Raw genomic sequence first — 288,358 nt, forward strand, 5'->3', positions numbered from 1 at the left:
ACTTCCGTCTTAACTTTTAATCCTAGTGCATCAAGTTTATTTCTGATAACCTCATTGAATCCATTATTGCCAATTACTAAAATTTCAGTTTTCTCTTTATTTAGTTTGAGAAAATTACTATTCATCCATTCAGAAATACCAGTAAGACATTGTGTTAGTGAATCGAGAGAGTCGGAGTCATCAGGTGCTACTGATAAGTACAGCTGTGTGCTGTTTGAAAAATTCTGATGAGAACACGCCATTCTCGGCAATTCTATTCACCGAATTTCTCCAAAATAACTTCAAATCGAGTTTTGAAGGCCCCTAAATTTCCATCCATCCATCGATTATCCAACCCGCTATATCCTAACTACAGGGTCACGGAGGTCTGCAGGAGCCAATCCCAGCCAACACAGGGCGCAAGGCAGGAAACCAACCCCGGGCAGGGCGCCAGCCCACCGCAGATCTCAACTCCACTACTTGGTAATTTATTTCATGTATTGCTGGTTCTTTGTGTGAAGAAAAACCTTCTTAATGCTCTAGCAAAGTCTGCCCATAACAAGCTGCCAGCTGTGTCTCTGCATTCTCAATGAACTCATTTTAAAATAACAGTTTGAATCCACGATACCAGTTCCTTCAGTAGTTTTAAACATGTCAATCTCTGTTTGCTTAAACTGGAATGGTTCAACTCCTTTAATCTTTCTTCATTGCCTACAGTCTGCAGTCCTGGAACCCGCCTAGTTACTCCTCTCAGGACTTTCTCCTTTTTGTGCAGCCCTAGTGACCCAAACTACACATAATACCCAAGGCGAAACCTTACCAGTGTGTTATAAAGCTTAAGAATAACCTCTTATGATTTGTAATCTACAGTGTGTGATAAAATTTGACAACCTTTCTTGATTGCTTCGGTACAATCTCTGCATGTAGAGAGTGATGAGTTCACTGTGATCCCCATGCTCTTCTCATTGCGTATTCTTTTGTAAGATTTTTATTTCCTACGTGTAATACGGTTACTTACATTGAACTTCATCTGCCTCAAATCTGCTCTATCCTGTATGCTAGTCAGGTCTCATTGTAATGATTCTGGCATGTTTGCTTTTCCGCCTAGTTTGGTATCGTCTGCATACTTAACCAGCTTCTTATTTATGTTACTATCTACAGTAGATAATTTACATATATTAAAAATAGCAGAGGCCCCAGCACTGACCCCTGCTGGATGCCACTCTTAACATCACCCAATTCTAAAAGGTTCCTTACACCATCACCCTTTCCTTCCTGTGTCTGAGCCAATTTTGCTCCCATGCACACTCAACACCCTGAACTCCCACTTCTTTTAGTCTCATGTGGGACCTTATCAAATGTTTCCTAATAATCAACACACTTAATTTCATGCGCATCTCTCTTCTTGAATGCTATTGTTGCTTCTTCATAGAATTCCAGCATATTCCATTATGTTGACTGCTCACTAACACTCTTGTTCTTGCCATGTGATGCTCGATTTTCTTCCCCTAATAATTCCATCCAGTAATTTACGTTATGCTTACTGGCATGCGGCTACTTGGATTTGCTCTTTTTATATAATAGCATAATGGCTGCTATTTTCCAGTCCTTAGGAATCTCCCCAGTGAGCAGTAGCTTTCAAAAACTGTGTGTGAAGTGTTTAATGTATAATAACTCATTGTATATGGAGCTCCCTCGGCGTAGCTAAATAAATCACCTATTTTGTTTCTTGTATTTTTTTTAGTATAACTTTTCACTAAAGTGTTCTTTCATAACTTCCTACCATTTGTTATTTGCATTTTCCCACCATCAAGGTGATGTTCTTCTATTCCAGTAACAGATTCAGAAGCAGAGTTCTTTCTTATCTTATCTGTACTTAATGTAACTGGGGTTTAATTTCAAAATCTTTCTAATATCAATTAATGTTTCAAAAAGCAGATATTCTCTGCTTTGTAATTTTTACTGAGGTACACCAACGACTTTGAACATACGAAGAAAACTTTTACATAAGGCAATGGTGAGTCACTACTACCGCTGACTAGTCAGTCTGAGTAAATGCAAATATAATTGCTAGACGTTATGCTTCAGCAAAGTTCCTCCCCGGCTGGTGTTTAAATTCATTTTTTTGTGTTCTTTTATTCATTTTTGATCGTTTTGTTTATGTTTATATTGTTACTTATGTTAATGATTTGCTTTATTACTGTATGTGTTCTGTATTATCTTTGTGAATTCTTTAATTTCAAAGTGTCTTGGTCTGTTATGTTCCTTGTACTTTGAGAGATGTTCCCCAACAGTCAATGGACATCTGTTCAAATGCTGAGCAAATAAGTCCCTTGCGGTTCATTGAATGCACTTAGTGGTGTCAGTGAGTTCTTGTATTTATTATTGTGCTTTCATGGATTCCTGACCATTATTTTGGTCTTTTTGGTATTGCTATTATTGCAGGCAACTTCTTCTGCAGTTCATTTCTTTGTTTTATGTCCTTTTTGTTTATTTTGATTCTTTCTTTACATTGATATTGCTTGTGTTTATTTGTATTCCTTACTTTTCATTTTGTCTATTGTGGAGGACTACCGGCTTTCCATGCCGGTCCTCACCCCCAGGCCGCTAGGAGGAGCTCTCCCGACAGCAGGATCATGCCCCGAGGTCCAGCAGGGCATCATGGACTTTGTAGTATTTTTACACAGCCCTGCTGGATACCTTGGGGGCCACCAGGAGTCGCTGTGGGGGGACTTATGGGCTCTGTCGTGCCTTATGACCCGGGAGTACGTCACGGTCACGTGACAGGAAGGAACGACGTGCTCCCGGGGTGAAGAAAATGACTGTTTGCCCTGACCCGGAAGGAATAAGGAACTGTGGTCTGTTGGGACAGGAACACCTCCGGGTCAGGGGCTATAAAAGGGCGGTGCCTCGCTCCAGACAATGAGCTGAGCTGGGTGGTAGGAGGGCAACGCGTCTGGGAGTGGAGGATTGTGATTATTGTTGTAGTATTATTGGAGTATTTGGGAATGGAGAGTGCTTTGTGCACAATTATTATTATAATAAATAATTATTGGACTTTTACCTGGTGTCTGACGTGGTGTCTGAGGGTACAAGGGTGCGAGAAAGCACTTAATCTGTCACACTATATACCAATGCATTGGGAATGTCCCATGTGTTTTGTGAGTGGTCTCCAAAGGGACAGTGCCACCTGCTATAATCACAGCCAAGAACTATCCTCCACTCTATAAATCCAAAGGGTTTCCCATAGTTAGTGGTGGTTCATTTTTACTGTGCTATGGAGCGAAGTGTTTACTTGTGTTTGCTGTGCTTTATACATTTGTGAATACTGGAATTTTGAACATGTGCTCTTTTTTTTGACTCTGCCTTGAGATTCTGCAAGGCGATTGTGTTTGCTGTGGATTGCCTGGTCTTCTCTGGAAATTCCCTTATGCTCTATGGAGCTTCTTGTGCTACAGAGAATTTTTCTTAAAAATAAATGTTTTATTTTATAAAGATTCTTCAAGACCCTTTTTGTTCTAATTGGGGATTCGATGGTAACTCACCCTTTCGGCAATTATGAAAGTATTTATGGGATTTTTGTGCTTTTGGGATTAGACCCTTCTTGTTTTGAGTTTTTGTGACTTTATGCTAAGGTGCTCTCAGGTTCATGACACTAGAGGGGCACCTTTCAATCATAATAACTGCCTCTTTATTTTTTTTGAAGCAGTAGGATTTTATATATGTTTTAAATAAATAGTTTTCTCATTAAAAATCTTTTATAGATGGCACTAGCAGTCTGACTGAGAAGGCATGGCCCCCGAGACTCACTCTCAATGACATGTTTGTTACAATGGACTGGATTTCATTGTGCTAATCACTGATATTCCTCTGTTTTATTGTTTGTTTAATGGAATTTGCATGTTTATACATTTAAATGGTTTGTGGTTCGTAATATGAGTAACATTACAGCTGTTTCTATGAGCTAACTCTCTAGCCCTATACTCAGTCAATAGCACTCTACCATATGAAACTGAATTAAATAGTAGACCACAAAAAAAAAAAAAAAAATCCAGAGAATGGGTGGGATTCAAATGCATGTTGGGTATATGAGGCAGCAGTGCCACCTGCCACATTCCGAACTAGATACACCAAAACTAATAATAATAATAATAATCAAAAACTGTTAAGTTTTGAACAACTTTCAAATCTAGCCAATTCTTAAAAGATGGCTTGAAAACTTGTCTACATTTCATGCCTATTAAGAAAAACATCTCTACTGTTTATTTATTGCTCTAGAGAGGTGATGATGGAAAGACATTGATTAGGAGATATAGATATAATCAAGATACAAACACAGAGTCAAGAAGAAACATAGATATAGATGCAGAAATAGATATAGACATGCAACAGTTTTGAGAATAACAAAAATATTAATTTTCACAAAGTTTGCTGCTTCAGTGTTTTTAGATCTTTTTGTCAGATGTTTCTATTGTATACTGAAGGATAATTACAAACATTTTTTAAGTTTCAAAGGCTTTTATTGACTATTACATAATGTTTATGCACAGAGTCAATATTTGCAGTGTTGTCTCTTCTTTCTTTTTCAAGATCACTGTAATTTGTCCCAGCAGGCTGTCAGTCAACATCTGGGCCAAATCCTGACTGATGGCAGCCTTTCTTGCATAATCAATGCTTGGAGTCTGTCCGAATTCATGTTTGCCATGAACAAAGAATGGAACCAAATCATCCTCTGAGTGCAACTTCTCCCAACCATCCAAGTTTGGTGACCAACAATGCCTTTTCCAGCATGATGGAGCACTGAGCCATAAGGCAAACGTGAGAATTAAGTGTTAACATCGGAATTTTGGGTCTGTGGCCAGAAAACTCCTCTGACCTTAATTCCATTGAGGACTTGTGGTCGATTCTCAAGAGGCGGGTGAACAAACAAAAAACCATAAATTCTGACAAACTCCAAGCATTGATTATGCATGAATGGGCTGCCATCAGTCAGGATTTGGCCCAAACGTTGACTGACAGCCTGCCAGGGCGAATTGTAGTGGTCTTGAAAAAGAAAGAAGGGCCAACACTGCAAATATTGACTCTTTGCATAAACTTCATGTAATTGTCAATAAAAGCCTTTGGAACTTAGTAATTGCTTGTAATTCTACTTCAATATACCATAGAAACATCTGACAAAAAGATCTAAAACACTGAAACAGCAAACTTTGTGAAAACCAATACTTGTGTCATTCTCAAAACTTTTGTCCATGACTGTAGATATAGTCAGGAAACAAAGCAATTGTCAAAACCAGGACATCAAACACAAATCACTAAACCAAAATCAAAGTCAGAAAAAACAAGGAGCAATATTTGTAAACTGGAGATTTTTTTAAAAGCATAAGCACAGAAAAGTGTGAGTCCATATTAAATAGCATTGTGCTAGTGATGTCACCTGATGTACCCTCCAGGGGGCGTGGCCTTGCAACTGGGAAGTGCATCCTAGCAACCATTATACAAAAAGGCAGCACCCATAGAAAAAAACAAAATTTTGTCTTGGGAATTCTAAAACATAATGCCAAATAAAATATTAACCTTAAACATGGCATTTATAAAAATGAATGTACCATTACATTCCTTGTACTTTAGAAACAAAATAGAAAATAAAACAGATAACAATGTATTCAGTCCAGAAAAATTAAAGAAACTAAGGCTAACATAATATGTATACTAACATGACTATGAATGGAAAAATTGCAGATCATGGCTCACTAATAGCAAAGCTGGCCAAAGCTATAATGTGGGGCCATTATGCATTATTGTATGTGTATTGATGTTATTGTCATTTTCATTTTTTTGAGTATTTGTGTTTTTAGCCTTACATATTTTCTGTTATGTTTATTATTGTGTACTGTTCCATGTTCTTAATGAGTGGTGCCCCAAGAGGTAGGACCAACTTATCGTCACCACTCCTGAGCCCTCCCTCATGCTACTTAAACTGGCTGAGAAGGCTCAGGAGTGGGAATAATTCATTTAAGGCATTTCTGCAAGTATTCCTGTGTTTTTGATCTTGATTTTCTAGTTTATTTGTCACTTTGTATTTAGTCAGTCAGTCAGTGATTATCCAACCCGCTATATCCTAACACAGAGTCACGGGGGTCTTCTGGCATCAATCCCAGCCAACACAGGGCATAAGACAGGAACAAATCCCAGGCAAGGCGCCAGGACACCTCAGGGCACTTTGTATTTAGGATTTTGAAATCTGTGATTTTAACTTTGTTTGCTGTGGATTGCCACTTTAAAGCAGTGTCTCTTTTTGCTATTTTGAGATTTTCTGTCTCATCTTTTGTTCATTTTGTTAATAAATCTTTGCTTTATAAATAATTATTTATTACTCTTTTTGTGTACAAGCCAGGGTTTGGCAGTTATCTAACTATTTTTGGGGCTATTGCTCCATTTTAGGACTTCTTTTCTCAGTGGCCTAATTTTAGTCATGCTCCAGCTGAAGCCAGGAGGTAGCTTTTGGAGCCTGGCTGAAGTCAGGTGAGCTTTTGAAGGACAGACTAGGTAGAATTCTGGCTTGCTTGCTAGCTTGTTTTTAGAGGCCACATCCATTTCAACTTAGAGGCAACGCCTGGGATGGCAAAAATAGAAGAAACCACTGTAATATAGAATGACTGCTATAGGCTCAGGTAATCCCCACCAGAAGTGATAACAAACTGTGGATGATCCAAATATTCCAGTGTCAGGCTGGCTCCTGATGTCTTGGCGCTCAGCAGATCTAGGAGACCAAAGCTGAATCCCAGCCCAGTCACTATCTGTGAAAAGGTGGGGTCTTTATGTTTGTCAGGGTATGTATTGACTGTTCCGCGGTGAGTGAATGTGATTGGGTGTATAAGCACGTCTTGTGATGGACCATCCACCCCTGACTTATGCTGCCAGGATAGACTCCAGATCCCTGTGACCTTAATAATGGATTAAGTGGGTTTAGAAATTAAATAAATAAACTAAACATCTTACGCTTTTTAATACAAAGTGGCCCATAAGGAATTCCTTGTAAATCTCCCATAGTTCCACCCTACTCTGCCATTCCACCTAAAATATCTAACCCAGAGAAACAAGAGAGAAGCTGCACTGGGATATTTCTCAGGAGCCATCTGTGGATGATTATCTGGCTAGGGGTCACTGATAAAAGTAATGACCTGGAAGCCTGGAGTAGAGACCTTAAATGCCATCATCATTTAGAAAAAGAAACCCATATCTCTGAGCCGGGAATAGTCTGCTGTCTTTCTTCAGTTATTTGTCTGAATCCAGGCTTCATGGCTACACAAATCCCCTGCCGCCCATCCTGCCAGGAAAAATAAAGCCATCTTGACAAATGAATAGGGCTACAATGTGGACCCCCTGTTGCTTTTATTTACAGAACACATTTATAAATACACTGCAACAGAAGCTATTTATAGAGATTTGCACAAGATAAGTTGAACATCATACGACAAAACAAACATTTTTTAATAAATATTCAGGAAATTGGACCACTAAAGTCAGAGAGCTGTCAACAGGTAAATCAGAAAAGCAGGCACATGTTCCTGTTGTTGCATTAATGTTAGGCAGCATCTGACCATGTCAATGTTCACTAATTGCACGTTAGTCTGGATTCACTTGCATGGCAGTCACAATTTAGAATTCAGGCTTCCTTGCATTCAGGCTGGCAGTGTGCGGCTGGCATGGTTAACTTGTCCTCATATAGGAAAGTGAACTGAATGAATGAAGGGGAGGTGTTTAGAAACTGACTATTTTTGCAAACTAAGAAACATTTTAAACATTTCGTAAAAAGTGACTTTGGTTCCCCCTTCAATGGCACCATTGCACAATTTCAGACTCCGGGCACCTGGAGCTGTAACCAAACAACCAGAGGATGGGAGAATTGAAACACTGACAAATGATGACAGTTGAAAAAAATAGAATTCTGATTTATTCCACATGTTCTGATAACTATGTACAATAATAAATTTCAATGCAAGAACATTAACAAAAATGAGAAGAATAAGTACAGTGACGCAAAAGCACAAAAATATAAACTAAAAGCCTTTTCTTCCTCCTTCTTCCATAGACAGTTTACAAAGGAGGGACAGAAAAATAATCAAAAAATGAAAAAGATGATAATGAAAAAATAAACACCCACAACCACAGATTACTTCCACCCACAAATCTGTACAAGTACTGTCCTCACTGATACTGTAGATACAAACTTAAACACTCTTCGCTCTGCTCCAGTAACTCAGCAGTAAAGAACTTCTCTCTAGCCTGAAGTCCACTCAAAAAACAACCCCTGGTGGTCTGGACTTCAGTTTTAAACAATTGTGACAGATAGGGGGCTTTGTTGTCCCCTTAAACCCCCAGACTAGATGCCAGACACCAGATAAAAGTCCAATACTTATTTTTATTTGGACAATAATGTGCACAAAGCACCCTCCACTCCACAATACTCATAAACAATTATCAATAAACAATAACAATAATCAAATCCTCCAACTCACAGACGCGTTGTTCCCTTCCTCCCAACTCAGCTCGTCCATCTGGGATTTCCCAGAGTCCTTTATAGTCCATGACCCGGAAGTGCTTCTGAGCCCTCAGTCCATGTGATTATCCAGCACTTCCAGGTCAGGTAAAAACTCCTCTTCTTCAACCCGGAAGCACGTCATTTCCTCTGTCCATATGACTGGGACGTACTTCCGGGCTGTAATAACAATACAAGTCTCGGGGCCTCCCTGCAGCCTTCCCTGGCAGCCCCAACGTTATCCAGCAGTGCTGTACAGGAAAACTCCAATGTCCATGATGCCCTGTTGGAATTCGGGGCACATCCATGCTGTAGGAAGGGCTCTATCTGGCAGCCTGGGGGTATTGGCCGGGATGAATGGCCAGCCATATATCACACAATGTAGGAGGAGAATGGGCATCCCGGCCAGATTAGAGGACGTACCATTAACTGGACAGGAGGCCTAAGAGGAACAATGGACAGATACTGTAGGCTGGCAGGGCGGAAAGATAACTTTGTGCCCAGTCGGTATAAAATAGTGGATGCATCAGTGAGAATGGTTCCAACCCCAATGTGCTAGCTAACAGTGGTGTGGAAGTGCAGCCTTGTGTGGGTCCCTTGGGATCTGTAGAGGGTGCTGTCGGGGGATGACCACCCTCCTTTGTGTACGGCATGGTAGTGCTTCCTTGAGGAGACAGAATGGCACTGGAAGCAATGGCACTGGTTCGGAATAAAAAGAAGAAAGAAAAACTCAATGGAGGTAGGGAAGGAGTAAGAATTGTGGATATGGCATACTTGTGATTTATTGTTGGGAGAGGATTGGGGAAAAGTGCCTGGAATGAGAATAAAAATACATTATTTTATTCCATTAACTTGTTCTGTATTACTGTTTCTGTGGTTTGGGGCTCTCTGGTGCCCCAGTGTGATCACAACAGCTAACCCTTTTGCCTAGCCAGTCCTCACTCATGTCTTCCAGGATCTCCCAATAACAAACAAAGTCAAACCAGAAACACACTACGTCCTAACTCTGATCAGGTGCAGTTTCGCTATATCAAACCTCCCCTTTCTTTGTGCTTGCGATCACAACCACACCAGACAGGCTGTTCGTTCAACATTGCAGATAAGTTACACAGTGAACTTCCACCCACTTTCAGTCCGTCTTTTTCTACAGAATGTCTGACTAGTATCTCAGAATGGATGAATAGTAATTTTCTCAAGTTAAATAAAGAGAAAACTGAAATTTTAGTGATCAGCAATAATGGATACAATGAGGCTATTAGAAATAAATTGGATACATTAGGATTAAAAGTCAAGACGGAGGTAAAAAGCTTAGGGGTGATTGTTGACTGTAATCTGAATTTTAAATCACATATTAATCAGATCATTAGGACAGCATTTTTTCACTTAAGAAACATAAGTAAAGTTAGACCTCTTTTATCACTGAAAGATGCTGAGAAATTAGTTCACGCGTTTGTTTTCAGTCGACTAGATTACTGTAACGCACTCCTCTCAGGACTACCCAAAAAAGACATCAATCACTTGCAACGAGTGCAGAATGGAGCTGCTAGAATCCTAACTAGGAAAAGAAAATCTGAACACATTTCTCCAGTTTTGATGTCACTACACTGGTTATCTGTGTCATTCAGGATTGACTTTAAAATTCTGCTTATGGTTTATAAAGCCTTAAATAATCTCGCTCCATCTTATATATCAGAATGTCTGACACCTTATATTCCAAATCGTAACCTTAGATCTTCAAATGAGTGTCTCCTTAGAATTCCAAAAGCTAAACTTAAAAGAAGTGGTGAGGCGGCATTCTGCTGTTATGCACTTAAAATCTGGAATAGCCTGCCAATAGGAATTCACCAGGCTGATACAGTAGAGCACTTTAAAACACTGCTGAAAACACATTACTTTAACATGGCCTTTCTATAACTTCATTTTAATCATAATTTAACTTAATCCTGATACTCTATATGTTCAATCTCCTCAAAATAACTATTCATGGTGGCTCTAAAATCGGTACTGACCCCTACTCTCTTTTCTGTTTCTTTTTCCGGTTTCTTTGTGGTGGTGGCCTGTGCCACCTCCACCTACTCAAAGCTTCATGATGCTCCAACAATGATGGACGGATTAAAAGGCAGAAGTCTACGTGACCATCATCATCATCAAGCCCTTCCGTGAGAATCCTAAATCCAAAGAGGACTGTTTCATTTATATTAGGTAGAATGCCCAGAGGGGACTGGGCGGTCTCATGGTCTGGAATCCCTACAGATTTTATTTTTTTTCCAGCCGTCTGGAGTTTTTTTGTTTTTTCTGTCCCCCCTGGCCATTGAACCTTACTCTTATTCGATGTTAATGTTGATTTATTTTGTTTTATAATTGTGTCTTTCATTTTTCTATTCTTTAATATGTAAAGCACTTTGAGCTACTGTTTGTATGAAAATGTGCTATAGAAATAAATGTTGTTGTTGTTGTTGTTCTTCTCTTAGTCTACATACATATTCCCTTCCGGCATCCTTCTAAACTCAATGTTCTGCTCTCATCTTCCCGCAGCGGCTTGGGCATGTGTTATGGCATTGGACAGCAAAAATTCAAAAATCATGCTTGGACAAGCAAATCAGTGTCAAGTCGGTTGAAGGCCAGAGAAGCCCCCTGACTTGTAGGCTTCCAAATCAGTGGAATGACTCATGATGAGACACCGAGTTTTCCCCTCTCTAGAAAGCTAAAACAACAGGTAAATAACTTTAAGGAACTTTTAACTCTCCGACTATTCATACATTTGTAATAAGCCATAAAAAGTTCTATCATAAATTTACTTTTATATTTAACCATGTTTAGGCTTATCACAGTGACCAGAAGTTGTTGTCTTATAAGCGCTTTGTTTAGTACCCTATGTAGTGAGAAGTCAAACAAAATGACACCTTTTATTGGCTAACTATTTTTAGTTAGCCAATAAAAGGTGTCAAAGGTGTCATTTTGAGTTAGTTATCCAATAAAAGGTGTCATTTTGCATGACTTCTCACTACATTCACAATGGCTAACATTAGGGTGACCAAGCATCCTCTTTTGCCCGGACATGTCCACTTTTTACGTCCTGTCCAGGGCATCCTGGCGGGTTTTATAAATTTACGAAAATGTCCGGTTTTTCATAGGACCATTACGCGTGTACGTAAATTGACTGGCATTTTGCACACAATACTAGGGTACTACTTTTTTGCGCAACGTAATTACCGGGAGGCTGCCTTGTGGGCAGGTCTGCGCCGCGGGCAAACACACAGACACAGACAGGGAGCAGTGCAGACAGGGATCAGAGCAGAGAGTGGAGCAGTATAGCAGGGAAAATGCCGAAGCGTAAGTGCAGCTTCACCGATGAACTACAAAGAAAATTTCCCACATACCGTCCCGGTCGGGACAAGTGGGAGGCGGAGTGCACCGTGTGCAAAGCCGGTACATATGTCTCGGTATCCAATAAAGGTGCTGGGGATCTGAAAGCCCACATGGACACCGAGAAACATAAAAAAGCTGTGCGAGGTGAGAGTTCATCTGCAAAGTTGACAGAGTTTTTTGTCAGACCAGGAAAAACAGAGGATGATGTAAATGCAGCAGAAGGTGCAATGGCTTTTCATACAGTGAAACATCACAACAGTTACAGGTCCATGGATTGCACCAGTACTTTGCTTAAAAAGGCATTTCCTGACTCTGACATTGCAAAAAAGTTTAGTAGTGCTCGCACCAAGACCGAAGCCATCGTCAATGGTGCTATAGCCCCCCACTCTGTTGAAATCACTCATGAAGCACTCAAAGAAATCCAGTACTGTGGTGTTTCCACAGACGGGAGTAACTACGGAGCAGTGAAAATATTCCCAGTCATAATCCAGTATTTGGACTGGAAGAAGGGTGGCGTGCAAACAAAATTGATTGAAGTTAAAGACACACCCAATGAGACAGCAGTAACCATTGCAAAATATCTCACAGAAACCCTGGCAAAAAACAATCTGTCGAAAAAATGCATTGCATTTACTGGAGACAATTGCAACAGAAATTTTGGAGGAATCCGATGTGATGAAGCTGGAAAGAATGTGTTTGCAAATTTGAAGAGTTTGCTGCAAAACAAGACTCTGATCGGTGTGGGTTGCCCAGCACACATATTGAATAATTGTGCACACCATGTGGCAGGCACAATAGAAATTGACATTGAGAATATCATATTCAAAATCTACCAGTACTTTCACATTTACACTGTGCGCACTGAGAGCCTGAAGGAGTATTGTGATTTTGTTGAGATTGATTACAGAAGGATGCTCTCTCACAGCAAGACAAGGTGGCTGTCATTGTTCCCAAGCATTGAGAGGATGTTACAGATGTTTCCAGCTTTAAAGGCATATTTTCTGTCTCAGCAAAAGCCACCCATAGCACTCAAGAGTTTTTTTGAAAATGATTTTGCTGAAATCTACCTTTCGCACATGCACACACTCATGTCTGTGTTCCACACCCACATTCAAGAAATGGAACAGGAGAACATGTCCATTATGGAAGTGAAGAAGATATTAAACAATATACATACCATTCTTCTTCAACACAAGAGCAACAACTTCATGTCCCTTAAAGTTAAGGGACTACTGGCACAGAAGCGCAAAGATGGACTTGACAAAGGCTGTGACCAGTTCTGTGCAGATGTGCAAGGCATGTACAGTGCATGTCTGGAGTATCTGGAGAATTGGATGACTCCTATGGAAGAGTTCTCAACATTCATGTGGATGGATCTGAGTGAGCCACCAAACTGGAATGATGTGGAGGCATGCATCAATTACCTTGGAGAGAAGGGGGTGGCAGTTGATGATGTTAAGTGTTTTGACCAGGTCACCAACCATGATGAGGAGTTCAGAGGCCTGCATGTACACCAGAAGTGGTCCAAATATTTTGAAAAGGCAAAAATCATTGCATGTTACTCAGACCTACTGACAATTGCACAGTTTGTCTTTGCACTTCCCTCTCACAATGCAAATGTTGAGAGGGTTTTTTCACTAATGCAAAGCCAGTGGACCAAGGAGAGGAACCAGCTCTCCGTAGAGTCACTAAAGGGGATTCTACTAGTTCAATACAACTTCAAAGACATGTCTGGCAAAGACTTTCATGCTTATTTGTTAAGCTATCGAAAACTGCTAGGAAAGATCAGCTCTACAGCAAAATATGGATGGGCTGACAAGGAGGATAAAGAAGAGAAGCAGGATGAAGAAGAAAACTAAAGATGAAAAGTCTATATTCTTTTTGTTTAAGTTTTTTTGTATTTGTGAGACTCTTCTGTTATTTATTTTATTATATTTAAGAGATATATTGTTGAAGCTGGAACAGAATAGTTCATATTTAGAACAATATTTAATTATTTATTTGAAGAGTCTAAGAGAGCTATTATTTTGTTATAAGTTTTTACAGATTTCATTTTATTTTATTACAGAGGTTAATTCTGCACCATTGAAGTATAATAAATAATGTTCATCAACCACCAAGAAGCTTGTCTGAATTCGTCTGGAGGCCGTGCCGATCGTCCTCTTTTTTGGAAATCTAAATATGGTCACCCTAGCTAACATGGTACAACACCCTAGTAACTCTAGTACCCTATTATAGTACTGTTAATACAAAGTAATGTAGAAAAGTGGATAACGTTTAAACAAACAAGCAAGGGGCCCACAGAAAAGCGATCATAATCCACAAGGTTTTCCACATTTTGGTTGAACCAAATCACAGATCTGATAAAAAGTAAAGGGACCACAGCTAAAGGTTATCTGACATTTTGTTTATAATATGTAAAGTCCACTTCCTGTTTCACTATGAAGAGTCCACACAGTCTTCCTGTAATGGATTCCTTCCCACTGCAATGTACTTGGCAAAGAAGTTGCCTGACACATTGGAAGAGCAGGGACCGATAAAAGGATAGGAAGACAGGTCTACTACTTACCATTAAGCTACGACCACCATTAAGGCCAATCAACACACCAAGTGGTTGTATCAGCACTCACGCTATAATAGGAATTACTCAAAAACTGAGCAGGTGCCTATCTTCAGACTCCACACAGGCCACAACCACTTACACCACCACCTCTACACCAAGTTCTGGCTTGGTCAGTTAGACCAGTGCCTATAAAAAGCAGACAGCCCAACAACAGACTGTCCGCTGCGTGAAGCCATGAGTCCCCAGATCTGGATGGAGGAGACACCAGTGACACAGACGTTGTTTGGCAGACTGGAGGATCTAAAATGTACAGCGACATTCATTTAAGAGGCTGGCGTGTCCGTTTGAGTGAATGACAAGAAGAAGACGACCAGCAGTTTCTGTCCTATAATTGCTTTGTCCTGCACCCTATAGCAGTAACTTCAATTTAAAGTAATATAGAAAAGTGGATAAAATTCAAACAATCAAGTGGTCCAAAGAAAAGAGGCCATCATCCACAAAGTTTTTTCAAAGATTCTGGTTGCAACCAAATCACAAATCTGAAAAAAGTAAAAGATCCACAGCTGAGGGTGCACTGCTGTTGTGTATTTAATATGCAAAGTTGAAATTCTATGTGTCAGAAGTTGGCCAGGCATAATTTTGACACCAAGATGGCCAGAGAAAAGTCATTATATAGTACCAAATGGAAAAAGAAATCATGGTGTATGTGGGACATCAAACAAGATAAGGGAAAGATCATTACGTAGCCCAAGAAAAAAGTTTGCACACAACAGGTCACAAAAGATCATTTTCTGTGGTAATAATTCAACAGGGCAATTGAAAGCCAGCATAAGGCAGTCCCACAAAATAGTTCTTTTGATCACAAACAATTACACATCAGTGTTTTCCAAAAGCTCAGATTTCCGCATCCAAGTTTCGGTGTTTTCAAATGTATATAGATTTTGGGGGGGATATTTTTTTTAAAAGATTTAGTTTTTGGTTGCAGAAAATGCTTTTTTAGTTTGGATGAAAGACAAAAAACAATAAAAAAAAAAGATGTGCTATTAAATACATCTCTATTAGTGTGGCCTAAGCTAAACTAGCTCTGGGTTAAAGCAATTATTGATGGTCATCAGCTACTAACTGCTTCGGAGAAAATCCATTGTGTATGGGCAAGGGTCACAGAGCCAACGTAAAGGTCACTGCTTATGGGCAAAATCCGTGAAGAGGAAGAGTCTGAGCCTAAAGGCTAACAGTGGTGTGTGTCCAGAATGTAGAAACAAAAGTCCACATAAAGGTCTGGTAGAAAGCCACTGGAAAGAACGCATTGTGGTGGATTGCCGGCGTTTTACTCCGGCCCTCACCACCAGGCCGCCAGGAGGAGCTCTCCCGACAGCATGTTCATGCCCCGAGTTCCAGCAGGGCATCATGGACTATGTAGTGTTTATACACAGCCCTGCTGGATACCTTGGGGTCCACCAGGTGTCGCTGTAGGGGGGCTCGTAGGCCCGCATGTGCCCTATAACCCGGGATTACGTCATAGTCATGTTACAGGAAGAAACGACGTGCTCCCGGGGTGAAGAAAAGGACTGTTTACCCTGACTGGGAAGGAATAAGGAACTGTGGACTGATGGGGCAGGAACACCTCCGGGTCAGGGGCTATAAAAGAACTATGGGCCAGTCCAGACACTGAGCTGAGCTGGGAGGTAGGAGGGCGAAGTGTCTGGACAAGGAGGAGAGAAAATTGTAGTGTTGTGATTGATTTATTTGTGGTTTATGAGTAGTGTAGAGTGCTTGGTGCACATTGTGATTATAATAAAGAATAGTTTATTATACTCTCACCTGGTGTTCAGAGTGGTACCTGAGGGTGTTGGAGGTGGACCACGCCTCTATCTGCTACAGCATATACTTCTAATTGTGAAAGATCTGTTATACTGTTTTAAAATAGTTATGGCCAGCCCAAACCTTGCTCATTGAAGGAGTAAACCCCAACCTCTTTGTGTAAGGGCTACATTGTGAATAGGCACTATACACAGTAAGCATCTTTCTTTATTGCTATGTGTCATTTTTAATGTTGTTCTTTCTCATTTAATTTTTTTAATATTTAGTTTAGATAAACATCAGCAGGAGAAGTACCACTTCATACAATTAACTTTTTTCTCTAGGGATTTTAAATACAGTAGGTGTGATAATTCATGTTCCAGAGTGTTTTAATGGGTTAATTTATTAATAATCTTAGTGGTTTATACTTTTCCTGTGGCTTAACCACCTTCTGTGAAGTAGTCGCACATGAGCATGCGTGATTGCTTGTGGTTTAGTTAATTGCGGAAGGAGTGGCACAGTGAAAACCAGCATCTGTTGGGGTTGCCACAGGTTAGAAAATGGGCAGGATAAGTGATAGAAAGAAGTGAGAGGAAGAAAAAATAAAAAGAAAGGTCAATCAGAGAAAGAGGAGCCAAGGAGAAGAGCAGTTGTTTGTGTGAGGATTCGGTCTGAGGGTGTAAAACCTTGCATGATAAGCAGGCAGTAATCATCCCAGCTGACTACTTGCCCAAGGAGCAGGAGTGATAGCTTCTGGCAAGTTCAGTAAAACAGCATTATTTGATCATGCTTAATAAAAGTAGGAGCAGAGGAGAATAACGGATAGTCACCAGATATAAGGAGGAACTTGAGATGGGGCCAACCAAGGGGGTTGCGGCAGCCGAGGTATGGAAACCAAAGGAATGGAAGTTGTGAAAGTCTTTGTTAGGTCAAGTTGGATCAAAACGGTGCCCTGACTGCACAGAGGTTTCAGAGGTCTTTACAGAATGGATCTGAGGTTTTCGCAGAGAGGATTTGCCCTGGCTGTGGCAAAGGAAACCATATAAAAAAGGATTTTTAATTGGATATTTGGATTTTAAAAGTGCTTAATTTTGCACTTCTGGGGATTCAAAGGGAATTTTGACTTTAATGGTTTTTAGGAAAATGTATTCATTTGTAGCAATCGCAGGGGCGCTAAGATTCACACCATCCAAAGACAGTGATGTGTTTATTTTATTCTCGGGACCCGAGGAATACACTCACACACAGAGACACTGTTAGTGGCAGAATAAATTGGTAATTAAGAATGAAATATATTAATCAAATCATGACAAAAGAACACACAATATAATCAAAGGCAAGTACACAAAGGCCATCCACAGATCCCCAACAGTGATAATAAATTACATCACTAATAGCAAGCAATAAACACCAACAACAATGTTCGAAATAGTCCAGTATGGCAGGGGCAGTCGATGTGTGATTGAAACACCCTGTGAACAGCTTTCTCAAAGCAATATAAAGTTTTGTCCTACCAGGTTCCTGATGCAGTGTGGAGTTTGCAGATATTGTAAGTAGTGCTGCTACATATTGCATGTTTTAATTTATTTAGGCACTGTGGCACTTTGTTGTAAATTAACACAGAACACATTTGAACATAAAGTCTTGTGTGTCTCCTCACTTGCCCTAGTTCAGCTTGGCTGTGAACTACTAGAAGCTCCAACATAAGTTGGTGCCTATGGCTGAAAGCACAGGATCATCATAATAGGACAGGTAAAAATTCATACAGGGATCTAAAAAAGACTTATATAGGTAATTTATATAATTAAAAAGATCATTGGGAGCACAGAAAACAGATAATACTGGGAATCAGCAAAATATTCACTTAAGGAGAGCCAGCATTCACCAACTGGTGGTCTCTCATATCACTTAACGCAAGCTGATTAGCTGATAAAATAACAAGTCACAGCTTTAAAGTCACCATGATGGAACAATGAGGAGGATTATCACATACACAGTTACTATTAGAATGGCAGTTCATTTTACTTTACTCACAAGTGCATTGGCCTGATTTTATTTAGTGATGCACTTTCAGTTGGCATGGTAATCGTTTTGTACAGAGATGTGGATGAAATTCATGAAGAAGCACTTGGAAATCTGTCTGACTATGAAGTAGAAAATGAACACTGCATTTTAGTCCAGCTACTTACATGAAGTACTTCTCTGGATAATGAGAGCACGTTACCTCTCCAATGAGATTACTAAAAGCAGACTTCAACCTTAGTAACAATGTAATTGTACTGGGTACACATGACAGCTGATGACCAAAACGATTCGTGCAAAACTAAATTTTTAGCAAAACAAGGTGTTTGCTTTCAATTAAAGATTCCCAAAATAAATTGCATTCCATTTCCAGCTAAATCAATGCCACTAACACAAGAAGATAGGCATTTAGTCCTGTCTGGATGCATTTTTATCCTTTGATTCCACATGTGTCTGCCTGTCAGTATTTAATTGATGATTTTTATTGGAAAAAAAATCACCGGACTCATTTAGTGTCATGTGGAGACATTTGTTGAGCCACCAGATGTGTTCTGTTCTAATTTTTCCAATTAAGATGACAATCTTGGCAATTGCAATTCTAAAGATGCACCAGAGGCAGAAAAGAAACTTGAAGCTCCACAATTCTTGGAGTATGCATTTCCTCAACATTTTTTTTGCAGGAATTAAGAAACTGAAATGACCAGTTGCTAGGTAATGGGTTTTCACTTCCTGTTTAGTGAGATTTTTCTAATGTGCCCCAGGGGATGTTTTTGTGTGTGGAAAATCTGCAGTATGTCATTGAAGTGGCTGTGTTACACAGAAAAGGTGGAGGATGAGAAGGAGAGGAAGACAAACAGATTGAGAGAGAGAGAGAAAGAAATAGAGAAAGTGGTCATCTGACATCACCAAGAAGTGCTCTGCTTGCAGTGTTCACACACAATCTCTGCACAGCCAAAACTAGGAGATCTGCTACTAGCTCACACTGTAAGGAAAATTGTTTGGAGCCAGATGTTGCAGATTCATGGTTAACCAACAAGCAGTTCACCACAGTGCTAATCTGCAAACTAAAAAGCTTTGTAGTGTGAGTCCACAAAAAAACCCTTTAGCCCTTAGCTAAAATTCCAAAGATGGAGCTGAGCAGGCAGCTAGCCTAATGGAATACAGGTGGCTGAGGTGAGTGGACATAAACAAGCCAGATGCTAGACTGGAATGAACTCCGAGTGTACCTGTGCTGAGTCATTGGCAACGACACACCCACTGGTGCAAGAGGCCTGACAAGGACATTTAGAAATGGATACGAATGAGGTTTGCAAAGGCATACAGTCTCTCCTTCTCGCTCTCTCTGTATCTCTGCTGCTTCATTCTCTTATGTTTCAACCAGGAAATCCTCCTCTGGCTGGGATTCATATTTATGTTTATTGTCTGTTTGTTGCAATTTTAGTTCTTTTGTCGATATTAATATTGTTATTTTCTTAGTTTCCTTGTATAAATCTTGATTTATTATGTGCCTTGTATTTTGTTGGTGGTTGCCCTTCACTACCAGGAACTGCCATCCACCCTATAAAGGCAATGGTTTCCCAGAGTTCCTGGCAGTTCATTTGAATGCGCTAAGGGGTAGATGAGTTTACTTGTGTCTTTTGCTTGTGCCTTGTGATTTGTGGAATTTTCAGCTATTTTGCTCTGGTTTTTGATCTTGCCATTGGATTGTTAATTGGGACATTGTTTTCTTGGATTGCCTTATTGCATCGTTTCTCAGCCGTAAAGTATTTGCGACCCGAGTTTTCATAAAAGTTTTAATCGCGCCGCCCCCCCCAAAATTTTTTTGAAATGTAGATGCATATTTTATTATACCTACTTAACTTTTAGTGACATTTATGTAACACTTTATTTATTGTTCTAGTATCAGAATGTAGTTTAAGTTAATTTGTTTTGGTTTCAAAAGATTTTTTTTTTCATATTTTTGATTCATGTTTTCTTTTTTTCACATCTTCGCGACACCCTTTTTGTTACTTCGTGGCCCTCTTGGGGGTCCCACCCCACAGGTTGAGAACCACTGCCTTATTGTTTTAGGCAACTCCTTTTGCCTTCTGAGTTCCATGGTGTTTCATTCTTTTTCAAGAGCATTTTTTAAGAAAATAGATGTTTGTTTTTTTTTTAATATCCTGTGTTTGCCCTCATATAAATCCTGTTTGATGGCATTAGCCCCTCTAATAGGTATTATAGAGATTTGCTGGGCAGCGCTTTGAACTCTCAAGTTCGTAACACATTATTACAGAAGGCAACTCCATCTTAGGGCCCTGCCAGACCATGTTGGAGTAGAGCCCAATCAACATACTAAGACAGAAAGCCACCTGGTAGTCTAAGCAAGATGAACTGATTATTTACCCAGGTTTATTCATTTTATTTTGCCAACACTCACATTTGTACATTTGCACATTTGTGTATTTTGGTGGAAATTATCTATAACACATGAATATCCTGCCTGTTCTGGTACTCTGTCTAATTGGCTGGGGTTACAAATGTAAATGCTAGGGGGCGTATTTAATTAAAATAGCTATTAACCCTAAAAGTAACCAGGCTGGCAAGTATGGGGTTTTGAGTGCTGCTTGTTGAGGAAAAAGTTAATTCAAATGATTTTACCATAAGACTGCAACATAAAGTATCTGTGAAAAAAGTGCAGGGGTCAGAATACTTTTCTGAAGGCACTGTATACACTATGCACTGCATACGATACACATAACATGCCAATATTCATGTATAATAAGTTCTGGTGCATGTTTCAATTTTCCTCTTGTCTTGATAGTGCCATTTCTGTTTTAAATGCCAGTTGGGCATAGCCTCGTCCCATGTGGAAAGTAAATACAAAAGTGATTTATATTCCATTTTTTGTGATTTTCAATTTCTCATTGTGAATTTTCTTGATTTTGACTCCTTCTGTCTCTCGAGGTACTATTATCGGATTTGTGTTCTTGGTTTCGTTCACTTTTAAGTTTTGCTCATTTACATCTATGTGGCTTTACTAATCTTTGAAATCAATTTTTTATAAAGGATCTTTGTTCTGTTTTTTGTGGGTTCAAGGTCTGACAGTGTTCCTCTGGTGTTCCTCCAGCCACTTTTAATCTTAGTTTTGGATGTTTTTTTAAAGTTGAAAGCATGTGCCCTATTGTGGGCCTATGAAGGCCAAAGCCAACCTGTTGAATTTTGGATTAGATTGCTCGTGGTGAAGCTTACCTTGGAGCGCCAAACTTAGGTGAAGGTCTTGGTCTTGCTTGTGGTGTTTTGAGGCCTGCAATCATTCTTATGCTTCATTGTAACAGGAAGCCATAACACATATTTTGTAAATTGAGTGCCAGAATGTTTTTTTATCTTACAACTATTTCAAAAGTAAAATTTAGTTAACCATTCTGGTGGTCAGATTTTAAAAATGTTGGCAGCAGACTATAAATAAATTACTTTAAAATGTTGACGGGTTACCTGGAAGTGATAAACTTGTCAAGTGGAGCTCTAGTCATCTGCTTCTCATTTCCAGTCTTAAAGACAACTAAGAAAAAAAACATTGCTTTGTTCTGCCCCCTTTTTTTGTATGAAACAAAATGCCTAAAGAAGACATGATCATATTACTTTTTAAACAGTAACATTACAAACAATATTTTTATAGAAATAAGCACAGTGATGCATTGTTAATGAAATGGTAAACTAATTAGCCCATTTTAAGTGAGCATTTTTTAAACAAAATTTAAATTACTATAAACCAAAGCAAGAGATATTATAACAGGGGCATCAGCACAAGGTCTAGGAGGTGTTATAAAGAGAGCAGGTGTCCAAGTGGGGGTTATGACCAAATTAAGTAGGCTGGAATCGATGGATGCAGGAACTTAGCCAGGAATTAATTTTGTAGGAATAATAAGAAAGTACATGAATTACAATTCTGTATATGATCAATCAGTTGAAACAATCATAAAATATATTTATCCCTCTAGTTGATATTCACCCCCCTAGTTATGCTTATGGACAAATGTCCAAATCGTTTAACTGAATTTAAATCAACAACAGAAACAGTAGAACTCAAAAGGGAAAACTTACAATATGTACACTTTGAAACAAAATGCAAAAAGTTGCACCCAGGCCTTCTGGTGTAGTTTGCATGAAAATTGATATCACAATATCAATGTGGAAAGTATGTATATATTGGTTTGCATGCGTTTTACTCTTCTAAACACCACTAGATGGTTGGATGATGGTAACCATGGGATGTCTGTATTTCTACTGCAGCAAATGAGGAATTTGGGCACCATGGTGGTTACACAGCTTCCTTACAGTAAGTTTGCATCCCTGGTCCTCCCTGCATAGGTTTCCTCTGGGAGCTCTGGCTTCCTCCCACAGTCCAAAGACATGCAGGTTAGGTGAATTAGTGGCTCTAAACTGGCCCTGGTGTGAGGCTGGGGTGTATGGCATTCAGGAATGCCTTACCAATGCATGCAATTGTCTTACCAACAATATGAAAAGAGATTCATTACTGATGTCGGCCAAGTGATTTTGAAAATAAGTGATAATTTTGGCAAAAAGGTTTTCAAACATTTCTGGAAGGATCTAAGAAGCAAAAAGATATAACACCCTGGTTGCACCATTCATATCACCATCAATCCACTTTACTGATCTGATTTTGTTTGTTTTTTTTTTAACTGGTCATCTGAGCAATTCCATTTACCAATGAAATCTGGGGTTGTTGGCAGTAAAAAATCTGAATAGATCAGATGGCAAATGTACAATTAAAATAATTCGTACATAATTACAGTATATATAATAAATGATATATTAAACTTGCTGATAATCCATATTGTATCACATTATCCTGTTTGAAAAACGCATGACAGCATACTTCTTCTTTTGGCTGTTCCCTTTAGGGGTTGCCCCAGCGGATCATCTTCTTCCATAACTTCCTGTCCTCTGCTTATTGCTCTGTCACCCCATCACCTACATGTCCTCTCTCACCACATCCATAAACCTTCATTTAGGCCTTCCTCTTCTCCTCTTGTCTGGCAGCTCTATCCTTAGCATTCTTCTCCCAGTATACTCCACATCTCTCCTCACCACATGTCCAAACCAATGCAATCTCACCTCTCTGACTTTGTCTCCCAACCGTCCAACTTGAGCTGACCCTCTAATGTCCTCATTTCTAATCCTATTCATCCTCGGCACGCCCAGTGCAAATCTTAGCATCTTTAACTCGGCCACCTCCAGCTTTGTCTCCTGTTTTCTGGTCAGTGCCACCGTCTCCAGCCTGTATAACATAGCTGGTCTCACTACCATCCTGTAGACCTTCAACATACTTAAAATGTATATAATTAAAAAAAAGAAAATATGTTAGAAAATCATAAGTGAACAAGAATTGTGCAGCTCATTAGTGGGTAATGATACATTCCACAGATCAAATTAAGCAGAATCATGAGTCACATTCGCAGGTAATGACACAATTAACAACTAAAATAAATTAAAATGATACAACTCATCCTCAGGTAATGATTCAGTTTTCAAGTTGAATGAACGAGAATCCTGCGCCTCATTTTCAGGTAATGGTGCAACTCACAAATCAAATGAACGAGAATCATGCGGGTAATCGTTCAATTCACGATTCAAAAGAAGAGAATCAGGTGACTTTGTTTAATGATTCAATTTGTGAGTCAAATAAACGAGGATTTTATACACCTTGTCCTCAGGTAATGATTCAACTCAAAACTCAAATGAGCAAGAATCGTGTTACTCATTAACAAGTAATCATTCAGTTCTAATTTTCTGATATAGTCAATAACCCATAAAAAGGAGTTGTCAAACATGCACATCAGAGGATCACCTTCAGGGCTCATCTGAGGTATGTAATTCCCTTCCGGGATGATAGGGAGTGCTGGCGCAAATTTTGTCATCTCCTTTTCTGTCCACAGTGCTCAGAAGAGGCCCATCAATGGCAACTGACCTCACCCCTTCTTGTCAGCTGCCCATAAATTACATGCCGGCCAGAAGGACATGTCATTCCTGCTGAATGAGCAGCCTGCAAGATGGAGCTCTATAGCTTGAGAAAAAGAAAGAGAGAAGCCTTATTGTTGTAAGTGAAGGAGAGGCTGCCTTTGTTAAGTTGTTCGTGTTAACAGCGCCATTGAGTGCCCCTTTTGTTTTGCCTTAAAGAACATTTGAAGTAAGTAGGGATGACAGGGTTGGTACCCCAACATTTATTCTGCGGAATCGTCATTCCTCACACAATTACAGAGTTCAAACAAAATAATTTTGGCTTATTTGTTGAGTGCACAATGGGACATAAATGCATTAGTTTAAAATTATACTTATATATTCTCTTAAAAACTATTTTTTAATTGTACAAAACAATACATTCTGATATAAATGTGTTGCTTTGTATGGTGTTCATGTGATGAATGATAGAATCATCAGTGATAGAGACCTCGCTTCCCGGTAATAATTCAATTCGAACTACTCACAAGTGAAGGAAATGAGAGTAATGATTCAGACTATCAGTGCTTGTATATGTCCTTTACACTTTGTAGCAGGGCAAAGGATGATGTAAGGTGAGGCTAAAAATAGCTGTGGTGCCAACGTGGCAAAACTCTGTTTAATTTGTTCCCACACAAGATAGTAAGTCTTTTAACAAACTATGTGCTCAGTGGCACTGTAAAGATCTATCATTTTGTAAGCTAGCCTGTGTGACCTTCCTCATGGCTTGTCAGGTCCAAACTGAGAGACCACTTTCTGGGTGCGTTTCTCCTTTATACTGGCCAGACCGGAAGGGGTGGGTCTTCTTTGGCTTTGTTTTCCTAGAAGAGCTGTTTCTTGAGGCTGTCAGGGAAAAGGGTGATAAGAATGTTAGTGAAAGCACCCCCTCTAATCCTGGGGTGGTACCACATACCTTAGGTGAGCTCCGAAGGCAATCCTCAGGCATGCACGCATGACGTCTACCTGTGAAATGAAAACGCTGACAACATCACGCATGTGCTACAGTAGTGCTGAGCTCCATTGAATCAATTCACTGAAAAAGGTCATTCAAAAAGTACAAATAATTTGTGAACTGTCCATCACTAATCTTGGTTAAATGAGTCTGGATTTGTGGCAAGCTTTTGGTCTGGTATTAGACCATCTTTTGAGGTGTGTCCCATTTTTTGCTATGGCTAGAGAGCACTTGGCTTGCACATGGAGAAGCACAATATTCAAGAATGGGACAGAACATCTTTAGAACATTGGGTGTCCTCAAGCAGAGCTACATCTCCTATGTTCTTTAATCATGCAATCATATGTAAAGGAGTAACTGTTGCCTTTTATGAAATGTCTGCCTAGAAAATGCTCAGCCACACAAGGATATCATTTCCAGTGAATGCGTGCATGATTTCAGCAATCTTCCCAGGTCAGAACTTTCATGGGACATTCACAGACACAAGCTATAGCCCGCTCCACACTCTTCATAGATCATTGCTTGCCTGAAAGAGTAATATTGTAATACTTAGTTGGATGTGTCATAAAATGGCATTTACCACCTGCAGAACTTCCTGCTTTTTTACATAGCTTCTTTAAACAATGTTAACAACCCACATGTGCAGATCTCTCCTGGTTCAATACTGTCTACATGTGCTGTTTTTATTTTTGCTTGTTTTTGACCTGCTCTAAATATAAAAGTGTAATACAAAATGGACAAATGTTTCTAGATGTCGGTCATTTTTTTGTCGCAGAACATCTAGTGTTTTCTTTATTAGGTCCACCTGCTCATTAACAAACAGACTATATGCTATAAAGTGTTTAGTCGCTATTTGGCCAATCATTGGGATGGAGGAGACACATGATCTGTGTGAGCTGGTAACAATAGAAAGCATTTTTTTAAATGCTTGGTTTCCTGACAATTTTTGGTGGTAATGACAGACAGGATCAAGATGAGCACAAGATAATGTTAGGTTGGCTGTAGGACTTTGAAGAAACATAAAAATAACTTTTATTGAATTTAGTGTGTTTAATCACTTAATGATGCTAACAAACTGCATAGGTTCAGTAGAGCTTAAAATGTTTTGCTGCTGATTTTCATTTTTACTCAGCATCTGATGGTTCTCCTTTCAGTGTTCGACCACAGTCGGCTAGCTTTGATGGATTCCACTTGCTCTGTTATCACTTTTCCATCATTGCAATGTACTGATGAAACCATTCCGCATGTTCATCATGACCTGCGCCAAAGTTAGCTGTGAAAAAAGTCCAAATGTGAGTACAGAAAATGAATCTTTAGCTAGATGTTGGACTTCATGGTTCTGAACGCTTGAAGCATGTTGTCAACCAGCTGGATGTAATTTGGGGCTTTGTAGTCGCCAAGAAAATTCTGAACAACATCCTTGAATGCCTTCTACAAGATTTCTGCTGGCTCCACGTCACTAATGACAAATCTGATTTGTGGACCAACAAAAATGCCTCCCATAATCTTGGCATCGGTTATTTAGGGAAACATTCTGTCTCAATTATCAAAATCTTTCACCTTCTTTGTTCAATGCTTTTGCAGACTTTTTCATCAGTCCAAGTTTGTTATACAAAGAGGAGGTAAAAAATATCTTTGTTAGATCAACAAGTGGTTTATGTTCCACACTTTTCAGCCCTTATGAAGCGGCCAGTTCTTTTTAATGTAATGAAACTCTTTACAGTAACACAGCTGTCCCATTCGCAGTACTTGGTGTATCTGAGCTGCATTTGTAGTAGCAGTGCCTCGATATTTAGATCACCACAGACGTTCCACTTGTTGTTGTTGTACTGCCTCTGTACACATACAAAATGAACGGAAATCACAAAAATAGGAGATTGCAATAAAACAGTACGAGACGGGAAAATTTAAAGGTGATTTTTGTGATCAGCAGGCCAAAACCCATAATATACATCCAAAAATGCCAAGCATGGGGGTTTCAGCATTTCAAAAATGGACGCTTCACAGTCTGAGTTTGCATTGAATGTTGTGATAAGCAGCAAACATTCACTGACTGGCAGCCATGTGAGAGAGGTCAGAGGACAATGGCTAAACTCGATCAAGCTAACAAGCCACAAATACTCAAATAACAGTTCTTAACAACACTGGTGGGCAGAAGAACATCTGAAAGCACAACACATCAGAACTCAAAGAAGATGCACTACAGCTGCATAAGACCAAATCAGACACCATTCCTGTCAGCAAACATACAGAGGGCATGTGTTTTGCCATAATCAAATGACTGAACAATTGATGATTGACCGGTTTAATGAATTTTGATTTCTACAGGGACATGCTGAAGGCTGGGTAAAAATTTGGCAGAAATGGCATGAATTCATGAATACATCTTTATGTATGGTACCTTTATGTATGGTGGATTGCCCAGAGGGGACTGGGCGGTCTCGTGGTCTGGAATCCCTACAGATTTTATTTTTTTTCTACAGCTTTTGGAGTTTTTTTTTTTCTGTCCACCTTGGCCATCGGACCTTACTTATTCTATGTTAATTAATGTTGACTTATGTTTATTTTTTATTGTGTCTTCTATTTTTCTATTCATTTTGTAAAGAACTTTGAGCTACATTTTTTTGTATGAAAATGTGCTATATAAATAAATGTTGATTGATTGATTGATTGATCTTATCTTGTGTAAAGGTGAATGGTGGTAGACTAGTAGTTTGAAGAATGTTTTCCTGACACGATTAAGGCTTCTTAATTCCAAGTGAGGAAGGTCTTAATACCATAGTTCCACAATGCATTATCAGGTGGTCAGTATGATGTTAAATGCTTTGATTTTACTCTGATCGACCCTATGGTTTTAGTGATTGTATAGTGATCCCTCCTCGATTGTGGGGGTTGCATTCCAGAACCCCCCGCGAAAGGTGAAAATCAGCGAAGTAAAAACCATACGTTTATATTGTTGTTTTTATATTGTCACGCTTGGGTCACAAATTTGCACAGAAACACAGGAGGTTGTAGAGACAGGGACTTAAAAACACTGCAAACAAACATTTGTCTCTTTTTCAAAAGTTTAAACTGTGCTCCATGACAAGACAGAGATGACAGTTCCGTCTCACAATTTAAAAGAGTGCAAACATATCTTCCTCTTCAAAGGAGTGCGTGCCAGGAGCAGAGAAAGTCAGACAGAGAGAGAGAGACAGAGAAAGAGAAAAGCAAACAATCAAAAATCAATACATGCTGTTCGGACTTTTAAGTATGCAAGGCACCGCAATAAAGCAGCCGCAAGCAAAGGAGCAATGTGAACGTAGTCTTTCAGCATTTTTTAGAGGAGCATCCATATCCTCTAGGCCAGTGTGCGAACAGCCCCTCCGTCAGGAGCAGAGAAAGTCATAGAGAGAGAGAGAGAGACAGAGAGAGAAAAGCAAACAATCAAAAATCAATACGTGCTGTTTGGGCTTTTAAGTATGCGAAGCACCACGCGGGAAGCATATCATATATCATTGAGGAGTTTTATTTAATACGTAATACATGCTCTGCTTGGCTAGCTTCTCAGTCATCTTGTAATAGCATCCCTTGTATGAAATCAACTGGGCATACCAACTGAGGAAGCATGTACCATAAATTAAAAGACCCACTGTGCGCAGAAATCCACGAACCAGCGAAAAATCCGTGATATATATTTGGATATGCTCACATATAAAATCCGCGATGGAGTGAAGCCGCGAAAGTCGAAGCGCGATATAGCGAGGGATCACGGTATATTATATGTGATAAATGACCTTATAACTTAAGACAGTGCTTCTTGATGTTTGTGATGGGTCGTTACACAATTGTGTCATAGTGTTTCTGTTTTGATAGCCCATATTTGGCTCTCCTACTGTTGCAAATGCTGTCCAGCACTGACACATGAATTATGGTGTGTGTGTGTGACAAGCAGTGGACATGTGATTTCATTAATAACGCTGCAGAAGTTAAAGAGGACTGGAAATGCCAGTCCACCAGCTGGAATATTTTTTTTTTGTAAGACAAAAAACAGTTTTCATACATCTTGATTAATTTCAGGAGTCCTGCAGCCCACATTAGCCTGTGCAGAAGTCTTGACTTGCTGGCAGAGCTGTGTGCCAAATGCACTTTCAGCATCCACAGACAACTATTGTGTGTTTACTGTTACACTATAAATCTCTAACACAGGAGCTAAGAAGTTTTACATTAAGGTTAGCGTGTTACTCTTAACACTGATTTAAACTGGTTTGATCAATCTTAATCTACTAGTTGTGTGAAAGGCATATTTGTTGGATCACTGAGAAAAATACCAGAAAGTATCAGCGGCAGTGTAGATCAGTAAGATTAAACATTTTAGACTAGACTTTTTGCCAAATTATTTATCAACATTCATCCTGTCACCTGTATAAAATACAAATAACAAACACAAATTTGCTAGTAATAATTTTGCTGCATGACTCAACTTTTTACGCAGTTTGCTAAACTGTTACATTGAAACAGGAATGTTGAACAATGTGTGAACTTATTTAGAAAAATGTAATGTAAACAGTGGAGCTTGTTTAAAAAAATATTTTTAAAAATGCTATTTAAGACAAAATAAGTAAACAGCACTGATTAATCATTGTTACCACTTTTTTCCTTTTCCAGCACCATTGGTCATGAGATGAAGTTAAGCGCCCATTCACTCTGTCCTGGCAAAGATTGAGCTGCCCCTGTAATGAAGAATTTATTTTTCTCAGATTTACTTAAGCTTAACTCTCGCATTTACACTGGCAGTGATATGCTGTACCATAGGAATCTCTTCCCTGTTTTGAAATGATAATTATTGTTTTATTAACAATATATTTTTCTTCCACTTTTTTCTTTTAGTAATATTCATGTAAGAAATGTTCTGGAATGGAAGAAGATCATTCACTTTTTTAATTAAATGGCCATTGTTGTTTGTCTGTTAAAGCAGATGACCAGGGATCCTGCCTGGATGGTCCTGGAGCCCTGGAGGACAGCACTTCCACCACACCAGGAAGTGGTGCTAAACCAGGAACTGTGTACGCCCGGAGTGCTTCCTGGTGCAAGGGCAGCACTTCCGCCACACTAGGAAGTGCTGTCAGAAGACCATCACAGAGCACCTGGAGCACATCTGGGGTGGGATAAAAGGGGCCGCCTCACTCCATTTGAGGAGCCGGAGTCGAGAGGGAGAAGATGGAGCTTACGAGAGAGGAGTGGATGCGGCTGAAGAGAAGCACAAACGACTGAGTTTGCGGACTATGCACGGTATTGTGTGTAGTTGTGTAAATAAACAGTGCGTGTTTTGGACATAGTGAGCCTCAGTGTCTGTCTGTGTCCGGGCTGGTCTTTCACACATATTTATGGTTCTGCTGTCATTATTGCAACAATCTTATATCCCAGTATAGCATTGATTTTCAGATTAAACAGTTTATGAACTTCTGATCTATTGAATTAAAACAATTACGTGTTTATGGCATTGCTATATTACACATAAACCCATGGTCTGCAACTTATATGTAGTTGAAATTGTGGCCCTTGGCTTTAAAAAGGTTGGGAACCTGCTTACCATGTGCACTCCTACATGCCACCTTTTTTCAAATACATAATGTGCCATTTCTCAAAGCATACATCACCTCAAGCTGGCCCTGTGAACATGGCCGTGACCTTGGTTCATTCCACTGGTTGTCACAGCACCCAGATCTCAATCCAGTGAAGCATATTTAGGATGAGGTAGAATGGGAAAACATCAGCACAAATGTGTGGCCAACACTACTGCAAAAACTTAGCATAGACCAAAGAATTCCTAAGACAGTTTTCAAGGCCCTTATTGAATCCATACCTCAAAAAATGAATGCTATTCTGGGGTTCTTACTTTGTACTGGGATAAATGCATAGGTGGACCTAATAAAGCGGCCACTGAGGATTTATATTTATACATGAATGTATTTATTAACTTATGCACAAATACAATAGAGTAAATCAGCTTGGCCATTTAAAATCAAATCTTTGGGAAGGACAGGGGAAGAGCAGCTTGTTCAATCATCAGTAAATGATGCCAGCCTTGCAGCATGTGCCCATGAGGCTCCAGGCTCCTTCATTTGTTCACAAAGCAGTTCTGTACTTCAAGTGTTCCAAGTGTGAGCAGCTGCCATTTGACATACAGATAAATGCCCAGAGTCCTTGACATTAGGCAACAAGGAGGCACATACAGTAGCTGTGATGGCCTTCAACACATAACATCTCTAAAGTTTGATGGCACATCCTACAGTTTCAAAGATGAGTCAGCATTCAGGGTCTGTCTAGCTTTGATCCAAAGCTACGTACTCACAGCAGACATCTCCAAGTCTTTTACACTTTGGACAATTGTTCCTCTCTGCTAGGCTGGCAGGCTTATAAGAGAACTCGCCTGACATGATGCACACCTTCAGGGTTTCCTGGCTTGATCTTAGTGTGCCACCTGCTAGTAGGGAAAGCACTGATTCAATGGCAACACGCACGCCATTCACATGAGCAAAGCAGGGTTTAAAAACAAGAAAGCACCCCCGTTAATTGGGTGACCAATTGGCACGAAGCAACCATCAGTGCAATATCCTCTCAGACGGTAGTCATCACTTTCAAGGAACCCGTCCTGAAACGGAGGATCTTCTTCTTCAGAGCATGAGAAGCTTTGATCTTGACAAAGACTTTGGGCTGGGCAGTAGAAGATGAGGAAGGTGAAGAGGATGAGGATGGTGGTCCAGCAAGCTGTGGGGGCAACTGCTGAGGCCACACCAGCCCCCCGCTCTCATCTGAGTCACTGGAAACAGAGCTAGATCCCGGAGTGTCAGCCTCGCTCAGGCTAGACTCGCTGTCCCCAGCACACGGCTGCCCATATCCACTCAGCTCGTCCTCCGGAAGGCACACGGGAGCCCGAGGAGGGGAGAGGGGCTCTCCAAATTCAGCCTGTGGTTCAGAGTAGCCTTGAAATGTGGATCGCATTGGGGGAGGTGGAGGGGGTAAGAAGGTGTAACGGGGCTTCCTCACCCTCCTGGGCGGCTCTGCAATAAGTGGTTCACTCTCATCCTGGCTGATCTCTAAGGTTGAGCGCCACCGCCGATACCCACTTCCAGCTCCGCCACCTCCACTGTTTTGCCGTTTAGGCCTTTGTTGGGAACCGCGGCCAAAGCCAGAAAGCTCCTCTCGTTCAACGGTGTTATACTTCCTCTCCAGGATGACCCTTTGTCCCAGGAGACTATTCTCAGACTGGGATCGACACGCTTTCTTTCCAGATTTCTTGGAGCTAGACTTGGACCCTCCTTCATCTGTAAAGCGGCATTTTTTTGACCCTGTTTTGCCTCTGCTTGACTGTTGGTGATGGAAGGGGTACCGCTCAGGCGACTGGGGTGGTTCGCCACGACATTTTCCCGCAAAAGATGCCGATTTGTTGGTGTGACGAAGATGGTGACCATGAGTGTGCCCACTAGATCGGCTTGTCTGTTGAGCTTGGCATGGTTGCTGGGCAGGGATATACTGAGCATTCACCATGTGTTCCTCTAAAGGAGGCGACCTGACTCTTCGATATTCTTGCCTTTCCTCATAAGGCACATAATGCTGGAAGGTTGACAGAAGGTCTTCAGGGCAGTCTGGATCACTGCTCACACTGTCGGTCATACTGGGTCCTAGATTGGAGCCAATGCACACAGACTCCTGGTACTCCAAGGATGCCGGCCTGGTTGTTTTAGGAGGCCTGGCATATAAGATATTCAGGGCTTCTTCAGGACTCAGAGGCAGCCTTGGGTAGCTATCTGAGAGGTTGCCGCTCCCCTGACTTCGCCCATATGACTGGTCAAAGCTTCTGCATGCCCAGAGGGGTCGAGGCTTGCCTTCAAAGCTTGAGGAAGGTGTAGAATTGCCAATCATGGGGTAACGCCCTTCAGTAGATTCCACAGGCCTCCTGCATAAGCTGTTCTGCCGGGCTAGGCCCTTGTTTGGATCTGAATTGAGACTGGTCCGAGGTTTGGTAGGCCGGTGTGGCATTCCCCTCCTTTGTATAAGTCCCAAAATGTAACTCTCAACACGATGGGCTTGTTGAATGTCCTCAGGAGTAGCCATCTCCGTGGAGTCCAGGCAGGATTGGTCCTGGAAACTGTGGGGTTCTTGAATAGATGACTGATAAGGGTATTGGTCCTCCCAAATATAAGGCTCACCTCCGCCACTTTCAGGATTACCCTCTGGAGAGGAGTTGTAGGGGGCAGAAAAGGAGCGAGGTACAGAGGAATGAGTGTTGCCTTCAGACAGCATGTCTAAGCATTCCTGGTCCACCAAAAAGAGGTCCCCTAAAAAAAAAATATAAGAAGTGAGTCACTTGCAATATTTAAAAAATCCAGCAGAGGATGTCCCTGCTATCTTGTCACTATATGTCTCCAAATGTCTCACTTCACCGTCATCCCTGGAAAGTTAATTCTATTGTGTTTTAAATGTGTACTTTGTATCTGTCATCTGACACTCCAAATGAGTTGAATAGGCTTCACTAGACCCACCAAAGCAAAATAGGTCTTCTGTTTTAATCAAAGTGGATGTCCTTTTCCCTTTTTTTTATTTGAACTGTATTAAATTTGCTTTGAAAAAAGCGCATTCTGAATGTATACAGTGTGATGTACGCTGTGAAACGTACCAATTCATTGACTACTTGAACCTTTTTCACTTGTTTTTGTGAAGCTAACCATAACTCCAGAAATATAAATGCTTTCATAGACTTGTTGGAGATCAAAAAGAGTGTATCTCCAAAATGAAATTTAGACCTTCATCGCTCAACCACCATGCTTACTTACAGAAAACAAAAAATACAATAACATGTCTAAGCTTTTCACATCTGATTGACCTACTCTGCAACTTACAGATGTTCTGAAGAATATTTACAAAGTCCTTTATTTAGCAAAAATAATTAATAAGCACAAGATATATTTTAAAGGGTTACCAGAAGCATGAGTGCTGCAAGGATGGCATTGGGGACAAAAATCACAACAGAGAAACAAAGCCACATTAACAATGATAAGCACCAGGGAGGTCCAGGGGTAACAAACCCTGTCAGTGTAAACCTCCAATGGAACCAGAATAAGAAACAGACCTTGACGTCTTGAAAAAGAACTAACCAAAGACATACAACGCATTAAAGTACACCTAGTGAGCCTCAGGAGAGCAGACGCTGGATTACAAGTGACCAGCATGGTTTAGGGCTGCTTGACTGCCTTAGTATTACAAGATGGAGGCCACAGAGGGCTTGATGAAGGCTAGAAAATATCCAGGTGAGTAGGTGACAGCTTGGAGTTTATTCTAGAGCAGGTAAAAACCAAACTGCTTCTTTATGACTAAGATCTGGGGGGAATATAAGGATTCCACAGCAAACATCCATGCCAATTAGTGGAAACATGAAGTTCTTGATGGAGGAGGTAGAAATTAAATTTCCTCTTTAAGATGGAGATCTGAGACAAATTCTGAAAGGTCAGAGTGAACCTATGGGTCAATAAGTGGCAGCATGGAGCTCCTGCTAGAAAAGGTAGGAACCAAATTGTTCCCTTAAGATTGAGATTTGAGGAGCAATGTTACAAGACTAGGTGAGACTTTCACAGCAGCAAATGGAAGAATGGGGTTCCAACTAGGGAAGCAAGGCCTCACATTGCACTCATAAGATCGGGATCTGAGGGAAATGGTAGGAGGGTAGATGTAATGTGTGAAGCAACAGGTGACAGCTTGGAGTTCCTGTTAGGGAAGATAGGAATGACATTGATTCTTTAAGATTGAAATCTGCAATGGATATTAGTAGGCATGAAGACCTCCAAACTAAGTTATAGCAAGGAGTTCCTGCCAAGAAATGTGAGGCTAGGCCAGTGAAGATTAACAGAAAGCTAGCATTTTTCCTTCATGCCACTAGGTGGCTAGAAAATCCCTGATTGAGATGGAGGTGGATGGGGTTGATAAATTGAGAAATCTACATTTTAGGGAGTTACATTTGCTATTACAGGTGCTATTAGAGGAAGCTCTGCTCTCTTGTTCCTATGGACGAACAAGATGTACACAGACACCAGAAGTAATTTTTTAACTTGACCCAAAGACACACTGAGAATAAAAACCTACTGTGTCCTCTCCAGTTAGAAACTGATCAATCTAAAACATCAGATATTTGATAAATGAGATAAGATCATTCTATCAAGAAATTTCCATTGTCAGTCTTTCCAATGATCCATTTTCTGAAATTGCTGTCCAGAATACGTGACCAATCTGTCACTTTTAGCAATATTGATTTAGGGAAGTGTCAGAAAGACCGTGTTTGAGGTTGCCTATAAAGCCACGTTATCTATTTTGGTCTGCATAGTCAGGTAGCAGCCATCACAAATCCTCAAGCCCAACTAAATTCTGTACATCAACCCTTCTAGTCTGCCTACAAGACTATATGAAAAACCCCAGTGGTCATTCTGCTGTAGGATAACGTCATGGATGATTCTCCTTGAAGATTTTATGTTAGGGGATCACTAAATTGGATTTCCCTTTTGGAACCTTGACTATCCTTTATTATCTTACTCTGGGCTTTTCACACTGTTTATTGGAATTTAGGGTTAGGGAGGACATGAACCAATTACAGCAGCATTGGGCCCAAGTTCATTACACTCAGACACATTTCCATACTCATTCATAATATTAACAGTCTCCATGATCATCCTCACAAAAATGTGTTGGGAAGGTGGGAGAAAATCAAAATACCCAGGAAAAAAAAACACACCCAAACGTGGGGCAAACATATCGACTCAACACAGATGGTTATTGTTGTGAATAAGTTCATTCTTAATTTTTAGGTATTTTTGTTTTTTTAGGGTTGAACATTTGCTTTGTGGAATCCTAGATTGTGAATCCCTTATTGTTTTCTGATTGAAAGCTTACTTTTGTTTTTGTGAATTATTTTGCATTGTTTATGGTCATTCATCATTAGGACAGGTGTATGTTATCAGGGGGTGTGTCCTAAGAGGTCATGAACTGGCGGTAACACTGTAATGAGTTAAAAGGTCATCATTTCAGGCAATTCCTTATCCGAGTTTGTGGATTCCAAAAGCCTTTTTCCAATCTGTCTTTTGTTTTAAACAAACCTTTTCCTAAACTACTTACAGTATTTGGTCCCCAATTGTTTTGGTGATGGTACGGAAGTCTTCAAGGATTTTATTCTCTTTTTTCTGGCCTTGACTACATCTTTTCTTTTGATCTCCTTTAAAAAATTATTCTTGTTAGTGCTCCATGAACTCACTTTTTTAATTGGTAGGTCAAGAGACCTAGAACTAGAAGTGTTTAAAATTATGAAAAGAAATAGTACAGTGGAGCACAGCTGTTAAATTCTGCAACAAGGACACTGGGCATCTTTGGCACCAATATTATAGAGGTTTTCTTTATGCAAAGAACTATAGACGCGTGGAACAAATTACCTGGTAACACGGTGGAGAGCAGTACTTTAGAAACCTTCAGATCTTGACTCGATTTTATTCTTAGGTGAATAAAATAGAGGAGCTTGTGAGGCTGAATGGTCTGTTCCTGTCACAACTATTCTAGTGATCTAATGCTCCAATATCCTGGATGTGCTAACCTCAGCTCCACTATGGCACCCTATTCCAACTCTCAGGTCTGATAATTTAGAATGAAATGAATCATCGATAGATAGATAGATAGATAGATAGATAGATAGATAGATAGATAGATAGATAGATAGATAGATAGATACTTTATTAATCCCAAGGGGAAATTCACATACTCCAGCAGCAGCATACTGATAAAAACAATATTAAATTAAAGAGTGATAACAATGAAGGTATAACAGACAGACAATAATTTTGTACAATATTAACGTTTAACCTCCCCAAGGGATAGAATTGAACAGTCGCATAGTGTGGGGTAGGAATGATCAGTCTGTCCGTGGAGCAGGACGGTGACAGCAGTCTGTCACTGAAGCTGCTCCTCTGTCTGGAGATGATCCTGTTCAGTGGATGCAGTGGATTTTCCATTATTGACAGGAGCCTGCTCAGTGCCCGTCGCTCTGCCACAGATGTCAAACTGCCTACAATAAAGTCTGCCTTCCTCATCAGTATGTCCAGGTGTGAGGCGTCCCTCCCCAGTATATCACCGCATAGAAGAGGGCACTCGCCACAACCATCTGATAGAACATCTGCAGCATCTTATTGCAGATGTTGAAGGAGGTCAGCCTTCTAAGGAAGTATATTCGGCTCTGTCCTTTCTTACACAGAGCATCAGTATTGGCAGATAACATTGTCTTATACAAAAAGTATAACTTCACTTCACATTAACTTTCCAGGAGCCAATTTGGTTGCAGAGACATAGGACTCAATAATTACCAGCAAATCATGAAACACACCTACATACTCCACACATTCAACAGAAGATCATTTCAGTCATGTCTTCCTTAACATTTAACTTCTTACCTACAGATTTTGGACGTTCATTGGCATAATTTATCCTGGCCTCTGTGAGAGAACCAATCCGTGAATAGCTGGGAAAGAACTCCCCAAAAACAGAGTCTGACAGACCCACAGGTGATGGCCCTTCACTGAGTTCATAAAAGCCTGCTGGCACAAAAATAAAGCAGCATTACTTTTGACATATACAACCTATGAGATTATTAATTCTGCTAACTTTGAAAATGTCAGGCACATTTATTTTTAAAACCTTTCCCCGTCTCCAATATGTCATTCTACGTCATGCCACTACACAAAGGACATTTGGGGTAGGGGGAAGTTAGAACCTGTTTACCTGAGCTTGGTCTGCTGTCTGCAAGTTCTGAAGGAGGATCTGGGAAAGGTGGGTCAGCATCGACTCGTAATTCTCCAACCTGCTGCTCCAAGGACGACATTAAACCCCATGGGGTGCTTTTTAGGCTGTTCTGAAATGACAATAAATAAAGAAGAAGTTGTTAAGAAAGGTAACACTGGACAATGAAGATTGTCTATTCTGAAGACTGTTTTGTGATTTTGGCTTGCCAATCACAAACTGTTTTATTGTAATTGCCTCATTTTCTCTCATAATGTAAATATGCATATGCAACAACTACAAGTGGAACATTTGTAGAGGGGACTGGGCGGTCTCTTGGTCTGGAACCCCTACAGATTTTATTTTTTTTCTCCAGCCTTTGGAGTTTTTTTTGTTTTTCTGTCCACCCTGGCCATCGGACCTTACTTATTCTATGTTAATTAATGTTGACTTATGTTTATTTTTTATTGTGTCTTCTATTTTTCAATTCTTCATTTTGTAAAGCACTTTGAACTGCATTTTTTTGTATGAAAATGTGCTATATAAATAAATGTTGATTGATTGTTGATTGATTTGTGGTGATATAGCAGTAGTGGCACTGCTACTAGGAAATGCAGCACAGATACACCAAATCCGGCCAATAGTCTTGAAGTTTATCTGTTCCCTGCAGAGACTCAAGGCACCCTGTGGCAGACACAACAAAGCAGCCCCAAAAAATAACCAAGCCTCCTCCTTGTTTCACAGTAGCTATGGTGTCTTTTCATTGAAAGCTTCATTTTTTCATCTGTCAACATACAGCTGATGTGAGTTGCCGAAAACCTCCAGTTTTGTCTCATCTGACCAAAGGACATTCTCCCAGAAGCACTGTGTCTTGTCAATATGACATGTAGACATGTGTGATACTCATTAAAGAATACGCTGAGTTTGAAAAATCACTCAAATCCAATTATTTGTGATCTTTTCTAGGGGTACCCACAAATGTGTGGAGGCCATTTTAGAATATCTTTGTTGAATAAGCAATACTTGATCTCTTTTTACACTTGCTTTGCTTTATTCGATGACATATCAAAGGCATGCAGGCACACAGGTGACAATTGCTTTTCACTTAGTCACCTTTCAGGGGGCATGCAGCACTTTCTCAATGAGCTATAAGGGGACCAACTAATTTGTCCACGTCTGTTAAGCTTTTAAGTATCAAGAGGTAAAGTACATGCTGCAAGCAATTTAGGTCAGTCATGAAAAAGAAACTGATGCAGCTAATGCTTGCTGATGTTCATAATGAATGGAAATGTTTTTGGTTGGTATAATCTGGGTAAAATGCCATATATACAGTGTCAGGGATGCCAGGGGCCATGACCCGGCCGGGACGACAGGAAGGACCAGATGTGGGTCTGCACCCACCCTGGATCACGTGGGGGTTGCCTTCCGGGTTGCTTTGGGGGCCACAGGTACAGGGCATGGAAGCCCTAATCTGTAGGGGCCGGTGGTCACCGCCAGGAGGCGCCCCAGTGCCTTGGGGACCTGTTACGCCAGCACTTCCGCCACAATAGGAAGTGCTGGGGGGAAGATTTATGACGGCGCCCGAAGAGCAGCCGGGAGGACAGCCGGCACTTCCGCCACGCTGGGGCGTGGCCAGAAGAAGATTGCCGGGAACACCTGGGGCTCATCCGGGTCCTCTATAAAAGGGGCCGTCTCCATTCATTCGAGGCTAGAGTCGGGTGGAAGGAGGACGAAGCAGAAGAGAGTGGAGGCGGCCCAAAGACAAGGCATTGTGGCCAGGACTGTGATTGGTTTGGGGTTTGTGCAGGTGACTAGGTCTGAGTGACCATTGAACTGGGTCTTTGTGACCATTATATTAATTGTAAATACTGTAAATAAACGTGTGGTGGTTTGAGAACAACATGTCCGCCTGTCTGTTTCCGGGCCAAGTTCACAACAGGTATTAAAAAGGGCACCGGGATCGGATGTAAGATAGGAAGTATCTCAAGAAATGACCTGATAGGGTAATGTTTAAGGTTTGAAGCTGGCAAAACTGGAAAGTTTCTCCAATATGGCAACATAGCCAAATCTTTACCATCTAGGGTCCAACTTCAAAGAATTAAGTGGAAAACACTAAAGAAGAGAGCGGATTATATTTGTAAATTTGCAAAGTTTTAATGAAATTAGTAAATTATATATGACCACAAAACCAAAGATTATGAAAATATACAAGAAGCCTGGATGAAATAGAGGGTTTCATGAGTCAAGATGGGCTGCTGAACTGCAAGGATATGTCAAATGTCAGATTGCAGAAATCAAAAATTGTGAATATCCCCCGCTATGTGATATTGCCATTACAGACCCCTATGTGTCCAGGCTGGGTCTCAGCTATGCCCCTGACCCCATCTCTTGCCTACAGTTTGCCTTTGGCCCCTCCAATATCTATCCGTTACATTAGATGTACTAATCAGATAGGACAAAAAAAAGAGGGAAACCTTATTCTCATTTTTGAATGTTTGTTATTTTGACCACTTTTGGCTACATTTATATATAAATTTACAATATACTACAAGCTACAAGCATAAGAGCAAACAAATCAATTGATTAGGATAGTGCAAGCTCAGATCCATAGAAAATAATTGGGGGTCTGCTTCATTCCTGTGCAGAACAGCTCTCTCCAATATCATACTCCTTATCTGAGTCATCATTTGATGTACAGCAAGGACCCAGTTGATGGAAACAAGCAAATGTTATTCCATTAGAAAAAACTACACACCCCAAAGCATTAAGCGATTTCATCCCGGTGGTATTAAGCTTGCATGTCATGAAATGCTTTAAGAAGTTAATTAAGAGAGAACTACTTAACAAAACCTAGGCCTCTTTGGACCCTTACCTAAATGCGTACAGAGCAATGAGGCAGGTGGAGGACACCACAGCAATACTTCTGAATTTACTGAATGAGCACTTGGGAGGGTCAAAAAATATGCAAGATTGCTGTGTGGTGTTATGGGTCCACAGCTCGTTGAGCAAAGGCCATTCATTTTAAATAATCACCGCACCCGAGGCGGCTTCGTGAGGGGCGATGTTATAGCGAGCAGCGGGGCAGTCGTCGATGTGGGCGTTTCTCACCGTGTGCACAGGTGAGGAACTGCCCACAATCGTGATTGCTCCCGTGGCTAATGCTACAGCTGTGATGGCCCCTCACGGTTTAAAAAGAAGCGCGAGTCGGTTGTGGGGGGGGGGAAAGGAGATGAGGACGGAGGTTACAGGGAGCGAGGAAGCAGGTGGTGCGTGAGTGTGGTGAGCGCGCGATCGAGCGCTCGTGGGCAGCTGCGAGAAAGCTGGGTGTTAGGCCGACACCCAGGCGTTTGAGTTGAGGTTGCTCCCGCTGAGTGACCAGGTAGCGGAAGTGCCTAGAGGAAAGCGACGAGCCGCAGAAGGCCGTGGAAATGCAGAGGAAGTCGGGAGGCTTGGTGGTGGAGTCCCCAGTGTGTGCGTCCTGGTCATTGGTGGACATCAAGTCTCGGGGACTGGGATGAGTGCCAGACCGAAGCCAGGGGTCGGGAGGTCTCCAGTCTCGCGTGTGTTGTAGGAGGGCAGCTGCAGAGAGCGTCTTGCCTGCTGCTTGGCCCAAACGGGATAAGCAGGTGAGACGCTAACAGAAAATAAGCACGGAGCTTGTTTGTTGTTTTTAAGACTGCTTCCATGAGAAGATTTTAACCTCTGGTTTTTAAGGATTGTTTTTTTCTATTGATTTTTAACCTCCACGTTTTCATTTTATGGAATTATTTGATGAAGAACTTTTGGAGCACTGCACTTTACATGAACACTGTTTATTTTGTTTTGATGGACAGTTTTAAATAAAAGCACTGTTTTGCACTTTTAACCATCCCCTTGCTAAGATGCTCAATTATTGCCTTCACTGACTAGCTCTCTCGGTTTCATTATCGACGGTGTTGGGTTCAAGGGTTCCCAAACATCAAAGGGAGTGTGGAGCCAGAACCCACATCGTCACATGCTGTTTATAATTTACCCCTCACGCATTTAATATAACCCAGCCGCACATTTTATTTGACAAGCTGATTTTGTAAGTGGAGTGGTGGCTCTGAGGCTAGGGATCTGTACTTACAATCGGAAGGTTGCCGGTTCGAATCCCGTAAATGGCAAAAGGGACTCTGCTCTGTTGGGCTCTTGAGCGAGGCCCTTAACCTGCAATTGCTGAGCGCTTTGAGTAGTGAGAAAAGTGCTATATAAATGCAATGAATTATTATTATTGATCAATTCAGGTTAGTGCCTAATTTGGTGGGGTGGATTCTGGACTTTTTGCAAACAGAACACAAAGAGTGAGTGAGTGTTAATGACTGTTTTTTTTGCTAGCCTAAGAATAACTATCAGTACCCTCTAAGGTTGCTGTTTATCACCTTTTTATCTTTTATTTGACTGCAACAGTGCACACAAGGACAGATATATCCTGAAATTTGCAGACAACTCTGTCATTGTGAGTCTTTTACAAGATAAGGAAGAAAGCCATGGACCTGTTGTCAATGAGTTTATACAATGGTGTGTGATCTTTCTCTTTAATGACTAAATATTTCTAAGACAAGAGATATGCTTGTAGATCTCAGGTGCTCCCCTCCTTCCACTACCTCAAACTTCATCAAAGGACAGACAGTGGAGATGGCAGAGCTTTACAAATATCTGAGAGCAATCACTGATAACAGGCTAAACTTTGATCTGAACACAAAACAAATTTGTAGGAAGGGGCGGACACAGCTTTGAATTCTGAGGAAACTAAACTGCTGTTTTATATGTTCTTTATTGAATCTGTTGTCACATTTGCTTTTATATGTTGGTTTGGCAACCTCAGCATTAAGAAAATAAACCATCTTAGCAACATTGTAAAAATCAGCAGTAAAATTATTGGTTTGCAGCAGACCTCTGTCACTGAACGGTGTCACAAACCCATTAGAAAGAAGGCCAACTCAATTCTGCCAGCAAGCAGGCATCCTAAATTTCAGCTTTTGCCATCAGGCTGCAGATTTAAGTATTCAAAGGTAAATAGGAACAGATTTATGAACCCTTTTAATCCTAGAGCTTTAAGCTTTTTGAACTCTTTTACTTGTACAGATGCTCCTAAATACTAAATTCTGAATTATTACTTTGTGTACTGTTAAAAGTAATTCCTTGTACTAATCTTGAGTGTGTGTATATGCGATAACACTAGTTCTCAGTTATAGTATCTTTATTTATCTTATTGGATCTGTGTAACAATACCTCATGGTTTTGTACTTTCCTGTTTCAAAAATATTTCCCACTGGGATAGTAAAGCCTGCCTATTCTAATATAACCTAACCTAAAGAAGCTTGAAAAACACTCCTGGCTCCAATGAGAGCAATTGGGAAATGATTCATGGGAATGCAAATAATCCCACAGACTCTACCAATAAAGATGAGGTTGTGGATTTGGGAAATCCAAAGAATCAGACTGTCTCATGCTGTGATAATCAGAATGTGATAGATAGGAACCTGAAAGGTCAATTTCATGAAAAGAGGCATGACTCTCAACAGTGTTAGCATCCTAGTACCTCTGCTTTTTATGAATCAAATGCCGTGCCTGGGAAACTCAAAATATAAATATAGCTCTGCTGATGACAGCCAAGAGATAGATAGATAGATAGATAGATAGATAGATAAAAGGCACTATATGATAGATAGATAGATAGATAGATAGATAGATAGATAGATAGATAGATAGATAGATAGATAGATAGATAGATAGATCTCAGTGGTAGTGTGTTAGAGAGTGGATGTGCAGCATCACTTACAATGCAATTCAGTTTTGTTGACTTTGATTACATTTTACCTGAAGAAGGGGCCTGAGTTGCCTCAAAAGCTTGCATATTGTACTCTTTTGAGTTAGCCTAAAAAGGTGTCATTGTGCTGGACTTCTCACTACATCCATAATGGCTAACAAGGTACAACACCCACATACTACATTCAGTTTTGTTTTAATTCTTTCCTTTGCCACAACCTCTGGGCAGTCCAGAATGTGTCCCATAAATGACATAACATTAACTACGCAGATAATGATCGGGACGTGACTACCAGCATTCCAAAAACATTCCCCTGACTCCAATGATAACGATCAAGAGACACTTCTTCATAATCTAAAGGATCCAACATTACTGATAAAGACCAACATGTAACTGTCTGCAATATGAACCCTTGATTCTACTAGTAACAATCAAGATACACCTCTTAGGACTGCAACATATACCACAAATTGTACCCTTTATCCTTCAAAACCCATAAACATCCTACTAATTGATATGAAAATGTGACTCTGGAAACCAGCCAATGTGCCGCGTCAACTCTACCAGTGATGATAATAACCAAGCTGTTGGGAATGCAAGGACTCTCAGTGATTATTCATTTTACTTTGACTTACATTTTACATTGGGGGTCAAGAGAACTGAAACTAAAACTAGTTGTTTAAAAAAATGATGAATGGAACTAGTACAGTGGACCGTAGGTGTTACTTTGAATTAAGTTCTTTGAAAAGAACACAGAGACATTGTTGCAAACATATTAAAGGCAGATTTGGAACCAATATTAGAAAGTTTTTCTTGACTCAATGGGCCACATGCACATGGAATAAATGACCAAGTAGTGTGGTGCAGGTTAGGACTTTATGGGCCTTCAGATCTCAACATGATGCTATTTTAGATAACCTAAGTAAATAAAATGGATGTGCTTTCTGGGCTGAAAGGCCTGTTCCTGTCACAACTGTATGAAATTAAACAGGAATCCAACCAATCCAGGTTCACATCAAGTCTAACAATGACAATAATTTATTTTATAATTTATAATTTATTAATCCCCTTGGGATTAATAAAGTATCTATCTATCTATCTATCTATCTATCTATCTATCTATCTATCTATCTATCTATCTATCTATCTATCTATCACAACTTAGCTGTCAAGACTGAAGTGTGACACCCTTGAAACTGAAGCATTGCATAAACTTTACTAACAACAAATGGAGCAGAACTCTCAAGAAGGCTACTGATGACAATAGACTGACTCTTGAGAAGCTTTAAATAAATCAAGTAAGTAACTCAGATCAAGTCAAAGCAAGACAAGTGGTTCCTACACAGCCAGTTATTGTCATACCATCCAAACACAGTATTACAGAATAAAGTGGCAAGAACTAACATTGACCCAGGACCACAGTACAACATACACATAAACACAGGGCCAGTGCAAAATGTGTAAAGAACTATACTATACTAAAAACATATAAAAATATATAAATAAACTAGTTGTGTAAGTCAGCACAGGGTCCTAGAAACTATTGAAATCGTCAGAAAAAGAAATTGAAATGCAGAGATGTCAGGTAATTGGAAGGAACTACTCTAGGCATCTCTCTCCTAGGAGGTTTCATTGTGCTGATGTGCTCGCCTCGCGTGTGCATTAGCGGCTAAGCGACTGTCTTTCTTCAGAAGTTTCTTTTTGTCGACGTGCTCGCCTCGCTTTTGTATTAGCGACAGGAGAAAAAGTAAAAGGGATACCGTTTTGCCGATGTGCTCGTCTCGCTTGCATAAGTAATTCTCTCTTTTCTTGTCGGTTTTACTTTGGCAAAAGAGTCGCTTTCTTCTTCCGACTCATTAACTTGGGGCCACCTTGCCCGCTATCTGAGCTTAATACTGTAGTAGCCTCGCACTTCCGGGCCAGACAGACAGACACACACTCTTCCATGCTTAGATGTTTAGTTTTCTGTTTCTTCAGAGGTGCAGCCCTTACCCCAACTCCACCTCTCACTTCCGGGCCGGACAGACACACACTTGCATGCGTGGATGTTTATATATAAGATAATAGGTATATGACTAGATAGTGACAGTCACTCCACTAATAATGGTAGTTAAATAGTTTTTGGAAATCTAATGCATCAATGACAGTTGGATTGTGACCCATAGTATCCCTCTGACACCACTCTACTTTGACAGAGAATGGGCTTGAAAGAAAATGGATGGACCACGTAAACAACGCATTATTGAAGGACCCTAGAGTTAGCAGTAAATGCCTTAAATCTGAATAGGTTAAAGTTTGTAAGATGTGAGCTCACGATGGGAAAGAGTTAATAATCTACAGTCCAACACCAAAAAAAAATCAACCCTTGATCAACTGTATTACTCTCTTTTAAAAGCTGAAGAAACAGAATATCAGAGATTAGACACGGGCAATAAAAGACAAGACTATGAAAAGTTCCTCTGTAGGCCATCCTGCAGGCACCTCTACATGGTCAGATGCACAGCTGGAATTCAGAGAGCCACTTCCATGAATGTTAAGCTTTTGCTCTTCCTCTTTTTATGTATTTTCTATTTATGTTCACAAAGCAAATTATAGGGATTTGCTTGTAGCGGGTGGAGGCTTGAGTCCTCGAGGCTATTGTGTTGTGTTGTATAGCTAACTGTAAATTGATGAGATTTATTTAGGAGGTGGGGACTGTCAGCTGATTTGGAAGCTTCTTTGTTGTCAGGTTTTACAAAAGACAAGTCGTACATGTGTGGGATTTGTTCAGCTAGCTTATGATTGTTAAATGAGTTTGCGGGATCTTCTTCCAGCCATATAAAAAATGATTTCCCTGATGCTACAGTGATGGATTGCACAGTAAAAAGTGACTAAGTAAGCCTATGCAGGCGTGGGTGGGGGAGTGTCAAGATAGTAAATATACAATTTGATTGCACTTGTGTGTTCAAGGCATAATTACAAAATGCTGCCTGGATAAATCAAAGACTCCTTTACAGAGTGGGAAGCTCTGCCATAAAGGAAACAGCCACCCCCGGTCTGATGACAAAGCCTTACACCTATTCTGCTGGAAGACAACATTGACCCTCTCGTTCAAAAAGGCACCTATAAATAGGCAATTTGAAGATCAACCTTCATGCCTGCCAGAATGCCAAAGTCTATTTGATCTCAGAATTTTGCAACTTAACTCTGATCCCGTCAAGTCTCAGAAGCTTGTAGCATTCACAGCCTCAGAAATTGATCCCATCACATGTCAAAGGTTTGTATAAAACCGTGCTGGGGTTTGGAATTTGTGAGACCTGCGGCGTTATCAGACTAAAGCCTTGATGCTGTCAGCCTCCACATGACTGGATTTTCTTAACCTCCCCCCCAAGTCTGCTCTTGTCAGATAGCTGCAATCTGTAAATTTATTACCTTGGCAACTTATCTGGTCTAACTTCAGCATGCCAACTACCATAGACCAGCAACAAAGGCAGGCAGTATTAGCAACTCTAAGCATGCAATGGTCCATTGAGCTTTCCTGTTCCAAACATATTTCCCTCTGGGATAATAAAGTCTACCTATATAAGTCTATATATATATATATATATATATATATATATATATATATATATATATATATATATACAGGAGGCTGGTGGACAGACCAAGAGACGCCTGGAAGAACTGGGAGGTGGCATATACGTCCTCCGGGCTACGAGGGGGCAAACGCCCTGGATCTGGAGAGGATCACGGGAGAGAAGCAAGGAGGCTCAAGCCCACTGGGGCCCGTGGCCACCGCCAGGGTGCGCCTCGAGTCTTAGAGAGCCTAGGAAATGTTTACTTCCGCCACACCCGGGAAGATGGAGAAAGATCCTTCCAGGGACACCCAGAGTACCGGGTGCAAGAGCAGCACTTTCGCCACACCAGGAGGTGCTGCCAGAAGGACATCATCAGGCACCTGGAGCACATCCGGGTGGAAATAAAAGTGGCCGCCTCCCTACAATCAGGGAGCTAGAGTTGGGAGTGGGAGCAGGACGAAGCTCCCATGGAGAGAGGAAAGGCGGCCCATGGACAGTGAGAGAAAGGACCAGATTGGGGTGATTAGTGCTGGGAGCAGGACTGTGTTTATTTGTGAATAAAAGTGTGTGCTTTATAAAGATGTGGCCTCAGTCTGGTGGTGTCCGGACGTGTCTCACTATATATATATATATATATATATATATATATATATACTGTGTATACTGTATATACAGTATATATATACTTTGTATATATACAATATATATATATACGAAGTGAAGGACTGTGAAGCAGTTTACATACTTGTAGTTAGTACTCCACACACTGAGAAAAATGAATCACGTATCTTAAAATAGTTTTCTGTTCCTAAGCTTTCAACACCTACCAAGTGTCATCATCAGAGGAAAATGATTAGACATACAGGAATCAAAGGCAATATATAGTAAATGGGGGGTGCAAGAGAGGGGTGGGTTTGAGAAGATGTTGGTCAAAAAGACTTGTTTATTATTTACATGCTCTCCTTTTTAAGCCTGCATATGCTGCATTCTTGTCCAAGTGTCGTTTTTATTTGAAAGCCAGGATTCACCCAACTCTCTGACACTTTTAGTATTAGTCCTGAATTTCACTTGCACCGTGTCCCAGTTAAACGTGTGTCCAGTTGAACTTGTATGTGTGTATACAAGAGGTCATGGGTCCTTTCTTCTGTAAGTGTTGTGATGTTCTTGTATTGTAGTTGAGCGTGTTTTAGTTTGTTTGAGCACATACAGAGCTGGGCATGCACTGCATGACATACTGTATACTGCTTTTTGTGTCTCTGATACCGATTTCTCTGGTTTTGGCATTAAAAGAACAGTCTGTAGAGTGTTTGTAGGTTTATGCGCTAATTTGATGCCTGATCTGGAGAGAATGTGTGCCCTTTTTCTGATGCCCCGTGATAAGGAAGGGTGTGCCAAGCAGGACGTTAGGTCACATTGCTGTTGCTGAGGCCTGTGGCGCCTCCTAAGTAAACATCATTTGATAAAAGTCTTGAGGTAGCCATTTGATGTGAACAGATTGAGAAGATAATGTCTTTCATTCTTTTTAGAATTCTTTTTATTACAGTTGGTGTGAATCCTTCTGAACACAGTCTTAACACAACTCTGATTATGTGATGAGGAGTGATTGCTATAAAAATGTAATATTTTGTCCGCATAACATGCGATAAACACTCATAATTAAAAAGGCTGTCCATTCAATACGTCAACCTGTTTTTCTATTACTAGAAAAAGCAGCAGTATAAGACCTTAGACTGGATTCCAGTCAGTCAAAGGTAACATTCATCAACACCCATAGTGGATCAGTTTAGATACACCCAACTACCAACCTAGCATACACAAAATTTAGTGTGGGAGAAAACTGGAATAAGCAAATTTTACACAGGATGGAGACAATTCCAGTTTATAAGTAATGCTTGGCTTGTTCACAAGAAGCCTGCTATGAATGGTGAGTCAATTGCAAAATAAACCCAAGTCTTTGAACCAGTGAAGCCACAGTCCTTTGTGACATCATTCTGACCTGCAGTTAATTCATAAAAAGTATTCAGACCCTTAATTCAGTACTTTGTAGAAGCTACTTTCCCATCATTGCCCTTCTTCAGTAAGTCCCTAGGGCTTTGCACACCTGGACTTGGGCAGTTTATGCCATCTTTCCAGGCAGATATTCCATTAGATTAAATGGGAAACATCTCCACATTCTTCAGGTTTCTCCATGCATGTTCTATGGAGTTTACATCTGGGCTTTTGGTTGGGTCCCGCAAGGACGCTCAGAGACTCGCCCTGATGCCACTCCACCATTATCTTGGCTGTATTCTTCATGTCATTGTTATGTTTAGAGGTGAATCGTCAACCCCATCTGAGGTTGTATGTAGGTTTTCTTCAAGGACCACTCTGTATTTGGCTGCATTCACAATTCTCTCGATTGTGACTGGTCTCCTTGTACCTGCCAAAATTCTTTGGTCTGATGAGACAAAAACCGAAGTCTTTAAGCAGAACTCTAAGCACTATGTTTGATGAAGACCAGGCACTGCTTATCACCTACCTTATACAATCCTAACGGAGAAGCATGGTGGTGGCAGCATAATGCTATGGAGATGTTTCTCAGCAGAAAGGACAGGGAGACCGGTTAGAAGCAAATAAGCCAAATAAAGAGAGGTCCTTGAAGAAAACCTGCTGGAGAAGGGCATACAAACGCATACTGCCCTCCTAAAGAATAAAGGTGCCAGAGTGGTTCTTCAGATAAAATCCATAGGAGAGCCATTTTTGGATACCAAAAGACCCATCAAAATGAACCTCCCAGAAAGACTCTTTATTTATTTATACACATAACAGGCTCCATATAGTAAATAACCATGACTGATGGTAATACAGTGCATCTGGAAAGTATTCACAGCGCATCACTTTTTCCACATTTTGTTATGTTACAGCCTTATTCCAAAATGGCTTAAGTTCATTTTTTTCCTCAGAATTCTACACACAACACCCCATACTGACAACGTGAAAAAAGTTTACTTGAGGTTTTTGCAAATTTATTAAAAATAAAAAAATTGAGAAATCACATGTACATAAGTATTCACAGCCTTTGCCATGAAGCTCAAAATTGAGCTCAGGTGCATCCTGTTTCCACTGATCATCCTTGAGATGTTTCTGCAGCTTAATTGGAGTCCACCTGTGGTAAATTCAGTTGATTGGACATGATTTGGAAAGGCACACACCTGTTTATATAAGGTCCCACAGTTGACAGCTCATGTCAGAGCACAAACCAAGCATGAAGTCAAAGGAATTGTCTGTAGACCTCTGAGACAAATCTGGGGAAGGTTACAGAAAAATTTCTGCTGCTTTGAAGGTTCCATTGAGCACAGTGGCCTCCATCATCCGTAAGTTGAAGAAGTTCGAAGCCACCAGGACTCTTCCTAGAGCTGGCCGGCCATCTAAACTGAGCATTCGGGGGAAGACCCCGATGGTCACTCTGTCAGAGCTCCAGAGGTTCTCTGTGGAGAGAGGAGAACATTCCAGAAAGGCAACCATCTCTGCAGCAATCCAGCAATCAGGCCTGTATGGTAGAGTGTCCAGACGGAAGCTACTCCTTAGTAAAAGGCACATGGCAACCCGTCTGGAGTTTGCAAAAAGGCACCTGAAGGACTCTCAGGCCATGAGAAACAAAATTCTCTGGTCTGATGAGACAAAGATTGAACTCTTTGGTGTGAATGCCAGGCGTCACATTTGGAGGAAACCAGGCACCGCTCACCACCAGGCCAATACCATCCCTACAGTGAAGCATGGTGGTGGCAGCATCATGCTGTGGGGATGTTTTTGAGCGGCAGGAACTGGGAGACTAGTCAGGATAAATGGGAAAGATGACTGCAGCAATGTACAGAGACATCCTGGATGAAAACCTGCTCCAGAGCGCTCTTGACCTCAGACTGGGGCGACGGTTTATCTTTCAGCAGGACAACAACCCTAAGCACACAGCCAAGATATCAAAGGAGTGGCTTCAGGACAACTCTGTGAATGTCCTTGAGTGGCCCAGCCAGAGCCCAGACTTGAATCCGATTGAACATCTCTGGAGAGATCTTAAAATGGCTGTGCACCGACGCTTCTCATCCAACCTGATGGAGCTTGAGAGGTGCTGCAAAGAGGAATGAGCGAAACTGGCCAAGGATAGGTGTGCCAAGCTTGTGGCATCATATTCAAAAAGACTTGAGGCTGTAATTGCTGCCAAAGGTGCATCGACAAAGTATTGAGCAAAGGCCGTGAATACTTATGTACATGTGATTTCTCAGTTTTTTTTATTTTTAATAAATTTGCAAAAACCTCAAGTAAACTTTTTTCATGTTGTCATTATGGGGTGTTGTGTGTAGAATTCTGAGGAAAAAAATGAATTTAATCCATTTTGGAATAAGGCTGTAACGTAACAAAATGTGGAAAAAGTGATGCGCTGTGAATACTCACCAGATGCACTGTAGATTTGTGAAATACCAGTGGGTTATGATTTTAAAAGGACTCTTGCTGCATATGTATATTAACACAGGCTAAGTTTAGGGTTTCTTAATCTTGCTCAGGGCTGCAACATGAGGCTGTGCAGACAACTGAACTGGTAACTTTATAGTTTATAGAACTTGAATTCTAACTTTTTTGCGAGGCAACATAGCTGCTATAAATTTCCCTTGGTGTTACTCCATACACAAGATACATGGAATGGAATGAAATAACACAACATGCAATCCATGACACCATCACAACATTATATATACAAATTTAGAAAATAAAATAGCATAGTAGAATTGCACTCCTACTCAGTGATACTGTATATAAGGCAAGTCCTATATTAAATAAACATAATTTATATTGAATGGAGGAGAATAGAAGTAGGGAAGAGACAGATAAGTCACAGACTGATGCTTTTAATGTATCACAGTTCTTGCCTGCAGTGACCACTAATGTTTCCTCAATGGTGATAACTGAAAAAGATGGTTGCACAGGTGAGTGTAGTCTTTGCTTATAAATCCAGCTCATTCCCTGACCCGTCAGGTATACATAAACTGAGTGGAGTCAGCTTCAGTCCTAAAATATTTTCTGCTGTCCAAATAACAAGCTGCAGTTTATGTTTGGAGTACGCAGATGCATTGCCATACCAGACTGTTATGGACAAACTGAGGATGCGTTCAATGATGGCTCTATAAAACTGGACAAGCACTTATTGAAACAGGTTAAACTCTTCAGTTTAATGGAGAAGTATCTTAAAAAACTATACTAAAAAAGTTTTAAATTTACAGTATGACCCACCCCCAAATTCTAAAGGAGCTTGTCAGAAGCAGCGGAGGCGTTTCACCTTGTTTTTCTTACTAGTTTCATAATTCCTCAAAATGTATTTCAGTAATCAGATTTCCCTATGCTGACTCACTGCATGCATGACATCTCACATCAAGAAAATGATATACAGAGAATGAAGAAAGGCTTTCTGATGCCAATGTGACCTTATTTTTAAAAATCTGAGTAGACGTAACAAAAGAAACTGAATGGCAAATGAGTTCAAAATAAGCACAAAAGTGGGCTGCACAGCGGTTAACTACTATTCTAAAATAATAGATAACAATAATAATAATCATTGTGTACTGTTTAGGACAGTGGCTAATTTAACAAAAATGGAATTCAGATCTACAGTGCAAAATACCAACAGATATGGACTTCTTTAACGAGAAAATTAAAAATATAAGACCCCAGATCTCAGCATCACAGTGCAAACCACATACTGACTTGGCAGACCCTGTCACACCCTTCATTCAACACTTTAGTAATTTTAATCCTGTAACAGAACAGGAAGTCTTAACTTTAATTTCTAAAATGAAACCTACTACTTGTTCGCTAGATCCAGTGTCAATAAAACTATTAAGAAGCGTAATGGATGTTCTTACAGCGCCTATTCTTAGCATTATCAATAGTTTATTATTGCATGGCACAGTACCTGGTGCACTAAAAGTGTCAGCTATCAAACCGTTACTTAAATAAGTGAGACCTGGACCAACATATACCTTATGATTATAAACTCGTATCAAACTTACCCTTTCTCTCTAAAATACTTGAAGAAGTAGTCGCCAATCGCCATCAGTCACACCTTACACATCGCAATTTATTTGGGAAATTCAAGTCTGGTTTACGCACTGGTCATAGTGCATAAATGAAATGAACGCGGGTTGTAAATGACATTCTGATATCCTCTGATGAAGGAAACTCCACTGATTATGTTGTTAGAATTAAGCCCAGCGTTTGACACCATTGACCATTCTATTTTAGTAGACAGGCTGGAAAATTACACTGGGCTCACAAGCCCTGTCCTTGCCTGGTTTAGTTCTTATTTATCAAATCAATTCCAATATGTACAGAAATGTGCTGACGGTATTCCATCATTATACACAGAAATGAGATATGGTGTCATGTAAGGCTCAGTACTGGGATCTTTACTGTTTTCACTTTACATGCCTCCACTTGGATTTACCATTATAAAACAAAATATTCATTTTCACTTGTACACAGATGACACCCAGTCACAGCTTTCCTTTAGACCAAATGAAGTTTCTCCGATGTTGTCTTTAATTAGCTGTTTTAGTGAAAGGAGTGGATGAATGAGAACTACTTGTCTTTAAACTCAGTAAAACAGAGATGTTAATTATTGGAGGGAATGATGCTAATCGCAATAATATTTTGTTTTCACTTAACTCAGTTGGGATCATCATTAGTTTTATTGAATCATCCTTCAATCTAGGTGTTACGTTTGACTCTATAATGTAATTTATAGTGCACATTACTAAACTGTCTAAATCATGTTTCTTCTGTCTTAAAAATGTTGGGAAATTAAGGCATTTCATAAATATTCAAGATACTGAGAAATTAATTCATGCATTTATTTCTAGTAGAATGGACTACTGCAATGCGGTGTTCACTGGATGTTCAAACTGTTCTGTATGCAGCCTCCAATTAATCCAAAATGCTGCTGCAAGAATTATTACAAGAACAAGAAAATATGAACACATAACTGTTCCTACACTGGCTTCCGGTTAAGGTTAGAGCAGATTTCAAACTCCTATTTTTAACATATAAAGCCTTAAATGGCCAATGTCCAGCTTACATATCTGAACATATCATTATTTACAAACAAGAGCGCACATTAAGATCTCAAGATGCCGGTCTGCTTATGATTCCAAGGATTAATAAAATAACAGTGGGAGGTCGAGCTTTTAGTTACAGGGCCCCTAAACTGTGGAATAGTCTGCCTGCTACTATAAGAGATGCCCCTTCGGTCTTAGCTTTCAAATCCCAGCTGAAGACTCACTACTTCAGTTTAGCACACCCTGACTAGAGCTGTTGAGTGACTGTACAGACTGCATCTCTGTTGTTGGTCATTAGGACTAGAACATAAGTAACATGATAGGTATAATTTCTTAATAACCCTCACCTGTTCTGTTTCTCTTCTCTGTACTCAAATGTAAGACTTGGTGCCACTGCCCACCTGCCAAGTTGTTTGCCTGCCTAAGGAAAATTCATCTCAGATAGAGGAGCACTAGAATCATCAGGTAGAAAGGTCCTTTCATCAGATTGGCCGGCCCAGCACTGACTCAGCTATGGAATGGCCAATAGGGAGGAGGCGGCTTGATGTCTTCAGCACTCTGAACAAATCGGAATCCTGTTATGTGATATAATCTACTTTTACATTTTGCTCTGTATGTGTTCAGCACTACTATTGTACCGTTGTATTCTATTAAAGGATATCTTGTGTTCTGTTTTGTGTGTTGTATTTACCCCATTTTCTGACACCCACTGCACACCCAACATACCTGGAAAGGGATCTCACTCTGAATTGCCTTTCCCAAGACTTTTTCTATTTTTATCCCAGCAAGGTTTCTTTTTGGGAGTTTTTTCTTGTTTTCTTAGGCAGCCAATGCCTGGGGGCTGTCAAAAAACAGGGTCTGTTAAAAACCATTTGTGGCACTCCTTGTGTGATTTTCGGTTATACAAAAATAAATTGTATTGTACTGTCTAATATTGTACCTTACTGCTTAAATATTCTTAGCCTTAAATTTACTGTCTATTGTCTTGTTTTTTTTGCTCAGTGGCTAGTTATCTTAGTTTCTACTTTGTTTTTGATGTATTTGAACAATTTTGTATCCTCATATGTGATAGTTCTTATTTAGTGGGTGGTATCATCTATTCTTGCATTTTGCCGAGTAGTTTGTACTGGTGTGTTGTATTTCTGAGGTGCCCATCTTGCTCTGTGAAGAGTATTACTTGTGTTCTGTTTTGTGTGTTGTATTTACCCCATATTGACACCCATTGCACAGACAACCTAAGTGAAAGGGGGCCTCTCTTTGAATTGCCTTTTCCCAATATTTCTTCCATTTTCTCCCTACAGGGATTTTTTTTTCTTGCCTTCGTAGGGAATCAGGGCTTGTTAAAGCCCATTGAGCAATTCCTTGTGTGATTTTGGGCTATACAAGAAACAAATTGTCATTGTTTTTGTTGTTATATACACAACTCCAAAGAATAAAACAAATCCAACCTTTAGGAACATTAAGGTGAATAAGGTACGTTATTACCTGTGTGGTTTAAACAGCTCCTTGTGTATTTACTGGGGATGTACAGTTATTTCACAATGCCGTCTAAAACCACTTTGACATGGCCTGCACATATGATTCCTCAATATTTTTAGAAAGTGCTATACAGCCAAACAAACTGTATTTTATTTTATGCTGATGAATTATATGTGACCAGCCCTATGCTTGCATAAATTGTGTCTGCTTCAAGCCCTGGCATGACACATTTATTCTTCTCAATGTATTTATGCTTTTTAGTATAGATATTATGACCTGAAAGGGGGCAATGCAGAACCCCGAACCCCAGGCACAACCCTGCAGACATAAGTAATGGTTTTAAATAAAAGGTTTCATTGAATATAATTACCTTTACAAAGGCTTCTTAACATAGTTTTCACAAGCACTGTACAAAAATCTACTTTTCTCTTCTTTTCTTTCCCTCTACTCCTCCCAGATCAGATTAATCCTCTTCCACTATGAGGTTGAGCAGCTTATTTTATCTTAGACCTGGGAGTAATTATTTGGAAGCACTTTCGAATTAAACAGAAACCCCACAAAGTAGGGATCAAGGATGCCTGCAGCACCTCTTGGCAGCACCCAAGGCTGCCCCATGGGACGACAGTTCCCAGCATGCCCTATGAGTTTCCGTATAGGGATTCTGCCATCTAGTATGTCGTGGGAGCATGTATCCCTGACAGGTTGTCTCCCCCTGTCTTTCCATCACACCAGCCTCCCTGCTGGGTATTATTTCTTGGTTCAACCCTGCTGAGGCGCCAGTATATCCACTTCTGCACTGCCATCTCCTGCCTGTTGTCCTGTCCAAGGCAGTATGATCCTCACCTTCCTTCTTGTGCCTCTTAAGGACTGGCCTTCCAACAAGTAAGGAACCTTGCCCCATCCCAGTCGGGACTCCCACCCATGTGCATCATCCATCACAATATACTGAGGAATATCTTAACTTCCTCCACAGGAAATAGAACATCTATCTCCACATTTTTGGATTTCCAGCTTGTTATTCTCAGAACCAAATATACAAATTTTTTTTACAAATTTAAATTCTCGCTGAAGTTCTTCATTAAATAAGCACAGATGCAAAGTCATAGTGATAGATTAAGCACATGGCTAAAGCAAACCATCTCAGAACTAAGAATTTATAGGCTTCACTTTGTAAGGACAGACTATCTGGATGGTCTGATATTGCCTGTTTTAAATAGAATTGATATGATTGGTGATTTTTAATGCATTGAAGGGTGTACACTCCAAACTACTACTACTACTACAACTTGCATACTGCTTGGACGATGAACAGACAAATGTTGGACAAAAGATAATTTAGGGCACCAAAGTTGGGAAAGAAGTATGGTAATAGCTTGAGTGTTGCCCTGTCCTGCATTGGTCCTAAGATAAGTTACCAGCTGTGTATGTGCGCGTGTGTGTGTGTGTGTGTGTGCAGAGCCAGGTTAAGACCTTTAGAGGGCCTAAGCCCTTAAAATATTTTAGTGCCCCTATATCTAATTCAAAATATAAACAATAATAAACGTAAAATAAAATTGTACAGTAAATAAAAAACATACAGTAAGATGGAAAATAATATGTATTTTTGTATACTTTCACATTATTTATATTTAAAGAGTTTTCTCTTACCTTTTCTAATTGCAAAGTCAATGATCAGATCCTCAAAACTAATCTTACATAAAACATCTGCTTCTGTACTTAGTAGGGATAAGGCATCCAGCCTGACTTGCTGCACAGTATTTTTAATATACTTCAACGGAGAAAATGAAAGCTCAGCTGAGCAATTTGTGACCATTAATGTTAAAAATATATGAAAGCCAAAGTCTACATATATATAGTATATATACGTACAGTATATATATCCAGCATATACCTATTGTGAACGATAGGGGGCGCTCTCGCTCCCTTGAACCCCTGTCCACGACTCCAGACACCAGGTAAAAGTCCTCAAGTTGACTTTATTTTGTCACCACAGTGCACAAAGCACACTCTCCACCACAATACTCATATAAATCACCAATAAATCACTAATAATACAATCCTCCAGCTCCTAGACGCTTTGCCACCCTTCCACCCAGCTCAGCTCATTGTCTGGGAGTTCCCATAGTCCTTTTATACACCCTGACCCGGAGGTGTTTCTGCCCAACAGTCCACAAGTCCTTATTCCTTCCGGGTCAGGGTAAATAGTCCTTTTCTTCAACCCGGAAGTCCGTCGCTCTTCCTATGACGAACCTCTGGGTCACAGGGCACGAAGAAGCCCTCGGTCCTCCCTGCAGCTCCATCCTGTGGCCCCCACGGCATCCAGCAGGGCTTTGCATAAAAACTCCATTGTCCATGATGCCCTGCTGGTCTTCTGGGGACCTCCATGCTGCAAGGAGGGCTCCACCTGGCAGCTTGGGGGTATTGGCTGGGATAAATGGCCGGCCATCCTTCACACTATATATTGGCAGCACAGTGGCACAGTGGTAGCGCTGCTGCCTCACGGTTAGAAGACCTGAGTTCACTTCCCATGTCCTCCCTGTGTGGAGTTTGCATGTTCTCCCCGTGTCTGCGTGGGTTTCCTCCCACAGTCCAAGATATGCAGGTTAGGTGCATTGGCGATCCTAAATTGTCCCGTGTGTGTGTGTGTGCATGTGCCCTGCCTGGGGTTTGTTCCTGCCTTGTGCCCTGTGCTGGCTGGGATTGGCTCCAGCAGACCCCATTGACCCTGTGTTAGAATATAGCGGGTTGGATAATGGATGGATGAATGGATATACAGTATCTATATATGTGTAATTTTTTTCATTTAATGTGGGAGCTCCGTCTTGTGAAACTTGGTTCAATTGCACCAAATCCGGAAGTGCAAATGTTCCATGGTGCCTCCTTTCCCTTGATACCTTAAGCATGAGCTTATTTTGCTTAATGATTAATCCAGCCCTGTATGTGTGTGGATGTGTGTGTAGCGGGGAGGGTTCTGGTGCCCCTCATTCTCAACTTACATTTTTTTAATTGTACTTTTACACTTCTGGTTCGGGCTGTGACCAGTCATGGCTTTGGCCTTACAAGCCAGTGAAAAGGTACAAACAAGTCCAGCACTATTTTCTCCCATTAAAGTAGCCACAGTAATCTTAAAATAAAGAAAGCAGATCAATATTGGGAATTCATCAAGCACCAGACAGTATGCTGATCAGAGCAGCCCTGGGAGACATCTTGATTTACACCCACTGCTGAGGTGGATGGTGCTAAACTTTAAAAAGCCATTGATACATTAAAGCATTTTTTGTGCATTTCAAGGATTCTATTACTATGGTTCATTTATTTTGTTTTGCTAATGCCTTGTTTTTTTATTCACACAACATCTTTTGAAGACATCATGTGAACACAATCATCACACTGATGACGATTTTTTATATGTGACAGCCACAGTATGCATTGTCCCTTGGTGAGTATACGTCAAACCAAACAACTCTCTTTATTAGCAGTAGTTTCTGTTTCAAGTAGGCCCTAGTGCCAGGTTTGTGCTTCTGGTTGTAGCTTTGTTTTTCCACAATGTCTGGTTCTTGTCATGCCTACTTGTTGCTCTTTCCAGTTTTTGATCTTATGCTTTTGACCCCTTGCCTTGTTTTCACTGTATCCCACTCTATTTGACCACATCCTGATTCTGCGTATCTTTCTCACAATAATCCTCAGACATGTCTTGTATTCCAACAGTCCCCAAGCCAGTCTTATGTGTACGGTTTCCAGGTGTTGACAATGTCAGAGGATGTCACAAATGAGTGGAGTTTGTAATTTAGACTGGTGGGACAGAGCAGATAAACCATAAAAAAAGTAACTGAAATATTTTAAAGTCACTATGTACTGTTACACATGTACATTGCATCTCAATTCAAACATCATAATGTGAGGATACATCTAACTTACATTAACACATTTAAAAAATGAAAAATACAAAAATGTAACCAATAATGATATTTAAATGACAGAAAACTTATTTTTATTGACTTGTCTACTTATTGAAATTGTATAAAAGAGAAGAAGCACTTTTGTATTTTTTTTAAATATGTTTGGAAATGTGCACATGTGCGGTTGACAACTTGCATGGGCTGGCATCCCTGGTGGTATTGGCTCCATTTAGCACCTTCTAAAATATTAAAGCAAAGCTTAAAGAAGGAGCATTTGTTTTACAAAGCCATGTCACCCTTTACCTGGTGAGTAGGATTTTATCTTAAGTAAAAGTAACCAGGGGTTGGAGTCGGTAGATAAATCTTTCAAGTTTGACTCCTTAGTTTCCGGTACTTCTGACTCTGACTCCGACTCCTCTGTATTTAATATGCTAATGTATTTTCTATATTGTTTGAAGGAAGGCAACATACACGTCATTTAACCACAGAACTACTGGCTAGGAAGTTGACTCTCTACCGTATTGGCCAAATAAAAGACAAGAACCCCTGAACACACATCAGGCCATAGCACACACCTACACCTACACCATTACACTTGTTTACACTCAAATGAACTTGTTAAACACATTATATCTGAAATAAAATGAAAACACTCACAGATTACAATATGTGAATGTCAGGTTGTATAATAACTCAGCTGATTTCTCTTACACAACTATGCATTGGGCTTTATTCTTACATCAGAGAAGTACTAAATTATGACTATCCATCTATCCATCCATTATCCAACCTGCTATATCCTAACTACAGGGTCACAGGGGTCTGGCTGGGACCAATCCCAGTCAACACAGGGCACAAGGCAGGAAACAAACCCTGGGCAGGGCACCAACCCACCGCAGTAATTATGACGATTGTTTGTGAAACAGGACATTTGAACTTGCTGTATTTTCTTTTCATTACAATTTAAATTTATTAGGAGTCGGAGTAGGTACATTTTTGCCGACTCCGACTCCAGATACCCAAAATTGCCTCCGACTTCAACTCCTCAACTTTGACTCCACAGCCCTGAAAGTAGCATTTCATTATTTTTTTCGGGTTAAACTTATGTTGTTTTCCATGATTTGCATCAATATTTGTAAATGTAATTTTGCCCCTGCAGGCTCCAATCCGTTACATGATGGCAACTGGCTCAGAAAAAAAAGAAGAATGTGCAGTGGAAATGAAAGAGCCAGCAATCAATATTACGATTTACTTCTTGTCAGACATTAATAAAACCTAATGCACATTGGTCATGTTCACAGATCCAAAGTATTTCTTTCTTTCAATGCTCTGCTGCTTCTGTAATAAGCTTAAGCTCTGCTTTCAGCTACGGAGAGATTTTTAATATTGATGTGTAACATGTAACTATATACAGTAAATATACTGATCAGCCACAACATTAAACCACCTGCTTAATATTGTGTAGGGCCCTCTGGTGCCACCAAAACAGCTCTGAGCTGTCGAGGTGAGGACTCTGCAAGACCTCTGAAGGTGTTTTGTGGTATCTGCCGCCAAAATGTTATCAGCAGATCCTTTAAGTCCTTTAAGTTGCTGGGCCCCTATAGACCAGACTTATTTTTCCAGCACATCTCAGTGATGTTCAATCATATTAAGATATGGAGAGTTTGGCGGTCAAGTCAATACCTTGAACTCTTTGTGATGTTCCTCAAACTTTTCCTGAACAATCTGCAGTGTGGCTGCTGTACGTGGCCACTGCCATCAGGGAATACCATTGTCATGGAGGCATGGTAGGTGGTAGGTGTCAAAGTAACATTCACATGAATGACAGGACCCGTGGTTTCCCAGCAAAACACTGCCCAGAGCATTGCACTGCCTTTTTCCCACAGCACAACCTGCTGCCATCTCTTCCTGGGGTAAATGACACACACACACACACACACACACACCCAGCTATCAACATCACCTAATAGAAGATGTGATTCATCAGACGGTGCCACCTTGTTCGACTGCTCTGTTGTCAACTTCTGATGCTCATGTGCCCATTGATGGCACTTTTAGTTTCCACGTCTAACTGTATTAGTTTAAATGTCACTTTTACCACTCGCAATAGGGCGGACGCGCTGACGCATCGTGTCGACTGGGCAACACAGTGAATGCGGCGTCTATCTATATATGTCTATGATTTGTTCGCTTTCCGACGTATTGTAAATAAGGTAATTTCATCTCACTGTGGTGCGTATTCCGTACGTAATACCATGTAACACATTATAATTCTCCTGCTTTTCGTGAATATACCCATCCTGCCGAAAAAAAGATGTAAAATTCCACGGTCCACTTCAGATGCTAGAGAAAAGGCTACTTCAAGGGCGTCTCAAATGCCACAGCAGACACAATCCAAACTGGAGGAACATACAATAAAATGTGAATCAGAAAACTGTTTGTTCTATTTCTATGTTCTGTTTCTTTCATTTGGGAAATTCACCTGTTATAGATTCCCGGGGAACGCCGGGTACTCCTGCTAGTGCAATATAAAATACACACAAATTTAAAGTAGGTTGGAGGGATGGAGTTGACGCTCTTAGACCGTCGATCACACTTACTGCATATATATATACTTTGAAAACAGGGTGGGGAGCTGGCAGCCCTTGGTGGTGAAACACATGCAATATTGCAGAGAAATGGGATGCCCCCTTGGAAATCAGGCCATATTGCACCATCACACAAAGCAGAAACAGGGAAGGGCTGGGACACGGTACTGATCCACTTCAATCCCGGGTACAACACAAACTGGTAGCGGTGGCATGCTATGGTCAGTTTAAACACTTGCACAGTTCAGTAAACTGGCCCCCCATGGGCAGAAAATAGAGGAGGTGGACATTGTACATAGTTCTGTTCATAGTTCATAGTATTGTTTTGTTTCAGCTCTTCTTTTCTGTACAGTGCTTATAACATTCAATTCATTGTATGCGCCATGTCAATATGTAGTCTGCATGTGTAAATTTAATAATATGTGCATAATAATAATATACAGTCATATGAAAAAGTCAGGGAACCCCTCGTAATTCTTTGGATTTTTGTTTGACATTGGCTGAGCTTTCAAAGTAGCAACTTCCTTTTAATATACGACATGCCTTATGGAAACAGTAGGATTTCAGCAGTGACGTTAAGTTTATTGGATTAACAGAAAATATGCATCATAACAAAATTAGACAGGTGCATAAATTTGGGCACCCCAACAGAGATATGACATCAATACTTAGTTGATCCAACTTTTGCCAATATAACAGCCTCTAGACGCCTCCTATAGCCTTTGACGAGTGTCTGGATTCTGGATGGAGGTATTTTTGACCCCATTCTTCCATACAAAATCTCTCCAGTTCAGTTAAATTTGATGGCTGCCATGCATGGACATCCTGCTTCAAATCCTCCCATAGATTTTCGATGATATTCAAGTCAGGGGACTGTGACGGCAATTCCAGAACATTGTACTTCTCCCTCTGCATGAATGCCTTTGTAGATTTCGAATTGTGTTTTGGGTCATTGTCTTGTTGGAATATTCAACCCCTGCGTAACTTCAACTTTGTGACTGATGTTTAAACATTATCCTTGATTCTTGATATGGGGTTGAATTCATCCGACCCTCGACTTTAACAAGGGCCCCAGTCCCTGAACTAGCCACACAGGCCCACAGCATGATGGAACCTCCACCAGATTTGACAGTAGGTAGCAGGAGTTTTTCTTGGAATGCGTAGCGCTTTTTGTTCTTACCAAATAACTCCATTTTTGTCTCATCAATCAATCAATCAATCAATCAATCAATCAACATTTATTTATATAGCACATATTCATACAAAAAATTGTAGCTCAAAGTGCTTTACAAAATGAATAGAGAAATAGAAGACACAATAAAAGATAAACATAAGTCAACATTAATTAACATAGAATAAGAGTAAGGTCCGATGGCCAGGGTGGACAGAAAAAAAAAAAACTCCAAAGGCTGGAGAAAAAAATAAAATCTGTAGGGGTTCCAGACCAAGAGACCGCCCAGTCCCCTCTGGGCAATCTACCTAACATAAGTCAAACAGTCCTCTTTGTATTTAGGGTTTTCATCAGTCCAAAGCACTTTGTTCCAGACTGAATCTGGCTTGTATACTGTAAATGAGCATTTGCATATGACAAGAGACTCTGTATTGTAGCAGGAGTGCAGAAAGGGCTTCTTTCTCATCACCCTGCCATACAGATGTTCTTTGTGCAAATTGCACTGAAATGTAGAACAATGTACAGATACACCATCTGCAGCGAGATGTTCTTGCAGGTCTTTGGAGGTGATCTGTGGGTTGTCTGTACCCATTCTCACAATCCTGCTCATATGCCGCTCCTGTATTTTTCTTGGCCTGCCAGACCTGCTGGTTTAACAGCAACTGTGCCTGTGGCCTTCCATTTCCTGATTACATTCCTTACAGTTGAAATTGATAGTTTAAACCTCTGAGATAGCCTTTTGTAGCCTTCCCCTAAACCATGAGAATGAACACGCTTTGTTTTCAGATCTCTTGAGAGTTGCTTTGAGGATCCCATACTGTCTGTCACTCTTCAGAGGAGAGTCAAAGGGAAGCACAACTTGAAATTGACCACCTTAAATACCTTTTCTCATGATTGGATACCCCTATCTATGAAGTTCAAGGCTTAACAAGCTCATCCAACCAATTTGGTGCTGCAAGTAATCAGGATTGAGCAGTGACAGGCATTCAAATCAGCAAAATGACTAGGGGACCCACATTTGTTCACAGACAGTTTTTCACATTTGATTTAATTTCATACAACTAGATACTGCTTCACTAAAAATCTGGAAAACACCCCAATACTCAGATGTTCCTAGGAAATGAAAGACATACCACTGTTATTTTTTCTGTTGAAAGGAGAGTAAATTATTACGCAGGCTGAGAGGGGTTCCCAAACTTTTTCATATGAGTGTAATATGTAATAATAAGCATCAATATGTAATAATAGATTAAATTAAACCATGATTCAGTGTGTGTTGCTTTTAATCTAAACCCTTCAAAACATTGTAGGAGAAAAAGACTACAGATAATAATAACAATAATAATAATAATAATAGTAATAATAATAATAATAAATTATATAGCGCCTTTCCCATTCTCAGAGATTAAAGCATTTAGAATCTGATTGAAGCTACCCTTTTTTACAGGATATCTAACTGGGTGGAATTATTTTTCTACATAAAATTCCTATTATTCCTACTAATTTCCTATTTGAATTCAAAACAATATAGTTTCATGTCAAACTGTTACCTATTTATAATAAATAAAAGCCCATGTCAGCCACTAGAAAAAGCAAGAATTGATCTACAGCAGGAATGTTTTACTCGTTGGCAATTGTACATAGCATGTTCAAGAGTCAGAAGTCCCAGTGAATTAATAATATTAGCCCCTGGCCAAAAAAAAACCATGTATATATCGCATAAAGAAAAGTACTCAGTTAGTTACACTTGAGATACATCCAATTAATTTATGGCACTATATAAGTGAGGCCCCATTGTCTTATGAAATTTCTCAGATGAAGTAGAAGTGAGTAACACAGCTAGTAAACCATTAAACATGGAGCTCATGATCTCTTCCTGTAACTCACAGAGTCATGGCAGGACCCTCTGTTTGAAACGTTTCCGCTCCCTCAAAACAAACTTTTCTTTCATATTTTCTTAATATTTTGGAGTTTAACAGACACTGTTAAAGGTAACAAAGGCAATGAATGGATTTTGTTTCAGATTCAGCAAGGGCATACAGGTCAGTCTTATGGCCTTCTGAAAATTTATATTTCCAAATAATATTTTCTTTACACTAAATCAGACAGACATTGACTCATCATAATAGTAATCATTGGCACTGTCTTCAGTATAATAATAATATTTTATATTTTTGTCATTATATTTTATTTATTTTTATCATTTTTGTTATCCATTGATGTGTAGCCCAAATGGGGAGAGTTGGCATCAGGAAAGGCATCTGGCGATATAAATTATCCTGAAAACTATAAAACGGCTTCTTCACAAAGAAGTGGGAAACGATGAAGAGTAAGAAGAAGAAGAAGTATGACTAAAGAAAAAATAATGTGCACCCTTTAATCCCATGAGCACTCAAAGAGACGAATTAACATTATTGAAGTGAAGGAAACTGAGATATCCGGAATAAGAAAATACATCTTTACATTCATCTATACATACAATCCATCTATACATACATCTTCAGATATGACCCAGACTCAGATGTCATTAATTGAAGTCTACCATTGGGTTTCATAGCAGAATATTCAAGAATAGTAATGATAAGAATAAAAATTATAATTTTACCACAAAGGGGGCAAACCAGCCTTACTTGGTTCAAGTCCAACGGCCAAGATAGGTAGAGAGGGTTAGTATCAGGATTGACTGAGAAACTTCAGCCAAATCTTTTAAACCAGGGAAAAGATGAAGAGACAGAAGTAATAATAATAATAATAATAATAATAATAATAATAATAATAATAATAATAATAATAATAATAATTTCTAAAGGATGTGATCCCCTCACACAATCAGGATAACTTAAGACTAACCCAGATTGGGTCCCCTATGATGGATGGAGTGGCACTATTCTGGGTCAACTGTTACCTTATAGTTGCTGGACACATGTACTTGGAAATCATGTTCATTGCTCTAATGATGTAAGGATAATGGAGAGTGGGGAAGCAAAGTTATTGACTTGTTCTGCCTTTTAACCTATGGAACTGAAGCCGGCTATCCAGAAGACCTGTGACATTTTTCCTCTGAAGTCTCACTTCTTCTGCATCACAACATATTGAAGAAAATAAGAGACTGTAAATTGATGTTCATGAAGTCAGAGCTCCAACTTCATAAGCATATCCTAGTTAAGATATTCTGACCTTGGACCATAATGGTCCCAACCCTTTCATTTTTTAGTTATTAGCAGATTTTTATTTATTTTTTGGACATTAAATGAGGTACCATGGGGAATCCCCAAACTTTTATCTTGCCTTTTTTGTATCATAACAGCAGATAAGCTCTGCCTCCCAATTTGTGACCACCCAATTTGAGTAAGTGAATAGAGAAATGAATGGAATTATAGTTTTTGCCATAATTATGATAATACAAATCCCATCCAGAGATTGTCATTTTTTACTGCAGTCCAGTGATTTGCTGCTTAACTGACTCGCGGTTTTAAATTAGCCCTAGATAAGTGACTGTACTTGTGATGAAATGGCTTCCTCTGCAGGTTTGCTACCTGCGATACACAAGGATAGATTCTGCTACCATGTAATGGTAAAAGCTAAATAAGGAAATTAGTGGGTAGTTTTAATAACTACAAAAATAAAATAAAATGGTAATTATATTTTGCACGACAGTGTACCAGTGTGTAGTAAAGGGCAGTGAGGCTGAGTGGAAGCTTGCTGGTGGTTCATATGATACCATTGTAGTTGCAGTAGCAGTCAAAATACCTGCTTGCTTGTCTCTTTAGCTTAACTGGATAAGTTTCCGGTTACATATTGTGAGGCTCCGGGTTCATGGCCAGCTTCTCTGTGTGAGGATGTGAAATGGAGATGGACAGGGGCAAAGCATTTCCTCACTGGTGACACAGCTGCCCCGCACCACACTGTATCTGCGACAGGACCCCCTTAGGCACTGGGGTACACAGTTCAGTGAGTTTCTACTACAGCTGCCCAAGTGCTTGCTGGACAAAAGGCAATTTCTGCTATAAGAGAAAACATTGACCATCATGCCCATTCCAAAAATCACATGCCTCATTCATTCAATAGCCAGGGCCCTATTCTAACAACAAGTTGGTCCAAGTGTCACATTGTGTATGTCACAATATTCTGCTTGTATCCTCTCCAGTTTGTGCACCATTGTAGGAGAGGAGTGGGTGATGTAACACTGCTCCTACTTGACACCACAAACCTGTGGATATCAGAGTCCACACCAAGTTTCTTGTTATCAACACCATGCAACATTCCCAAATCACCAAGAAATTGGTCAATCAGTCAAATCTGGATCACAGACTTGTTTTATGAAGATTACACTGCAGTTTATATCAAGTGACAGTCCCTCATTTGCCCAACTTCTTTGTATTTTCTACATAATCAAGAGTAAGATGCCAGTGCCGTCAACATTGCATTATTTGACCTGAAAGTCACCACAACATAGCAAATGGTAGTTGATTTAAGGAAGAATTCTCCCCAGATAGGACATAGTGCTCACTCATGCTGAGGACATGCATTTTTGTCCACAAGTTTCAGTAAAGATTAGGAGATGACAAGATAAAAGCATTCAAAATTATGAAGGGAATTAGTAGGGTGGATGTAAGCTGGTACTTTAAAATGAATTCATCAACAAGAACATAGAGACACAGATGGAAAGTACATGAATGTGCAAATGTTGCACAAAGTATTCATTCACATAAAGAATCACAGATACATGGAATTAGTTATCAGGTAGTTTGGTAGAGAGTCGGATATTATATTAAATAACATACCAAGTACTGTGGTAGAGAGTAGGACATTACATGAAGCTTCTAAAAACATGCAAGAAGTAGTGGGAATCATGCGTCATGGTTCTGCACTGCAGGCACTTATCTCAATGTCAAGTAGATTGGTAGAGAGTAGGACATTACATGGAAAAAGATACCAATTAGTGTGGTAGAGAGTAGAACATTATATTAAATAAGATGCCAACTAGTGTGGTAGAGAGTAGGACATTATATTAAATATGATACCAAGTAGTGTGATAGAGAATAGGGCATTACATAGACTAAGCTCATTAGTCAAGATAGGTTTCTGCACTGCAGGTACTTATCTCAATGTAAACTAGATTGGTAGAGAGTAGGACATTACATTGAATAAGATACCAAGTACTGTGGTAGAGAGTAGGACATTACATGAAGCTTCTAAAAACATGCAAGAAGTAGTGGGAATCATGCGTCATGGTTCTGTACTGCAGGCACTTATCTCAATGTCAAGTAGATTGGTAGAGAGTAGGACATTACATGGAAAAAGATACCAATTAGTGTGGTAGAGAGTAGGACATTATATTAAATATGATACCAAGTAGTGTGGTAGAGAATAGGGCATTACATAGACTAAGCTCATTAGTCAAGATAGGTTTCTGCACTGCAGGTACTTATCTCAATGTAAACTAGATTGGTAGAGAGTAGGACATTATATTGAATAAGATACCAACTAGTGTGGTAGAGAGTAGGACATTACATTGAATAAGATACCAAGTACTGTGGTAGAGAGTAGGACATTACATGAAGCTACTAAAAACATGCAAGAAGTAGTGGGAATCATGCGTCATGGTTCTGCACTACAGGCACTTATCTCAATGTCAAGCAGATTGGTAGAGAGTAGGATATTACATGGAAAAAGATACCAAGTAGTGTGGTAGAGAGTAGGACTAGTCAGGATTAATAACGAAGCAGTCACCTCCCAAGGTGACAGGAAGTGAGATTGGACTTTAGAAGGTAATTTGGATACAAGGCGCTAGGCTAGAGTAGGACATTACATGGAAAAAGATACCAATTAGTTTGGTAGAGAGTGGGGCCTTACATGGACTAAGTCTATTAATCAAGATAGGTTTTTGCACTGCAGGTACTTAATCTCAATGTAAAGCAGATTGGTAGAGAGTAGGATATTATATTAAATAAGATACCAAGTAGTGTGGTAGAGAGTAGGACTAGTCAGGATTAATAGCGAAGCATTCACCTTCCAAGGTGACAGGAAGTGAGATTGGATTTTAGAAGGCAATTTGGACACAAGGCGCTAGGCTAGTTAGTGAACAAGAACGTGTTTGGCTGGGGTCAGAAGTACAGAGTGAAGCAACATGGCTGAACATTGCCTTTTTTTTTATACTTTTCATTTCTTCCTTTTGTTAATTGTACAATTCATCTTTGATTATTGAATTATTTATAATATAATATTTATATTATTATAATTATGAAATTATTATTTAATGTACTTTGGAATTTCCAGTTAATGCTCAGGTTCACATCTATTATAATGGGTACATGTTTTGTTCTATCCATAGAGGTGTTCTGTCTTATAATACACAGCATTACATTCATTATACTCTTATTTTGTTAAAAAAACTACATAATGTCTTCATATTATCCAAATGATGCATCATTAAAACATATGCATATATAACAATAAGAAGAAGAAGAATTAATTAATTACCTAACTAATTACATTTTTAGCATTCTTGCCACTCAAAGCAATTTGGATAGACAAAGAGGAGCCACTTCAACCAACACCAATATGTAGCACCCACCTCAACGATACGACGACAGCCATCACTGCACCAGTATGCTCACCACACATTAGTTGTTTAGGTGGTGAAGGAGTGAGAGAAACAGACAATTTGAGATAGAGGATGATTATGTTGTCAGAATGGACAAGGCCATGTTGGGCAGTTTAGCCACGACATCAGGATGTACCCTATTCTTTTTTGAAAGATGCCCAGGGACTTTTAATGAACACAGAGATTCAGGATTCAGTTTTATGTGTCATCTGAAGGACAGTGCCATATTTACAGCACAGTGTCCCATCACTTCACTGGGGCATTGAGGTCCACATACAGACCACAAGGTAAGCACCCCCTGCTGGCCTCGCCAACACCTCTTAAAGCAGCAACCCAAGTTTTTTTCCTCTGTTTGGTAGAATGCCTAGTAGGGGCTGGGTGGTCTCGTGGCCTCAGAACCCCTGCAGATTTTGTTTTTTTTTTTCTCCAGCCCTCTAGAGTTTTTTTTTTGTTCTTTCTGTCCTCCCTAGCCATCGAACCTTACTTTATTCTTTGTTAATTAGTGTTGCCTAATTTTATTTTTATATTTTTTCTTTTTTCTTCATTATGTAAAGCACTTTGAGCTACATAATTTATATGAAAATGTGCTATAGAAATAAATGTAGTTGTTGTTGTTGTCGTAGATGGTCTCCTATCCACGTACTGGCTGGGCCTGTACATACTTAGCTTCACTAGTTCTGAAGTGCAGGTATTATTGACACTCTTCCAAATTGTTCTGGGTGCTCAGATGTCCTCCTAAATGATTTTAGGTCAATTGGAAAATATGAATGATCATATTCAACATTAATTCCTGACTTGCATGAAATTCAATCTTGTGTTGGCAAAATTAGGTTTGGAAAATAGATGGTGTGGTCCCCGGCCGGGACGCCCAGGAGGACCTGAGGAGGGCTTGTGCCTCCTCCAGACCGCGAGAGGGCGTCCGTCCTGGTTATGTTGGGGGCCTCGGGTACAGGGCTTGGAAGCCCAGCCCTGTAGGGACCCGTGGCCACCGCCAGGCGGCGCCCCAATGTTGGAGTATCCCGTGTGGGATCCCGTGGGGGTGGAGCCCGGCTGGGACGCCCAGGAGGACCAGAGGAGGGCTTGTGCCTCCTCCAGACCACAAGGGGGCGATCACCCTGGTTGTATTGGGGCCACGGGTAGGGGGCTTGGAAGCCCAACCCTGTAGGTGCCCTGGTGCCTGAGGAACCCTGGAGCCCAGCACTTCCACCACACCAGGAAGTGCTGGGGGGAAGACGACAGGGGACACCCGGACGGCTTCCAGGTGCGCAGCCAGCACTTCCGCCACACTGGGGTGTGGTCAGGACTGATTGCCGGGAAGCAGTTGGAGCCCATCCAGGTTCCCATTTAAGGGGCCGACTCCCTCCAGTCAGCAGTGGGTGTCGGGTGGAAGAGGACAGAGCTCAGGAGAGGACGGGAGGCGGTCGAAAGAGAGGCACAGTGACTGGAAGAGTGTGGCCTGGACATTGGGGGAATCGGTGCTGGAGGCACTGGGGCTGTGAGTGCATGTAATTTGTGTAAATAGTAGTGTAAATAAACAGTGTGTGGGGAACTTAAGATGTCCGTCTGCCTGTGTCCGGGTCCCAGTCCACAATGGACAGTGTGAAAGTACTAACCACTGTGCCACCATACTGCCCATTGTCTCTATGTAATGTTTTTCATGATGAATGCTCTCCCAGACTTCAGCACAAGACCATTTACTCATACAATAAAACTACTGTTGGATTAGGTGACCTGTTCAAGATCATACGAGGAAACACGGATGCTGTTTGCCCTGATGACCTTATGGGTTACAGACTAAATCCTTAGACACTTCGACACACAGACTGTTCAACATATTTTTTCACTGAAGTCAGCCTTACTGCTAAAGGAATGCGAGTTGAAGGCAACTAATATTCTCTGAAGCAAACAATTTGTCATTTCAATTTTTTTAGATGAAAAGCATGTCAGAAATGCCAGCAGCTGTGAAGGCTTTGTTGGATGTTGCCATTACTCCAGAGTCTCACTTTTGGCCCAAGAGAATCGAGAAGCCTAAATATAAGAGGCAGCCGCTGAGATTTCAAACAGTTTATATGACGGAGATAAATAAACAGTAAAATTTCAATTTAAGGAAGCGTGTATTTATGCTCCACATATAACAAAATTCTGTCAAAGCATGCAGTGTCTGGGACTTACTTTAAACAAGTAGCAGCTTAACATTCTGCCAACTCACGGTTTGAACAGAAATTTAGAAATTTTACAAAAGAAGTACTAATTTTAATAGAAAGTGATCTATAAGAATAACTGTGTGGATCTGTTTTAGTCGTATTAGTTGCATACAGACACATTTATTTACTTAATCATCCTGGATGTGGTCTCTCAAACTCAGCAAATCAATTCATTTATTCAGAGATAGCTTTTAAGTATCAAGTCGTAAGGTGCATGCTCCAAGCATTTTAGGTCAGTCATGAAAAAGAAGCTGATACAACCCATGCTTATTTAGGAGAACCATGGGAATGTTTTCGGATGGTATAATTTGATTAATATGGTAGGCATGCAGGTTTTAACGAGGGTGCCAGGATCAGACTTGAAATGGGAACTCTCTCAGAAATGGCCTGGTAGAGCAATATTTATGGTTTGAAAGGGGCAAAATGAGAATGTTTCTCACATATGACAAGAGAGACAAATTCGTACCATCTAGGGTTCAACTTGAAATAGTGAAGTGGGAAACGTCAAAGAAGGGAGCAGATTATGTTTGTAAATTTGCAAGGTCCTAACATCTGAAGAGATGAGTCTAAAGCTACTAAATGAGGTATGACAGTAATGGGAGTTGGGATTCAGGAGTCAAGCTTTTTGTTGTTGTTCTTTATTTCGCCTTGTAAAATTTCTTGTTTTGGATACCCCTTGGGGTCAAATCACAGGGTCAGCCACTGTACAGCGCCCCTGCAACAACTGCAGGTTAAGGTCCATGCTCAAGGGCCCAGCAGAGTAGGATCCCCTTTAGCAGATACCAGCACAGATCCTTAGCCTCTGAGATACCCCGACTCCACCCTCCACTGCAAGTACTTATCTCAAGTGGTCAAATATTTTGAAGTAATACAATGCCATCACAGACCCATATGTGTCTGGGTTTGGTCCCAGCTCCACCCCTTTTGCCTATAATTTGCCCTTAGCCCCTCCTATCAGTTTCTGTTGCCTAGCAATACTAATTGAATAGGAACAGTAAAGCCAAAAAAAAAAAAAGAAAATCAAACATCGGAAACCTTATTCTCATAGAATAGAATTCTATAGAATATTTGGTATTCTGACAACTTAATTCGTATATAAATTTGTCAATATATAGGGTTAGAAAGAAAGACAACAAGCAGATGGAAGAGCACACAAATTAATAGCCCCAGATAGTGAAAGGCAGTTTAAAGCTTACTCATGGCTCTGAAGATAGCAATCGGGAGACGATATTCAAAAACAACATTATCAACTTTAGATTGTGGATCTGGGGAGTACAAAGGCTGATGAAAGGCCATAATCACCAAAATATTTTCATGAAGCCAAATGTTTGTAAAAGTTTGTTATCTAGTGCTGTGTTTCCCATCCTTTGTGGTATCACACCCTAGTTTTGAGCACAACAGTGTGTTTGCAGCCTGCCTTGGTGCTTTGTTCTCCTCTGTGAATTTAGTGAGATTGTCTAAGTGGGGTTGCCCCCTTTGGTCAAAGTATGAGGTGGTCATGCAGGATCAGCAGAGCATTAGATGAATCACGCGCGATCAGCTCTGCTTTTCCTCCTTGGCGAATTAAGCAGAGTGGCAGTTGGGGAGGTCATCCAGGATCAACCGTGATGCTGCCACTGTGAATTAAGCATGATTATCGGACTGGTAGATAGATGGATTTATGTCCGGGTTTCAGCCATAATCCACCTGCCGCTGTGAATCGAGCACGATCAATGGATCAGTGAATGGGGTTTCACCCAAGGTTGGCCACAATCCACCTGAGATGTCACAGCTGTGAATCAAGCATCATCAGAGCAGTAACAGGGATGAAGGGTTTTGTCTTGGGTCGGACACTTTCACTTGAAATGCCGCTACAGCCCTCAGGTTGGGAAACACTGGTCTAGTGTATGGTGAATGTCTCACCCCATGACCCTGCGCCTGCTCATCTGAAATGGCTATAATTAGTCTAAAAATTATTTTAACAGAAATAATGGAGGAGACCCCTGAAGAGACAGAATTTAAATATGTGTGCTAAAATGAGACCTATAAAGACATCTTGCAGGCTTTATTTAAACCCACCTGCTGAGTCCATTTTCAGTATGAAGCCATAATTAGCCTATGAGTAAGAGTTTGACTGGAACAAAAATGGCAGATCTCCAGGAATGGCGTCTGACACCCCCGCGTTATGTGCATATATGTTGTCTTTACACACATGTGCAAATGACATTAGTCTGTGAGCAAATGCGGGGATTCGAGAAGTCCAGAAAAAATGGTGCGCCCAAATGCTCTCTTGCCTCCTGCCAATTCTACGCATTGTTATAGCACTTTATGATGATATTTAATGCAGTAAAAAAACAAGTAGTTTATCCAGAGTGATTTCAGGGCTTTCTATCCTTTGGTTCAGCACTCCCCCACTGGTGCTGACACCACTATAACTCAATCTAAGGCACCTCCATTGATATGCTGTTCTTGGCACCATGCCCATCCAGCCTTTCTCTAAGACTGGGGCATATTTCAGCAGTGATGGGAATAAGCCAGAAAAAAACCGTGGACAAGACACTCAGACATATATCCACACTCACTCACAATTTATTGGCACCAATCAATATAACTGTGGGTGAGTATTGGAGGGTTCAGAATGAATGCCAGCAAGGGATCCACCCAGGATGGAACAGCTGTGTGATGGCACCTTACATCATCTGCTTTTAATAAATGCATAACATATCATTTCAAAGCAGCTTATTCCAACGCCAGTTTGAACCACACCAAACCAAGACAAGAGATGGGCAATGTGATGTCTTGGAATAGAAACTCTAATTAGACAATCAAAAAAAAAGCAGCAACTTCCATTGGAAAGGGGGCACAAGAAAAAAAGAAGAAGCAGCAGCAGTGGAATTAGTTCAACTGATCTTATCAGATTACAAGAAGGAACTAAATTGGGGTGCTCGAGTTCTGCCTTTGAGGGCCTCAGTGACTGTTGGAGAAAATGTCAAAGTTGAAAGCCAACTATTGCTCATTATCGTTCATTATCATTAACTCGTTTGTTCAGATTCCCATAATTGCTGCTCGTTTTCTTAACCAACTGACAGTTACCAATGAGATGCAAGTGACAATAGTGACAAAAATTTGAAGAAAAGAAAACAGAAGAACGGAGAACTGTTATGCACTCCCAACCACAAAACAGTTTGGCTTAGTGCTTCTGAACGCAGGGGTTTCAACCTAAAAGTAGGTTAATGTTTTAGGGGGCTACAGGTTTCAGACTTCAGTTATGCACTCAGTCCCTGCATACTGAGGAGTTGAAATGACTGACATAAGTCCAGTTATGAGGAGAGGACAACCTCTTATACACCACAGGCTTCATTGAGAAAGACAATTAGGATGGAGAAGTTCATCAAGTGCCTCATAGGATTAACTACTCCAAACTCTTCCAGTTCAGTATCAACCACACAAGAGTCATCTTATGTACACTGAACCAACCAGGAATATTAAAAGAACATAGAAATAGAGATTTTCTGAGGTTACTTCTACTATGAAGTGTGGTGCACAATGGTCATTGTGTGTTATCTGTGTGGTGCTACCAAACGAAAGCATAAAGCCTTCAACCATTAAGACAACAACAAAACATGTCTATGGTGAGGTCTGTTTCGGAGGCTTAAACGAAGTCCTGGTCTGGCTTATTTGTTATTTTAAGGCTTTTTTTGCCATTTTGTGTTTCATTGTGAATGGAAATCAATACAGTCAAGAGTCAGAAAACAAATACTTTTAAATGCACAAACAAAAAAATTAGGTAGTAGGTTCTGTCCATAAAATCAGATGATGAATACTCTGTGCTGCAAGCTTATGCACTGTAGAGATGATGGTGTCACACGGTGTGACCTCCGGGATAAGTCACCCAGCAACCCACGAATGCGTCCCTAACTACGGGTGGACAAGATAGCAGCATTTATAACATAAGCAAGATGGCACCATGGGTTAAAAGTGAAGAAACAAAAAAGGAACTGCCCAAGATCCAAAGCAGACCACCTCATCTGTTAGACATAGTGTGTGTGTGTGTGTGTGTGTTGGGGGTGTTATAGCTTGAGCATGTATGACTGCCATAGGTCCTGGCGCACTTCTCTTCACTGATGATGGAACTGCTAACAGCAGTGGTACAATTATTTCTAAGGTATATAAAAACTTCAACTTCAGTGGACAGCACTTTATTCTAACACAACATGACGATCCACACATTCTGATGAGGTAACACAGGAGTTTTACAAGGCTAACTGAGCAGGCCTTCCATGTGCTGAAGAGAAAACTTAAGGGGACAAGCAGGAGCTGAAGACGGCTCAGCACCTGGGGCCTCATGTATAAACTGTGCGTACGCACAGAAATGTTGTGTAAGAACGTTTCCACATTCAAATCGCAATGTATAAAAACCTACACTTGCCGTAAAGCCACACACATTTCCACGGTACCTCATACCTTGTCATACTCCATACATCTTCTCCGCTCGGTTTTGCAGACTGGCGGCACCCAGCGTCAAAGCACTGCTACTTTTCCTGTGTGGTTACTCCTTATTTTCCTGACGCGGCTTTATAAATACACTGAAACTAACCGCATATTGTTTATTAGTGTGATGCATCTGATTGTAATTAACTTGTAACAATATACAGTAATGGTTCAGGGAATAGCCATAGTATTCCAAATACCATAACTGCTTTAGCGTTGTTACTTTCACTGCACCTTCTTCTTCTTTCAGCTGCTCCCGTTAGGAGTTGCCACAGCGGATCATCTTTTTCCATATTTCTCTCACTGTACCACACGGAGTATTTATATCACTGTATCTGAGTGTGAATCACAGCAGCAGCTGATCGGAAAGAGAATTATCGGTATACAGCTTTAAGGACATGCTGTCTCAGCCACTGCAAAACGTTTTAAAGCCTTTCCTGTACGGACCTCGCGGTTCAGAAACAGTTTCATCCCAAGAACTATAAATGCACTCAATCAATTGCTCCTTGTAGAACTGTTTGAACTTATAAGTACAATCACCTCACTGTAAACTTGCACTACACTTCTAATATTGCACAACCTAAGCCACTTTATAAAGTGCATATTGGCATATGATGGGGAATCCTGTGGGGGGTGCTCCGGGAGTATGGGGTACCGGACCCCCTGATAAGAGCTGTTCGGTCTCTGTACAACCGGTGTCAGAGTTTGGTCCGCATTGCCGGCAGTAAGTCGAACCCGTTTCCAGTGAGAGTTGGACTCCGCCAGGGCTGCCCTTTGTTACTGATTCTGTTTATAACTTTTATGGACAGAATTTCTAGGCGCAGCCAGGGTGTTGAAGGGGTCCGGTTTGGTGGACTCAGGATTGGGTCACTGCTTTTTGCAGATGATGTTGTCCTGTTTGCTTCATCAGGCCATGATCTTCAGCTCTCTCTGGAGCGGTTCGCAGCTGGGTGTGAAGCGGCTGGGATGAGAATCAGCACCTGCAAATCCGAGACCATGGTCCTCAGCCGGAAAAGGGTGGAGTGCCCTCTCAGGGTTGGGGGTGAGATCCTGCCCCAAGTGGAGGAGTTTAAGTATCTTGGGGTCTTGTTCACGAGTGAGGGAAGAATGGATCGTGAGATTGACAGGCGGATCGGTGTGGCGTCCGCAGTGATGCGGGCCCTGCATCGGGCTGTCGTGGTGAAAAAAGAGCTGAGCCGTAAGGCAAAGCTCTCAATTTACCAGTCGATCTACGTTCCTACCCTCACCTATGGTCATGAGCTATGGGTAGTGACCGAAAGAACGAGATCGCGAATACAAGCGGCTGAAATGAGTTTCCTCCGCAGGGTGTCTGAGCTTTCCCTTAAAGATAGGGTGAGAAGCTCAGTCATCCGGGAGGGGCTCACAGTAGAGCCGCTGCTCCTCCGCATCGAGAGGAGTCAGATGTGGTGGCTTGGGCATCTGATCAGGATGCCTCCTGGACGCCTCCCTGGTGAGGTGTTCCGGGCATGTTCAACCAGGAGGAGGCCCCGGGGAAGACCCAGGACACGCTGGAGGGACTATGTCTCCCAGGTTGGCCTGGGAACACCTTGGGATTTTCCCGGAAGAGCTGGAAGAAGTGGCTGGGGAGAGGGAAGTCTGGGCCTCTTTGCTTAAGCTGCTGCCCCCGCGACCCGACCTCGGATAAGCGGAAGAGGATGGATGGATGGATGGATATTTGCATATGATGACGATATCATTTTTTAAATGAAATGCAACAAAATATGTTTATTAAATTATACAGATAAAAGTTTAACTTCATTTAAATAATCTATATTCTTCACTGGGACTGGCGTGAAGGATAGAATAATTAAACATGTACTATGAAGATATTTCAATGTTCCTTAAACATTTTGAAGAATCGGCGCTCTAAGCTTACAGATGGCTTAACGTCTATTACAGAGCTGATTGTGTGGCAATCGGTTACTTGGAGAAAGAAAAGCAAGGACTGCAGGGGCGGCCACGCCAATATATATTGAATATAAAACAGAAAGAGAAAATAGCGACACAGCTAAAAATGCAGCAGCAAATTTCGACAAAAGTTAAACTCTTGTGTCATGAGCACGAGGTGGCTATGCAGTGTCCGCAACGGATGTAGCCATCCACCATGCATAAGATATCATAGACATTGGCGGGCGAAGGGGCCACCGATTCTTTCTCTGCCCAGGGCCACCACAAGCCTAGAGCTGCCCATGAGTACTGCTGCAATAAATAATTTCATCGAAGGTCGCGCACACTCACTGCGCCGTGAAACCCATGTTTAATAAGGTGTTTTAACTCCTGTCATCATGAAAATGATATCACGTATACATCTCAGTATTTTAGTTATTCAGAGAGCTGTAATATCACGAATGTAATGGATTCTGTGTCCTGTCGGAGGAAGAGAGCCAGTTTAAGAAGCACGTAGTTATTCACACACATAGAGCACATAGAAGATCAAATACAAAACAAAGCATTTAACGTGCTACTTTAATTACGATGCAATTTGAGAAACTGGTTAATTAAACGATTTTAAGATGAAGTTTATGATATTCTACTTTAATGACAAAATAAACTACATGATTAAAGAGGAAATTTCGAGCCTGAAGTTGACATTTCGTGCTTTTTCCCCACCGTGTGGCTTTTTTTTCTCTGTACCCTAATAAGCTTTCATATAAAACTCAGATGGTGGACTATGACTCACCTTTTCACGGCGACTTTGATATCTGACAAGTTCTTTTTTATTTCTGCCACTGTGCGAATTTGTGAACTTGAGCTTTCAAGTTTCTCCAACACGCTATGTCACTCGATCAACTTCCTTTTGTTGATTATACCACGGTTTATATGAACAAATAGTACATTTTTCCTTTGCCTCCACTTAGTATTCGCTGAAATTCTTATATTTTACCCCGTGCTTTTCCCATTGTCTTTTCACAGAAGGCTGAGCTTAAGGGCGATTTATATTGATTTACATATTCAAAGAGGCGTAATTCTCGGAGGAGTTGGGGCGTTACATAAAGCGCGTGCACGAGCGTTACTTTTCAAGCTGACCGGGATTTATGCAGCAGAAGAACGCGGAAGTTGGAGTACGCACAGATTCCTGCATCTGGATTTTTCTGTGCATAAGCACATTTTGGCTTTTGTGCTTACGTCATGTTATAGTGCGAATTCTACGCATGGCGTTATGCATGAGGCCCTTGGTGATTTGTGTGAATAGCAGACCAAAAAATAGAGTAATCAGAAACCAGCAAATTATTTACAGAATAATCAATGAATATAAAAGAAAAAATCTATAATTCCACTCTATGATTTTTTTTAATAAAGCAACAACAATTCTTCTAGAAAAGCCATTTTTATAGAAAAAAGTAAAGCATGGTAACTATCTCAGTAAGCAGATTTGTTTATATATTACAAATATTACGGTAGTAATTGTTCTATAATGAATCACAGACTTCAAGCAGTCATTGCATGCAAGGGATATGCCACAAAGTACTAAAAATGATGGCTTTAAAAGACCTGCCACTGATATGTGAAATCAAGGAAACATGTGGACAAAGTGTTGTCATTTCTACTGAAATGTAAGAACCTAACAAAAATCAGTTAGAGACAACTTCAAATTATTAAAAAAAGACAAAACTCACATGCATTTACAAGTAATTGTGAAGCCTGCTTCCTAGTAAACAGGGTCTTTGTCGGGTTCCAGTTTTGATCTCCCTCTGTGTTCAGTCTATTCCTGTGTTTATTTTTTAAGGAAGGACAAAAGTAACTTAACATTGCTGACTTTGTCTGAAACAATACCTCAGTGTCCTCATGCAGTGCCCTTACAAAGTATTCAGACCCCTTCAGTTTCTTCACAATTTGTAATGTTGTAGCCTTATGCTAAAGTCATTTACATTTATTTTCCCTTCATCAAGTAACTCTCAATGCCCCAGAAAGACCAAAAAAAGGGATCTTAGGAATTTTTGCAAATTTATTACAAATAAAAAATGAAAATGACCCTTTGCTATGACATTTGAAATAAGTCTCAGGTGCATCCCATTCTGTTGATCATCACTGAGATGTTTCTACATCTTGCTTGGAGATGACCTGTGGTCAATTCAGTTTACTGGCCCTGCTTAGGAAAGGCACACATCTGTTTATAGAAGGCCCCACAGTTGAGCAAAAACCAAACCATGACAGTAAAGGTACTAAATGCAGAGCTTAAAGGCAGGATTGTGTGGAGGCACCGATCTGGGAAAGGCTACAAAAAATTCTGTAGGATTGAAGGTTCCATAATTCTTAAATGGAAGTAGAACCGGCTGCACAGCCAAACTGAGCAATTGCTGGAGAAGGGCTGAGCTCCAGAAAACCTGTGTGGGGATGGAAGAAACTCCTAGGTGGACAACCATCACAGCTACACTCCACTAATCTGTGCTTTAAGACAGAGTGTTGTAACAAGGCACTATATGAGCGCCGACCCAACACAGACTGACACCAGAGGCACACGTAAAATAAATAAACTTTTTATTTTTCTTCACCTGGGGGCCACGTCTTCCCCGTGTCCCTCAGGCACAACACAGTCCCACAAACACACAAAAGCACAAGCACAAATCTCCTCCTTTAAATCCTCCATTCCTCCCTGGCAGCTTTGTCTTCCTCCTCCTGACTCTGGCTCCTCGAGTGGTGGCTGCTGGCTCCTTTTATAAGGTACTTGGAAGTGCTCCTGGTGCTTGATTGCCCATTTCCGGCTGCACTTCCGGGTGTGCCGAAAACAATGCACATCAAGGCTCAGCAGCTCCTTCTGCAGCACCCCCTGGTGGTACCTGTGGATATCAACAGGGCTGCACCAAACTCCAACTCCCTTGGAGCCCTGGGGGAGGTATTGGGTAGCCCATGTTTACTCACCCAGAACATATACTGAAGGGGCATCCCAGCCGGGCATGGGCCTCGGCTGTCTGCCACAGTGTCCAAAAGACACATGTAAGCCTACTTGGAGTTTGAAAACAGGCACTTAAAGGACTCTTAGACTATAAGAAACAAGATTCTCTGGTCTGATGAAACCAAGTCTGAACAGTTTTGTCTCAGTTTCAGGATTGCATCTAGAGGAAACCAGCCATTGCTCATCACCTTCAAAATATCATTCCAACAGTAAAGAAGTATGGAGGTAGCTGCATCATTTTGTAGGGTTGTTTTTCAGTGGCAGAGACAGGGAGAGCAGATACAGTTGACGAAAAGCTGGATGAAGCAAAGTAAAGAGATATCCTTAATGAAAACCTGCTTCAGAGTACTCTGGACCTCAGACTGGGTCCTTTCCAACAGAACAATGACAAAGACAACACAGGAGTGGTTTATGGACAAGTCTGGGAATGCCCTTTAGTGGCCCAGCTAGAGCCTGGGCTTGAATCCAAAGAAACATCTCTGGAGAGTCCTCAAAATACACCGACAGTCTCCATCTAGCCTGACAGAGCTTGAGAGGATCTGTGGAGAAGAATGGCAGAAAATCCCCAAATTCATGTAAGTGAAGCTTGTCACACCAAATCTAAGAAGACTCCAGGCTGTAATCATTGTCAAAGGGGCTTCCACTAAGTACTAAGTAAAGAGTCTCAATATATATTTATTTTTAAAAAAATTGTAAAAATGTCTACAATTTTGTTTTCCACTTTGTCATTCTGGGGAATTGAGTGTTGTTTCATGAGGGAAAAAAAATTCATTTAAATGATTTTAGAATTAGGCTGCAACATAACAAAATCTGTAAGAAGTGAAGGCACTGTAAACAGCTGTGTGGGGTTTAGATGTTCTCCCTGTGTCTGTGTGTGGTTTTTCGTTGGCAATTCCACCTGTCCCCACTATGACCAGCAAGGACACCACTGAGTCTTTAAACCATGTGACCCAACTACACGGTACTATCCTGCGTTCATACAGATGTTTTTTATTTTACAATACCTTCACAGACTTCCAAATCCTTTTCCACGATAGTACAATATATTCTCTCGCCACTACACTTCCCATGTACTCTCATCAACTCTCCTCCCGACTTTGACTACTAATGTAGGAAACTCGGCCTCTTTTACGTCAGACCTGGGAGTGCTTCGTATGCCACAGAATTGCATGCTGGAAACATTTGGGGATTTTCCAGACACAAAAAGTGGGTATAATATTCCACTGCAGCTTCCCCTGGTGGCACCACCAATGGGATGCTGCCATCATGTGCAAGACATAATAAGACATAATTCTTCCTAGCAGGTATCCCATCCTGACAAGAAATTGGCACCCTTCCTTGATGGGACACCAGGCCATCCTTGTCCTTCAATTTCGGCCTTTTGCCCTGGCAAGGAAGCTGTCTCCATCCTGGTCGGGCCACCAGTCCATCCAATACAGCACTCACACCACATGATACAGATTAGGTAATCTGGCAGCTCTAAATTGGTACATGATGAAGCAATAAAAGGATGTGATCCAAGTGAAGCATATGATATTATTTATATGGACTCACAGAAAGCATTTCATAAGGTGCCACATGAGAGGTTGGGCATCAAACTTAACGAAGTGGAAGTTCAGGGTGTTGTGTGTAGATGGGTGCAAAATTTGCTCCGACACAGGCAGTAGAGGGTGATGGTGCGAGGAACTTTCTCAGAATTGGCTGATGTTAAGAGTGGTGTTCACAGGGATTAGTGCTGGTGCTGCTGCTATTTTAATATACAGTGGAACCTCGGTTTGCGAGCATAATTCGTTCCGGAAATGTCCAAAGCACTCGTATATCAAAGTGAATTTCCTCATAAGAAATAATGGAAACTCAGATGATTCGTTCCACAACCCAAAACTATTTATATAAAAATGATTAATACAAAATATAAAGTAAAAATAGATAAAACAAATTAACCTGCACTTTACTATTGAAAAGAATCATGGCTGGTGTGAATGAGTTTCTAAGGTCTTGTGGGATTCCACCCAACGGGACAACACGCAGAAAGCGTCCCAAAGCAATCGCAGTCTCCCAGCGCTGTAGCAGAGACACGCACACACACACACACACACACACACACACACACACACACACGAGGAGACACACACACGCGTGCGAGCAAGACACACACATGCACACACGAGGAGACACATGTGCACACACGCGTGCGAGGGACACACACACACATACACACACCCGCGCACGCGAGAAGAACCATCAGCTCAGTTGTGATCACATGATGCTCAGCAGACAAAGAGTACCCATACTACTCATATTGCAAGACCTCACTCGTCAAAATGTATTAAAAATTTTAGCTCGTCTTGCAAAACACTCGTAAACCAAGTTACTCGCAAACCGAGGTTCCACTGTATATAAATGATTTGGATAGGAATATAAGTTACAAGCTGGTTAATTTTGCAGATGATACCAAGCTACGTGGATTGGCAGATAATTTAGAATCCATTGTATCATTACAGAAGGACTTGGACAGCAGACAGACTTGCGCAAATTTGTGGCAGATGAGATTTAATGTCAGCAAATGTAAAGTTTTAAACATAGGAGGTAAAAATGTTAGGTTTGAATACACAATGGGCACTCGGAGAATCGAGAGTACACCTTATGAGAAGGATTTAGGAGTCATAGTGGACTCTAAGCTATCGACTTCCCGACTGTTCAGAAGCCATTAAGCAGGCTAACACGATGTTAGGTTATATAGTGCCTTGATGTGTGGAGTAGAAGTAACAGGAGGTTCTGCTGAAGCTTTATAACACACCGGTGAGGCCTCATCTGGAGTACTGGGTGAAGTTCTGGACTTCACATGTCAAAAAAGACATAGTAACACTAGAAAAGGTCCAGAGAAGAGCGACTAGGCTGATTCCAGGGCTACAGGGGATGAGGTATGAGGAAAGATTAAAAGAGCTGAGCCTTTACAGTTTAAGCAAAAGAAGATTAACAGGAGACCTGACTGAAGTGTTTAAAATCATGAAGGGAATTAGTCCAGTGGATCGAGACTGTGACTTTAAAATGAATTAATCAAGAACACGGGGACACAGTTGGAAACTTGTTAAGGGTAAATTTCGACAGAAACAGGAAGTTTTTCTTCACACACTGAATCACAGACAAGTGGAATGAGTGACCAAGTAGTGTGGTAGACAGTAGGACTTTAGGGACTTTCAAAATTCAATTTGATGTTATTTTGGAAGAATTAAGTGGATAGGTTTGGCAAGCTTTGCTGGGTTGAATGGCTTGTTCTTGTCGAGATTGTTCTAATGTTCTAACAAAAGAGAATGTGGGTTTAAACTTGATTGGTCCTTTGGCATGTCTATAACTGGATCCTGCAAAGATCTACCCTTTGCAAACCAAAAAGTGGATTACAGTAAGTCCAATAATGAATGGAATCATAAATGAATAAACATATGGTACTGTGAATAATAACCTAAACTTTCTATACTGTACTGTCAATATGGCTGGGCAATGTTTGCTAAACAACATTTAAACATATTTGTCAACAGTAAGGCCTTGTTCACACGGGCGTTAAAATCGAGCGTATTTTTTGCGTTTGTAGCGTCCGGTGAGCGCGGATCAAGCGCCGAGTGTTTTCTACGTAGGAGTCAATGAGAGTGTTCACACGGGCTTTGGTGGCGCGCGTTTGTCCGGCAGCGCGTTTATACGGCATCAAAAAAACGTTGCATGCAGCTTTTTCTTGGCGTTCAAAACCCAGCGAACGCAAGGAAACCGCTTCTAGTTCGTTTTCTGCGCGTTTATTTTACGCTTCGGAGGACCGGATATATATAAGTTTACATGTTGTATATGAAAAAATATTCATATTTTTATGTTTTCTTATACAACATATATATTTTCATATTGCATATTTTATTTTATTGTCTCATGTAATTTGTAAACCATGAACCTATTAATTTATGTTCTAATATAATATTTGATAACGATTATGTAGGGGGGGCAATCTATGGCGGGGGTCATTTCAGTGCATAACATCGGTGTAAGCGCACACTCGACTACTGTTTCCTTACCTCAAAGTGACAAGTAGTCTCTCTTCGGGGCTAACACCAAGTCGCATATTGGTTGATCGGCGTGCAATGTGGCATTACACCAGCTGCAGCAGACAATCAAAAGTGGAAATCGACATCCGACAGTAATTAAAAAACTTGCGCAGAAATTTTTGCATTTCTTCATAAAGCACAAAAAAACTTCCTTTAACCCAGGGTTTCTCAAATAGTGGGGCGCGCCCCCGTGGCTCCGTCAAGGGGGTCGCGTTTGACCTCGGGAACATGCTTTTTTATTTTTCTTTTAAATTTTTTTTGAATTTAGAATGCACTTTAAATCTTTTCTGTTACATTTAATAAAGCTATTCTTTGTTGTAAATTGGTCCATATTTCTTTCTTTTTTTATTCTCTTATACGTTAATAAGGATACAGTGTTAAGCAGAGGTGTACTTATAACAATTTTATAGACAAATGATACTATTTATAGTCGCGCAGGGGGCGTGAGATGTTTTCTTCTTCCAAGGAGGGGCATGACAGAAAATAATTGAGAAGCACTGCTTTAACCCGACGTTGTGCAGTCAGAGGATGAACCCAGTAGCGGCGATTTTTTCTCTCCCTACGCCGTATTACAGTATTTTTAAAACAAGAAGATTAATATCTAACATAGCAAAATGGTCCATATTGAAAGGAGGCACCTCAAATAAAACGACAAGGGCTTTCATATCCAGTTCCCGACACTGCCTCCACAGGTTAACACACAAACTACAATTTGGGCTGCAGGCTGGCGTTAGACAGAGACAAACGAACGCCGGTGCAGAAGTCAATCGATCGCCACCACAAAATGCAACATAAACGTCTAGGACGTTCAGAGCAAGTTCGTTTATCCAAAAACTTAACGCCCGTGTGAACAAGGCCTAAGTCTCCTTTACAGGTACATGCCAGTATTCCTCTCACGGTGTCCTGTCAGACTGTAGAAAGAGAACAAATCGCACACACTGCATAAGTAGAACACTGTGCCATGCCATGAAAGCACTGATGTGATATATCACAAGCAACAGACAAAGCACAACTGGTAATAAAACTCTTCTATAAACATGTAGCCGTGAAAGCAGACACAAATGTGCTTTTGAGGGATCACAATGATGAACTACAGTGCTTTAAGGATCTGTGTTCAAATCAAGTCCTGTCAACCCTGCACTTATGAGGTTTTTCTCGCATTTTTTGTCTCACACTCTTGTTAAGCTAAATGTCGATTCCATACTGACCTGGTATAAGTGAGTGTGCCCTGTAATGGACTAACATTGGCAGAGACCTTCCATCCGTAACCATCAGGATCATCTCCACCTGTCCATGGGCTGATGTTTGAATAAGCAGATTCAGTGAATGGATGCATCAATAAAGTATGCACAGGAGCTTTAAAAGGATAGTTTTTATTTGCTACACATTCACTGGCATCCACAAAATGCTTTCATTGCCATCTGTTTCCTGAAGCTTTTTAAATGTGACAACAGACGTCTTCCTGAGGTTTACACAAAACATTATGTTCATCCATTAATTTCAATGAAAAGATAAGATAAATATTGCCATTGTCTTGCATTGGAGACATTTCTAATGAATTACAGTATATTATTAATCCTTTGGGTCCAGGCAGTTTTAATGCTATACACAATGCGTCCTCTCTCTGAATATATGAATATAATCAGCCTTCTGTCTTTATTCATGTAAATTTGATGTTCATACATTAATTTTTATAACCAACTGTCTCCATTTCAGGGTTCTTGCTAGCGGTAACCTATATCACCAGTACTGAGGACCACCCATGACATGTCTTCCACAGTGCACAATCACTCATACCTGAAATGACCCACTAATCCAGCTGGCACATCTTTGGAAGTGCCGAGAAAAATCCATAACAAAATATAGGGAGCTCATGCAAACTGTACACAGACATTGATTTGGCTAGGAATCAAACTCAGAAAGGTATTAGGCAGCAGCTCTAACCACTGCACCACCATGTAAACTGTCATCCATTTTAATTCTTAAAATGTGAAAGGGTTCATATAATAAATAACACCAGGCTAGCACAACCCCACCACCACAAAACCTTTCATGACAGAAATTCAAAGACGTGAGTTGGAAAGACAGCATTCAGTGTTCAGATCCATTAGAAGAGAAATCGGAGATCAGGTCCCCAGATGTTCACTACAAGGCCATTTGAGAGTCCTTTGGTCTTGGAACCTCTGAAACAGACCAGAAAAAGTAGATGCAATTTCAAATCACAACCTTCTTCATCTCCACTAGGATAATCTGGCATCTTATAGTTAAAAAAAGGAAAACAGATGTGACAGTCTGCTTTCTATCACTAGGACAACACCTAATGCTATTAGTTGAGCGCTCCCTTTTCTTAAACTGTCGACCGCCACCTGTATGGAAAGTTCAGGGAGAGTAAAACTAACACTCTACTCTTCCGCCTACACTAAGGCTCTCCATGGGGAATACAAGCAGAATACTGTTATATGTTACTCGCTGCTTTGCACCAGGGCCTCTGAGCTTCCAGAAGACAGTAAGAAGGACAGGTCTTTCAGAAAGCTGGAAGCCATAGGACCTCAGATCCAGTTGTGGCTGCCATTTCTACTCTGTTCCACTGTATGGTTTTTTGGATGTCTTTCATTAAACTCTGCAATTGATTAGCAAGCTGACATGTTTTGCTGTTCCTAAGTATACAGCTTACTGTTTTATGTATTCATACATTTTACATTGATCTTAGAATGCCTAACAAGTGGACAGCTCCTTGAATCTTGATGTGGTTCAAGCATTAGCATACCACTGTCCAAAATATGGGTGGTGTGATGGGGTCATAAAATTCCCAGGATCAGTCAATATTGTCTCTCTAGTATAAAAGGAAATCCTGAGACAAAACTTTGGCCATGAGATTTGTTCAAGTCACGCCCCCCTCTCAACCATATTTAACCACGCACACGGCCCACTCACTTCTCATTCGTGTGAATGCTTTTGACAGACACAGTTCCTGCTGTCTTAGCTCTTATACATTTTTATGTTTTCCTCACTTTAAGTTCCCAATAAAAGAGGACTTATTATGAACAAATCTTACTGAAAAATGTCATCACGAAGGCTTATCATCAGAAGAAATGAGTACACAGGCAATCCTAGCACCGAGAAATGATGAAGTCAAATGAAATCACGCGAAAATCGTTGATCAGTTACACGGCAAATTGGTTAAATGCGTATCAATAGACTATGCTGGAACAGTTGGTGGTGATCAAGTGGAAGATGAAAAGATCAATTACGATAACCCAAACAATATCTACAACCGTTAACACTGTCCGGTTTTCCACTGGCTGAATTACTGTTGAAAGAAGGATGTATCCATGAAAGGTAATGTAGTACATCTTCAAGGGATACCATTAGACAACAAAGGAGATCTTGATATGCAAGTCATATTAAAACATTAACAGTTTCCCATTAGAATAGCTTTTACAAAGACTATTAACAAATCTCAGCGATAAACATTCGAAAAGGTTTATTTATTAAAGAGAAAGAAACAAAATTTATTCACGGGCAGTTATACTTTGCGTTGTCACGATGTAACTCCAAACGCAGAATCAAAATTCAATACGATATTGATGAAAATTTAATAAAAAAATTGTTTTTACTGAAGTTTTACAGTAAAAGTGTAAGGTGTAAGTTTAAAAAGAATTTGCGTGTTAATTTCAAATCCAAACAGAATGAAATCGTATAACGCAACAAATAATTCTAACACAACATGAAACATAATTTACTTTCAAATTATTACATTTAATTATTTTTTAATATGGTTAATTACTAGCTGTAATGTAAAATAGTTAGTTCTGTTATGCAACCATCCATCCATTTTCCAACCCGTTGAATCTGAACACAGGGTCACGGGGGTCTGCTGGAGCCAATCCCAGCCAACACAGGGCACAAGGCAGGAACCAATCCCGGGCAGGGCGCCAACCCACCGCAGGACTAGTTCTATTATGCATATGTAACAATTCCCATGAAAATAACAATCTGTTTAAATCGTATATCCGCATCCTCATATGCGAGTGGCTGAACCGTAAAGTGGCTAGCATGTAGCCCCGGCCCGGGGGTTGGTGAGCAAAGCGAGCAGGGGGCAAAGCCCTCTAATCTACAAAGAGGTGCAAACAGTGCAGGGTTCAATCGATTAAATAAATAATTGAAGTCAAAAAGTAATCCATAAAAACATGTGATAAGGCGGAGATTAAAAGCCATTAAGTAACAATAAAAACATCTATAAAATGAGGTTAAAATAACTGGCAGAATCCTTCCACTAAAAACCACAAGCCTCTGTGCTTTCCTCTAAATGCTGTGTTTCTACCACTCACCTGAACAGGTCATCTCAGCAGGCAGAGCTGCCCATCAACAAGCACAGTTAACCTTTAAAACGGACTTGAGTTCTTGCCAGCACCCTGACCGTTCAGCAGTGAGCCCTGCTATGAGCCTTGCTCCTCTGCCCTGCTGCTGTGTGGTTGCTTCTACTTCAGCAGCATCCTCTGCCCCCTCAAGTGCCAGCTACCTGCTCCTCTAGGGGTGATAATTCCTGATTGCTTGCCGTCTCTCCAAAAAAAAAAAAACAACTTTGGCTTGCTCCTGCCTTTCAATTTCATTTTTTCTTTGCTTTACCCTCCAATCTTCTCTCTCAATCTTTGTGTCTCATTCTCTTTCTTTCTCTTTAAGTCTTTTTCTTTTTCCTGTTTCCTGCCCAGGCTCCTTTATACTCTGTTTGGGCAGAGGTGCTGCAATCATGGAACCCACAGCACTAATTTTGAAACTGAGAGTTGTGAACGCGGGCTCGCTGATCTCCTCATCAACACTCCGGAGTCGCTCATGCATGCTTTCATGTGTGCCTGCACCCACATGGAGCCCGAGTGTGCCATATTTATGTATTTCAAAGCTGCACATCACCACGGACCGCACCATACGCTTTACCACACAGAGTATGATGTAGTTATTGAATATACCTCTAAAGTCTGCTGAATCAGCCCCCTGAGCGGCCTCACGCTGAGTTGAGCAAGTACATTTTTCTACTGTTTATTCTACAATCGTGTAGTTGACTTGGGCTATATTTTTCTCCAATCCACCATAGCAAATATTCAAAAGACTATGATGATTGAGTTTTTGGATTCTGCTGGACCTGTTCCCCATGAACAGACTGTTAATCAGAGGCATTACGTTGAAATGCTGATGCATCTACAGGAAACAAGTTCAGAGAACTGGATTTTGCACCATGACCGGACAACTGCACACTCTGTGGTGTCAGTCAAGGAGTTTCTGACAAAAAAAAATGTGATTGTTGCTTCACATCCCCACATATTCATCAGATCTCATGCCCTGTGACTCCTTTTTGATCTCAAAGTGAAAACTGAAACTGAAGGAAAGAAGATTTGCTACCATGGAAGGTGGTAACACAAGGTGAGCACTGCAAATGCTTCCAGGAACTGGAGAAATGCTGGGAAAAGTGTATTGCCTCTCAAGAGAAGTATTTTGGAGGTGACTAAAAGTGTGTTTTTAGCAATGCCAGGAATGCTCGAATTCCCCCTCATATAGAATTCTATCGCAAGAATATTGCTAATAAAAGAAAACCATCACAGTCTGCACCATGCTACCCGATACATAGTGAAGCATATCATCTTATCACAGTAGAGAAAAGCCAAGCAAAATGACACCTTTTATTGCTTGGCTTTTCTCTACATTCATAATGGTTAACACGGTACAACACCCTAGTACTACATCTTATCACAGTAAAATGAAATGAAATAGTTAGGTATTGTGGTAGAAGTAATCATTTTCTCTCTATCATGCAATATGGACATACACCTTTCATTTCTTTTTGTAAACACTTTTTCTACAGTTCTCAGATTGAAACGGATGACTTTCTAAATGTGGTGATATACAAAGAAACGTGTTGACACAGCTCAGAGTAACATATAATATTTTACCCAGTAAACCATCTGCCTTCAAGTTAACTGCTATTAACAAATATAATACGACAAGACAGTTTTGGCCTACTACATTTAGACATTAAATATAGCAGATCTTTTCTAAGTGTGCTCAACAAAACTTATAGTGTCAATGGCCAGTCCTGGTTAAAACACACAAGAGGTGTCACCCAGGCGTTTAACAAGCCATCACATTGCACAATGCAGTCTTCACTTGCCGTACTTAGGTGTACGACATTAGAGATGAAATGTTTTAAAGAAATGTCACAGTATCACAGTTCATAAGAACACGGGGACACAGTTAGAAACATTTTGAAGTTATATTTCACACAAATGTAGTTTTTCTTCGCACAAAGAACCATAAACACATGGAATAAATTACCAAGTAGTGAGGTAGGACTTCAGGGACCTTTAAATCTCAACTTGATGTTATTTTAGACAGTGCTGAATTTAGGCATTAAGTAAAACAGATGGAAGGCAAATGTTTAAAAAGTATGATGTTATGGGCAGGTAGTAAAAGAAAAATTGTGAGAAAAACTTCACCAGGAAACAAAGAAATAATACCGGACCAAAGTATAGTCGTCGTCACGAAAATTCAAAAATGGGAAAGAACAAAACGAAATTCAATTAAACGGCAAAAATAAATAAATAAAGGTCAAAGCATAAAAAAAGAGCTCAAAAACAAAGGAATTTTCTTTTTTATAGCTAACTACAAATTTTCAATCCATCATAGGATATTTGAAGACACTGGGTACTGCCATTTTATCAATGAACTCTGGCAACACCCATGCAGCGCATCACTTCTGGTCAAGTTGTAATTGTTGTCATGTGTGTTTGGTGTTATTGTCTGGTTGTACCTTTTTATTATTACAGTAAAATAATCTAAATAGGCATTAGAAACCTATGGATTTCCTGGAAAGGATCACCTGACTTGGAGGACCAATAAAAGCAAAAAGGGGAGGGGCTGAAATGAAAATAGGCGAAGGTGCAGAAGCAGAGAAGAGCAGGTGAGAGGCAAGGAACAGCACCAGAGAGAAAGTTATGAATATCATGGGGAAAACTACACTGCCCACAGAAGATGTCATGTGAACCCAGATTCATTTTTATGGAAGATAAAAAGACTTGGCCACATAGAGGGAACTTTTACCTTTTTATGGAGAATATGGGAGAGGGACTGACATGCCTGTGTGTGGAGGTTGTGTGAAATTGAGTGCAGTATGACATTAAAAAAAGAACAGTAGTTCAAATGATGAATGTGCAAAGAACCTTTATTCTCACTTCGAGTTAATCCATTATAATAATTGTTATTGTTGTATCTGTGTTTTTTAGTGGACTGTTTTGTGTTGTGGGAGTGCACTGCAGTGTGGGATTTTTCTAAACAGTTGATTTATTTGTTTGGTGTATTGTACAGTTTTATTTCAGTCATACATTTTACCCCTGTTGGTGTGCTATGTACTTATTTTGTGGCTAGTAGGGAATTACTGTTAGTCACTCATGCTCCAATGTTTTTGCTTTTTGCTGCCACTCTAAGGGATCATTAGTTAATATTATAATAGTGCCAGCCCAGGGTGGGAAAAGGATGTTGAGGAGCGGTATTTAGGGATGACAACAGATCCTGATTGCGCCACCACCATCTACTCAAAGCACCGTGATGTTCCAACAATGATGGATGGATTAAAAGCCAGAAATTTGTATGACCATCAACATCAAGTGACTCCGTGAGAACCCTAACTACAAAGAGGACTGCTTCATTTATGTTAGGTAGAATGCCCAGAAGGGATTGGGCGGTCCCGTGGCCTTTTTTCTCCAGCCGTCTGTTTTTTCTGTCCACCCTGGCCATCGGACCTTACTCCTTTTCTATGTTAACTAATGTTGTCTTATTTTAATTTCTTATTTTGTCTTTAATTTTCTTTTCTTCATTATGTAAAGCACTTTGAGCTACTTTTTGTATGAAAATGTGCTATAGAAATAAATGTTGTTGTTGTTGTTGTTGATAGCCAAAATAATATAGCAGCCCCAGTAACTTTACATGGTAGCCAAATAATATGTTAAATATTCTGAATACATTTAAAAATAAAAATAAATGCAACATTCAGAATACAACAGAAAGAAATCATCACAAAACCCCAAATTATGACATATGATTACCACTTTTTGGTTTTGGTTTGGGATTTAATTTGTTAAACACCACCAATGTCATTCAAGTGTTCAGCAAGCATCACAGTGGCACTTTCCGCTTTGATTTTAATGTCCACTTTGCATTTAAATGTTAAATTACAACAGATAGCACTCAATTATTTTAAAATTTAACAGTGGCACTTGCTGTATTTGGCCTGCTGAATTTAGTCTTTATTTAAAATACAACAAATTTCATATGATCTGATCTTAGGAACACCAGAAAATGGAATAAAGGATAAGGAGAAAACTTTGCACTAAAAATAATCAGGGAAGCATAATTCAGCTTTCTCTGCAGTTAAAGAATTCAAAATGAAACAAATAAAGAAAATCACATTCTGGCTGACACAAAAGCATTCAACCTAAGCAGAAGTAACAGAAGGAGAAGGCAGACTCAAGGTCAAATACACAAACAAAAAGCAAAAAGACTCGAGCATGAAAGTCTGAACACAGAATCGGAATTGTGATCTAAATAAAAGTTGCAAGAAGTAACTTGGTGTTGTTTTTACCACTTCCTAACTTAGAACATAAAATGTTTTTCAAATTTGAATTCCATGTGCAGATAATTTGTATTGCTCTCTGTCATTCTTAAATAGAGCTCACATCATAATGTGATGTCACAGTGTCACTCCATCAGGCAACTGGTAACAGATTTCATTTTGGTAAATAACTTGGCTGTGGCCTTCAGAAAAAGTAATTTGATAAAAGAAAGGAGACCATTCAGTCCACAAAGCTGGTTTGTTTAGTTAATAGCTAAGCTGTCCCAATATCTCGTCCAGATTCTCTTTAAAGGTTGTCGAGGTTTCTGCTTCAATGACATCTCTCAGTAGTTTGTTCCAGACTCCCATAACTCTTTGAGTAAAGAAGTGCTTCCTGGCTTCAGTCTTAAATGCACTTCCCATTAATTTCCACTGATATCCTCAAGTATGTGATTCACCCTAATTTTGAAGGAATGCTACTTTAGCAACACCTATGAGGATTTTGAAGAACTGGATTACATCTTCTCTGCATGAAACCAAACAGGTTTAATTCTCTGAGTCTTTTGGAGTTGGATGAGTCCTTAAGTCCCGGGAAGCACTTGGTTGCTCTTCCCTTCACAGTTCCAAGTGCTGATATTACCACAGTACAGTGATATCCATGACAAAAAAGTATCTTCCAATAGTACTGCGATGGAGATATTGGCATGTAGAGTTAAACTATTATCCAGTGTCTATGCCCAATAAAAGTACACAAAACGCATAAAAATAAAAAAAAATAAAAATCCATTCATGGAGGCTATAACAGCAAGCAAGTGTTCAACAAGTGTCACACTTCTACTATCCATTTTGCTATGCACCATTTATACGAGTATATTGTGGACTATGGCCAGCAACTTATCCCAGCCAATACCCCCAAGCCACCAGATGGAACCCTCGCTGTGACGTGGAGATGCCCCAAATTCCCATAGGGCATCATGGACTTTGGAGTTTTAATGCACAGCCCTGCTGGATAATGTCAGGGCCACCAGGGGACGCTGCAGGTAGGCCCACAGACGTATATTTTCCATACCGCCCGGAAGTACGTCCCAGTCACGGGGACAGAAGAAATTATGTACTTCTGGGTTGAAGAAAAGGAGTTTTACCTGACATGGAAGTGTTAATATAGTCACATGGACTTTGGAAAGAAACACTTCTGGGACAAGAAGTATAAAAGGACTGTGGGAGATCTCAGCAGTGAGCCGAGTTGGGAAGAAGGGTGACTGAGCTGCTGGGAAATGTGGAGGATAATTGTGATTTGTGTATTGTGTTTATTATTGAATTATTATTGTATTACTGAGTATAGTGGAGGTGGAGGTGCTTTGTGCACTTTTCAAAATATTAAAGTGAATTATTTGGACTTTTACTTGGTGTCTGGTGTCTGGTCTGAGGGTTCAAGGGGACGACAGTGCCCCCTATCTGTCAAAAAATTAAATACAACAAATGAAATTCAGGTCTTTAAATAAAAATGTCACAGTGGTCAGTTGTGGCCTGCTGCTTTTAGACATAGCATACAATATGTAAGTGCCACCAACTACTTTTGCTCTGATGCAAGTACATATTAAATATATCAGATGGCACATCAAGTGTTCAATAAGTATTACAGTGTCGCTGTCACTTAAATACCTTATAGTGGGTGGCACAGTGGCGCAGTGGTAGCACTGCTGCCTCGCAGTTAGGAGATCCGGGTTTGCTTCCCGGGTCCTCCCTGCGCGGAGTTTGCATGTTCTCCCCGTGTCTGCGTGGGTTTCCTCCGGGCGCTCCAGTTTCCTCCCATGGTCCAAAGACATGCAGGTTAGGTGGATTGGTGATTCTAAATTGGCCCGGGTGTGTTTGTGTGTGTCCTGCGGTGGGTTGGCACCCTGCCTGAGATTGTTTCCTGCCCTGTGTTGGCTGGGATTGGCTCCAGGTGACCCTGTGTTCGGATTCAGCAGGTTGGAAAATGGATGGATGGATACCTTATAGATTACATATGTTCAAAAATTGTCACCATGGAACTAATGAAACTGGCCATTTTTGCCCTGCTATATCTAGAGAGTAAACAGAATTGACAGAATATGTTTTCAACAATGGCTAGTCTTGGCCTGCTGCATTAGGACATTGCAGGGAACAGCATGAACAAAAGCAGTCAAAAAGGATCCAAGTTGCACTGGCTCAGTTTAGCCTGCTGCATTTAAGCAACATATGGCATGCAAGTATTCAAAAAGTTTCACGGTGCCACCTTTTGGCATGATGCGTTCAGATGTCAAATAGAGTAGATGGCAGCCAAGCATTTAAGCATGGCATCAAAGAGTCAGTGGTTGTTCTGGCCAGCCAGCTGCATGTATACTTTATACAAAACACAAGGCACATAACTGTTCATTGTGCGGTGATAACAATTGTAGTACAAAAAATACAGAAGCACTGGAGAATACAGTAGTGCAACAATTGTATCGAAAAGCTGTCAAAAACATAAATGTGCATAATCCATCCATCCATTGTCTAACCCACTGAATCCGAACATAGGGTCACGGGGGTCTGCTGGAGCCAATCCCAGCCAACACAGGGCACAAGGCAGGAACCAATCCCGGGCAGGGTGCCAACCCACCGCAGGACACACACAAACACACCCACACACCAAGCACACACTATGGCCAATTTAGAATCGCCAATCCACCTAACCTGCATGTCTTTGGATTGTGGGAGGAAACCGGAGCGCCCGGAGGAAACCCACGCAGACACGGGGAGTAAATGTGCATAATGCAACATACAATACAATACAATTTATTTTTGTATGGCCCAAAATCACACAAGAAGTGCCGCAATGGGCTTTAACAGGCCCTGCCTCTTGACAGCCCATCAGCCTTGACTCTCTAAAAAGACAAGAAAAAACTCCCAAAAAATCCTTGTAAGGAAATAAAAAATGGAAGAAACCTCAGGAAAGTTCAAAAAGAGACCCCCTTTCCAGGTAGGTTGGGCATGCAGTGGGTGTCAAAAAGAAGGGGGTCGATACAATACAATACACAGAACATAATAACACAAGTAATCCTCAATACAATATAAAAATAAAAATATTACAAGTACAGAGCAGAATTTGACAGATGATATCACATAATATGATTTGGATTTGTGAAACCTACCTTGAGCTAATCTACGCTTGCAAGAACAATGCACACCTGCTTAGCCTTATAAATTTTTAACTTGATTATCACCTAGCATTAGACATGTATGTGTGTATGGAACAGTCCACTCTGCTCACGCTGAACCACAGCCATTAGATGGCACATGCATGAACCTCACTTCTCACTGTGAAAGACCTGTGTGCAGCAAATGCCTCCGCCAAACCTCGTCATGCTAACACAGATGAACAGACTTGACGTTGAAAGGAAGCAAACACCGTAGCTCAACAGTGTGTAACACCTCAGCAACAGAGGGCAAGGTTTGAAGTTTTCACTAAAAACGTTGTCTATCTGGTATACGGTGTCTGATTCTGTATTTTCTCGAGACAAAAGATTAATAGGACTCGTATGCCAGCAATACGGCTAAGATATGGTATCGCCAGTGTCTTCTTATGAAAGCCAGTGGGGCAGCAAGCACAAGGTGGGTCCATATCCTCTGCCCTGGGTAATTCTTAAGAGTTTGCTGACGTCATTCCAAGTTCATGAATCTAATAAAACTGCTAGGGAGTCTTCGGGTTGTTTTTTGTCCCGATGACCACACACAGCTAGTGATTATACATCTTTCCAACACAGCAATAACACTATAGTTGTCTTGTTTCTGTCCATATTTTAATTGACCATATCTGCTTGGTATGTGTGATGCAAACCATCAGTAAGGTTTACTCTTTCCACTGCTCCAATTGAACATTAGTCATGTGTGTATAAACTAAAATAAAGGAAAATAGTTATGAATATACCATGCTGTATTTGTAAGAAATAACTGACTTATAAGGCCAGAAATTTCACATTTTGGTGGCTTCCACAGAAAAACAAAAAAAAACTTCAATCATTAGAAACTGAAGGCTGGCCTAAACCGCTTATGGATATGTCTTAAAACAAGCTGATTTACTGTATAGGTCAACTGCACATCACTCTATTGTCTATAATGACGCATTATTTTCATTTAACTCAATGAAGTGGACACAAATGGTCCGTGTATTTTTTGGTATTTGAAATTTCATTTTAGAAGCAAAAACGAAAAAACGAAAATGAAAGGAATTTTCAGATTTTGATTTTTGATTAAAGAATAAAATGAGGGAAAATAAGGTATTTTTTAATTCTGTGGTAACAAATAGCAGTCATAAATTTAAAATTACACGTACTTTTCTGGATTTATTTGTGATTTAAATAATGAAAGTGTAATAGCTCAAAAACAACAAAACAGACGCATTTTCGTTGTCTGAAACCGGAGGTGGTACTTCTGCGCGATTTCTGACGACACGTGCGAACAATCCTCCTCACAACACATCGATTAACGGCCTTGAAGTTACACTGCATGGCATCAGCAGAGGATGGACCATTACGTTGTTTCTCGGAACAGTTAAAAGAGTGACAGTCCAGGACGAGGACATGACTGCAGAAAAACTGAGTCGCATCTTTCCGGTAAAAAATACAAGCTTTGCAAACTTTATTGACGTTGCAGTTCTTTTATTAGCGTTATTGTTGTTACTTACTATGAAACAGCTAACATTTGGTGATTTCATTTACTAACAACTATGTCTGGCAATTTTTAGAGTGCTAACATTTTGAATGGCTGCTCATTGACAAATATAACACATGTTAAGAAAACTTTCTGTAAATCACGTTGCTTTCCTATCGTGTTACACTTGTGCGCATTGTTAATACACGAAACGTTTAGCGATAGCACTATAAAAATGGCCAGACTTAGTGTTAGTTAATGAAATCACCAAATGTTAGCTGTTTCACAGTAAATAACAACAATAACGTTCATAAAAGAACTGCTACATCAATTAAGCAACGTTTGCAAAGCTTGCATTTTTTTACCGGAAAGATGCGACTCAGTTTTTCTGCAGTCATGTCTTCGTCCCGGAGTGTCACTCTTTTACTGTTCCGAAAAACAACGCGATGGTCCATCCTCTGCTGATGCCATGCAGTGTAACTTCAAGGCCGTTGGTCGATGTGTTGTGAGGAGGCTTGTTCGCACGTCTCGCCAAAAATCGCGAGAAGAAGAAATGCCTCCGGTTTCAGACAACGAAAATGCGTCTGTGTTGTTGTTTTTGAGCTATTACACTTTCATTATTTGAATCACAAATAAATCCAGAAAATAATGTGTAATTTTAAATTTATGACTGCTATTTGTTACCACAGAATTAAAAAATACCTTATTTTCCCTCATTTTATTCTTTAATCAAAAATCAAAATCTGAAAATTCCTTTCATTTTCGTTTTTGCTTCTAAAATGAAATTTCAAATACCAAAAAGTACATGGACCACAAATAAATGCCGGAGCACTTTGTTTTTGCTGCTTTCTTGGTTCTTCTCCCCATGCATTGCAAACTACACACAATTTCTTAATTGCAGTTGTGGGAAATCCCCTACACCAGGCATGTCAAACTCACAACAATTGGTGGGCCGCTTCGACTCCCACACATACGTCAGCGGGCCGCACTGTAACAAATACTATTATACTATTATACAAAGTTACTGTAGCTTTCTTTCCAATACTGAAAACTTTGCAAAATGTAGCACAAAGTTTAAAGAAAAGCAATTTATTTCCTTACACTCTCTGTACAACAGCGTACAATTAGAGTCTTAGCCTCTTAGCTAGGTCCTTATATTATTATATTATATTCATTGCTTATATAGGAGTCTTACAGTCTGAGATCTATTTCTTTTGTTCCGACACTTAGCATCTCTTGCTAGTAACCAGTTTGTCAATATCAGGCTTGAAATCTTGTGCAGCTACAACTCTTATGAGGGATGAAAGGTGCTCGACAGTAAGTCTTCAGCGATGTGGGGTTTTGGTAGCTTTCATTAACAAGAACAATTGCTCACAAAAGTAAGTGCTTCCAAACATAGACAGTACTCTCAATGCCAACTTATGGATCTGCACATACGAGGGTTGCAGGTAAGCATACAAGCCTGGCACACCAACTTTGTTATATTTTGCCTTCAGAATAGAATCTGACTGCAGTTAAATCAATTCCATTTGGATATTCTCAGGCGCATTCTCAACGTTGTAAGAGTATGGTGACGTAAACAGCCCTGTTCTTGTGAATTGAAATCACGAAAACACTCACTGAATTCACTGCTCAGTAATTCAAATTGGAAAATAAATCCTCCAAAAATCAAATTTTACTTTACTAAGTTTACTTCAAAGTTTATATTGTAAAATAAGCCGATATGCAAAAAGCCACCTGACCTACACTAATTTTACAAACTCAATATCACAAAAATTTGTTAATAAACAACTCACCAACTTCTCACGTTCACTTAAGATCCTCAGCTGTAGTCTGTACTAACTGTTCGTTACAATACTAGCACAAAATTACATAAAACCAGAGCAGAAAAACGTAAAAATATTACTACTCGTGATGGTCAGTTCTGCCCAGTGGCCAGTCTCAGCAGCCCAGCCAGTAGTGTAGCCTGCAGGGGTGGCGGCCCTGGACAAAGAAAGAATCGGTGGCCCCTTTGCCCTCCAATGTCAATTTGGTATCTTACGCACGGTGGATGGCCACGTCCATTGCGGACACTGCATAGCCGCCTCGTGCTCATGACACGCTTCTATATGCGCGTGTCAGTAACTTGAAAACTAAGTGGCGACCCATGATATTCTAATTACGGCAGAACGTTATAATACTACGTATAGCTTACTGCTCTGACTCTAGCGAAATTAGTAAATACAGAGTACTAATTAACAAGAAACAATGTTTTTCGGCCACATTGCCGTCAGCTATGTCGTTATTTTCTCTTTCTGTTTTATATTCAATATATATTGGCGTGGTGGCCCTGTGCAGGTGCACAGTTTGCACATGCCTAAAGTCGCCCCCGCTGCTGCAGCCTAGCACTTCAGTTGTGACTGTTGTTCAGTTGTAACTAGGATCTGTCATGTGGGCCGCACAGATTTCTGTTATGGGCCGCGTGTTTGACATGCCTGCCCTACACTGAAAAAAGTATAACATTGATGTTGTTCATTCAACGTAAATTTTCTCTTTCAAGCAACTTAAGATTAGTCATTTAGTGTTGTACCTTGAAATATTTGGTTTCAGATCTCAATCAAAGTAAAAAAAAATGTTTGCATCAAAGTAAGTTATGGTGGAGGGAATACACATAAAAATCCTTTTTCAGTTAACCTAACATTTTAGGTTGTTCGTGGGGCCGTGTGGGAGCAGTCGTTTGTATATTCTTCCGGTCGAACTTTCCAACTGCCAAAAAAGAAGAACACTTTCCCGAGTGGAGTGGACGTGGCGATACTGCTCTGGTCATTTTCAGCAGGAGACTTTCATAACAGATGATTTCTGGTAAGTAACCCTGTTTCTCAACTGTTAATTTTAAGTATAAGAACTCATAATAAAACATACTTTCAAGAAAGCTGTAGAAACGTTTAATAATTTTTTGTTGTATATTTAAGAGTTACACTGCAAAATGCTTGTGTATTTGCACTATATTTTTAAATAAATGTAAAAAGTACAGCATCGGAATGTTTTATGTTCATAATATTTCTAATAGCATAAAAACGGGTTATGACCAATACACCATTTTAAATTGTAACAACTTAAAAAATAGATTTACTTCAGTTTAAAACAAGTGAATTGCGCCCTATCACACTAAATGATTTGCCTCAACTTAATAATTGTGGGTTCAATAAGATACAAAGAATTATATTGGTTCAGATTGAATCACTACCTTAATTATTTCAAGTTCAGTTTCAGTGTAGAAGGGAAACTCTGTTTAAGTGACTTCTGCTAAAAGCGTAAAGATGAAGTGACAAACCTCATGGGACAGAAAGTGGCCTAATAGTATAGGAAGCTGGAAGCCTGGTCCCTAACTTGTGACATTAGACATTTAGAGGATTTAGACTAGGGGCTTTCAGCTCTGGTTCTGGCAGTCCACAACTAGAAGCCAGGCTTAGCAGATATTAAAACTTGGTATTTAATTTTATGGCTTGTTCCAAGACAAATTTTTTTCACATTGTAGAACAAATTTGTACCTTTTGGTCCTTTCCTTCTCTTTTATTAATTTCAGCAGACAGTATTGCCACAGATACTTCATGATGCATGTACACAGGTTTAAATGGAAGCACGTTAGCTGGAGGGCTGCTGGTTCCTTTGTTATTTGTACCTCATTATTAACTGATGGTTGGTGAAGAACTGCTAATAAACCATTTTTTTAAACTACTAATCTATTGTTAGGAGCTGGAGGAATTCCTAGCTATGGTGGCACACTGGCAAAATCTGTGTGGATTCTGCATATCTCTGAAGGTTTCTTACAGGGTGCGCCAGCTTTCCATGACATCCATAATATGCACATTTTCTTCTTCTTTTGGCTGTTCCCATTTGAGGTTGCCACCGTGGATCACATTTTTCCTTATCTTCTTGTCCTCTGCATCTTGTTCTGTCACACCCATCACCTGCATGTCCCCTATTACCACATCCATAAACCTTCTCCTAGGTCTTCCTCTTTTCCTCCTGCCTGGCATCTCCATCCTTAATATCTTTCTCCCAATCCCCAATATGCATATGTTGGGTTCATTTTCAACTAGTGTGAATACACGTGACTGTGTGTCTGTGACTGTGCTTGGTGAAGAATGGCATCACACTTGGGGATAGTTCAATGCATTGAGCACATTGCTAATGGGATAGGCAGCAGATCCTTGTGATATTGAACTGCACAAGCAGGTTATAGAATGGATGGATAGATGGAGATGCCCAGATGGCGTGCTCCTACTGCACAATAAAATGTATGAGCGTAAGTGTAATGGAAAAAAATGAACTTGTGAAGTGTTTGAACCTGTGCCTACCTGGTTAATTAAGTTTACCTAACATCATTTGTAATAGTTCATCTAAGGAAGACACAAGATCTTCTCAGAGATTAATTAGGTATATCAAAATAAAAAAAATCGTATAACATTTTAACTTTATATTTTGTTGTTTACTGTACATATAGAATGTCTTATTCTATGAACCAGATATTTACCTCACACTTTTAAATAATTAACTATTTTGGGACCTTTAGATAGTACCTAATAGCATAGGTGTGTGCCATTTAGCTGTGTGCTGACTGCCTCACTGAAATGCTTTCTAGCTATTATATGGTGAGAAGTTAAGCAAAATGACACCTTTTATTGGCTAACTAGAAAGGTTACAATATGCAAGCTTTCGAGGCAACTCAGGTCGATTCTTCAGGCGAGATGTAATCTTTTTACATGTTTTACATCTTGCCTGAAGAAGGGACCTGAGTTGTCTTGAAAGCTTGCATATTGTAACCTTTCTAGTTAGCCAATATAAGGTGTCATTTCGCTGGACTTGTCACTACATTCACACAGTACAACACCCTAGTACTCCAGCTATTATATGTAAATGAACCTAACTGACTTAACAGGCTATTCTATTAGATTCCTTCAGTCAACTCTGCTGCTTACATGGTGAGGCTCCACCACTTGCTATGAGTAAAGGATATACATTTTGAATTTTGCTTGAAATGCTGACTCAAGACTATTCTTTATTCACAGGTTTTCTCTAATGATAAGTCAATAATTATCCACACTTTTACGATATCCAGAAATTCATAGAAGGCTTTCTGGTCAATGTGGAGAAAGTATTTTATCATGAAGAAGAGTTTATGAATGTATAGAGAAGTCGAACATGTGTTAGGCATGAAGGAGGGGCGGGATGCCCATCCACATCCACTACCAGCGACAACACTAAACAAATCCATACCCTGATTCTGACAAACGAACAAGGATATCAGCCCCAGTTCACCTTCAGCCCATACAAAGTGTTCACTGCTCACGTCACTTCCTTGGTGCAAAAAGAGAGCAGAATAGCCATATTTACCCTTAAAAAGCAACAACAGAAACTTACTGATCGATGTAGAAACTTTACCACTGTGACCCGCAGACACACCGTGTTTCCATGGTACAGATAACATGCTAGGGCTCTTGTCTGGCCAGAACACCTTGTTAAAAAAGGACCAGGGGAGGGAGCATGCACAGGGAACTATCTCCCTCAGATTGCTAGATGGTGCCCCACTGTGGTATAGCGGGTCCACAGCCCTCTCAGCAAGGGCCAGCAGTTTTAATTAAATAATCACCGTGCTAGCGGCGGTTTAATGAGGGGGCGTGGTGGCCGTAACAAGTCACAGGGCAATCTGCGGTGTGGGCGTTTCTCAACTAGTGCACAGGTGAGGGACTGCCCACATCCGTGATTGTTCCTGTGGCTAATGTGCTGCAGCTGCTATGGCCCCCTCTCTGTAAAAGAAGCGCGAGTCGATTAGGAAAGGAGATCAGAAAAAAAAACGAAAAGAGAAGGAAGCGCAGGAAGCAGTGAGGAGAGAAAGCAAGTCAGTGCAAGAGAGAGAGAGAGACACGGAGCGTGTGGGCGAGCGAGCGAACGAGCGCTGGCAGGCAGCTGAGTAGACAGCCTGGGTGTTTGGCCAACACCTGGGATAAGTAGTGGTTGCTGTCGCTCCCGCAGAATTTGTTGCAGGAAGTATGGGAGTGACCGGGAGATGGGTGACTCCGCATGGGGCCGCGGATGGCAGCGGGAGTCAGGATTTGGGATGTGGTGTCCCCAACGTGAGAGTCTTGGCCGTTAGGGGATTCCCAAGTCACTGTCAGGGGGAGCCGACTGGAGCCAAGGATCAGAAAGGCGACTGAAAGTAGCAGGAGGATTAGGCAGAAGGTCAGCTGCATTAAGAGAGCGTGTCGCCTGTTGCAGGGCCCGTATGGGAGAAGCAGGTGAGATGCTAACGCTAGCGTAAAAGTAGCACCAGGCTTGTCATTTGTTTTTAAAGACTGCTTCCTAAAGAACGTTTTAACCTTGTTTTAAAGGATTGGTTTTTTTTGTATATTTTTAACCTCCACATTTCTTTTTTGGATTATTTATTTAGTGACTTAGTTGAAAGCACTGCACTGATTCTGAACACTTTGTTTTTGTTTGACTATTTTAAATAAAAGCACTTTTGCACTTTTTGAACCATCCCCTTGCTATGTTGTTGCCTCCACTGTCTAGCTCATTGGTGACATTACCGACGGTGTTGGGTTGAAGGGCTCCCGAACAGCCGACGGGAACATGGAGTCGAACCCGCATCGTCACACCCACCTGGATTGCGGCAGCCCCCTCATGGATTCCTACAAGGCATGCAGGGAGTTAGAGTTTGATGGCTCAACCCTTTTGGTTTCTAGGGCGTCCTGCACTGCAAGGATTGTGGAGCACTACTTTTTCTGGCTTTCACTTCACCTGGAAGTGCTTTTGGACCATGCTAATGGCCCACTGGAAGTATTCCTGGGTGCAGGATAAAAGAAGCCCGCTGCCATTGCTCCGGGAGCCAGAGTTGGGAGGGAGCAGATGAAGCTTGCTGGAGAAGGAGTGGAGGGTGAACCAGAGAGAAGGAGAGACAGAGACGGAAAGGAAGACAGAGGAACAGAAGAGAAAGTGCTGCATTGTTGTATTGTGCTTGCTGTACTGTGATGGCGAGTGGGAAACAATGGGGAAGAGTTTCCCACTGAAAAATAAAAGCCTGTGTGTGTGTGAAAGAACTTGTGTCTGCATTTGTCTGTGTTGGGGTTGTTAAAGGGTGTACCCCTTTCAGGCAAAATCTCATATAAAATACTGATTAAGACAGGAGGTCGAATGAGATTCACACAAATGTCTGCACTCAAATCTACCACACTATTCAGGAATTCATTTATACAGAAAAGGTAAAAAGCACCCAGTAAAATCAGCTTCTGAAATGTCACATCATTCTTCCTGTAAAATGGTGCAAATATTTATCTAATTTGTAGAGAGACACAAAGAGTTCATAATGAGACTCAAAGGGACTGAATTAAAAGACTGTGTCCTTGAAAAAGAACACAAAGAACTCTACCAGACAATTCAAATCTGGCTACAGCAGTCATTTAGATTCACGTGTTCTCTACCTAATGTGTTTGAGAGTCTCATCGAGGTCATTCTGACTCAAGAAAAAAAAAGGAGTCAAAAAATATTTATAAAGAATATAAAATATGATTTATTTCAACAAAGTTCAGGGGTAAAGGATGAATACAGGGAACAGACAAAATAAACTCAAGCAACCACCCAGGTCTATTCTGCACACTTTATTTTGTTGTAGATTTCATTTAAATGGATAACTTTGCCATATTTGCCCATGAGTTATCACTCAATAACTTATAATGACAAAGTAAAAACATGTTTCCAGAAAGGTTTACAAGTTATTCAAAATAAAAACTGAAATCTGTTTATCCTGTAGATATTTAGACCCTTTGTAAGTGCATCTTGTTTCCTTTAATTCTCCTTGAGATGTGTCTGTGGCAAACTGAACTGATTGGACATCGTTCAGTAAGGCACACACCTGTGTATATAAGGTCCCACAATGCACACTGCATGTCAGGACAAAAACCAAGACATGAAGTCCAAACCATTTTCTTTAGACCTCTGCAATCAAATTGTGGCGAGGCATAGATCTGGGCCAGATGATAACAGGAGCACAGTACCTTGAATAATTGTGAAATGGAAGAAGTTTGGAACCACCAGGACTATTTCTAGAGTTGGCCATCTAGGCAAACAGAGAAACTAGGAAAGAAAGGCCAGGGAAATGACAGAGAAAGCAATGGAGATAGGAGAACCATTCAGAAGACTGACCATCTCAGTAGCTATCCGTGATAGAGAGGCAAGATGGAAGTCACCCTTTAGTAAAAGGCACATGACAGCCATCTTTGACTCTGAGAGCATGAGGAAAAAGATTCTCTGGTCTGATGATGACAAAAATGTAACTCTCTGGGCAGAACTCCAAGGACAACATCTGGAGAAGACAAGGCATTTCTCATTACCTGCCTAATACCATTGGAGAAGCATGAGTGGAGGCATTATGCTATCAGGGTGCTTCTCAACAACATGGAGAACTGAGGGAAGGATGAATGCAGGCAAATACAGAGAGGTCCTTGAACAAAACCTGCGTCAATGTGCATGCAACTTCAGACTGGGGTGAAGCAATGCAATGGCCAAAAAATACAGCAGAGATAACTTTGAAGTGGCTTTAGAACAATTCTTTAAGTGTCATTGAGTGTCTCAGTCAAAGCCCAGGCTTAAACTGTGACAGAATACTTTTGAGGTAACGATAGTTAAGCATTATGGTTTGCAGTACACACTGAAATATACTGTATAAGCATTTGTGTTATTAGAATTGTCATGAAGAGACTGCTGAAATGGTAAAGTGAATAAAAGACAAGAATGTACTAGGAGAATGATTGATATAATAGACAAAATATACTAAGAGATGATTAAGAGATCAGCAGATGTCCTGTAAGCCAGTGTTTCCCAAACTCGGTCCTGGGGACCCCCTGTGGCTGCAGGTTTTTGTGCCATCCAGATTCCTAATCAGTACAACACCTGATAACTGTGATCTCATTTAATTAGCTGGTATTTTTTCTTTTATTCAACATTCAGAAAAGCACAGCAGCATGATTTTTACATTTATATGACATTTAGAAATATGTCTGCTTTTTCTATAGATTTAAATGCTTAACTTTCTTTTGTTGATTTCTTATATTTTGCCCTTTCTCTGTGCAGTTTTACCCCTTAGACGTATCTTATTAACGACAATTAAAAACGAGCAGAGACAGACAACACACTAAATAATCAAAGGCTGCAAATACTTTAGCATCAGACCCACTGATTAGTAAATAATGGATTAATTAAACAATTAGAACACCCAGAAGAGTAAAATGAAAACCAAGATGAAAGTATTGTTAAAAAGAAAAAAATACATTATTCCTATATAACTGCTTGGTATATTTTAATACGTTTTTTTTTTTTTTAACCAAACTTAGTTTTCTAATTTCTAAATTGTTCCCAAAAAACACAACTTGGGAAATAACACATCACTTAATTACTCCAGAAGTCCAATTAGAAACAAAAACCTGCTGCGACAGGGAAACACTGCTGTAAACAACAAGACTGGACAGTTGTTATGTATACAGAGATTTCAAGGGTAAGAGCTGAACCTAAGACATATGAGAAGAACAAGGCTGTAGAAGAATAGACTTTATTTGGATAAGTTATTTGAGTGTAAGCAATGAACTGATCAGAGTAAATCTATGCATAAATCAGCACTGTTATGTAAATTCAGGTCAGGTCAGGTTGGGGAGCATGCACCAGTACAGCATGTTGCCGCACCCACCACATGATGAACTAGCTCAGGATCCTGGTTGACAAACCCCAAGGCAGACATGCAGTCCAGTCCCACCCTCCAAAAATGACCATCTATCTGTCACAACCAGGTGTTACATGGGCATCCCCTTGGCTTGGTCCAGCCGCCAGGATCCTCGGACCACCCTCGGGGAATTGCATCACATGGCCGTAGTGCCGTAATTGACGCTTCCTCACAATGCAGGTAATGTGCCTCATTCGGGACTCGCTCATTCAATACAAAGTCAAACTAGCGACACACAAGTATTCTCAGAAGAGACACAGTACCAAAGAAGTCCAGTCTTCATCTCAGGTCACTGGAGAGCGTCCATGTCTCGCAACCATATAGAAAGGAAGAACCAGGACTCTAAAGACCTTCGTCCTTTTACATAGATATCGGGAGTGCCACAAACCCCTTTCCAGCGACCCCATGCTCTCCTAATGCCATAGGAAGAGCCACCAGAGACGTGAATGTCACTGTCGAGGTAAGTAAACCTCTTGACAAGGTTGACACTCTTTCCGGAGACAGAGAGACTGCTGATAGCTGTGCCCAAGAGGTCATTAAAGGCCTGGATCTTGGAATGACAATTCAGTTGTTTAATGGACCTCTGCCCTAATTTTTTCACCATTCTCTAACAGACTGCTGTATTTAATGCTCCCTTTTCATAAACAGATATTAAAGACGCATGGACAAAGCTTCCTACTGACTGTTTATAGTCTTAAAGAAGGTTTAGTGTAGACAAATTTTTCTTTCTTTAATATATCTCCAAATTTAATTTCTTCCACAATACCTCATAGAACATCTGTGGAGAGACCTGAAGATGAACGTTTACAGATGCTTCCCATCTAATCAAATGAAGTCAGACAGGATCTGTCAAGAATGGGATAAGCTGCCCAAATCTAGGTGTGTAAAGTTTGTGGAGTGTTACTGAAGAGGATTTCAAGCTATAATTAACGCCAAAGGGGATTTCTATAAAGTACTGAATTAACGGTCTGAATACTTACATGACTGTGAGATTTCAGTTTTTGATTTTTAATAAATTTTCAGATTTTTTCAGAAACATGTTTTTACTTTGTCATTATGGGTAATTGAGTGTATACCAATTGGCAAAAATAGCAAATGAATCCATTTAAAGTTAAATCTATAACACAATAAAGCTTCCACCCTACCTAGACACATGTCCAGCCGGGTGAGACTCATCCCATTGCCCACTTTATTCTCTCTCACTTGCTGTTCTCCATCTCCATGTATTTGACCAGAAAGTCTTCCTCCCAACCTCCACACTCCAAAGTCAATACATACTAACTGGGTAGCTATTTAAACTTGATCCATGGGTCAAATGACATAGACACCCCATGGTCACTCTCTATGGTATGACCTTATAATATGTCATACTGTTCCTTTAGGAATGCCTGGGTGGTCTTAACTCTTCTGGAGATGCCAGCATGGATTGTACTGTAGGGGTGTGCTAGTAAGACTTGTCACTGCGCGTCTCTGTCACTCACGTTGTATAGGGGTGGGGGGGACTGATCGCACGCTACGGGATGTGGATAAATCAGCTGCTGGCTTGCAGCTGCTGCTACCAAGCTGCGTGTTCTACATGTCGCACTGCAAGACGATCATTTAAAAGCCTGAACAGCAGCTGTCCTCTTGTCTCACTTCTTTGTCTCCCGGGACATTAAAGTGTCTCCAAGAAATTGTTTGTAAGTAGGGTGTGATGTGCAAGTAGTCTCATTGGATTTCAAAGTGTCTCCCTGAGATGATCATGTCTCGACCCAAAATGTTTTTTATATAATAGATCTATACTAATAAAAGGCAAAGCCCTCACTGACTCACTCACTCACTCACTCATCACTAATTCTCCAACTTCCCGTGTAGGTAGAAGGCTGAAATTTGGCAGGCTTATTCCTTACAGCTTACTTACAAAAGTTAAGCAGGTTTCATTTCGAAATTCTACAAGTAACGGTCATAACGGTCGATAATAGTCGACAACGTCCGTCATGTTGAACTTTCTTATTTATGGCCCCATCTTCACGAAATTTGGTAGGTGGCTTCCCTGCGCTAACCTAAACCAATGTACCTACTTATTTCGATGGTATGACGCCACTGTCGTCACCATATTGAACTTTCCATCGTCACTAATTTTCCAACTTCCTGTGTAGGTAGAAGGCTGACCCCATCTTCACGAAATTGGGTAGGTGGCTTCTCTGCGCTAACCAAAACAGATGTACGTACTTATTTCGGTGGTATGACGCTACTGTCAGGTGCCATATTGAATTTTCCAAATGTCTCTAATTCTCCAAATTCCCGTGTAGGTAGAAGGCTGAAATTTGGTACTTATTTCGGTGGTATGATGCCACTGTCGGCCGCCATATTGAACTTTTCAACAGTCTTTGTTACTTATGGGCCCATCTTCAAGAAATTTGGTACGGGGGTTCCCAACGCTAACTGAATCCTACTTACGTACATATATACGTCCGTAGCCTGCAGCTCAGTCACCGTGTGAGGCGGCATTGGGTCCCCCATCCCAACGCCTCCCACGTTGTTGGCTGCCTGCCTATATAAGGCCGTCCGTCGCTCCAGTCTCTACATTCCTTACCTTGCTTCACCATGGTATTCACGTCTCCCTGCTGATAACTACAGCCTTTTTATTTAATCCACGGCTTCTCCACTGTTTTATTGTTCATTTATTACGATTATAGTTATTGTGTAGGTATTTTAGACTTACTTTACATTGTTCAGGTACCCATTTCCTTTATCATTGCAACCGTACCCCCATTAACATGTCTATCGAAGTGATCACCATCAATCAAAGAACTGTCACTTACCGAGTGGTTTCCATGACCGGAGATGGCACCTATCTTTTCCATTCTCTTTGTTACATATTGCACAGCCATATCAGGCTCACTCTTGATATCTGGAGAAACATTGTGTCTTATGTATTGAATGACTGGGACAGGTTCAAGGTGTGGACTGATGACGGTACAGGAGATAATTATACTACACAGGAGCACTAGAAGAGTGAAATGCTTAAGCCCTTCACCTATGGTTCTGCATGTGAGTTGATGGCTGCCGCTGAATTGTTCGGTTGTCGCTTTCAAGTGTACCGAAATGGCCAAATATTTCACACCTTTGGACAACCGCCAATGCCTCTTAAACATCTTAGATTCACAGGTGACGATTTCAATAGTGGACACTTTGATGTTTATGAATGTTTAAACTCTCAAAAGCTGGATGTGAAGTTATCGATGAAACTGGTTGTATGCTTACAACGCTTGACAGATGCCGAATGTCTCTTCAACACAAGTCCTGCAAATACTGTCATATTACTATTACCACTCCTAAATGAAACAAACCATGAAACTCAAACCGATTATGACAGCAGCAATGCAAGCTGTGAGATTTGAAACAAGATTACATTTCACATGGCCAACTGTACGTTGCATGCTCAAGAGTAAGCTCAGCGCACAGCTTGGTCATATTACAACCGGAGGGCCGAACTCACAATGTGGTATACAAAGAGATCCTTAACAAATAATTATTGGTATATTTTCCCTCAGTTTAAAAAGGTTTAATTTTCTTCTTAATAAAACTTTTAAGGCAGTACTTCTTCGCTGCGAAGCGCGGGTATTTTGCTAGTAGATGTATATACAAGGTGTGATCAAAAAATATGGTGATTGCTGCTGCCGTGCGTCATTCAACGGAAATGCAGGGATCTTCAATTTGGGAAGCGGCACGTGGTGCAGTCAGTCGGTTGTGAGCTCCAGTTGAGAGAAGGTATGTTTTAAAGTGTGATGTAAATCACAGATCCCGAACAACACTTTAACGTGAAATTTTCACAATGCTACGTGTCACACATCGCTTCTTGTATGGCAGTTTCTCCCAAATAAATACATTAAGGTGTGTCCTCATCCACCTTAGTCACCTGATCTGGCTCTGTGCAACTTCTGGTTCTTCCCCAAAGTCAAAATGTTGACCATGAAAGGAAATTGTTTCAAATCGATTAGGACATCGAGGCAGTCACAAAGGCGCACCTAAAGACACTATATATATACAGATGATATACAACAAGGTTTCAGGTACTGTTGCCTTCGATTTGTTTCATTTTAACAACTGGTTTAAATCAGTGTTTAGTTTTCAGGCAAATGCAGTGCAATGTTCTCTTTAAAGTGGGAGATGCAAGAAAAATCAGTCCACTACCAACAGTAGCCTATAGACTATGCAGAAGGAAATGGTACCTTTTGCCAGTTGAAATTTATTGCAATGTTTTCTTCAAATGAACAGTGAAAATGTATATTTAAACAAAAGGTTCATTGCAAGCAGTACCTTATAAATATTGCATTAAAAACAAATAGAAGCCAACAAGTTGAGAGGTTGATAAAGCATCAGAAAGCATCAACTGAGCAAAAGCTAACAGGGTTATTGCGTTTTGTGTCTGCCAAATGCTTGTTTTCAGAATTTATGTTTTTTGAAATAATGCAGACAAACACCCTCTTTTAAGTTTTCTGCCGCTCCTTTATTGCTTGGCTTGAAAATTCAAAATTTCTAAACTGCAGAAATTGCCAAGGTCAATGTCACTTATTATTAATCTTCCCCAAGTTCACTAAAGCCAATGTCAGTCCCATTATGCAACTTCTAGTCATGGAATATGTCAGATTTGCTGGCCACGGTCACTGATCTCATTGTCAGATGACTGAAAGTCACTGTCCATGTCTACTTTACCAACTGAGTGCTGACGTCCTAGCAGAGCCATACTTTCCCCTCTCTGTGATGAAACCAGTGCTGTACCAAAGGCTTAGCAGGTCAACAGGTACGGTGAGTTAAGCCGCAGTCTCTGCCTTCTTTTCTTTTTTTCCATTCCATTTTAGTATGTAAAACATGAGACTGGCCTCTCTTCTGTTTGTAAGGTTCACTTATTCCTCCTTACTAATGTCTATGCATTGCACTACAAGATGAGCATTTATTGGTTGGCACCCAGAGCCATCCCCTAAAACTAAATACAAAATTCAAACCTGTTTGATATTATTGGTGCAAGTTTGTTGGTCTCAGTCGTTGGGTATGTCACATTAGGTAACCAACATCATGGAAGTGCTCCACCAGCTACCTCTGACTAGCAAGGATTACATAAAGGACATCTACGCCTGAAAGACAGTTGTGTCAAAAATGCTGTATCTGCAATTAAGCAGAAACTCAATCAATCAATCAACATTTATTTATATATCACATATTCATACAAAAAATGTAGCTCAAAGTGCTTTACAAAATGAATAGAAAAATAGAAGACACAATAAAAAATAAACATAAGTCAACATTAATTAACATAGAATAAGAGTAAGGTCCGATGGCCAGGGTGGACAGAAAAAACAAAAAAACTCCAAAGGCTGGAGAAAAAAATAAAATCTGTAGGGGTTCCAGACCACGAGACCACCCAGTCCCCTGTTGAAACTGTCCAATCAACACTCTGAAAAATGTGACCAAAAATATTGATATTAGAACATTAGAAGAATTGTGATGAGAACCAAACCATTCATTCCAACAAGCTTATCTATTCTATTCACCTAGATTGGTTAAATAACCTCAAGTTGAGATTTGAAGGTCCCTAAAGTCCTGCTCTCCGCCACACTATTTGATCCTTAATTCCACGTGTAACACATTTCTAACGGAGTCCCCCATGCTCTTGATGCAGAATTTATTTTAAAATAACAGGTGGGATTCAGTATACTAATTCTCTTCGTAATTTTAAACAGTTCAGCCACTTCACCTCTCCATGTTTGTGTGCTTAAATTCAAAAGGCTCAACTCCTTCTCAGCATTTGCATAACTCCTGAAGTTACAATTAATGCTAAGCTAATTTTGAAAAAACTTTTAATGTGTTTTTGTCTTGTACAGTTTGTTTGAAATACATTTTTGAAATCTCTTTCATTTTGAATAACCCTATATATGAGGATTATTAGCATAGTCCACGTATGGTTGTTTCCGAGTGGTCACTGGGTGGGGTTCAAGGCACATTCACATACACACATTCACAAAATGATAAAGAGTAAATTGTGTAGAAATGTGCATGAGCCAAGTTTAATTTTTTTTTTGCTGCATGCATTTTCCTGTTTTTTGCCATATTAATACTTTTATGCATGAATCCAGTCCACAACAGACAGGTAAAATGTAAGGACAGACAATTCATCTGTACACCTCTAATAAGTTTTATGAAAAACAGTTTATGGAAACCTGGCAGGGATTGGATTTGTAATAAAAAGCCTTTATATCCACCAAGGGGTTAAAAGAAAATGAACAGAAAATGCTTTGATAGCAAATCAATGTGCACTCGGCATGACCCTCTTCCATGATGATTAGGGATTAAGGCTCAGCGTAAAAAACCTCAGCATTGTGTTTTTCATTTTTTCCATGACAGGTTAGGTTAACAAGGCAGAGCTGGTGCAGGCCACTTCCATGTGAACGTTCTTTCACTTGGCAGCCACAAATTGACTCATATCCTAATTCCTTAGTCACCACATGAATCTACTAGCCTGTCTAGGATGGGATGGCTGTCCCTCAGGTGCAAGTACACTGTATCACTGCGCTCTGCTGAAACAATACAGAAAAGGCAGCCTTTTATACTCACTGTATGAAAAGTCTGTGCCTGTCAAAGAATGACAACATGGAGTGCCAAAGGCCTTAACTACTTTAATTAGAGCCTTCTTGTTAGTGGTACAGCCCTTACACCTCACCTAGAACCATTTTATGAGGTGCGATCCAAAAGTTTCCGGAATGCATTTATTTAAAAGCATACACACCAAATAACAATTAATGGTGAACAGTTCCTTCAAAATAGTCACCCACTGAGTTGATACACAAATCCCAGTGAGATTTCAACCTTTCGAAGCACCTCTGGAAGTCGTTTTTTGTCAGTGTATTCAAGTCGGTTGTTACCACTTGGATCTCCTTCACCGTCCCAAATCTGCGTCCCTTGAGCCTCATCTTCATCTCAGGAAATAAAAAAAAAATCAGACGGTGCTAAATCAGGGGAGTACGGAGGGTGGGGAATTGCAGTAAACCTTGTAGAAGCCAAAAATTCACGCACAATCAGAGATGTGTAAGCTGGTGCATTGTCGTGATGCAAAAAAAATGACTTGTCAGCCCACATCTGAGGACGTGTTCGCGAATTCGATTTCGCAAACGCCTTAGAACATCCCTGTCGAATGCTCCATTCACCGTCTGTCCTTGTGGCACAAATTTCTCGTGGAAATTTCACATCAAAGAAGCAAATGAGCATTGACTTGGTGTTGCTGTGAACTTGTCGAGCTTTTTTGGGTCTTTCAAATCACTCATTTTCACGAACAACCCTTCACAGACACAACCGAAGTTTAAACGAGAACTGCGACTTGAAATACAAATGCGCTGACATTATAACGCATGATAACAGCTCTCAAGGACAACTTGAACTGCTATCTAGCAGTGATTGATATAACCAAACCCTTCTGGCTGCAGAAAAAATGCATTCTGGGAACTTTTGGATCGCACCTCGTCTAGTGCAGGGGTTGCCAACTCCAGTCCTGGAAGACCACCATGGCTGCAGGTTTTCATTCTAACCCTTTTCTTAATGAGTGACCTGTTTTTGCTGCTAATTAACTTCTTTTGAACTAATTTTAATTTATTTGCTCTTGAAGACACAGACCCCTTAATTGCTTCTTTTTCCTTAATTAGCAGCCAAACAATAATGAGATACAAAATGAGTCAAAACAACTGGTGTCCAAAGTACAAATTCTGAAAATGAAGAAAGATGAAGGTCTCAGGAATGCTGATCTGCTCAGATCCACTAAACATTATAACAGCGCCCTTAGAAATGAGAAAATCAACAATTTCAGAAATGTCTGCTAATGCACCATGAGAGCAGCAACAAGCCACGAAATTAGAGAATGGGCTTAATTAACGACAAGAACTGGCATCTCATTAAACAGCTGGTTGGAGTGAAATTGGTTGGAGTTTGACGCCCTGATTTAGTTGGTCTTCTGTTGGCTCCCTCACTTCACAATTTATTTCTGTTTGAGTGCCATTTAAGGAAAGAAATTAAGCAAATCAGCGGAACAATGAAGAAATTCAGGGGAGCAAATCTTAAAAAATCAATGCAATTAAAACAAATTCACAAAAAGTTAATTAGCAGCACAAACAGGGTACATATTAAAAAAAGGGTTACAATGAAAACCTGCAGCCACGGTGGTCCTCCAGGACTGGACTTGCTGACCCCTGTTATAGTGAACCTGAAATGATATAGCAGGGCCACATCAGAGCTCCAAGCTGGGGCTTACCTAGCAGCCTTGTGGGTTCAAGTCCAACACCTCAGCCACTAAGCCCCATTGCTTGCCCCTGTTTCATATTAAGTGAGCAGCAACTGAGATTCTTCATTGGATCGATAAAATGAACTGCTTGCTCTAAATAAGCAAGGGGCAATAAGGAGCCGTAAATTACACCGCAGACTTTGCTACCTGTTTTGAACAGTCTCCTATGGCCATGCAGGGACAGCAGGTTCCACTTGGAGGAGCTCTGACAGTTAGGATTCTATTTTTGCTGATGTTTCTAATGTTTTATTTTCACCAATTGGGTTGCTCTAACACTCATTCTGGGGATTTTTCGGGTCGGAGAGTTTGTATCTGACATTTCTTTTTTGATTGCCAATTCCATAGTGAGTTTTTGATTTCCATTTTGATTCATTATGACACTCACAATTTAATGAATCTGTCATTAGGACAAGCGCCCAGTGTTGTTAGGCTGTGTGTCTTTAGAGGTTATAAACTTTGGTTGGCTGAAGGGTCAGTTGTCTGTCTAACTACGGATCTTCTTGTTTTTGGTTCTTGGCTTACGAATTAGGACTTCGTTGTTGTGGGTTGCCTTTTTAGGTAAATCCTTGTGCTTCACTTTTCTTTATTTAATTCCTGAATTTATAAAGTTTCTTCGTTTGGACTTGTCTCTCAAGCTAGAGTTGTCATGCTTTCCTTTCCCTAGAGACATATATTTATTGTATTTTGGGACATTTCATATTCTCTTGAACGTTTAAAGCTAGCTCCCAGGTTTTGGGGCTGTGCAGGCCGAAGCTTGCCTGTGAACTTTGAGGTCAGGCTACCTGAGATGAGGCCTGGTTTTGTGGGTCTTTTTTAGAGCCTTATCACCCTTTTCGTTATCTTACATGCATCGATGACAGAGTGCCACAGGGTAACTTAGGAATCGGGGTAGTTTTGGGTTTTCTATTTATAAAACAATAAAAGTGTGAATTGGGTACTGGTATATGGCGGCTCTGAAGTTGGCCTTATGTACATAGGTAAGAAGTACACTTACTGAAGGAGGGGACTGAACCATGGAGTGGAGGTGCAATGTGTTGTGTTGCTGCATGGGGCGGTGTAGATGGCTGGTGGTAATAAAGAGAAAGGGACCCAAATGAGTTGTGTGTGAACATGGGAATAAACATAAGCATAAGCCCAGTAAGCTGCCTTCTCCTTTTCCTCAATTATCCTGACCTCCCAGCCGATAAAGAGTTCTTGATCAAGTCCTTCCGGGCTGCCAGCAAATCTATAGGGTGGTCCAGATCTAATTATGCAATTTTCATTACACTATAACTTATTAAGTTTATCACATAGAAAATCATCCGAAAAATCCCAGACCATCAAGAAGTGTGCGAACTGACGACATGAAGAATCATCTACGCGCCGAACTGGAATCGTCCCCTCAAAAATCAAAGTCATCCAGACGATCTGGATCTGCATAATTAGATCTGGACCACCCTGTACTTCTGCCAATCTCCTGGCTGCAGCAGGAACCGTCCTGCCTATTTGATGGGCTGGCCACCCAGCCTTCCTTAAACCATCCCAGCCAGGATACCTTCCATACTCGCTATCCAGTACAGTAGAAATTTTATTATTACTTAGAAATAAATGTCAAAATATCTTAAACATAAGCTCACAGGCTCGACTTACTTTAAGCTTAAGGCCTGGTTCAACTTTTATTTTAGATGCCCCTATGTGGAGTTAGGGAAACAAGAAGCCTACATAAGCAGGCAGCTTCTCTCATTAAAAAATTGTCTGGCTGGAATGAATTTCTGCTGCCACTGCAGACATTGAGAAGCTGAAATTGATACTCCTCTGTTAAACCTGCTTATGGATTTCAGAAATGGAAAAAAAGAGACAAATATTAAAAAAGAAAAGGGGGATTTCAGTTAGAAAGCAAAACCAGCCTTTGATTACAAACTCAAAAACCAGCAGCCACGGCAGCCCCCCTGGAGTCGAGTATGAGCTTCATTCGTGATTACACATCACATGTTGAGTTCCTCAATGATTCCGTAATTAGATATTCTTGATTAAAACATGTGTAGATTCTTGGAGACCCCCACCTATATTTGTGCAACTGTCCAAACAGCTTATACAGCTTTGTGAAGCAGAAAAGTAAACGGCTGATTATTTGGAAAGAAAACCAAAGACACAGTAGGAAGAGGCTACAGAGTGAGAGTCCAGAGCTTGGGGTCTGAAGCAATATCTTGGGAGTTTACTATCAAAACAATGTGGGAAAGAACCTTAATGGGATTGGAATGAAATCAGTATTTTGTAAGAGCTTTGTTCCATAAAAAAACAAAACTCAAACACCTCTCGTTTGTGTGCCCCTGGCTGTTACCTCCTCCATTCTCCTGTAAGACATTAGTACGGCATAAGGGTGTTGGTTCAGTCTCTGTTATTGAGTGAATGTATTAGCCTGAACATTCCATTTTTTACTTACAAAGATTCAAGTTATAGAAATATTTAAACCATTTTGCCATACCTATAAAGTGACTTGTCTTGTGTTAACAATAGCTAGACAGTATACAAACTGTACAAACGTGTGGCTGGTTTAATCAACAACACTTACACAAGTGGGAGGTCTTGACTGATTACTTTCACTTTACAGGGTGACAGATAATTGCAATATTCCAATAAGATGATTCACGTGAATTTGACATGAGTTACTGTATGTAAGGCACTATATTAAAATTTGCCTAAATCGCTTCATCTTAACACAGCTAGGTTGGTCCCACCACTCACTTGCTGTGTCACCCCAACTGAGTTATTATCTAACTTCCTGGGTTCCAAAAAGTCATAATATTCCTGAGTGTGATGGTGTCCATGATGAAATGGCACTACATAAATTATAGCTAAAGTGTTAGACCATGGAGCTGCGGAGATAATCCCCACCATTCACTCACTCCCGGAGTGGAGACATTCAGCCTTCTAAGATTCCAAACAACTCTAACACTCCTGGAAAATGGCTTGGGGCTCACTATAGAAAGGATATATAGTGTGGATTCAGAAAGTATTCACACACACCCCACACTTCTGCACACATTATCCATTTAAAATGAAATCTACAACACAATAAAGTGGCCATTTCTACCCATCACTCTACACTCAATAAGTATTCAGATCATTAATTCAGTACCCCCTTTGGCAGCAATTCCAGCTTCAAGTCTCCTTGGTAAGTTTCTATAAGCTTTGCACACTTGAGTTTGGGCAATTTACCCCAATCTTCCTGGCAGATCCTCTCAAGTTCCAGTACGTTGGATCAGAAGTGTCTGTAAAATGCCACCTTCAGGTCTCTCCACATATTTTCTATTGGGTTTAAAGTCTAGGTTTTAGATGGTCCACTCATTTACAGTCAGAGACTTGTTCTGAAGCTTCTCCAATGCCATCTTGGCTGTATGCTTCAGGTCATTGCCATGCTGAAATTTGAGCTGTTGGCCCAGTCTAAGGCGGTGTGTTCACTAGAGCAGGTTTTCTTCAAGGACCTCACTGTAATTGGTTGCATTCATATCTCCTCTCAATTCTGACCTGCATTCCTGTCCTTGCCGCTGAGAAGCACCCCCATAGCACGATGATACCACCACCATGCTTCTCCATAGGGGTGGTATTAGGCAGGCAATGAGCCATACATAGTACTTGGAGTTATGCCCAAAGAGTTAAATTTGTGTGTCATCAGACTAGAGAATCTTCTTCCTTATTCTTTCAGAGTCCATTAAATGCACATCAGCAAACTCCAAGCAAGGTGTCATACGTTATTTACTCAAGAACGTCTTCCTTCTAGCCACGCTACCATAAATGTCAAAGATGGTTGCCTTTCCAAAAGATTCTGCTGTCAAAACAGAGGATTTATAAATCTCTATTAGAGTGACCATTAAGATCTTGGTCATCTCTCTGACCAAGGTCATTCTTGCCCAGTTGCTCAGTTTGGCCTGACAGCCATCTCTAGGAAGAGTCATGGTGGTTCCAAACTTCCATTTAATAATTATTAAGGGTCACTGTGCTCTTGAGAACGCTCAAAGCTTTAGATATGGTTATATCCCTTTGCCCTGATCTGTGCCTCTCCATAGTTTGATCACGGAGGTCTACAGCTCTGCACCTGCACTCAGTGAAGAAAGCTATACATAAATAAGTTGTATTGGGTATTACTGTATTGTATTGTGTGTATTGTGTGTATTGTATTGTGTATAGAGAGTTCCTTGGACTTCATGGCTTGGTTTTTATCCTGACATGCAGTGTGAATTGTGAGGTGTGTGTGCCAGTCTCTTTAATTTGCCACAGGTGCACTCCAGTCAAATTCTTGACACATCTCAAAGAGAAAGCAGACAGAATGCACCAGAACACAATTTGGAGGGATATAGCAAAGATCTGAATACTTAACCTGGTGGAGAGATTTCAGTTTTTGATTTTTAATAAATTTATAAACCTTTTCTGGAAGCATTTTGTTACTTTGTTATTATGAGTTATGAAGTGTAGATTGAGGGAGAAATGGCAAACGTATCTATTTAAACTTAAATCGAAAACACAATAAAACTCAGAAAGTGAAGGCATCTGAATCCAGTGTATAAAAAAACTTTGTATTGTAATTATAAGCATCCTGTTTCAATCCCCACCACTGACTTGCTGTGTGACCCTTAAGCTTCTTACTTAATCTTCAATGTCTTAACTTTTTAGAAACATTGACATCACTGCAACATAGCGGATGTGTGAAGTAGTTGGTAAGGATGTTTGTTATGGAAAGTGTTGGAGTAGAAGGCTCATCAATTACGCTCCACTAAACCCTCACTTTATCACTTGAAGAGAGTTCAATCTCTTACCAGCGCTTCATTTCCAGAAGTATTTAAATAATTATATATTATCTGGGAAACCCTTTGTGATAATGGCTATTATATAAAGGTGCTACATAAAATGTTGCTTATCAGACCTGTAAGATTGTGTGTTTAGCCCCTACCATTTGCATTTCTGAGTGATTATGGGTAAGTGACTTGACAGAAACCCGGTTGTAGAACAATTTAAAAAATATATTAAATGTGCCTTGAGATAGTGTTTGATACAGAAAGGTGCTCTACCAACATACCCGACTTTGACATTTTAGGTTTCCCCATCATTTGCTTACTGCTGTCACACACGTGTGAGTAGCAGACAGCTGAAGGGCTTAAGTAATGGTAATGCCACATCCGACCAGGAGGTGGTGGGGTGCACTGACTGTCTTTCTAAGTTCCCTGCAGACCTTTCCCGATAAATCCTGCCAGGTTCCGGTACCTCAGAAGATGTCACTTCTGGTCTAGACAATGTCACTTCCGGGTCTGGCCCCTTCAATGGCGTCACTTCCGGTTCAGACACGTCACTTTCGGGTCCAGGCACTTTGATGATGTCACTTCCGGGTCCATCCCCTTCGATGACGTCACTTCCTATATGGGCCTTTAAAGCTGCCATCTTACCACCAAGGAATCAGTTCTGTTTTGGACTCAGTATTGTGAACATCTCTGTCAATTTCAAAACCTTTTGCAGCCAGGGATATTATATGGGTGGCTGCCCCAAACCTTTTTACAAAGCCTTAAATAATCTGCTCCATCTTATATTTCGGAATGTCTTACACCTTACTCTCCAAATCGTAACCTTAGATCTTCAAATGAGTGTCTGCTTAGAATTCCAAGAGCTAAACTTACTGTAAAAGAAGTGGTGAGGCGGCCTTCTGCTGTTATGCACCTAAAATATGGAATAGCTTGCCAATAGAAATTTGCCAGGCTAATACGGTGGAGCACTTTAAAAAAACTGCTAAAAACACACTACTTTAACATGGCTTTCTCAGAGCTTCATCTTAGTTTAATCCTGATGCTCTGTATATTCAATTAATTATCATTATTATTCATGGTGGCTCCATAATCCATACTAACCCCTACTTTCTCTTCTGTTCTTTTTCCAGTTTTCTGAGGTGGTGACCTGCACCACCACCACCTAAAAAAAGCACCGTGATGTCCCTACATTGATGGATTAAAGACAAGAAGTCCACATGACCATCAACATCAAGTTCTTCCATGAGAACCCTAAATACAATGAGGACTGATTGAGGTCATTTATGTTAGGTGGAATGCCTAGAGGGGGCTGGGTGGTCTCGTGGCCTTGGAACCCCTGCAGATTTTTTTTTTCTCCAGCCGTTTGGAGTTTTGTTTTTTTTGTTTTTTGTTTTTTTTCTGTCCTCGCTGGCCATAACACCTTACTTTTATTCAATGTTAATTAGTGTTCCCTTATTTGAATTCTTATTTATTTTGTCTTTTTTCTCTTTCTTCATCATGTAAAGCTGCATTATTTGTATGAAAATGTGCTATATAAATAAATGTTGTTGTTGTTGTTATTTTTATGATGTCTGGCCTGTGTTTTTATCACACTGCCTAACACTAAACAAGTCACAAACCTCCAGGGCGCCAAACGGTTATAATGTCCCTGTGATGTGCCCTTTGATGGAGGTCATTATGAGACTCTTCCATCCATCCATCCATACTGTAACGACCGGTGGTTGAGTATTGAAGTTCTCGGAGCTGAACTCTACTGCGCACTCCCCCCAAGCTGGTCGGCCAGCGGAATGCCAGCGCCATGCACGCAGCTGTACCTAGCTCATTAAGCAAGCGAGCACTCGTGTCCCATACACCGCACGACTCCGAGTGTCTCCGTACATAATTGCATAGATGGAATCTAGCAACACACAGCTCTGTCCTTTTGTATCTCTTTATTAGAGCAGATAGTCAGAAACAAAGCTCAAGCTAAACACACTGCAAGGCCATTGTCAAGGTCATTCATAGAAACATCCCTCTCACTGATGGTAACTTGTTACACTTACTTATACCTGGGCTTCAAATGACCCAAGCCCACCCAAGCAACCGAAACATAAACACATGTAACATTTATAGAACAGGAAATCAATTACCTTGCTTGCCCAGTACAAACAGTAAACGTTACAGAAATATACCCACAATGCACCACGCTGTCAGCGCTGACTGCCGGGTCATTACAATACATTTTCCAAACCCACTTTTCCAGAGCAGCATTGCAGGGAAGCTGAAGCCTATCCCAGCAAGTATTGCATGCAAGGAACAAATTATCCCTGGACAGGGTACCAGACCATCAGAAAGAGAACACACGCACACACACACACACACACACATCAGGGACAATTCAGCATTGCCAGTCCACCTAACTTATATGTCTTTTGTGACATACCAGCTGAGATGGACCCCTGCTCTCTTATTAAATTAAGGGATTATCAGGAAGGGAGCTGCAATCTTGTCCCTCTGTACCAAGAGGTAGACATGGAGGGATGCTGGTGCACCAGAGCTGGTGTCCTAGCAGACACAAATGGACGTGTTGGCTGGGGAAGGAACCCGACTGGGGTGGATGGCAGTCACTTTCCTGGCTGGGGGTCCAGAAATACAGAAAAGACAGTGGAAGACTTGACTTGCTATGGGCACATCATACCCCCATACACTAAGTGGCAGCATCCCTTCTGGAAGGCTACAGTTTGGATGCCCGCAGAACAGCATGGAAGTTGTGCTCCCATACGGCTGCCCTGGATGCTAACCAAGGATGCATTAGATTGAGTACTGGAAGTACTTCCAGATTGTAAATTAAAATAAAGAGCCCTCCTCTTGTCCCAGCGAGTTGGAGTCTGCAGTGGAGAAGGGCAGCAATCATCTGGGAAGAGTGGAGGAGTAAAGAGTAAAAGCAGAACACATAACAAAGGAAAGGATTTGTTTATTTTGAGAAAATGGAAAAGAAGCCTCTGGAAAGGTACTCTGTTGAATAAAAAAATGAATTGTTAACCTGGAAATTGTCTGTGTAATTGTGTCTGGGGCTCAGTGGTGCCCCCTAGAGGCCACACCTCATAACAATAGTTGAACCATTCAACCTGCCATGTCTCTATCCCTTTCTTTTTTATACCAGTTATCAAAGCCCCTCCTGCAGAAAGAATTAAATGACTCTTCCATTTCTGTAAAATGTCTTATAATGGTGTCCATTATAGGAAGGAACTTTATGAAGTGAAGCTAAGGCACTGGACGACAAAACTGAGAATTTATCCCCAGCACTTCACCTGCCTGTGTTCTGTTTGCTTAAACAGCTGTATTCAAACTTGGGAAAAACGCTCATTATGGAAAACTGCCATATGCATTTAAAAGTTGATTTGCTTTCCACGCATCAGATTGCTTATGATTATCTGCTGTAGCCCTGTGTTTAAAATGAAACGGTGGTGTTACGGGTTCTTTTAATTCTCGTTACTACCGTGTTGCTCGACAAGCTGTCCCCGTGAGACTGCCTGTTTCATTATGGGTTTATGCATCCGTGGCTTTTTCATTTGTATAGCGGCAGCAATCAAATGAATGTGAGGTTATTAAGGATAATAAAAGCAGTGGAAAAAATTCAAGGCATGACTAGTGGAGTGCGGCTCTTTCAGATATTCTGTTGCACAGACACAACTGACACAGCCTCGTACCCACGACACAAAGCAGGCATGAAAAGAGGTGTTGTATACTTGAGCCGCAAACCAAGAAGGCAAGAACACAGCGGCTCAGCTCAGTTCCAGGAGGCACACAGTGATGAAAGAAGCAAATCTCTACAGGAATGTGGAATTTGGATCAACTACTGAGTATAATAAACAGATAAATACCAACAAAGCACAATAAACCCCACGTTGTTTAGCCACAGGATAAGACGCCTCCACTGAAAGCAGAGCTGCCAGCTCTTGAAGCAGAAGTACAGACCCTTAAGCCTCGGTGAGTGCCCCCTGCTCAATTCTTCTAAAGCACTCCAGATCTTTAAAAGAGTTCCAAAGGCCACTTCACCGGAGATCCTGTACAAGAACCCTGCCCTAATATCCTCGCTGTGTACTCTAGTCCATTTACAGACTCCTTCACTGCTGTCATTTGAAACAAATTAAGTGACGGGTCCCAGGTGGTCATCACCCAACGGAGTGGCAGAGTACTTAGTAGGCAGTCTTCGATCCCAAGAGATCATGCATATGTGCCTATAGTGGACTTGTTGAAACAGAGAGTGGAGGTCCTTGCTGCACCATGTACAGTGTCACACACGTGCACTTAGGAGGCAGCCAGCAAGCCATAAGGTGAGTGATACTACAAGGGATGAAGGGTTGATTAGACATACTAATGCCTCCCTCTTTCCATCAGCAGAATTAAAGAAGATAAACAGTAACTCACTATCCATACTTTTGGTCACTCAAAATGGCTTCCACTCAATAATCCCGGCTCCATATTCCAGCGATTACGTCACTTTCGGTTCTTCTGAGATGACGTCACTTTCCGGCTCTGCCATAATAATGTCACTTCCATGGGGTCCTCCAATTCACTGAAATAATGTTACTTTCGGCTCGGCATTATGACATCACTTCCGAGTCACTTCATGATGATGTCACTTCTGGCTCACAGAGATGACGACACTCCCAGTTCCATCATTATGGTGTCACTTCCAGGTCCCTCCATGATGATGTCATTTTCAGCTTACCGAGATGACTTCACTTCCGGCCCGCCATAATAATATCACTTCCAGTCCTCAATGATGAACATCACTTCCGTCCATCTGCTTGTGATGTCATTTCCTGTCAACCTCATTTCCTGCCACCATTTTGTATAAACATCTGATGTAATCAAGTCTCAATTGTCAAATGTTCTTATTTTTGCAGTTTCCCAATTTATTTTGTCCCAGGACATTATATGGGGTTATTCCCCAACTCTTTGCAAGACTTTATTTCCACCACAACAGCAGAACGCTAAGGAAGCTCTATCATCTTGGGCATGGTACTTCCTTTGGGCTGTCTTATCATTAGCCTTCTGCATTACTTCGGTATCTTACCTGGAGAGAACCTTCATCACCATGCTTCCTGGCAACTGCCATCTGCCAAGTGCTGATGTTGATATCAAGAGCCTTGTGGTCATCCTTGCAGATATCCTCCCAGCACATCTGGGGTCTTCCTGTTGGCCTCTGACCAGATGCCAGTTCTCCAAGAAGGAGTTCCTTGGGTATACCGCCATTAGCCATGAGTGAAACATGACCCAGACAACTCATACGCCTGTGATTGATAAAGGTGAAATTGGAGGAGGTGCCTGCAATCTCGAGCACTGGGTTGTTGGTGACATTGCCTCTCCAAATGATGCTGAATATACACATGAGGCAGAACATATGGAAGGAGCTGAACTGCTGTTCTTGTTTTTTCTGCAGCAACCAAGTCTCGTGGGCATACAGCAATGTGCTCAGGACGCAAGCAATATACCTGGATTTTGGTGTTCTCCTTGTGCTTGCTGTTGGCCCATACTCTCTTTGTCATTCTTGAAAAGGTTGTAGCTGCCTTTCTGATGTGTTTTTGATCTTACTCTCAAGTGACATGTTGTCCAAGATCCAAGATCGTTGAGCCTAGTGATGTGAACCCATGGATGATTTTAAGTCATAGACAACAACACTGATGTAAGGTTCACCAATGAAATCTTAGCCTGTCACCAGTGTCTTCTTCAGGTTTATAGTAAGGACAAACTCCTTCACAAAGTGGGTCACAAGTGTTATAATGTGGGTGATACCAGCTTCATTGTCAGCAAACAGGAAAATCTCTGAGGTGTCACATCTGCACCTTTACTCTTGGCTATAAGCCTTGACAGTGTGAAGATGTTCCTATCTGATCTTGTGTGGAGATGAGTATTGAATAAATAATATCATTACTATTGAAGTGAAAAAAAGAATACCATTATTAACTAATTGAATAAATAACTTAAAATCGAAGATTATACTTTTTTTCCTTAAATGGTAATACGCCATCTACATTTGACTCCCTCCCATTCTGTACCCCATAGTGGGGCAAATGGATATGAAAATGTTGATTGCTTAGATTTCAACCCACCTTAGATGGGTTAGCAAGGCTAGTTTAAAAAAAATCCTAAAATATTAAATTAACAAATATTTAATAAATTTAAATTTGTTAAAGTGTACTTGCAAGACTAAACAAATGTAAAACTTTCGAGCTTTACCAAAAGTAAAACTGCTTATTTTGCCTACCTCTGCCATCTTCGTGACTCATTCTGGGGTACTACATCAGTATGCTCATAATATTTAATTACAAATGGACGGAGTCTCATATACAGCAACAAAATCTTCCACTGAGTGCACTTGTGATTATGGTTTGAGGGGCTGCAGAATTCGCATGTCTCTGCTTCTGATATGTGCCTGAGGCTTAAGGTGATCTCTGCATGTGTCCTTGCATTTCCAGTCAATGATGTGTTGTTAGGTTTTACCGCTGACCGTCTGATTCATAGCACTCACCGGGGTCATCATTTTGACAGCTTAGATATATCAGGTGTCTGATGCTTTGACATGCTGTTACCTTTCTGAGGAAATTCAAACACAACTACTATCTACTTTGTGTGTGCTTGATTCACAAAATGCAATTTGATACACTTAACTATAAAAATGTTGCTACTTTCCTTCATGACATGATTTGATATTCTTAGCCACATGAATGAATATGGTGGCTTTTGTCATTTTTTTTTTCTTTTTTAGATGTGTTTAGTGATATCATTTTTATATCGAAATTTCATTTTTGTGTGCAAATTCCATAACTTCCTACATTATGCAGCAAAAACAGCAATTCTCGCTACTACCGTGGTTGGGTGTCTTGGTGGATTATATATAGAAAAGCAGCCAAAACCATACAGAGCAATGAAAAGTCTATGTGAGTCACAGGTGCTTGTGGACTGTGCAAAGACGACAACGACGAGTTGGAGGTGGGCACATGAGCAGAGAGGGCGCGATGGTGGTCCGCCAGTTTTCAGTCACGGACGATTGTGTGTTGGTTCGTTCCGTGCATTGTTACAATGTTGCTTTTCTTGCTGATTTATTACATTACCGATTTTTCAAATGTTCATTTCATCACCCTAATGCTTAAAAATCATTAAAAAACCGGCCTGATTACGCGGCGTATGGTACGCCGCGGGTTGGGTAGTATTATCCTAACTGGGAAAAGGAACACCCACCATTCCAGCTTAGATTCCAATCCATCCATTATGAGGGCCTCCTGAGAAGGTAAGAAGCAATCCATCCAGACCAAGACGCCAGCCAACCCATGTCGTCTAGCTAAATAAATATATGATACAGTATGCAGTTCAAACACAGGAATTATATGAAAGAAAGCCTGATCCCAGTAAGGAGGCACCCTCTGTTTGCTACTAATGTACAGTTGTATTACAAAATGTCCGGACAACATTGCTAATCTAATAAAGCGCCATGAACGTTCAAGGTAACATTAAATTAAAAAGGACAGGAATGCTTCCTCCGCATAACTAACAAACCTGCATCACATCCTCTCTTTCTCTTTTGTTAAACCATTAATCCCATTTAGTATATGTGCTCTTCTCTAATGGTGGCCTTTAACAGCAGCTATGCCCCCCTAGGAATGCAACCATCCTCTGACATAACGTGTTACATTACGGAAATGATTCACAATTTTCCTAGTAAAGTACTAAGAATACCTCAAGAGACAACGGAAGCCCCTCAAGCTCTCCTGAAACATCAGTGAGGCTTTGTAGAGAGCTGGTGGTGTGGGGGGTCATGGCTTACATCTGCTGGACCTTAACTGAATGTCAGGACTCCGGACCCCCTGCGGCTTTGTTTTTTCACAACTCACATCACGCAGATTTTCTACTTCCTTTTTCTGTTACTACGAAGCCTTCAGTCTTTAGTACGTGCCATAGATTTGATAATTTTGTACTTATTTGGACTTTCACAATGTTAGTCCTTTATGAAGGGCACTGTTTTAAAAAATGAACTCTCGCTGATGTTGTTTTGTTTTTCAAGGGGAATCTCCTCTGCTGACATCACTGCTTATTTTAAACTGTGCAGACCATTAATAAAGAGGAAAGGGGTGACTGAAACTGAAGGTGGGTTTTAAGACGAGGTGGGACATGACAGTTAGGTGTTAATTGACTTGACTTTGACTTTACTGTTGTTTTTAGCCCCTTGAGAGTGTTTGTTAACCCTTTCAAATCAGACCCTGACACTCAAGTTAACTCATAAACATCACCATACAGAGAAGGAAAAACAAATAACTTTTCATTTGCAAGAAATTTTTCGTAATAATTCTAGTTTGCTGGTATAAATCAAGACTGAGCCTGCATGATGACACAAGACAGCTGACGGCTACGAGTTTGGATTCCAAATTTCTTGATACATTTTAGGCAGTTTTACATCTTGCATGAAGGAGGAGCCTTAGTTGCCTTGAAGGCTTGCAAATTGTAATCTTTTTAGTTAGCCATTTAAAGGTGTCATTTTACATGACTTCTCATTGTTAGATTTAGGCAGTGTAGTGGAGTGACTAATGTGCAGGATTCTTAACCACAATATTCAAATCCAGTTTGTGGATTTGTGGATGTAGAGAAAAGCCAAGCAAAATGACACCTTTTATTGGCTAACTAAAAAGATTATAATATGCAAGCTTTCGAGGCAACTCAGGCCCCTTCTTCAGGCAAAATGTCAATGTAAGAATAGAGATGGACTTTGGAAGATAGAGGGCTGAAGATAAATAGGAAGAAGACAGAATATCTGTGATGATCAGGATTCAGAAGAAGCCTGCAGGGAGAGCATCTAAATATCTAGGATCAGTCATAACCTGTGATAGAGAATTAGATGCAGTGTGGATGGAACAATTGGAAGAAGGTATCTGGAGTATTGTGTGTTAGAAGAATTGAGGCGAGGGTTAAAGGTGAGGTTTTTAAGACCACGATTAAGACCAGCAATGATGTATGAAGTTGACTAAAGTAAAGCTGGGCAGTAAAGGGAGCACAGGAGAAGTTAGAAGTGGCAAAATGAGAACATTGAGATGAAAGTGTGGGATTACAAATGAAACGACAGAATAAGAAATCAGACTCTGTGTGTGTGCCCTGTGGTGGGCTGGCACCCTGCTCGGGGTTTGTTCCTGCCTTGTGCCCTGTACTGGCTGGGATTGGCTCCAACAGACCCCCGTGACCCTGTGTTAGGATATAGCGGGTTGGACAATGACTGACTGACTGACAATCAGAAGTGCAATAAAAGTGGGATAAATATCTAAGAAATTCAGGAAAGTAGGCTGAAGTGGTATGGACATGTGATGTGGAGAGACAATGAAAGAGTGATGGGAATGAAGGTACAGGGAAGAGAATGAGAAGGAAGCTAAAGTGGTTAAAGTAAAAGAAGATCTGAAGGAAAAGAGCTTGACTGGCAAGGAGGTACAGGGCCGAGCTGTTTGGAGAAGGTTCATCAAGTACATCAACCCCACATAGAAGTAGAAAGAAGAAAGAAAAAGAAGGATCTCTGTATGACCCTGTATGAGTTGCTTAACCACACACCAGTTCTAGAATATCAATTTAAACAATTGTACCATATAAGAACATATGAAACTGTAGAAAGAAGAGCATTCTCAGTCCATCAGTTCATCCAGTTCATTCATTTAGCTAATAGCTAAGCAGTCCAATTATCTCATCCAGATACTTCTTAAAGGTAATCAGTTGTTTCTGCTTCAACTACATGCCACAATTGTTTGTTTCCAGATTCCCACAAATCTCTGCATAAAGAAGTTCTTCCAGGATTCAGGCCTAAATGCACTTCCTCTTAATTTCCACTGGTGTCTCTGAGTACATGTTTCACCATTAAGTTGTGGTAAGAAGTTAAGCAAAATGAAACCTTTTATTGGCTAACTAGTGTGGCATGCAGCTGGAGGTGGAGCCCAGCCAGGACGCCCAGGAGGACTGGAGGAGGGCTTGTGCCTCCTCCAGACCACGAGGGGGCGACCGTCCTGGTTGTGTTGGGGGCCCGGTGCCTGAAGAACCCTGGACCTCAGCACTTCCGCCACACCAGGGTGCTGGGGGGAAGAGGAGCAGGGACACCCAGAGGACTTCCGGCTACACAACTGGTGCTTCCGCCACACGGGGGTGTGTCAGCGGAGGCTCCTCAGGAAGCACCTGGAGTCCATCCGGGCTGGTACTTAAGGGGCCGCCTTCCTTCGTTCAGTAGCAAGAGTCAGGTGGAAGAGGACGGAGCTGGAGAGAGCAGTGGAGGTGGCTAGAAGGAAGGCATCAGAGACTGTGAGGCCTGGACTTTGGGGGATCGGTGCTGGAGGCACTGGGTGTGCACTAGTGACTTGTAAATATATTTGTAAATAAAATGAGTGTGTTGGGTGCGAAACCGTTGTCCGTCTGTCTGTGTCCAGGTCCCATTCAACACTAAAAAGATTACAATATGCAAGCTTTCGAGGCAACTCAGGCCCCTTCTTCAGGATGTAATCATTACATCTAGCCTGAAGAAGGGGCCTGAGTTGCATCGAAAGCTTACACATTGTAATCTTTCTAGTCAATAAAAGGTGTCATGTCACTTGACTTACCACTACATCCATAATGTCTAGCACGGTACAACACCCTAGTACTACAACATTAAGTTGAAAGAGTTCTACTTCATGACTACCTTTGAGAATTTAAAAGAATGGAATTAGGTCCTGACAGTCTCCTCTGCTTGAGTCTAAACAGGTTTAATTCTCTGAGTGTGTCACAGTAGGACATGTCCTTAAGTCCCATGATGCACTTGGTTGCTCTTCTCTATACATCTTCAAGTGCTGCTATGCCTTTCCTTGTAGCGTGGTGACCAGAACTGCACAAAACACTTCAAATGTGGTCTCACAAGACCATTATACAGTCGGAGCATAATGTTCCTTGATTTAAATTCAACAGTATTTATGATATAACCTAACATTTTATTTACCATTTTAATCACTTCTGTACATTGCTTAGATGATGAAAGCATTGTGTCAACACAAAACCCTAAGCTTTTTCAGACGCTGCTTCCTGAAGGACAGTGTTTTCCATCTTTCATTTACTGTATAATTGATGTTCCTTTCACCTACATGTAGCATGTTGAACTTTTCTACATTAAATCACATTTTCCAAGTGTTGACCCAGTACTGAAGCTGTCCAAGTCTTTCTAAATTACTTTTGCTGCCTCCTCGGTGTCTGCCATTGCTGCAATTTCAGTGTCTTCTGCAAATTTTACAAGTTTGCTAACAACACTGAAACTAATGTCATTAATATAATGTCCAGCTTAACCAACATCCATCCATCCTTTATCCAACCCGCTATATCCTAACTACAGGGTCACGGGGGCCTGCTGGAGCCAATCCCAGCCAACACAGGGCGCAAGGCAGGAAACAAACCCCAGGCAGGGCGCCAGCCCACCGCAGACTTAACCAACATGAAACACTTAAATAATAATGATGATAAAAATTAGTTACCTTTATATAGTGCTTTTCTCACTACTCAAAGAACTTTCCATAGACTGTGGGGAGCCACTTGAACCGCCACCAATGTGCAGAATCCAGCTGGATGATGTGGCAGCAGTCATTCATGTGCCAGTCTGCTCACCACACATTGGCTATTAGGTGGTGAAGGAGTGACAGAGATACTTAGCCAATAAAAGGGATGATTAGGCAGGCCAGAATGACCAGGCCATGGTGGACAATTTAGTCCTCAGGGTTAGGACTTTGGTTTTAGGTCTCATCCGAAGAAGTACACCATTTTTCAGAAGTGTCTCCGTCACTGCGCTGAGATCCACACACAGACCACAGGTTAAGCGCCCCCTGCTGGCTTCACCAACACCTATTTCAGCAGCAAACCAAGCTTTTCTGGCTGCTCTCCTATCCAAGTACTGGCCAGGCCCAAACGTTGCAGACATATGGAGAACACACAAACTTCATGCTGATTTCCACCTCAAAAAGCCTCCTGGTGTGATGTGATAAAAAAGCCTTCAGTGTCTTTTGGCACTGATGTCTCCAAAATCTCAGTCGGAGTGGAGCCTCCCACATGTTTATAAGGCAGGAGATGCCTCTTAAGATACTTTTTTATTTCTAAGGATACTGAGGACGTTTAAAAGAGAATGAGAACACCCCCCTATCAGATGTTAAGCACAGACAGCCGCTATATTGTGCTGCTCATTTTCACAGTTCCATTTAAGCAGAACACCAGATCGGCATCCTACGCTTTTCTAAACCTGAAGTTGTCCTACATAAATGTTCACACCCGCAGTGAGAGGCAGAAGCTGAAGTCCCAAAATTTTCAAATGTACTGTGTAGAAGATATTGATTTGCTTGGGTCAGCGCTGGGCGTTGATGGAGATTGTGGTGGGGAGTAGTATCTGAAGGATTTCAGTTCTAAAAATAATTGAGGTGCCAAGAGTTCTTCATAGCAACTAAATTATACTGAGACAACGGTTTATCGTCATGGCAACCTAGGCGCAGAGATGAGCGGACAAGTAAGGGAATGAAGGAGGCAGAAACCGAGGTCGCCAGAAAGAAAAAAAAGTCCAAAATCACGGAAAGATTGGAGAACTTGCCAGGGTAAGAGAGACAGGGAGAGAAAGAAAAGAGTGCAAGATAGAGAAAGTCGCTGCATGGCGGCTATGCAAGAGGTCAGGTCAAGTCCTCCCAGGGGTCAAACAGTGTTGATTAGAGAGAGTGAACGCTTCAACAGAAGAACAGCTGCTCGTGGCCAGACTAATCGCCAAATGACGTAATATATTGACAGACTTTTTATTTATCTACTGTCTTCTTTGAAAAAGCTAAGCTTTAAATGTCTACAGTGTGTGTTTGAGTAAGGCAGTAGGCATCTTGTGCCAAAAGCGTATCATAAAGTGGCCTGGTGTGTTTGAGATAGCAAGTTTCCCTATCATGTATCCGCTTCAATTAGCTCCCCAAATGACATTCAGTATCTCACGTGGGCAGCGATGCCGGGTATCGGAGTTTGAAAGCTGCCATATCATCAGCAAAGGTGACAGCTATTTAAAGACTCAGTGTCAATCTGTCGTTTCAAGTAAAGATGGAGCTTACTTTCGTTTGGTTGTTATTTATTTATTTATTTCTCGTGATAAGCTAAATCATGTGCTGGCTGGAAGCTAGCCCGGATAACTTCCGCCCCCGCCTCCCTCCCCCCGGTTCCCTGTCTTGTTTTAATCAGAAATCTACATTTTCTGCTTTATTGCCCAGGCTGAGGTTGGTGTGCTCAACATCCGGCTTGATTTCTTTCTATTTCTACCTGCTGGGACAGTCCACATCTTTTCATTTTGTACCGCAAAGACCATAGCACTATACTAAGTAGGCCCATGAGACATTTTCCTTGCAGCAAGCCCTGTTCTCTGCTGTCACCAAAACTCATAAATTAAGTGAATTCTGTCCTCCGCCATAGTAGGGCTACTTCTGGCTTTAATGGCAAAAAAAAAGTGGGCCGGGCAATGGGGTCTATTTTATACTTTGCTCTTGAATCACACAAGGTTGTTTTGTTTAATTGGTTAATTATTCATGTGTGTTTTTATTAATGAGCTGAGGGGAAGGTGGTGTCCTCTCCCTATACAGGGGGAAGTGAGGGGCAGGTCACAGTCACCACAGGATTAATGTAGCAAGTCCCCAGAGGGCACCCAGCACCACCCTCCTCTTTTGTCTACTGAGGTTCGGCCTTGCTTTCATTTTTCACTCTTTTCTTCTTTTTAAATAGACCCTTGGTACCGCTGGTTCATTTCTCTTAGTATGCTGAAGTTACTGAATAGATTGCTCAGTGGCCTTCAGTTGCTCCCTGAAGACTAGGACTGTGGACGCCAGTGGCTGATCATTTAATCCGCATCACTTGGAATTGTACTTTAATGCATTTTGAAACGGTGTTCACCATGGAAGGGTAGGACATAAAAAGTAAACTTGCTTGTTTATAATTAGGAATCATTTTTCCTGATAGCATGAGGTCATGGCAAACTACTGATTCCCTTTGTGTCCTCAAGTTATTTTACTTGCTAAGGCTCATAATGTAACATAAAATTCTCGAAGCTGCTAATCACTCTCACTGTCACTGATTGCTCTGCATTGTAGATTTAGGTGAGCACTCATTACTTGTCATCTCTCATGCACACAAAGACCATCCATATGACTTAAGACAAAACAAATCCGCTGATATCGTCAGAGCAAGTCACTGGCTAGTTGGACGGAGTGGCTGGGTATGTCACACTATATGACTGAAGGCCACAAGGAGCCCATCACGACAGCCCTATGACTTACTAAGTTTATGTAAATGAATTCTGCGACTGAAAATCACTGGAAAAGTCATGTAATGTGAAAGGGCCTGTAGTAAAGAGGCAGCATGAGAAGAAGCTGAAGTCTACCCCAGCATGCATCAGGCTCAAAGCAGGAACAACCACTGGACGGCATGTCAGTCCATGGAAGGGCAAACACACTCTCACTAGGGCCAGTTTAGCAAGAAAGTCCACCAAAGCATTATGTTTTTAGACTGTTGGACAAAACCTGAGCACATGATAAAAAACCCATGCAGAGAACATCCAATAATTTAAAATCAGTTGTGCAAAATCCTTCATTTTCATATTACTCCAAAATTTCTCCTTAACAAACATTTACAGAAACTGCCCAACAACTTCCTTCTAGATGTATGTGTAGCCAAGACCCCCATAGGTCTCTGGTTGACTTAGCTCCTTAACAGTTGATTATACATTTAAAAATGCAACGTGTGGACACCAGGTCATTTAGTGCAGTGCAGTATTTCTCACTTTTGATTTGAATGTGAGACCTGATTGACCGCGGGAGGTGGGACCCCTTTGATTATTTCAGCTCTCAGAGTCCTTTCATCTAGGGGATATTCAAACATTTAAGTGACCATTTACTTCAGTAAACAGACCCTCTTGTCATCAGAAGTCCATAATTAATAGATCCATCTGTTTGTGTTCACTATAACTTTCAGTGGCATCAGAAAATAAGAGAAGTCCCTGAAATTTCTTGAGAAAAGGTAATCCATAATGAAGCCAATGTCAAACTTGAAATGACTCTGGATAGTCACTGATATGCTTGCATCTTGCCCGTTCACTCAGATTATGACATGCTGGTGTCTGTGAAGGTGGCTACATGCTTCTGATCTGCACTGGACGTTGTGTTGTTTGGTGTTTCTTTTTGTGTCCAGGATAGATACTTATGCTGCTGGGAAAAGCTCTAGTCCCTGTAGTAAATTAAATGGAGTTCAATAATGGATGTATAAATAGAAAAATAACTTGTAACACAATCTAAAATCCATTTCTGGCCTGTAGCATTTTTTTACATTCATTGTTAGATGAGGCTACTCTTCTTTTTTGCTCAGAGGCCAAGAGAAGATTTGACAGGCTGTTATTCAAAAGTGAACGCTCGATACTATTTGGTAGTAGTTTAATGCCACCTTTAAGCTGTGTTTGTAAGATGATCAATCAAAAGGTATGGCTGCCGTGGTCTGCAATAGGGACGCTGCAGCTCCTTCAAGACTCTCTTCCTGCAACTACCTCAGTGAATAATGAACATATAGTTTTAGATTTGCAAACATCTTTAACCAAAAGAAACTTCAAAAATGAAAAATGTGCACATCAGCAGAAATGACTGTTCTGCATAAAGATGATCTGTAGACTCTGAGGCCATTCAGGGTCAACACAATGACAGCTGGCAAACCGAAATGTACGATGACAGAAAGACATGGGGGAGGGTGGGCAACTATTGACAATCACTTTGACCTTGATTAGATATGCTGGTTTAATTGCCTGAGACAAACTATCAGACCTTTCGGTTAAATCTGTCATATTCATTCTAATAAAGAAAAAGAGTTGGCTTGTTATAAGCTGGATGTGCATTGTGCTGTTTTTGGATCCACTTCTTTTCAAGCCAGCTTTACTCAGTCACAGGATTATGAAGGACTTTAGCATTGGACATAACTAAGTAGTAGACCTGGGAATCACGCAGTTCCAGCTTGGAGTCTCCAGACAGCCTAATTTGCATGTACAGTAATTTCTCGCTATCTGCAGTTTCCGTTCCCACAGATTTTCTTATCTGCTATTATAAAAGTGTTACCCATTTTGCGTCACCCTCAGTCTAATTGCTTGTATTCGTTGCCATATGCAGCACAAAAGAAAAATTCAGAGAGGCCTATCGCACAGCAGTGAATGTAAGAATGAGCAATAATAGGTATCTGATGGCCTTAGATGTTCCTTAGATGCACCCACAGTACACTCAACGTGTGTCTACTCAGCACAGAGAGGTCCATTCGTGATAGGGACCACGGCTTACAATTATTCCCCACGAACGAGGAATTCCCTGTAAGTGCGCGTCATAAGCTTGCACTGAATAAGTCCCTGCCCTTTGTACACACCACCTATCTTTACTACCGATTGGTTTAGTGATGTCCTGCTACAGCCACTTCGGCCTCTGGCAGTTTGCCTAGAAGACGGTCAAACATGACTATGCAGGAAAAAAAGTTGTAGGTAAATGAGAGTTTCAATAGGTAGAGAGTAGGTTTCCATAGGTGAACCTACAAAGGAATCATTATCGGGCCTTAAGTGGAGAAAGTGGAGGGCCACCATTTTGACCTACCTCCTTCTACAAGTCCTCCTTGCAAGCTAGTGTCTTAACACCATCTTTCCCATTGGATCAATGCTTCAGCCTCTGCAGTTTCCATTTCCGTTGGGTTTGTCAAAAACGTAACCCCCGTGAATAATGAGAATTGACTGTATGCAATGGAAAACTCTCACAAATACAAGGAGAACATGCAAACTCTACAGAGACAGTGGCCAGACAGAGAATCAAACCCCAGACTTCTGGAAATGTGCATTAGCTGTGCTATCTACTGCACCACTGTGCCACTTTTCATATTGATTTCATTTATTTTAAGTTACTGTTTAAAACATGCCAGTTTACCAAAAAAGCTGGATTGATGTAGTTTTGATGTCGATGCTCTTCCTAAACCTCCTTGTTGCAAAAAGAAGTCACAAACATGATGAAAAGGGATTGGGGGCCTCCAAAAAGACCCATAAAGGCAGGCCAGTAACTTCACTAGCCAGCCCAGATTAGACACACCCAGTCCAGCTTGCTCCAGACAACTACTTGCTGGCTTCGAACTGGCTAGGCCCAAAGTGTGGGCAAATGGCTTAATAACTTAAAATATAGAGAAATATCCTAAATGTCAAAAATGCCATTAAAGAGAGGGGATTACCAGAAACTCCAGACTTGTAAACAAAAGAGCAGCAAAAAATCTTTATAAAGTGAGAATTTATTTAGAGAAAAACAGAGTTAAATGCTCAAAAGACAAAAAGGTTTGCCTAAAAGGCAATCCAATACATAAATCCAAAATAAACAGTCAAGAAAATCTAGCAACCAGCAAAACAAGAAATAAAAATAATAATGCACATACTTAGGAAAAAAAACACTGGAAGGTAGAAGGAGGACCAAGCAGCGGTGACATCAGGGTGGCCCCACCTCCTGGGGCTCCACCCAGAAAACACATGGAATGGATGCACATCTAAAAAGATGGCACATAATTATAAAAATAATTTTAAAAATATGACAAATAATAATTAAAAATACAAAAACCAGTAACACTTAGACCTACAGTCCTCAGATGATCTGGATCTGCATAATTAGATTTGGACCACCCTGTACATCATTACAGCAGGTACAAAATAATAACAAAAAGTTAATAAGTGCAGGCACGGTGTAACATTCAGCAGCAACACTGAAAGTTTCAAGTTTTTTTTTTTTTACTTAATTCATTAAAGAGTAATTTTTGCTTATTAAATACTTTTGTAACAATGAGTCGTAGTCTCAAAAACAGCGATAACAGAATGTAATTTAGTGCATTAGTAAACTACTGTATATTAAAAATGTACTTTTACTTTTTCAAAAGTACTTTCCAATTTCATGTAGTTAAAAATGGAACATAAATAATCCTGCAGTGGCTCAGTAGCTTTCATACACCGCAAACACAAATTCAAGTGATGTAAAAATGACAATGCTATTGTTAGTTGTTGGTGTTGGAATGTGTGAGTGTGGAGTACATTTCTAAACATATCATTTTTGAAAGAAGTAACTTCTAAAAAGATCTCAGGAGTCTTGAAAAGTCATCTTTAAAAAAGATATTACACTTATATTCATGAAATGTTTTAATGTCTCCCTAACATACATTGAAATTAAACTCCAATGAGTTCCTGACACACGAGAAATCTCCACAGAGGAGGCAAACGGGAACAATAAACAGAAATACATTTGGATCCTCTGCAGTTTACCTATCAGACACAGATAAGTGTGGAGGACACTCTGATCTCCATGTTCCACAGAGACTACTCCTACTTGGACAAAGTCCGTACTACAGTCAGGATCATGTTATTTAATTTTTTCCAGTGCCTTTAACACCATTCTGCCTCATTAACTGGGGAAAAAGCTCAAGGATATGAATTTTGCTGCCTCTACAGTCTCTTTGATCAAGGACTACCTGACCAGCAGACAGCAGTTTGTGTGTCAGAAATGGTTGTGTGTTATACTGGAGCACCTCAGAGAACTGTCCTGTCTCCCATCCTGTGTATCCTCTACCCAAAAATCTTCAGACAGTTTCATTAATAATAGAGACAAGTCAGAGTACAGGAAGGTTGTGAAGGTCTTCATCTTGTGGTGCAGGGACAACAATCTGCAACTCAACATCAGCAAGAGAACACAGCTGGAGGTGAACTTCTGGCCTGCCAAAGTGCCTTTGAGGCCAGTCGCCATTTTGAGGGAGGATGTGGAAGTGGTGCAGAGCTACAAGCACCTGGGTTGCATATAAACATCAAACTGGACTGGCCTGACAACACAGTGGCGATGTACAAGACGGACCAAAGCAGACTGGACATTCTAAGCAGACTCAAATCTTTTGATGTATGCAGCAAGCTGTTGGAAAAGTTCTATCAGTCCATAGTAGCCTGTGTGGTGTTCAATATGCTGGTCTCCTGAGGAAGCAACACAAGCTCAAAAGAAGCACAATGCTTGAAGAAACTTATCAGGAAAGCCTGCTCCATTACAGTGCAAAATCTGGACACACTGGTCATTTTGGAAATGAGGGTGGTAGCAAAAGTGAATACCATTGTGAAAAATCCCCTCCATGGCCCCCAGAAGGCGCTTTCTTGAAGCAATTTTAGCCAGAGGCTCATTCCATCGCGGTGTGCCAAGCAGTGCCCGTGGGGGTCTTTTCTACTCACTGCTATTAATTTGATGTACTCATTAAATTAATTTTTAAATATCTGTGCAGTATTAATGTATTGATTGATTGGCTGTAATATCTGTCCTGTAAGTCTGTATTGCTGTTTTTTATGTTTCTGCTGTTATATGCATCTGACTTTCACCATGGAATTACTAAAGTTTATCTAATCTAATAATCAAGATGTGGTTAGTGGAGTACTGGGCATACAAGGATGCCTCAGATAGAAGATCTCAGGTGTCTTCATGTATTTTTAGGATGTGAGTGAAGATGATAGCGATCCAAGGAGTTGAAATTCTCAATTTCATAAGTTAAAAGCGGAGTTCTGAAGGCTATTGTGTGTCACACAGTAAATAAGTCCGGTTGAACCACTTGAGGGATGATACTGTCATTGAGTTTAGGTGGAGTTAGGGTTCCAGCACCAAACTGTGCTTGAAGACCATTGAGAAGGACGTGACAACAGTCCAGATGATTTGTAATGACTATGTGACACTATTGGAAATAAAGAATTCAGAAAGAATACTGGAAATACTTTCCAGGAGACAGAAATACGTTGAAAGCTAAAGATTAGACCGGACAGTATGACCCTGAGATGCAGACAGACACATTAGGATGCCCTTGTCTTGTTTAGATGATCTGATGGGCAGAAGAACTTTGGATGGATAAAAAAAGAATAATAATAATAAAGCAATAAACCATGTAATTTGGATAATGCTCAAATATTAGCCCTGTTCATGTGTAAATAATACATAGTTAACCTTTTAAAATATTTAACAGCTGCATGCTGCCAGAGCCTCTGCTTGTTTGAAGGAGAATTGATAATGATTTCTATCATTTATTTAACTTTCCTTAGTGAAGTGTGGATTGATAGGACACAGCAAATGGACAAGGGGGTGGAGGTTCAGAAACTAAATTCCTTTATATCACCACCCCCAATAAAAGCTTTCACTTCCATGAATGGCTTCTTTCCTCATGGCTTAAAAACAACAATATTGCACCTAAAATCTTTCAAGAGTGACAGATTCATAAACCTAATGTACCATGTCCAGGCTGCTCCTTCATTGTTCACGTTTATGGTCAAGTGTATTGTCTTGGACACATAGTACAATGAAATTCATCCTTGCATGTCCCCTCTAGAGTGGCACAGTGGTAGCACTGCTGTCTAAGAGTAAGGAGACCAGGATTCATGTTCTGGGTCTTCCTTGGGTGGAATGTGTATGTTCTTTCCGTGTCCACGTGGGTTTCCTCTGTTTGCTCCGGTTTCCTCCCACAGTCAAAAGACATGCAGGTTAGGTGAATCAGTGACATGAAATTGGCCCTAGTGTGTGTCTGTGTGTGTGTGTGTGTGTTTGCCCTGCAAGAGGCTGGTGCCCTCTCCTGCCTTACACCCTGTGGTAGTTGGGATAGGCTCCTTTTCAGGTCTAAACAGGTTAGAAAATGAAATGTCTCCAATAAAAGAGTGACAGGAATACAATATTAACAAAAGACACACACAAAACATGCATAACATGCAGCTTACTGTATGCACAATTACATACGGTACATTGTGTGACAGGGGCTTGGTGTCCTTACCCAGCCGGGACGCCCCTGCACACTATATTCAGGGGGTGCAGCCATGGACCCCTGAACACGAGTTGGCCGCCTCCCTGGCGTGGAACAGTGCCTCGGGTTCCCGCAGGGAATCCTGGGAATTGGAGTTGGGTACAGCCCTGTTGGGTCCCGCAGGTACCGCCAGGGGGCGCTGTATTTGGGACTCCTGAGCCCGTGTGGGCAACCAATTCGTCACACCCGGAAGTGCAGCTGGAAATCAGGGATCAAGCACCTGGAGCATTTCCGGGTGAACTATAAAGGGAGCCAGCGACCACCACTTAGGAGCCAGAGTCGGGTGGAAAGAGGAAGAAGCTTGGTGAGGAGTGGTGGAGAAGGAAGTAGAGATATCTGTGTTTATTGTGTGCTTGGGACTGTGTTATGTCTGTGGGTACGGGGAAGGCGTAAAAGTTTATTTAATTTTACACGTGCCTCCCGTGTCTAATCTGTGTCAGGTCGGGCGCTATATAGCATCTTTCTTACAATTGTTAATAATAAATACATGCAAAACAATGACAGTGTTTGTTTTATTGACCAACATTATGATGGTTATAATTATTATAGCCAAAAAACAGCCTTCTGCCTGGCATACACTGACTGACCAGACATGGCCACAAGAGAGAGAACGCCTCAGCTCCTTAGCACCGTTATTTTTTTTCTGCAAAAACAACAGAGCCGCTGGACTTCAACAAGGCATGACACGCTTTACAGTGTGATTGGCAGCTTGAAGAAAAGTATGATGAAAAGTTAAAACAAATGCTGCATTTAGCAAGTCTCCAATCCAGATAAATAATCTGAAGAATTAGCAAAGGGTCACACACAGTGAGCACTCGGCTTTAATCATAATCCAAAAATAGAAGTCAAACAAAACAAGAATCAATGAGAGTTCAAATGGTGACTTTTATGAGGGATCGAATCTGAGCAGCACCTCTGCCTGAGCTGAACCTTTTTTACCTCCCCTGTCCTTCCCATCATATGAGTGCCACGTAATCAGAAGTGTATATATAGTAAGACATACGGTACTTTGAGTTGTTCATTTGTTTAGTCTTACATCTTACGTTTGGAATGTGGTAGGAAAAAGACAGCTAAGAGGTGGATGTCTAGAGCAGTTGGGTAGCAGAACTGACCAGTGTGCCACCCTTTTTTGGTTTGTCCCCTCTAAATTCATTGTCATTCAAATCTTCCTCCTCTCTGATAATATGTGTGAGAGCAGACCTATGCTTTATACAGACTGCCCGCTTTCATACAAAAATGCATATGGAGCAGATACAAGGCCCTGATATGGTAAGACAATCTACCCTAAATGCCTGAGATGATGATTTTCACCACCTTCTTCTCTCTCACCCACAGGCCAGAGGATAAGCCTAAGATGAAGACTGATGTCACTTCCTGTTTGGCTCCTGTTGTCCTGACTCTTCTGCCCCCGTGGCGATTTAAGAAGCAACAGCGCTGGATGTCATCTTTTAAACGGGAACTTACTTCTAAAGAGTATGAGGCTCTTTAGCGTACTTCTTCAAACCCAGTAGTAACAGTTTATAGAGGATGTCAGACATCCACAATTTCATTTAGGACACTTTCTTTTCTTAATTACTTTATATTAAATGGGTAACCTGGGCAGTCCTTAACCCTTTATGATCTCTCTTTCCATTTCTTATTGTCAAGCCGAGGGTCTTGTGAGCCTCAGTTCTCAGTAACTGGTTAAGGAGCACACAGGCACTTCATTTGGAAAGCTATAACACTTGACTTTCACACTTCCACCTCCATTCATGTAGCCCGACCAATCTGCTCCACCCTCTCATGCTTGCTGCCCTAATCAGTTACAATCATAAATGTCAATAATAAAAGGTCATATTAATGTAAAAGTCAGAACCATAAGTTAATAATTCAAATACAGGTGTCTCTCACCATAACCAAAATAATAGCTTAAATGACACATTTTTTTTATCACACCAAATCAGATATAAGCAGGTAAACTCTTTAGATTTTTGTCATCTACAACAAAAATCAGACCAAATATCCCCTCTGTATGTCCTTGGCTGCAGCTCTGTATTAAAGTAAGCAGACAAATGAATGGTGGTCTCTTTGGGGGGGTCGGCCAATGGTTACTGTTGTAGCTACACAGCTCCAGGGACCCGAGATTTGATTTTGTGCCTGTGTAGTGTTTTCTTTTTCTCTCCATGTTAGATTTTTTTTTAATTTATTTTTCCCGTTTAATTAAGTTTTCCTCCCACACACCAAAGATATGCATGTTATGTTAAATGGTGTCTCTAGGTAGGCAGTGCAATGTAGTGACTAAGGGACTGGACTATAAATTACAAAAGGTTTCTGTTTATACCCCACCTGTGACTCCCTTTGTGACCTGTACTCTAACAATTATAATTAATACTGATCTTATTAGCTGTCTTGGATTGAGGTGTCAGATAGACATACAATAATATACATTTGTATTAGTGAGTGTGGATATACTGAATATGTAATCATGACGAGAAATAAATGGGTGCCCAATCCAAGGTTGGCTCCTGCCTTTCCCTTCAATTAGCTTTGGGTCACCACGACCCTAAAATAGATAGACAGAATGAATACGTTTCAAATACAGACCTCCAGAGTGACTGGCAGATCAGGGGTGAGTACGTACATGCAGTGTAATAAAGTAAGGATGCCACTTGCAGGAGACCTCAAATGGCAGTCTGTTGCAAGACAAATACAATACAACCCGCCTTGTCAGAATGTCTTTGGAAGGCAGCTGAAAGCCGAACAAAAGGCAACTTAGTCGAAACGGCAGCTTTACCTGTCATCAGGAAATTAAAAAAAAATAATAAATCCAGAGCTAATGACTTGAAATGTGCTATATTTCTCTCCAGATTCTTTGACCTTACTATATAACCCACTAATTAAATCAAAGACACTTGTTTTCATCACAGCGGGAGTCCCACTCCCAATTAGTGCTTCCAGCATTGTGTAGTTTCCAAGACAGATCCCCACTTAGTTTGCTTTTGGAAAGCTCATGTGAATAGCCGGGTGGACAGTGATGTGCCTTCTGTGTATGGGGCTGACTCTTCAATCAGTACGGCTGCTGTCGGTCTTAGGATTTTGTTGCTATTAAAAAAATAAAAATGATTTTTGACAAGAGCAGATGATTTAGTCCAACATACTGCAACCTGTTCATCACTATCCACATATCCTTTGCCAATTAGCATCAAGTCATGTTTTAAAGGTCCCTATAGTACTACAGTGGATTCAGAACGTATACAGAGGCCTTCAGTTTCTGCAGACTTTACTGAATTGTAGATTTGATTTTAAATGGATACATTTGACATTTTCCTCATTAATCTAGGCACAATAACCTATTTGTACCCTTGCATTTAGTACTAGGGTGTTGTACCACGTTAGCCATTATGAACGTAGTGAGAAGTCAAGCAAAATGACACCTTTTATTGCCTGAAGAAGAGGCCGGAGTTGCCTTGAAAGCTTGCATATTGTAATCTTTTTAGTTAGCCAATAAAATGAGTCATTTTGCTTGACTTCTCACTACCCTTGCATTTATTAAAATAGTGTACAATTCTTCCAAAAAACTATTGAAATTAAAAGATCCTTTGTCATCCAAACATGCATTTCTTTGGTTTACAGTGGAACAAAACAAAAAAGCTGTGAAAGGAACTCAATTTATGCTACAAAGACATTCCAAAATGGCCAGGACAAAATTACTGGAACCCTTCTTATCCTTTGTGTTGTCACAACCCTGATTTTCACATGCCAGTGAGTTTGTGACCCACCAATGGTGGTGCCCCCCTTGATGAATTGAGCATGAGCATCTGAGTGGAGGGAGTTCCTGGGCAATCAGAGCATTAAATGAATCAAGCTTGATTGTCAATGAGTTTTCCACCTTAGCAACTCAAGCATGATCATCAGAATGGGTTAGTCCAGGATCACCTGCGATCTACCTGTGATTATCTGACCTGTGGATGGGGTTTTGTCCAGGGCCGACCGTGATCCACCTGCAATTCTGCCACCGTGAATCAAGGGCAATCATCAGACCGGAAGATGGGGTTTTGTCCAGGGTCAATTATGATCTACCTGCAGTGCTGCCACTGTGAATTGAGTGCAATTATTAGACTGGAAGATGGGGTTTTGTCCAAGTTCGGCCACAACCCACCTAGAAAGCCCGCGACACCCCACAGGTTGGGAAAGCTGCTTTAGAAGTTATAAGAAATAACTGTCTTATAGTGACCCTTCAAACCAACTAATGTCTTTCAATGACTATCAGATGTATTTTCAATCATGCATTCTGCCAGTTTAAATAAAGAAAAGAGCTCACCCAACTATTCTGTGCTTCACTAAACCGATAAAGAAAAGCTCAGAATTGTCTGAAGTGGCAAGACAGACAGTAAGAACAAAGAATGGTCATCTCCAAAGAGTTTGCTGTTCCTGTGATCAAAGAAGTTTAAAAGCTATGTAACTGTAGCCAATATCCCTGAGGAAACCTGATCCAAAAGTTGAACCGAAAGACAATGATGGAAAACGAACCAAGGAAAACTTCAAAAAAGGTCTAAGCTGCTCTTCAAGCTCAAGATGCAACAGTTTCAATTTGGACCATCTGTCGCAGTCTGGATGAAAATGAGCTCCAGGGCAAAAGACCTAGAAAGATTCCACTTCTAAGAGGGAAACACAAACAAGCTGTGGAGTTTGCCACAAGGCACACTGACAAGTCGCAGTCCTTCTGAGAAAATGTCTTTTGGGCAGATGAACAACAATAACAACATGTACTGTATTTCTATCACACATTCTCATAAACAGGATGCAGCTCAAAGTGCAAAAACAAAATGAGAGGGGTTTAGTAAATTACACCAACTCAGTGTACACAGTAAAGAAAAATGAGGTTTTCAAAGAACAGAACACCATCCGTGCCATGAAACATGAAGGAGGGTCAGTGATGGATTGAGGTTTCCTTTGCTGCTGCTATGAATCTGTGCAGCGCACATTAAAACAGCAGACTATTGGGAGTGAAACATACAGCCCTGGGTCTCAGTCACAGATTGTGGTTTCTGTAGCTGGATAACCACCCAAAACATACCCCAAAAAGCACCCAAGAAGGGAGAAGAAGGGAACATTGTGAAGTGACTGCTATGAGTCCTGAACTGAATCCCATTGAACATCTATGGAAAGAGCTCATTGTCAAAGCTGGGAGAAGGTGCCCATCAGACCTGACAGAAGTGAAGAAGAGTGGGCCAAATGATCAATTGTAGAAGTGTAGAAACCTCACTCAGTACTTGATGGAAGTTAGTGCCTCCTAAGGCTGTCTCTCTATTATATATAAAAATTTGGGTCGAGACAAGACTTTTTCAGAGAGATAAGATGAGACTTTTTCATAGAGATAATTTCAAGTGCCACGAGATGAGACTTTGTGCCAAGAGATGAATTGAAAACATAACAGGTCCAAGCAGTGGTGGAAATAAAAGACAAACAGTAGAAGAAGAAAAGACAAAGAGTAGAAGACAAAGTAGAACGTTGTAAAGAGATTCAAAAACGCTGGCGCAATACACAGGCAGAGCAGGTTAGAGATTATGAAAATATTCTGAATGAAAATGAATGTCTCAAAAAAATGATAGTAAAGATCACATTAGCGCTAATAAACGGAAATTATTACTCGGTGAAATAATGGAACAGCGAAAAGAAATAGAATATATGGACAAAGGTAATATGATAGAAGTATGTAGATATTGTTTGGCTTTAAAGTTTAAGTCAGGGACTTGTACATCATCTAATTCATGTTGCCATTAGGGAAAACTTATGTTTCTTCCCAATGAAGAGGCGTATCTGCGAGAAATAAAAGATTTGTTATTTGGTGATAGTGAAATCCACAAACACTACAGGCAAAATATCTGAATCTACAATAATCTGTTCACGTTCCCATCTTTCAATGCTCAAAGCGTAGATTTACATGAGTCAGGACCATATGCCTTGAGAATCTGTGGTCCCGCAACAATTAATGATCACGGATAAGCGATGTAACATAGAATCGAAAGAGTTAAACGATCGGATGAATTCGAAATTCTACAGGCAATAATTGATACAAATCCATTTGTCCAAAAGTATTGCACTTTACACAAAATTTATCTGAAAAACACAGACAAAGAAGTTTTCTTGGATTTCTATATGAATCCGAAATATCACACTCACATATATAATAAACCAACATGTGATATATTGTCAGTGACAATAGTTTCCAAAGACAGAGATATCAAAGACAGAGTTGATATTCATGTTTATCCAAAAGCACAGCACGATTCGTCGCAAGTGGCATATCCAGCAAATGACTAGCACGAAGGGCCCGCACGCCGGTTGGCGAGCGAAGTGTGCAGGGGGCAGAGCCACCTAGTTCTACAAAATATTAGGCTACAGGGTACAAATATTTCAGTTCATGTCATGTTCATTTGTTTAATTATTTAAAAAAATATGTTCAGTCATAAGTTAAAAGCAAAGATTTTGTTCTATTAAATGTAATATAAAAGATGTGAGTACCAAATACTTCAGCTTGGTTCAGAGAACTTTTCAGCCATATCAGTATGTCCCATGCTGTGTCACAGTATGTTGTATTATGTTATGGTCTGGCCTGGGCTTCCCCATTTCCCCACTCTCCTCCCATTTTTGGTCATAGTTTGGCCTACTGTGAGTCAAAATCCAGGTAGAGCTAGGCTCATCATGATGACTTAATTATTGTGTCAGGGTGGTCGGGGGTGGACCTGATTTGATTCTATTATGTCAGACAATTCCCCTTTAGGCAGGGCTAAGCCAATCAAAAGACGTCAAAGCCAGCAGCCTTGCTCAAGCATCATATTGTGGTTGTGGTCTTGCCTTGTTTATGCCTGAAGGATTCTGTTAAAAGTAAAGCTCGGTGCCTTTTGTCTTTTTGTTTAGGCTTAGTGGATACATTCTGCAAATTTCTGTTTTGAGTTTAGGGTCTGGTTTTATATTTTGTTCCTCCTTTTCCTGCTTTTCTGGTTTTGCTCTCCTTTAATAGCTAGATTTTATTTCTTTTGTTATTGTTTTGCCCATGCAGTTCCTTTATTCTTTATTCATTTATGAATTCTGTTGCTATTGTAAAAATTATTCTTTCTTAACGGTAGCTTTTGGATTGATTACTTATTTCTTTGTCTCTTTTAATTGCTCCTGTTACTTTCAAGCTTTTTGGTCTTAGTAAACTTAATTATCCTTTAAGAAAATAACTGTTTTTAATTAAAGTAAAGGTCATACCTATTAAGCCACTGCTGAGATGCCTGTGGAGGTTTAATACTAATTAGTTCAGTCCTTTGGGTTTTCTAGGACTTTCTGTGTGACAGAACTCAAGTAAATTGGTCTGTTTGGACCTCACAACATCTGGCAGGCCTGCCCACGAGGTAAAAAAAAAAAAGTCATCTCCAATTATTAAATTAAATGCAATTACTGTTAGATTTTTATAAGTTTCTAAATGAAATGTATTTACTATTAGATTTTAAGTCCATGAGTGTGCTTTAACCCTTACACAACAATCTGCAGCATCAGTGGAGAAGATGCCATCACCAAATCCACATGGCCTTGAATCCTAACGATTGCCTCCAGACTGAAATGACCTTTAGAACGCGCTCGGCTCACTCACTTGACCTCTGCATGTTGAATTCACCCACCGCTTACAGCTAGCCTGCTCGAGTCTCACACATTTATTGGCCGGCTGAAAGGAGGCTCACCGAGGTCATAGAGCTCTTCAACCTAAGGATATAAGCATGATACCCTGCTTTCACCACTACCATCTTCTCAGTTTATCAGACAAACACGCAGAGATGGAGGGAACAGAAAAAAAATACGAAAAGCACTGCAATGAGACAGAAGAATTTTAAAGGAAAAGTAAAGCAAAACCATGGCCCCCAACTTCAGACGGCGTCAGGCTGATTTAGAAAAACGAGCAGATTGTCACCCTGGGTGCACACAATGAGCCCGATCTCAGAAAGGTGAAAGGGTGAGCCGCGACCCATCCGCTCCACATCCCCTCTGCCCCCTCGTACAAACAGTCAAGAGACAGACAATAGAACTGTGATTACCGCGATGCAGAAAATAGGCCGGCTGCATTCATCAATGACCCTGTCTGACCCCCCCAGTCTTCAAAATGGCAGCTGCGGAGTGGGACTAGCCTTCTAAAGCAGAGGGAACTCCACGCCCACCAAGGGCGAAATGAATATGTGCTTGAGACTGGAGCGGCTCTGCCAAAATTCACACGCATGGGAAAGAATCTCACGTTCGCCGGCATAAAAAGGACCCCAAGGACCTTTACAGTGCTCTCCACAGTGACCCAACAAAAAATAAAAAGAGGAAAGTTGAGTTCAAATTGGAAACTCACCTCACCTTGCTTTTTTCATCACCTCCTTCATTGCTTCCTCCTATTCCTCTACCTTCTTCCTTATCTTGTTTTCACCTTTTTTATTACTTTATTGTTCACATTCTATTTCTCCTTATTCTTTCTTTTTATATTTTTCTTTCTTTTTCTTCTTTAACCTTCTTCTTTAACCTTTTTCCATTTCTTTGCCCTCTACTTCTTCCTTTGCTTCCTCTCCTTCTGCTTTAGCCTCTTCTTTGTACTTGTTTTTCTTCACAGGCTTCTTTTTCTGTCATTCTTGATTCTCCACTCTTTTCATTTTCTGCCTATCTACATTAATCCTTTTCCCTTTCTATTATTCTTCATCCTCTTCATTGTCTACTTCTCTTTGTTGTCACCTTCTTCCTTTTTTTAACCCTAACAATTTTCTTATTCATTTTCTTCTTTTTCTTTCTTTCTTACTTTCACTTTAACCATTTTTAGTCTTTTTCTCTCTTCATCTTCATTTTTTTATTCAACCAACCATTTTCTCCTCCTTTGTTCCTGTCCTTATCTTGTTCTCTTGATTGCATTTTCTTTTTATTTTTACACCTGGCATTTTTTAGGCCAAATTTGAGATTTCCTTTAATTTTTATAAAGTGAGTGACTCACTGATCACAGAGCCCAGAAACTCGAACTGAACGGTGGCCTATAATAAGAAGTTAACACAATGCTGCGGGTGAAGCGATTATTTCAGCATGGCATCCTCTTAGGTGTGACGTAATAAAGAGAAGTAGAATGCCATTTACAGTTCTACAAAACACACAAATTCCATGCCTCTCAGAGTGAACCCTCAGACGGCGGGCTATTTTCATCGAAGGAATGACACATGAGGTTTAGAAGACTGGAATCTAAAGAGGGGCATTAATCAGGCAGGGGTCACTGTAATGATACACATTAATTTCTGTGTATTTAATTTTGTTTTGTTTTATTGTTTATGTGCCATGTTTGACGAGTCATGTGACTGCTATTCTTCACATCAATGACATCACTGGATGCTCTGGTACAAATATGGTTACAGTTCAAATAAAAAGCATCCTTCAGTTGAATAAATCTTTAGCAGTAGTTAGTTTCTCTTTTCCAGCAGGCCTAGTGCTAGGTTTATTTTGGTTTTATCATCTATTTTTGATTTAGAGTTTGCCCCAGTGCCTTGTTTGCTCAATATACTGTATGATTGATCTCTCAGTTTTGACCTTTTGCCTGGCTCAGATTCTGACTCTGGTTTGTGTTATTATCTCCTAGATAATAACACTTTAATATCCTTCATCATAATCCCTGAGACCCCGTCTCATGTTAGTTACCAAGATATGCAAGGAATTATGTTTTGTCTAAGGTGTAAAAACTGAGCTGACCAAGCTCATACTTGATTTTATGGTACATGTCTTGGGCATCAGCAACAGGAATTGCACACTGTGGTGTCCGAGGATTTGTGCTGGACACATCAATATCACATGACTCAATAAGTGGCCCTGACCAAGAGCAGTTAACATTCTCTAAATCAGTGGTCTCAAACTCCAGTTCTGGAGGGCCGCAGTGGCTGCAGGTTTTCCTTCTGGCCCTTTTCTTAATTGGTGACCAGTTTTTACTGCTAATTAACTCCTTTTCCTTTCATTTTAATGGACTTGTTTTTAAGATTTGTTCCCCTGAATTTCTTCATCATACCTCTGAATTTCCTTAAATGGCACCCAAACAAAAATGAAACGTGAAGTGAATCAACTAACAGAAGGCCAACTAAGTCAGGGCCTTAAACTCTAACCAATTTTACTCCAACCAGTCGTTTAATTAGGTGCTGATTCTTGTTGTTAATTAAACTCGTTCTTTATTCCCATGGCTTGTTGCTGCTCTCATTGTGCAATAGCAGACATTTCCAAAATTGTTGATTTTCTCTTTTCTAAGAGCTCTGTTAAAATGTTTTGGTGACCTGAGCTGATCATCATTCCTGAGACCTTCATCGTTCTTTATTTTCAGATATTGTATGACGGTCACAGTTTGCTGGTCATGTTTTGGCTCATTTTGTATCTCATTATTGTCCATCCATCCATTATCCAACCCGCTATATCCTATCTGCAGGGTCACGGGGGTCTGCTGGAGCCAATCCCAGCTAACACAGGGCGCAAGGCAGGAAACAAACCCTGGGCAGGGCGCGCACACACACCAAGCACACACTACGGACAATTTAGGATATCTCATTATTATTTGGCTGCTAATTAAGGAAGAAGAAACCATTAAGGGGTCTGAGTCTGTAAGAGCAAGTCAATTAAAATTAATTCAAAAGAAGTTAATTAGCAGCAAAAACATGTCACTAATTAAGAAAAGGGTTAGCTACTGTGGCCCTCCAGGCCTGGAGTTTGAGACCATTGGTCTAAATGCAGCCTAAAGTCAGTAAGGTGGAACCATCTAGTTAAATGAGGAATATTGAAATTTGATGCTCCTGTGCTGGTATTGTTTGTGATTCAATTAAATAATTCATATCAAAGGTAAATTTTGGTGATGGAGCATAAAAAAAAAGAGGCCATGCTTTTTCCCATAAGCCAGATTAGAAGAGGAGAACTCTGCCTTTTTGAAAGAGTACTAATTATCAGGGAGGTGCTTTACTAAGGACAACTTGGTTTAGTGATATCTTATGAGAAACTGTGTCTGAGGTGATGGAGAACCATGCCATACCCATTAGTTCACAAAGCATACCACACGCCTAGATAATAATGTCCATACATTGATTTGAGGTACTCCAACCTCAAAAACATCTGTAAAGAGTTGTAACATGCACTGCTTTTCTAAGTCGCCATGGATAATGACACCAGGTGCATATCCAATAGTGATTAACTACGCCCATGGTGGTGCCCGTCTTCCCACATTGGCATGTGAACAGCAATTCTACTACCAGTGCAGGTTCTCCCATTTCTTAGGGACATGTTGGGCCCTGTGCTACATGTTAATTCTTCATAGACTTATTAGGATCATTATTGCCATATGTATTGTATGCCTTTACTGTACTTCTTCATTGTATGTGCTAATCAACATGCAATATGCCACCATTCTCCAGTGCCATGGTTAGTGAGTGTTACCATCTTATCTCAGACTTCTATCCTCAAAAAGGCACAGTCATATTACACAGCTTTTCTAGTGATTTTCAGTCATAGCGTTCATTTGCTCAATCTTAGCAAGTTAGAGGCAGTCATGGCATGCTCTTGTGACTGCCAGTCATGTGGCCTGACTTGTCTGCATCTCATCCCAACCAAATCAGGTCCGCTTTTGTCTTAAATCATAGGAGTGTACATGACAGCTGACAACCAAGGAGCACTCAGCTGGAAGTGCAATGTATAGAATGCAGAGGTGAGGAATACGGAACACAAGTGTTTCATACCTTGCAACAACATTTATTTCTATAGCACATTATCATACAAATGATGTGCTTTACAGGATGAAGAAAGAGAAAAAGGACAAAATAAAAAAAATAAAATTAGGCAATGCTAATTAACATAGAATAAAAGTAAGGTCCGGGAGGACAGGAAAAACAGAAGAAAAAATAAAATCTGCAGGGGTTCCAGGTGACGAGACCGTCCAGCCACCACTAGGCATTCTACCTAATGTAAATGGTTTTCAGGCTTCACATGGAAGAACTTGATGATGACGGTCATGTGGAGACAGAAACAGAAGGTCGTGTGTCTCAAAAGAGTGTAATTGTAGCCAGCAATACCTATGAGGACTGTTACGCAACACCCAACATCATGAAACACCCCCATTTCATCAGTCAACAAGCGCCCATCGCATGCTTGATTACACTGTCATTAAGACTAGGGTTATATGAGAGTTATCTGACTCAAAGGGTATTTTGTGAATGATGTTGTAGGCATTATGTGGCTTACATCATAGGTAGTGCGGGCTGCAGTTAGACCTGTCTTGCGTGTTTGACGTCTTGTGTTTCTCGTACTATGATAGAGTAGAGAAAACAACAGAAAAGGCCAGATATTACGACTGCATGTTATTGGAAGACAGAAAAAGGAATGAGCTTACAGTACTTTGGAAATGGGAAACTATTCATCCAGACATCTAATTTGACACTCCTAGTGATTACTAGTCATCTAAATTGACAACAACATCAGCAACTGCAGTCATCATATTTCAACTAAAACACATATGACAATAGATAGATAGATAGATAGATAGATAGATAGATAGATAGATAGATAGATAGATAGATAGATAGATAGATAGATATGCTCTTTAAATAAATAAATAAACACACTATGGTCTGAATACATACCAGAATGACTGAAAAGCAAAAAAACTAAAAAGAAAGAAAATGACTGACTTGGCTGTCACAGTCACAATGAGGCATTATGCAAACATATTGCTGTTGGTATAAAGGACCCCCAGTCACGCTTCTTGACACACTTCTGCTGAATAATTTGTTGGCTGAAAGTTCTCAGTGTTAGTGTATCAGACAGAGGATGTGTAGCATTTTTCATAATGGCAGTCGGTTTCATTTTAATTCTCTTCTCCTCTACTACTTCCAGGGGGTCTGGAGTGTATCCCATAAGTTAGCTTGCCCTTTGAATTAACATTGATTTGGTGGGCCTCTCTTGAAGTGATGTTACCATCCCAGCACACCACAGAATAGAAGATCGGACTGGCCACCACAGAGTTAGAGAAGATGTGAAGGGAGTCACTTCCCACATTAAAGGATTGTAGTCTCCTAATGAAAAATAGCCTGCTCTGTTCCTCTGTATTCCAAGATCAGTCCAACCTGTCATTTATATGGAACCCCAAGTACTTGTAGGACTGGACCACCTCGACATCCACTCCATGAATAATGACTCTTTGGTGCGGTGAAAGTCAATAAGCAAGTCCTTGGTTTCCCTGATGTTAAGACGCACAGAATTCTCTTTGCACAGAGAAACAAAGTTCTCCGCCTGACCCCTACACTCTGTCTCATCCCCTTTATTACCTATACAAGTTACTCCTAACAAGACATCATCACATTTTTGAGGTTCATTTAGAAAACTACAGTTGAAAATAATTATATACTGCACATATTAAATGATACCTACAGAATGCAACCAGGGCTTCCCAGCTTGACCAATACAATAATACTCGGGTCTGAAAACTTTTTACTGACTTAATATGAAATTTCTTGAAAGCTGAATTATTACCAGTGGTTCTGCATGCCACCTTACATAAAGTGATGTTAAAGGTTAAAATAAATGCAACACTTTTCCTTTCTAAAGTACTTTATATAAACATCCACTGCTGAGTCATTTGCAGATGAAACTCACTTTTCCCATCTGATGTGACCGAGGGAGTGCAGTGAGGTTAAGCTGGTCATTTCGAGATCAAGCTGTGAGTCGCTGGCAGCTTTTGCGATTTGATATAAAAGCCCTTACTGAGCGATATTAACATATATGAAAGCAACGTTCAGAGGAGCAGCTTTGACGCACGCAATCTAACGAAGCAGAAACAATTCCGAGGGACCAAAATGATGACTCTCTGTGCTGCTGTCCAATAAAGAAAATGTAGAAACTTAGTTTAACATTTACCATCTGGGGGCTTGGTGGAACAGCAGTTAAAGGACTGCCTCATGGCTCCAGAGGCAATGTTTTAGTTTTCATCTGATGCAATTTACAAATTCTTCCCATGTCCTTGTGGATGTTCTCCAGGTACTCAAATGTGCCTCGTGTGAGAGATTATGCCCTGTGATGGAGTGGTATGCTAGTATCAGGGCTCACATTGCCAGCAGCACCTTCTGATTTTCCAACCATGTATCGGTCTAAGTCTATGTCCACACTAATACATTTTTCTTTAAAAAATGCAGACATTAATCTCCATTTTGGCCTTTTGTCCACAACACCCCAGTGTCTTCAACTCTCAAAAACAGAGACTTTTGAAAACACTCACCAGAGCTGCATATGTCTTAAACTTCCGGCTCAGCACTGTAGTGTGGATGGGTAAAAACTCACACCCTGATTATTTTGTGCTTATGTAGCTCTTTGCATCCTGGTCAATATATTTTCTGACCTGTTTTGTTCATCTTATACCTCATTGTCAGTCCAAACAAAACAGCATAGTTTTTCTTTTTTGTATTCGCCCTTTGCTGTTCTTAGTGTCTTAATGCAAACTGCAAATGAACGTCTAACATGGAGGATATCTTCTGTGCCCACGCTATGACTCGGGAATCTGAGTGTCTGTCAAATGAGTAAAAGAGTAAAATATGCCAAATATGCAAGTTCAAGCAACAACTCTCAAGGTAAAATTGTAAAACACAGTAAACTAATTCATGGTTGGAGTTCCGCAGAACCTTTCTCCATTTTAAAATGGACGTGTTCGCAAGTTCGCCAATGCTTTTCAATAGGAAATTTAAAAATTTTAAAACTTCAAACAGTATGATCTGTTCGAGATATCTGAATGAAGACTAAAAAGTTTGGACAAGTTTCTTTCAAAAATATTTCAACATCTCAACAACTTTGGTCCACAGGGAGGGGCAAGTTGTCTCATGCAGATGGGTAGATGGACGGACAGACAGACAGACATGGGTTTCACAATAGGCGCTTCACACAATTATATACCAACATACCTATAAATGAACCTCTAGTTTAGGTGTCCCAAACAGTTGTCACTCATTGGAATCGTAGTTTAAACCTGTGCTTTGTTCCAGAGGAAAAAAAAAAACGGGACAGGATGTAAACAGTCCAAACAAGGCACATCCCCGTAATGAAAAGACAAGCAGGGGCAGCCGACACTGCCCGGGGTGAAATAAAGTGCAGGTGTGGTCACTAAATAAATTGTCTGGGGAAAAAAATTTGGCCCCAAAACAAAATTTCACTGACTAAACCCACTGTGGCGATCAACTGTGCCAAGTTACAAAAATGTCTCCCAGGGGCACTTCTCTAATAAAGAACAAGTGCGGTCAGATTTCAGAGTGAGAGCTTGCCAACGGTCTTCCCTTCTACAAATGGGGAATCTGTGCAAAATTCAGGTGAAGTGGGTTCAACGGTGTGGATTTGCATACCGAATAAACATAGACATACACACACACATATTCAGCTTTATATATTAGATGAGGTAGGCAGTGTGGAGTAACAGCTGAGGTTTCTAAACTCAAAACCGCAAGCTTGTTGGCTCAATTAGAGCGTCTGCCTCACTGTGTAACCCTAAGCCAGTTGCTGCCAGCTGTAAATATCTGTAAACAGTGTAACATATTCCAAATGTAAAGATGCTAGCCAAATGTACAATAAAACTAATGTGTTCTTAGTTCAGAATCAGTCCTTAGGCTAATGTCCAGAAATCTTTAGCTTAGCAAGTTAATACTCTCTTCTGAGTGTACTAGTAAGGTATAGTGCCCTATAAAAACGGTGATTATTGGAGAAAACCACTCAAAGTATTTTAATTTACTTATACTCCAGGAACTGCGGTGGGTTGGCACCCTACCCGGGATTGGTTCCTGCCTTGTGCCCTGTGTTGGCTGGGATTGGCTCCAGCAGACCCCCGTGACCCTGTGTTCGGATTCAGAGGGTTGGAAAATGGATGGATGGATACTCCAGGAATTAACACTGGACCAAGGATCATAAATCAGGAATTAACCAATGGTCAGTCCATCAAAGAGTTATAATCTACTGCACACATCTTCGGGATGTCAGAGGAAAGCCATGCAGTCACATGGGCAATGCGCAACCTTCACACAAGAAGATTCAAGCACAGTTCCCTGGAGCTGTGAGGTAGTAGTACAAATCACTGTGCTACCATGTTGGCGAAAAATGATGATGTTCCTTGAGTTCAGTTAATCCAAATAAAAGGATGCCCAGAATCATTTCTGTGGCACAGTGGTTAGCCTTGGTTAATTCATAGATCAAACATTCTGATCATTGTCTGCATGAAGTTTGCATATCCACTCCATTTCTTGGTGGGTTTTCCTTCTCAAAGATGTGACAGTTAGATGAATTACTAACTCTAAATTGGCCTCTGTGATGAACCTGCACGTAGTCTGGGTTTGTATTCTCCCTTATGCCCAGTTCTACAAGGATAGGTTCTTCTCCTATTGCTTCTTCGTCTTCTAAAGTTTATCATACTTTCATATGTGTTTGCCGTATTTGACCAACCTGTCCATTCTCATCTGCTGGACATTTCCTCGCCTAATACCCCTTTCTCTCTTTGATTCCCCTTCATCCATCCACTTTCTCTTTGTTTGTCCTCTTCTTCTCCATATCCATGATTCTTTTCCCCCTGCATTGTTCAACTCTCCCCTCATTACATGCCCATACCACTTTTAAGTTCTCTCCTGTATTTCCTTAGAGATTTTAACTGTACCTTTAACTGATTCCCTCATTCCCGATCTTATCAAACTTTGTTACTTCATACATCCATCTCAGCATCCTCAATTCTGTAACATAAGGTTTTCTTCCATACATGTTTTTAGCTGGCCAGGTTTTACACCCATAAAACAATGCTGGTCTGACCACTGTTTTACACACTTTAGCCTTCACACTTGCCCTGATTCTTTGGTCACATAACACTCATAATATGTTTTTTTCCAATTCCCATTCTTATCAAGCTTTGTTACTTCACACATCCATCTCAACGTCCTCAATTATGTGGCATTCAGTTGTCTTCCATGCACTTTTTTAGGTGGTCAGGTTTCAACCCATACAACAATGCTGGTCTGACCATTGTTTTATCCCTCACCCTTGCACTGATTCTTTAACCACATAACATTCCCAATACCTTCCTGTAATTTTTCCAATCTATGGTGTATTTGTAGATCTAGCTCTTTATCCTTTTTGTTATTGCTGGTCCAAAGTATCTGACATTTCCACATTTTTAAGTTTTTCCCTTGAGATGTTAGCTTCTCCATCTTGTTCTTGTCCCATAAATCTTAGTTGTTCTATCTTTTCCCTACTAATATTAGGGTGTACTCACACTAGCCACGTTTGTTCCATACCGTGCCCAAGTGGGACTGTTCCACTCCCTACTCCCCAGCTGGCCTACTCTCACACTGCATTTAATGCTCTGGGCCCAGGTACGCTTTCATCATGATCCTACGACTACATGTATGGCCAAAGCAAGATCCGAACACGGAGTGACAGCATGCATGTCAAAATGATTTTACTTATGTTGTGGTTGTTTTGGAGTCTTGTAGAGCAGGATAATGCTCTACCCTCTTACAGATTTATTAAGTGTGCAGTGCAGCGTTTACTGTTTGTCATGCTGCGTGTATGAGTAGACAAACAAGGTTAAGGGATGAATTTGCAGCTTTTCTTGCCAACAAACATTCACGTTCATGTGTAAGGTGTAAATAAAAATCTGTTTTTAACTCAAATGGTATTGAATGAAATGAATGTCACATCATTGACGTCATGTCTGTTTTCCATGTTTGGGCACGTTTAGCGGAATCCCGAATCCTACTGAACTGTGCTCAGGCCCACCTCTTCCAAGCAGGCCACGGCATGGTATGATTGGCCCGGCATGAAGTGATCACACCAGTCAAACGAACTAGACTTTGCAGGGTTACACGTGGACAAACATGCTCAGGCATGGAACAAACTGCTAATGTGAGTACACCCTTAAGGCCTCTAACCTCCATATCTCTTTTCCACTGCTCCAGTTTCCTTCCCACAATTGCCTTAGTGGTGCCACATTGCACAATGTTATCCGCAAATATTATGCACCCTGTGGCTTAACCTACTATTCCTCTAGGAATAACATCCATAACTAGAGTAAAAAGATATGGGCCTAATGATGATCTTTGATATAATGCAAACCTTAAATGTAAATCCATCTGTTATTCATACAGTACCTCTCACTTGTGTGTAGGCACCCTCATGCAAACCCTTAACTATAATTACAAAGTTCTCTGTTACTTCCTTCTCTCACATACATCTCCACATTTCTTTCATGGGAACTCTATCTTATGCTTTCTCTAAATTTCTAAATACCGTTTGCAGTCCTATCTGTTTCTCTCTCCATTTTCCATAACCTGTCTCAAGGCAAAAATAGCATCTGCTGAATGTTTACTAAGCATAAATCCAAACTGTTCTTGACCGTTTGTCCTCTGTCTTCTCTCCTTTTAATCCATTATCCTTTGCCATATTTTCATTGCATGTAAAATTAGCTTCATAACCCTAAAATTTCCACAAACTTGGATGTCTCTCTTGCTCCTTATACAGTATATGATCACAGTATATGATCTGCCATTTTCTCTTCTTTGACATCAGCTCCCATAGCAAATCCATTCCTTCCTTCCCCTGACTCTTCCCATGCTTCAGTTGGTATCCCATCTAGACCAGATGACTACCCATTCTTCATTCTTTCCAATGTTTGTTTGACTTCTTCCCTAATAATCCTTGCTGTTACACTCTCATTTGGTATTCCAACTTCAAATATTCCCCTTGGATTATGCTCATTCAGCCGTTTCTCAAAGTATGCCTTTCAACGTTCCTTAATTTTATCAATACTTTTTAGTACAGCTCCTTATTTCCTCTTATCTGTTTGATTTGTGTAAGACTTTCTGTTGCTTTGTCTCAAGCCTTTTTCTCTTCTTCTGGAGTTTCCAATTCCCTGTACATCTTATGACCAGTAGGAGGCATTGTAGCACCCAGACGCAACTGTACAGAAACAAGTCCCGGGTTCAAAAAAAGGGTTTATTAACACAAATATCGTATATACTCATGTTTAAGTTCTCCCACAAATAAGTCGGGGTTTGATTTTACAGTATAATTTCCAGTATTTTATAATTTCGGTCATATAAGTCAAAATTCGGAAACTCACACTATTGGTCGAAGAGATTATGATATGCTAACACCCACCTGAGAGAGTAACTACAAAGCACAATGGCTTTTCTTTTTCTATGTATTGTGCCTATGTGACCACACAATAATGCCTGTACTATTCCAAAGCAACGTTTGCACTGTTTTGCGTTTTTTTGTATCTCATACCCACATACACCTTTATCGTAAGAGCATTCCTTATCTACAATGCAGCGTTCGATCAGATTACAATATGAAGCTGGTTTTAAATTAAAAGTTGTTGAATTGGTTAAAGAATTTGGTAACTGCACTACTACAACAAAATTCAATGTGTCTGAGAAACTGGTGCGAGATTGGAGGAGGCAAGAAAATGTGAAAAAAAAATTAAGTGTCGCATTTCTGAACGGGCGTATAAGTCGGGGTCTGATTTTATGATCGATTTTTCATGTTTCAAGACCCAACTTATACATGAATATATATAGTACTTTACAAAAGTTGCAGAAAGTGACATTCTGTGTGAGTATTCTTCTCCTTCTCACTTGTCCTTCTCCTTCTGCTCCTCCAGCTGATCTTTTTCCATCTTACACCCGATTCCAGCTTGGATGAGGTCCTTTTATCTTAGACCTGGCAGTACTTCCGGGTTAACCATAAGTTCCAGAAAATAGGGATCATGAGTGCCTGCAGCTCCTTCTGGAACCTGACAAAGCTGTCCTATGGGACTACATTTCCCAGCATTCTTGTCAGTGTCTGTGCAAGGTAGGGTTGCCCAGGGATGTTGCCATCTAGCATGCTGGGGGAGCATGTAACCCTGCCAAATTGTCTCCCCCTGTCCATCCAACATACTGGCCTCCTAGTTTGGTATTATTCCTCGGTCCTACCCTGCTGGGATGTCAGCGTGCCCACATCTGCACTTGGCATCTTCTGCCACCCTCCTAAGACAAGGAACACTGTTCCACTCTTCCCATCCACATGCCAACTAGGCCTTCCAACCAGGTAAGGGAAGGGAGATCATCCTGACAGGGATGCCTGTCATTGCATGCCATCCATCACAGTCTCATTTGATGCCTGCGCTTTTGTTCTTATCATCCATCTCTTATTTATTCTTTTATATTCCTCGCTGTCTTCTTCCCATTCATGGTTTTTCCTACCTCTTCTTTGCACCCATTATGGTCTAAAGTACTGCTTGCTCCTCTCTATTCCACTACTATGTATCCGTTATATGCTGGGGATTGGTTCTGACCCCCGCCATACAAATTAAAAACACAATATTTAAAAGAATCATAAAATTGCATTAATTCAAAAACGCCAAACTTAATCCAAAACAGAACTAACATCAAATGAAAAATAATATTTGAAAAATGACAAAAACTTTAAGGTGAATGAAAACATACTTGGCAAAGGATCAGACCCTGGCTGAAACAAAACATATGGATGGAAGATTCAAAAATGGAACTTTCTAGACTATGTGGGTGCCGTTATGTCTGGCAAAAAGCAAACATTAAATTCTATAATAAGGGGCTCATGCTACCGATCACGTCAGGGAATGGTCCTTCATGTCATTCTTTACATTTGCTATGTAGCATGAAAAGCCTAATAACTTGCTTTTGGTAAAGGAAATACCAATTGAACTTTGTATCTCTGAAATCAACAGGAGAAACAAACCAGGGGTCTAAACACCACAGTGCTGCTAAGCCATTCTAAACCAGTAAATACACATACATGCCAATGAAATCTTTCATTTTATAAAGTTCATTTCAAGGCAAGCACCACCCCAGAAGCAAGTAACAAATTTACAATACAATTACAGACTTCCAAAACAAACTGCAAAATCTCCGTTTCCTTGGTGTAATCGTCTTGAGAAAGAAGCATGTAGAGCATGTGGTCAGGGCATAAATCAGCCCTCTCATCGCCGCCCCGAGAGCCCATCCCCTCACCTCACCAGCAGGCATTTGTGTACTAATGTTCTTAGGATGTTTAAACAGCTTGTCCAAGCATGAAATCAAGGCTAAGCATCCCATTTTCTCGGACATGACTCAAGTGTTAATGGCCTCACCCTCCACAGGGCAGACAAGATAAGTACAGAAGACAAAAAAAAAGTGTTCTACTGGCCATTTCCGTTTGATGTCTCCTTGACAGACACTCTATTTCTTCCTACAAAAAAAGTTCAAATATAAGAGATGTCACACTTCTGGCCACATTTGGATTCATGTTACTTATGTTATTTCATGCTATTGTGATGTTATTTTGGAAGAATTAAATGGATAGGACTGGTGAGGTTTTCTCGTCTACATTGTTCTAATGTTCATGCAGGAGGAAACATCATCATCATCATCAGAAAATGCCTTTTTGTTTGTTTCTTCCACCTCTGGTGGTTCTACTAAAACTCCTATTATTCACAGTACAATAGTTCCATGCCTGGACATTAATACATGTAGGACATAATCCTACTAAAGTCTTAGGACATCATCTTGAAATGGAGAATAGTGGGGATCATAGTGTATCTTCTCAAAGGTAGTATATTCTTCACACAAAGAACCGTAGATACTTGGAATAAACTCCCAAGTAGTGTAATGGGAGAGTAGGACTTTGGGGACCTTCAAATCTCGACTTGATGCTATTTTAGACAATCTAGATGAATAGGATGGACAAGCTTTTTTAGAACATTAGAACAATCTAGACGAGAACAGGACATTCAGCCCAACAAAGCTCGCCAGTCCTATCCACTAATTTCTTCCAAAAAAACATCAAGTCGAGTTTGGAATTCCGTAAGATCTTACTGTCTAGTACACTACTTGGTAGCTTATTCTAAGTGTCTATCATTCTTTGTGCAAAGAAAAAACTTCCTAATGTTTGTGCGAAATTTACTCTTAACAAGTTTCCAACTCTGCCCCTGTGTTCTTGATGAACTCATTTTAAAATAACAGTCTCGATCCACTGGACTAATTAACTTAATAATTTTAAACACTTCAATAAGGTCATCTCTTAATCTTCTTTTGCTTAAACTGTAAAGGCTCAGCTCTTTTAATCTTTCCTCATAACTCATCCCCTGTAGCCCTGGAATCATCCTAGTCGCTCTTCTCTGGACGTTTTCTAGTGCTGCTGTGTTCTTTTTGTAGCCTGAAGAACCAAACTGCACACAGGACTCCAGATGAAGCAGAAGGTTGAGCAGAGCCTCCTTTTTTGGGCTGCATGGTCTGTTCTCATCTAGATTGTTCTAATATTTTAATGTTCATGCAGGGGACATCATCATAAAAATCCAAAAGTGCCTTTCTATAGAGTACACCATAATAAGGTGCCTTACAGGTACACCACATCTCTTCATATTGTCATGATGTGAGAAAATAACTTTGGAAAGGGACGCCAGCATATCTTTTGCATTTTACTATTACTGTCTCAGATGTCATGGTGGCAGGCAGTGTGGTGTGGGAGTTGGGGTTGTGGATGTTTAACTGCTGGATTAATTCTTACTTCTGACTCAGTCTGTGACACTAAGCATTAATTATAAAAAACAATATACATTGATCTCATAAGCCACTTTGGATAATTTGGCCAAATATACAATAAATGATAATAATAAGTCATCAGTCAGTCATCTTCCAACCTGCTATATCCTAACACAGGGGTCTGCTGGAGCCAATCCCAGCCAGCATAGGGTGCAAGGCAGGAACAAATTCCGGGCAGAGCACCAGCCCACCGCAGGGCACACACACCAAGGACAATTTAGGATCACCAATGCACCTAACCTACATGACTTTGGACTGTGGAGGAAATCGGAGCGCCCGGAGGAAACCCACACAGACACGGAGAGAACCCTGGAAGCGAACCCAGGTCTCCTTACTGCGAGGCAGCAGCGCTACCACTGTGCCACCATGCCGCCCTATAATAATAATAATAGTATCTCACGGCCTTAGGAACAGGATTTTGACTCTCAGCCAGTTTGAGTGGAGACTTCCCTGTCTTCTCATGGGTTTCTGTCCAGGTGACATCAAGTCGATAAACTGGCAGATGGCAAAGAGTTCAAATAAGAGGAGAATGCTCCCCGTGGAGTAGGGTCATCAGTGGGGCCCTTCAGGCGTCTGTGCTAAGGCTGTTACTTTTTTGATTAATGGCATTGCTTCTGGTGTGGTTAATAAACTTGTGAATTTTTTTGGTTCTTTATTTCACCTTATACAATTTCTTGTATTAGGAATTTGTTAGTTTTTGCATACCCCAGAGCTCAGGGTCAGCCATTGTACAGCGCCCTGGAGCGAGTGTAGATTAAAGGCCCTGCTCAACAGCCAGGCAAAGTAAGATCTCTTTTGGCAGTAACAGGGATTCAAACCGGCAACCTTCCAGATACCAGCGCACATCCTTAGCCTCTTGGCTATGATACTAAAATTGAAGGAGTTGCAGACACAGATGACTTGAACAAGCTTCAGAACTGGACAAACACCTGAACAACGCATGTGAATACAGAAAAGTACAAAGTGCTACACGTGGACAAGAAGAAATGTGAATTATAAATACAAGATGGGTGACACTGTCCTATAGGAAGCAATCTCTGGAAATAAATAAATGGATTTAGGGGTTTATGTTGACATAAGTTTTTCATCACCTGAGCATTTAGCAGAAGCAATTAAAAAGGCAAATAAAATGTTAAGTAACATCGTAAGCACTGTACAATATAAATCAAGGAACCTTATGCATAGCGTATATAATGCACTAAGGAGACCACATCTGGATTGTTGTGTCCCCATAATTCTGGTCCCCACAGTACAAGAAAGACATAGCAGCACTTGAAGCTGTATGGAGGAGAGCAGCCAGGTGAATCTAAGGACTTAAAGACATGTCATGTCCTTCTCTGACAAACTCCGAGAATTAAACCTGTTTAGTCACAAGCAGAGGAGACTACATGGGGACATAAACCAGGTCTTCAAAATCTAAAGTAGATCCAGCAGAATCATTTCAACTAATTGCTGACTCAAGTATTCGAGAGCATCAGTGGAAAGTAAAGGGAAGTTCATTAAGGACTGAAACCAAGAAGCACTTCTATACACAAAGAGTTGTGGGAATCTGGATTCATGTAGTTGACGCAGAAACCTCGACAACCTTTAGGAAGTAACTGGATGAGATATTGGGACAGTTTAGCTAACAGATAAAAAAACAAGCATGATGGATTGAGTGGTCTCTTTTCATTTTGTCAGATTTCTTATGTTCTAGGTGGTCCACATTCCTCACACATCTATAAAGGACCGAACAAAGGCTTATAGACCAGATCTCCATTCAGGACCGACTTTATCCTAATTCCTAATGTTGCCAGCTACTTTCAGTCCTGAAACAGAAGTGACAGAAGTTTGGAAAAAGGATGGAATGATATGACCGACTTTTACTTAAATTCTGTATAGCATTTTGAGACCATCCAATGTGGAGTGAATAGTTTACATTACTTACTAGGATGACAACATGGCATAGAGGTTAGTGCTGCTGCCTTTGAGATTCAGCTTTGTGAGTTAAAATGCTTCAACTAGTTATTCATCATCGTCCAACCCGCTATATCCTAACACAGGGTCACAGGGGTCTGCTGGAGCCAATCCCTGCTGGCACAGGGCACAAGGCAGGAACAAATCCTAGGCAGGGTGCTAGCCCACTGCAGAGCACACCCACACACTAGGGACAATTTTAGGATCACCAATGCACCTAACCTACATGTCTATGGACCGTTTGAGGAAACTGGAGCACCCGGAGTAAATCCACACAGACACGGGGAGAACTCCATGCAGGGAGGACCCAGGAAGCGAACCCGGGTCTCCTTACTGTGAGGCAGCAGCGCTACCACTGTGCCACCGTGCCACCCCCTAACTAATTATTAACTATTTTAATTCTGCATGATCGCCTTGTGTTAAAGTGACTTTTTCTTTGGGTACTCCTGTTTTCAGTCCACATCCCCAAGGAGGTGCACATAAAGCGCACTAGTAGTTCTTAACTGTATCAGAGATTTGTTCCATCCTTGGCTGGATTGCAGCCAATGCTGCTGAGGCTAGGCTGCACCCCTCCATGACCCCCGGATGGTTTAAGTAGGTTTGAGAAAGTTTTGTTACTTGTCTGTTGATTCATACCATGTCTGCACATGTTTTTGTCCAGGAACTCTAGCGTTCCCCCCACATTTTCAATAGATAAGCATGTAGGGTTAATTGGTGACTGTAAATTAACCCCACGTGGATGTTTTTTTGACTCGGTACTGATGGAATTGCACCCTGTCCAGGGATGATTCTTGCCAGAAAAAGCCTCTAGCCCCTCCATGACTTTGAATTGGATTCCACAAGTTTGCAAATGTTGCATAACGTTATTTCATCAGTTTGGTACTGAGTTCCTCTATCCAGATATCCTATTTTCTTCCCGGAAAACTCAATTCTCAACCCTTAGAAGGCCTGTTCAAGTCTTCTAACCTTTGCTATGTAAGTCCTCCTATAAAGCCTCTTCCCCTCCTCTCTCACAGTGGTCTTGGGATCCCACATTATCTTCAGCTCTGTGCTGGGATATTATGTTCAGAAATATTAGATAATCTGCAAGAAACTTTAAACATTATTTTATTCAGTTTAAATATATATGTAGGTATTATGTCACCCCTCATAGACACACTAAATGGTCCTTTATTATGCCATGTTATATTAGGTTATGTCAGTGACTAAGCAATTAGAATAGAAATCATGAGCATGTCCTTCCAGCATGACAAAAAGTGAGCTCTTAAACTTACTACACTGCAGAAATGAAAATAAATACAAATTTCAACTTGCAAACTGCTTTGGATAAACACAAAACAAACACATAACATACTGTACCACAGCACAGTCAAACCTGCTTAATCCCAATCAGGGTCACAGGGAGCCAGAAGCAATGCAGGCCATAATGCAAAAAACAGCCCTGGATGGAGTAGTTGTCTTTGACAGGGCCAACTCACACACACACCCCAAATGTCCCACCCACTCACAGGGTCAATATGTGATCGCCACTCAACCCAGCGATCACGTCTGAGATACCAGTCAAAGGAGAGCAGGTTCACCTCTGCCCACTTGGCCTGATAAGATCTCACAGCTCATTACCTGCGACCTTCTCAGTCAGTTCAGGATTTACAGATAGGGCAGAAGATCACGGTCAGCATATGAGTACTCCTCACATTGCCATCATCTCATCTCCCTAAGCGGAGCAGCATCAACGGCACAGCTGTGCTGTAGTTTATGGGGTGAGAGACCGAGCCACTTGTGATCAGCTTGCAGATCCGGGGCGGTCTATAAATCTCTCTCTTTCTCTAACCCTGCCTACCAAACGCTAACCCTAGGGGGGCTGCATTGCTTCCTTACAAGCAGTTGCTGTTTGCTTAACTGTGGGAGTAATTTATAGCTCCTAAAACAAACAGCTCTGGCCAAGGCCAGCACACACACACACACACACTCACTCACTCAATATCCGAGGACCAATTTAGCGCTGTTGCAGCTGCTGAGATTCAAGCTTCTTGTCAGCCCTGCTCCTTTTGGGAGAGAAGACAAGAGTCTGATCATTTACGGCAGAGGAGCGTGTCACCACCGATCTATCACTGTCCACACGTGCCAGGGATGAGGGCCTTTCCCTTGCGAGGATGATGTACATTTCAGAGAAAACACATTCCACACAGTTTTAGATTTTTACAAAATGTGATTTTAGTGATCGCTATAAAAGAGTCAAGCAAAATGACACCTTTTGTTGGCTAACTAAAAAGATTACAATATGCAAGCTTTCGAGGCAACTCAGGCCCCTTCTTCAGGCAATTGTTTATCCATATCTTTACAAAAATAAAAAAACAACAACTCTCTTCATTCAGTATGTCTACTAGCAGTTTGCCAGCCCTCAGACTTTTAAGCTTGTTCAGGTGGGTACAAGGTGTTCATCCATAAAAAAACGCTGTAAAAAGCAGTTCTGTAACTGTGAGGGAAGTAGAATTCACTTTCAATGGGCAGTCAACCAGACAGGTGACACAATTTGGAGCTTCTTCCATCACCAACAACAACATTTATTTCTGTAGCTCATTTTTATAGACAGGATGAATCTCCCAAGCATTTAGCAATATGTCAAAGAAAAGGTTCTGGCTGATATCCACACACTCTCCTTAGGCAGATTATGTTTTTCCTAACAGCAGATAGCACAGCTGCCTCATGGACCCAACATCCTGGGTTTGAATGCCACTTGGTTATTGTCTGTGTGGAGTTTGTAGGTTCTTCACCAGATCCTCTGCTTTTCTTTCCACAAAAGGCACTATGATTAGGTCCATTTTGGGGATGTGTACATGTTTTTAGGTTTATAGGGTTATTACTATCACATGTAAATTGTACGGTGAAATGTTTAACCACCATGATTAGAGCCCTTTGTCGTCATCTGTATGTCTCTGTGTGACTCTACTCCTCTTTACCTCCAGTCACTCATGTCTGTTTTGCCTAAACTTGGCCAACTGTGTGCAGTTTTGGTCTGCAGGCTACAAAAAGGACATAGCAGCACTAGAAACACTAGGCTAATTCCAGGGCTACAGAGGATGAGTTATGAGGATTAAAAGAGCTGAGCCTGTTCATTTTAAACAAAAGAAGATTAAGAGGAGACATGATTGAAGTTTTTAAAATTATGAAAGGAATTAGTACAATAGATTGAGACTGTTATTTTAAAATGAGTTCATCAAGAACATAAGGACACAGTTGGAAACTCGTTAAAGGTAAATTTCGCACAAACATTATGAAGTTTTTCTTTACACAAAGAACGATAGACACTTGGAATAAGCTACCAAGTAGTGTGGTAGACAGTAAGACTTTAGGGACTTTCAAAATTCAATGTTGTTTTGGAAGAAATAAGTGGATAGGACTGGCGAGCTTTGTTGGCCTGAATGGCCTGTTCTCGTCTAGATTGTTCTAATGTTTTAATTGCTGGATCCTCTCTCTGGAAATGCACTAAAAGAGTCAGGCCATTCTGACTTCTAAATAACACGCTTCACTTGATCATTTGAAGTAACTATCAGATACCTTTCAAAGGTTCTCATCTTCATGTGGTGACACTCAGGGTGTGGCCATCAAAAGGCCTTCATCTTGCTTGAATTCTTTTCCAAGCCCTCCCCAAATCCCAGATGTATGCAGATATGGTGGACTGGCATGTCTCAAGTGGTCGAGGATGAGTGAGCCTGGATTGTGACAATGTCCTGCATGGGACCAGTTCCACTGCCTGTCATTGCCAGGAAAATCTGCAGCCACCTGTAACACTATTACAGGTTAGGATGTCTATCTCACAGATTCAAAGTACTTGGCTTTAATTCTACACCTGATTGTTGTCTGTATGTACTCTGTATGCTCTGCCAATGTCTAATGTACAGGTCTGATAATATGGAGACTCTATATTGGCACAGTGTGGGTGGTGTGTGGTAGTAGGCCATAGCCAATTTAACACTGCAGGTTCTTCTAACCAGAATGTCTTTGAAATTTGGGAGCAAAATCCACATGGACATAAAGTGAGGATGCTGATGTCACATGGAGAATGTGTAGAAATAAAATAGGATACTGAATTCATGAAACAGGACCAGTACCATATGAAAGATGATGCCACATATAACATGCTGGCTGAGATTAGAAAGACAGTTCGTATAACATCTGTTGCTTCACCAGTTGCAGCTTTATGGAAGAGTGGCAAAGAGAAAGCCAATATTTAAAAAAAATGCACAGAGTTTACCAGAAGGGTCATGGAAGACTCTGAAGTCAGCCAGAAGAAGGTTCTATGGTCTGATAAGACTGAAATTGAACTTCCTGGCCATGAGACTAAAAGCATCGTTTGAATACTTTGTATCATAAAAAACACACCATCCATGTGTCAACAGGGCCCTCAGTCAAGCCAGGAGTATACCTTGTAGCATCCACTCTAAGAGAAACTCCAATAATAAACCTGCTGGTTCTAAAGGTCCACCCTAACTTTCACTCTCTCTCTACCTCAAAGGTCATTAAAGAAAATTCCCAATTTTATAGACTGATCCTTCAACAGGAGCCCCTTTTCCTAACCCTCCCTTGACTTCCTTTCATCAACCAAAAAACTTTTGCAAACTTCACGTCCATAGCTCTCTTCATGGAGGAGAGCCGCATTTCTCACCAGACACTTTGACTTACAAGAGAAGCCAGTGCGTCACTTACAAATATGTCACCAACAATACCCCTGTATCTGGTTCCTCTGGTAAATTCGGTATTATACATCAGGCCTCTTGCATACCTAAAAATCTTATTTATTGCATTTCTTGTTAGAAGTGTTCATCCATCTACAGAGATGTAAAAGGAAAATGGCCCTTGAGAACGTGTGAGTGTAGAGGTAAAAATAATTGTAGCAAAAAAAAAAAAACAGGGAAAAGCTGGAGGAAAACCTCATGCAGTTTGGAAGAAATCTATGCCTTGGGAGAAGATTTATTTTTCCCAGGAGACAATGAGCTCAATCATAACGCCATAGCTACACAGTTTCAAAACAACAATGTTAATATTATAGAGCGACCGAGTCAGAGTCCAGATCTCAATTCAATTGAGAATTGTGTGGCTGTACTTGAAATAGGCTGTTCACTCATGATCAGCAGGACATCTGACAGAACCTGAGCAGCATTGCAAAGAAGAATGGGGAAAAATGGCAGTGTGGAGATGTGCAAAGCTGATAGAGGCCTGTGCACACAGACTCAAGACTGTCATGGCTGCCAAAGTTGCATCTACTAAACAATGAATTATGCGGGTAAATACTTATGAGACTAATTATATGGACTCCATGGAATATTCAGTGACTTGGATATTTTCTTGCCTCCATCCCCTGACTTGGGCTTTTTAATCCCCTTTTCACAGAGTTCCTTACAGTGTTGTTTTTGCCTTCATTGTGTGGATTCGCCCACCATACTGACTCTCCAGAAGTTGGCCATACCAAATGCAGGTGCTTTTCTCCTTCAATCAATTAAAACCCCAGGCAGGATATCTCCATTACACTAATTCTATGACTTCTAAAACCAATTGGTTCCACCAGTGAGGATCAAAGAGGTGAATACTTGTGCAATCAAAAAATTCAGTATTTTACATTTGTAATTAATTTGAACCACTGATTTAAATCTGTTTTTACTTTGATACTTAATAGTTGTATTCTATAGATAAGTGTTAAAAAAGCCAAATTCAATCCATTATGATTCAATGTTGTATGACAATAAAATGTAACTTCCAAGGAGGTGAGTACATTTTATGGCACTGTAGGTGCTGTATAAAGTTAGTGCTGATCTATAGAATGTTTTCTTATGGTGAGTATTGTTAAAGACGCTGTAAAATTTAGAGATTTATTAAATATCTGAGAGTGAGTGGGAACTTATGTGAAAGAAAGATTGATGGATTTAACAGTGTGTGATAGCAAGCAATATCAAAGTTGCAATAGAAAATACATTTCATTAATTGCTTTTTAATTCCATAATAGCATATATTAATGAGTCTTCATGTTTCCAAATTAGATGAGGAATTCTGCTGAGTGTTATCACAAGCATCTTGCTACTAATTACAAACATTTCATCAATCTATTTCCTGCTTTGCACCACGTGCTGCCAGGGTAGACTCCAGCAACTTCTCAATGACTCTGAATTAGATTATGAAGGTTTTGGGAAACTTGTGTTATTATGTTCTCCTCCAGTTACTCCGATGTTCCCCTCAGATTGCCAACAACATGCATGTTGGGTTAACTGCCAAATGTAAATTGAGCCATCATGGTGCTTGTACAACTGATCTCAGTGAAGGACTGGCAGCCTGTCCAAAAACGAATTCCTGCCTTACACCCTGTGTTGCCACACTGATCCTGAAGTGGATTACTAAGGCTTGTAGATATTACGTTATTTCATCAGCCACATAACATAATTCCTCCATGCATACATTCAGTCTTCTCTTTTGTAAGCTCCTTCTCAACTCTCAGGAGGTCTGTTTTGGTACGGCCTCCTATAAACTCATTGTAAGAGCCATTTTCCTAGTTCTATAAGATTCATGAATATTTTACTAGATGACAATGCATAATCTATGGGAGGTTCCTATAACCCCCATAAGTAGAATTGTATTGGTATATTCTTGCCATTTCTAATAGCTTTGAGTAAACATTATTCTTCAGTTAGTGACAGCCTTGCCATGTGTAAGGTGTAGAGGCATACGGTTTTAAACCGTGCAAACATTATTCTTCAGTTAGTGACAGCCTTGCCATGTGTAAAGTGTAGAGGCATACGGTTTTAAACCGTGCTCGTGCTAATGCACGTGACCTTGCCTGGGCACGTTCTCGTGCCCGCGCCTACGGGCTTTTTGAGTGTGTAAAACAAATTGTAAAACAGCACATATTTAAGTGTTGAACCGTGCGCTTAAGGCAAACAGAAGAAGAAATTAAGAAATTAAGAACCTTTAAGTATAGAAAGAAGAAGTAAGGAACTTTTAAGTACAGAAGTAACTAAAGTTTTTCAAGAAAAGCTAAGTTTAGAGAAGATACAATTTTCCCTTTTTTTGCCTTTTATTTTACGTGTGTAACTATTTTTCTTTTATTCTTGTGTGGATTATTTGCTTTTAACTTTCACTAAATATTTTCAAAATGAACTTTTGGACTGTGAGATTTTTTTCAGCATACGTTTTGCCCGTGCTCAACTACGCCTTATACTTCGATGGCTACACTCGTCTTCCTATTCTTTCTCAGTTGTGTCGAGGTCTCACCTTATCTTCACCTCTGTCCTGGGCACTATGTTAAAAATATTAGATACTCCACAAGAAACCAGGTTACTCAGTTTTAATATGTGTATAAACTTTATGTCACCCACTCTCAGACAACACTTAATGGTCCTTTGGCCCAGTTTTTTGCCCATTCAACGTTTCCACCATTTTATCTACATACAGTATGCTGGTTTTGCTCTCCAGTTTCAGCCTTTCTTGCTTAACTTCTTGCTCACTTTCTTTGATGTTGTCACTTAATGTACAGTCCCTCCTTTACCTCAAATTCTAATTCTCCTAGACCTCTAAAGACCCTCTGTCTGTCTCTCTGTACATCTGCACAGGTTTATCTGCTTGGGCATAGGAGCTGCTAAATTGCTCTTTTCTTCCACATTGAAGACCCCTGAACTAATAACTTGCAGAACTGGATCACTGCTTTTTTGTATCTATAGCACTGTCTTCTTCTGGCTGACACAATACACCAACATGGCCTTATGTTCTACAAGTTCATTCAGCTCAAGTAAATGAATGAAGCATCCAGTTAGACAATCCAAATCTTAAATTCTGGGGTCAAGTCCTTCATTAGAATAAGTTGGGAGTGGTGATGTGGCGAGCTGGCATCACTGCTGTTCCTGGTGGTGTGGCACAGAATATGGGACAGGGTTGGGATTGGTGGGTGCCAGGCACTGTTTGGGTTGTTATTTCTTATATAAAACCATTTCTTGCTGTTAAAAATTCATTTTGATAAAATGTTATCACAAGAAAATCAGTCTAGGAACTTAATGAGTCTACCTTTGCTATTTTTAGAAAACATCTGGCAGGCTTAATCTGAACTGTGTGTCTCTGCAATTACTCCCCATGTTGATTCCAATCAAGGCGTTATTGTTTAACTTAACACTTCAAAGCCTGATAAAGAAACAAGCTTTTCCACAGTTTCCAGAGCTGTGAGGATTCCTCACAGTAAGGGTCTTCACTTCACTGATGCTTTTCACAATTTAAAATTAAAAACCCCTGAAACCTCCTCAGGGAGCTGTACTGGTCTGAATGGAACCTGCAACATCTGGAGGTGTTTGTAATTCTCTGACCTCATTCTCTTTATCTTTTTTAACAGAAAATCTGGTCCCCTATCGGCTGTGAGTTCTGATATCCTCAACAGTCTGTCATCAGAGCACCACTCTTTAATATCTACAGTACATGTTTGTTCTGGGTTATACTATTCAACAATATGGCCTTATGTTCTTCTTCTATGCTGATGACAACCAGCTCATTATGAAAATCCCTTTAAGCTTCACATCGGCCATAGATGGTGCCAATGCCTGAATCAATGTCCCAATGTCTGAGTAAATGGAAACATCTGGGCTTTTGTGTCCTGCAATGGACTGGCACTCAATCTAATGTTGGTTTCCAGGTTGTTCCATCCAACCACCAACAACTGGGTAATCAGGTTAGAAAATCAATGGATGGACAAATGTTAGCAAGACAGGTCAACTTCCTGGGGAATGACCAACAATAATTTAAGATGATTGACTCCTTCCTGTTAAATACTAACATAACATTCATAAACGTTCATCATCCTGTTCAGGATTGTGGGGAGCTGGAGCCTATCCAGGCAGAATTATTTGAAGGCAGACACCAGCCATTACTAGTCCTACTAACACATACAAGGCCAATTTGGAAATGCCAATCAACCTAACATACATCTTTGGGAATTAGTATAAAGTATAAAGTCATATAGAAAAACAAGTGGGTGTCAGATATGTAAGGCAGCAGCATTATCCCCTCTGTCATCAGTGTCAGGTGTGGGCTGTCCATAACTGATGACCAAGTGAGAACACAACTGAGGAGGCTACACACAAGAAAAGCCATGGAACAAGATGGAGTCAACCCTCAAATATTTAGACCCTGTGCTGACCAACTTTCTAGTATCCTGTGTCATCTGATCAGTCTGTCATTAAGACAACTGTGGAAAACATCTGGTATTGTAAGGCAGACATTTCTTTAACTAAGGACTACAGACCAGTGGCCATTACACCCAAGATCACGAAGACCTTCAAGAGGATTGTTCTGGACTATGTAAGTTCTCTTGTGAAAGTGTACCTGCACTGAAGTTTGCCTACCAGACAAAGATTGGGTAGGAAGATGGAACTATCTGCTCCACAAAGTGTATTCCCATCTGGACAAAGCTGCCAGTATTGTGGGGATTATGTTCTGAATTTCTCCAGTGCCTTCAGTACCATGAAGACATTCCTGTTAAGGGGTCATCTCAGAGATACACAAGTGGATGAGCCTATGATGAACTGGATTAATGGACTCCCTGTCTGGTAGACCAGATCTTGTGAGACTCAAGAACTGCGTCTCTGATATGCATGTGGGCAACACTGGAGAACCACAAGAGACATTCCTGTCGCCTTTATTTCTGTTCACCCTGTCCACTTCAAATTATAAATATAACACCAGGTCATGTCACTTGCAGAAATTCTCAGATGATTCTTCACTAGTGGGGTGTATTGACAAGGGGGTGTGAGACAGAGGAGAGGAGTCAGATGGAGAACTTTGAGAAATGCTGGCCACTCAACAGTAATTGGTTATTAAATTTTGCTCCCCCAAAGATCCTCTACACCTGGTCACTATACAGTGAGAGGATGTGGAGGTGGTGTACTTCTACTTGAAGGTCCACAACAATGACTCTGGTCTAATAAAGAACAAAGCAGACTGTTTCTTCTTCGGAGACTGTCTAACTTTAATGTGGGTAGAGGATAGGGATGTCCAGTGCGACTTTCTACACTGTGGTGTGCAGGGCCAGTAAAATCACTTCATGAGACCCTCACCGAATCAACAAGCTGACTAAGAAGACAGGCTCAGTTATCTGACACACCCTGGAAACCTATGGAGGTAGTAGTGGAGGAGTGGTTTGGAACAAAACTGAGAGCCATTGTGAACAATGCTGCGCATTCTCTCTGTGGCACGCTAGCTCTAAGGACTTTTGGACAATGATTTAATCAACAGAAGTGTGTCAAGAATTTGTTAGTGCTCTTTCTTACCTAACTTTACATTTTTTTTGCTTACCAGACACTTTGTACAAAGTGACTTTCAACAGAGGTCAACATAATTGAGTAAAAATCAGTCTAGGTGGCAGTTAAGGGAAAACTGCTACAGGACAAGATTACAAAATTGATCATCCCAAGTGAGCAGGCTTAAACCAAACAGAACACAAGACTAGTTAATTTTTACCTAGTTACAAGAACCTAACAAAGGCATAATCAATTAGACAAATATTCACAGAACAAATGTTTCTTAAGCACATTGAGAGACAGGCCTCCCTTGACCGCACGTTCCTGCTTGAAAAGTGTCTGGATTGAGGTTCACTACCAGATAATACCCAAGTCAATACACCTTTATAAGGCCTCACTATGGCTCCTCTCTTATCATTAGCCGTAGTAGACGTTTTTGAGGGATGTTTGAGGTTTGGCTTTTGTAAAAGTTAAATTTCACCCTTGGACAAATAAATCTGTCTATTTATCTGGACAGTTTCTAGACAGTTAGATATAACAGAGACCTGAATTGTGACATACCCATGTCTAAATACATTCAAAATACAATTGTACGAGTAAAATTTATGAAACAGTCCCAGAATACAACATGTCCCAAAATGTCCAAGTACTGCAAGAAGTTAAAAACACTGCTGCTGAAGTCCTATCTGAAACAGAATTCAATGACCACATGATTACTCAGCAAGCTCCACTACGCTATTCATCATCTACAAAGTTGTTGTTTACCCATGTAGAGTTTTCACATGTCAGTGTGGGTTTTTCACCCACATTTCCAAAGACAAACAGGTAAAATTAATTGTCGACTCTAAATTAAGCTCTGCGGTAGTAATCGGAAGGTTGCCAGTTCGAATCCCGTAAATAACAGAAGAGACTCTACTCCTCTGGGCCCTTTAGTGAGGCCCTTAACCTGCAACTGTTATGTCCTGGGTATGACATAAATCTGCATCCAACCTTGAAAACAGGTCCTCCAATTAACAGGGAAAATGTGGAGGTTGGTGGCAGGATTGATACTCCAGCCAGTGTAAAGAAAACCTCACACTCTTCTGGTGTGGTGCTGAGGTGTCACCCACCGCACTCAGGTCCCAATCCAGGTGGTTCATCGTGTGGTGGGTGCAGCAATGCGCTATCAACACATGCTCCCAACCTCCTCCAAAATTAGCCCCCTGTGATTCTGGGTAGGACTATACATGAGCAGGTCCTGTGATAAACTGTGTGGTTCCTGCCTTGTACCTAATGTCAACAGGATCGTTTCTCTCTCTCTCTCACACAACTCAGAATTAGATTGAGCATGTTCAAGATTGTTATCTTGCGTTTAGATGCCCTGCTTGTTTGTTGCCTCCTGGTGATTAATTCATGCCTTCTTTGCTATGAAGTGAAGAATGCATTAAGCAGTCAGCAAGTGATCTACAATTTTTCATTTTTTTGTTATTTTCAGATGATTCATATAGTCTGGCATCAAATGTATTATTAAACCAAGTACAAATTGTTTTTTCTTTAAATGTAAAGTTTTGTGAAAAAGTCAATCTTCTCCTAAGTGCATTCAGGTCTTTTTTTCTTCCTTTTCTAGCCTCTTCGCAGAATTTCTTACTCTCATATCTGAATGATTACACTTTTCTGTCTTGTTGCTTTGAATTGCATCCTCGTATGATTTCTAAATAGGTTCTAGCCTTTGAAAGGTGCTACATAAAATGAAAAGAAAGTGAGTGGTTAGTGTTTTGAGGGGCATTCCACTTCACATAAGGGTTGAGAGACGTCGCTAATGATAGCCCCTCGAAGGGGACTCTGAAAACGTCAGTCAGTGGTGTGTTATTTCCTCTCTCTTTTGTAGTGATGAGAAAAAAAATGTAATCTCATGTTTTCAAGGAAAATGAAGGTAATAAAAAGTTGAAGCTTCAATGGCAGAAGGTGGCTAACACTGAATACAATATCAAAATGTCAATGAAAAATTGTCACATTACTCGTGTCACACATAATTCATGTAAAGTCATCCAAACTCAAAACATGCAAAATGCGTTCATTTTTTCCAAAAAATATTTATAAATCAATTCCTCTGCTATTACAAAAGGAACCCGGGTTGTGGACTACTTTCATTTTAACAGAGGAATCAATTTATTATTATAAAACTTGCAGCAAATTCCCTTTTTCAAACACAATAACCGTACATTGAAATGCTGAGGCCGCTATGGGACAGCATCAGGAAAAACATCTTGAGGAGTTATGCAACCAAACTTGGATTTTGCACCATGAAAGCGTACCTGCACACGCCATGTTGTCTATTTTCCCCATTCTTAATTTTTATAAGTTTTTCACTGCTCAAGTTCTGCCAGATGTCATGTTGATCGCGAGTGAAGAGCCTATTTCAAGTTCAGCTACAAATTCTCAGTCGGATTGAGATCTGGACTCTGACTCGGCCACTTCATAACATTAACATTGTTATTTTGAAGCCTTTCCTATGTAGCTTTGAACAAAAGCAACATGTTGTTTTATATTCCCATATGTGACAGATCATTCTCCCTATGACTTCTTTTTCTTCCTAAAATTAAAACTATGACTGAAAGGAATAAAATTTGCTACTATGGAAGAAATCTAAGAAATTACACAGGAGACTCTAGATGCGGTAACAAAAGATGAGTACAGGAAATATTTCCAGGAATGGAAGAAGTGCTAGGACATGTTGTATTGCATATCAAAGAAGAGTATTTTGAAGGTGACTAAAAAGGGAATTTTTACAAGTTTTATAATTTAAGTTTTATTCTATCAATTCCAGGAATTTTTGGGTCCCATCTTGTACATTTTGACCATTCTCTCACAATGCTCTAAGGGGTTTTGTTCTATTCCTTCATTATGAACTGCTTCATGTTGGTAATATTTTCAAGGTTTCTCTCAAGCATACAGTAACATGTTTCATGTCCCAAAACATTTCTTCAAGGTTATGTCTGGACTCTGACAGGTTCTCAACCTATCATTCTTATCCTGTCACACTTCAGACTCAGGTGACGGAATTCATGGTTCCTTCAGTGTTTGCAAGATGTCTAAATTCTGATACCGCAAATATCTCAAAACTTTGAGTCCACCAGCATGATTGCCAATTCATATGACTTTCTACTATTGGTGTATGCTGAGTTTGGTATTTGTAAAGCATAAAATGACACATAAAGCTAAAAACTTTCAATTTTGTCTCTTTTATCTGTAAATAATTTCTTCTAAAGGAAAATCCAAATATTTTTAGCATATCTGTGGACATCATCAACATTCTCGTTAAAGAGTACTGTTTTCCTATCAGTGGAGTCATAAACCCTGTCTTGATCCAAATTGAGTCAGGCTTGCAGATCCATGGGATACAGTACAACATCCTGGTTAATAATTACACTTTACTCGTCTAAATGATTTTAGATAGATAGATAGATAGATAGATAGATAGATAGATAGATAGATAGATAGATAGATACTTTATTAATCAAAATTCACATAATCCAGCAGCAGTATACGGATACAAAAAAACAATATTAAATTAAAGAGTAATAAAAATGCATGTAGAAACAGACAATAACTTTGAATAATGTTAGTGTTTATCCCCCCGGGTGGAATTCTCTTTTCCCACAATGCCACTTTGTGTGTCTTTTATGTGGCCTTAACTATATTGTTTTAGCAACAGAAGGCTGGTAATCATATGACATGATACCACATTATGCGTGACATCATCACAAAAAAATATTCAGCAATTAAAATAGCAACGCATTGCTGCATACCTAAGCTTCTGAATACAAGTAGAAGCTCTACTTGTGAAGACGGCGGGTATCAAAATTAAGGGAAATGAATTTTAGCCAGTTAAGACCTTTTTCCAACCTCTATTTGAACGATGATTTTTTTTTTCTAACATTGTGATTTTTGGCACCCTGTTACTTAGACTCTTTGGTGTTGCCTTTCTCCTGCACTCTCTACTGTTCTTTTGATTTTGCCCTGTAATTCATTTCACAGTCCATGTTAAATTTGTCCATTTGACAAGGCCTTACTTCTTTCCAGGTTATACATTACCCCTAACTAATTCCAATTTTCATTGTTTATTTTAAAGAAGTACCCAATGCTCATATAGCAGAATCTGTGTGCCAACATCTTATATAGGGGGTACAAGATGACATAATACATCACATAGAGGCAATGAGATTAGCAACTGTATACAATGTGGCCATGGCTGTTCAAAGAGTGGTATAATATAATATAATATAATATAATATAATATAATATAATATAATATAATATAATATAATGTAATATAATATAATATAATATAATATAATATAATATAATATAATATAACTAGCAGAATACCTGCGCTTCACAGCAGAGAAGTAGTGTGTTAAAGAAGTTATGAAAAAGAAAAGGAATTTTTTTTTAAATAACGTAACATGATTGTTAATGTAATTGTTTTGTCATTGATATGTGTTGTCATATCTATATCTATATATATATATATATACACTAATAAAAGGCAAAGCCCTCACTGACTGACTGACTAACTCACTGACTCACTCACTGACTCATCACTAATTCTCCAAGTTCCCGTGTGGGTAGAAGGCTGAAATTTGGCAGGCTCATTCCTTACAGCTTACTTACAAAAGTTGGGCAGGTTTCATTTAGAAATTCTACGCGTAATGGTCATAACTGGAAGGTATTTTTCTCCATTTACTGTAATGGAGTTGAGCTCGAAAGCCGTGTTGACCAAGCCCTCACAGGCCACCTGCTCTATGACCTTCCGGGCGCCTCGGGTCGTAGCCAACGCCCCATCTTACCCCAGAATTCAAAGGCCTGTGCTCGGGCGGGTTTCTCGGGGTCAAACTGCCAGTTCCACCACTCTGACACCTGCTGGCCCGGCGTGATGCCGTAGCGTGCCAGGATCTCCGGTTTTAGGAGGTCGTAGTTCGCGGCCTCCTCCTCGGGGAGATCATAATAAGCCCGCTGCACGGGTCCCTTCAGGTAGGGCGCCAGAATGGACGCCCACTCGGACCGCTGCCACTCGTTCCAGGTGGCCGTCCGTTCGAAAATGCCCAAATATGACTCGACGTCGTCCGCGTCGGTCATGGGTACTAAAGGCGGAGGCGTCAGTCTAGGTGGGTTGGGCCCTTACCCTCTGGGCTTCTGCCAACCTGGCCTTCGTTGCCTCCAATTCCCGGGTGGTAGCGGCTTGCGCTTGCTGTAGGGATAGGATCTGTGCATTCATCCCTTGCAGCACTGTGTTGAGGTCCTGTCCTGTCCTGTCATATTATCGGATCTTCTATCCTGCCGGCTACGCCACTGTAAAAGACGAATCAGGACACAACATAAAGGTTTGGGGTTTTCAGCCCTGTATACTGTACAATTCTCCACAGTACAAAAACATAAAAGGTCAAAATACATAAACAAAAATTCTATGTATGCACGACATTGATTCATGGCGTCTGCGGCCATTTTATGAAGGAGGAGCCGGAAGTGGAGGAATGCTGGGAATGAACCGTGGGAAGATGGGATCGTTGACATCAGGAACAATGGAGGAGGAAGGGCGGAAGTAACGTACTGCGAGCAAACCTGGCTTATGGTGGCGGAGCGTCTTTTTTTCTTTAAGAAAGCAAAGAAAAAAGGTTAGTACCCGCCATTCCCTGCCAGCGAATGTCTTCTTAAGTGTGTTAAGATCCGTCCGCGGTCTCCTACTTGCGCGTGCGTGACAGTATTGACATGATTGACAATGTAATTGTTTTGTCATTGTCATGAGTGTTGCTGGCATATATATATATACTAGCAGAATACCCGCGCTTCGCAGCGGAGAAGTAGTGTGTTAAAGAAGTTATGAAAAAGAAAAGCAAACATTTTAAAAATAACGTAAGATGATTGTTAATGTAATTGTTTTGTCATTGATATGAGTGTTGTTGTCATATCTATCTATTTATATATATATATATATATATATATATATATATATATAGCAAAATAGCTGCGATTGGCAGCGGAGAAGTAAAAAGAAAAGGAAACATTTTAATAATAACGTAACATGATTGACAATGTAATTGTTTTGTAATTGTCATGAGTGTTGCTGGTATATATATATATATATATATATATATATATATATACACACACACACAGACACATATATAAACATATATATACATATAAACATATATATATATATATATACACATCTATACACATATATATATACAGTTATATATATATACATATACACACATACATATATATACATATACATATATATACACATACTGTATATATACACACACACATATATACATACTGTATATACAACATATACATATCTACATATATACTGTATATACACATATATATACAAATCTACATATATATATCTACATATATATATTAGGTGGGACTCGATTAAAAAATTAATCCAATTAATTAGAGGCTGTGTAAGAATTAATCTTGATTAATCGTATGTAATCGACACGTAAATTTGCCCCAAATCGCAAATTTTTTTTTTATTTAAAACGGTTTTAGTGGGCTTACAGAATCAAATAATAGACATGGACATGAATATTGTAAACTGAAGCTGTTTTAATTTCTGAAAAAAAAGCTTTTAAACTGCATTTGAATTCAAAACAGAAACAAAAATATCATCCCTGGTTAAAATTGGGCAGACTTAAAAATAAAGTGGTAGTTTAAGTACTTTAAGTACATTTTCAGAATAGTATTGTCTTTAAATAATAATAACCAAAATTTCACCATAAAGTGCAGTTTTTCTTCTTAAAAAAATAAGTCAGAAACATAAAAGGTAATTTGACCAGCTTACTCTTTAAACTCTGAGTAACATTAGCCAAAATTATTTTGTACATTAGGCTAAAACAGTGTGATCATTGAACATTTTGTAATTAGATGTATTTAGAATTACTAACGGTCACGGAAGTCCAATGATCCCCAGTAAGAGCCACAAAGTCCGCTTTCTGTAATGCATCTAATTTTGCTTGCTTTTCAGTGTGCACAAAACCATGCTTTTATCAAGGCTTCTCGGGTAGTCGAAATGATCAGTCGTAGGAACGCGCTTTATTCCGACTCTAACATTTTTGTAGCTGTGATGTGTGCATCAGTGTAATGGATGTACCAGGAAATCATGCATTGACAAAAGTTCCCGCTTGCTTGGAATTGAAAGTGTGATTAAATGCGTTATTTTTAACGTGTTATGGAGTACATGCATCAAGCTTCTCAACTGTGCTTGTGCTAAGAAAGGGAAAATTTTAAAAATAACGTAACATGATTCTGCGTTAACCTAATATTTTTTCATACGTCCCAAACCAAGGAGATGGGAAGGTAAAATGAATCAAGTAGCGCGCGTACATAGTCAGTACATCCCCTCTCGGGAATCGAACCTCGAATGTCGGCGTTAGAGGCGAAGACTCTACAATTGTGCCACCGCTTGTCTATGCTAAAGTATGTATTGTAGATCGGGGTATATATATACATTTATATATATACCCGTGTCGCAGTGGAGAAGTAGAAGTTATGAAAAGAAAAGGGAACATTTTAAAAATAACGTAACATGATTGTCAATATACAGTAATTGTTTTGTGAGTGTTATTGAATGTTGCTGTCATCAAGGATTTGATTATCATTATTTCTTTCAATCAGGCTCGTATTTGTACGATGTGTTCAAGTTACATTCCGTGTTTGTCAATCGTTGTAAAGATAAGAGGTTTCATTCATCGATTAGTTCCTTACTGCATCAATAAACAGCTCGTCTTCCTTTTTATCTGTGATGTGACAAACTGCATGCACGGGTTTTTTTTTTTTACGCTGTCTTCCTTTAGCGGGACATTGACTTTTTCCACCGTGTGCTTTGTTTCCACAGTAGCTGCATTTATGAATATGCTTATCAGACGCTTCATATTTTTGCTGCCTTTTCAATTGTGTAATTCGGTTTTGTTCAGCTCTTTGGAACTGTTGCTTTTATCTGTGCACTGCATCAGTTCACGTGAGCCACTCGGTGTACTTGCATCGAAGGTTCCCAGCTGTGCTGGTGCCATCTCGTGCTATGTCCATAGCTTTATTTAATGTTACCTTAGTCCTGGCACTTAAAACTTTCTCTGGCAGTTTCGCTGAGTTTGTGTCAAACACCACCCTGACCATCTCATCTTCCTCTCCATAAGCACAGTCCTTCACCCGTGAATATTTACCCGTGGCAGTTTGCTATTGGATTGCCGCTGACGGATGGCCTTATATGGGCAGGCACTAAATTACAAACGCCAGCGGCAGCCTGTCTATGAACTTAATTTAAAGTGTAGGTTTACATCGTGCTTTGTTTCCGAAGTAGCAGAACTCGCTTCTTATTGTTTCGCTGCCTTCTCAATTATATAATGCATGTTTTCTTGAGCGCTTTTTTGAGCTCTTCCTGGTTTTCTATGTACTGCGTGATTACGTGGGAGGCGTGATGATGTCACACATTACAGTAAATGGAGAAAAACTGCTTCCAGTTATGACCATTACGCGTAGAACTTCGATATAAAACCTGTCCAACTTTTGTAAGGAAGCTGTAAGGAATCAACCTGCCAAATTTCAGCCTTCCACCCATACGGGAAGTTGGAGAATTAGTGATGAGTCAGTGAGTGAGTGAGTGAGTGAGTCAGTGAGTGAGTGAGTGAGTGAGTGAGTGAGGGCTTTGCCTTTTATTAGTATAGATATAATATAATATAATAACCATACAAAAACAAGAAACAAAATGACACCACCAGAGTATGGGTTGCTTACTGTGCTAACAGGTCAATAAAACAAGGCTCTCCACTATCTCTTAGAGCATTTTGACACCTTGTCTACTTATGCCAAGATCTTATTTGTCGATTTCAATTCTGCATTTAAAATAATCATACTGGAGCTTCTCCACAGAAAACTTCTCGCTCTCCGAATCTCTGACTTTCTAATGAACAGACATTAAGACAGTGAAGATGGAAAAATATCAGTCAGGGTTTCTGACCCTGAGCACATGGTCAGGGCTGTGTTCTTTCTCCTCTTCCTTCCGTTAATTATGCCACTGACTGCAACTCCAGGGACCAATCTATTAATTTGATGACGTTTCTTGGTGACACCACCCTGACTGGCCTGATCAAAGACAGGGACAAGGTGCCATATCAGAGGGAGGTGGATTGGCTGGCCACAACAACTGTACCTTGAGTTCCTTGAAAGCAGTGGAAATGATTGTGGATTTTAGTTGACCCTCCTCACCTCCTACAACCCTAATTTTAAATGATGTCACATTGAAATGGGTGGAAACATTTAAATTTCTCAGCACCACTATCACTCACAATCTAAGCTGGGATGAAAATATAACAACTATTCTCAAAAAAGTTCAGCAGTGGGTGTTTTTCTCTGTTAACTTAAAAAGTTTAACCTGTCCCAATCAGTGTTGATGTAGTTTGATGTTTTTGGAAGCATCCTCACTTTCTCTGTAACTGTCATGTATGGCAATGTGTCAGCTTACTCAAAGCATAAACTACTGGAATGGACTCCACTGAGATTCTGTATACATCAATGTGTCGGAAATATAATCAAAGGCTACACTCACCTCGGCAACCATCTCTTACACTTATTGCTATCATGGAAATGTTACCTGTCACTGAGGACAAGAAATACATTTTGTCCAATCCATGCTTATGCCCTATAATTTTAGTAGGATGACCATATTTGAAAAGATTCACTGTTATCCCAAATTTAAGATGATGCCCTACGACCTTAGTAGTATGACCACATCTGAGAAGATTCACTATTAACCAAATTTAAGATGATGTCTTATGACCCTAGTAGTATGATCACATCTGAGAAGATCCATCCATTATCCAACTCACTATATCCTAACTGCAGGATCACGGGGGTCTGCTGGAGCCTATCCCAGCCAACACAGGATGCAAGCCCACCACAGGGACAATTTAGAATCATCAATGCAGCTAACCTGCATGTCTTTGGACTGTGGGAGGAAACCAGAGTACCCGGAGGAAACCCACACAGATACGGAGAGAACATGCAAACTCCATGCAGGGAGGACCCAGGAAGCGAACCTGGGTCTCCTAACTGCGAGGCAGCAGCGCTACCCACTATATCTATACCCACTATATCCACATATCTGAGAAGATTAACTATTATCTCAAATTTAAAATGATGTCCAATGACCCTAGTAGTATGACCACATTTGAGAAGATTTACTATTAACTAAATTTAAGATGATGCCCTATGACCCTAGTAGTATGACCACATTTGAGAAGATTTATTATTACTCACAAATTTAAGATAATGCCCATTGACCCTAATTGTATGACCACATTTGAGAAGATTCAACCACTTTTTCTCCATTTCTTCTCCTGGAACAGAGTTGCCCCCTGAACCTAAGCTGCTACTGACTTGTACCCACTGTTGTCAGGGTGGGCTCCAACCTCCCACAACTCTCAATGCGATTAAGCTGCTTTAAGAATCTCATGTCATAATTATGTATCTCACTGTGCTTTGGTAGAGGCACAGCCCTGCAGGTATGGTTCTATAACCATCTCCAGACTGACTAACATCGGTGACATTTTTCCAAAGAATAACTTTTGGTTGCCTCTAGAGTTTGTGTGATCAGAAGTCTGTGAGATTTATATAGTGTAGCGTTAGCTAACATCAGCACAGCTTGATAAAAAGAAGGCCCACATAGCCAGATGTTCCTATAAATGGATGAACTGTATTACGAGCTTTTAATGATGGGTGACTTCATTAATTAAATAAGCTAACAATGCGTGACAATTTTGTTCACTCCCATTACTTGTTTTATCACTTAGGATTTTATTGATGATCTCATATTAGTCACCATAAGAAACATGACAAAGTTAAGATAACCCAAACTGGACAGATACAGTTTCAGAGAGATGTGACCTATAATGCAGGTTCATCACTCTAAGCAAACTCCAAAGTGAGTACTGGAAGTGCAGCATAATAAAAGCAGAGCATAAGAGCCCTCTTCTGTACCACATAAAAGCTGACAAACTTCATCCAGCGTTAATATTCAAAGCACCTGAGCAGCTTGCTAATGCAGAAGATGAAAATCTATGCATATATTGTGCATGCAATTTTTTTCTTTTATTGCCTTCATCAGGGACTGAAGCAGTTCAGAGAAGCTCTGAGCCCTCAAACAAGGGAACAAAGCAGATCAGACGCTCTCTTCATTGTTAAGCTTTTCATATCTGGATAAAATCTATGCATGTGCTCCAGCATATCACATCAAGTTCAACGAAGGGCACAGAAGATAATTCCCAGGTTACAAGGATAATGAATAGCTTGGAAAAAAAAACCTGGTGCTCTTCATTGTGAATAAAGGAAGGCCAAGGTGGGGGTTACTTTTGTATTTAAATCATAGCAGGCTTTATTTAAGAAAGTGTGCTGCCCTCACTACCACAATGAGACAAGGCCAGTACGAGCAAATTCAAGATAGAGAGACAATGGGACTCAACAAATGCAGACATCATCTGCTGTCTTGGGTGGTTCTAAGGACAAGCTGGGTTTGGAAGCAGGAAAATGGAATGTAGTCCTGGCTGCACTTTGGCACATGCTGGTCCTTCACTCGGGTCCTTGGATTGTGCATGGAATACATCGCCATTTGTCACACAGCTCACTGCCAGACACTGTAGGCAGCTCTGCCTTTATCTCGCACTTTCTCCTTATGCTGATTAAATTAATTTATTAATGATTTGCTAATTAAAACAATGTAAATAATGAATGAATTGTATAATTACTTGGATTGTCTCTGTGTGAGATTCTGGACTGATATTTGGCAACTCCACACAGGGACTTTTGATGTTCCAGTGTTGTTCAAAGTTAGTCTGCTTAGCTCAAATAAGCCATCATCAGCTTGATTCTAAATAATTAATGTTATTTACTGTCTCTGAATGAGATTCTGAACCATTATATTACAGAACACCTGCAAAAGGAAAAGTAAAGTTAATAGCTGTGTTTAGAACCAGGACTAAACAGTTGAGAGACCCACTCAGCAAAATTATCAATTAATTAATAAAATTAATTTCATTGCTCTCTATTATAAAAAAAAAAAATCCTAGAGAGAAACAGTAGGGGGACGAGTCTCTCGCGGGGACCTTAAACATGAGACTTTGTGCCAAGACCGTCTCGCAATGATGTGGAACATGAGATTCTTGCAAGACACCCTACTTACAACCAAATAAGAGCACAGCCAGTCAGCAACACACTCAGTCGTGTGATTGTAAGGATTTGAGCACACACAGATCCAGGGCTCTCAGCGCAAGTAAAGCGTATAAGGACAATACGTTATAGATGAAACGTAGACGACTAAACGAAGAAGAAAGCAGCGTGGAGAAAAGAGACTCAAAAGTGTTGGAGAGACACAAAAGAAAAAGAATAATCTAGGTGCAAATTCAAAAAATAAGGAAAGTAATTATCAGCCCGGAACAAGTGGAATTGAAAAAAAAGCACATCCAATCTGGACGTTGGTGCTATACACATGCAGAACAGGTTAGAGATTATGAAAGCAGTGGAATTCGAAAGGCTCAAAAAAAAAATGTTGCCGCGATACACATGTGGAGAAAGTTAAAGAATATGAAAGTCGGAAAATTAGAAAGTATAAAAAAAAAGAAAGTAAAGATCGCAGTAGAGCAAACAAACGGAAATGATTACTTGAAAATGGGAAAATAATCACCACGGACCAGATGTCATTGAAACAAAGCAGGATAAAGCGAGGTCAGAAATAAAAGACAGAGTAGAAAACAAACTAAAACATCATAAAGAGGTTAAAAAACAAGGGGACCAAACACATGCAGAGCAGGTTAGAGAAAATGAAAACTGGAATTCAAAAGACTCATAGAAACACATGCAGAGCAAGATACTGAGTATGAAAGCAGAAAAAAAATGACAGTGTCAAAATAAAGAAAGTAAACATCGCATTAACGCAAAGAAAGAGAAATTATTACTCGGAGAAATAACGAAAAGGCGAATAGAGATCGAGTATGTGGACATAGGTGATATGTCAGAAGTATGTAAATATTGTAAGGCTTTGAAGTTTAAGTCAAGAGAGTTTACCTCACATGCATTTAATGGTTACTTTGCAAAATTATTAACTGCTGATAATGAAGATCATTTTGTCTGTGGTGAAATTCCAAACTGAGAAACCTATCCTGAATTATGGTACAAAGTCATTAAACACACGTCTCACTGACCTCATTAAAAAGATTCAGCATATTGAGACTCGAAAGATTCCAAATATTGTTTTTTACAGAAGTTCTGAAATAAAACTGAAACTAATGAAATAACAACAATTCAAAGAAAAAAAACATCTTAAAAGTGTGTATCCAGAAAAACAAAAACAGGGGTTGGCGAGCAAAGCCCCCTAGTATCCACAAGAGTCCACAAGCAGGCCTATCATCAAAATAACATTCACAGATGACCACAGACAAAGTAATTACTAATTAATTCATTTCAATAATTGATTGATTCATTTCAATGAAAGTGGTCAAGTAAAGCTGTAATTAACTGACTGGTTGATTGTCCATTGTCATTCATGAGTGAGGACTCTGGACCATTACATTTATTCACTTAGCAGATTTGTTTATTCAAAGTGACTTACAGAAGAAGTAAGTTACATGACAATATGTCCCAATGTTGGTCAAGTGGCATGTCCATGCAGAACCTCAGGGAGAACTGTTATAAAACAGTTCAAAACCCAATGCTAGAAGAAAAAAATGTAATCAATGAAATAAATATTAGACTTTCGGGTGACACAGTCACATAGTCTTTGTGTCTGTATGGCTTTTTCGTTCCACGGTCCACAAAGGTGTATATTAAAGGAATATGCCACCCAAAAATGAAATTTTTTTATATATGTAACTTTACCCATGTAGTTTGTAATGATGGCCGAGAAAAAAAAATGCATTGTCATATTTTCAAAGAGAATGGAGATAAAAATTTCTGATCGAATGGGCGTCTATGGAGACCAACACTTGTGTGATTGCGCCCTGCAATAGACTGGTGCTGTTTGCATGGTTGGTTCCTGTCTTGAATCCAGAACTCCATACCCACCTTTGGCATTAAATTGGGAAATTTAGGTTTGAAAACAGATGAATTAGGAAACTGAACTAACTGGTTGTTCATTAATGTCGTTAGCTAAATGCCACCGTATGCCTGTGGTATAGCGGGTCCACAGCTCAAATTGAAAGAACCAGTTTTAACTAGATAATCACTGCACTCGTGGCTTATAGAGGGGGTGTGGTGTTGTGGCTGGAGTGGTTCCCGGGTGCTTCAGTGCACAGGTGAGGAGTTGTCAGCATCCGTATTTGATGCTGGGAGCTGCTAATCACCAAACCTGATCCTTTTTTTATATATATAATAGGAGTGCGAGTGTGGAAAGGGGAGAGGAAAAAGAAAAGAAAGGAAAAAAAGGAATGGAGGTTAAAGAAGTTGGCAGCTGGAAGTGAGGGAGCCGGTGTGTGAGAGAGAGACAGAGCGAGCAAGCGAGCGCAGACTCACGGATGTATGCAGGCGAGCCCTAGCGGGGTGTTTGGCTGGTGGTAGTGGTTGCTCCTGTTGAGCGCTTGTATGGAGCAGGAGTGACCGGGAGAAGGTTGGCTCACCGCAGCGAAGGCAGTGGGAGCCAGAGATTTGGAGTGGATCCCTAGCGTGAGCATCCTGGCCATTAGAGGAAGCCAAGTCTCGGTCTGGCATGAGCTGAACGAAGCCAGGGATTGAGAGGCCACCAGACCAGTCGAGTGAAGAAGGTCAGCTGCAGGTAGGGTGACTCCCCTGGTGCATAGCCTGGATGGGAGAAGCAGGGGAGTCACCAGTAAAAGAAGGCACCGGGCTTTGTTTTAAAAGACTGGTTCCAGCCATTGTTTTTAACCTTGTTTTTATCGATGTATTTATATGAATTTTAACCTCCACATTTTTCACTAGCTTTTAATGGATTATTTATTTAATGACTTATTTGACACCCTGCGGTGGGCTGGCGCCCTGCCTGGAGTTTGTTTCCTTCCTTGCGCCCTGTGTTGGCTGGGATTCGCTCCAGCAGACCCCCATGACCCTGTAGTTAGGATATAGCAGGTTGGATAATGGATGGATGGATGACTTATTTGAAGTACTGCACTATCTGGACACCGTTTTTGGTTTGTTTTTAATAAAAACACTTCGTACATTTTTGCACCATACCCTTTGATTCGTTGTGTCTCACAGTCCAGCTCATCGGTGACATTACCGATGGTGTCGGGTTCGAGAGGTCCCCAGAATCCAGATGGGAGCATAGAACTGAACCCGCATTGTCACAATGCCATTGAGGACTGTTACTGTATATGGCCATAGTTTAACACAGGTACCTATAAAGTACCAATGTGAGTCAAAAAGTGAGTTCATGTAGAGATGAAGATCCTGAGCAGGAGTGCTGTATATAACCACTCAGATACCCAGAAGAAGAAGATACTAATTAAACAATATTTCATTTATTCATTAATGGAGATATGTTCCCTGCAGGTATGAAGAGACCACCGGCTCCAAGTGGACAAGCATCTCTGTATCTTGTTCACAACTGATTGCAGAGGTGACCGTGAGATTACGCAATGAATCAGTGAAGCAGCAGCAGTCTTATGGCGGCCATCACCAAGTTCTTCAACAAAGAGAGGCAGAGGTTGGGTCCACACCATCCAGATTGGGATCCGAGAGCAGCCATTAACACCTCAGCACCACACACTGAACAGTGTGATGGTTTTTACAGCGGCTGGAGTGCCAATCCTGCCACCAACCCCCAGGCTTTCCCTGCAGGTTAAAGGACCTGCTTGCAGGAATGGATACAGATTAACGTCATACTCAGGATGGAGCAATTGCAAGTTAAGGACTTGCTCAATGGCTCAACAGAGTAGAGTAACTTCTGGCATGATCAGTGTTACTTGGTTCATGCTCCTTGACAGACTGAGAAGCTGAACAATATTGGAGGACCTTGGAGTAGAACTATTGCTTGTTCAGATCATGAAGAGCCATTTCATGTGGTTTGGTCATGTAGCTTGGTAGAGAGATGCAATTTAAGTCAAAAACCAGGCCTAATTCTAAACTTGGAGTCTGTCCTATCTTTGCTTCAATGCCAAAATATCAGAACAAAAATCATAGTTGCAGAAACAGAGAACAGGGTTCTGGAAACTAGAGAATCAAACTGTAACACACACCTCCACTGTTATGAATGTATGAGTGTGTAAATATAAATTCATTATTTTAATTTTATTTAATTTGTGCAATAACGTGCATACATTTTGCTCAGTAAGAGGAACCAGAGGTCACATTTAGTTATTGAAGGAACAATGCTTAAATCTGCTCCTCAGTACTGCATATTCACCATCCAGGTTTGTCTGCTTCTACTTGTGCTGTTAAAATGTTTCAGGATTTGAATTCTTTGGCTCAGATCTCACAACACTTTCTTGACCTTGATTTTGATTCACAATTTGGGTTTAAACATTATTAGGCTTTCGTTCCTGCTTTTGGAGAAAAGCCAAGCAAAATGAAACCTTTTATTGGCTAACTAAAAAGATTACGATATGCAAGCTTTTGAGGCAACTCAGGCCCCTTCTTCAGTCAAGATGTAATTGCCTGAAGAAGGGGCCTGAGTTGCCTCGAAAGCATGCATATTGTAATCTTTTTAGTTAGCCAATAAAAGATGTCATTTTGCTTGGCTTTTCTCTACATTCATAATGGCTAACACGGTACAACACCCTAGTACTTTCCTGCTTTTGAAAACACTCGTTTATTTATAGTTCATCTTCAGGCCCAATTTTTCTCTGTTTTCTGACATTTTATTTCTTTTGGCAGAACCATCTTGTTTCTCCGTAATCTCGAATGATCTCGAAATCTTATAGCCTGAATAATCATACCATGTGATGCACGTTAGATGCCATAACAACCAGTACACATTACGCACTTCCCAGAAAAAATCATACATGTATGTTTCCGATACACTTTCCCATTAGAAACCTGTAAAAAAAAATGATATAAATAAATATGAACTGCAACTAGCAAAGAAGGAAATAAAAAAGCAAATCATAACACTGTGTGGAGTTTGCTCAAACTCCTTATGTTATGCTGCTAAACTAGCAAAAAGGTTTAAAATAACAACCAGGAGAAGAGACAGAGTCAAAACTATAAAAAAGTATCGACAACCAAAAAGTCAGCATGCCCTTACCAAACTTAAACACAAGACAAAAATCAAAATTCGAAATGGCAGACAAGGATCAAAAATTCTAAAATTTCAAACATATTTCCAGAAAGCACTAGGCAACAGGTTTGATTCGCAGTCTGTCAGCTCAGAGAAGAAATTGACCTTTCCAAGCAACTTTTAACCCCAGCAATTAACTGGGTGAGACTTGTGACCTCTGAAGACACGCCCCTAGAGATACAAAAGCAGCCCTAGCAACCAGAGAACAAAAAGGAGCCGGTCATACCTACACAATATGGCGACGATAACTGTAAAACAAATCTCTCTATTATAATAAAATAATCTTGGGAGACTAGACTTTTTATCCTGCAACGAAATGTGATCTTTTGAAGAGAGACACTTCAGCGTCCCGTAAGAAAAGACTTTGTGCCAAAAGATTTAACCACACCCAGGGCCGGAAATAAAAGACAAAGAGTAGATGACAAAGTAGAACATCGTAAAGAATTCAAAAACGTTTGCATGATACACATGCAGAGCAGGTTAGTCTCAAAAAAACAATAGTAAAGATCGCATTAGCACAAATAAACGGAAATTATTGTTTGGTGAAATAACGGAACAGTGAAATGAGATTGAATATATTGTTCAGATTTAAACTTTAAGTCAGAGACTTGTAGATCATCTAATTCATGTTGCCATCAGGGAAAAGTAGGATTTCTTCCAAATGCACTTGCGTATCTGCAAGAATTAAAAGACTGGTTGTTTGTTGAAAGTGAAATCCTGCAAGAGAAAATTTCAAGCCGCATGAGACAAGAGTTTATACAGTGAGATTTGGAAAAGTCCTGCCCACATCTAAAACATTTACAACCACGCACACGGTTCAATCATTTCTCATTTGTGTGAATGCTATTGTCAGACATAGTTCGTGTTGAGAGAAAGAAACGATATTCACTCACGGGCAGTTATACATTGTGCTGTCATGATGTAAGTCCAAACATGGAATCAAAATTCAATGCGATATTGACGAAAAAGTAAAAGTGAGAAGAGATCAAATATATGGACATAGGTGATATGACAGATGTATGTAGATATTGTTTGGCTTTAAACTTTAAGTCAGAGACTTTTAGATCGTTTTGTGTTGCCATCAGGGAAATGTAGAGTTGCTTCCCAATGAAGAGGCCTATCAGCAAAAATTAAAAGGTTTGTTATTTGTGAGCGGTTGCTGGCACATGGTGCAGGCAGGGGGGTTGGCAAGCGAAGTGAGCAGGGGGCGAAGCCCCTTGTAACATAACAAAATGAAGGCTTGGTTACTAAAACTAATAGTAGATTCTTAATCTACATCCCTGAAAGACCTCCATTAAGGTTGTAAAACCATTTCTGATTTTCTTCCCACATCCACAAGATCTGCAGGTTAACATGGGGAGATGAACTGGCGTGCCATTCAGAGTCAGTTCTAATGCTCCTATGATGAGCTTCTTCTCCTGCCAATACGTTGAAAGGATTTATTTCAGATTTGAAAAATGGATGGATTGTTAATCAGGATTTCCTTTTTAATTAACTGAACAGTTGTGGGTGGTTATAGGACTACAGTGCCGTGCAGGGACTTCGCATGAAAGTCAGTGGGAGAGTTTACATTGTCATGTAACAATTCGGCTTCACACAGAGAAATGAACAAACTGCCTAATAAAGAAATGATTTCAGTAATTAAATAATTAGATTTCCTGTCTAACTAACTGAATAATAATCTGTGAATTATCAATTTGCCAGTGTGCATTTCTGGACTGTCATTTGAACACAGTCCCACACAGGGACCTGTCATGTAACTCAGAGGATGACTCCATGCAGAGCTGTCCACTTATACTACAGGTGCTCACATTCAAATGGTGCCATTGGGAGGCCCCCTGACAGATGATGATGGTTTCTTGGTCCACTGGCCACATAAGCATTTTTCTGAAGGAAAGATAGGTTTCTTACTTGGCTAACAGTCTGCATTTCTTTTATTTGCTTGTTAAAAAAAAAAGCTAAGACTCAGGGGAACGTTTAAACAGTTAGCGAATGCTGAAATAAAGCAGGCTCCATGGATGAAAAAAGACGCAAATGCATAGACAGTGGAATAATTTAGCAGCAGATAAGCTGATTGGCACCCAGCAGAGTGTCTCACATCTTCCGTATTGCTCCTTGTGATTTTCCTACAGACTGGAAAAAGAATCGCCAAACGTGGAGCTACTTCAGCACAGTACTGAAGTTCTCCAAATTTGGTCAGGCATTCATCAGATATCGTCATACCTTTAAGTGTGCTGGCTTAAGCTTTTATCTCCTCCTCATACTTGTATGAGTGCAGCACTCATCACAACTGCCTGAAATCCTTATTTGCTATTAAAATTTTTCTCTACCTCTCAGAAAACCAAAAGCTTTTAAAGGCATTCAGTGGGGCTGCTTTCTAGGTTGGGTTTTCACACACTAAAATTGTTAAGCGTATAATCCTGACTGGAGAGGCACAGATGGCAGTGATGCCACCTCAAAGTATTTGACCTCCAGTTCAGCCCCTGAGATGATGGCGTCTTGTGTGGAGTTTAATAATGTATAGGATCAGACTTCTGTCTTCTGAGACTTCACATTTATTACTATATTAATTAATGTATTGTTTTCAGGTTGCTCATTTAAACTTACCAGACTTAAACTACGTCTATTTTATCTTCTGGTTTGCCCTTAAGTACAGTGTCTATAAAAGGTATACACCATATTTTCACATTATATTATTATTTAACTTGCGGTGGACGGCGCCCTGCCCAGTGTTTGTTTCCTGCCTTGCATCCTGTGTTGGCTGGGATTGGCTCCAGCAGACCCCCGTGACCCCATAGTTAGGATATAGCGGGTTGGATATTGGATGGATTATTATTTAACATTAAATCAGAGTGGGTTTAATTTGCCATTTTTAACAATGATCAACAGAAAAAAAGACTTTTTAATGTGATAGTGAACACAGATCTCTGCAAAAAGGTCCAAATTAATTACAAATATCAAACATAAAATAATTAATCAGATCAGTATTAACCCCCTTAATATGATGCCCCTAAATCATCCCTGGTGCAGCCAGTTGGTTTTAGAAGTTCCAAAATTAATTCAATGGAGGTCTCCTGTCTGGGGTTTCAGCTGATTGCTGTCTAAATGGGCATTTGGGTATGTGGAAGGTCCAGCTTGTGGGTAGTCAGTATGGTGGTTTGACCTACACAGTGAAGACAAGCAGACACTTCAGACAGCTCCATGAGAAGGTGACTGAAGACCACAAATTAGGGAATGGGCACAAGAAAATATGCTAGTCACTGAATATCCAATTAAATGAATAATTAAGAAATTAAAGATTATGGCACAGCTAAAGCAGGATATCTCTCTATTATAACAAAAAAATCTTGGGACGAGTCATGACTTTCTCAGAGAGACACTTTCATGTCCTGCGACGTGAGACTTTGTGCCAAGAGATTTAACCCTGGTGCCAGAAATAAAAGACAAAGAGTTGATGACAAAGTAGAACGTCGTAAAGAATTCAAAAACGTTTAGCACAATACACATGCAGAGTAGGTAAGATAATGGAAGTACGAAAATTTGAAAGTCTCAAAAAAATGATAGTAAAGATCATATTAGCGCAAACAAATGGAAATTATTATTCTGTGAAAAAATGGAACAGCGAAAAGAGAACAAATATATCATTTAGATTTAAACTTTAAGTCGAAGCACTTGTAGATTGTCTAATTCATGTTGCCATCAGGAAAAAGTAATGTTTCTTCCCAATGAAGAGGTGTATCCGTGAGAATTAAAAGATTTGTTGTTTGGTGAAAGTGAAACCCCGTGAGAGAAAATTTCAAGCTCCGTGAGACAAGACTTTATGCAAAGAGATTTGGAAAAGCCCTGCCCACATCTAAAACATTAACAACCACACACACGATTCAATCATTTTTAATTTGTGTGAATGCTATTGTCAGACACATTTCGTGTAGAGAGAAAGAATCGATATTCACTCAGTTATACGTTGCATTGTCATGATGTAATTCCAAACATGGAATCAAAATTCAATGCGATATTGACGAAAAGGTAAACGTGAAAAGAGATTGAATATATGGACATAGGTGATATGACAGAAGTTTGTAGATATTGTTTGGCTTTAAACTTTAAGACTTGTAGATCATCTAATCTGTGTTGCCATCAGGGAAAAGTAGTGTTTCTTCCCAATGAAGAGGCCTAGAATTAAAAGTTTTGTTGTTTGGTGAAAGTGAAATCCACATACACGTGCAGTAGAGACACAAAGTCGCTGGCGTGCAGTGCAGGCAAAGCCCCCTAGTCTACAAAAAAACGGAAGATCTTGCAAGAAGACAGCTAGTGAAGCCATCAATAGACCTCTAGGAACTCTAAATGGGTTAGAAATACATACAGTAGGTCAGTTTGGAGAGAGTATGCAGGAAACAACTGCACCCAGGTGCTTCACTAGTCACAGCTTTATAGAAGAGTGGCAAAGAGAAAAACGCACAAAACATCTCGGCAAAATGCGCTTGGGAGACACTGAAGTCAACTGAGAGAAGGTTATATGGTCTGATGAGACTAAAATTGAGATTTGGGACCATCATAAGACATCATGTTTGAGCACTGCACATTTTATCAAAAACACACCATAAAGCATGATGGTGGCAGCCTCAGGCTGTGAGGATGCTTCTCTGAAGCAGGCCCTGGAAGACTTGTGTGGTGGGAGAGTACAACGAATGTAGGAACATACAGAGGAAATCCTGAAAGAAAAGCAGATGCAGTCTTCAGAAATCATATGCCTTGGGAGACGATTTGTGTTCCAGCAAGACAACAACCCCAAACATAAAGTCGAAACCACTAAGGAATGGCTTCAAATCAACAATGTGAAAGTTCTAGAGTGGATGAGTCAGATTCCAGACCTCAATCCAATTGAGAACTTGCGGTTGAACTTAAAAAAGGGCTGTTCATTTACGTTCAACATGCCATCTGACAGAGCCTGAGCAGTTTTGCAAAGACAAACTGAGAAAAGTGGCCGAGCTGATAAAGAGAGAGGCCTGGGCACAGAAACTCTGTCCTGTCATGGCTGCCAAAGGCGCATCTACTAAATACTAACGTGGGTGAATGCTTAGGGATCAATTATTTTGTATTTTATGTTTGTATTTAATTTATACCACTTTATAGGGCTCTGGTTTCACTTTGAAAATTAAAAAGTCTTTTTCTGTTGATCAAGTACCATAAAAAAAAATTAAACCCACTGCTATTCAATGTTATACAACAATAAAATATGACATATTCTAAGGGGATAAATACTTTTTATAAGCCATGTATGTTCCAAACCTAAATTTATGCTTATTGATGGGAGTTTTTCAAAAAAGTAGCATATCCATCACCGTGGAAGTATTTCTCTTTTGGCTATAAGCTGGCAATAAATAAATAAGTAGATAGACACTGGTGTCGGCAGAAGTCAACTTGACTGTTCGGTGGAAACAAATCATGCTAGTATTATCTGACTTAGAGAATTTTACACTAAAACATTCCATGAGTTACCATAACCTGACAGATAGTCACCTGCCCAGGTAAGCTGGAGTGACACAAGTTATGGACCGTGAGTCCATGTATGCATTGATCGCAGTACCCAGTCTGACTAAATCAATGTGAACTTCAGTGTCTCCTCCAGCTAATCTGCTCTTGTATTCCCCGACTTTAATTCTGCTCTCTTATGTCCAGGCCTTATGTTATTAACTGGTTGCAGAATCCGCCTAATTTACTGCTCAAAATCATTGCTGCCATTAAGATAAGACTGGGTCCTTTATTGACATTTTAATCCTAAATCTGTCTCTGCAACATCTGTTTAGAAGAAATGCATTGAATTGTAGCTGGCAGGGAGCTGCTGCCCCGCAGCTCCAGGGGCTTTGACTTTAAATCCTGGCCCGGTCACTGTCTCTATGGGGTCTGTATGTTGTCCATATGTCTGAAATTAGTAAGTGTGGATGTAGGCACCTTTCTGTGCCCTGCAGTAGATTGGAGTGGTTCCCACTCGCCATGACCACATTAGTTACTAATGAGTCTAACATGTATATCCTCGGTAATTTTAGAAATAGGTTTTGCTTATGAGTGCTGAATAACTGTCCTTGGCACACAGGCAGTTGCAAGGAAATGTAACTAGCATTCCTGTAGAAGCAGAAGAGACTTACAAATGCTGTTTTACCTTTTAATTTAAAAGTATATTAAATTAAAACTGCAATAGTTAACATTAACTAATTCATATTAGAAAACTTGAAAAGTTTGAAATTTTTGGAACTAACATATAATACTCCATTTCCAATGTTATATAATTTGGCAGTGTGGGGAAGAGGGCAGCCAGTGTGAAGTACAAAGACATTCAGTCTGGCTGTGTGACAGCTTGGAGTGTAGTGTGAGGTGTAAGTGTGAAAAGAAGGCAATCACTCCGAACGGAAGAGAGCTTAGACAGTAAATGCTAAATGACCTTAAATCTGTGGCCCTCCTTCAAAAGTTCTCTTTTTTAGGGGTCATTTCCACAGGGAGCAATAAATGAAGGGATAAAAACTGTCTGACTCCACTGACATGCGGAATACTACAAACAGATAAATAGACAGACAGGGCACCACTAGAGCGACTGCAACCCTTGTTTATTTTTGAGATCCCCACGGAAGAGACGCATGCCTACAAGGGTTATTGTTGTTTGTTTCTGTTTGTTTTGCTTTCTCTGGACAATAAAAGGGACAACTTGGTTGGTGCCCCAAAATTTTCTTGCTGTATCCAGACCTATCATTCCCACAAGACAGATAGATAGATAGATAGATAGATAGATAGATAGATAGATAGATAGATAGATAGATAGATATTCTGCACAGAATAAGTTTATACTAAATTTAAAAATATTAAGTAGTTTAAAAAATGTTCAGTGGATGAAAAATGAACTAGAAAAGAATCTATAATAGTAAACACTGCTGCATACCAAGTGAAAGTTATTTAACACTAGCATTAAATGCATTGCTTATTTTGAAATTATAATGACAATTAGAGAGATATTAGACATGATAAAAGGGTTAGATACAAAAATTGCAAACACTGCAAATGTTAAGTAAAAAAGATTTCTTAATATTACAGTTGTACAAGTCAACGAGAAGGTGAAATTTATTAGGAACAGTAAGAATGAAAATAATACTGTAGATACAGAAATGTATGGAGTAATGCTTGAAATTGTAATTTTTCTGAAATTTTCATATGTTAGGGAATCGATAACCTCCCATGTAGTCCAGGAACTATCAAGGGGGGTTCTCAGCGATTTGGAAATTGCACAGAGAGAAATGTTGCTAGGGTTAAGAAGGATAAAATCAATTTCCTTGTTGGAGCCAGATAACCTATCCCAATGTGCTTAGGATGTTAGTAATTAAATATATAAACTCAATGCAGAAACTGATGCACACAATGGGAAAATTCTTAAAGACTGGAAGCTGTCTCCTCTCTTATCTTTAGACAAGTCAGAATGTTTTATTTTTATGTATATACTTTGTGTATATTTAAAGGGTTTGTTGTTGTTCCTTGTAATATTTCTTAAACTTCTAGAAAAATCTCCTTGTAACAAATAAAGTGTTATTAATAATATCTATCTATCATATAGTGCATTCCATATCTATCTGTCTATCTATCTATCTATCATATAGTGTATTCCATATCTATCTATCTATCTATCTATCTATCTATCTATCTATCATATAGTGCATTCCATATCTATCTGTCTGTCTATCTATCTATCTATCATATACTGTAGTGCATTTCATATCTATCTATCTATTTATCTATCTGTCTGATAAGTCAGTATAAATAATTAAAAATCAATAAGCTTTACAGGCATCAAGGATAAATTAATGGAAGTGAGTATTAAGGAAAAGTTCAAATACCTCTTGTTAAGAACACGCACTTTATGTTAGTGAGCTTGTATTTTACTAATATGGTGGAATTCTGTGAAGAAGCAGCAAATGCACATGATAAGAGTGATGCAAATGATGTTATTTATCTTGATGTTCAGAAAGCTTTTAATAAGAACCCATGTGGGAGGTTGGGCATCAAACTAAAAGAAATGGAAGTCTGAGGCACAGCATGTAGATTGGTGCACAACTGACCAGAAATAATGGCTTATAGTGAGAAGAACGTTACCAGAATGAGGTGATGTTAAAAGTATTGTCCATTTATTTTATTTGATTTTTTTATTTTTTTTTATTAATTTTATTACAATCCATACAAAGCAATCAAGTTTTTACAAAAAGAAAAATTGAGTTAAGTAAAAGTATTGTCCTTTTAAAAATATTTGTATGGTGGAAGGACAGACAATCTTGTGGCAGATAAAATTGAATATAAATAAATGTAAAATATTACACATAAGAAGTACAACTGTTAAATGCGATTACACAATGGCAGGTCTGAAACCTGAAAGTACTGCTTGTGAGAAGGATTTAGGAGTCACAGTGGACCTGTCACTGTTAACATAATGGCAGTGTACAGAAGCGAGTGCTGAGTTAAATAGCGCTCCAAATGTGTGCAGTACAAGTCAAGGGAGGATGTGCTTAAGATAAATAACACACTGCATTATTTGCGCTACTTTCATGTATAAAAATGTGCTAACTAAATACAATCATTTTTCCTGTTGTTTTCAGTTTAAGCCAATGGAGATTAAGAAGTGACATAACAGAAGTGTTTAAGATTATGAAGAGAATTAGTAGGGTAGATGCAAGCTGTGACTTTGAAAACAGTTCATTGACAAGAACACAGGGGAACAGATGGTGGCCATTAAATGGTAAATGTCACACAAATTTTTAAAGTGTTTCTTCACACAGAGAATCATGTATATTGGGGAGTATTGTGGTGGGTAGTAGCGCTTTGGAGATCTTTAACACCAGACTGGATAACATTTTACAAACATTAGGTAGGTGATGGGATGAATGGCATGTTCTCCTCAAAACTGTTCTTATGTTCTTCATATTTATGTATTCAGATTCATTCATGCACAGTGGCCTGTGCTGTTGCCACACAGATTATTGGTTCAAATCCCATTCCCTGCAGCAATCTGTATGGAGCTTACATGGTGTCTGGTGTCTACACAAGGTTTTCCCTCAAGTCCTCCATTATTCCTCCCACAGCCCCAACCTTTGTGTGTTGGTAATTTCATTACAGTTAACTAGTAATATTTAATTGTCCATAAATGGTTGGGTGGGTGTAAGTGGCTTCTTCAGTGGACTGGCACCCTAACCAGGGTTTATTCTTGACTTTAACTAGTTATGGCAGGAATAGATATCCAGTTGGATGAAATGACTGAGAATTCTATATTATGTTAATAAAAGGTGGCACAACTATCTCACACAGTTCCAGGGACCCATGGACTACGCATGCACTGGGAAAACTACCAGATCTCTGTAACTATGAGGCAGCAAGACTATTTACTACACCACCATGCCATCCATCAGTTTTATATAGCACCTTCCCTTCACAGAGCAAAGAAAATGCACCTCAGCCAGCACAACATAATTCATTCCTGTGATGGACAGGCATCATGGCTTGTCTCAAACTGTGACCCTATGATGCCATTAAAGGCTATGCATTTATGAATTTCATGAAGGCACCCATTAACTGAGCTAACAGAGACTAAGTTTATAGGAACATAGGAAGAGTTTGTTGTTAATGTCATAAAAATGAAGTGCCTATCTATTTCCTGCACAGTTTAAGTAGCTAATCTAGATGAAAAGCAGGAACACCGACCCACCAGCCCATCACCACCCTAAAGGTTCCTCTACTTCACTATTGTTCTGTCTTTCGACCAGATGGTATATGGGCACAATGGGCACTGCCTCTAGGCCCCAGGAGCATAGGGGCCGACAATGTTTCTCATGCCTATGTATGTTTCTGTTTTGCTATCCAAACAGAGGGCCCCAGCGTATGATGATGCTGTTAAAACAACCCTGGGTAACATCGCCTTAAAAAACTCTTCTAGGGTGGATGTTGACATGTAGCCCATAGGGCTGATGTTGACCACAGTCAATATCCAGGGTTAGAGGGCGATAATCAGCTGTAAGTATTGACGAAACTCGCTGTTAAGCTTTAGGTAGACTCTCTTTGTTAGGAGGAATGTCAGAATCATTGACTTCACATCTAATCCTTGCATGTGCATGAGTAGCGAAGAGCAAACAATGCAAAAATAGCATCGACATCAGGTGAGAGAGCAAAGCGAACACGCAAAGCAAAATACTCACTGGCCGATGTTTTACGTATTATCGCCGAGTCAGACTCTGACTTGTCAGACTCTGATTTTGATGCAAGTGATCTGGAGATCAAACAGGAGAATGAGGTACTGGCATCAGATGATCCGACCCTAGATGATTCCTCCCCAGCTGAGCATGTTCGCGTAGTTGATGCACCTACAGCATCAACGAATACCCAGAAATCGATGTCTGGGAGGCAAGTTGGCTACCAGACTTCACAAGATGGAGTGGTTTGCTGGTAGACTCAACAGATTACCAGCCCCTGGACTACTTCAGGCTGTTCTTTCCTCAGGATGCATTTTAGCTAATGTCTAGTAAGACAGACATGTATGGCGAGCAGTTTTTTGATTTCCATGCTGAGCTTGCACTGCATTCTCATTTTTCAAAGCGGAAGCCCACAACAAAAGATCACGTGAAAGGCTACGTTTCATTGCAAACAGAGATTGGACTGAACTAGCGCTATAACTTTAGGGAGCACTGGTCCAAATTTGCTCTGCCCCCTGGTAGCTTTGCACAGGTTATGTCGTGCCACAGATGCGCGTTTCTGCAAAGTTTTATACAGATTGTGTTGGGTTCAGAAAAAGACAACTGAAAAAGAGGCATCGGTGCAGCACATGTTGCAAGCAGTGCAATAATAATAAATAATGATAAGTTGCACCTTTCGCAAACCCAAGGTCACTTTACATACAGAGTAAAAAAAAATTTTTAAAATCTACAAAGAAGACAAAAGTTCATGAAAGAGGAATGTTTTCGGTTTCAGAGATTTAAAGGTGAAGAAAGAGGAGCAATCTTGGAGAGACTGAGGAAGAGAGTTCCAGAGTTGAGGGGCCGTAACACTGAAGACGCTGCCTCCCAGGGTGGACAGTCTGGTATGTGGGACAGTAAGGTGATTACTACTCGAGGACCTGAGAGAGTGACAAGCAGTGTATGGAGCTAGGAGCTGAGTGAAGAAAAGGGGGGCAAGGTGATGTAGGGCTTTGAAGGTGAGAAGCGGAATCTTGAATTTAATCCTTGTTGAAACCAGTAACCAGCAAAGCTGGGAGAGAACAGGGGGAGATGTGAGAAAAATGCTTTGTGTGGGTGAGGACTCTGGCTGCGGAGTTCTGAATGTACTGTAGCTTCTGCATAGATTTTGCAGGGAGGCCGATGAAGAGGGAATTACAGACATTATGAAACAATGAACCAGAGTTTCAGCATCATTAAAGGACAGAAATGGATGGAGGCGAGCAATGTTACGGAGATGATCGAATGAAATTTTGGAAAGGGACCTAATGTGTAGCTCAAAGTTAAATGATGAATCGAATAAAACACCAAGATTTCTGACAACAGGAGCAGGTTTTACAAGAGTATGATCAACAGAAACAGAGAAGCTGGATGGCTTAGAAAGTTGGGATTTTGGGCCTACCAGTAACAAGTCATGTCAAGTTGGGGAGCATGCACTGGTAAAGTGCGAAGGCGCACTCACCACACGAGGAAACAACTCAGGATCCCGGTTGGCAACCCCCCAGGCAGACACGCGGTCCAGTCCCACCCTCCGGAAATGACCCTCTATCTGCCGCAGCCAGGTGTTACGTTGGCGACCCTTTGGCCTAGTCCAGCTACTCGGATCCCCAACAAAGAGGATCTTACGAGCCGGATCACCCCCAGGGAAACACACCACATGGCCGTAACTGACGCTCCCTCACAATGCAGGTAATGTGCCTCATTCGGGACTCCATGAGCAAACGCTCATTCGACACAAAGTCAAACCAGTGGTACAAAAGGATTTTCCAGAGAGACACAGTACCAAAGGAGACCAGTCTTTGTCTCAGGTCACTGGATGGCGTCCATGTCTTGCAACCATAGCAAGACAGGAAGCACCAGGACTCTAAAGACTTGGACCTTTTTCCTTTTGCAGAGATATCAGGAGTGCCACACACCCCTTTCCAGTGACCTCATGACCCCCATGTTCTCCCAGTCCGTCTACTAACTTCATAGGAAGAGTCACCAGAGATATGAATGTCACTGCCAAGGTAAGTAAACCTCTCAACAAGGTCGACACACTCTCCGAAAAACCCAAGATGTCATTAAAGGCCTGATCTTGGTTTTTATAAGGACACTCACAAGCCCAGACTCTCAGACGCCTCACTCAGTCTCTCAAGCACCCCAAACAGAGCCTCCATTGACTCCACGAAGATCACAGCATTGTCAACAAAGTCAAGATCCGTGAATCTTTCTTCACCAACAGATGCCCCACAGCCGCTGGACTCTATGACCTCGCTCAACTTAAGATCAGTGATGCAGTCAGTGAGTGTGCTGGGAGGTGAATCTGTAGGGGAGTGTGTACTAAGATATAACTGTACATCATCTGCATCATAACAGTGACCGGATCTTTTCAAATTTAACTTACTTACTTCTTTGCTTTGAACGTTGCCATACTTTGCCGAACCACACCATGTATCAGGTATGTAATAAGTATGTGACATCACATAGTATATTTGCTCGTACAACATTCGAGACAATGACATTTGTCATAAATAAATATTTTTTGATGATTGATGTGTGAAACAATTGCTTTGTGTGCTTTTTAGAAAACTGAGCTTTTTGGAAAAATGTCCAACCTTAAGTCAAAAGGAAAAGAAAAATAATCAACCCTAAAAGAGTTTTAACAGCTAGTTAAAGTGCAACAGCAGTTATGTATGGTGTGATCACACAATACTCACAAGCTAAACCTCAGTAATAAACAGGATATTCTTCAGCAGTGGATTTCAACCCTTTACAGACATCATGTGCTTCCCTTTTATTACACACGGAGAGTGTACACACTACACCTAACCAGGCTTCTAGTGATGTTAGTGGGATAAAACATTCTCAAGTTTGAAGGTTTACAGAGGGCTGAAGTCTTACATCTGGTGGATTTCAGAAATCAGCTCTGGATGGGAGAGCTAGTTCATCCTGAGGCGCTTATTATATAAAGTAAACTTAGCTAAGTTAAGGGAAATCCATTTCTTCTTTATGGTGGTCTTTCTCCTACAACCTGAAGACAAGGTGTAAAAGCTTGACTGGCCCGGCATTCTTGAGGATAGCACAGTGCCACAGTGGTAGAGGTGGGCCCTTGCGGTTCATATCCCAAGTGTTCCCTGTGTAGAGTTTGCATGTTCTGCCCATGTCTGTATGGGTTTCTTCCAGATACTTTGCTTTTCTCCCACCGCCCAAAGACACCCAGATTTAAGTGCATTGGTATTGCTAAATTGGCATTATTGTCACACTGAGATGGGTTGGTGCCGTGTCCAGGAGTTATTCTTGACTCGTGCCCAATTACTGCTGGATTACTCTCCAGATTCTGTTGAGTATATATATGTTTGAAAATGGATGGATGTTATGGGTTGGCATATCCTGGGAGGGAGTGGCACCCCATTCATAGTTGGTTTCTTGTCTTGTATTCGATATTTGCTGGGATAGGCTCCAGCAATTCCGACACAGATAAGCAGGCTTGAAAATGGATGGACTGATGATATGACCGGGCACATCCTGGGATGGAGTGGCACCCCATGCAGAGTTGGCTTCTGTCTTGTACACCTGCTGTTAGGACAAGAACCCAGTTCCCCACCACCCTCGAATTGTCTGAGCCAGTCTGATGGATGAATGACGATAGAGTCAAATGGCACAGCAGGAGTTTCATTAGCATTTCATTACGAGAAGTGTTTCACATTTAATTTTATATATTTAGGTGATGCTTTTACTGAAATAGCCTTGCATATAAGATCATCAAGGCCAACCTGAATGGCAAATCAGAGTCACAAGTCAACAAGGCCCAGTAGACAGTACATAAAAACAGCCGCCAAAATGAAAGCATTAATTCACAACAACACTAGCTACGACTGCCTAGTGCATAAAATTACAAAAAATGTTCAGCTTGACGTCAGGAGGTCAGTCCTCATTCAGTAAAAATCACATTTAAAGAAAAGAAGACATATCATCAGGAGCAATCCAGATGACAATTACATAAAACAACAAGAAAGGGCACCAGAATGGAGATGGCAGTAGATCAGAGTGCTTAGGGCTTAAATGAAGTGTGAAGAGATGGCCATGCAGTCCATTCCATAAACTGGAGATGGCATCAGCAGATGAACTGGTAATTGAAGGTCAGTGGAATTTTTAAAGTGAAAATTCTGGTGACGCCATTCCAGAATTTTCTTTTCTGTGTGCAGTCTTCTCTAACGTCAACATTAATGTACCTTACTAATGATATCTGTCTGTATTTTGCCAACGTGCAAGTTCACTCACCATTTGTGTCATAAAATATCAATCGACAATGTAAGGAAGATGCTAGGTCTATCTAAGTTGGCATCAGATCATTGTGATACCCTCTAACATTGGCATCATCTGACAAAATACTGCCACATACACTCACTAAACGAAATATTAGGAACACCTGTCCACCTGCTTGTCCATGCAATTATCTAAACAGCCAATCACGTGGCAGCAGTTCAGTGCATAAAATCACACATATCCAGGTCAGGAGTTTTCAGTTAAAGTTCACATCAAACACCAGAAGGAGTACAAAATGTGATCTCAGAGATTTGGACCGTGGCATGATTGCTGGTGCCAAATGGGCTGGTTTAACTATTTCTGTAACTGCTAATCTCCTGTGATTTTCACACACAACAGTCTCTAGAGTTTACGCAGAACTTTGTGAAAAACACAAAACATCCAGTGAGTTACAGTTCTGGGGACAGAAACATCCCGTTCTTGAGAGAGTTCAGAGGAGAATAACAGAAAGACTAACTCAGATAACCAAATGCGGTGAGCAGAAAAGCATCCCAGAATGCCCAACATGTTAAACCTTGAGGTTGATGGGCTTTAACAGCAGAAGACCATTTTAGGCTCCACTCCTGTCAGCCAAGAACAGAAAGCTGAGGTTGCAGTGGGCACAAGCTGACCAAAATAGGACACCTGAGGACTGGAAAAGCATAGCCTGGTCTGATGAATCTTGATTTCTGTTGAGGCATACAGTTGGTAGGGTGAGAATTTACCACCAATGGCATGAATCCATGTACCCAACCTGCCTTGTGTCAACAGTCCAGGCTGGTGGTGGTTGTGTGATGGTGTGGGGAATGTACTATTGGCATACTTTGGATCTTTTAATACCAATCAATCATCTCTTTAATGCCACAGCATATTTATGAATTGTAGCTGTCCATCTTCTAATGGCTACTTCCAGCATGATGATGCACCATGACACAAAGCAAACGTCATCTCACACTAGTTTCATGAACATGACAATGAGGTCAGTGTTCTTCAGTGGTCTTCAGTGGTCTTCCCGGTCGCCGAATCTGAACTCAACAAAATACCTTTGGGATGTGGTAGAACTGGATAATTCACAGAAGGTAACAAATGCAAACATGCAATTTCAAGAAAATGCAATCCTTGTTATAATATTGAGAATCCGAATAAGGGGCTCTGGCCTTCGAGTTCCATCATTGAACTTGAAAGTTCAGGTTTCACACACACACACACACACAGACACATCCAGCAGGGCAGTGCTTCAAATTGCCACCCTCCAACATATCTGAATATGTTAACCTATTTAAATAGAAAATTAAAATGACGTATAGAGAAAAATTAAGATATATATTCATATATAGAGAAACAGCAATCATTTTTCACATATAATTATTTATAAGCATCAACTAGACAAGAATATAGTATAGACGCACTGATAAGCCGTGTTCTAATTATTAATTTAATATAATTATGCTGCGAAAACCAGAACCAGCGTAGTGTACAAGTGATAGGTGGAGCAAGATCGCATTTGGATTGATAATGAAACAAAATCATAAATTGTAAAATTAGTTGTTTGTCTTCCTAGAAATTGTTATTGGTGTAATGTTTAGTTTTATTTTTGTTATTGCCTCATAAATTTCAACTGCTGTGTCTTATACCATCACAGAAGGGCAGTCTGAAAATTATTTTTGAAGCATTTGTGGATAAAAATCAGATAATTTAACTTTGATAAATTCATGAGTGATATTTTTCCGAACCCTGCTGCTTATACAAGAATTGTACTGAGCCTTTTGACCAATAATGACAACCCCAAAAATGTGCTTCCCCTGGGCGGACCGTCCCCTCCGCCCACCCCTAGCTATGCAACTGATCCATCCTGAAACACTTGATAGGCATTGGCCCCAATCACCAACGGGCTAAAAATTGGACAGATAGACATGTTCCATCCATCTAGTATTGAAACTGTTTAATAATCCATTTCAGTGCCATGGAGGACGGAGCACAACATGAAAACATCAGATGCAAGATACAAAGTATTCATTTTAAACTGAAGTGTCATTTGAGCTGTGAATTGTGCTTGTGTATGTGTTGGAGTATGTGGAGTGTGCCTAAGTGTGCCCCGGTGTCCCACCCCGGACTGTAAAATGATACATAAAGGTACTACCACCGTTCAGCGTGCCTCCTCTCTCCCCAGTAATAAGTGTCATTGCAATGGAGGAAGAGATTCCACTAGATGTACCTGCCAGTATCTGAACACAAGTAAATATTTGCCACTCCTATGAAATGCATCAAAATTATTTCTCTATTTATAAAAATAAAAATCTTGGAAGGAGATGAGACATGATTTTCTCGGAGAGACACTTATACATCCCGCAAGACAAGTCTTTGTGCCAAGAGATTTAACCACACCCGAGGCCGGAAATAAAAGACAAAGAGTAGATGACAAAGTAGAATGTCATAAAGAATTCAAAAATGTTGGCGCGGTACACATGCAGGGCAGGTTAGAGAAAAATTCAAAAGTCTCAAAAAAAGGATAGGAAAGTGCAAACAAACGAAAATTATTACTCAGTGAAATAACGGAACAGCGAAAAGAGATTAAATATATTGTTCGAATTTAAACTTTAAGTCGGACACTTCTAGATCGTCTAATACGTGTTGCCATCAGGAAAAAAAAGTAGTTTTTCTTCCCAATGAAGAGGTGTACCCCCGAAAATTAAAAGATTCCAAGAACGTTGCAGCGGTACACAGGCAGAGCAGGTTAGAGATAATGGAAATACGAACATTCGAAAGTCTCAAAAAAAGGGTAGTAAAGATCGCATTAGCGCAAATAAACAGAAATTATTACTCAGTGAAATAACGGAACAGCGAAAACAGATTGAATATTTTGTTCAGATTTAAACTTGAAGTCTAATTCGTATTGTCAGCGAGAATTAAATGATTCCAAAAACGTTGGTGCGGTATGAAGTCTCGTGAGACGGAGACTTTTAGCATGAGATTCTTTCAAGTCACGCCCTACTTACAATTATTTTCAAACAAGACCACGGTCATCTAACCTCAGTCGTGTGAATGCTTTTGTCAGATACACTTCCTGTGCTCTCAGCTCTTATAAATTTTATCAGGACAATAATTGTATACATTCGAGATGACACATCAATGACTAAGCATAGAAGAAAGAGCGTGGACAAACATTCGAAAAAGTTGTTTTATTAATTACAAAGAAAGAAACAATATTCACTAAAAGGCAGTTATACGTTGCATTGTTTAAACCTGGAATCAATATTCAATGCGATCTTGAAGAAAAGTTAATTCCAAATATTGTTTTTACTAAAGTTTTAAAGTAATAGTGAAAATAATACATATGTAATAAGTCCCATGAAAAGAACAATCTCTTTTAATTGTATATCTGGTTAACCAAACCCAGGGGTGGGCGAGCGAAGCGAGCAGGGGGTGGAGCTCCCTAATTTAAGAAAAGTCAGTTTAGTTAATTTTATCAACCCCAATCAGTAGCCAGTTATGATGGGATCAGCCTGGCCTTTGTATTCCTCCTTTCTTTACTTGGTGTGAAATCCCTGAATATAACATTTCACCAGTAGATGTGTAATTCTGTCAAGATCCTAATAACTCAGACTCATTTTAAAAATGTATTAGCATTCAGACTAGAGACAGTCATTGCAGCTTTACAAGCAAGAAAAAAAAATCTTTTTATTGCCTGAAACAATACTGAATATTAAAGCTGTATTAATGTGTGATGTAGACAGAAATCACAAAGTGTAAAAGTCAGCCTCTGCACTGCACCACATCAGTGAGGACCACGTAATGGATGGTGGCTTTATTTAATTCAGTCATTCTGAGCCGTTTGAGTCTTACAATTTAACTCTACAACAGAGCTTAAAGTTGAGTCCTTAGAGTGTTGGGAGAAGGCCCATGTGGACATGAGGAGAACATGCCAACTCCACACTGAGTGTAACAAGGCAGAGAACTAAACCGAGATCAACGGGGCTGTGTGGCAGTTGCACTTACAGTATACCTTACAGTTTTTTTAAATAATCTCCCTGCAACACACATTTTATACTTGTGTTTCCCTTATCAACATCCATTATCAAATATAACATAGAAATCTCCAGTCAATTTAATCTAATACTGGCTGGCAGGGGACTAAAGGATAATTCAAAAGCATTGGGTGCAAAGCCTGGACAAGGCATCAGTCCACTCATATACATGTGGGGTCAATTCAGAGTTGCCAGTTAACTCATGTCATGGATGGACTTGCATCCCTGGAGGGTTGGACCTTATAATGGACATTATAATGGATGTTCAGTAGGGATGAAAGGGCATCCTGATTAAGATGAATAATGATCCATTTTCAAGCCAGAAGGCCATCAGAGATGAATACCATGGGTGGATAAACATCCCAGCCAGAATAGCTGATGTTCCCTTTCCCAGCTAGGAGGCCAAACAGGGTAAGGGCAGTGGTGGTCCATTACCCGGGGACCAAGTGTTCCCTCAGTAGCCTGGGTGGCAGTTCCCAGAGCAAGTCTGAAAAACAAAATCTTCTAATTCTTTAAGTAAATAAATAAACAATGAAATGCACAATATGGCATTAGATGATTGTCATTAAGTCTCGACCAGGAGCCTGCCGGCGACCGCTGAGACAGCGCCTCAAAGAGCGGCTAATTGAAATAATCATTTAGGAGCAACTCTGCTTTCTAATCCATTGCCATTAACTTTTCTTCTTGTTCCTTTGCAAAGCTCTGAGTAGGAGACCCTCTTAATCCTTTATGCTTTCATCAACGCCGCCACCCAGCTAATCCGACTTTGTGCTCCCTGCAATCTGTGTAATCCCTTCCTGCGCGTGCCACGGATCCATAATTCCCGACCGCCTACAGGGAAAGTGCTGAGGAGAAGGATCCGGCATAGCCTGGTGTGGGCAGGAAAGAAAGAAAGGAAGGAGGGAGGGGTGAGTGTAGATGGCAAATGTCGAACAAGATGGCCATGGAAGAAGGAGTGTGGAAAGGGCAGAAAGAAGAGAATAAAACTACAAACGGTAGATGAAGGGGAGCAACGTGAGAAAGGTGTTGGACTGCAAAGCACAGGGGTGACAGTTCAGGATAAGCAACAGCCACTCACCAAGCCAAGAAATCTGACATTCAGTCCATCAAGTTCATCTGGGCAGCCCACATGTCCCAATAACATACCCAGAGGCTTTTTAAAAAGTTAGCAAAGTTCCTGCTTCAACTGCAGGACTTATTAAATTAGCTGAAGAAACATGGAAGACAATGCCCTGTCCTGAAGCTGTGAAATTCCTTGGCATGGTCTTCATTATTTAACGGTGCTACACAGCCAGTGAGGCATACTAGTTAGGGCTTTGGACCCCCAAACCCAGAGGTTATAAGGTCAAATCCCACTAATGACACCATGTGACCATGAGCAAGTCACTTCACCTGCTTCTGCTCCAACTGGAATCGTGTCTCAAATAAGTAAACATGAAATTCTTTAATAAAAAATTGACCACAAAATAATTTATTGTTGTATGACCAGCTGGGAAGTAGTCATATTATACTGTAGAACTATGGAAACAATAGTGTTCATCATGTAAGGGCACTACATTAAATTATTGTTTTGTGATGCTCTGTGACTCTGTAAATAACGATATAGTATAAATTTAAAAATGATGGTGTGCCTGCAGTGAGTCCTGTGAAGATGTCCATTAGGTAAAAGTGTTATATAAAATAATACTTTTCATTGTGTAATCCTTTCTGAGACACTTAATTTGCAAGTAATTTCTTTGTAGAAATCATGAAATATCAAATATTGCTTGATGTTCATTGTAAAAGAGCACTAAATGAAATGATAAGGCAAATCACTCAGTTCTCTTCACTAATTTACTTCTTATTTGAGCTTGACTTAAGATTCCCTTAAACCACTTGGACTCACAGTGCAGAAATATGGACATAATGGCTGTGTACCTTGTCACACACGTGCGCATGGGAGGCAGCTAATGGGCTTGAATGAGAGTAATTTCGAGCCAGACCGGGAGGTAGCGGAGTGCACGGACTCTTTCGCTCAATTTTCTATGGACCGTTCATGGGAAATTTTTACCTGGCCCCGATGATGCCATTCCTGTTTCCAGCCCCTTTGATGTCACTTCCGGGTGCGAGCTTATGGATGAAGGCCCTTCCGGTTCCTGCCCCTTTGATGTCACTTCCTATACTGACCTTTAAAGCCGCCGCCTTTTCCTCCATCCCCTCACTTCTGTTCTCGACTCCAATCTGCACACATCAGTACAAACCTTTAAATCATTTTGCAGCCAGGGAATAATATACGGGTGGCTGCCCCAAACCTTTCTGTGGCTTTTTTGATAGAGCATGGTGGTGTCCATTATGTAAAGGTGCTATATGAAAGGTTTCTTGACATAAGTGGTGAGTCTCCACACAATTCAATATTTTTTGTCCTACTTCAGGATCACAACAAGCCATTTCCTATCAGGGCATCAAGGGGTGCGTGGCAAGGACTAGCCTTAGGTGGGGTTATCAGTCCGCTATGGTTCACTCACACACACACAAACACACACACACAGTGGATAATTTACAGTTAATTAGGAAATCTGCACATCTTTGAGATGGCAGGACCAGGCAACATGGAACAAAACCCATAAAGACACAAGGAAAACATGCACACTCCATACAGACACAGAGCTGAGCCCAGTGACCCAGTCTTGGAAGTCAGAAGTAGTAACCACTGTGCCAATGTGCCACCCATCCGAAATCAATCAAATCATGCCTATGTAGATTCCCTCAAATTCCTTCCACTGACTCCCTTAACATGTTAGTATAGACATTTTAAAAATGTTTACCTAAACTGCACGTTAGACAGGTGTTCATTATGTAAAGGTTGTCACACACGTGCAGATGGGAGACGGTTTACAGGCTAAAAAGTAAATGTTTTTCAGCTGAGCCAGGGGCTGGCGCAGTCTAGTAACACTCTCTCCTTTTCTCCCACTACAAACCCTCATCAGAACCCTACTCTTAATGATGTCACTTCTGCTTCCCAAGATCCCGCCTAATGATGACGACATCTCTGCCAGTTTCTGGTTCACTTAAGATCCCACCTTTTCCTCTCCCCATTATATAAATCCACCAAAATCATGTTCTACCTCAGTTTCACATGGAACTTGTGTCTGGGAAGACGTCTTTCTTATTTTTGCATTATTTTCAAGCATATAGGATTATGTGAATTTCCACTTGGGATTAATAAAGTATCTATCTATCTATCTATCTATCTATCTATCTAAACCTTTATGCTTGTGAATGAGTCTTATTACAAGGTGCAAGAAGTCACTAGGCACTGGAGAGATTCCGAAGGACTGGAAAATGGCAAATATCATCCCGTTATATAAAAAGGGTGACAGGGCAGATCCAAACAACTATAGGCTAGTAAGCTTAACATGCATCACATGAAAATTAATGGAAGGAATTATTAAGGATAAGATTGAGCAACACATGGCAAGGACAGGAGTTATTAGGAACAGTCAGCATTGGCTCAGAAGACGGAGGTCGAGTTTTACTAACATGCTGGAATTCTATGAGGAGGCAACAAAAGTATACGATCAAAGTGGAGCACATGAGATTATTTATCTCGACTTTCGGAAAGCATTTGATAAGGTGCCACATGAAAGGCTGGGCATCAAGTTAAAAGAAGTGGGAGTACAGGGTGATGTTTGTAGATGGGTGCAGAATTGCCTCAGACACAGGAAGCAGAGGGTTGGCGTGAGGAACCTCATCAGAACTGGCCGATGTTCAGAGTGGTGTCCACAGGGGTCAGTGCTGGGCTGCTGCTATTTTTAATATATAAAAATGATTTAGATAGGAATATAAGTAACAAGCTGGTTAGGTTTGCAGATGATACCAAGATAGGTGGATTAGCAGATAATTTGGAATCCGTTTTATCATTACAGAAGGACTTGGATAGCATACAGGCTTGGGCAGATTTGTGGCAGATGAAATTTAATGTCAGTAAATGTAAAGAATTACACAAAGGAAGTAAAAATGTTAGGTTTGAATACACAATGGGCGGTCAGAAAATCGAGAGTACACCTTATGAGAAGGATTTAGGAGTCATAGTGGACTCTAAGCTATTGACTTCCAGACAGTGTTCAGAAGCCATTAAGAAGGCTAACAGAATGTCAGGTTATATAGCGCCTTGATTTGTGGAGTACAAGTCACAGCAGGTTCTGCTCAACCTTTATAATGCACTGGTGAGGCCTCATCTGGGGTCCTGTGTGCAGTTTGGGTCTCCAGGCTACAAAAAGGACACAGCGGCACTAAAAAAGGTCCAGAGAAGAGCGACTAGGCTGATTATAGGGCTACAGGGGTAGACAGTAAGACTTTAGAGACTTTCAAAACTCGGTAGCAATAAGAGGATAGGACTGGCGAGCTTTGTTGGGCTGAATGGCCTGTTTTATCTTGAGTGTTCTAATGCTCTAATGTTCTAATATGAAATCAAGCTTGTGCATATAGTTTGTTAGTCTAGGAACAATTAAATATTTTCTGTCCTGCATATCTAGTTCAGGATCATAGCAAGCCAGCGCTCATCATGGCATTATGGGATGCATGGCAAGAGCTAGCCTTACGTAAGCTATCGGTCCCCTATGGTGCATTTATACCCACCCATGGTGGCCAATTTACAGTCAATTAAATAATCTATACAATTTTCGGACGGTTGGACCGGGTTACATTGAATAAACCCCACACAGACACAAGGCAAACATGCAGTATCCATATTGACCCAGACCTGGAAGACAGCACTGGTAACCTCTGTGCCAATGTGCCATCCATATAGTACAAATCATACTATATAGGCTCTCTCAAATTCCCTCCACTAACTCCCTTAAGTCATTAGTATTGGAGAAATTTTACCTGAACTGCATTTACCTGAAATCTTTACCTGGAATGCATTTTTCTTACTTTTGCGTTATTTTCAAGTATACTGGGTTGCAGTTCCCCAAACCTTTATGCTTGTGATTGAGTCTTATTACAAGGTGCTTTATGAAATCAGGCTTGTGGATGTAATTGGTGAGTCTGCATACAATTGAATATTTTCTGTTTGAATGTTTAGTTCTGGATCACAGCAAGCCAGTATTTGTCATGGTATCTCAGGATGCATGGCAAGGACTAGCTTTAGGTGGGGTATCAGCCCACTGTGGTGCAATCACACATACCCTTGGTGGGCAATTTACAGTCAATTAAGAAATCTGCACATCTTTGGGATGGGGTGGGGGGTACTGGATTACACTGAACAAATGCCACACAGACACAAGGAAAACATGGACATTCCACAGTGGCCTGCACCCTGGAGGCAGTAATGGGTAACCACTTTGCCAATCTGCCAAACATCTGTAAGAAATCACATAGTACAAACCGTGATATGTAGCCTCCCTTGAATCTCGTTGTTAGCCCTGACACTGTAGAAAACTTTATCTGAACTACACGTTATGAACGCGTCCATTATTTAAAGGTGCTATATGGTACTAGATCCCCTGCTATAGAACTTAAACATCAACATGCCGTGATTTGTGAGTCGCTTTACTCCTAATGCTTTACCTAAATAGAAGTACAAGGTGCGCCTATAAAGAGGCAGAACAAAGAAAGACGCGAAGAGCACAGCGAGCTGGAAAAGAGGCGCCACCACCAGCGAGACAGGAGGAGATCGGCGTGCAGCACAATGTCGATCACCGTGAAACAGCAGAGGACAAAGTGACAGCACACACGGGGAGAGAGTGCAGTGACACACATTGGGCGCAAGTTTAAAAAAAAGGAGCGGAGGCTCTACGCACGATGGGCAGGTACGAATATCGAAACATATGCCAAATAAAAAGTCAAACATCGCGGCACAATGAAAAAAATAAAAAGTACAGCGGGACGGGAAGCTGGAGGCGCAAAGACATCGAAATCTGATTAGGATAGCAGGACTCTGCAGAAGTAGAAAGAGTGAGAGTGCCGATGAGCGAGTGTGAAAGACGCAGTCATGAAATGGCACGGCATAAAACGTGGAGTGACACGGCGCGCGGACGCACAAAAAAAAAGAAGAAGAAGAAGAAAAGACAACAGGCGAGAGCTTCCTTGACATGGTGCGCTCTGCCTCCTGTACAGAAAAGAAGACAAGAATGAAACGGACTTAGGAGCCCCTCCGGCGACTGCTGCTCTCTTTCGTTAAATTCGGTGCTTTAATATTAAGCAAGCAGCCAACATCTTCCTCTTGACATGAAAAACGCTTTGCTGTCATTGCTCGAGAGCAGACCACGCGTATCAGTCAATTATCCCCCGAAAGAGGTCTTCTTTTACATGCCAAACGGAGCAGTTGGGCGAAATAAGACGTGATGCCAGTTCCCAGTGGGATACGCAACTTTTTTATCATTGCAAAAAACATTAATCCATAATGAATAAATAAGCGTGGAAAAGCCAGAGAGAATAACCCATCCAAGCAGACGGGCTTCGGGATGCACTGGACAAACTCCTCATCCCATCCATTGTTCTAGCAGGCAGGGCTCATTGGTATTCAGCTCTAATGCTGTCCATTGTTGACGATGCAGCCACCAAGAAAAGAGAGAGAGAGAGAGAGAGAGAAAGAAAGAAAGACAGAGAAGCCCCCCGGGGACATGGCTGCCTTTTATTATAGAATTTTTGAAAAATCATTTGCATGGATTGGAAATATACTTTCAAATATCAAATCTCAACACTTTGGTTTGACCCCGAACCTGCAAGGAACTGGATGGTTTTCATTTTTTTTGTTACTGAGCCTTATTGATTTTTAAGGTTCATATTTGAATATTACAATAATTTTACTCAACCTAAAGACTATAACACCATTCATTTATTGAATACAAGTCCATATAAACCCCACAGGGCACTCTTTATTATTACAATTGAAGTGAGGGCTTATTATCTTATCATAACAAGGATCTCTAACAAAAGTAACGTTCAGTCTTAATTAAAGGAGCCATAGGGGGCATTTTTAGAAGGCTTAGTATTACTATTGACAATTTGACAAGTATTAAAAAAAACAAATACACACTTGGGTAGAAAAATAACAGCTCTACTAAAAGGGAATCACTTTACAGTTCATTTACACAAGAAAGGGTGGTGTGTTTAAGGCATGCAATGGAACAACAGATTTCCATAAATTGAATTATAGACTAACATAAATTATATTTTAAAAAATGTTAAATTTAGGCAGTACAATTTATACTGTTTTTTTTTTCCTTTATGACTGTTATTAATTGTTCCTCTGATGTTGAATTACATTTTTACAAGAAAGGAAAATGAACTTGAGAGACACTCTATGTGATTTTTGAAATGGAGCATTAATAAAAAATGCTATAACAGCTACCAACTTCCTAAAATATTTTACATTACAAAGATTACCAAACATTAAAAGGACTGATAGAATACCATGTAGTATCATTACAGTACTGCTATTAACAGATACAATGATAATTATAAATCATTTAGTAGCAGCAGTGGTAATTGTAGTAGCAGATTCTCACTTCCAGCTTAATCATTTATCACTAAATACACAAGACTAGATATCCTTTATTACAACTTGATCCAAGAAAAATACTGTATCACAGTTTAAATTTGTAAATATCCCTGAGCAGCACTAAAACAAACAAATCTTTATGGGCAAAATCTCTAAAAGTGTAAAATGACATAAAACAACTCATGAAAATTCTTACATTCTTTAAGACATTTCCTGTTAAAATGCCCATCATTTGTAAATATGTTGAACTGCATCATAAATATAAATGTAATCTCTCCATATCACATTTTCTTAAACCTCCCTTTTCCTGCAAGGCTATTTTGTAATTGATAAAAATAGATTATTATGGTTGTCGTTTAACTTGGCATTGTGTGTTAACTGTGCCATATGCAAGGCAAATGACCTATAGGAAGTATTAGTTAACATTATTATATAATAACTTCAGTAATTTGTAATAATAATAAGAAGAAGAACAAAAAGAAGTAAAATATGAAGAAGAAGAAGAAGAAGAAGAAAAAAGTGTCCTGACAGGTTCCAGTCAAATGTCCCATTCAGCTTTCACTCTTTAATGTTTCTTTAATGGCCCTTTGCTGAGTTGTGCAGTTCCACATAGAACTGATGCTTGACAAACAACCATTTTATTCTGGGATGCATTCTTTGCATATGAAATTAGTTCTTTGGGCTTTAAAAAGGTTCTTAGTATGATGACAAAACAGGAATATTTTGGTACCTATAGGGGGATACCCAATAGATCAAGAAAACATAAACTTAGCAGCAAGGGTTCCTTTCAAAAATGTGCATTTCACAAATCAGTTATCATCTATTCCTGGTTATTTATGAAGCCCATTTTGGATTCAAATTCTTCTGGAAACCTTCATGTGGATGGTTCTTTTGGGAATCAAATATGGTTCTCGTATGGCCACTTTAGCACCTTTACTTTTAGGAGTGTTGTTACCTTGACCCTTAGCTAATATGGCATTTTTATAAAATAAGTGGATGAGTAGATAATAATATTATTAATAATGATTGTTGTCATCATCATCACCATCACTATCATCATCTTCATCAAAGATCTTTGACATGATGCTATTGGCACCCTGTAAACCTAAAATGGATTAGATAAGTTAGAGAATGTCAGACGTCATGCAATAGTAATAATAGTTATTCATTTTCCAGATAACTTGCCATGCACTTCTGCAGATTAGCACTATTACATAATGTCACATTCTCAACCCCATTTAATCAAATTCAGGGTTTTGGGGATTAGCATAATTACTCATTGTTATTACTGTTGCTATCATGATTTGGTGCCTATCCTGGTTCTTTAATAAAATGTCAGGGTTGTGTGGTTCGGGCAGCACAGTGGCGCAGTGGGTAGCGGGTAGTTCACTTCCCGGGTCCTCCCTGTGTGGAGTTTGCATGTTCTCCCCGTGTCTGCGTGGGTTTCCTCCAGGCACTCCGGTTTCCTCCCGCAGTCCAGAGACATGCAGGTTAGGTGGATTGGAGATTCTAAATTGGCCCTAGTGGGTGTGTTTGTGTGTGTCCTGTGGTGGGTTGGCACCCTGCCCGGGATTGGTTCCTGCCCTGTGTTGGCTGGGATTGGCTCCAGCAGACCCCCGTGACCCTGTGTTCAGATTCAGCGGGTTGGAAGATGGTTGTGTGGTTCCTTGTGGAACCATTGCTTTCATTCTTTTTATATGATGTTGGTTCTTATGTTGGGAAAAAAAAAGAAATTTTAATGTATAGTAGGCTACCTAACAGGACACTAAGGTTAAGAAAACCTGGAATTACCCTGTGTTATCGTATGCAGCAAAAGTCCTTTTAAAATAGGAAGCCATTGCTATTCACAAATCAGTTATTGTTATTTACTGATATAGAACTGTTATGGATCTAAATAAATAAATAATTTTTCTGGAGGCTTCATGTGGATGGTTCTTTACATGCTAAAAAATCCTGGTGCTTTAATGACATTTTATGGCTCTTTACTAGGTGGTGGGGTTTTTCATTGAACCATTGCTTGACAAAACACCATTTAATTCTGGGGAGGGTTCTTTGCATACGAAGTTGGGGTTTTTTGTGCTTTGAAAAAAACTTCCTGAACTGAAAAAAAAAATGAAATCTTTAATGTATGATATGCTACCTAGCAGAACAATAATAGATTACTAACAGAAAACCTGGACTTGGCTAGTGGTATTGCATGCAGTAAAAGTCCTTTTAAAATGATGATCCATTGGTATTTCACATATCTCTTACCATCTATTCATGGTTATTTACTGTACGGAGGCTGTTATGAACCTAGATAGATAAAGGTTCTCTCTGTAACACTCATGTGGTTGGGTCTTTTGGGAACCAAAAATGGTTTACCTGTGGCATCACTCTGAAGAACCGCACTGGCACCTTCATGTTTGCTAGAAGTATCACTAATCACCAACAGGAACTCTCATCTAATTTTATAATCAATGCAACAACATCCTTTATTTTCAAATTGCCCTCATAATGTCTGTGAAGTGTTAATTATTGAAGTTTCCAAATAAATAAGACAAAAATGAAACTAAATAATTAAAGGCGTCACTGTATTATGATTGAAAGTAATCATATTTGGTATATGTTAATAAGTCTGGAACTACTTGAAACTACTACTAAATTATTCTTATGAGTTAACAGTGCAATAATGGGTAGTTGGATTGGAATCTCATTCTTATTTAATACAGTACATGATATTGGAAAATATCTTTATATTACCATTCTCATTTACCTCGCACACGTGCAATACTGTAATGTGCAATTTTATTTTCTCGTGAAATTAGTCCAAATGAGTGTTTAAATGAAAACTCAAAACAGTCCAACACTGCACATCGCAAAAATTGGTAAAACTCGTTTTTCCTTGTGTATCAAGTCGTAGATGAGCGGGCAGTGGCGGGCAGATCTGTGGCGATAGCTGGTGTTTGTAAATAACTGTCACGCTTGACTAAGATAAACACCATCTGATACTGCAGCACTTTCACACACATTGCAAAACCATCCCGAATGAAAAGCCTCCTAACCCGCGACAATAAAGTAGCTCTTCGGATTCACTTTAGTAACGGAACCCCTAGCTCCTGTGGCGCTTCTGTTGCTATTAATAAGAGGCGGCTAAGGATCACCGTTATTTTATTTTCAGCGCCTTTTTCTATGAAAGCCGCTCAAGGCGTGTTGTGCCGCAGCTGGCTGTGTAAATGAACAATTTAATTATATTGCAAGAAAATGCAGCGAGTGAACGTTCATTGGGTAGAATAATGACCCCCGCGCCCACCCCCCCATCAGCTACTCCGGCCCTTCACAAAGTAAGTATATACATTTCTAATTATTGCCGGAAAGCATTCCAAGCCCCGCTGACCCCGACTCGCCCCTGAAAACATTTCACCGTCTCCTTTCAAGACAAAGGGGTCATTAATCACAGCTTTTACGTGGAAATTAATTGAAATTTGTGCACCTCCTCCACTTTGCTGTTCGGCACCGTGATTAAAAAGAAAGAAAGAAAGAAAGAAAGAAAGAAAGAAAGAAAGAAAGAAAGAATCGCTGGAGATACAAGAGAGGACAAGTTTTGCCCGATGTGGTTAGGGCTCGTGCCCAAGTCGAGACGCCAAAAGCCTCTCAGTTGTACCCGAGGTTGCGCGCGCGCGCGTTCTCGTCTGCGTGTTGCTGCCAACCAGTGAAAACTTCGCTTAGCAAACGCAAAAATCGGAGACCCACACAGAATCACAGCAAAGCTCAAGAGCCTTCTTGTCAAATCAGATACTCTGACAATTGACTATCTCCCCCCACCCCAATATCATACCTTTTACAATAATAAGACGCTCCCACCCCCGTGTTTTCATTTCTTACCAGTTGCCGTCTCAACGTCAAGTCGTCTTGGCTCCTGCTGGCGGGGCCCAGCTGTTTTCTTCGGGGGTCCCCTTCTGCCCCATTTTCGCTGTCATGATGAATTCCGAGGGCGCTGAGAACTAAAAATTCCTGCCTCTGCTTTAGAAACTCCAGTTCGCACAACCCAGCCAAACTGGCTTCTAATCTTTCCTTGTTCCTGCTCCTCTCCACACCGATGGGGAAAGAAAAGGCACGCAACATTTTTTTCGTGCAGTAATCTGATGGTAACTGTTACTCGACCACTGCTTTTAGTCACCGTCAAACAGCAAAAACGTATTTCAGTCGCTTCTTTTGCGAGGCCACAATACTCAGCGTTTGATGAAATCCATGAGCCCCTCTGTCTATATGGCCGAGGCCATGCATGAAGTGCATGAAAATTGCATCCACTCTCAACTCCAGCTAAGCAGCAGCGCTCGCTCCGTGTGTGTCAATTCAAAACCTTACCTTCCATGCGCCAGCTGTCATATCCTAATTTGCATTTACCCCGCCCCTTCACGGATCCATTGGACACTGGCAACTAAACTTATTCTCCTGCCCCGCCTCTTTTATTTTGCTTACTCCGTATTTGGACGGAGTCCGTGAGCTCTACCGTTTCTGATTGGTTATAGCCTGGCCGTCACTGATTATAAATGATTGTATTGGCCCCGCCTTCCTCTTGACAGCCCATTCCAGCAGCGGCATTGGTTAAGGGCTGCGCTTGACATATCGCATCATTGATTGAAAAGCTTGAATGAATTGACCCCATCGCAGATAATGAATGGGGAAGCTGCGGTTACTTCTGCCAGCGCTGCAATCGACGGATAGAGATCGTGGCTATTAGATTAGGAACCTGTTATTGCCAAGCTGACGAAAGAACCTTTCAGTTAAACGCGCATGGGAGTTCAAAATAAAGAAAAGAAAATGATACACCTTGCCTTGTTGGATATGGTCTAATGCCTCGCAGGCTGGGGAGAACACGACGCGGATCCATTCATCCATGCTATGAACTCACTGTTACCACAGTAGGATGTGAATCAACAGGAGTATGCCGTGTAGAGGACTCTAGTTCATCGTATGAAACATCTTTACACTCAGACGCCGATTGAGTTGACTGCAACGGTGAATTGTGCAATTGAACCCACACCAGGAGTAGGAAATGAAATTCCGCATACAAAGTGCATCGACTGGGGATAGAAGACCAAAGACTTCATAAAATATTTAACCAAAAATCGGACTCAGTACGACTCCGATCTTGCTAAAGAGTATTCAGGAAATGGATAAAAGTCCCCATGTTTATTCGTTTTGCAATCCTGGCTGAGCCCGATGAGAGGGCGGTGCTGCCGGTACATCGCTCCGGGGCCTATGAATTTCAAGGGGGCCCATGAAGCCCAACGCGTCCCATACTTGTTATTATAATCTGAACATTTATTATTTTAATTCATTTCATTTTTATTGTATTTTTTAAATGTATCAATGTAATCTGTGATTGTTAGAAATAAATAATAATATACACACATACATACAGTATGTGTAGAATTTTGTATAAGGGCCCACACACCTTTTTTGCAACAGGGCCCGGATTTCCTTGGCGACCCTGGTCTCAGCTTTACTTCACCTCCTTATTCTGTCGCTGTTACTTCCTTCCACATCCTGCACTGATGCTGTTCCAACTGAAAACCTCGTAGTACATAAACCTCGTGAAACATAAAAATCTAAAGTCTAAAACATAAAGTGATTAGAATGTATATCACAGGTTTCCTGTCCATAATAATTACCCTCATTTCAGGACATTTCTTGTTCATGCAGGCCTAGTTTCACCTTAACATTTGCACTTATGGAAGTTTTATTTTTTTACATTAAAAGATGTACAAAAATGCTTAAGCAAACAAGCACAAACTAACATCCCTTGAGTAGCTGGATACGTTTAATGAATACTATATACCAGTGATAATCCAGTCCAGCACCAGGGCTGCATCTACTAAATCCCAACCTAATCTCAGAGGGACCCCAGAAGTGACTTTAGTCCTTATCTCTTAAAAATTTAGATTGTGTCTACAGTATGAGAAGTGTTTTATAAAAACCCCTGTGTATTGGTTACATTTAAAACAAAACTGGTGATCTGTTGTGGTAGAACCCCATTGAAGAAGATAAAAGTGGCTACCCAGACCTCATTGCTGGTTATGAATGGAGTTTCAAGGCCCCAAAAATGTAAAAAAAACCTCGAGCCAGTTTCCAGAGAAGGCTTCATTCTTGTAATACTCAACCAAAAGATCACAATTGGTTCAAGAAGATCTGCATCTTATAAGTGTTCTCATTTAGTCTCACAAGGTTTTTCCCAAGTTTTCAGAGCAAGGATTCTGCCGATGGAGTGCTTCCTCTAGCAGCTGCAAAAAGTATGTAAGAACATACTGTAAGAAGTCAGAGAAACGAGTGGAGACCTTTCAGTCCATCAGGCTCATTTGGTTAGCTAACAGCTGAGATGTTGTAGTATCCCATCCAGATACTTCTTAAAGGTTGCTAAAGTTTCTGCTTCAACTTCATAACTTGGTATTCGGTTTCAGATTCCCACTGTTCTTTGAGCAATGAAGTGCTTCCTGATTTTAGTCCTGCTCTTTCCCTTACTTTCCATTGATGTCTATGACTACATAATTCACAGTTTAGTTGAAAGAATTTTGCTAGATCTACTTTATTAAACTGCCGTGGGCTGGCACCATGCCCAGGGTTTGTTTCCTGCCTTGCGCCCTGTGTTGGCTGGGATTGACTCCAGCAGATCCCCGTGACCCTGTAGTTAGGATATAGCAGGTTGGATAATGGATGGATGGATACTTTATTAAAGCCCCTGAGGATTTTGAAGACTTGGATTAGGTCCCCACGCAGTCTCCTCTACTCAAGGTTTAATTCTGAGTCCTTCTGAGGGCAATGTTAATTCCTGGAATCAGGCGATCAAAACTTACTGGGCTAGGACATGTCTCCACTTCTTCCAATTTCCTCCAAGGGCATGTCTTTCTTTCTGGTGGGGCTATATGGCCCTGTTGGATAAAGGCTGTCAAAAGGAACACAGACATCATGAAAAGCCATGTAGAATGCGTGTATGTGTGAGTGAGAAAGAGAAAGATGATCAAGCACTTAAAAAGAACAACTTACAAGACCAGCTCCTCTGCTTTAATCCATTGGCTGTAAGACTTAGGAAGCATCCTGGCTTGGATCTGTTCATGGTGTTGAATGAAAGTGAGCTCAGATGGTGTTGCCTTGGACTCCAAATGAGTGGCATGACGTAGAGCCAGCGGAATGAATATGCAGGCAGTTGAAAAAAGATTATTGGAGCCTCATGGAAAGAGCCATGGAAGAAAATAGTAGTGGCAAAGATTTTGGAGAGTGACCAAGGAAGGAGACCACCTTCAGTAAACCTTACATGAGGCAGTGAGGAATAGACACCACTTTTCAGAATGTACTAAGCTAACAGTACCAGTGACTAAATGACAATTGTCAGCCAAATAATGCACACAACATTCACATCTATTAATATATTTTTATATAGTACAACCACCAAAGTACAATATTAAATAAAATCAATGTCAAATACTCAACATTACAAGCAGAAAAGCACATGAATATTCATACATTCACAATTTATGTTCAATAGACAATGCACTAAAATAGTATAATCATCACTGTGATTCATGATAATGATGATGACAACTGCAAAACAGTTAGATGTGAAAGTTCACAAAAAAGCTTAAAAGGTGTCATATAAATTAAACCCCAGGACTAAACTGAAAAACTGAAGCTACAAATGCACCCCTTGAGCCAAGATAGATCTGCCAGAGCAATCCAGAACTGCCCGAAAAAATGCAATATATTCCAAAAAGAAACTTTTTTGTATGAGAAATTGCACTGAACATATCACGGAAAAAGTAAAAAATCTTAACTGACAACTAAGTTGAGCTTGATATAAACATTAAATAATTTCTTAAGTAATTAATGTGACTTTACAATTTACTTAATTTTAGTACAGCAGTACCACCTGCTGGCAGATAGAGGTACTGTCCCCACTTGACCTGAATGCAGAAAAGTAACACTAGAAAATTTCAGTGTTCTCCTAAGATAGAGTGAGCATGTTTTGAGTGATCTGGAGATGTTCAGCTATGGTTTTAAATGTACTTCCATGGAGAGGTGGTATTAACTGTGACAATATATATATGATGACAACTGGCACTGTGAGAATACATGTGACTGTGATATATACATATACTAGCAAAAATCCTGCGCAGAGAAGTAGTGTGTTAAAGAAGTTATGAAAAAGAGAAGGAAACATTTTAAAAATAACATAACCTGATTGTCAATGTAATTGTTTTATGACTGTTATGAGTGTTGCTATCATCAAGGATTTGATTATCATTATTTCTTTCAATCAGATTCGTATTTGCAGGACGTGTTGTGTTCAAGTTACATTCCGTGTTTGTCAACCATTGTAAAGATAACAGGTTTCATTCATCAAAGTGTTCACTACCCAAATCGGTACTCATGAATCTAAGATGTTTAACAGGCATTCCAGGTATTAAGTTGTGGATTTGCCTGCGAATATTTAGCGACAGCGTGTCTATTAACTTGTGGATTTTTCTGCGAGTATTTGGCGGCAGCGTCACAAAGTTGTTTCCGTCTAGCTGCTTTAGAAAATGTACCACGACATCTGACACGGTTTGAATTTCATAGTTTATTTCCATTACGTTAGTATTTGCAGGACTTGTGTTGAAGTGACATTCGGCATCTGTCAAGCATTTTAAGCATACAACTGCCTTCATCGATAACTTCACATCGTAATAAACGAACAATAAAACTATGGTATTCTATGGAAAATGCCAATCAAACTCCATGGTGCTGGGTGGGCAGTGATCTCAGGGCCCACTAGAGGACGTCGGGCCCTCAGACCACCCTCAAGAAGTCTGTTTCTGGTTGTTTGGTCATAGACATTCACACCAGTGGCCTGCCTGCTGGAGGTCATTTTGTTGGCTCTGCCAGTGCTCATCCTATTCCTCCTTGCCCAAAGGAGCAGATACCGGTCCTGCTGATGGGTTAAGGACCTTCTATGGCCCTGTCCAGCTCTCCAAGAGTAACTGCCTGTCTTCTGGAATCTCCTCCATGCCCTTGAGACTGTGCTGAAAGACACAGCAAATTTTCTGAAAATGGCATGTATTGATGTGCCATCCTGGAGAAGTTAGACTACCTGTTCCACCTCTGTAGGGTCCAGGTATGGCCTCATGCCGCCAGTAGTGACACGGACCAGAGCCAAATGCAAAACTAGTGAAAAAACTATCAGAAAAGATGAGAAGAAAAAATTTCAGTGGCCTCCCTCCACCTGTTAAACCATTTCTGTTTTGGGGGTCGTCTCATTGTTGCCCCTCTAGTGCACCTGTTGTTAATTTCATTAACATCAAAGCAGCTGAAACTGATTAACAACCCCCTCTGCTACTTAACTGACCAGATGAATATTCCAGAAGTTCCATTGACTTTAATTTTTTTGAGCAGTATTTATACTGTATATATATACACACATATATATATGTGTGTGTGTGTGTCCAGACCATCAAAGCAATCCTATTGGTCAATTTGGCTTTAGTGTGACTGGTCAGATTGGCTTTGGTGATGCAATGAAAGGAGAGATGACAGTGTAAGATGCACATGGAGAAATAAAGATGTATGAGCCACGCTGAGAGAGTCACCTTCAAAGACAGCAAGTATAAACTGTATGTACTGTATAAACTTTAACTACCACCAACACAGAAGAGAATGAGCACTCCACCTCTTAAATTAGCAGAAGTATTTATTGCATTACTGAACACAGACAATCACATAACTCTATAACATATAACTTTCCTGTTTTTGGAAACCAAGAGGAATGCCCCCAAAACAACAAACAAGTAACTGGACATCAGAGAAAACTGCGGTTCACCTTGTCTAATAACACTCAAGTTCATACTTAACAGTTGCACTCACACGTCTTCACCTGTAGATGTGGCACCAACTGCTCACATCCAGTCCTCCAGCACATAGTCTTTACTGTATTTTGCTGCTCCTAATGCTTGATGTTCTCTTCAGCATGGATAATCTCCCTGGCACCTCAGAAATATTCGCTTGATCTCTTCTCCAGCATGCCAACTTTCCTCCAATCTCCAGGCCTCTTCACACAGAGACATTCATTACTACCACACACTTCTAGACCACAGGGTTGCTCAGACCCCTGGAGAGATCCTTGCAGGTTGTTATGGAAATATTTTTCATGACTTTCTGAAATAGTCAATGTCATTCCATGCAGCTGAGCCCTCTTCATCTTTATGAACAGTGCCAACTTCAAGGAGGAATGCGATTAGGTTGCACATACAGGACAGGATGCCCACATAATGGTAGAGTGGCCAAGTACCTCTTCTGTTAATAGGCAGCAGCTATCATACCCGAAGGTCACCCTAGACTTTACAATGACTCTTGGGAAATGTAGGTGCCTCAGAAAGATTATAGACCCAGCTTCAGCTCAGAAGTACTTCCTGTCCTGAAGGTGTTGAAACTGGTAATTATCTTAGGAAGTGGCTTATACAAAATTCCCTAACCTCAGTAAGAGAGCTTAGAACTGCAAGTGAAGTGGAGCAAGAGCTCTACCGGCATTGAGAAAAAGTTAGAGAAAAGAAAAAATGGAAGAAAGGAGCAGAGGTTCAGAATTAGGAAGAAGAACATTACACAGGATACATATACCTTGAGGTTAGATATCAGGAAAGGCAGTTACATAGTCAGGCCCAAGCAGGGCATAATAACTTGTGATTGACCTCTGTATTCTCCTATTCACAATCTTCCATTTAACCTTCCTATTCGTTCATTAGTAAATATTTTGAAATATCCTGTATCAAGCAGTTGTGGTCTCTTGTAGCTTTTGCTGCTGCAGCTAGTGAAATGCTCAAGATTGCCCCGTAGATCAGTTTACATATATATATATATATATATATATATATATATATATATATATATATTTTTATTGTGAAGGACTGCTGGGTCCCAACCCCAGCAGGGACGCCCCTGTTGCTTATGTTCCGGGGAAGCCACCATGGGCAGTCCAATACCTCCCCCGGGACGCTTGGTGGCAGCCTCCCTGGCCGACGGTGATTCCCCAACCACCCACAGGGCTCCATGGGAGATGGAGTCCTCCACAGCCTGGTTGGGGGCTCGGATGGCTGCTAGGGGGAGCTGCATGGACTCAGCAGCCTGGCTGGACGAATCTTCAGCCCCACCCGGAGGTGCAATTATGACCAGGTGGTCAAGCACCTGGAATACTTCCGGGTGGGTTATAACAAGGGCCAGCCACCAACACACAGAGAGCAGGGTCGGGAGGAGGAGGACTACGCTTGTGGAGGAGTGGTGGTTAAAGGACAGGTTGTTGCTGTGTGGTGGAATAGTGCTTGTGGACTGTGTATTGCCTGTGGGTAACGGGGAAGACGTGTCCCCACGGGTGAAGAAAAATAAAAGTTTGTGTATTGTTATACGTGCCTCCGTGTCCATCTGTGTCGGGTCAGGCGCCTATATAGCGCCTTTTGTTACTATATATATATATTATATATATATGTGTGTGAGTGTGTGTGTGTGTATATATATATATTGTCACGTACGTGCGAGTAGGGGGCCGCAGACGGACCTAAATGAGATCGGAAAGTCGTACGCCAGGAGGGAGTGGTGGGGTACTAACCTTTCTCTCTTTGTTTCCTACAGAAAGAAAGACGCACCACCGCCATGAGTCTACCTTAACCAGTTCCCACAGTACGCTACTTCCGCCCTTCCTCTGTCTGCTACCTATGACGTCATCAATCCCATCATCCATCTCGGTTCCTACCCAGCATACCTCTATACTTCCGGCCCCTCCTACATAAATATTCCTCCGCCACCATCTTTGAGCTGTCAAAACACTGAACTGATTTCATGTACTTCACCGTGACAACTATTTGCTATATTTTTCAGATTTTTACAGTATACGGGGCCGGAAACCCCAAACCTTTATGATTGTTTCTTTATTTCTTTACAATATATATATATATATATATATATATATATATATGTACGAGTAAGTGAGAGTGAGAATGTATAATCAGTCCATCAAGTGGTATTGTACTGAGTTGATCGAGCACTGATTTTCCATTTATTTGACAATCACTCATGCGACTTTGGTGATTTGTTTTCTCCAAGCCGGCATATCAGATTTTCAAAACACAATGATGATCACATTTTTCAACATTGACAGACTTGTTTATGAAGTGTTTGCTCTCTCTGAATAGACTGCTAATCAATAACATTACGCTGAAGTGCTGAGGCGTCTATGGGAAAACATCAAGAAAAAAACATCTGGAGAAGTGGCGCACACAAAACTGTATTTTGCACCATTACAGAGTACCTGCAAACACCAGTTAAAGGGTTTCTGACCAAAAAAAATGTGGTTGTTACTTCACAACAGATGACCCTGTGCCCCTTTCTACTATTTACTGAGACTGAAGGGTAGAAGATTTGCTACTGCTGAAGAAATCCAGTAAAAAAAACCCAGGAGGCTCTAGGCATGGTAACAAAAGATGTGCTAGAATAACTGGATTGCATCTTAAGGAGAGTATTTTGACAGTGACTTGAAGGGAATTACTGCAAATTTTATAATTTTTACAATTTTTTTAACGATTCAGGGAATCTTTGGGTCCCCCCTAATACACACACACACACACACACACAAGGACAGCTGGGATTCCTACCCGGCTGGGACACCATCATAAGGGAAGGACAGAGGGAAGGAGCTTGCAAGGTGCAATACCTCCACCTGAACAATGGAGTGCAGCCCCTTAGCTTGCTACGGTGCCACAGGTTTCGAGCATGGGAGTTCAACCCTGCTGGGGCCCATGGCCATTACCTGGGGTCACATGTAGAATGGCTGAGCCCTCTCTGCAGGGCTGCCACCACACAAGGAAGTGCGGCTGGAAGGGGATTATGGAACACCTGGAGTACTTCCGGGTACTCTATAAAGGGGGCCGCCTCACTCCATTCAGACAAGCTAGAGTCAAGAGGAAGACAGGCAAAGCTTGCCAGTGGAGGAGTGTCGGCGGAAGGAGAAAAAAAGAGAAAAGAGAAGAAAGGATTGTGTATTAGTGCTTGGTGCTTTGTACTGTGCTGCTGGGGGGATTAGGGAAAAGTGCTTCCCCACGTAAAATGAACGCATATTGTGTTCTGGACTTGGGCTCTGTGTGTTTTGTGTCAGGGGTTTGGTGAGCTGAATGCCCCCTTGTGTACACTATATCTGTATATCAAAGACAGCTTATAAAATAATTTAAAAACATTTGCTATCTTTTGCCCTGTATGTACTTTCAGCTCCTTTCCTCTGTATTCAAGCATGTCTGAGCCTCTCTTTATCCTGGGCACATTCCCATGAAACCTGGTTCTCAGACTGTCATTATTTTCATGGCACCTTTCTCACTGTGTTCCGGTTTTATGCTTTCTGTCGTTGAAGTCAACTCTTTCAGCGTCCACTTTTACTCCACCTTGTGCGTTTCACATTTCCTCTTTCAGAGCGTCACCAATGCCAAACTGACCAATCAGATTTCTCTGAAGGACTGGCCACACGAACTTTAGTTATTTATATATATATATATATATATATATATATATATATATATATATATATATATATAAAAAGCAGGCCTGTCAGAAGCATCTGGCGCTGTACAATAGCCACTGTTACAGGAGCCTAAACCTTAAAGTGAACAACTGTATGCCTCCCCAGGGCTTTGCTTTAACCCAGAAGTACTTCCTGGCTGGCAGGCCATGGCCTCAGAAGTGTTCCAGGGCCCCTCTTTAAAAGAAACTCCATTTACAGAGCCAGGTAAGCTTGGAATTGGAAGAAAAGAACAGTCAACAGCTCACCTGGCAGTGTGGGAAAACAACTAACCAGAGTTCTGGAACAAATTGAAGAGTAAAAAGGTAAATTGATTGATTGATTGATTGAAATTTGAATTTAGTCAGACCCCAATTGCAGCATATTTTTTTTTTTTTTGCTTTTATATTATCTTATCTGCGGTGGGCTGGCGCCCTGCCCGGGGTTTGTTTCCTGCCTTGCATCCTGTGTTGGCTGGGATTGGCTCCAGCAGACCCCCGTGACCCTGTAGTTAGGATATAGAGGGTTGGATAATGGATGGATGAATATTATCTTATACTGTATATATTCCTTCCATTATGTCCTCCCTTGAATATGTCAGGTTTGTCAATAAAATCCTTTCTTGTTTGAACCTTTGTAACTCTCTGCATCATAGTTGGTTGAAAGTTGCTCATGAGCACCCTCTGCAGGTCACTATATATGTATATACAGTGGTGTGAAAAACTATTTGCCCCCTTCCTGATTTCTTATTCTTTTGCATGTTTGTCACACAAAATGTTTCTGATCATCAAACACATTTAACCATTAGTCAAATATAACACAAGTAAACACAAAATGCAGTTTTTAAATGATGGTTTTATTATTTAGGAGAAAAAATCCAAACCTACATGGCCCTGTGTGAAAAAGTAATTGCCCCCTGAACCTAATAACTGGTTGGGCCACCCTTAGCAGCAATAACTGCAATCAAGCGCTTATGATAACTTGCAATGAGTCATTTACAGCGCTCTGGAGGAATTTTGGCCCACTCATCTTTGCAGAATTGTTGTAATTCAGCTTTATTTGAGGGTTTTCTAGCACGAACCGCCTTTTTAAGGTCATGCCATAGCATCTCAATTGGATTCAGGTCAGGACTTTGACTAGGCCACTCCAAAGCCTTCATTTTGTTTTTCTTCAGCCATTCAGAGGTGGATTTGCTGGTGTGTTTTGGGTCATTGTCCTGTTGCAGCACCCAAGATCGCTTCAGCTTCAGTTGATGAACAGATGGCCGGACATTCTCCTTCAGGATTTTTTGGTAGACAGTAGAATTCATGGTTCCATCTATCACAGCAAGCCTTCCAGGTCCTGAAGCAGCAAAACAACCCCAGACCATCACACTACCACCACCATATTTTACTGTTGGTATGATGTTCTTTTCTGAAATGCTGTGTTCCTTTTACGCCAGATGTAACGGGACATTTGCCTTCCAAAAAGTTCAACTTTTGTCTCATCAGTCCACAAGGTATTTTCCCAAAAGTCTTAGCAATCATTGAGATGTTTCTTAGCAAAATTGACATGAGCCCTGATGTTCTTTTTGCTTAACAGTGGTTTGCGTCTTGGAAATCTGCCATGCAGGCCGTTTTTGCCCAGTCTCTTTCTTATGGTGGAGTCGTGAACACTGACCTTAATTGAGGCAAGTGAGGCCTGCAGTTCTTTAGACGTTGTCCTGGGGTCTTTGTGACCTCTCGGATGAGTCGTCTCTGTGCTCTTGGGGTAATTTTGGTCGGCCGGCCACTCCTGGGAAGGTTCACCACTGTTCCATGTTTTTGCCATTTGTGGATAATGGCTCTCACTGTGGTTCGCTGGTGTCCCAAAGCTTTAGAAATGGCTTTATAACCTTTACCAGACTGATAGATCTCAATTACTTCTGTTCTAAATTTGTTCCTGAATTTCTTTGGATCTTGGCATGATGTCTAGTTTTTGAGGTGCTTTTGGTCTACTTCTCTGTGTCAGGCAGTTCCTATTTAAGTGATTTCTTGATTGAAACAGGTGTGGCAGTAATCAGGCCTGGGGGTGGCTACGGAAATTGAACTCAGGTGTGATACACCACAGTTAGGTGATTTTTGAACAAGGGGGCAATTACTTTTTCACACAGGGCCATGTTGGTTTGGATTTTTTTTCTCCCTAAATAATTCATTCATTCATTTTCTAACCCGCTGAATCCAAATACAGGGTCACGGGGGTCTGCTGGAGCCATCCCTAAATAATAAAAACTATAATTTAAAAACTGCATTTTGTGTTTACTTGTGTTATATTTGACTAATGGTTAAATGTGTTTGATGATCAGAAACATTTTGTGTGACAAACATGCAAAAGAATAAGAAATCAGGAAGGGGGCAAATAGTTTTTCACACCACTGTATATATTGTTTAATGTGTGTAAACTTATTTGTAATGCAAAAATTTCACACAGATTTATTAGAGTTGTATGTTGGTTTCTTCTCAAAATAATATTTGTTTAATTTAACCCAGGATAGATAGATAGATAGATAGATAGATAGATAGATAGATAGATAGATAGATAGATAGATAGATAGATAGATAGATAGATAAATAGATCCTCATTTGTCACCAAGAGAAAATTTGTCATTTTACAGAATACCTCTAAATAATTAAATGGATAAACATACACATACAGTATATATAATGTGAACGCTAGGGGTCGCTGTTGCCCCTTTAAACACAACAGACAAACACTCAAGACACCGGGTAAAATCATCAAGAAGATATTTTAATTCTCTTTCTTCTTTAACAGTGCCTTTCAAGCACCACAGCCACAATACACAAGAAAGTAAATCAATCACAATACACAATATTCTTCTCTCTTTTTTCCACAACACCTCCCACCTCCACCCAATTCTGGCTCGCCTGTGAGGTTTTCCGAAGTCCTTTAAATAGCCCTTGACTCGGAAGTGCTTCTGCTCTTCTGTTCATGTGACCTGCAAGGACTTCTGGGACAGACGGAGAATTCAACTTTTTAATCAGCCCAGAAATACTTTGGGTCTCCCGTCCTCATAATCCATTAGCACCTCCAGGCTAGGTGAGAATTTATTCTCCCACCATCTTCCCTCAGCATCCCCTGGTGGCACCCAGCAGGGCTGTGATGTCGAACTCCATGTCCCATAGTGCCCTGCTGGAATCCGGGAGTTTCCACCCAAGTCTTGGGAGAGGCAGTGTCCTTGAAAAGCTGCCTTCCCCCATCCTTCCCTCCCACCATCTTCCCACAGCATCCCCTGGTGGCACCCAGCCAGGTTGAGCTGTTGGCAATCTCTTACAATACACACACTATGGTCTGAACACACACCAAAAAAAGTAAAATAGAAGAACATGTCAAAGAAACAAAGCTTCTGATTTGTCAGTCCCATTCCCACTAAGGCACTATACAGGCGTACTGCCATTGGTTTGAAGGACCTCCAGTAGCATTTCTTGACACACTTCTGCTGAATAATTTGTTGGTTGTTGATGTGTCAGAGAAAAGATCTGCAGCATTGTTTTATAAAATTCAGAATGAGACAGTGTGGGAGAGTACATTTACTGTGATAGTCTGGTGCTAGGTCCACAGTTGGTTACAGCATTAGCGAGTGTGGACATTTGCATGAGTATATCCTTCCTTAGACTGACATCCCGAACGTGGTTGGTTCTTGTAGCCCAGTGTGTGTTTGAGTGTGATTTGTGCCATGTAATAGATTGACAACACCAGCAGGGCTAGTGTGTGTCTTGTGCTGAAAGTTGCTAAACTTCAAGTAAAATTACAGCCAGGACCAGATTGGAAAGTTGTGTTTAAACTTGCTAAGGTCCACTGATGTTAATTTGGGCATGTATGTTGGAAAACCTGGTGAACTGGGTTCATCCCATATGAGAAAATAGCAACACTTCTTAAAATAATGTCTTAATTCATTACACTTTCGTATAACTATTGTAGAGTTAGCTTTGTCTGAGGCATCTGATGCATCATGATCGGAAGGAACGTTCATTCTGACACATCCTGGTCAGGATTATAAATATGGGAAGGACTTCTGGAAGCAACTGCTCTGAGGATGCTAAAGATAGGGAAGGATAGTATAGAATTGCCCCAAGATGACAAGTAGCAGCAGGGACACTTAATGCCTTTTTCTATGATCCTTTGCTATGTGTGAAAGAACTGGACACACATAGAAAGTGGTTTGGGGCAGCTGCCCTAATACTTGAGTTAGGCTGCCAAAGATCAAGGTTCGGTTCCATAAACAATAGGTCTTAACGGACTTCATTCCAACAATAGAACAACAATTACAGGGAAACATTACAGGCGGTTTTAAAGGGGAAGTGATTTCATCCGTGCAGGAACTGGAAGTGTCATCATAGGGCCAGAAATCAGAAGTGATATAATCAGGCCCGGAACAGGAAGTGACGTCACTGGGGCTGGAACCGGGAGTGATATCCTTGAGTCCAGAGGAAATTTCCTGTGATTGGTCTGCCAATGAAAAAGAGGAAGGATCAGTGCACCCTGCCATTCCCTGGTCTGGCACAGAATTATCCCTTTGTGAGCCCTTCAGCTGCCTCCCATGCGCACATGTGTGACATACACTCTGTAGTAATCTGGTCTCTGTAGAAATGTCTGACCCTTAAAATGCAGATTGAGGATCCGGACTTCATGGAGGCCACCAGGAGGACTTTATTGTTAGTGGCACCAGGTATTCAAAATAGGAGTTCCATAGGGGCCCCCAAGAACATTTGTATGTGTGGGCACCTTCAGTGGGGAAATCAAAGGGACAGTTGACCACCAATCCTGGAGATTTACTAGAGAAAAGTCATGATGATAAAAATGAGTTGAAACGTCCATTGTGGCTGTGTTTCAGTATCTGTGTTGCTTCAAATAATTCAGCTCATATGTACCTAAAACATGCTTTGAGCAGGATCATTTTATCTGTACTTACAAACCTGAGGACACAAGAGATGAACCAGAACTGGTGGGAACAAAAACAAAAACATCCATCCATCCATCCTCTTCCACTTATCCGAGATCGGGTCACGGGGGCAGCAGCTTGAACAGAGATGCCCAGACTTCCCTCTCCTCGACCACTTCTTCTACCTTATCCGGGAGAATCCCAAGGCGTTTCCAGGCCAGCCGGGAGACATAGTCCCTCCAGCGTGTCCTGGGTCTTCCCCGGGGCCTCCTCCCGGTTGGACGTGCCCGGAACACCTCACCAGGGAGGCATCCAGGAGTTATTCTGATCAGATGCCCGAGCCACCTCATCTGACTCCTCTTGATGTGGAGGAGCAGCGGCTCTACTCTGAGCCCCTTCCGGATGACTGAGCTTCTCAACTTATCTTTAAGGGAAAGTCCAGACACCCTGCGGAGGAAACTCATTTCAGCCGCTTGTATTCGCGATCTCGTTCTTTCGGTCACTTCCCATAGCTCATGACCATAGGTGAGGGTAGGAACGTAGATCGACTCGTAAATTGAGAACTTTGCCTTACAGCTCAGCTCCTTTTTCACCATGACAGACCGAGGCAGAGCCTGCATCACTGCAGTCGCCGCACTTGGGCCCTCCCATAGGTGGTGAGCCCATGGGAAGGGGGACCCACGTTGCCTTTTCGGACTGTGCCAGGCCTGGCTCCAGAGGGGGGCCCTGGTGACCTACGTCCGGGCGAGGGAAAATGGCATTCAAAATATTTATTCTTCATAGGACATTTGATGAATCGCTCTTTGTCTCATCCCTCACCTAGGACCAGTTTGCCTTGTGTGACCCTACCAGGGGTATAAAGCCCCGGACAACAAAAACAACAACAATGTATTTCTTGTATAGCCCAAAATCACACAAGGAATGCCACAATGGGCTTTAACAGGCCCTGCTTTTTGACAGACCCCCAACTATGATTCCTTAAAGAGGTGGAGGAGTATAATTATTTCTTATTTATCTTTTTTTCCTTTCCCACATTTCTCAGTCTCTGTAAAGATTGAATCTGTGTCACACAAAGGGAAAAAGTTTCCCTGTATGAGCAAAATCTATAGATATTTGAAAAGGTTGCTCTTATCTAATCAATCAGCCTAAGTGATAGTTTACACTGATGGTGACCACATAATCATACTCTTATCAAGCAACTCCTTGAATAATATATATACCTGTATATATAAGATGAAGGTCTCTGAAAAAAGCTGACTATATTATAGCAAAGTTCAATTACATCAAACTATAATTGTTATTTTGAAACAATTACTCATGATTCCTGTTTATTGATCCTCGTTAACATATAAAAATAATGAAATATCACCATCTAATCAATGCAAAAATATGATTTTTTTTTCAGCAAGAGACTGAATATTGAGAGTTTTATTAGTGAAGAGGAGCAAAAAATACACTCAGTCAAGTTAAATATGGTGATGAACAACAGAGGACAAGATTTCATGGAGTTTTAATGCAAGCTTTATTGTAATCCCATTTGAGAGATGCTGATTCTTTAAATAAAATTAGCCTTTAAGCAATGCAGTCTGAGAGCAGCAGTCTTGTTACCATATTGATTGTTTAAGTTAATTTTGCTGTGTATGTGCCTCCAATGCCAGGCCTGTTTGATAATAATAATTGTTCTTTTTACTGTTGGATTATTGTCTATGTTAGAACCTATATTTTTTACCTTAATGTTTATTTTGTGTCATTGCTCATGAAGAAACATAGTTTTTGACTTGTATGAATATTTTGCCTTATAAAATCCATGCAGAAAAGGGGCCCCAAAATAAATCCTGCATAGTCTCTCAAAAGAGCTTTTTGTGCCCCAATTCACGGCTAAGGACCAGTAAGAAGTTTAAAAGCTGATTCTAATCTTTAGTCAAAAACCTGTATTTGCGAGAGGAGTGAGTGGTCAAAGGAACAGAGAGGTGAGAGAGGAGAGAGAGAGCACTGTAGTGTTCTTGATGAGGGAAAGTGGACTAGCGATCCTATAGACATGGACTCTTATTTGCATTACTCTGGCCAGGAATTGCATATGCTTCTGCTATTATTCTCAGTATTGTGTATTCTGTTTCACCTCCTCTTGTGCATTTATTTATCTTAATTAACCCAACTTATTTCTTTTCATCAAGGGTTCTACGATGTGATTCTGGGATCAAGATCATTTCTAAAGTCTCTCTACTGATCCCTCCATATGAAATTTTGCTGTGTTCCTTATGGGAACAAAGAACAGAAAATGAATAGAACGACTAAAATATAATGGATAACATTTTTGAATTATCTTACATTATGTGCTTAATTTTGTTGGTCAATAAATACTTATTATCAGTTTCCATTTCCATTGCAGATTGATACCAGTAAATAAGTTGTTCTATCCATTCATCTTAATAACTCACTAACCCAATTTAGGACAAATCGATTACAGGTCAGTCCTATTTGATCAAGTGATCAAACGTCACTATTGACTGTTTTTTCTTCATAAAAGACAAATATCTCTGTTTCATAAAATATCGCCTGCTTATGAAGATGAAAAATGAGAATAGGATCCTTTCAGAGTTTTGCAGCCTAATGCTGAAGGGGACTGTGTCAAAAATAAATACATAATCTCTATAACTGTGACAAATATTGAGGTCAAATAAGTATAGTAAATTGAGGCCCAGACCACAATAATACAAATAAATGTCATTACTGAACTGTTCAAATTACTGCATGTACAATACTGTAATAACTGACTCTGTCCTTCTGTATTAATCAACTGTTTCTAAAAGCAAATTCTCTTGAAAAGTGTGTCAAAAAATAGCAGAGATTTGAAATGATCTCTCTTGTAAGACTAGTAAGAAGAATAGGCAGAGTCATTAATAGCGTTGGTACATTAGATGTTAGATCATTCAGAAGAGTATAAGCGGCTACAATGAACTCAAAGAATAGTCCTTAGCTAAGGTCGGTAAACTACAATTTAGCGAAGTGATATGATTCATCATATTACCAGTCGCAGCGTAAGATTATAAAATTGTGGCGATAAAGATACTATATAACCTCACCCAAAGAAACAATTACAATACATACACAATTAAACAGGGTTGTAGCAAATAACATTTCCCTTTCTCCACGGTAAAGTGTCCCATTGTACCCATCACCATCATTGAGGTACAAGTATACAGAATACTAAGGGCCTAAGCATCAAATCCATCAGTTAAATCCATGGTTGTCATGGGGTTGTTCCAGTTCTGGGTTTCAGAGGCTAAGGCAATATTTATTTTGCAAATAAAGGAGACAATATCACTGTTGTAGGAGGACAAATTGCCTTGTCATTTTGGAACTGCAGTTGTGCTTGCAAGTTTGTGAACCCTTTAGAATTTTCCATATTTCTGCATAAATATGACCTAAAAGATCATCAGATTTTCACTCAAGTCCTAAAAGTAGATAAAGAGAAACCAGTTAAACAAATGAGACACAAGTATTATCCTTGGTCATTTGTTTATTGAGGAAGATGATCAAATATTACATATTTGTGAGTGGCAAAAGTATGTGAACCTCACGGATTAGCAGTTAGTTTGAAGGTGAAATTCGAGTCAGGTGTTCTCAATCAATGGGATGACAATCAGGTGTGAGTGGGCACGCTGTGTTATTTAAAGAACAGGGATCTATCAAAGTCTGCTCTTCACAACACGTGTTTGTGGAAGTGTATCATGGCACAAAGAAAGAGGACAAAGAAAAAGAGTTGTTGATGCTCATCAGGCTGGAAAAGGTTACAAAACCATCTCTAAAGAGTTTGGACTCCACCAATCCACAGTCAGACAGACTGTGTACAAATGGAGGAAATTCAAGACCATTGTTACCCTCCCCAGGAGTGTTTGACCAACAAAGATCACTCCAAGAGCAAGGCGTGTAATAGTCGGCAAGGTCACAAAGGAACCCAGGGTAACTTCTAAGCAATTGAAGGCCTCTTTCATATTGGCTAATGTTCATGTTCATAAGTCCACCATTAGGAGAACACTGAACAACAATGGTGTGCATGGCAGGGTTGCAAGGAGAAAGCCACTGCTCTCCAAATAAAACCATTGCTGCTCATCTGCAGTTTGCTAAAGATCATGTGGACAAACCAGAAGGCTATTGGAAGATTGTTTTGTGGACGGATGAGACGAAAATATAACTTTTTGCTTTAAATGAAAAGCGTTATGTTTGGAGAAAGGTAAACACTGCATTCCAGCATAAGAACCTTATCCCATCTGTGAAACATGGCGGTGGTAGTATCATGGTTTGGGCCTGTTTTGCTGCATCTGGGCCAGGACAACTTGCCCTTATTGATGGAACAATGAATTCTGAATTCTATCAGAGAATTCTAAAGGAAAATGTCAGGACATCTGTCCATGAACTGAATCTCAAGAGAAGGTGGGTCATGCAGCAAGAGAACGACCCTAAGCACACAAGTCATTCTACCAAAGAATGGTTAAAGAAGAATAAAGTTAATGTTTTGGAATGGCCAAGTCAAAGTCCTGACCTTAATCCAATCGAAATGTTGTGGAAGGACATGAAGTGAGCAGTTAATGTGAGGAAACCCACCAACATCCCAGAGTTGAAGCTGTTCTGTACGGAAGAATAGGCTAAAATTCCTCCAAGCCGATGTGCAGGAATGATCAAAAGTTACAGGAAACGTTTAGTTGCAGTTATTGCTGCAAAGGGGGGTCACACCAGATACTGAAAGCAAAGGTTCACATACTTTTGCCACTCAGAAATATGTAATATTTGATCATTTTTCTTAATAAATAAATGACCAAGTATAATATTTTTGTCTCATTTGTTTAACTGGTTTCTCTTTGTCTACTTTCAGGACTTGAGTGAAAATCTGATGATGTTTTAGGTCATATTTATTTAGAAATATAGAAAATTCTAAAGGGTTCACAAACTTTCATGCACAAATGTGTCTTGGTCTCTTTCTTCAAGTTAGAACCTTTACCAAAGCTCAACAGGCTATGCTAAAGTTGATATTGAAGTAAACGTTTAAGTCATTAGCTATGATCAGTACACTAGTCTTTAGATCATAAACCAAGGTTCAAGGGGTTTAGCATTAAACTCAGGGTCTTAAAACTAGACCCTAGACTAGATGTTACATAAGCGGTTTCCAGTCGTAGTGCTGGGGGACCCCTATGGCTGCTGATTTTAATTCCAACTATTTTCACAATGAGCCAGCCATTTTAACTCCAATTGATCGCATTGGTAAATTAGCTTGTCTTAATTTCAGTCTCTTGTTTTGCATTAAGAAAAGAGCAGGAGTATAATGTTTGCAAACACAAGACATTTAGTAATATTTGTACCTTTGCCATAATGTTAAATTCTTAATGGTCTTTTGTCATTGTCCTATTAATTAACATATTTTGTGGAGTTTGCTTACTTAATTGTATGTATCTAGTGATGAGCAAAACATGCAAATTTTGATTCTGTAAACAGTTTTACAAAACTGACACTAAAATTGGTTTTGCAGGTCATTTTGCATCTGCTAAACATTAAACTTACTAAAACGTTTGAAGACTTTAAGGGTTGTTTGGATGTGGAAAACAAGAAATACTTTCCCCTAAAGCCTCATTCACACTTCCCGGTTTACCTGTATTCTTTCTGGCAGCTGTGTAATGCATGCAATCTTTAGCTCACCAGTTAAAATCAATTCTTTTTCTGCCTTTCATTCACATCACAGTGGGGAGCACAGCCATTTTTTTTAATGTGACACACTGCATATTTTCCACATGAAGAAACACACCATAGTTCATATTATTCTGTCACCTCCATAGAAAAAGCTTACTACATAAGAAGTGCCTTCTTAACTCCGCAGTTAACTAGCAACCGCTGTTCCCTCATTCATGATTCTGGAAAGAGATGTTGAAGATGTGTATTTTCCAAATGCTGCTGAGTTTTACAGTTTCTTTTCCGTCTCCAATGCATGCTTAGGATTGCAAACACCAAGAGTGTTATCATAATCGGCAAAGTGGGTATCAAACTACCAGAACAGGTCTGGCAGTAAATAAAATGTCTACATGTTACAGGAAATGAGTCCAGTGATTCTTTTTTCTTTACTGGGGCTTTTTATTTAAATAGTCAATAACAGGCAGGTGCATGTGGAATTCATGCATTGAAACCTTTCCAGACAGGTCTAAACATTCTGTTTTCAATGGCATGAATTTCTCCAGAAGCTAATCGCAATTTGTTCTGCAAATTTTTTTGTGAAGCAAAGCAATGAATTCAATTTCATGCAAATGGTTCATCACTAATGTCACTGTGGTGGACGGCCGGGGCCTTCATTATTATTACTTAAAAGGCTCTTCCAGCCAGAGGTTCATTGAACTTGGAGGTGGAAGAGAAGATGGACATGGGTTCAACTATAGGAAGAAAAGACACTAGTGTTGTGGATGGCCTCAGGACGCCTCTGCCTTGTAAGGACCGGAGGAACAGAGTGCTAGCTCCCCCAGAATGTTAGATGGCAGCCCGCCTGGGTGGCAGTGGTACCTCAGATTCCTGCAGGGCTCCATCTGGGCTCCATGGGAGATGGAGTTCTCTACAATTCTGTTGGGATCCAGGGGTTCACCCAGGGGGCACTGCAGTGGTTCCTGAGGCCGTGAGCCCCTGCCAAACTGGTAAGCGCGACCAGAAATAGGTCGACAAACACCTGGAGCACTTCCGGGTGGGCTATAAAGAAGCCAGCCACCATTGTGGGAGTCAGAGTCGGGAGGAGGGAGACAAAGCTTGTATTGGGATAGTGCTTATTGGGATTGTTTGGTGCCTGTGGGAATGATAATGCAAGAAAAATAAAACATTTATTTGTTTTATCAGTGTGCCTCCTGCGTCTGTCTGTGTCGAGTTGAGTGCTGGTATAGCGGCTTTTGTCACATCGCCTAATTAAGACAATTAATGACAAGCAGAGTAGACAACAGGATGAATGACATTTAAATTGATTTAAATTTGTATGCTTTTCTCGGGAATATTCACAGTGGTTTTCCTAATTATGCAATTTTAACTGAGTATTCAGGATACACCCTTTAGCATTTGCGTTTCAAGTTAGCTTTCAAAATAAGTAAGTTAGCAAACATGTGTCTGCTAAAACGTTTTACTGTAACAGGAAATTTTCAATTTCAATGATGAATAAACCAAAAAGTATGTTTTTATAGTACCATCATCATTCACTACCTAACGCACCAGAATGAATAACATGTGCTTTTTTCCTAGCCACATTAATACTGGCTAACCACAATAAAGTTTTCACTAATCCGTAGGCATTAAAAGAATGTGTTATCTGCACTTTATTAGAGCTTGCTGGCAATAAATCAATGGATAAAGTTACAGAATCTGTGAAACAGGTATCTCTGTCATCTGTAACTGCTACAAGTCATATTCACGTCTTAGCAGGGAATATCCAAAGTCAGGTGATAGATGGGGTCAATCAGACAGATCCTACATCCCTAGCCATTAATGAATCAACAGATCAACACAGAAAGAGAGCAACCCTACACTTGGGTCTGATATTTTGATGGAGTAGAATTCAAACAAAAACACACAACTGCAAGCTGGGGTTTGAGGGTCCCTGAACACCATTCCTTTCGCTGTAAGTCAGTGGTTCTCAAACTGTGGGGCGGGCCCCCCTAAGGGGTGCGAAGTAACAAAAAGGGTGGGCGCAAAGATATTAAAAAAAAGAAAACAAGAATCGAAAATGTGAAAAATACATCTATTGAAGCTAAGACAAATTAACTTAAACTACATTCTGATACTAGAAAAATAAATATAGAGTTAGATAAATGTCGATAAAAGTTAAGTAGGTATAGTAAAATACGCATCTATGATATATCATTAATTAAAAAAGAACAAATTGGTATTAGTGGGCTCCTTTCAAAAAAACCTTAGGGGGGCACGATTAAAACTGTTATGAAAACTTGGGTTGCAAATACTTAAAGTTTGAGAAAAGCTGCCGTAAGTGATGCTTTTGTGCCCCTTGCTTTTGAGGCCAGCCCCACATCTAGGTACTGAATTTACAATAAAAAAAACAACAAAAGCAATCATTTAATTATGTCATTGTGTGAACGCTGGCCCCGGCACAGACAGACGGACAACATATTTTGCACCCACACACCGTTTATTTACACTATATGCAATTTCACAAAAGTCACGTGCACTCACGAACCCCAGTGCTGCAGGCACTGAATCCCCCAAAGTCCAGGGCCCACAGTTTCTGTGCCTTGCTTCCTGGCCGCCTCCTGTCCTCTCTCAAGCTCCGTCCTTCTGCCTCCCGACTTCCACCAATGACTGGAGGGAGGCGGCCCCTTATATAATGCTCCCGGATGAGCCCCAGGTGTTTCCGGTATCCGCTCCTTAGCCACGCCCCAGCGTGGCGGAAGTGTCGGCTGTCCTCCTGGCAGCTCTCCGGGCGCCACATAAAGTCTTCCCCCCAGCACTTCCTGGTGTGGCAGAAGTGCTGGTCTCCAGGGACAATTAGGCACTGGGGCGCCGCCTAGCAGTGGCCACGGGTCCCTACAGGGCTGGGCTTCAAAGCCCCCTACCCGAGGCCCCCTGCATAACCAGGATGGACGCCCCCACTCGGTCTGGAGGAGGTACACAGGACCACACAGGATAAACCGGCATCGGGGCGCCGCCTGGCGGTTACCACGGGCCCCTACAGGGTGGGGCTTCCATGCCCTCGACCCGTGGCCCCCAACAGAACCAGGACGGACACCCCCTCGCGGTCTGGAGGAGGCACAAGCCCTCCTCACGTCCTCCTGGGCGTCCCGGCCGGGCTCCAGCCCCAGCCAGGGACCACAAAGGTAAGTCACAAACTTTAAAAATGAAGCATCAAATATGACTTATTTCATTTGGCTTTACTGATAAATATTCATTACTAGCTGATTACTCAGTGGCTTCGCTCACTGAGTGCAAGGGAAAAAAATAAAATGTAGTATATAAATTATTAAACAGTAAAACATTAACATGTAAGAAGTAATGATACATTGAGCTGTACTGGAGTGCTTTCGGGTAAAGTACTGTACATTTTAAAGGCACAACAGGTAAGTAGCACTAACAGCAGCTTAAATGTATTTGGATCATCTCTCAGTAGCAGATCCCTTGTGAAAGGCAGTACTTGACCGCTGTGGTATAGAAATTACATTTTCTATGCGATCCTGCAAATTTCTGCCTGACAACCTTGCACTACATGCCTGTGATTTAAGAGAAAAATGATTCTGAGAAATGTGGACGCTGCTCTTCCGTGCTTAATGGGCAGAAGGTCCAAACAATTCCCAAGTCCAAAACTTAACATGAAGAGGTCAATACATCTTCTTAGATGTAAACACTCCATCGTCTTCAAAGAATTCATCACAAAAGCAACCTTGAATGTTGCGGGGTTTTAGTCACCTGAACTTACCTTAAGGGACAGTAAGTAGTCGTGCAGCACAATTTACAAAGAGAGTTTTGCTGCAATTGCACAGATCACACTCATTCTCAATGATTTACACTGTCCAAGGAGCCGACAGGGCACTCGAAGTGTTACAAACAGTGCGAGAAGAGAGGACGGCCCCCGAAACTGCGAAGCTCTCGACCCGTTGGCACAGCCCGACATTCCGCGCCTCCCAGCATCCACTTTGTTCTCACGACCCCCTCACCACTGAAGGTGGTATCGCCTTCACATTGTTTACAGCTCGGCACAGTTAAAAAGTAGAAAGACGCAAAGCTGTTTTCCTCATCTCTTCTACTATCAAGTACTGCCAATTAAAAAAAAGTTATAATGTGGCAGCTTCTGTGATAGTCACGTGGATGAATAAATAAACCTTCTCTGTCAAAACGCGCCTGGCTGCGGACAGCTCAGCACTGGAGTCCAGAGAGGAGGGCTGGGAGAGGGCGACACGGGGTGCACTTCTATGGGATAGATCGGCGTGTTTGTGTTTACTTCTTTTCAATATTAGTAAAATAACTCTCACACAAATAATAACAATTCGTAAAGACGATATAAAAATGGCGTCCACAAACAAAGTGATTAGTTCCTGTATTATAATATGTTCAGTGGTCATACGTAATTTCCGTTTCAAACGTGAAAAGAATTTTATATATATAGATATTGATTGTTCAGTGCTCTCCACTGAAAACAATCTTGCAGAAATAACACATATTTAAATTTATAATACAACACCAGTAAATTTCAAAACCGTATGTCATTTTCTCACATAGATGCAAACTATATGTTATGTTTCATCGAGTCTTCCTCCTCTTGCTGTGATTCAATTCTTTGTTTTATGTCCTTTTTTGTTCATTTGTGATTCTTTTTCAACATTAGTATTGCATCTGTTTGCTATTTGTATTCTTTCTTTTTCATTTTGTCTATGTATCAATGCCTTGGTTATGTCCCATGTGTTTTCTTGGTGGTCCCCTAAGAGACAGTGCCATCTACCAATCACTGCCAGGAACTGCCTTAAACCCTATAAATCCAGAAGGTCTCCCACAGTTCTCGGTGGTTCATTTTGAATTTCTTTTACAGTTTAGTGAGTGTATCTTTGTATTGCTAGGTGCTTGGTGATTCTTTGGATTTTTGAACTTACTGCTCTGTTGTTGACCATTCTTCAAATATCTGTGAGATTTTTGAGCTTTTCAGAGCTTCACAGTTTTGTGATATCAGTTCTGTTTCATAGGGCTAGGTGTTGTCACACACGTGCGAGTAGGAGGCAGCTAAAGGGCCTGAGAAATGGTAATTCCACCTCCAGCCAGGGGTGGCACGGTGTGCTAACTGTCTTTCTCAGTTACTTGCAGACCATTCCCGGGTAACCAGGTTCCAGCACCTTCGATGCCATCACTTCTGGGACAGGCCACAGAGATGATGTCACTTCTAGTCCCGACAACATCACTTCCGGTTTCCGTGCCCAACCACCACAATGATGTCACTTCCGGTCCTGACAATATCACGTCCGGTTCCAGGCCCAGAGACGATGTCACTTCCGGTCCCGACAACATTACTTCTGGTTCCAGCCCCAGAGATGACATCACTTCCTGAATGGGCTTTTAAAGTCACCATCTTGACTGTCTGTGATCAGTTCTGTTTTGTACTCAGTTGTGTGAACATCTCTGTTCAATTATTGCAATTTTAGTAGCCAGGATACAATATACGGGTGGCTGCCCCAAACCTTTATCATGTCTTTTGGCATTATTTGTCAAAGTGTTTACATCCCTGATTGCATACATAAGACCTTCAGCTTAGATTCAGTGGAATTGTCAAATGAGTGATGGCTCCTTTCTTGGTTATCAAGCGGTCGCCAAACCAAACGTTTCGCTGATAATCACCCACAACATCTTCAGAGGGTTCAGGAATGAATTCCAGAGTCCTAGGCTCACCCCCAAGACGCCATCAACCCAGCTAAGGCCCAGCTGGAGTTCTTCCTCTTGAGCTCTGGTGAGGTCCTTCAATACCTGCTGATGAGCCCGTCCCCGCACTTCCAACTCTCAGAGCAGCCTTGATGTTGAGGTGGCAATAAGCCCTCTGCAGCCTACCTTGACTGGCTGGACCATAGCTTTCCAGCCATGTTGATGCACATCGTTTGCAAGATCGGAATATCTCTGCTTCTTGCACTTGTAGGCCTCATCCACTGCATCCTCCCTTGGTACAGTAAGCTCAATGATATAGACCAGCTGGAGTGATTCTGACCATAGCACAAGGTCAGGTCTGAGGCTGGTAGATGCAATCTCAGCTGGGAAGCAGAGTTTTTTACCTAGGTCCACCAACAATCTTGAGCACCACCCAGCCATAGAACATTTTTGTTAAAAATAAACCTTTTTTTATTATATACTGTTTCTGAATTTGCCCGTTTATTTAGTCATTGTTTGGTGGTATATCCCCCTTTAGTGGGCATTTTCTTAAATTGTTTTTTGGGACTTTCTTCCAATGGACTCCTAGTCATAACACTACATACATTAAACACACAATAAAAGAAAAAAATTAATCTTAAGGATTAATTTAAACAAATAATGACTATTTACAGTGTCATTGTCATATTAATGAAAAGGAATTTCACATCTCAAAGTGACATATCCTATTATCAGCATATAAAAACAAAATGATAGAGCTGGAGGGTGCTGAGTTTGAAACTTAGGTTCTCACATTGGGCTTTTCTCTTGGTTCTCCTTTTTCTCCCTAATTGTTAAACTACCTTGAGTTTGAGCCATATGAGAACATCTCATCCAGGGCTAGCTTCTGCCTTGTGCCCTTCGCTACAGAAACAGGTACTGGCTTCCTTCAAATCTGAACTGAATGTGCGGATGGCAAATAGACTGTTGAATGTATGTACTAAATTGTGAGAGACGCTGGAGAGAAGTGATAGAGTTCTGCTATTAAACATCTGCATGTATTGAAACAATTTTAATGAGTGCACATTGAACCACCTTAGAGCATCATTTAACAGAAGAAAGTCATTCTCAAGTCTGTCTGATAGAATTGCGAATATGTTCATAATGCATGGCACACGCTACAGATAATCAGTCTAGTTTTGTGTCAGATTCAACCCTTTATGTTATGGTACAGATCATCTCTGGGAAGTATTGTGAGTATGCAGTAAGAACAAGGAGATGTAAATACTTCAATAACAACAAAAACATTTATTTCTATATCACATTTTCATGCAAAGGATGTAGCTCAAAGTGCTTTACAAGATTTCAAAGAAGTAATTAAAATTAGAAAAGAATAATAATGAATGCAGTAAATAGTATACAAATAAAAAATGCACACTTACATAAGATAAATATATAATTAAGAAAAGTATAATATTGTCACCCCTATCTGGAAAGGGAAGGGTGAGATTGCCTGGATTGCAGCAAATATAGGAGGAAAGCACTGCTCTTGGTGCTCGGTAAGGTCCTTGCTAGGGTCATCCTCAATAGGATCCATGATCACTTGCTCACCTACCGTTCCAGTCTCAATTTATGCCTAAGAAGTCTACCATTGACTGCATCCTGGCACTGAGGGTTCTCATTGAGTACAAATACCAGCAGAGTTTCTTTGCAGCTTTTGTCAAATCCCCCTAAAGTTGCTGGATGTCATGGCTGGTCTGTATGTAACCGACTGCAATCCGCTTTTTCCTGCGTTGTGTAAATAATAGTCACGTAGGCACGTTGGGTTAGAACACAAGCTTTTATTTTCCTCTTCCAGTAAATCCCTTTGCAAAACAAAAGGAAAGAAATAGACAGAGCGTCACATACACGTCTTCTTCCCTCTGCCCCTACAGCGTCCACCGCGCTTCTCGCATTATTTATACAAACACATTGCATATAAAACTATTTACAAAAAAATTACTCCAATTTTCCAAAGAAAACTATTTACAATACACATAGCTTTATACAAGAAAATCCTAATTTTATAATTATATATTCTTAACAAATGAAAAGAAAATATATACAGTATATATTTATATAGCATACCTTTGCAAAACAAAAGGAAAGAAATAGAGCGTCACATACACGTCTTCTTCCCTCTGCCTATTAAATAGTAAATTAAATCGATTATAAATTATTAACATAAAGTAAATGAAGAAAAAAAAATGTAAAAAAATATTGGGAAAGAAACTGAAACCACAACCTACCCCTACAGCGTCCACCGCGCTTCTGGCATTAGAGCCAAAAATGTGGTGCACGCAGGTTGTGAGGTGTGACGCTAATTAACGCTGGTGCTACAACAGATTATATTGTTGGTATACTATAAACTATTTACAGGGATCAACACTTTTGGGGAAGTTCATAAAAAAAAAATAAATAAAATAAAATTATAGATAACATTTTACACTTTGCTATGTTCACTGGTACTGTGACTGCTGTGCAGAGTGTAGGCAGGACCTCTGTGTTTATCCCAGCTGCTTTTGGGGTTCGTCAGTGATGTGTTCTTCCTTCTACCTTGTTCAAAGCTTGCATGGACTGGTTGTTGGGCAGGGTCATGGGTCATCTGTAGGTGAAGAAAAATCCACTGATCTTGACTTTGCCAAAGATGCTGTGGATGTGATGTGGAGTCAATGGAGGCCTTGATCAGGGCTCTCAAGAGACTGAGTGAGGAATCTGAGTGTCTGGGCTTGCAAGTGTCCTGGATAAAAACCAAGATCCAGACCTTTAATGACCTATTGGGCACAGCCATCAGTGGTGTGTCTGTCTGTGGTGTAGCGAACTCCCCTTTTTGTTGGATGAGGAGCCTTCCCACACAAAATGTCTCCTACTCTTAGGAAAAAAATAATTCTATCAGGAACGGCAACCGACAGAACCTAAGCCTCAATTTGGAGTTCCCAGATGAAATGTACTTTTGTGAATTTATGCTAGAGAAATAATTACCCAATCAATCTTTTCATCAATCACAAAAACATTATATATTATATCTTAAACAACAATAAACCCCCTTTAAACAATTCCTATAACCACTATATCTATAACAAACCCCTTTAAACAATTCCTATAACCACTGTCAGGGATGCCAGGGGCCATGACCCAGCCGGGACGCCATGAGGGACCGGATGTGGGTTTGTGCCTACCCTGGATCACGTGGGGGTCGCCTTCCTGGTTGCTTTGGGGGCCACGGGTACAGGGCATGGAAGCTCCACCCTGAAGGGGCTCGTGGTCACCGCCAGGAGGCGCTCCAATGCCTTGGGGACCTGTTACCCCAGCACTTCCGCCACACCAGGAAGTGCTGGGGGGAAGAATTAGGACGGCGCCCGGAGAGCTGCCGGGAGGACAGCCGGCACTTCCGCCATGTTGGGGCGTGGCTAGAGGAGGAATGCCGGGAACACCTGGGGCTCATGCGGGTCCTGTATAAAAGGGGCCGTCTCCCTTTATTCAAGGCTGGAGTCGGGAGGAGGAAGGACGAAGCAAGAGAGGAGAGTAGAGGCGGCCCGAGAAGAAGGCATTGTGGCCAGAACTGAGATTGTTGGGGTATTGTGCACATTTGACTGGGTCTGAGTGACCATTATTGTAAATAGTCTGTAAAATAAACGTGTGGTGGTGATGAACAACATGTCCGCCTGTCTGTGTGGGGCCGGGTTCACACCACTATATGTATACAAACCCCTTGAACACTCTAATATATTACCCAGAATTCGGCACAGCAGCAAAGAAAGTAAAAAAGCAAGAAGGAAAGAAAAAAACTGAAAAAAGAAACATTCTATTTCTAAACAACCCACATATCTTCACAATTACATAGATCTATACTCCGAAGGTCCTTTTAGGTTGAAAGGAAATCCTATCCGTGCACCCAACCATCCTTATTCCAGAGTCTTACTTGATTGCTTTACTGCTTGCAGCTCCTTGTTATACATCTTCCCAGCTCCTTTTCTCTTATTCACCTTCTACTCCTTCTCTTTTCTTCTTTTTTTATACGCGCCTGCTTGCCTTTTTAAAGTCAGGTAACCTTTACATCACACCAACGTACCGTATGGCAAGTACCCCCAGGCGTAGTTTGGCCCCCAACTTCCCTTAAAGAGATATCCCTAGTAAGTTATTCTCTAGGACCCCTCTGAAAGAAGCAAGAGGCGGATCCAGTTAAAAAGTACATAAAACCGTGTCAAGATGTTTATTTACCTGTTTCTGGTAACTCTTCCTATGAAGTCAGTAGACGGATTGGGGTATCATTAGGGGGTCTTGAGGTCGCTGGAAAAGGGTGTGCGGAACTACAGATATCTATGCAAAAGGATGACGGTCCAAGTCTTTAGAGTCCTGATGCTTCCTGTCTTCCTATATGTTTGTGAGACATCAACACTATCCAGTGACCTGAGATGAAGACTGGACTATTTCGGTACAGTGTCTCTCAGAGAATCCTTTGGTACCACTGGTTTGACTTTGTGTCGAACAAGCAGTTGCTCATGGTGTCCCAAATGAAGCAAATCACCTGCATTGTTAGGGAGCATCAGTTATGGCACTACTACCATATGGCGTTATTCTCCAAGGGTGATCCGGCTTGCAGGATCCTCATTGTTGAGGACCCGAGTGACTGGACCAGACCAAAGGGACGCCCATGTAATACCTGGCTAAGACAGACAGATGGTCATTTCCGTAGGGTGGGACTGGACTGTATGTCTGCCTGGGGGGGTTGCCAATCAGGATACTGTTTCATCATGTGGTAGGTGCAGCAACACGCTGTATCAGTGGATGCTCCCCAACCTGACCTGACCTAATAATCTTTAAATATGGAATTGGTTTTTGAAATCTCTGAATGAAGGTCTGATGATAAGGTCAGTTGTCCAAAGTGGACAGAAAAAAACATTGTAGGATTCCACCCTCAATGAGCATTCTATCTAATATGAATGTTCTTAAGTAATTCTTTATTGTTTTTGTTTAGGCTTTGTCTTAGAGGATTTGATGCACTGGATGTTGTTGGGGTATCCCAAGTTGGGTTATTCACTTCCAGTCAGACATGACAGGAAGCTGCAGAACTTTGGTCAGGCGGTGGTGGTGCAGAAGAACTGGAAAAGAAAACAGGGAAAGCTAAAGATTAAAATTGACTGCAGATTCATTGAAGGGTATGATAATTCTTTGCATATCTAGTTTATTACAGGTAGAGCTAAAATGTAGCTATGAAAAGCCAAATTGAAAAAATGGGGTTTTAGGAGTCTTTAAGGTCATCCATAATGTCTGTTGGTCAAATATTCCCAGAGAGTAAAGTATGTCAGAATTCATTGTGAGGGACAGACAAAAATTCAGAACCGGTAGATCAAAGTGTCAGGCAATCAAAACCAAAGGGCAAAATGAAAGACTGAAGTCAAGAAAAAAATAAGATTAAAGCAAAAAGCAACACCTGATGCTAGAGTCTACTTGAAGTAAATCAAACTCACACTAGCAGAGATTTGCACAAAGAAATGTGTATCCACTGAGGGATAAAGAAGTGTGATTAATGGAGTGATTAATCTTCACTTTACAGATTTTCTAAAAATCCAGTTGAAGCCACACCATTTCAAATTGAAAATAGTAAATGTGGGCATCACATTAGCAGCTGCCTTTTATAGGAGGTATCTAGTACCCTATCTATCTATCTATCTATCTATCTATCTATCTATCTATCTATTTTCCATATTTGCAAATCCACATTTTGTAGTACTGGAGAGAGAAACTTTTTTATATGCAATGAAAAAGCAGTAGAAAAATTTAAATAAACACAGTGGCAAAGAAGTGAGCTTCTTTTTCCTGAGCAAGATGGATTACGCTTTGTTCTTTTCACTACAAAATAACACACACACTGTCACAGCAAGTTAACTCTTGGCCACTGTGTCTGTTTATGTTCTCAATAAATTCTGCCAGTTTAGGACATTGAAACTGTACAAGTTGTGAGTGTAAATCTGTTAATGTCTGATGTTGGTTAATAGATATATAATCGCTTACCCTGCGCTCCAATAACTGAAGACACACTGGAGAACAAAAGAATTGGTGAAATTCATTGTTATGTGTTTCTCTCACATTCTGAACATTGGTACGATTTTAAAAACCTTCATGTCTGTACCAGGCATTAGTCTAAAATTACAAAATGTGGACTCCTTTCCTCTTGAGTTGGGTTTTGAGCTTGATGGAGATGAAGGAGATGGAGGAAATGGACATGGGTAATGGGCCTTCTTCCAGATTGTGGTGTTCCTGGATGAGAGTGACAAGAAAGATGAACAAGTTACTGTGTCACTTCCAAATCCTTCCTCTGGTGAACGCTTGAACGTCTTCACCATGTGGACAGATTTAGCCTTCATGTTTGACACACCCTTCTACAAAGCTAGGAAGGTGTCCCTCTTGATTCAGAAGCCTAGCAGATCAACAATATTGTGTTATCATTCTGGTTTTATAAAAATAAGGGCCTACCTTCTCTTTGTGATACTTGTCTTCACCATGGCTCTTCTTGCAGACTCATCTTATGTCTACGCTACTGCGTTTTTGTTTAAGGCAGACATTAGTCTTTTGTCCACAATACCCTGTAGTTTTTGCCACAAGAAAATGGAGGAATCTTGAAAATCCGCCCCAGAGCTGACAACACAGACTCAGCATTGTAGTGTGGAAAAGGGAAAATTTAGAGCTTTGAAAAAGCAGGCTGTAATTGTGATGTGATTGGTTCATGCTTATTATGTGGCCCTTCCCTGATTGGATCCTACTCATTACAAAATTTTATTCCCTGGCATGTCACCCTTCACAGACGAATACCATATTCCAACATGGCAGACAGAGAGGAGTTACTTCCATGGTGCTTGTTGTGTTGCTTTCTTATATGCATTGTGGGGAACAGCCCGGACACAGACAGGTAGACATGATGTTTTCGCACCACACACGTTTATCTCTAATCTTATTTACAATAAAGTGAGCACAACCCAGGGCCGCAGCACCAGTCACCCCTTTAAGTCCTGGCCTTTTCACAATGCCTTTCTCTGTCTCTGGTCCGCCTCCACTCCTCTCCTCTCCTCCGAGCTCTGTCCTCTTCCACCCGACTCCAGCCATCGAATAGAGGGAGGCGGCCCCTTATATACACGCCCAGATGTGCTCCAGGTGCTTTCCAACACTCTTCCGTCGGCACTCCCCTGTGGGACAGAAGTGCCGGCTGCGCACCCAGAAGCACTGCGGGTGTCCCAGGTCCTCTTCCCCCCCAAGTCCTCCCCGGGCGTCCCGGCTGGGTAGCAGCCCCAGCCACTCGCCACAGCACCTAAATTGTGTTGTGTACAATTCGAATGCTGTATACATTGCAAAAGGAAGATAAAGGCAGATTCCTAACCTCTCTCTCTCTCTCATTTCTCCTAGGGTACGAAGTAGAAAATGGCCGACAGTGGGGTAACTCGCGTTGAAATCGTAATTGAGGAACTCCAAGCTCTTGATGAAAAGATTCAGAAACTCCTGTCCCGACGGAAATACCTGAGAAATCTGAAGGCCCGGCTGTTGGATAAACCGCCCTTGCCATCTGGAACCGCGAAACATCAACCCCTCAAGCAGCCGACCTCACCCCGCTGTCTCGTAGGAGCGACGCCGCTGCTGACCTCGGTGGATTTCAGCTATGCAGGCGGGGGTTCAAGGCCAGAGCACCTCCATCGGCACAGGCGAGCATTTTATCTCAGAACCGGTTTGACCTCTACGCGTCCCCATTTCGCCTTCAGCACCTGGTGATGTATTAGTGGTAGGTGATTCCATCGTTAGAAACCTTAATGTCGCATGCCCTAATGCAAAATCGTTTGTTTCTTGTTTTCCCGTGCTCGTCCGAGATGTAATGAAACGCGCGCCAGCAGTCTACGAAACACAAGGAGAGGGCAGTTGGATCAATCGCCTTGCATGCCGGCGTAAACGATATAAGGCACCGACAATCAGAAATCCTGAAGGCTGACGTCGCAGCTCTGATTAGAGACACGAAGGAGAGGACCCCATCGGCAAAGATCTTCGTCTCGGGTCCACTACCTCTCGTCAGACGATCCAACGAGTACTACAGTCGTCTGTTAGGATTGAACAACTGGCTACAGGGTTTCTGCAAGAAGAAGGATGTCGGCTTCATCAACAATTGGAATCTCTTTTTGGAAAGGCCGCGTTTCTTCAACACAACAACAACAACAACAACATTTATTTATATAGCACATTTTCATACAAACAGTAGCTCAAAGTGCTTTACATATTAAAGAATAGAAAAATGAAAGACATAATTATAAAAATAAATCAACATTAACATCGAATAAGAGTAAGGTTCAATGGCCAGGGGGGACAGAAAAATCAAAAAAACTCCAGACGGCTGGAGAAAAAATAAAATCTGTAGGGATTCCAGACCATGAGACCGCCCAGTCCCCTCTGGGCATTCTACCTAACATAAATGAAACAGTCCTCTTTGGCTTTAGGATTCTCACGGAAGGGCTTGATGATGATGATGGTCACGTAGACTTCTTCCTTTTAATCCGTCCATCATTGTTGGAGCATCATGAAGCTTTGAGTAGGTGGAGGTGGCGCAGGCCACCACCACAAAGAAACCGGAAAAGAAACAGAAAAGAGAGTAGGGGTCAGTACCGATTTTAGAGCCACCATGAATAGTTGTTATGATGAATTGAACATACAGAGTATCAGGATTAAGTTAAATTACGATTAAAATGAAGTTATAAAAAGGCCATGTTAAAGTAATGTGTTTTCAGCAGTGTTTTAAAGTGCTCTACTGTATCAGCCTGGCGAATTCCTCTTGGCAGGCTATTCCAGATTTTAGGTGCATAGCAGCAGAAGGCCGCCTCACCACTTCTTTTAAGTTTTGTTCTTGGAATTCTAAGGAGACACTCATTTGAGGATCTGATGTTACGATTTGGAATATAAGGTGTCAGACATTCCGATATATAAGATGGGGCTAGATTATTTAAGGCTTTATAAACCATAAGCAGAATTTTAAAGTCAATCCTGAATGACACAGGTAACCAGTGTAGTGACATCAAAACTGGAGTAATATGTTCTGATTTTCTTTTCCTAGTTAGGATTCTAGCAGCTGCATTCTGCACTAGTTGCAAACGATTTATATCTTTTTTGGGTAGTCCTGAGAGGAGTGCGTTACAGTAATCTAGTCGACTGAAAACAAACGCGTGAACTAATTTCTCAGCATCTTTCAGTGATAAAAGAGGTCTAACTTTACTTATGTTTCTTAAGTGAAAAAATGCTGTCCTAATGATCTGATTAATATGTGATTTAAAATTCAGATTACAGTCAACAATCACCCCTAAGCTTTTTACCTGGCCTTGACTTTTAACCCTAATGTATCCAGTTTATTTCTAATAGCCTCATTGTATCCAATATTGCTGATCACTAAAATTTCAGTTTTCTCTATTTAACTTGAGAAAATTACTATTCATCCATTCTGAGATACTAGTCAGACATTGTGTTAGTGAATCAATAGAATCGGGTCATCAGGTGCTATTGATAAGTACAGCTGTGTGTCATCAGCATAGCTGTGGTAGCTCACGTTGTGCCCTGAGATAATCTGACCTAACGGAAGCATGTAGATTGAGAATAACAGCGGACCCAGGATAGAGCCTTGTGGAACACCATATTGGATATCATGTGTCTTCGAGTTGTAATTCCCACAACTAACAAAATATTTTCTCCCTGTCAGGTAGGATTCAAACCAATTTAAGACACTGCCAGAGAGGCCCACCCATTGACTAAGGCGATTTCTAAGAATGTTGTGATCAATGGTGTCAAATGCAGCACTCAGATCTAAGAGGATGAGAACAGATAAATGGCCTCTGTCTGCATTTACCCGCAAGTCATTTACTACTTTAACGAGTGCAGTTTCTGTGCTGTGATTTGTTCTAAAACCTGACTGAAATTTATCAAGAATAGCAGGTTTATTTAGGTGGCCATTTAACTGCATAATGACTGCCTTCTCCAGAACTTTACTTAAGAAGGGCAGGTTAGAGATGGGTCTAAAATTTTCAAGAGCCGAGGGGTCAAGATTATGTTTCTTAAGTAGGGGTTTAACTACAGCAGTCTTAAGACAGTCTGGGAAGACCCCAGTATCTAGTGACGAATTTACTATGTCCAGAACATTATCAATTAGCACGCCTGATACTTCTTTGAAAAACCTTGTTGGTATCGGGTCAAGGACGCAGGTGGAGGGTTTTAATTGAGATATTATTTTCAAGCGTGATGGTCTGCATCCAAACAGTTTCGGCGCCCGGGTCCTCTCCGAAAACATATCGAAGGTAATTCGTTTTTCTTGACTATCTATCTCTGCTCTTAACCCCTTCCGAAATAATACTGCTGTGCCAGGACATGATGAATGTTTAATAGAGTCTTCCGTTAAAGTTCACACCATTAATACTGTAATAAGCAATCTCAATGCACGTAGAAAACCTAGGAAATACGGCATAAACTCCAATAATCTAATTAAAATCACTATTTTAGAGGAACAATGTATTAAAACTATAAAACAGATCGCAGATTAAACAAAAAATATACACAGAGCGGCGCTAATAATAATAATTTAGTTCCTATTCCAAATAACAATAACGCACATAGTACTCATCTCTGCACCTCCGAAACATTAAATATGGCACTATTAAATGTCAGAGCTTTAACTAACAAAACGTTTTTTATCAACGATCTTATTAGTGATAAAAATAGATCTTATTGCACTAAATGAAACATGGCTGAATTCAGATGCGCGTCAGTTTTAATCGAATCTGCGCCTCCGGATTACAGTTTTACTCATTCAAACCGCCAGGGAAAAAGGGGGGGCGGATTGGCTAACATTTACTCGAGCCGATTAAAATGTAAAGATGTCAGTTTTGGTAAGTTCAAGTCCTTTGAGTATCTCGCCGTTGTTATTCATGGAGATTCTCAAGTTCTAATACTATCCGTGTATAGACCTCCTAAATATAACGCGTCGTTTTTTGAGGAATTCTCTGACTTAATGTCAATTTTAATTACTAATTATGACACACTCCTAATAGTTGGCGACTTTAATTTTCATATAGATAATCAGTGTGATCTAAAAGTAAAAGAATTTATGAACCTCCTGGATTCTTTTGATTTGAGACAACTCATAAATCAGCCTACACATAAAGCAGGTCATACATTAGACTTAGTGATTACTAAAGGACTGAAAGTTGATATAAAACAGATCATTGATATTGGTCTATCAGACCATTTTCTTCTACTTTTAATATAGAAATAATGATAAAAACACTCATGAGAAGCATATTGTTAAAAACGCTTCTTTGATTCGCAGCAGCTTTAAAACTTACAAACATTTTAAGCAATCAGTCCGTTTATAGTGCCAGCTATAATAGCGAGGACAATGTAAATAGTAAGGTGGAAAGATTTAATTCTAAAGTGAGAGCTGCTGTTGACATAGTTGCACCTGAAAAGACAGTGAAAAAATCTTCTAGCATTGTATACCATGGAAGACCCAAAGAGTGTCTGATTTAAAGAGAACATGCCGTAGAGCTGAGCGTCAATGGAGGAAGAGTAAACTTACTATCCACCACGAAATATTAAAAGTCAAAATAACAGAATACAATAACACTGTCCGTCTTGAGAGACGCTGCTATTTCTCTAATATTATAAATAACAATGCTAGTAATCCTAGAGTCTTATTTTCAACAATTGATCGCCTACTAAACCCAGGTAGCTCAAAGGAATGCCTCCTAAGTGCTTCCAGTGAAACCTGTGAGGCTGTCGCTGTATTTTCAATCAAAAATTAATGATATTAGAAATAACATAGTATATCTCCCCAACACTAAGGATCCCCTAAACCCCAACATCCTGTTATAAACAAATTAAACTCTTTCACTAGGATAGATTTACCTGATTTACAAAAATAATATCTCAATTAAAACCCTCCACCTCGTCCTTGACCCGATACCAACAAGGTTTTTCAAAGAAGTATCAGGCGTGCTAATTGATAATGTTCTTGACATAGTAAATTCGTCACTAGATACTGGGGTCTTCCCAGACTGTCTTAAGACTGCTGTAGTTAAACCCCTACTTAAGAAACATAATCTTGACCCTCGCTCTTGAAAATTTTAGACCCATCTCTAACCTGCCCTTCTTAAGTAAAGTTCTAGAGAAGGCAGTCATTATGCAGTTAAATGACCACCTAAATAAACATGCTATTCTTGATAAATTTCAGTCAGGTTTTAGAACAAATCACAGCACAGAAACTGCACTCGTTAAAGTAGTAAATGACTTGCGGGTAAATGCAGACAGAGGCCATTTATCTGTTCTCATCCTCTTAGATCTGAGTGCTGCATTTGACACCATTGATCACAACATTCTTAGAAATCGCCTTAGTCAATGGGTGGGCCTCTCTGGCAGTGTCTTAAATTGGTTTGAATCCTACCTGACAGGGAGAAAATTTTTGTTAGTTGTGGGAATTACAACTCAAGACACATGATATCCAATATGGTGTTCCACAAGGCTCTATCCTGGGTCCGCTGTTATTCTCAATCTACATGCTTCCGTTAGGTCAGATTATCTCAGGGCACAACGTGAGCTACCACAGCTATGCTGATGACACACAGCTGTACTTATCAATAGCACCTGATGACCCGATTCTATTGATTCACTAACACAATGTCTGACTAGTATCTCAGAATGGATGAATAGTAATTTTCTCAAGTTAAATAAAGAGAAAACTGAAATTTTAGTGATCAGCAATAATGGATACAATGAGGCTATTAGAAATAAACTGGATACATTAGGATTAAAAGTCAAGACGGAGGTAAAAAGCTTAGGGGTGATTGTTGACTGTAATCTGAATTTTAAATCACATATTAATCAGATCATTAGGACAGCATTTTTCACTTAAGAAACATAAGTAAAGTTAGACCTCTTTATCACTGAAAGATGCTGAGAAATTAGTTCACGCGTTTGTTTTCAGTCGACTAGATTACTGTAACGCACTCCTCTCAGGACTACCCAAAAAAGATATAAATCGTTTGCAACTAGTGCAGAATGCAGCTGCTAGAATCCTAACTAGGAAAAGAAAATCAGAACACATTCTCCAGTTTTGATGTCACTACACTGGTTACCTGTGTCATTCAGGATTGACTTTAAAATTCTGCTTATGGTTTATAAAGCCTTAAATAATCTCGCCCAATCTTATATATCGGAATGTCTGACACCTTATATTCCAAATCGTAACCTCAGATCCTCAAATGAGTGTCTCCTTAGAATTCCAAGAACAAAACTTAAAAGAAGTGGTGAGGCGGCCTTCTGCTGTTATGCACCTAAAATCTGGAATAGCCTGCCAATAGGAATTCGCCAGGCTGATACAGTAGAGCACTTTAAAACACTGCTGAAAACACATTACTTTAACATGGCCTTTTATAACTTCATTTTAATCGTAATTTAACTTAATCCTGATACTCTGTATGTTCAATTCATCATAATAACTATTCATGGTGGCTCTAAAATCGTACTGACCCCTACTCTCTTTTCTGTTTCTTTTTCCAGTTTCTTTGTGGTGGTGGCCTGCACCACATCCACCTACTCAAAGCTTCATGATGCTCCAACAATGATGGACGGATTAAAAGGAAGAAGTCTACGTGACCATCATCATCATCAAGCCCTTCCGTGAGAACCCTAAATCCAAAGAGGACTGTTTCATTTATGTTAGGTAGAATGCCCAGAGGGGACTGGGCGGTCTCATGGTCTGGAATCCCTACAGATTTTATTTTTCTCCAGCCGTCTGGAGTTTTTGTTTTTCTGTCCCCTGGCCATTGAACCTTACTCTTATTCGATGTTAATGTTGATTTATTTTTTTATAATTATGTCTTTCATTTTTCTATTCTTTAATATGTAAAGCACTTTGAGCTACTGTTTGTATGAAAATGTGCTATATAAATAAATGTTGTTGTTGTTATTTACCAGTTGTCAAAGTTTTGTGATAAATCCTGTGGCTGGTGGCATAACCATCCTTTCAAGGGAGGCACTTTTCTGTTCCTATTGATGTGTGCCTGCTCAGTGTAGGCAAATGGCTACGTCATTTGCATTTTTAGTCGTTTTAGTGTGGAGATCATTTTCATTTAAATTTAAATAAAAATGTACTAGAGTGAGCATAGCCCTAAAGCCATGTCCCCCTATTAATGAGCGTCATGTGTTTGCACAAATTATGGCCATTAGAACAGCTTAGATGGGCCTCATTGTAGCGCCTTTTTCAGCAACTCAGCAAATACTGTGAAATTTACAGGTTTGGTGTTGTAATTTTCTGCATATTTCCAAGAAGCTTGTAGACAAAGTGGCACAGTGGTAAGTGGGGGCTGTCTCTGTTAGCCCTCTCTGATGGCATAATAGTTAAGTCAGTACAGGACAGTCAAACAACACCAAGAGCCAATAGGGGGAGCTCAAAGCCGTTCTCTCTGATCCAAATGAGGTCATAGAGGTGGTTCTTGGTGGACCAGAAATGGTCACAAGTTGGGACTTAAGCACCTTGAGCATGGGAAAGGTGCTATATGAATATCATGTATTATTTTATTATCATTATTATTAATTAAAAGGCTATTCCAGCCAGAGGTTCATTGAACTTGGTGGTGGAAGAGAAGATAGACATGGGTTCAACTGTGGGAAGAAGAGAGACTAGTGTTGTGGATGGCCGGGTCCCTTGCCCGGTTGGGATGCCTCTGAAGGACTTGGGGAGCAAGTGTGGACAGAATGTTAGATGGCAGCCCACAGAGCTTCATGGGAGATGGAGTTGGACAAAGCCCTGTTGGATGCTGCCAGTGGGCACTGCAGCAGTTTACTGAGTCCGTGTGGGCAGTTCTTCCACCACACCAGGAAGTGCTGTCAGAAGTAGGGCAACAAGCACCTGAAGCACTTCCAGGTGCCTTATATAAGGGCCAGCAGAGACTACTCAGTGAGCCAAAGTTGGGAGGAAGGAGACAAAGCTTTCCGAGGTTGAGTGGAGGAGTAAAAGAAAAAAAGATGAGGAATTGTGTGGTACTGTGCTTGTGGGACTGTGTTGTGTCTGTGGAGAATAGGGAAGGTGTTGGCCACAGGCGAAGAAAAGAAATATAATTTGTGTTTTATAAGTGTCCCTCCAACGTCTGTCTGTGTCTGTTCTGCCACACCAGGAAGAGTGAAACAAGGGTGGTGGAGTTGAAGAAAGTGTCTTTAAATGTCCAAAAAACAGACCACCCTGGCCTACTGGTGAAAGTTTGGCCTAAAGTTAAGATCTGGCCAGAAACAGTATAGACTGGAGACATCAAATAAAATATTAAAATAAAATAAAAGACAGAAATTGGCTCATTTAGAAAAAAATAAAAACTGCCCGTTTAGAGCAGTGAATGATTTAGTGATGAACTGAACACTAGAATGGCAGTAGCACAATTCTGGCCAAATTTTGCCCGATAATCTCAACTTTTGAACTGTGAGGATTTCTGAAGCTTCCTTATTAAGACCTGAACTGAGTAATTTTGTAATTTCTTGTCATAAACAGCTTGAAAAACTTATTTAAACAGTTTCCCAATTTCCTGTGTGGAACTGGAGAAAATATAAACTTTTTTATTACTCAGATATTATGCTTTGAGAGAATATTAGCTTTAAAATCTCAGTAGTCCCGTTTAGATAAAAGCAAGTATGAAGCATGAAATATATGTAATCAGAAATAAGTTAATATTAACTATGCAATGAAATGTATATTGTAAGTATATGCTTAATGGGTTGTTAGATTAAAAATACTTTTTTTTTTTATTTTTTCCAAAGGAAAAGTCCAGAGTGGAACCAAAAGTTAAAAAATAAATTTGGTATTTTTCAAGTGGAAGTTATTTCTTTACCAACATGTTTTATGTTCACCACACAAAAGTGTGTTCTAAAATTATGCACTTTCTATAAATGTAAAACAACATCTTGTTCTCACTCCTGCCATATATTGGAGGCTATGGGGCATGGAAGAGCACTGGAAAAAAAATAGCTTAAAAACTCACCAAATACGTCCATTTTTCAAGCCAAGACAGTTGCAGAGTATTGATCATCTTCTTCCAATTACGCATACATTGTAAAATAATTTATACATGTCACTTTTAAACCAAAAACACCAATAAGGTGGTACCTCGGTATACATTCTTAATCCATTCCAGATCCTTGGACTTACACCAAACAGGACGTATACCAAACAAAGAAATAAAGGGAAAATGATTAATCCATTCCCATGAAAAAAAAATCCTATTGTTATTGGCATATTATACATTGATGGGGTTGTATAAAATACAGTAATCCCTCCTCGATCGCAGGGGTTGCGTTCCAGAACCCCCGCGATAGGTGAAAATCCGCGAAGTAGAAACCATATGTTTGTATGGTTATTTTTATATATTTTAAGCCCTTATAAACTCTCCCACACTGTTAACATTATTAGAGCCCTCTAGACATGAAATGACATCCTTTAGTCAAAAGTTTAAACTGTGCTCCATGACAAGACAGAGATGACAGTTCTTTATCACAATTAAAAGAATGCAAACATATCTTCCTCTTCAAAGAATGCGTGTCAGGAGCAGAGAATGTCAGACAGAGAGAGAGAGAGAGAGAAAAGCAAACAATCAAAAAATCAATACGTGCTTTTGGGCTTTTAAGTATGCCAAAGCACCGCGATAAAGCAGCATTTTGTAGAGGAGCATCCGTATCCTCTAGGCAAACAGCCTCTGTGCAAACAGCCCCTCTGCTCACACTCCCCTCCATCAGGCAGAGAGAGACAGAGAAAAGCAAACAATCAAGCACCGCGAGGGAAGTATATCGTATATCATTGAGGAGTTTTAGTTAATACATAAAACATGCTCTGATTAGGTAGCTTCTAAGTCATCCGCCAATAACGTCCCTTGTATGAAATCAACTGGCCAAACAAACTGAGGAAGCATGTACCATAAATTAGAAGACTCATTGTCCGCAGAAATTCAAGTAACCAGCTAAAAATCTGTGATATATATTTAGATATGCTTACATTTAAAATCCGTGATGGAGTGAAGCCGCGAAAGTCGAAGCGCGATATAGTGAAGGATCACTGTAATGTAAACACTGCTTAATACTAAAATATATAAATACAAAAGCAATCAGATGAAATAAATGAACATTTTACCTCACTTTACTTTTTAATAATGTCTTTGTTTTTCACAATCGAAGATACCGTCGATCTTGGCATACAGTATGCAGCAGCCATGTCCCAGATACGCATGCCCCCATCATACTTTTCAACAATCAATTCAAATTTATGTGAAAAAACACAAAATCACATGAAAATTCACATTCACAGTTATAGCGCAGGTTGTTCACTGAATGCTAGCACCTGGCGTACTGACACATTTGTGGGCAGTTGTGGCTTTGGGTAAACAAGGGTAGCGCACGATGTTCTAGCAAGCAAGTCGTATTCCAAACAAAGGTCGTATACCAAGCAAAATTTTTTGCATCCAAACAGGACGTATACCAAGTTGGACTTATTCCAAAGCGGATGTATACCGAGGTACCACTGTATTATGAGGTCCTGCTATTTTGAAAGAAGATTAGCTGTGCATGCCACCGTAGTGCTTGTTGTCTTCCGCTAACCTTTCACCTCCCCAGGGGCTGTGGTTCCCTCCTAGTCGGACCAAATCACAGTAATACTTTTGTGCTACGTGATTATTTTTGTTTCAATCCATGTCCATATTTTTGTGAGAATTCACACACGCAAATAGAAATTTATCCGTACCACTTTTATTTCGTGAATTTGGTAGAATAGTGACAGCAAGTGAAAGAAAGAGAAGTTGAATGCCAATATGGCATGCAACCATCCTTAGGCATGAAAAATCATTAAAGAGATCTCTTTTATATGGTTTTGGTTTCTCCTAGACAATAGATCAGAAAAAAAACCAAAATGAAGGCATGTTCGTTTGTCTCATACTTAAAATATCTTGATATTCTCACAGGTGTCTCTTCTTGAATTTCAGTAGACATCTCAGCACAGTGGGCTCAAGGTCTTCCAGTAGTGCCTTGATATTTTTTTTTTGCAGTTTGAAAGTATTTGTATTGTGTGCTCAGTAATATTCAGTGAAATGTGTAGGCAGTTGTTTGTGGTAATAAAACATGTTATTATGATTATAAAACGTTAGTCCTTGCTTCTTCATAATACTGTACTATTAGTTGCTCTAATTTAAATTGCTGCGCTCCAATTAGATTACATGCATTGTAGAAGAAAAGGCAGGGCGGTTAAAACTTTGGACTTCAAGCCCTGAGGTTGTGGGTTCAGATCTTGCTACTGACATCATATGCTCTAATTGGAAAAACAAAAGAAATGTAATTGATGTAACAAGGATGAGGCAAAGACATCGTAAAGGTTTTGAACAGCCACCGGTATATTGTTCCACGTTCGCAAAGTAGGTTTAAATCTGAACAGAGGCGTTCACTGATCTGAGTCCAAAACAGAACTGATTGTATGGAGATAAGATGGCCGGACCCAAAAGTGGTGTCATCGGGACCGGAAGTGGTGTCATCATTGGCCTCAGAACCAGAAGAGATGTCGTCGGGACTGGAAATGACGTCATCAAAGGTTCCAGAACCTGCCGAGATTTCCCGAGAATGGCCTGCAAGGAACTGAGAGAGATAATCAGCACACCCCACCACCTGGTTCCTGGTCTGTCGTGGAATTACAATTAGTCAGGCCCTTTAGCTGCCTCCTACTTGCACTTGTGTGACACTGATTGTATCTCAAATGTTGTAAGTCACCTTGGGCAAAGGCATCAGTCCAATAATGACTACAATATAAAGTCTTGAAAGAGATGAAAACAAGACTGGAAAGAGAGCTCACAAAACCTAATGTGCTTTTCAAACCAAATTCTAAATTTTGAGTCCTTTTACCTCAGTTGTATCTCGTGTCTCCTTTGTGTCTAAAGCTATTTATCCTAAGGAATTTTAGGAGAAACATCTGTGACAAAATAGGTTTTTAAGTGAAACACAAATAAGAATCTCTTTTAAGTCATGAGTCCAGAAGTCCACGTGACTGTCATCATCAAGTTCTTCCATGTGAACCCTGAATACAATGAGGACTGACTGAGGTCATTGATGTCAGGTAGAATGCCTAGAGAGGGCTGCCTGGTCATGTGGCTTCGGACCCCCTGCAGATTTTATGTTTTTCTCCAGCCATCTGGAGGTTTTTTTTTGTTTTTTCTGTCCTCCCTGGCCATCGCACCTTACTTTTATTCTATGCTGATTAGTGTTCCCTTATTTTAATTCTTATGTTGTCTTTATTTTCTCTTGTAAAGCACTTTGAGCTCCATCATTTGTATTAAAATGTGCTATTTAAATAAATGTTGTTGTTGTTGATGAGCAATCAATGTTCAACCTTTGAGTTGTACAATTTTCCTATAGGAAAGACACATTTTGGAGCATACGTCACAGTTATTCAGTGATTAAACGTATGCTGGGAAATGTTTCCTTAGACAAATCTTTCATAGTGTTTGAATATGCAAAAGGATACTTAGCATAAAGCTAAGGCCATATATTAGGTCATCCTGTATTTGCTTACAAGGAGAGAGACACCTGTTGCCTCCATCCAAAGGTCAGGGGCTATCTAAGGGTCTGCATACTAGAACAGTTTCATCTGCTAGAGTAGTTACACAAAAGGCAATATAACTGAAAAGCTTACTAGACTAAAAAAATGTTATATAAAGGTTTTCTGCTACACGGCAAAACTGACTGCAAATTATCAACACAACCGACTCCGGAGACCAATGTTTTTAATTGAGAGTTTGGCGCCCTCTTGTGGCCATTAATTTGTAAAGACTTTCTGAATTGTTTCAAGTTCTTTGCTATCGTGGTGTTTGCACATGGTGTGAGTGTGAGTATGTGCATTTACGTGAGTCGGCTTGGCGAAGGACTACTGCCCCTTAAAACCGATTGTGGATACACCAAATAAAATGATTTATTTTTATTTTTAACAGCTGTGGTCATATTGAGATTTGATGTCGATCGTTTGGGCATCCTTTTGTAAAGAGTAGGGTGTATCTTGATGTCCTGCCTAAATTCTCCTCCATGGCCTGATCATTCTGGACCCCTAATCATCCCCTGTCTCTAACAGTCTATCTCTCTCATCAAGTAAAAGCTAATGTGTTGTGACTGTACATTGCTGGCGCAAAAATGGCTGCCGTCACATCATCCAAGTGAATGCTACACATTAGTGGTGGCTGAAGTGGCTTCCCGTTTACTGAAATGCTTTGAGTAGTGAGAAATGCATTATATAAATGTAAATAATAATTATTATTATTATTTAAATAGTATCTATAGATAAAGGTAATATAATACAATATCATTCCATGTTTAAATTTTGTAGTCCATTGTATAAGTTAAATAAACATGAATGCAAATTTAACATGTGGAAAAAGTAAGTACACCCCTACATGTATCACTACCTCAAATACTTTAAATTAGAATCAGGTGCAAATGATGAGAACATCACTACAGAGGATTTTGCCTGAACTCATCCATTTAAACCTCAGACATTTAGCTTGATTTTCTCTTTGTTGTTGTGTTACATGTTACAATAGAGCTCTCGGAGGCCTAAAGAAAGAAGATGCTTTTGAGTTTGGGAAAAAATTTTAAAATTATGTTCAAATAATTGGAAATCAACCATTTCACTATCTGTACGATCATCGACAAGTGGAGAAGATTTTAAACAAATGCAAACTTGTCCACGCTATGCTGCCCCAAGAAGTTCATCTGAGCAACAGAACACAAAACACTGACAGAAGTCTCTAAGAGCCTCAGAATTTCATCATCATAGTTAGCTCTCTCATAGTTAGCTCTCTCCACCGTTGGTGTCAAGGTGCACAAGTCTGCGATTAGAAAGAGGCTGATCAAATTAAATCTGCATGGAAGTTGTGCCAAGAGGGAACTTTTGTACTCCAGACAAAACATCATGGCAAGACCAGAATTCCTGAAACAATCAATCAATCAATCAACATGTATTTATATAGCACATATTCATACACAAAAATGTAGTTCAAAGTGCTTTACAAAATGAATAGAAAAATGGAAGACACAATAAAAAATAAACATAAGTCAACATTATTTAACATAGAATAAGTAAGGTCCGATGGCCAGGGTGGACAGAAAAAACAAAAAAAAACTCCAAAGGCTGGAGAAAAAAATAAAATCTGTAGGGATTCCAGACCACGAGACCGCCCAGTCCCCTCTGGGCAATCCACCTAACATAAGTCAAACAGTCCTCTTTGTATTTAGGGTTTTCATGGAAGGACCTGATGATGATGGTCACGTAGACTTCTGGCTTTCAGTCCATCAATGTTGGTGCATCATGAAGCTTTGAGTAGGTGGTGGTGGAGCAGGCCGCCACCACAAAGAAACCGGAAAAAGAAAGAGAAGAGAGAGTTGGGGTCAGTATGGATTTTGGAGCCACTGTGAATAGTTATTATGAAGAATTGAACATACAGAGTATCAGGATTAAGTTAAAGTGAAGTTATAAAAAGGCCATGTTAAAGTAATGTGTTTTCAGCAGTGTTTTAAAGTGCTCTACTGTATCAGCCTGGCGAATTCCTATTGGCAGGCTATTCCAGATTTTAGGTGCATAACAGCAGAAGGCCGCCTCACCACTTCTTTTAAGTTTAGCTTTTGGAATTATAAGGAGACACTCATTTGAAGATCTAAGGTTACGATTTGGAATATAAGGTGTCAGACATTCTGATATATAAGATGGGCGAGATTATTTAAGGCTTTATAAACCATAAGCAGTATTTTAAAGTCAATCCTGAATGACACAGGCAACCAGTGTAGTGACATCAAAACTGGAGAAATGTGCTCGGATTTTCTTTTCCTAGTTAGGATTCTAGCAGCTGCATTCTGCACTCGTTGAAAGTGATTGATGTCTTTTTTGGGTAGTCCTGAGAGGAGTGCTTTACAGTAATCTAGTCGACTGAAAACAAAATTGTGAATTAATTTCTCCGCATCTTTCAATGATATAAGAGGTCTAACTTTAGCTATGTTTCTTAAGTGAAAAAATGCTGTCCTAGTGGTCTGATGAATATGCGATTTAAAATTCAGATTACAGTCAACGGTTACCCCTAAATTGTTTACTTCCGTCTTAACTATCAATCCTAGTGCATCAAGTTTATTTCTGATAACCTCATTGAATCAATTATTGCCAATTACTAAAATTTCAGTTTTCTCTTTATTTAGTTTGAGAAAATTACTATTCATCCATTCAGAAATACCAGTAAGACATTGTGTTAGTGAATCGAGAGAGTCGGAGTCATCAGGTGCTACTGATAAGTACAGCTGTGTGTCATCAGCATAGCTGTGGTAGCTCACGTTGTGCCCTGAGATAATCTGACCTAACGGAAGCATGTAGATTGAGAATAACAGCGGACCCAGGATAGAGCCTTGTGGAACACCATATTGGATATCATGTGTCTTCGAGTTGTAATTCCCACAACTAACAAAAAATTTTCTTCCTGTCAGGTAGGATTCAAACCAATTTAAGACCCTGCCAGAGAGGCCCACCCATTGACTAAGGCGATTTCTAAGAATGTTGTGATCAATGGTGTCAAATGCGGCACTCAGATCGTGGAGGATGAGAACAGATAAATGGCCTCTGTCTGCATTTACCCGCAAGTCATTTACTACTTTAATGAGTGCAGTTTCTGTGCTGTGATTTGTTCTAAAACCTGACTGAAATTTATCAAGAATAGCAGGTTTATTGAGGTGGTCATTTAACTGCATAATGACTGCCTTCTCCAGAACTTTACTTAAGAAAGGCAGGTTAGAGATGCGTCTAAAATTAAGGGCAGAGGGGTCAAGATTATTTTTCTTGAGCAGGGGTTTAACTACAGCAGTCTTAAGACAGTCTGGAAAGACCCCCGTATCTAATGGCGAATTAACTATGTCCAGAATATTGTCAATTAGCACGCCTGATATTTCTTTGAAAAACAATGTTTGAAACAATGTGCTCTGGACAGATGTGGCAAAGACAGAGTTATTTGGCCACAGTACCAGAAGACATGTGTGCTGAAAACCAAAGACAGCATTTGACCAGAAGAACCTGCTACCAGCTGTAAAACATGGTGTTGGAAATGTGGAAAAGTGGAACTTGTAACATGACAATGACCCTAACATAACAGTGGAAACATCCTGCGTGGTCCCAGCGCCAAACAAAGGGCTTCACAGTGATCTCAAGGATTTCAGACTGTTTGCTCGTACTTCATATATCACAAAGTCCTTTGAAAGGCTGACCCTAAAACAGCTACAGCTCCTGCTTTCAGAACATCTGGATCCTCTGCAGTTTGCCTGTCAGAAACATACAGGTGTGAAAGATGCTCTCATCTCCATGCTCCACAAAGCCTACTCCCACTCTCACATGTACGATCATGTTATTTGATTTAAGCAGTGCTATTAACACCATTCTGCCTCATCTTCTTCTTCTTTCGGCTGCTCCTGTTAGGGGTTGACACAGCGGATCATCTTTTTTTTTTTTTTTTTTGATTTTATTGATTTTATTTAAATCAGATAACATAAAAATAAGTAAATAGACAAATTAATAAATGAATAAAGATACATGGAGTAAAAGAGGGGAGAGAACCTGCTTCCTCAATTTAAATGCTTATTCAAAAATGTTATTGATTAGATCCTGCCAGGTTTTGAAAAAGTTCTGCACTTTTGCACTAAGTGCAAATTTGATTTTTTCCAGTTTCAGATGGTATATAACATCAGTTACCCACTGACTTAGAATAGGAGAGTTAGGATTCTTCCAGTTGAGTAAGATAAGTCCACGTGATAGTAGGCAGTAGGTAGTAAAGGCAGTTACATTTTGGTTGTTCTTCTCCACTTTAACTCTTTCAGGGCTGATGTCGACTTTTGTCAAAATTCTGGAGTAGAGGATGGTAATCAGCTGTAAACTGCAACAAAACTCACCCGTACGCTTTAGTTCGACTCTCTTTGCTAGAAGGAAATTTACATAGCTTTGTTAATTTAACCTTGATTAGCGAAGAGCAAACAACCTCTAAATGGCACAGACATCTGACGAGAGACCAAAGCGAATGTGCAAAGCAAAATACTCCATGGATGTTTTACATAATTTCGTTGAATAGGACTCTGACTTGTCTGATTCCGAGTTTGATGCAAGTTATCTGGAGATAGAGATCAAAAGCGAAAGTGAGGTATCAGCATCATCTGATCGGTCCCCAGGCAATCGTGGTGCTGAACACTTTCATGTAGCTGATGCACCTACAGCAGTGTTTGCCTGGGAGGACCACCACTTATGATGACAAGCGGTACAAACTAGATTGCATCACACTAAAAAACGCCACCCACCTGCTGTGTGAAGACAGCCAGGCAGCTGGCCCACCATGCATTCCTGCTGACCATCGAGGTGCCCCCAACACAGTCACAGAGATGCCGAACATACGCCAACAGCAGCCATAGCACATAGCGACAGACGTTTTATGTTGACTTATGTGTGAAACCTTTGCTTTGTGTGCTTTTCAGAAAACTATTCAGCCCTCAAAGAGTTAAGCCCCTCTGTGAGTCCACCAAACACACTTGTTAATGGAATATGGAGGGATTGTAACACCAAGGCTGTCTGAAAGGCATTTAAAGATTTTCATCTAGAATGATGTTAATTGGGCGCAGGCCCAAAACATGTGGCCCAGTGAGGCCAGAGCTTGATTGCAGCGTTCGCAGGTTGGATCTCACCCTGGAAACGAGATAAATGCGCTTGATAAAAGATTTAAAGTTGAATAACTGAATGCTTTGCGTGTATGGAGCTCGAGTGAATTCTCTGAATTGCTACCTTCCACTCCTTTTCTGAGATGTTGAGTGAGAGATCTCCTTTTCCCACTGTCCTCTTCGATCTTTGAAAGGGAGAGACTGTAAAATGGTTTTATTGGTGGCGCCAGTGTTCGGCGCCTCACTTCTGTCAGTGTGCCCCAGGGCAGCTGTGGCTACATAGTAGCTTATCATCACCAGCGTATGAATGTGTGTGTGAATGGGTGAATGACTGTTGTGTTGTAAAGCGCCTAGGGGGGTTCTTGAACTCTAGTTAGGCGCTATATCAAATACAGGCCATTTACCATTTACCATTTATATATTACGGAAATGCTCTCTGAGCCCTCAAGACTGATCGATATTTTTTCCAGCATAGAAGTAGGTGGGAGGTGAAGAAAATTGGACAGGATTAGTTTAACAAAGTTTCAAACTTGAAGGTAATGAAAGAAATGTGGTGCTGGAAAGTTAAACTTGGAGTGTAATTGTTTGTAGGATGCAAAGACGTTGTCTATGTGCAGATCTCTAAGTGATTTATTCCCAAATGTTTGCCAGACATTTAAAACTGTGTATGTTTGACAGGGTGGAAAAAGGTGGTTCTCGTGCAAAGGTGCCACAGATAAATGCTTCTCTATCTTAAAATGCTTCCTACATTGGTTCCATATTCTGAGTGAGTGAAGCACAATTGGGCTGTTAGTGTATTGGCGATGACTTGCATTTATTGGGGTGCAAAGCAAGGAATATAAAGAAGTACAGCAGGATTTTATTTCTATTGTGACCCAAGCCTGTGTATGTTCATCTATTTGTGTCCATGTCCAGGTTTTTATAGTTTGTATATTTGCTGGCCAGTAATAAAATTCAAAGTTAGTTAGAGCCGTGCCACCTTCCACCTTAAGTCTTTTTAGGGTTGCCCTTTGGATACATGGATGTTTTGAATTCCAAATAAATGAGGTTATGGTTCAATCTAATTTCAGATTATTTTTTCATACCTTTTCTGTCCTCTACATCTAGCTCCATTATACCCACCACCTTCATGTCCTCTCTTACCACATCCATAAACCGTTGTGTGCATGTGGATCTGGCACAGTTTTACACCGGGTGTCCATCCTGATGTAACTCTCCCATTTATCCAGGCTTAGGACCAGCACGATGAAACATACTGGTTTGTGCATCCCCCTGTGGTTGGGTTTCCTTTCCGCCTCATCGACTGGGGAAAAAGCTCAAGGCTTTGGATTTTCATGCCTCATAATCTCCTGGATTATGGATTACCTGACCATCAGTCAGCAGTTTGTGAGGGACCACATGATAGAAATACTGGGGCACCTCAGAGAACTGTTTTGTCTCCCTTCCAGTTTACTTTCTACGCAACAGACTTCCAGCACAATACCAGCAAGTGCCATCTATAGAAATGCTCAGATGACTCCTCCGTTATTGGCTGCAATATTAATAGAGGTGAGTCACACGGAATGGCATGCCAGTCTGTTTATTTGACTGTCACCAGTTATCTTAATATGCACACATTGCAATTCAGGAGAAAAATCTGAATAACCAGAACAAAATGTACATAAACAACGAAGATCACAAACAAATATTCAGACTCCTTCACTTTCTGCATGCTTCATTGTGTTATAGATTGAATTTTAAAATAGATACATTTGCCATTTTTGCCCATAATATATGAACATTCAATAGCCCATAATGACAAAGTGAGAACAAGTTTTAGAAAGGTTTGCAATTTTGTTAAAAATCAAAAAACTGAAAACTTTTGTTCCTTTAAGTATTCAGAACCTCACTTGAGTACTTAGGTGAAGCCTCTTTGGCAGAAATTACAGATTCACATCTTCTTGGGTTAATCTTTCTAAGCTTTGCACACCTGGATTTGGGCAGTTTATTAAATTATTTCTGGCAGAACCTATAAAGTTCACACTAGCGAAGGCGTTAGGCAAGCAATGAACAGTGTCTGGTCTTTGCCAAACATCGTGCTTAGAATTCAGCTTTTGTCTCATCAGACCAGAGCTAAAAGTGAGCTGCCATAAATACCTTTATCTCAGGAGTAGCTGTCATCTGATTGATGAAGTACTGCTGAGATGAACATCCTTATCATGTTCTCCCATCTCAGCAGAGGACTTCTAAAGCTTTATTTGTGTGACCGTTCGTTTCTTGGCCTCCTCCTGGTCAAGGCCCTTCTTGACTCATGACTTAGTTTGACTAGATGGTCAACTCTAAGAAAAGTTGTGTTGGTTTCCAAACTTCTTTAGTTTGGCGATTTCTGAGGCTACTGTACTCCTGGGAACACTCATAACTATGGATGGAATGGTTGACACTGAGGCCTTGCAGCTTGTCTCAGTTTAATGAAGCACACCATTTAGAAGCAGGATATCGAAGCTTTACAAACAAATGAGTGGTGATGTCTGAAGCTTCAAATGTCACTGAAGCACCGGAATAATTCGGTTTCAAAGCTTTGCTCTGTCCCACATGCTATAAAAGGGGACGTGCTGCTCACATCTTATACACAGAAGATATTGAATTGAATTTGGAGTCCAGAGGTGTGGAACCAGTTATCCAACAATAAAATACAATCCCATACAATACTATTCTTCTGTACTGGAACGTCTAACATGTCATTAATATTCTAGCCTACTGTAGGCTAAACTCTCTTATGTGTGCCCAGTTCCACAAGCACATTCCCTAAACACTGTTATAATTCACTTTGCCCTTGCTTCCCAAACATTGATGGAAAAATATTAATCTTTCTCATTGCGTCACAGCAAAAATCCCCCTAATGTGAAAAAGTTGTCACATAATTATGAATCAGTGATGGATTTTTGTTTACATCGCGACCGTAAGGGCACTTATGTGTTACATCAGCCCGGAGGATGAGTTGCCAGCAGTTTTAGGTGGAATTCCGTCACACAAATGGACAGCTTTAGTGCCAGCTTTAGGGGAGCCTAGAAAAATGGCAAGTCTGCCAAAGTCTTGTATTAATTCCAACTAGTGTGGCAGCAGCAAGCAGGTCCTATAAGGATAGTGAGCTATCCAAACGAGTGATGTCAAGAGTGAAAGTCCATTGATACACAGTATTCATAATAGCAACAAATTGCATCTTTAGGACTAATGACAGCATAATTATCATAAGGTCAAAATGAACACACAAAGTGTTCCTGGACTTTTAGTGTTTTAGTACACCCATCTGATTATAACTATGCGATCAACATGGACGAGGGGTACTTGCTCTGTGTCTAACTCCTGGCTGCTTTGATTTCTTTAACCCACCAGATGTCACTATTTTGAAAGGATCAAAGATTCGGGCCATTTTCCTGCACAATCAGGAAGAAGCTTCACAAGCTTCATTTGCCCATCACCACTCAAAGCTTTAAATATTGTTTTATCCCCTTGCCCTGATCTATGCCTCACCACAATTTGGTCACTGAAGTCTACAGGGAGTTCCTTGGAATTCATGGCTTATTTTTTGACCTGGCATGCAGTGTGAATTGTGGGACTTTCTATACACACGAGTGTATACCTTGCCAAATAGGCAAACAAGAAGACAAATACGATGGGCCCAACTACAATGTGGAGTACCAAATTATAAATGTCTGAATACATATAAGAATGAGAGATTTGGGGAACTCCAAGCAATTTGCCTGGAGAAGACTGGGCACTGTTCATCGCTTGCCTAATGATGTCCCTAGAGTGAAGCATGGTGGTGGCAGTATTATGCTATTGGGGTGCTTCTTACTGGCGGGGACAGGAACACTGGTCAGAACTGAGGGAAGAATGAATGCAGCCAAATGCAGTGAGGCCTTTGAAGAAAAGCACAACCTCAGACGACAGTTTGACTTTCAGTACAACAATGACCCAAAGCATACAACCAAGACAAAGCTGGAGAGGCTTCCAGATAATTCTCTGACTAACCTTGAATGGCCCATCCAAAGCCGTGACTTAAACTCCAGAGAACATCGACTGTGGAGAGACATGAAGATGGCAGTTTACAGATGCTTCCCATCCAATCAAATGGAGCTTGAGAGATTCGGCCAAGAAGAATTTAATAAACTGCCCAAATCCAGATGTGCAAAGCTTAGAAAGACTAACCCAAGAAGATGTGAAGCTGTAATTTCTGCCAAAGGGGCTTCACCAAAGTATTCAAGTGAGGTTCTGAATACTTATAGGAATAAAAGAGTTCAGTTTTTGATTTTTAACAAAACTGCAAACCTTTCTAAAACATGTTCTCACTTTGTCATTATGGGCTATGAAATGATTTCAAGTTCTGAATAGTTATGAATGAGATTTCATTTTTTGATCAATAAATTAGCAAATTTTTCAGAAGCCGTTTTCACTTTGTCATCATGACTTATTGGGTGTAGAATAATTGGCATAAATAGAAAATGTTTGTATCAATGTAAAATTTACAACATGATAAAGTATACAGAAGGTTTAGGGGTCTAAATACCTTCTGAACGCACTGTATATAGTGTCACCCACACAAGCCAGGGGATTACATTTACCTAACCTTCAACCAGAGTCTCTATGTTAAGTGCTGGTCCAGGATGTGCAACATCACTGATTCCACAAGAATGCCATGTTATAACAGGCACTGTTTCTGACGTAGTCTACAAGTGACTTTCTAAATACAAAGTTGGTGTTTCAATACATCTGTAATGTCAGAAGCATGGATTTCATTTTAGTGGCTTCAAATGTCAAACTCGGACATTTTACATACACTTTACAGCTGTCTACCACAGGAAGAAAACCTTGACTGGAAGGCAGTTTACCACCCAATTATCTGTGTATCCTTTCTGTATTGTTTGTCTGAAAGTAGATTTGTGCTTCCTTTCACACTGGAGAAAATGCTGACTGGAACAAAGTTGGACTGTCCTGGAATGGGGGCTTAATGGGGGCTTAATCTGACTTAGCCGAGTCACTGGGAACAACGCATTCCTAATTATGGCCGTGGTGTGACAAAAACCATTAGAACTTTGTCTTGTGGTGCAGGAACAACAACCTGCAACTCAGCATCAGCAAGACAAATGAGCTGGTGGTGGACTTCCGACGGGTCAAGAAGCCTCTGAGACCAGCCACCATTCAGAGGAAGGATATGGAAATGGAGCAGAGCTACAAGTACTTTCGGGTTCACATAAACATCAAACTGGACTAGCCTGGCAACACAGTGGCACTGGACAAGAAGGGCCAGAGCAGATTGGACTTGTTAAGGAGACTCAGGTCTTTTGATGTGTGCAGCAAGCTGCTGGAAATGATCTATCAGTCCATTGTAGCCAGTGTGGTGTTCTACACTTCAATCTCCTGTGGAAGAAACCTAAGCACAAAACAAGCACAATGTGCAAACAACCTTCTCAAGAAAGTCTGCTCCCATAGGGCAAACCCTGGGCACAATGAAGCAATTGTGGAAAGGAGGATTTTGGCAAAATTGGATGTTATCATAAAAATTCCCCTCCATCCTCATCAGGAGGCACTTCCTTGGAGTACTTTTAGCCACAGGCTCATTCCACAACGGTGTGCTAAGAAGTGTTCCTTCCGGCCTTTTCTGCCCACTGCTATCAGACAATTCAGTGCTTCCACCCAACGTACTTGTTAAGTGTATTTATTTATTTATTTTTTTATTTTTTTACTAGCGAGCTTTTCCCCCTGCTCGCTTCGCTTGCCAACCCCTTTCCTCCCCTGCCAGCATCCGCCTCTCCGAAACCTCTCTTAAACAGTGATACAATGGGAAATAAAATACTTTTTTGTTTTAACTCCTCTTTGCTCGAGCAGCTGCTGGCTTGCTGCAGCTGCCCTCACACGTGATCTCAAATTCACTTGCCTACCCTTCCCAACCCTGCCAGCGTGGTTGTACAGAGTGGGGCTGAGCGCACCCCATGGAGATACGTCCGCTCCTTCGAAACCCCTCTTAAACGGTAATACATTGGAAAACAACTAACAGGTTTTTTTCACCACCTCTTTGCTCGAGAAGCTGTTGGCTTGCTGCTGCTGCCATGCCACGTGATCTGCATTTCGTGTAGAACTGCGAACGTTTAAAACCCTGTATAACACCTGATTATTCGATCTCTTTTCACTGTTCCGCTACTTCCCCGAGTAATATTTTCAGATTGTTTGAGCTAATGGAATCTTTACTGTCATTTTGGGAGACTGTCAAATTTTCCTACTCTCATTATCTCTAACCTGCTCTGCATGTGTATCACGGGACTTGTGTCTGAAGGTTGTAAGTATGACGTGACTTGTACGTCTCGCAGGAAGTGAAAATGTCTCTGTTTCTCCGTCTCTCTTCAAAAGATCTTGTCTCATCCCCGGGAAAAAGTCTCATCTCGTTGCAAGGTTTTTTTTTTTATAGAGAGATTTATTTATCAGTTGATTGATTTGGGTGTATTATCTGTCCAGTCATTCTGTATTCTTATGTTTCAGCTTCTGTATGCATTTGAATTTTTCCATGGGGTTTGTAAATTTTATCTAATCTAATTAAATAAATTAGGTCTGTGAAGGTGAGCTGGTTAGGCCATTGCTCACTCTTTTAAAAGTTATGAGGGAGTAAAGGCACAGATGGGCCAGAGACTACTACATAGGTTGCACAGTCAACCATCCATTTTAATGGGGGATTGGTTCCAGGACCTCCTCTGATACTAAAATCCATTGGTGCTTAAGTCCCTTAGATAAAATGGCAGTGTTTGCATATAGCCTATGAACATACTCCATGAATACATTATATCATCTCTATTTTACTCTAGGTTACCTAATGCAATGTAAATGCTACAGTATATAAATAGAAATAATGACTTCAGCAAGTGACATACCACTTTTCAGAAGATCTAAGAATTTTATTTTCTCATTGAGAGATGCACTTTATGCTGTCTCTTTGATGTGACTCGGGAGACTCAAAAGACCCAAAATACTTTCCAAAATTACCCTCTAGGGGAGAATTGCCATCCAAATCCCAATCAGAAACCAATGGGCCAAGAAGAATAATAAAATATAGGTTTATGTAAGCAAAATGGCTCTGTAATCCAAGAAGCTCCTAAGAGCACAAAATGAATTGTCAGTGAAGGCAAGGCAATCCAGAACAAACAAAGTCCCAGTTGTCACAAAAGCAGACCATAGACATAAAAAGGTTTGGGGCAGCCACCCATATATTGTACCTTGGCTGCAAATGGGTTTTAAATTGATTGAGATGATCACAGGTTCGAGTCCACAACAGAAATGAATATAACAGGAAAAGATGGCGGCCTAAAAAGCTCTGGACTAGAGGTGACACCATCATTCATCAAGCCCTTCCGTGAGAACCCTAAATCCAAAAAGGACTGTTTCATTTATGTTAGGTAGAATGCCCAGAGGGGACTGGGCAGTCTAATGGTCTGGAATCCCTACAGATTTTATTTTTTTCTCCAGCCGTCTGGAGTTTTTGTTTTTTCTGTCCCCCCTGGCCATTGAACCTTACTCTTATTCGATGTTAATTAATGTTCACTTATTTTATTTTCTTATTGTGTCTTTTATTTTTCTATTCTTTATTATGTAAAGCACCTTGAGCTACTGTTGTTGTTGTTGTTGTTGTTGTTGTTGGGAGTGACGTCATCCATGGTGCTGGGACCAGAAGTGACGTCATCACTGACACCGGAAATGGAAGTGACATCATAACTGGCGCCGGGACCTGGTGAGATTTCCTGTGGATGGTCTGCAGAAGATTGAGAAAGAGTCCGTGCAGCTCGCCACCCACTGGTCTGGCATGGTAGTACTATTCTTAGGCCTTTCAGATGTCTCCCAATCGCACATGTGTGACACAGTACAGATTCCTAAGGGAAAGTCAAAAACAGAGCACAAGTACAAAAATCCAGGAAATCACAAAAGCAAAAAGCACAGCAAAACATAAATAACACTCCACTCCCTAGCGCGTTCAAAGATTTACCACCAAGAACTATAGAGGCCCTCCAATATATAGACATCCCAGTCAGGGGAGAATTGCTGGCTGAAATGTGATATTACCCCAACCCCATTTGCAAAGTCCAAAATGCCTATAATGGACACAATCCCACAGTGCAGACATGAAGAGAAGACTTAAACTATGAAGTACATCAGGAGCCATCACAATAGAGGAATGAAAACAGTCCACCACTTCCTGTCTGTCCCAGCAGGGCAAACAAAACAAGTTGGGTATTACCACCTGGTGGTCCTCCCTGGAAGAGCAGGTAGGGCAGACCATCTCTTGATGGTCTCAGCAAGGTAAACAAGACAGGCTGGATATTACCACTTGGTGATCCCTTTTGAGCAACCGGGTAGAGCAGAACTCCTTTTGGTGATCCCCTTTGAGCAAGCAGGTAGGGCAGACCATCTCCTGGTCCTGGTGATCCCCTTCAGGCAAACAGGTAGGCCAGACCTGGCAATGGTGATCAGGTTTGAGGTAGAACACACCACCTTCTGCTGGTCTCAGCAGGACAGATGAGTGGCTGAGTATCACCTCCTGGTAGTCTCAGTAATGGCAGATAGGACAGGTGAATGGGTACCACCTGCTGGTGACAACTCAACCGTGCCCCTCCTGGGGACTCAGGCAGAAACAGCTGGGCATTTCTTAGCAGGAATAACATGACTAAAATATGTAAACCAAGAAGTGAGTCTTTAAGGTTGACACCCACCTCTAGTGTCTCTAAAATTCTTGACCATAACCCAGCCGTGGTGCCTTCTCCTGGGACCACCACAGCCAAAAGCTTGGGTGCAACTCCCCCGACAGGCAACAACTTGGACAAGGTGCCCCCTCCTGGGGTCACCAATGGCAGAAGGGCACCTCCCAGCAAGGACAAGTTACCTGAAAAGCCAATGGGAAATGTTAGTACTTTACATAGCTATTCACCTTGGTAACTACAAGAAACACTGGAGTCTTGATTGCATTGTGGAGCTTCCTGGGAACGATGTTGATTTGTAGCTCTCAAGCTGTGAAGCAGGTACCCCGTTCAGGACATGACTTGACGGCCTCTGCATTCTTCATGTGCTTTGGCATGGCTTCTATTCTCGTGGGCTCCAGCACAGCCTAGGCAATCATTGCTGGCTGAAACTTAACACTTATAACCTTGTAGGGATTGCGTTAACCACTTACTTGCTTTTTAGAAGCCATTTTTTTCACTGAAACAAACACACAATGTGATGCCAAGGGCCTCACAGCATCTTAAAGTTGGAATTGCCTACTGAAAACCTTTTATTTGAAGTGCATGCGTGTGTCCCAATCAGTCACAATGGTTTCGTCAGTTGAAATTTTGATATTAAATATATAGTGTACTAACTACTTACAGGCAGTCAGTGTGTGTCCAAACCAAAGCCTCCACATCTTTTTTGGACAAACTGCAGACAGATAAACTTACCTAAGTTTAAAGCCAGTGCCCTGGCAAGATGTCTGCAGGCTGATGGACAATCTCATATTGATTGGCTTGAGGAGGAGCAACAGTTTAAGGAAGTCTAATTTCAGTTTAACTTGTTGGTTGTTGATTGTTTAGTCTTCTTTGCTTGAGTGTAATTATTCTCTGGACTATCTGTATGTCTTTTGTGGTTTGTTTAAGAGCTGTGGTACTGCAGGAATTTAAAGATGGAAATTGTTTCCCACCTTGGTGACTGGGAGCGTTCAGAAGCCAAGGTAGTGAATGAGAAATAGCTTTACATTTACTTTTCACTCTACTGATCTACAGAGTAGTGCATGGGTGCTTTGTGTGAGCAGAGCTTTGCCAACTGAAGAGCAGTGTGGTGGCTCAGCAATTGGCTGCCAAATAGGAGCTGTAGATTTACTGCTATGAGACATTCTGTTCTAACTCCTATGGCAGAAGGCTACAACAGAGTATGCTTCATTTGTGTGAATTCAAGGTAGTGTTTGGTGGGCATTAAATTCACGTTTTGCTTTTTGGAATTTTCTTACATTTTTTTATTTAATATTTTTGATCCGCAGTGGCATTTTTGTCACACTCATTTTACTTTGTCTATCATTTTGGGCATATTATCTATGAAATTTGAATAAATGTGTACCTTTTTCTCTCATCTGATTATACAGTAGATTAGTAAGACTATGGGATTTGGAGCATTCTGTTTTGGTTTTCAGGGATGCCCAACTCCAGTCCTGGAGGGCCGCAGTGGCTGCAGGTTTTCTTTCTAACCCTTTTCTCAATTAGTGACCTGTTTTTGCTGCTAATTAACTTCTTTTGAATTCATTTTATTTGACTTAGGCCCCTCAGTGGTTTCTTTTTCCTTAATTAACTGAGGTTCTCCTCATTGGTACAAAATCAACATTATCCAAAACTGATCATTTTTCCTTTGTTATTGATAATTCCTCTGTCTCCCCTTCCTCACAGGTTAAGAGTCTGGGTGTCATCCTTGACAGTACTTTATCCTTTCAGTCCCACATCAATAACATCTCCCGGTCTGCATATTTCCACCTGCGTAACATTAATCATAATCGCCTCTCCCTCACTCCCCACACCACTGCTATCGTTGATCATAGCCTTGTCACTTCTTGTATATACAGTATATTGGAGAATATAACTTGACAAAGCCACTGGAACGGGACATGCAGACCTCAAAAGTGGGACCCCCTTAGGCGTGCAGTGTGGGGCCTGGGGCGGTCATGCCACTTCATCCATCCATCCATTTTCCAACCCGCTGAATCCGAACACAGGGTCACTGGGGTCTGCTGGAACCGATCCCAGCCAACACAGGGCACAAGTCAAGAACCAATCCTGGGCAGGGTGCCAAGCCACCGCAAGACACACACAAACACACTCACGCACCAAGCATGCCACTTGCAACCCCAAAACGCTGTTCTTGCTGGGAACCCATCTCTGCAGTGCCTGGTGCAAGGGTGGCACCTACACAAAGCAGGGTGCTGGTCTATCACTGAATATAGACAGCCATACTAGATTAATTTAAAGTGACTCATTAACCTAACATGCACATTTTTGTGAAAAGGAAGAATGATGGAGTACTGGGAGAAAAAAGCCACATAGACATTCAGAGAACATACAAAGACACAGGCTGTGCCAGGATTTGAACCCAGTCTCCCGAAGTAGTGAGGCAGCGGTGATAACCACTGCACCACCATATCACCTAACGATGTACTTGCCTTCCAATATATGAAACTGGGATTACTCTGAGCTCTGACACTACTTTGTAAACACCATGAATGTGGAAAACCTGGCAGATGGAGGAAAAACCCAAAAGCAGGACAACAACAACTAACTGGACAATAAAGCTTATTTTTCTGTAGCTGTTATATGCAAAATGCTACAGCAAAAAAGAGGGCAGTGCTTCCTTTTTAAACCCCACCCATTTCTTTGCTTGATTGCTGAATAGCTAGTGTTGCTAAGCAACACACCTAAATAGGCAAGGCAGTAGGTGGAGGGAGGGGCCATTTGCGGTGGCCACACCCATCCATCACACTTGTGTTGTCCAGAGTGTGCCTACTTAAACTGATAGGCACACTTGTCTGATGATGGACACAGCGTTATATAGTTGTGAGGTATACAACAGGGTCCCAAACAGGCATTACAGGACATTTAAATGAAATGAAAGCACTTAAATGCTTTTAATGTCTTAAATAAGGCGTAAACATTAACCCACCTGTGGTGCATTATTGGCAAGCAGTGTTTAAATAACTCAGGCAATTATAACAATTTCATCACTGTCACAATTCATTGAACATAATTTGAAATATTGAAGAAGACTTTACTGCCGCTCTGAGGATGAAATACTGAACTGCATTTTAAAAAATGATATTGTACAAAATATACTAATTCAAGATCACAGGAGTCTGAACCCATAACAGCAGCATTGAGGACAAGATCATGGCCAATCCTGGACCGGACAGTAGTCCATCATAGAGCCCACTTACTCACATATACTCACACGCAGCCAATCTAGAATGATCAAATACCTAACATGAACATCTTTTGAAGACTTTGAAGGAAAACACACAAAGACAGACTCCACATACACAATGAATGGGAGTGGAATTCAGACCGTGGTTGGGCATTGCCCCCTAAGGTTTCCTGGGCACGTTCATCTCAAAACCCCCAGCAATCAACTCAAACAGTTGGAAAAAGCTTTAGTTTTGATGGCTTTAAATTATTTACATCTATTCAAAAACAAAATATGCACATTCCTATTTACTAATAACAATAATCATCCATCCAAATTTATCATCGATAAATCAATTAATACACATGCATATCAGTGGAGACCATAGACATAGGTTCAAATTGGGTGTATTTTAATTGTATTAAGGGCCTATTCAAATGTACTGAATGCTAATGAGGAACTGTGAAAACATACGGGCATCTCCAGAGTATGTGTCCGGTGTGCCCAGTTCATAAAATGGCCATGAGTCATTCAAAACTCAGAATGCAGGACCCATGAGACAGCATCACTCACCACCATTGCACCCAGCTCCCAATGAAATGTGAGGAAAAAGAATATTTTTTATATTTTATCCCTCTATGCCCGTGTAGGTTTCCTCCGAGTGCTGCAGTTTCTTCCCACAGTCCAAAGACATGCAGGTTAGGTAGATGGGTGAACTTTCCCTAGTGTATGTGATAGTTGTGTGTATATCTGTGTGTGCTCATCCTGTGATGGGCTGACGCTCTGCCCAGTGATTGTTCCTGCCTTGCACCCTGTGCTTGCTTGGCTCCCCACAAACCGGATTAAGTGAGTGTAAAAGATGGATGGATGGATGTATTCCCCCCCAGGAGTGGCACAGTGG

The 288,358-nt window shown here is 40.6% G+C and overlaps 1 protein-coding gene across 2 annotated transcripts; it reads right to left on the reverse strand.

Annotated features, from left to right (window-relative positions):
• Nucleotides 1-31,159: 31,159 nt before the first annotated feature.
• Nucleotides 31,160-225,288, reverse strand: LOC120538733 (dapper homolog 3-like). Of its 2 annotated transcripts, none has more exons than XM_039768153.1 (4): nt 224,810-225,288; nt 38,014-38,143; nt 37,686-37,829; nt 31,160-33,545 (listed from the first exon to the last, which is right to left on the reverse strand). In XM_039768153.1, exons 1-4 carry the CDS (start codon nt 225,047-225,049, stop codon nt 31,825-31,827), a joined length of 2,235 nt encoding a protein of 744 aa, XP_039624087.1. In that variant the 5' UTR covers nt 225,050-225,288; the 3' UTR covers nt 31,160-31,824. The 2 variants fall into 2 exon arrangements, with proteins under 2 accessions (XP_039624087.1, XP_039624088.1); XM_039768154.1 differs by having other exon boundaries at nt 37,686-37,826; nt 224,810-225,287.
• Nucleotides 225,289-288,358: the final 63,070 nt, after the last annotated feature.

This window comes from Polypterus senegalus, chromosome 11 (assembly GCF_016835505.1).
Source record: "Polypterus senegalus isolate Bchr_013 chromosome 11, ASM1683550v1, whole genome shotgun sequence".
In the NCBI taxonomy this organism is placed as follows: domain Eukaryota; kingdom Metazoa; phylum Chordata; class Cladistia; order Polypteriformes; family Polypteridae; genus Polypterus; species Polypterus senegalus.

Bases quoted from the DNA above. Each gene is read 5' to 3' on its own strand.
- LOC120538733 (XM_039768153.1), bottom strand. From the start codon at position 225,049: ATGTTGCGTGCCTTTTCTTTCCCCATCGGTGTGGAGAGGAGCAGGAAC. The intron at 38,144-224,809 runs GTAAGAAATGAA...TTGTCATTTCAG, and splicing joins TGACGTTGAGACGGCAACTG to AACAGCCTAAAAAGCACCCC. The intron at 37,830-38,013 runs GTAAACAGGTTC...TTTTTGTGCCAG, and splicing joins AGACAGCAGACCAAGCTCAG to CAGGCTTTTATGAACTCAGT.